At 37.5% G+C, this 257152-nt stretch overlaps 2 protein-coding genes and 1 long non-coding RNA gene across 3 annotated transcripts; 1 reads left to right on the forward strand and 2 right to left on the reverse strand.

Moving 5' to 3' along the window:
- Positions 1-775: 775 nt before the first annotated feature.
- LOC125232837 lies at positions 776-1765 on the reverse strand. The gene is made up of 2 exons (XR_007177794.1): positions 1328-1765; positions 776-912 (listed from the first exon to the last, which is right to left on the reverse strand). It is a non-coding gene; the product is annotated as an uncharacterized LOC125232837 (long non-coding RNA).
- A 17489-nt stretch (positions 1766-19254) lies between these two features.
- Positions 19255-233452, forward strand: LOC125232978 (nephrin-like). The gene is made up of 17 exons (XM_048138841.1): positions 19255-19619; positions 69610-70180; positions 146440-146563; positions 182665-182873; positions 183198-183311; positions 183657-183842; positions 184529-184677; positions 186922-187066; positions 209080-209210; positions 227388-227547; positions 228407-228564; positions 228805-228961; positions 229305-229462; positions 230008-230200; positions 230662-230839; positions 231914-232092; positions 233090-233452. The coding sequence occupies exons 2-17, from the start codon at positions 70099-70101 to the stop codon at positions 233173-233175; spliced, it is 2409 nt and encodes an 802-aa protein (XP_047994798.1). The 5' UTR covers positions 19255-19619; positions 69610-70098; the 3' UTR covers positions 233176-233452.
- Positions 233453-247870: 14418 nt separating this feature from the next.
- Positions 247871-248602, reverse strand: LOC125232656. Its single transcript, XM_048138411.1, has one exon. The coding sequence runs from the start codon at positions 248600-248602 to the stop codon at positions 247871-247873; it is 732 nt and encodes a 243-aa protein (XP_047994368.1).
- Positions 248603-257152: the final 8550 nt, after the last annotated feature.

A 257152-nucleotide genomic window follows, 5' to 3' on the forward strand; every position in this document is an offset into this window, starting at 1 on the left:
ATTATTGCAATCCGATAAAAAATCTGAATTCGAAGGTTTATTATTTTTGGCTTTTTAGTTTCTCCGTGTTTTGTAACACGCTTTTTTTGAAGGCGGTTTTATTTTTTGTTAAAAAGTTAATTTATTTGTTGATTTTTAGTGGTTCCTAGTGATATTATATGTATCAGTCCGAATATATGTACAGTAGTGAAAGAATTATCCTTTAACTCCTAACCGTTGAGGAGTTGACCTTCCATCATCAGCTCAGCCACATAAAATTATTACCATCAAGCGTAAATACTGGTTTACCTTTGAAAAATACACTAAGAACATTACATGTGCCTATAACATTTGAAGAGTTCCCTCGATTTCTCCAAGATCCCATCATCAGACCCCGACTTGGTGCCAATGGGACCATCTCGGGGTTATACCCGTTCGATCAAAAAAAAAATTTTGAAAATCGGTCCATGATGCTCGGAGATATCGAGTAACATACATACAAAAAAAAAAAAAAAAAAAACATTCAGTCGAATTGAGAACCTCCTCCTTTTTTGAAGTCGGTTAAAAATAGATGACATCTAGCGGCGGGCAGGTAATTACTGGTGTACAAAACACCATCTAATATTTGCTTGTAAATAACTTCACCCATCAATACATTTCATTTATTTTCAGGCAAGTATTATGCCATTTATGCCTTAAGTTAAGACTTACGTGAGCGGTGCATTCCAAACTAACCGCTCAATATAATAATGATGATTGGCGTCGTTTAAATAGCAAATACATGGAACAAACTCACAGTTGGCTTCGTCACTGTAGGCTGTGAAGCTCCCCACATGCGCAAGAAGGCGTACAACTCGTGAGAGGTTAACATGACACACCCTATGCGTGATCATAGCCACCTTCCAACACAGCACAAGCTCTTGTTAAGAAGCTCTGTAACATACATGGGAAATACTAAGTTCCTTAATGTAACGAGAACGTGATAATTTTTTCTTGGAACTAAGCCAGTAGGTGATAGGATCAGTACAACACAACTGTCGTTCAAGTAACATGATAAGGTTACGAGAAATTAATTTACAATTGGCATAGTAGGTGCTCTCAATTACAGATCCGGCTTACATAGCCGTTAAATAATTTAGTAATAAACAATGACAATCAAGACATTACAAAATATTGTCATGTATTTTTTTTTTTTCATGAATATATATTAAGCAGAATACATGGCTGTTCCTTGGCAGGACCTTTAACAACCGCTGATTATTTTTTTCTATCAACATGATAAAATTAATAAATGGTAATAATCAATGTGTACTAGCCACCAATTTTGCTATAAGACAACACACATTACCATATCAAATCTTCATACGAAAGCCACGGTGATACGGCTTCTTTCGTGGCTGTCAGCGCAACGACCGCAGAAGTTGGCCCTTCATGACAAGGTTGTCGCGCAGCCTGTAGCATGCATTCGTTCAGCTAGGCATTCCGAACAGTTGCTCTCTCCGCTCTATTGGAAACCGTAATTTCACCAGCGACCTCTGGAAAGTATGCATGTAAGTGACCCTTTCAAGGTAACCTTGAGATCATTACTCTTTAAGGTCATAAAACATGCTTTTGACAAACAAGGTCTCAAGCTAACCTCTTAAGGATATACCTCTTAAGGACTATATAACACATGATGGCATCTCTGAAGACCTTCATCACAAATAACAGAAGCAGAACAATCCTCTTAAGGATAGACTATATAGCACATGATGGCGTCTGTAAGACCTACATCACAAATAACAGAAGCAGACCAATCCTCTTAAGGATAGTCTATATAACACATGATGGCGTCTGTAAGACCTACATCACAGATAACAGAACAGAACTAGCCTCGTAAGGGTAGTCTATATAACATATGATGGCGTCTGTGAAGACCTACATCACAATAACAGAAACAGAACAATCCTCTTAAGGAAAGTCTATGTAACACATGATGGCGTCTATGAAGACCTACATCACAAATAACAGAAACAGAACAATCCTCTTAAGGAAAGCCTATATAACACATGATGGCGTCTCTGAAGACCTTCATCACAAATAACAAAAACAGACCAATCCTCTTAAGGATAGTCTATATAACACATGATGGCGTCTGTAAAGACCTACATCACAAATAACAGAAACAGACCAATCCTCTTAAGGATAGTCTATATAACACATGATGGCGTCTCTAAAGACCTACATCACAAATAACAGAAACAGACCAATCCTCTTAAGGATAGTCTATATAACACATGAAGGCGTCTGTAAAGACCTACATCACAAATAACAAAAACAGACCAATCCTCTTAAGGATAGTCTATATAACACATGATGGCGTCTGTAAAGACCTACATCACAAATAACAAAAACAGACCAATCCTCTTAAGGATAGTCTATATAACACATGATGGCGTCTGTAAAGACCTACACCACAAATAACAAAAACAGACCAATCCTCTTAAGGATAGTCTATATAACACATGATGGCGTCTCCAAAGACCTGCACCACAATAATAGGTCTTATGCATATGGTCCGCCTCCTAAGGCCTGCATTGCATAAACAGAACTACTTAAGAAACAATAATCAAAGTGCTAAATGTATAGCAGACATTAAAGTAATCATTATAATTATGACTCACACTTTAAGTGACGGAAATCACTTCATTTTTTACTTGTGGATATCACATTAGTTACACTACCATGGATACCACAAGATTCAGGTACAATGTGCTTATATATCAGGAAACCCTGTGAACAGAATATATTATTAACATCATGTAAAGGCAACACAACTCGGTTCTTAATCCGGCGTGTATATATGCAATGGCAACTCGGTTCTTAATTTGAGAGTAATAGCACAAGCACAACTCGGTTCTCAATTTGAGAGTAATAGCACAAGCACAACTCGGTTCTCAATCCGGCGTGCATATATGTAATGACAACACAGTTCTTAATCTGAGACTAATAAGGCAAACCACAACTCGGTTCTTAATCCGGCGTGCATATATGTAATGACAACTAATGTCTTAATCTGAGATTAATAAGGCAAAACATAACTCGGATCTTAATCCAGCGTGCAACTTGTCTTATTTTTCCCGTGCCCCTAAGGTAACACGCTTACTATATATACCATTATTGAAATACATTCCAGTCAACCAAGAATAATCTTATGGCACTTGGCTTGACTTATCGAGGTTTCACTACATTCAAATAATGTAATATTTTATCTATCATTGTTCACTTACCAAATGGTTCTTGACAAAGGTATTTATATATCATCATCAGGCATGGTGCATAAGCTTATTGATTAAACCATCAGGCTTGCCAGACAATGCTTCAAAAGACACACTAGAGAGGTGCTCCAGCTGTAGGTATATGTGCAATTTAAAGCACAACATTATCCATATAGCTGCCACCTGCACAACTACATAATTTTGTTAGTTGTGTTAATACTATGCATATGCAAGAATATTTAGTACAGGTGTTGAGTTTTTATAACAAAATATCATTATTTTTGATTCTTGCAAAAGTCACAAAACATGTAAAATATATATATTCTTGTGAAATCAAGAAGCAATAGAAGTGTACAGTTATTTTTTTTTTATATTTCAAGGAACAGAACATATTAAAAGTAGACAATACTTGTCAACTTCAAACGTTACCTGTTTGTCATGCTTCGGTTCAGAAACATTCCTTCGCAGTGAAGGGTTAAAATTATTAGAAGCTCCAATTAAGTTATTTACCTCAGATTATTGCACATCTTTTAAAAACTTAACTGATTGGCATGTTTCAAGCCCAATTCCAAATCAAACTGATTTGTTGTAACAGACAAGTATAGCATGTAGACCGTTAAATTCCATCGGGTCTATAAATATCAAAATCTCTTACCATTAGCTATGACAAATTTTACCAGTGTCATAAATAGTTCAATAGATATCCAGTTTGGTGTTTCCAGCTTTTAGCAAGATTTAACCTCAGGAACTTCTGGAATCATGCCTTATCAATGCAAGTATTTTCAACTTATGGTCAATATTCACCAGGTTACCGGCAGGCAACTACTGTAATCAATAAATTAATCTGGAAAGGAATGTAATTAAGGAACAAATTATATCACTGATAATGCATTAAATGGACACTGGACTATGTCATGATAATAAATGTTCCAAGTGTCTGTCTAGGGAATATATTTGTCTTTGGTTCAATTTAGAACATGATTACATTTCTTGTCAAAAATGTTTGCAATGCTAAACCAGCATTATTATAAACAAAACAGCATCAACAATACACTATACTTCAGTGCTATGCCCTTAATTTTAACACACATTATGGTTTTACAAAGATGCATAATTAACCTCATCAAAATATTATTATGTTAATATTATTATTATTTTATCAACATTTTTGATGAATTTGTGCCATGTAATATAGCAACATGTTTCCTCATTTAGAAAAATGCAAGATCATACAGAGTTTATATGCATAAGAATGTCACTAAGACAGATTTCAAAATACAGTCCCCGGTAAAGTGACAAAACTTATAGTAACAAAAGAGTTGTCAAAGTTTTCTTATGCTTATTTACTCATCCATTATACTAACCTGTAGTGAATTTAAAATGTATTTACTGTCAGCATACTTACATAAGCCAGATGCAATGGCACAATATTATTGAGTAGGATAAATACCTTATTCCATGTCATTCCGGACAAACTTATTTTTAATATGACAAATAGGGCAAGATAATGATCATCTCTCTTTGTAGATCATAAAACCCATAAAGTCACATGTTATAAGGAATCATTTAGGTGCCATTTAGATTGAAACTTATCTTATATTCTGTTTCACTGTGACACCGTGACAATTGTCAATATATCACTTGTAGGTTCAATATGTATTAAGTATTCTGAAACATATCTGGAAACACAAAAACACAACACACAAGTGAGCTAATGATTATTCACTACTGCAGCCCCTCTATATATACTGGTAATACTCTTTGCCCGGAGCAATTGTGAATGACAAGTTGGATGTGGTTAGCATCTCACCGTCCATGACTTACTGTGGTACTTATTGTGATACATTTTGTGAGTATATAAAAGTATTAGTATCTTCAACATGTACATAATTAAGTTGATCTGAAAGAAAGAAACACAACACAGGCTACTATAGTGGATGTTGATAATTTCAGCCCCAGAGCACTGTGTTTGGATCACTTTTACTTCCGATTTCACACTCATTATGATCAAATATTACTCCAAAGTGTGAATATCTCGTAAACTGCAATGGATACTTTTAACTGTAGTATATGGTGCTAGTGTCTTTACTCGTCGAATCAGATCGACTGGTGTTAATTAAATACTGTTGCACAACAATAAAAGGTTATGAGCGCGGCGCGAGAATGATGACATTGTCAATTTCGGACAAATTACATAGTACGGGCGTATATGGGTAACTAATATCGCGCTTCTGAAACTGTTAGAGTAAAAACACCAGGATACCACTATTAATTATACAGTTTATTGAACGGAATCTCAAAATACAAGCTTAGTGACAAACGCTCCCAATGGAAGCTTCCAGTCCGTCTGACGCCCAGTTGACAGCGATGCCTAGGGATGGGGACCAGCGACTAGTGATGTCCTTACACAACTTACTGAAATTTCATTTGAATCGAAATGACAGACTAAAAATGAATGATAAAATGACATAATAAGTAAATCCTGCCTTAGTCGTACGAGCCAAGGTTCTGGAGATACGATATTTTTTATTTATTTTTCCTATAAACCTATTTTACCGGGATTCGAACCCAGGACACCGGCTTAGCAGGCAAGGTCACTAACCGCTATGCCAGACCAATCGTGCATTCGCTTTAATCTCGTAACGCCCACCATACAACATTTTTGCTAGGGAATTTTGATCCTAATTGTACTTGGAATTGAGTTGAGCTCCATTTGTTCGAAAAATTTTAGAAACAAAATAAATGATACCTTATTTGTTTACATGAACGTTGAAATTCCATTGAAACCCAATGTACATCTGAATGCACATTGGGCGGCCAGAGGTTAATTGCGCTCCATTGACACGGATATCAGGTTAGCCAGCCAGTTTAATAAGTATAGCTTACAATTAATATGCCGGCTAATATGCAAACTGGTATATTATACACCTAGTTACTGGATAGGTTAGCTTACTTCTAGATTCTGCATAGAAAAGTAAAAAAAAAAGTCATAAGTACTTACACTTTTAGATTTTTTTTTTATTTTTTCTAAAAGTTGCCTGGAAGAGATCGCCCTTTGGCGATAACACCAAGTTGTGCCAGTAAGGAGTATTATATATTATGTATATATAATTATCTTTATTTTAATGATCTTATTGAATCCGAATTCGCAATTTAGAAAAAAAAAATGTTGTCAAATTAAAAATTAGATATTTTTTTATTTAAGTTTTATTACCAAATGAACAGAACTTAAAATTTCGTTGATAAAACAAAACATCTTCTAAAAAAAAATAAGCATAGCACATACGCGCATTAAATACTTACAACAATACAAAACTGCTTTATCTAGTGATTGAATAATCTATGGAAAGATATGATTATTTAAATTACCCACAAGTAAGTCAAGAAATATCAATGAACGACCGAAACACACTAAGTTTTGTAATACATCAGCGGCAGCGTCAATTTTATAATTTTGAAATCTAAAATACATCTCTTTTTTTATGGGATAAGAGGCAAACGAGCAGACAGGTCGCCTGATGGTAAGCGATCACCGCGGCCCATGGACACCCAAACCACCAGAAATGTTGGAGGTGCGTTGCCGGCCTTTAAGATGGGTGTATGCTTTTTTCTTGAAGGTTTGAAGGTCGCATCGGTCCGGAAATACCGCTGGCGATATTTCTCTTTATATTTCTGATTTATTTTCCGCACTGATATCTGATTAGCCAAATGGTTGACTGGTAGAAAATGTCTTAAAGCATTAAGATCGCCATTTGTACTTTATGTTGTGCAATAAAGGTGAAATAAATATAACATTTCCTTTATGGACCCACATTTATTTTAGCCAATATTAATAAAAACAAAAACCAGATCAAACTATTCCGCAACACAAAAATCTAAACCTAAAACCCCTGATCCTATCACCGCAGGCCATTCCCGTCACTTACTCCAGTCAACTAAGGATTATCAATGGCGATTACCTTTATCATCACTATTACCATGGATTATTTCAGTATATAGGATTTGGCTTGCTATACTTTGGATGAGTTCCTTGATACCTACGGGTCATTGACTGGATCGTGTACCTACTAATGTAATATGTGTGTCTGCATTACTTAGAATACCCAATGTGAAATGTGTTTTTTTTTTCTAAATAATCATTGTATGTAAATAATTGACGTGTAAATGTGAATATTTTACCAATAAACATCTATATCTATATCTATATCTATATCTACATATTCCATACTAATCATCGTACCTATCATAACTACACTGAATGATGCCTACAATTTTTTTCAACAGGTGTATAAAACATAACAACAAATTTCGGGAAAACATGATTTTGGCCACTTCCAGGCTGCGAACAGCGCCATCTAGTTTAAAGCCTAAAGGCCCATACATTTCAGGGGTACGCTTTTTTGTATGGGCTTTGTCAGTCCCGTATTAAATCGTTCTTGCTATTATCACTACCTTATAAAACAAAGTCACACGCCGCGTCTGTGTGTCTGTGCATGTGTGTTTGCAATAAACTCAAAAACTACAAAATGTTGAAAATCTCATGCGGTTTTTACTTATGTATATAATGATTCTTGAGGAAGGTTCAAGTTTGTAATGTTTAAGGTTTTTCTTTAAATTGATTAAAATATTATGACGATATTTGTTATCCAAGTCGGTAAAAATGACGATGCTCAAGGGCTAAAACTGAAAATAAATTATTACTCCGATTTCAATATACCTATTTAATATTGAAAGTCACTTACAGGTCGAACGCGATTGATTAACATTATTTTACCTTTTTTCTCAACGTTTCGGCCAGGTTGACCACGGCCAACCAGCCAGTGCAACCTGGCCGAAACGTTGGAAAAAAAGGTAAAATAATGTTAATCAATCGCGTTCGACCTGTAAGTGACTTTCAAATCGCGTTCGACCTGTAAGTGACTTAAAATATGTGTTCAAAGCGTTTGGGAGCTACGATGCCACAGACAGACACACACACAGACAGTCAGACAAACAGACAGACAGACAGACAGACAGACAGACAGACAGACAGACAAACAGACAAACAGACAGACAGACAGACGGACACGTCAAACTTATAACACCCCGTCGTTTTTGCGTTAATGTTAAAACACAGGCCATTACTATTTTAATGATTCAACCCTATCTTTACTGGTCTATCTATCTATTTCAAAACACGACCACGGTATTTGTTTTTGCACCAATCGATATCGTGTTTAAACTACACTGCGGTTATTACAAAAAGAAAATGGCGTCGGCAAAAACTATGGGAAATGTTGCTTAGGTGTAATTGCATTGATGGATTATAGTTTATAGGTTACGACACGATTACGATCAGGTGCCGTAGACGAATGGCATTTCTGCGACGTGAAACGAAAACGAAACGACGCGAAAGGTAGTTTGGCTCTGTCGCGCAAATATGCAAGAGCGATAGAGACAAATATCTACGAGCGTTTCGTTTCGTGAGCGTTTGTGCCGTGTCCGTTTGTTAACGTAGGGAAGAATTATGAAAATAACAAAAACACCGGGGTGTTATAAGTTTGACGTGTCTGCCTGTTTGTGTGTGTATCTGTATGTGGCATCATAGCTTTTGAACGGATGAAACGATTTAGTTTTCGTTGTTTTTGTTATGACAGCTGAATTAGCCGGGAGTGTTCTTAACCAGGGGTTCGGGGATTTAATTCTTGTTCATGCATGTCGTCACCTATAAAAGCCCTCATTGAACAAAATTACAGGTTGTAGGCATCGAAGCCTACAATTAAGCGACAGTTCTGAGACAAGCGACACGCCACGAGAAGGATATTTCTTCTAATACCTTTATTAATGAACGATTACGTTATTGCAGTAGACTATGTAACTGCAAGGTTAGAAGTAGAGGTCGCCACTTAAGCTCATAATTTTGCTATGATGATTTTTGTTAGGTCTTGGTTTAGATGGCGCCCGGCATCCGTTGGCTTGTTGGGTGGACGACATTCGAAAAACTGCGGGGCACTTCTGGATGAGATTAGCCCAGGACTGGGATAAGTGGCGTACACGGAGGGAGGCCTATGCTCAGCAGTGGGCGATTAATGGCTGAAATGATGATGATGATGATGATGATGAGTTTATATGGGCAGATTAGTAAAAAAAATATTCTCACGTCGTGCGGAAAGAGGTTCATAATGTAGGTATAGAGACTTGGATCCTGTATATTTAACGACTACTCTCAATCCGAACAGACTCTAATAAAATGTGACTTAGTAAGACGGATTTTTTGAGTTATTTTTTAACCGTATGATGGCAGTCGCTTTCGTAAAAGTAGTGCCTACGCCAAATCTTGGGATTAGTTGTTAAAGCAAACCCCAGGCTCCCATGAGCTGTGGCAAATGCCGGGATAACGCAAGGAGGATGATGATAATGATGGCATGGAGAGTTCTGTTGATTCTGAGATAATAAGCACAAAAATATCTAGTATACATATAATAGTAGGTAGTCTTTTATCCTGAAAGCTTAGTAACGATAAAAAAATCGCAAATTTTAAAATTAAAGAAAAAGCGTCCGTAAGGATTCGAACCTGCGACCTACTGCTTTGCTGAAGCAGTCGCTATGACCAACCTTAACATGGTATCCCTCGCATATGTTTATGTGTGATATTAACCTAACCACAAAATTAAAATTTTGAAAATACCCCCGACCGCGATATATTATAGTAGACCGATTTTCATGAAACATGCCTAAGAACACTCCCGACTAACTCAGCTTTCAAACAAAAAGAATCTAAATCGGTTCATCCGTTCGGGAGTTACGATGCCACAGACAGACACACACATAGACAGACAGACACGTCAAACTTATAACACCCCGTCGTTTTAGCGTCGGGGTTTAAAAAAATAAGTTAAAAAACCGTTTAATTTCCAACATACGTTACCAAGCCCTCGCAGCAAGTCCAAATAAATTCAAATGCAGACAGACCTCCGAAACAGACTCATCCTTTCAACTTCACAACAAAAATACGCTCAAAAACAATGCGTATTTTTGTTCGTGTAAGTAAATAAATATACTGTACTCTGTTTGTCTTTTTGTTTTAGCTACTATAGCTATTCATGCCGTAATCGGCAACGGCGACCCTAGCTACTTACGTTACGAGCGTGTGCTCGGATATGACTTGCAAAGCCGAACTTGGTCTTGAAAATTCTGTCGCACGTGGGGCAGTAAAGTTGTCCAGAACCATTGTAGGTGTAATTATAGGAGGGTTTCGGCCGAGATTTCCGTATCTGACGCTTCGTATCAAGCTCAATGAGACGGGCGTCTTCAAAGTCTTTGACGCTGCTTTTGATACGAGAGCGCCATTCTGGCCGCTGAGATGCATACTCCTCCCATTTTTCAGGTGGTATTCTGCAGACAGTTAGGTGGCGTTTAAGCACGTCCTTGTAACGCAGGTGCTGCCCACCTTGCTTCCGTTTTCCAGCTGATAGCTGGGAGTAGAACACGGCTTTCGGTAGTCTGCAATCACTCATACGCCAAACATGCCCACACCACCTAAGCTGACCCTTCATCAAGAGCGCCTCCATGCCAGGCATCTTGCAGCGACGAAGTACTTCAAAAAAATAAGTAGGTACCTACTTATTACTTTTTTCAAAATATGGCTCTTACGAATAGATACAAAAGATTGAAGAACCGATGACTCAACTCAAAATTTGACAAAAATCGATGAAAACCGTATGGAGCCCCTAAAAATATTATGACTACACGTTGCAAAATTTCGAACTATTTTCTTCATACTAAGTATACTTACTACTGAACTGTCACCGCATATGTCAGAGTAACAGCGCCCTCTAATCCATACTAATATTATAAATGGGAAAGTGAAAAAAAATACAAAAAGTTTATACAATCCTGGGATTCGAACGCAGCTTCACGGCGTGACAGGCGACTGTTCACCACCGACGCCATTACATAACACGCTGCTACCGACGAAATTAGGCTATACATATATAATTATTTAAATATAATTAATAATGTCAAATCCATACTAATATTATAAATGGGAAAGTGTGTGTGTCTGTTTGTTTGTCCGTCTTTTGCGGTAAAACGGAGCAACGAATTGACGTGAATTTTTAATTAGAGATAGTTGAAGGGATGGAGAGTGACATAGGCTACTATTTGTATTTTTCTAACGCGAGCGAAACCGCGGGCAAAAGCTAGTAGTCATCCTTACCTACGTGCTTAAAATGTAAGTATTAATCTGCAAATTTAACAATTAATTCAATATCTACTTACATCTTCAGTTTACCCACCATGGTACATTGTGAACCAGTAATCAATACACAGAGACCCAAAATAATCTAAATCCTTTACAATGATAAAGGAGTTACGTCGTTTCAGTTGTAAACGGCCGTTTTGGAAGCCGACAATGGTACGGGGTTTGGAAGCATTAATCTCAGACTTCGTTTGAGATTATCATTTGTGAGTGACACACTGGTTTGTGGTTAGGTGAACATGGTTCTCAATAAGATAATAAAAATATGCAAAATTCGTAGTAAAGAGGTTATTGAAGGATAAGATAAAGATATACAGAGTGTAACAAAAATGGTGGTGATCCGTTTAAGGGCGTACTCAGTATCGTATTCTTATCAGGAAAAAGTAGAAGAAAACTTTTTTTTCGCTAAAAAAATTTTCACTTTTGTATGAGCCGGGCCGCGCGAATCGGTCGAATCTCCATACAAAGATAAAAAAATTTTTTGCGAAAAAAAATTTTTATCCTACTTTTTCCTGATGAGAATACGATACTGAATACGCTTAAACGGATCACCACCATTTTTGTTACACTCTGTATTATGTGCACAGTTCTATTTTATTAATGTACAATTCTAAAAGCAACACGCGCTGGTGGCCTAGCGGTAAGGAGCGCTGGTGGCTTAGCGGTAAGGAGCGCTGGTAGCTTAGCGGTAAGGAGCGCTGGTAGCTTAGCGGTAAGGAGCGCTGGTAGCTTAGCGGTAAGGAGCGCTGGTGGCTTAGCGGTAAGGAGCGCTGGTAGCTTAGCGGTAAGGAGCGCTGGTAGCTTAGCGGTAAGGAGCGCTGGTAGCTTAGCGGTAAGGAGCGCTGGTAGCTTAGCGGTAAGGAGCGCTGGTGGCTTAGCGGTAAGGAGCGCTGGTGGCTTAGCGTTAAGGAGCGCTGGTGGCTTAGCGGTAAGGAGCGCTGGTGGCTTAGCGGTAAGGAGCGCTGGTAGCTTAGCGGTAAGGAGCGCTGGTAGCTTAGCGGTAAGGAGCGCTGGTGGCTTAGCGGTAAGGAGCGCTGGTGGCTTAGCGGTAAGGAGCGCTGGTGGCTTAGCGGTAAGGAGCGCTGGTGGCTTAGCGGTAAGGAGCGCTGGTGGCTTAGCGGTAAGGAGCGCTGGTGGCTTAGCGGTAAGGAGCGCTGGTGGCTTAGCGGTAAGGAGCGCTGGTGGCTTAGCGGTAAGAGCGTGCGACTTTCGATCCGGAGGTCACGGGTTTGAACCTGGCTCTTACCAATGAGTTTTTCTGAACTTATGTGCGGAATGCCATTTGACATTTGCCAGTCGCTTTTCAGTGAAGGAAAACATCGTGAGGAAACCGGACTAATTCCAATAAGGCCTAGTTACCCTTCGGGTTGGACCCCAGATAGCAGTGGCTTTCGTAAAACCAGTGCCTACGCCAAATCTTGGGATTAGTTGTCACAGCGGACCCAGGCTTCCATGAGCCGTGGCAAATGCCGGGATAACGCAAGGAGGGATGACAATTCTAAAAGCAACAGAAAAAAAAAATGAAGTTAAATTAGCGCGAGAAGTTGCGCGACAAGAAACGTACCTACGTACTGCAAATGAATGCGCTAACACCATCGGTGTTCCCAGAAAAATACGACCTCGGTCTCTTTAAAGTAAGAGTGAATAGGCTATTACCACAGAATATATAATAGTACAAGTACAGAAGGCTCACTCCTTTGATGTTCACAAAATGCCGCCATTCTAAATTCTTACCTACATTAACAAACGGACCGCACGCGAGCAGCCGACATTGAATTCTATTGCGCCGCGTGAAGGTCGTCACCAGTGAACGGGCCGCGAACTCGCCGGCATGTACTTGTAGCGCGGCGGTAGAATCGTGGAGTGAGCCGCCCCTGCTATTACTGAATCGGTGAGCTCCATCTTAGACTGTCTTCACTTTCCATCAGGTGTGACTAGGGTCAATCGCTGATCAGTCATCATCCTCCTTGCGTTATCCTGGCATTTGCCACGGCTCATGGGAGCCTGGGGTCCGCTCTGACAACTAATTCCTAGATTTGGCGTAGGCACTAGTTTTACGAAAGCGACTGCCATCTGACCTTCCAACTCGAAGGGTAACTAGGCCTTATTGGAATTAGTCCGCTTTCCTCACGATGTTTTCCTTCACCGAATCCTTCCTTCCTTACTTTTTTTCTTTGCTGATCAGTCAACAATAGAAAAAAATAGACCAAACTCAGCATGCTATTTATGAAGCCAGCGGTGTTACGCAATGCCTTATTTTATCTGACTAAGAAATATGTTATAAGAAGAAGTGGAATAAGAATAGTAGCTCTTTCCGTCTCCTACAGCTATTTGCAGTAGCTGTGTGTTTTGTTGAAAAAATGCGTGAAGTTGACGCATCACTTAATATTATCAAAGCAATACCTACTGCTGAAATTAACTACTTATAACATTTTTCCACCACTCGTGTGTCTCATGCTTTATAAAAAAAATATTTTTTTTCCACAATAAAAAAATTATAAAAAACAGTTTATTTACGTTCAATGTAAGCTTTTACTAACGATACCCCACTTGACCTAGTAACTTGAAATTTACAGTTTGCCCCCTTTCAGTTTGGGCATTCTCTACAATTAAAATTAATAAAAAAAAAACTTTCTATTTGTAGAGGTTTACAATGTTCCAGTGGCGGCTGGTGAAAATTTCTGCTAGGCAATATCAAGCAAAAAGAAACCTACCTTAACATTAGATACTTTACTAGTAGGGATGTACCGACTATTGATTTGGCCGACTAGGCCGACTACCGACTAGTCGGCGCTTGGGTGGCCGATTAGTCGGCCGACTAGTCGGCTAGTCGGCCAGAACATAATTTTCGATAAATTCACATTTTGAATGTCATTTTTGGTCCTTCCTTCGCGCTTTTCATGATTTTTTACAGATGTGCAAAGGTTCATGACAATATTTATATACATTTTCCATTTTCCATTCGATTCGATTTTTTTTCGAGCCGCTGCTGCGATGTTCACAACTATTCCAAATTTCAAGTTGATAGCATCAGTAGTTCTCGAGATATTTAGTAATGTGACAGACGGACAGAGTCGCACCATAAGGGTTCCTTTTGTACCTTTTTGGTACGGAACCCTAAAAACGATAATTGCGGCAAAACCTATGATGCAGAAATTAAAATTGCAACAATTTCACGTAAATATATTGAGAATTTTGAGCAGAAACAGAATATTTCTGAATTGTCAGTTTTCTTTGAAAATCACGGTTTATAAATTAATATTGACTTTTCCAGTTGGCTGCCCCACTCGGCACTGAGTCCTACTGTAATTAATTCAAAGAAAATGAACAAACAGAATCCAAGCGTGATCCGGGAGCAATTATCATACATACACAACGGCGGCTGTTATTTTTCCCGGGAAAAATGTTTTGATAACGGTTTACTGAAGAGTTTCAAAGATATCCTTGTGAGCATAATAGAATAACATAAGATACAAACACAGTATACTCAAAAACGATTTAATACTGGGTGCGTAGCCGAATGGCACAAACGCTCACGAAACGCTCACGAAACGAAACGCTAGTAGATATCTATCTCTGTCGCTCTTGGCGCGACAGAGCCAGACTAACTTTCGCGGCGTTTCGTTTTCGTTTGTCGTCGGAGAAATGCCATTCGGCTACGGGGCTTGGACTGACAAAGTAATACTATGGACTTTGAACAAAAATGCGTACCCCTGAAATGTATGAAGATTTAGACTAGGTGGCGCTGTTTCGCAGCCAAAAAAGTGGCCAAAATGATATTTTCCCCAAATATTTTTGCGTTTTTATTTTTTTAAGAACAAACGACATATTTCCTTATTTTAAAATCATGATGTCACGTCTATACACATTTTGAAAAAATAGTTATTTGTTTTACAAGAATATAGAATAATTTATTTACCAAGAAAAGGAATAGCTACAATTTTATTATTAATTACTGTGACTTCCACACTAGGAAAAGCCTGTATATCTCGGAAGTCCGGTTTGACACAGATGATTCGGCTATTGACATACATTAAAAAGGAAAATCAAAAATGAAATGCTAAATGTACCTAACAAAAATCTAACAATTTTATAAAAGCTAATGAATACATTTTTAGTATGATTTCTAAACTAAAGACTACAATTTCTAAGCATGCACTATGATAATTAATGAGTGTTGTTTTTGTGTAAATGTGCAGTGTGAATGGGCAAAGTTGACAAGGGGGCAAAGTTGACAAGGGGGCAAAGTTGTTGTTTAGAGCGAAAGATTCCAATATAAAACCGCGAGCGTAGCGAGTATTTCAAAAAGTGGAATCTTGTGCGTTGCGAGGGTTTCAAGGCATGAAGGTTTAACAAACTTTGCCGCCGAGTGAAACACAAAATTTTTCACCACACCAACACGAACAAAATACTGACTATAAAACGTCTAACTAAATCAAATCTATCAATTTGTTCAATATTTATAATTCAAAATCATCATTTATAACTTTTAACTTATTTATTCAAATACGTAAGTTTACAGTACTTAACCAAAACACTTACATATTAAATTAAAAATAATTACATTAAATTTCATGCATGTTAAAAATAAAACTCACTTCTAAACATTATTTTTATTATATTATTGATAATTCATGCATATCAAAAATTTATACAAATCAAAAACACAATAATTACTGTGAATGCCCTAAAAGACAGATAGACAGACAAACAAACAAACAAACAGACAGACAGACAAACAGATCGACAGATAGAGACGTCAAACTTATAAAACCCCGTCGTTTTTGCGTCGGCGGTTAAAAATACACAAAGAAAGTGCGTATCTACGCATCGGGTGTCCATGGGCGGTAATGATCGCTTACCAACAGGCGATCTGTCTGTTCGTTTTCCTCCTGTTTTAAATTCAGCTATTATGCCTATTATATAACGGAGTGCAAGTTTTTCTTATGTAACGAGAGTAAAAACACATATATTATGTATTCATCAGTCTATTATTATGCGAAACAATTTACAGTAAAACCTGCGAAAATGGAATTTGTCGCAATATATAGGCTACTTGTTACAATAACCTACTTGTTATTCATGAGGACTTTTATATACTTTTATAAACAAGACACACAAATCGATTTAGTCCCTTAGAAAACAATCCAATAAAAATAAGCGCGTTACAAAACACGGAGAAACTAAAAAGCAAAAAATAATAAACCTTTGAATTCAGATTTCTTATCGTATTGCAATAATCTAAACATCCAAATTATAAACAAATCAATTATTTTTGCAGTCGGTACCAGACCTGTTCGTCGCCTTGCTATTGCCTGTTTGCCCCACCCAACCATACGCAGGCTGGCACCGACTCCAAAAATAATTGATTTGTTTATAATTTGGATGTTTAGATTATTGCAATACGATAAGAAATCTGAATTCAAAGGTTTATTATTTTTTGCTTTTTAGTTTCTCCGTGTTTTGTAACGCGCTTATTTTTGAAGGCGGTTTTATTTTTTGTTAAAAAGTTTATTTATTTGTTGATTTTTAGTGGTTCCTATTGATATTATACGTATCAGTCCGAATACATGTACACTAGTGAAAGAATTATCCTTTAACTCCTAACCATTGAGGAGTTGACCTTCCATCATCAGCTCAGCCACACAAAATTATTACCATCAGGCGTAAATACTGGTTTACCTTTGAAAAATACACTAAAAACATTACATGTGCCTATAACATTTGAAGAGTTCCCTCGATTTCTCCAGGATCCCATCATCAGACCTTGACTTGGTGCCAATGGGACCATCTCGGGGTTATACCCGTTCGATCAAAAAAAAAATTTTGAAAATCGGTCCACAATTCTCGAAGATATCGAGGAACATACATACAAAAAAAAAAAAAAAAAAAAAAAAACATTCAGTCGAATTGAGAACCTCCTCCTTTTTTGAAGTCGGTTAAAAATACGTGTTTATGTGTGTGACGTTCCGCAGATAAAATGTACCTTATGGATGCTGGCACTTACAGCTTCGCAAACAAAGAGTTAATATATGGAACTATTTTTTTTTTATCAAAGAACACTTACTGTTTCATAAAAAATGTGACTTAATAGTTGCCACATGTAAAACGATTAGTATTAGACGGTGGCACCCCTATTATATATACTCTTTTTATGCCAGGCGAAGGTATTAGCTACTATTAGTGCCGCGTACTGCGTAAGCGAAAACCTTTGACGTAGAGTGTCACATTTGTAAAAAATAACATTCCTATTTCTTCAACACACTGATCCTGCAACAAAGACTCCAATCTCGTTTTAAAAATAGTCAAACTAGAAATATAACGGGTGACCCGTTGACCACGAACGCTGTAAAGTGTTCGAAACGTCGGGATGGATTGCAAATTCATTATACGCGATTTAATCCGTTTCCATAGTTTTATTTCATAAGTAACTATCGTGGAAATTATTAACTAATTTTATAGGTAGTTTTAGTTTAGTTATAGTTTTATTTATAAGTTCATAGTTAAGTTTTTTTTTATGATACATTCTTTAATTTAATCTTGAATAAATAATATTTACAAAAGTTTTCTCATATTACCAGGATCTATTTACCCAGGTCTCACTGTAGCTACCTATATGAACAATAACGCGTCTCCTCCAGATTTCTAAAGAGATATTCTAAACAAATAATTAGCATATCAATACATTCCGAACTACACAATATTAGCGGCAAGCAGATTTGTCTCACAGAATACTGTGAGTAAATATGCGTTTTGTTTCTTGCATGATAAAGAAGAGTTTAGTGTGGTATAAGATAATGATAGGTTGAGAGTTTTTCCACTTTCAAATGTTTTAAATATTCGTAGATGTCAAATCAGAGTGAAAACATGAAGTTTAAGGAACATATTTTTCTGCCATTCGGCCGGAAAGCGTCAAATTTCAGGCCGTTGCATTATACAAAGTTACCGGTACTGTCGAACAAAAAAATAGTATACACACCTTAAATAGGAAAGTCTCCGCTCCGCCTCAGCCAACAATTGGATAAAATCTAAGACATTTCATACTTTACTAGACTAGGTAGGGTACTATGTAATTTATTTTCGTTTAAAATCTTTTTTTTTATGTTTATCAATGACCATTGATTTGATCAAATGGTAGATTGATTCCCAATAAGAGCCACATTCGATCTGATGACGATTTTCATCTGTAAAGAAAGGCTCTGAAGCACAGATGTCATATATACCATAGATCAAGCAAAAGTATCTACTTAGCGTGTCAAATGAACTCAGTGAAATCCACTGAGTTGTCCGTCTTTACTCGCAGCTTGCAGCTTTCGGGCGTCAATTTTTGTAAGTTGAAGTCAATCAAAACATAAAAAATGCCTCGTTACGTGATATTCAATTGCAACAACACAAAAATTATGAACAATCAAGAGCCTGAGACATATTTAAAATTACAGGCAAGAATCAACTTCAGTACAAAATTTGACACGCTCGGCCCCTATACAAATATATGAATTTGTTTCTTCTATCTAAATTTAGTTCTGTGCTCTGAAGTTTAAAAACTTCGTAATTTACTTTTTGCCTTTTATGTGCATCCTATAGATGCATTTTTCATACAAATTGTGTTTCAACACATTAAACATTGGTTAAGTCAAACCACAAACTGGGATAACTTCTAATCAAGCCACTATCTGTCACAGAGCCCACAGCAGGAATCATTTATTTATAAACTATGGCGCGTAAACTAGAGGATTAAGCATTCCGCTCAGTACGCGATCGGCGCGCGCGCTGGCGGTATCCTTATGCCTTAGTCTTGCATTTAGAAAAGAAAAAAACCCGCTACATTGCATCTTCGAATTTTGAAAACACTCAGTGAATTGCGTGAATCGATAGTTCCAAATTTGAAAATACTGGCCAGTGAGATTACATGTGCCATGTAAAAAAAGTAATCGGACATACAGATTTTCTTAGTTGAAAATACTGGCCAGTAAGATCGCGTGTGTTTACCTTTACTTGTTTTTACGGGGTGATTAGGTTCATGTTCGTATGCCTTTACTTGGAAATTAAAAGTATTGGTTGGAGTTGGTGAAACTTTTGTGAATTTGGATTTGGAATGTGACTGTTAGTGTTTGTGTTTATGGATGTGCATTGGATGTTTTTAGGTACGTTTTTATTTTTGTTTCTTTTTTTTGGAATTCAGTTTTTGTAATGTGTGAATATTCAAAACTAGTCTCGTCAAAAAAAAAACCTCAGAACTCGTAAATTGTCTGTGATAGATTAGCAGAAACTAAGTAGACTAGATGTATGTATAGTCTAAAGCCCATAGAGTTACATCAGCAAGTAAAATAAGGCAAGAAAATAGAAAAAAAATAGTCACGTAATGTAACTCAGAATATTCTTTTTGGCTGATCAATATATAATAACATTTTATGAAAACACTTCATGAAAATTTTATTAAAGATAATAACTTATTATCCTCCCTCATTTTTACTAGAATTCGCGTCATTCGAATTTGTAATCCTCTTTACCTAATGGACGCAGGCACTTATCATCTTAATGTAGGCAACCGAATTATTACTAAAGGCCAAAGAACTTTTACTACTTAATCGAGAAAAATCTCCGATGACTTTATCCGTCTATACGGAGTTACATATTTCTTTGCTAAGACTAAACTTAAAAGCTAGCGAATGTCTAAAATAGGCCCTTGAGGCATTGATTGTAACAAAGATACTGGCGACATTTCCTCGTTGTATCGCAATGCTGATACGTTGTGCGAGGAAGTTGCCAGCTCTTCGGTCACCAGTTACATCAACCAGACGCTTCGCGATTTCTGTGAAAAACTGTACAGTTAAGACGATACAGGAGGGGTCAATTCTTCATACAAACGCTCTCGACTATTTCCTCCCTGGTTTATTAAGTACTATCAGAAGTTCATCACAATGCTTCACATTATGTTGAAGATAGAGAAATGATTTTTTCAACACAGTGTAACAGTCAAAAGGTGACCTACCTACCCTAGCCTATACTCTACCATAAGCACCCTATATATTTAACAACCCAAGAACCCATTAAGCTTAAGAACTACCCCTAAATTTAATCCCAATTTATTTTGTTTGTTTTGTTCTGCATTTAAAACGATTGGCCATAAGAAAAATAATAAAATGTGATCGTTTAGTAGAGGAAGGACGCCTAAGTTGTACGAAGTAACCACAAATCCTTTTCTCAAGTGTAGGAAGTTTCAACACACTAGATATTCCCCTAACATTTAGAAATTCTACCTCCTAGGTAATAATAGTTTCCGCTATTCTGATATTCCCTATAGATGAGTACCGATACATAATTTATTTTATAGAGCAATTACAACCAACATATTCTTTCAATTCTCATAGTCAAATATACACTTTGTGAAGTAGAAAGAAATAAAATACAATAATTAAGGTGAAAAATTCAATTTATTTGTCAAATTTTTAGGAATTTTATTTTTAAAGGTGTTTTATCCCCAACGCGTCTTAGTATGAATTACAATACATAGTCGGTAATACATACGAGACTGGACCATCAACGTAGAGCTATTTGCCAGTTCAATTCTTTCTTTGAATCGAATATGAAATTGGAACTCTATTTCTATTATTTCTATTTTATATTGTCAGTGAGAATCAGCGAAAATGAGAATACAACTTCACTATTAATACTATTCAAAGATAATTAAAGGAAAACTATCAGCAATTCAAGAATTCCAAGAACCCCTTGTTTTATTTTGTATTTAGGGCTTTATTTAGGCAAATACCTCCTGGTTTGCGCATGAGGTAAGGTCGCCTATTCTGTCATCTAAAATGCCAGGCCTTGGATCCTTTCTTAGAATCATCTTTTCTGGAATGTGAACCTATCAACCGGTTCTCTTAAAAATTTTGAACTTTATAAACCATAGAACCCCAGACTCTCCTCCAACATATCGACAAATGAAGACTACAATTACTATATTTGAACAAGACAATTCCATTTAATGGCCATCATTGTATGTGGTAAGCTCGTACGCATTGCTATACAAGACTTGCCTCAACTGTCACGTTACGCTTAGCTGATATACTCAAGCCTGGACCTCCTGCCCAAACAAGCATCATAACTCCAATGCCAAGTAGCAAGAGAAAAGACCTGAGTCTCTTTAATTTATCAAAAACAAATCCGAAATAAAAATACTTAATTCAAACTGGCATTCCCGACAGAACCTAGTCCCTAAGCTTCTCAAAACCCAGCTATCCCATATACTTCAGCAATTAAACCTCCAAAGATATAGTCCCCATTAGCAGCTCATTCTACAGATATAATAAATAATAAAAATATAATATCACGTATAAAGAAATAAAAATAATCTTTTATTTCTGAAGAATAAATAAAATATAATTGGCTTCAGCATTTTCTGAAGTTGATTAAGAACCTTAGTTCATTTAAAAGCAAAAGCTTGTACAGAATAACCATATAATTAACACATAAAATATCATTTAGTTTGCTTCAGAACTCCTTGGACTTAAAGTAAGACCCTTGGATCTCAAACACAAAAACATGCAGTTAAGCATTGTTTTTCTGAAGTTGTTTAGAACCTTAGTTCACTTAAAAGCAAAAGCTTGTATAAATAACCATATAATTAACATTGTAATAAGTTCTCATATAAAATAATTTAGTTTGCTTCAGCATTCATTGGAATTAATGGAAGACCCTTGGATCTCATACACAAAAAATATGCAAATAAGCATTGTAATAAAATTATAATATAATATGCTCCAGAATTTCAGAGAATTATTTAAAATCTATAGATTATTCAAAGTGTATAATAAAAACCCTTAATAAATCAGTTATGTTTCAAAGTACCACAAAATAGTCATATAACAAAGCACAATAGAACATCATAATGAAATCACAAAGAAAAACAGTGATAAATATTAAAGAACTCACATGACTCCTTCTTATCTTTGGAGAGATCTCCCCGTGGCTGCTTCGACCCGCGACTCGTTCCTGAATGTTCCCCCTGCGCCCCGTGTACTGGCTTATATAGCCCGCTCGGGTGACGGCCCCGCCCGAACCTGCCACGCTAGCGTCCCCCCGGAGCCCCGACGGCCCTGCTCGCTTGTATTACCATATATGGGCATCCGACGCGCACCCTCCAGCGCCGACGCGCTCATCTCGATCGTGATTGGCTGCGCACCATCGCCTGACGCCAAGTCGAGTTTCGACCTGTTTCCTAGAACTTTTGCTACCGATGTTTTGAATGATGTTTCTATTTGGAATGAAAATAATATTATATTTATGCATGCATAGATTTGTACGAAACGAGATGATCGGATCGTCACAATTGCCCCCAACATTTGTCAGAGAGGAAAGGTTTTGTAAACCTTGACTCGGAGCACAAATGTTCCCACTCTAAATCAGATATTGTTATTTAACCCTTTGATGTAAATGTGATGCGTAAAGTGACCAATACTAGAAAGGAAACAAATTATCCGGCATGAAATTATAAACCCACAGAATTATGACCCATGAGTCCAATTGCTTTCAGACAGAATTTCCACCCTCCATGCGACACTTGGTTGTGAGGCAAGTGAGCCCTATGTAGCAAAGTCCTCGCGTTTCATCCGGAATCTACGACCGTAGCCATTGAGATTCCACCACCTACATTGCCCAGATGTCCAGAAACAACGAAAACCTCCCCATAAAGAATGGAAAAACCTTTGCGGTAACCTCCAACACTTTTTCCCAGTGGCAATAACTCCAGTCAATAACCCACACAGGACAACCGATTCCTTTCTTTCTTGGCTTGATGTAGTACTCTATTTCCAAGCAAGAAAGCTAGAAGTATTTTGAATTCATATATATTACGTTATGGCTCAAATGATTTCCACTCGATTTTTTTTTTTTTTTTTTTTATTCGTGTGGAACCCAAACGAACTCTAAAGTCCTTATCTGAGGTTAGCGTCAGGATAGATGGACACGAAGTAATTCAAACATGTGTTTTAATTCACATGCTTGACCACCCCACATCACGTAAGCTCAGGAGTCAGCCAAATGGTCAGTTAAGAATGTAGAAGACATCCTTAAAAGTATTTGAAAGTCTCGACCGAGTTACTGGTACTACATATGGGCAGGAAGGAACTCCTGGACAGCCTCAGCCTTGCTATTACATTAATAATAACTGTATTTTATTTTGTGGAAGTTATTATTATCATAATCCTACTTATGATGAAAAATTACTATAAAAATTATACATATCTGGATGTATATCGGCTGCAAATTGCCATACTAATTTACAATGCAATTGATTTCAAAAAAATCATTTCTATAGAAAACTTTTTAGTTAAATAGCAATGACCAAAACTGTCTATCAGAGGCACACATTTCTCTCCAAAGGTAGGACCGCCACGTCACTGCAGTTCAAACACATGGTTCTTTTTTTTTTTTTCCACGTGCTTGCTGTGCAGCCCGGTACCCCGGATCCCCTAAGATAGGTTAAGCAAACTAAATCAAAACACTCCTTCTGCAAACCCACTCGTTCATAGAGAGTGTGACGGACGAATAGTGATAGCTTCTTGTAGAGTATTGTGTTATCAAAAAGAATTTACCTATAAAAGGTATGACCTTAACCTAACACCAATATTCTCTTGATAACACATCTTTGTTCCCCTTTTCCCCGTTTGCAAATAACAATAACTGTTGTCAATATTTGATGATAAACAACTCTTAATAAACTCTCTCATACAAAATCATACATCAATTCTTTCATCCATCCTCTCTTACATCTACACATAACATACATCACCTGAGTCGTACACACATATCATACATGTTTCATTCAATCATCTTTTATTCTTCCTCACTCGCTCTTTCATACAGTTTAATACAAAGTTGCAAACAATCAAAATATTGACAGTAAAAAAAAATTAATCCCATAAAATATATATTGCATTGTGCTTTATATTGAAATAGGTAATTTACAATTTACACTATACTACAACCTTATAATTAAAGTTTACGCTTACGCTTAATATTGACAAAATTTAACGAAATTGGTTGAGACAAATTACGCTAAAAACAAATATAGTCAGAGCAACGTTAGAATTAATTCCTGATAGTCATGAATAAACCCTTACACATACGAAACCATGACTTGCTGTTCAACAAAAAGCCATAGCCCCGCACATGCACTGGCCACCCACAACCACCAAAAACCAATCCCACATCACTCCAACCATCAATGTTACGCCTTATATGCTCTAAAAATTACGCTTGGTTACGACTTATATGCTCTAAAAATTACGCTTAATCATTTACGCCAAATTGCAATTAAATCTACGCAAAATGTATTTTACTTAACGCCAAATTAGTTACGCCAATTGCTTTAATCAAAATTACTACGCGCTATGCCACTTAACTTAGGTATTCTAACTACAAAATGGTAACATGTTCATCTTACATTTGACCAGCCACAAATATCCTGAACCAAACGATTACCCACGTCTCATTCTTCACTATCCAGATCCTCTTCAGATGTTTTTGAACTTGTTTATTCTGCCGAAGTAGTAGATCCTGCTGACTGCACAAATATGTTCTTGGAGGGGCTTCAGACGAAGACAGCCACCCCAATTCGTAGATTGCTGCTGCTGGCCCGTACTACTGCTGCTGCCCCGTACAACTGCTGCTGGCTCTGTAACTCAAAAGCTCAAAGCACGAAACACGTCGAGTTAGCGTAATTACAAACAAAATATGAACCTTGGATTAACCTTTATTTTTAGTTTCCCCCACACAAAATTGCAAAATTAATACTGTTACAGTTACACGATATTTTTAGCTAGGTGGAGGATAAAATGACGGCTTATAGACGGATGACCCTTATTTACAATCAGTTTTACTTGGGAATAGAAAAACATGACAAAACCTATGCCTGATAATCAAAATAATCAATTTTAGTGTAAGTAGCTAATTGGTTCATCAAGCTAAGGTCTAATTAATAGGTTCTCGTACAACTTTCCAAATAGCGAGACTCGCACATAGTCATTACATTGTAGTTCATTGTTGCTAGGTCCTTGAATAAAATATTTCTATAAATTTCCCATCCACATGATAAGAAACATACTTTAAAGAACAATATTGTCATGTAGCGATGCGTAAATAGATACTACTACGCCACCATAACTAGATATCCTAACACTAAACTTGCCCCCATGTCATTGCAAGTTTTATGCTATTGACTAACTCTGTAAATGCAAAACTATTAGATACTGGCTTCTAACCTTTGCCGCATTATGATGACGAGCACCCTCAGTTATTAATTAAGTTAATCGGAAACAAAAGTAACATACACATACACTTACAATTTAAATCAACTGTTGCTTACTCAAACTAATTACAATTTTACATGCTGGCACACGTGCCCCCCTGCGAACTAAACTTTTACTTAATCAGTTGTGATAACCAGACCCGGGAATAACTCACAACAAAAGTCATCTTTAACACATGTCGTAATAATTACAACTCTCTTTACTCACTGGCATACATGCCCCCGTGACAACTAAAATTTAGCGTATTCTAAAGGGTTCAAATTGTGAGAAGCTAAATAAAGGAAACAATTGACCAAAGTTTAATCACAAATGGACAACCTTGAACAATAAGATTAAAAACAAAACTAAAATAAATATAGAGGAAGAACCTTAAAACTAAACTAAAACAAATTAAAAGGAAAAAACTCAAACAATAAAATACACAAAAATATTTCATTGCCGGGGTTCGAATCGGTAATCTACCGCTTCGTAGCCCAATCCACTGAACTAAGTGTGCTACGGCGACTGTGGTGAAATAGGCAATGTATATCGACGAAGACAGATTGCCTTGATGTTTAATTTTCTTTCATTTATCTTTTCTGATTATCTTACCACCGTAGGAACAAGAGCGTTACCAAAAGTTGCGGACAAAATGTCGCACGATAAACATAACCGAACACTAAACACATTTAGACCTAGTCCTGTAAATACACTAACAGTCGTATAACACTTACCCTGCGACAATAACACACTCACACGTACCGCTTGTACATATGATTACGGTATACGGCACCGTCCTTTTCACGTACGTAAAACAATTAAACTTCCCAGTTTACATTTCTAAAATGACGGAATTTCTCATCGACCTCCCATCTTTCTTGACGGTCCACCTTCCTTCTTTTCTTCGCGACACCCTATATTTTAAAATAAAAAATGTATGTTGTCACCAATCTACCCATTACCCTCTAAAGACAACAAATTGAAACTAGATGGCGTTATTAGGATCATGTAATGCGATGTTATGCTAAAACATCATGTTTCAACCACAAGCATTACCGTATCGCTTGAAACAAGCGAATACTAAAATAACATACATACACATACCTATCATTACATTTAAAATACAAAAGTGTTCCTTTACATACTTGTTGGCCTACTTCAGGTCCTCTTTGCGAAACTAACTCTTCTTCATCTGTCACAAATTACACAGAAAAATTCTAAAATTTAGGTTTTGGTGACGAAAATGAATAGTGATTAATACGCTGAGTTTATTTCTCTTACTTTAAGCTTTATTTAATTACGTCAACGATTTCAAAAAGGAATTAATAAATGAATAGCCCTTAATAGAAAATAAATGACTTCTAAATAGTCTCGTAACATACATACATTACATACCTACATTCAAAAACAACTATAGATACCTACATTCAAACACACAACCATAAAAATTGAAATTTGACTTTAAGTGTGTTCTCACACTATCCGATTCGACCTCCGATATCGCATCGGACAATGCGAAAACTCCCTGAGTAGGGTGCAATTTAACCTCTTAAAGTACGTTTATCTATGTATAATGATGGTAATGACAAACTACGTCTTATTTCGTTAATCTGCGTATAATTAGAATACCTATTGATAATAGTTCGCTTATACATAACGCAAAATACACGCGAGAAATCGGTTGCGGAAAATCGCCCGTACTACAATACAATACAATAGATAGTACATACTCTTACCCTCTGCTGCTCTGCTACCTATTGATAATAGTTCGCTTATACATAACGCAAAATACACGCGAGAAATCGGTTGCGGAAAATCGCCCGTACTACAATACAATACAATAGATAGTACATACTCTTACCCTCTGCTGACCATTACATTGAGTTGAAATTCGACGTACCTAACTTTTACTATTTCTAAAAATCACGTCTATGTTTTCAAAATCAAAATCAAACAACTAGGAGGTATAAATACACCTATGTTTATGAAAAACGTAATGAAACTATCCCTTATTTACTGAATCGATACTATAGAATTGGAATGTAAAATTGGATTTAAACAATTGAATATAATAGACGCAGATTTTACTGAGTAGGTATGAAAAACAATTTTCCTTCCATGTAATATTATGAATACCTACTTACATACCTACTTCCACAGAATATATGATAGAACAAATACTTACTTGGTACTTACTTATACCTATTAATTACTACTTACTTGGCTGGCACGATAACCCAAAATGAGTTTTGTTGTTCAACACAAGAACACGCAGTTTCGTTCGGTCTTGTGAGATATCGTTACCTCACCTTGACCTTGAGAGAACGGGAGAACACCGTCCTGCTGGTCTCCCTAAATATCGTTGAGCGGATAGAGTAGAGGTAGACCTTCGTGAGCTCGGCGTCGACGAAAGCAATACTATGAATACCCGACGATAATGGTAATCTACTAATATATCTAGTAAAACAAGTACTTACCAGTTACCTTGGTTTAAGAAACTAATTAAAGTTAAGAGTGAAACATTTCATAATACTACTTGACTCTATTTGACCTTACTTGACTCTAATGTTAATCTGAAAGTTTACTGATATGAGTGCTTATCAAAAATTTAAAAGACTGGTTAATTTAAGGACTAAAACGTTTAATATACTACGTCTCTAGTTTTGTTCAAGGAAATATAAAAGAATAACATGAAAATCCTTCTAATGTTGAATAAACGTAGCAATGTTAAAACTGACAATTATGTACCAACATAAACTACAAGAAGACTTAATGAAACTACAGTTGCACTCACATTGTAATATCGCTAATGTTGCAACATGTCTCGGCCAATAAAAATAATCTCAAGAAGATTCCAACTCAATTAAAAATATTATAGGTTTATCTCGCCGAATCTATAAAGTTACATAAGTAAAACACGAATATTATAATATTTCAGAGATGCTCACTTACCTCGACATAATATGAAACTGCTAACTGACTCTAACTAGTCTGACTTCATTTACCATTTTACCAATTTCTTCTACCACGTCGGTGACAAACAGGTAATTATACGGCCCGCCGGATGGAAAGCGGTCCCCGCAACAATTTTTGAAACCTTTTAATATCTTCTGGCTGATATTTACTCCACTGTGCCTTGAGTCAATTCACATAAACTTCTAAGTTTCCTAAGCTATAAATGGGGAAACAAAACAATGGAAAAACATAACAGTACACAACAAAAATAAATAGGGTTAGTAAAAACAACAAAAAGGTAAATAAACATTTCAAATATGTCCCGTTAAATTGTAAATCTTCATTCCTTCAATCTTGCTGCTTTCTTAAGTTTCCTAATCTACAAATGGAAAAACAAACAATAGAAAAACATAACAGTACGCAAAAAAGTAAATAGGGTTGGTAAAAACAACAAAAGAGTAAATAAACATTTTAAATATGTCCCGCTAACTTGTAAATCTTGGTTTCTTCCAACTTCGAACTTCCTGCATCTTCACGTGCCCCCCCTTATATTAAAGTCTTGACCCACCATTATACAAGAACAAGATAAGTAGTGTAGACCTAAAAATATAAAACACAATGTTATAAGAGAAATAAAAATTATGCAACTCTCATCTACACGTACTTATATAATATCTACACATTATGTGACTATGTTTGGTAAAACATATAACTTTTATGAGTTAGGAGGCAAACAAGCAGACAGGTCGCCTACTGGTAAGCGATCACTGCCACCCATGGACACCGGAACCACCAAAAGTGTTGGAAGTGCGTTGCCGGCCTTTAAAATAGGTGTACACTTTTTTTTTTTGAAGATTTCAAAGTAGTATCGGTCCGGTCCGGAAATAACGCCGATGACGATTCATTCTATAGTTTAGCTGCATGGGGCAGACATAACAATCGAAGACATTTAAAACCAAGTTCGGCTTTGCGAGCCATACTTATACATATTCATAAAAGAAAGTTGTAAAAGTCGCGGACATGGACTATATTTTATTCGCTTTTTAGTGATAAGACTGCCTATTGCTACCTATTTATACTCTCACTCAATATTATGTATACGTAAATGTAATGTGTAAAATGGTGCAATAAAGTATGTTTACATACTTACTTACTTAATATTAAGTGATGATGTTTAATGATATGTACTTAAAGCGTTAGTTCCTTATAACAATCCCTACAAAACGTTCCTTCAGTGTTGTTCTTGAAACCCTTTCATATTTCTACTCATACATACATATAATCACGGCTATATCCCATAAAGAGGTAGGCAGAGCACATGAACTACCAAGTTTCAGTGCCACTATTCATACGAAGAAAGCTGAAGTAATCTTTGCTTTAGTTGCTAACACTAAAACCTGACGTCATATGAACATCTTATAAACTATAATATGCTCTTCACAAAATCTGAAGGATTAAAACGAGCTTTGAGACTAAATAAGAACTAATATTTGTTAAATATTAAAATAAAGACTACATGAAACTTTACACTAGCCGTGTATATAAACAATGATATCCTAAATGTTGAGGACGACAATCGTTCACTACGTAGAATTGCTATTACAAAATGACAGGCGTTAAGTCTGTGCCATACTAACTAACAAAATCCAACTCACTAGACTATTCTGTTTGCCGTTGGTAAACACAAATCTATTCTATTTTGACCATTTATCAAATTATAGAACTTCCTACTCTAATGTTGATAACCATACAATAGACCTATACATATCAACACTAAGATTAAGTAAAGATAAAAGTAAATTAAGTAAAGGTAAATTAAGAACATGTTAAGTTTTAAGTGAGAACCCTTATTCTATAGAATAAAGTCCTGCTCCTAGGTTTTCCAGAGCTCTCTATCTGAAGTAGTCGTCAACCAGTTGGGACTAGTCGGCGACGGCGGGCGGCGGCGGCGAGGCGGCGGCGGCGAGGCGGCGGCGACGGTAGGCAAGGCGGTGACGGCAGGCAAGGCGGTGACGGCAGGCAAGGCGGCGTCGGCAGGCAAGGCGGCGACGGTAAGCGGTCTGACTAGCCCATGGAGCATGACTAGGCGAGGCGGTGCATGAGGCGGCGGCGGCGAAGGCTGACAAACGCGTGGCGCGTGACGACACGGTGAGGTGAGGCGGCGGCGGTAGGCGACGAGGCGGCGGCGCGGGTGCGAGCCCGGCCGTCCCTCTTCTCGTTTGAATCTCAAGATTTGGCGTAGGCACTAGTTTTACGAAAGCGACTACCGACTGATCTTACTACACGTAAAATACTAAATAAATGCTAAACAAGTAAGTATGTTGAAGTCATTGAAACTAACCTATTGCGGCTATGTACTTACAAAGTAAAACTTACAGAAATAAACTAAAACTACTTAAAAATAATACTCAAACTAAAAATAAAACTTAAAACAAGAAACATAAGCTACCTAGAAATATGTGAATATAAATTATAATGTATTCTTTTTGGAATCTCCCTTTTTATTCTAAGTACATATTTTTCTCGCTGATCCAACAAAATCTATAATGGTCGTTAGAACTTTAAACTGAATCATTCTTTACGTATCGAAACGTAGGTGTAACAATAAATCGGCGACAACCTTACAAACAATAGCATAACAGTATATTCATAAATTCTATAGATAATCAAAATCAAAAATATAACTGTATATAAATATAAATTACCCAAATATCCTAGAAAAACAGGAAAAGTAAAAAAACAGAAAAATTTGATTATCCCATCGGAGGTTCGAACTCTGGACCCTCGATTCACATGTCCGACGTACTGCCGCTGAGCCACTTACGCTGGTAGCATAAATACGAATTTGTTGACCACTATCCACCCGTGTGACATAGTTTGAAAACCCCACAATCCCTAAAGCTTTGATCAATTTTACCTATAAAAGATTTTAGCTTAAAGTTTAGCTCGCTAACATTACTAAACACTAAAACTAACTTTCCAACGCTTTCTTATGAAACATGACTAAGAACACTCCCGACTAATTCAGTTTTCAAACAAAAAATAAATATAAGTTGGTTCCTGCGTTCGGGAGCTACGATAGCACAGACAAACACACACACAGACGGACATACCTACAAACATACATGCAGACATACTTACATACAGACAGACAGAACAAACTGTCAGACATACAGTCAGACAGACCGACGTACATACATGAATACATACAGACAGATATACAGACGGACAGACATACATACAGAACAGTCAGACATACATACATACATACAGACAGACAGACAGACACACGGACAGTCGAACAGACAGACAAACATACAGGCAGACAGACAGACAGTCAGACTTATAGCACTCCGTAGCGCGTCGTTTTTACTCGCTACGCTCGTGGTTCAATACCCTACTATCAACTTTGGCAAGACCGGTCAAACAACAAACCACTCGCTACGCTCGCGGTTCAATACTAGAATCCCTCGCTTAAGTACTCAAGTATCAACATCGGCACAGCCGGTCAAACAACAAACCACTCGCTACGCTCGCGGTTCAATACTAGAATCTCTCGCTTACGCGAATATCAACATTAACAAATACGATTAAACAACAACTTTGCCCCCTTGTAAAATAAATAACTAGATGTCTATTATTATTTATCTAATCCTAGTGACAATACTAAATTAACCTTCCAAACCCCTGTTTACAGTATTTTGAACAATTTTGTCGAAAAAAGACATAAAACCCTCTAAAAATCAAAATCCGTTTTGTGATGAAATTTTGAATCCCTCGTATATTTTCAACCTGAGCGCACCGTCTAGTAACCACGTAACCCACCAGACTATACTCGCTCTGTCAGTGTTGCCCGCTAAAATTTACTGACAGATGGCACTTTTCCTCACTAGTAACAATAGTCCCATCCCATAGTTTGTCAAAAAAAACAAACAACTTTTTCCGTGTTTTCACTTGTTTATCAAGTTTTTAAAGTAATATTTATTCTATTATCAAGTGGAAATATATTCGCATACATAACAATCACTCGAGGTAAAACCCCCGTACAAAAATAAGTGATAATTTAACCGCAATTCCACGACTATTGGAGCCGGCAAAACAACGTAACCTATCAGTGGAATTCATCATTTACTGTGAAACGAAATATAACAAATCTAGTTAAAATGTGTAATGTGTTAGATATTCAGTAACTACCACATGTTGTGTAAGTGATTTGTGGAATAGTGTTAAGTGATATGTGGAAAGAAAATGGTCAATCACCATTTATTGTCTTCAAACCCGTTGAATGCTGTAAGGTTAGTAATCAATTTATAGTTACACTGTATATAAATAAGATGCGTATAATCAAAACTGTGACATTAAAACATGTCACTTGCAAAACAAAACAAATACACTCTTAAGTAAGACAAAGACATGAACAAATGTAAACAAATGAAGCTAACAACATTCTAATGTGGCAAACAACCGCAATATGGCATACGTGCTGGTCACGGCACCAGATTGTAACAGTCAAAAGGTGACCTACCTACCCTAGCCTATACTCTACCATAAGCACCCCATATATTTAACAACCCAAGAACCCATTAAGCTTAAGAACTACCCCTAAATTTAATCCCAATTTATTTTGTTTGTTTTGTTCTGCATTTAAAACGATTGGCCATAAGAAAAATAATAAAATGTGATCGTTTAGTAAAGGTAGGACGCCTAAGTTGTACGAAGTAACCACAAATCCTTTTCTCAAGTGTAGGAAGTTTCAACACACTAGATATTCCCCTAACATTTAGAAATTCTACCTCCTAGGTAATAATAGTTTCCGCTATTCTGATATTCCCTATAGATGAGTACCGATACATAATTTATTTTATAGAGCAATTACAACCAACATATTCTTTCAATTCTCATAGTCAAATATACACTTTGTGAAGTAGAAAGAAATAAAATACAATAATTAAGGTGAAAAATTCAATTTATTTGTCAAATTTTTAGGAATTTTATTTTTAAAGGTGTTTTATCCCCAACGCGTCTTAGTATGAATTACAATACATAGTCGGTAATACATACGAACTCTGACCATCAACGTAGAGCTATTTGCCAGTTCAATTCTTTCTTTGAATCGAATATGAAATTGGAACTCTATTTCTATTATTTCTATTTTAAATTATCAGTGAGAATCAGCGAAAATGAGAATACAACTTCACTGTTAAAACTATTCAAAGATAATTAAAGGAAAACTCTCAGCAATTCAAGAATTCCAAGAACCCCTTGTTTTATTTTGTATTTAGGGCTTTATTTAGGCAAATACCTCCTGGTTTGCGCATGAGGTAAGGTCGCCTATTCTGTCATCTAAAATGCCAGGCCTTGGATCCTTTCTTAGAATCATCTTTTCTGGAATGTGAACCTATCAACCGGTTCTCTTAAAAATTTTGAACTTTATAAACCATAGAACCCCAGACTCTCCTCCAACATATCGACAAATGAAGACTACAATTACTATATTTGAACAAGACAATTCCATTTAATGGCCATCATTGTATGTGGTAAGCTCGTACGCATTGCTATACAAGACTTGCCTCAACTGTCACGTTACGCTTAGCTGATATACTCAAGCCTGGACCTCCTGCCCAAACAAGCATCATAACTCCAATGCCAAGTAGCAAGAGAAAAGACCTGAGTCTCTTTAATTTATCAAAAACAAATCCGAAATAAAAATACTTAATTCAAACTGGCATTCCCGACAGAACCTAGTCCCTAAGCTTCTCAAAACCCAGCTATCCCATATACTTCAGCAATTAAACCTCCAAAGATATAGTCCCCATTAGCAGCTCATTCTACAGATATAATAAATAATAAAAATATAATATCACGTATAAAGAAATAAAAATAATCTTTTATTTCTGAAGAATAAATAAAATATAATTGGCTTCAGCATTTTCTGAAGTTGATTAAGAACCTTAGTTCATTTAAAAGCAAAAGCTTGTACAGAATAACCATATAATTAACACATAAAATATCATTTAGTTTGCTTCAGAACTCCTTGGACTTAAAGTAAGACCCTTGGATCTCAAACACAAAAACATGCAGTTAAGCATTGTTTTTCTGAAGTTGTTTAGAACCTTAGTTCACTTAAAAGCAAAAGCTTGTATAAATAACCATATAATTAACATTGTAATAAGTTCTCATATAAAATAATTTAGTTTGCTTCAGCATTCATTGGAATTAATGGAAGACCCTTGGATCTCATACACAGAAAATATGCAATAAGCATTGTAATAAAATTATAATATAATATGCTCCAGAATTTCAGAGAATTATTTAAAATCTATAGATTATTCAAAGTGTATAATAAAAACCCTTAATAAATCAGTTATGTTTCAAAGTACCACAAAATAGTCATATAACAAAGCACAATAGAACATCATATTGAAATCACAAAGAAAAACAGTGATAAATATTAAAGAACTCACATGACTCCTTCTTATCTTTGGAGAGATCTCCCCGTGGCTGCCTTGACCCGCGACTCGTTCCTGAATGTTCCCCCTGCGCCCCGTGTACTGGCTTATATAGCCCGCTCGGGTGACGGCCCCGCCCGAACCTGCCACGCTAGCGTCCCCCGGAGCCCCGACGGCCCTGCTCGCTTGTATTACCATATATGGGCATCCGACGCGCACCCTCCAGCGCCGACGCGCTCATCTCGATCGTGATTGGCTGCGCACCATCGCCTGACGCCAAGTCGAGTTTCGACCTGTTTCCTAGAACTTTTGCTACCGATGTTTTGAATGATGTTTCTATTTGGAATGAAAATAATATTATATTTATGCATGCATAGGTTTGTACGAAACGAGATTATCGGATCGTCACAGGTTAGATGGCAGTCGCTTTCTTAAAAACTAGTGCCTATCCCAAATCTTGCGATTAGTTGTCAAAGCGGACCCCAGGCTCCCATGAGCCGTGGCAAATGCCGGGATAACGCAAGGAGGATGATGATTTAACTAAAATTCCCAAATTGAAAGGGGGGTTCCTTTCCACTTTAGCATTTTCGCTTCCATAGACTCTTAAGTCTAGTCTAATATACCAATAATAGTTGCGTACGCGCATAGGTTACAAGGACGTTGGCGACGCGATTCGCGAACTAGCAAGGTAATGGGCCTGTAATGATACGCTCTCATGCAGAGGGGACTACCTGGCTAAATTCGACGCTTCCTCTCGCGTTTTTGCTTTCCAACTGCAATCGTAGTGTTTTTATACAGACTTTCTCAAAGACGAGAGTGGGATGAGACGTAAAAATGCATCACAATAAGTCTTGAATTCGGTCGTAGTGTAAGTAAAGCAGATCTGATTGAACATTTTTGTTTTAAGTAAATAGAAAATTGCGATTATTATGATGTTTCTCGCATAAAAATCATGTTGCGCGCAATGAATCGATTCCTAACACAACTACTTCCTAGCAAACCCCAGTCAGTCTCGACTCCGACAAAAAACCAGGGTTTTGGTACAATTTATTTATTCGTATGGCGCATTTACATAAACTTTCAAATAATATGTAGCTAGAATTATAAGTCCACATTCAGGGTCCCAAGCCTCGAGATTACGTCAGGTGTTAATTTAAAGAGGTCTTCCGGAGGGCCTGGGAGAGCATGCAGAGGGCAGCGCTGTATAATGTGCTCAATGGTTTGAGCCTCTTCACCACACTCAAGCGTTATCGTATATAGCTCTCATTATTGTTCTTCCGTATTGGTGTAATTGTTACTCCTGCTTAGGGTTGTAAATAGAAAAAAACCAAATGTTTTTTTTCAGAATTGTGAAAAAAAAACATGAAAAAAAACCGAGCACCTTGGTTTTTTTTCTAAAAATGGTTTTTTTTTTCAGATGAACAAATAATACAACAATAACGGTTTTTCGTGAGTTGTAACGTGTTTCAATAACAATAACGTAAATTTTAATTCAATTAACATTCAGTATACAAACGTTTGTTGGGGAATCCCCGATGCTGCGTGTAGCGTGGGGAGGCGGTGGTGTTGCCAACAGTAAAAAGTGATAACTACCAACTACAGATTTCGTAAATGTTACTTTTATAAGACCAGAAATTAAAGTTATTCGATTAAATTCGTTTAATAGTTAACATTAAGTCTAAAAAACCGTATAAAAGTATTAACTACTTTCAAATTTTGAGATTTCGTACTTTAGAAAAAAAACATACTCCAGAAAAAAAATTGTTTTTTTTTCACGGTTTTTTTTCTTGTTTTTTTTTCAAGCCAGAAAAAAAACCGTTTTTTTGCAACCCTACTCCTGCTAGGCCAGCTAGGAATCAATTTGCTTTTTCAAACCCCAGTTGTACCGATAGATTTATCAAGAAAGTATATTAAAATCATTTGTTTACATTAATAAATTTACATACACGTGTAAGAAATTAAGACAGCATACAATTTTAATATCGTCACTACTTTGAAAAAATCTCGTATCTCACGCTGCTCCTCAAAGTTAAAACGCAGTAAGTCTATATGTATTCCATACATACTTACTACAATTTTCTTTTCATTGACAGACGAAAATACAAGTTTCTTTAAAAGTAGTGACGATATGGTAGCTAGCTAATGTTAATTTTAAAGGTTGTTAGAAAGTTTAGGTAGCATAATATCAGCTAATCTACAACATCTCTCTGAACCATTCTAATTTGTTCCACAGCATAAAATACTCGTAGTAGATAGATAACAGACCTACATCCACTAGATAGACATATATGCTGCAACCTCTACTCTATTAACGTATCTCAACGGTGTGTCACATGGTGGGTGGGGCGATCATTGGTATATGACCCTGTCACTATTATACCGCTTATTAGTCCTATTCATTGCGGCCTTGACACTGCAGTTAGAACTTTACTGCTGGTTATTGGACTATTATGTGAATAGTTACTCTAATTTCTTCGGAGAGATTTGTTCAAGGATATTGTCACTTTTCAGGACTTTAGAAGGACAATTTCTCATAACAGGATGAGTTTGGGCCGCTATAAAAAAGTACGTGTCTGTTAATTTAGACTACTCTATAACATACCTAATAAAAATCAATCAAATTGGAGGGGAACCGTAGTGTACTTTTCCTTGTGGGTAGTCAGACGATATGCAAAAATTACAAATACAAAAAACATTCAAGACTCAGAAACAAATCTGTCCTCATAACACGAATAAATGTCTTTACCGGGATTTGAACCAAGTGCCGCGGCTTAAGCAGGCAGGGTCACTACTGGCTAGGCCAGACAGGTCGTCAAAATTTTAATTCTAATGATTGCCACTGCAAAATTATAAAAACACCACCTAAAACCGGAACGAAAATAAAACTAAAACGCTAAATGAAAGCCATAAAACGAATACAGGAAACGGTTAAACTCAATTAGATAAATACGGTCCTTCCTGTGCGCTAAACGCTATTTCATAGGAAATTGAGATGAGAACGTTTAACGCGTTTATGGCATTTTTGGTGTGGATGGTAAATTAAAATGGCGTTAAACGTGGAGAATTTATCACGGACTTTTTTTGAAGTGAAACTTCTATTGCGACTTCCAGCTGATAGCGTTAAACGTTTAACGCTCAGTGTTGCTAACTCGAGTTTTGAAAACACGTTACGAAGTTTCACTTCCTCCGCGCGGCATTTTATTTTTAATTTTAAATATAATGCAGTGACATGTAAATACACCTGTGACATACAATAAATAAATATTAAAGGACTTGCTCGACTATCAAAATTAGCAGAGGGCATTTAGACAAAAACTTTGCGGCTTTTAAAACAAACAACTTTTTTTTGAAATAGGAGGATGATTGGCGATAAGAAGCTAACGGCTAAGCTACAGTCTTTGGCTCATCGGCGGAAAGTCGCCAGTCTATCGGTGTTTGCAAATTGCACTTCGGGGAGTGTGCTCAAGAGGCTACACGAGCTTATTCCACCGTCTCCATTCTACCATCGGACTCTTAGACGCACGGCCGGACTCCATCCTTACTTGGTAGATATTCGCACGAAGCGCTTTGCTTCTTCTTTTCTTATGCGCACTGCCAAGGAGTGGAATTCCTTGCCGGCGGCTATATTTCCGAGCTCACATAAACCGTCAACCTTCAAATCAAGGGTAAACAGGCATCTTCTGGGCGAGCTCACTCTATCGTAGGCCACATCTTTGCCTTTGGCTAGTCTGTGGTCAAGAGTAAGCCCATTTATAATTTAAAAAAAGGCAGCAAACGAGCAGACGAGCCGCCCGATGGGAAGCAGTCGTCGCTGCCCATGAATATAAGCAACATCGGGGGAGCCACTTATACGTTGCCGACCTTTTAGTATTTAGCAGTGTTTCCAAATAATATGAATTAAAAAAGTGTTCGGCACTCAAATAGCTACACCCCTGTAGCTATTTGATTATGAATATTATCTGCGTTCAAAATACCTTCATAACATCTTCCCATTGATCTAAATAGCACAATAAAATACCATCTACATACCACTGAACAATAAAAACCTCATTATCTACCCGTAGAAAAACAAACATTAATTACATCGCTCATAACACAGCAGGCGGCAGTCGTCCCCGATGACAATGGGATAAATATTGTATTGGATTAATAAAGAAAAGGTCATCCATCATTATATTAGGGTGAGTCTGGGTATTATTATTGATCTCTCATTCTTGTTGATAAATTTGTCAATGTACGAGTATAATCTCTAAAAATAGAAATAGCCACAAATTAAAAAGTTTGAAAAGTGAAAAAACCCCCGACCGAGACATAGTAGACCGATTTTCATGAAACATGGCTAAGAACACTCCCGACTAACTCAAATTTCAGACAAAAATAAATAAAATAAATAAATAAATAAATATTGGGGACACCTTACACAGACCAACTTAGCCCCAAACTAAGCAAAGCTTGTGGGTGCTAAGCGACGATATATATACTTAAATAGATAAAATACATACTTATATACATAGAAAACATCCATGACTCAGGAACAAATATCTGTGCCCATCACACAAATAAATGTCCTTACCGGGATTCGAACCCAGGACCGCGGCTTAGCAGGTAGGGTCACTACCGACTGAGCCAGACCGGTCGTCCGAAAAAAACTAAATCTAAATCGTTTATCCGTTCGGGAGCTACCATGCCACAGACAAACACACACACAGGCAGACAGACAGAGAGACAGACATACAGACAGACAGACACGTCAAACACCCCGTCGTTTTTGCGTCGGGGTTTAAAAACTGAAAAGGGACAAAATTCTTCCGCATCTTCTGTGATTGAGCAAACTTAAGCCGAGTTTAGAACTATGTTATGAAATTAAACGAGAGATTTAAAAAAAAAATAATTTGTTTGGCCAATCTATGAATAACAAACTAGTATATTAATAACCGCGTTAAAACCGCTGTGTGACACTGACATGGTGCGCGTTTTAATTGCGCGGGCGCCGGCTTATATGATTAGTTCCGAGAAGTGTAGTTTCAAAGGGATTCAAGTATGATTGGCAGTGTGACATGTTGTATATAGCTGAATAGAATACAGAAATAATTAAAGTTCTTACAGTGTTTTGCAATATTAAAAATTTTGTTTAAGTTTATGAAAACAAGAAATGAATAAAATTCGTGCCATCCACAATTTGGTCTAAACCATTTAAATAACCTATGAGATGGAAAATATCCACTAAATCAAGGTTTTTTTCTAGTTCTGGGAAATATAGAAATTGTGATTGTGTGTGATGGAACATCTTTTAGTGCTCAGTGCCAAGTGACTCTTTTTGTTGATTTTATAATAGGAGCTGTATGCTTGATTGATATCGACTTATTCTAAAAAACCGGCCAAGAGCGTGTCGGGCCACGCTCAGTGTAGGGTTCCGTAGTTTTCCGTATTTTTCTCAAAAACTACTGAACCTATCAAGTTCAAAACAATTTTCCTAGAAAGTCTTTATAAAGTTCTACTTTTGTGATTTTTTTCATATTTTTTAAACATATGGTTCAAAAGTTAGAGGGGGGGGAAGCACTTTTTTTTCCTTTAAGAGCGATTATTTCCGAAAATATTAATATTATCAAAAAACGATCTTAGCAAACCCTTATTAATTTTTAAATACCTATCCAACAATATATCACACGTTGGGGTTGGAATTAAAAAAAATATCAGCCCCCACTTTACATGTAGGGGGGGTACCCTAATAAAACATTTTTTTCCATTTTTTATTTTTGCACTTTGTTGGTGTGATTGATATACATATTGGTACCAAATTTCAGCTTTCTAGTGCTAATGGTTACTGAGATTATCCGCGGACGGACGGACGGACGGACGGACAGACAGACATGGCGAAACTATAAGGGTTCCTAGTTGACTACGGAACCCTAAAAAGGTTGTCATTTTTAAAGGCCGACATACATCCATATCAGTGTTTCCTAACAACCTAGCCGAATAACAACCGTTGTCGCTAGACGCCGATCCAAACGCAGTTTACAGTTTACATACGGAAGAGCTATATAGGTAGATATATCTACTACTTACTTACATGGCTGGCGCGATAACCCAAAATGAGTTTTGGCCTCCAACACAAGAGCAGCAAAGCACACCACTTTGCTCGGTCTTGAGCGGTATCGCGCCAGCTTTCGCCGACGCCGAGCTCACGGAGGTCTACCTCCACACTCTATCCGCCCAACGATATTTTGGGTGACCAGCAGGACGGCGTCCATTCGGTCCCAAGTAGGCTCTTTTGACTGCCCGATCTTCACTCATCCTTTCAAGGTGACCTAGCCAACGGAGACGATGCGCTTTGGTTTAACCTATTATATCGTATACCTACAATAGTTTCTTTTATCTGTGACCTAGTAAAATGTGTATAGTGTTAGTGTTTAATGTATATGTAGTATAGCATATAAATATGTTGCCACGCCCTAATAGGGTTCATGAGCACGTATACCTACTTTGTAAAATCTTATAACACCATGGATGCAATAAATAATAGTTATTTGTTATACAAGGGGGCAAAGTTGTATTTTAACGCCGAGTGTGGAATTGAAAAACGAGCAAGTGAAAGGATTCTATAGTTGAACCACGAGCGAAGCGAGTGGTTCGAGAATAGAATCCTGAACTTGCGAGTTTTTTAACACACGAGAAGTAAAATACATTTGCACCCGAGTGTAACACAAAACTTTTCCCCTCACTACAGCGAGGAAACTACAACGCAAAAAATGCGTTTATCACAGCTTCCAGTCGTTCCACAGGTGGTAAATCATCTTTATTACTAGATTCACCTACTTTTATCAATTTTAAAGCAATTAATTTGACTTTATTCAAGGTCAAATTACTTTACCCACTAGTGGATTAAATGCGTTTTTACCCGCTGGTATTGAAGGACAAAACACGTGTTTCCGAGCTAGTGAGGGGAAAAATACATTTGCACCCGAGTGTAACACAAAACTTTTCCCCTCACTATAGCGAGGAAACTACAACGCAAAAAATGCGTTTATCACAGCTTCCAGTCGTTCCACAGGTGGTAAATCATCTTTATTACTAGATTCACCTACTTTTATCAATTTTAAAGCAATTAATTTGACTTTATTCAAGGTCAAATTACTTTACCCACTAGTGGATTAAATGCGTTTTTACCCGCTGGTATTGAAGGACAAAACACGTGTTTCCGAGCTAGTGAGGGGAAAAATACATTTGCACCCGAGTGTAACACAAAACTTTTCCCCTCACTATAGCGAGGAAACTACAACGCAAAAAATGCGTTTATCACTGCTTCCAGTAGTTCCACAGGTGGTAAATCATCTTTATTACTAGATTCACCTACTTTTATCAATTTTAAAGCAGTTAATTTGACTTTATTCAAGGTCAAATTACTTTACCCACTAGTGGATAAAATGCGTTTTTACCCGCTGGTATTAAAGGACAAAACACGTGTTTCCGAGGTAGTGAGGGGAAAATATGATTTTTCTACTTGTCGACTGTAATCTGTCAATTAGGCCACCACAGACTAAACTATAAGTGCTAACTTTTCAGTGTTGGATACTCTATGGCAGTTCCGACTCAATTATAATAAGCACATTATAGTTGACTTTAGTTAACTGTAATAATTTCAAAAATAGAACTTCATACAATTTCTATACTAGTTTGCGATACCTGGAAAATTTTCCTGCATCTGAAACACATTTTTTTTTATCTGTCGCGTTATCGGCCAATCAGAGACGGTTATTACAAACAATTGGTTGCTAGGTAATTCGATGTTGATACAACGGTGAACGACGCTATTAACATTAATTTTAACTTGCATGAATGATGATATTTCCGTCCATTGATGATGAAGATGATGACTCGTAGAAAAAGTATTGTATACAATAGTGATATAATTAAGCTTTTCACTCTCGTACCGTACTATTAGGCCACTCAGCAAGCTTCGTGGCCTAAACATAGTACTCGACTGAAAAGCTTTGTATTATATCACGATTGTATAAAATACTATTTGAATATTTGGCTCGGCTACTAGTTCCTCAATTTCGATATATCTACTAAAGCTATATTATCATAAGCGTTTGTGCATTTTGGTTACTTGCCCTGAAAAGGATAAAATTCAACAAAGTTAGTACGGTCCAATTATTATTTATACCACATTTGTCAAGAACCAAACATCAGAAAGTCACAGCGCGTATAATTGACCGCATATACTTTGTTACTCTTTGAAGCGGTTCTCGGGAAATATTTAAATAGACGGCGCCACCGGAATTAGATGGCATGTGTCATGGCGGTTTGCATTCAATTCTAGTTGAGTCATTTGTGAGTTTTGTGACATGTATTTTTATAACTCGTGGATTCCATAACGTCCGATGTGAACTTGCGACCAAATTACTACACCTACGGGAGTATGAGGTTATTGGTGCTTGGTGTTGCTCGTGACCAGTTACTTGAAGTTTCGTGGTAAAATACTGTCGTCTAATTCGACAATTTGTAGAAAAATTATTTTGTAAACAGTTTTGATTGGGGCATTAGAAAAAGGATATTCAATTTTAATACAGCCTAGTACCTATTAATTGACTGACTCATATCGAATTTTGCACAAGAAATTACTGTTTTTCTGTAGTATTTGACATAAGAAACCAATGTTTATAGATTTTGGGTATGAAAAGTATATGTTGACTACGTATTTTCGATTAAAAATGTGTGTAATATTTTTTTTTTAACTTTGGCCACCGAAAACGCTGTCAGCCATGTAGTGACGTCATAGAACCTAACTTAATTTTATGTTGAGTCAATCACTGACATAATGAACTTTATGCCTCATACTTAAATGTCAGAAAATTTTGTGTTCAATTCGATTTCCGTCATGCACAGACAATCTATAGATTAACATGGCTAGTTTTTGCCTGATTAAGCGAAAGTATATTTCAAAAAATAAATGTTTTTTGCAGTTTTCAAGTCGTAATAAATTTTTAATATATTTTTTCGGTTAATTGAACAGTAATTAATAATATGAGATAAACTTTAAAAAAGGGTTAAGAAGCCTATTAGTCGCTGGTTAGACATGCATTTATATCAATTTATTATACAACATAACGTTCGATGTGAACATCCGCCCAAATTACTTGTTAAACATAGTTTAAATTGTGCAAGAGATACCGTAGCTGTCTAATGGTAGCATCATAACTAAATTCAATTCTAGTTGAGTCATTTTTTTAAACATGTATGTTTATAACTCTTAGATTCCTTAGCGTTCGGTGTAAACTATTATTATAAAACGGTCAGTTATTTAATTCATTTGTCAGGAGGTTGAATGTAACGAATGCGATGACTGAAGACCTATTATATCAGGTCGGCATATTATTTATTTATTTATTTAATCAAAAAAGTAACACAGCATTACAGTTTACACTAAGGCACTGTGAAACTACAAAATATAAAACAAGACATAAACGATAGATATTACAAAAAAGAATACAAATTAAACATTAGATTTGGGCGACGACGTAACAGCGTGGCTCCGTTATGTGGGTTTATATTATGTGGGTTTTGTTGGTGTCACTGGCTAAACATGTACTTATATTTGTTTATCGAATTCCATAACGTCCGATGTGAACATCCGACCAAATTTTCTTTTTGAATACCTTGGATTTGCTTCAGGCAAAAGAAACTGTAGGTCCAAGGAAATTGAGTTTTACTTGAGTCATTGGTTTGACTTGTATTTTTATACCTCTTGGATTCCATAATGTCATATGTGAACATCCGACCAAAATTATATTTAAAACACGCTTGACGAGGAGAGTGGTGACGATATGTATGACAGTTTATTTTTGTAGGGAGTGTCAGTGTCAAATGTGATTTGAAATGTTTTTGGAACCTAATTCAGAAATTGAAATATGAACTATTTATTTTTCATGGCTAATAAGTAATTACATAGATACCATTCGCCGCGAAAAGTAGTAATAGTAGTAGGAAGAAATCGCTCTTTAGCGATAAGACCGCCTGTTGTTTACCTTTGTTCGTGTTGCTTCCTTGTTTTGTATTGTTGTATTTTCTCAAGGTGTGCAATAAAGAGTATTTGTATTGTATTGTACTGTAGTATTTTATTTTAGCAGTACGCTATCTTATCCGAGTATCTACAACGGAAAAAATCTCAATTTAATGGGAAATTCGGTCACCGTAAAAGCAAATACATGTTTTTTTTCTTTTTTTTTAACAGAGCAACCTAGCCCCAACCCACAGACCAACCCCTATAGACATCTATTACAAGACGACTCGCAGTGGCCAGCCTTCCTAGTATTTGCACTGATATAAGCGCGGGCGCTCGCCGTGCCCGATCAGTATCGACCAAGTAACAGACTCGAAAGCAGCGCGTGTTTTTCGCACAAAAAAATTGGAAAAGGGTATTTTGATGCCTTAAAGATGTCCACCTGTAGTGTGAAATGGTGTGGAAAGGTAACAAGAAGCTCAAATTTAAAAACAGACGGCATTACATTCCACAAATAAGTCATATTTATAATTTATTCAGAGCCGGCATAGGTCAACTTACATTGGCCACTTACGCGTCAGTAGAGGGACAGTCATACTTCTGTCCCTTTTCATCTGGCGCGACTGCCCGCCGTCCTTGAAACGGCCAATCACAGCGCGCTTAACACATTCCCCGCCCGCTCCTCGCACCCCAAACACTGGCGACTCGTATCGCGCACAAAATATACAAGATTTCTACTCTATAGGAGGTTCTCTGTGCCCCAACCTAAGCAAAGCTTGTACTATGGGTACTAGGCGACGATATACTTACTTATATAAATAAATACATACTTATATATTTACATGGAAAACATCCATGACTCAGGAACATATATTTGTGCTCATCACACAAATAAATGCCTTTACCGGAATTCGAACCCGGGACCGCGGCTTAGCAGGCAGGGTCACTACGCGCTAGGCCAGACCGGTCGTCACTTTGTATTTAGGTTACAATAATACTTATGAATTGCTTGTGAATCATACTAAAAGTGACATTTAGTGCTCATTTTGTACTTTGTATTAGCGATCAATAAATATCTGCCGTCAAAAATAGATTTTACGTCCCTCTCACACTTTACCGTATTGAAAGAGACAAATGCACCCCCTGATCTTTCTGAGAATTAAAATAGATGACACTAATTATACTGGACATGAAAAGTTCACTTTAAGCTTTAACAACTAAGGGATAAAGTTCTGATTGTGATTATATTAGGTTTATTTAATTTTGCTTATTTTTAACTGAATTTATTTGAGTATTTAAAACTAAGCTTCAGTTGAAAACTTCTTTCAAGTCAAAACAAGTTAGTGAATGTCAAATTAAAAGTAAACAGGCCATTTATTTCAATAGAAGTTGTTTTTTACTCTGAAACTTTTAAGAAGAAACGAAATTAGTTAAGAATTATTATACAATCCATACTTACTAATAATATACAAGAAAGTCTGTCTGTTTGTTTGTCCGTCTTTCAAGGCAAAACGGAGCGGCGAATTGACGTGATTTTTTAACTGGAAATACATAGTTGAAGGGATGGTGGCACAGAACTTAATTTAGATAGAAGAAACAAATTCATATATTTGTATAGGGGCCGAGCGTGTCAATTTTTGTACTAAAGTTGATTCTTGCCTGTAATTTTAAATATGTCTCAGGCTCTTGATTGTTCATAATTTTTGTGTTGTTGCAATTGAATATCACGTAACGAGGCATTTTTTATGTTTTGGTTGACTTCAACTTACAAAAATTGACGCCCGAAAGCTGCAAGCTGCGAGTAAAGACGGACAACTCAGTGGATTTCACTGAGTTCATTTGACACGCTAAGTAGATACGTTTGCTTGATCTATGGTATATATGACATCTGTGGATGGTGGAGTGACATCTGCTACTTTTTTTCTCTTTCTAACCCCCACTTCCCTAAAATATGGGGTGGAAGTTTGTACGGAACATTACGCAATCGTCGAATTTTATGCGAGCGTAGCCGCGGGCAAAAACTAGTGTTTTCAGCTAGGATGTCTAGTAAAGTTAGCCCTTCTGTTTTTCTTAATAAGCTAATTTTTCACTAACCTACCTAAAACACCAACATAATATTGCACTTTTTAGTCATTTCATTTCATTTATTCAATATTGCATTGTGTCATGTACATAATAGGTGTAACATTATCAATAATAAATCTAATACCGACCGATAGACGACCGGTCTGGCTCAGTCGGTAGTGACCCTGCCTGCTAAGCCGCGGTCCTGGGTTCGAATACCCGGTAAGGGCATTTATTTGTGTGATGAACACAGGTATTTGTTCCTGAGTCATGGATGTTTTCTATGTATATATTAGGGTGGTCCAAAAAAAAATTTTTTTATTGTTTGAGCTCCACATGGTTATTTCTACACGAAAACTTATTAAAATCATGTCAACCAATTTTGAGAACAATCAGACTTTATTTAGAGGTCGCTCAAAATAAAGCAATAATGCCATACTGGAATGTATGAAATGAACTTGACTAAAGAAAAAATCTTACATGGAGGTATTTTAATGGTTTAATTATATTTTTCCCTATTTCATTAGAGCTAAATAAAACATGAACCGGGCAGTTTGCAATGTTTTAATTATTTAGGTTTTTATTTTATTATAGGAGATATCCAATTTTAAATGTATCTTGAGCGACCTGTAAATAATGAGCAAATGGGTTAAAATTTGGTACATAAACTACTAATTCATAATAGAACAAAGGGAACCATGTGGAGAAAGGATTAGTCATATTTATTTTTCTTCCATACAAATGTGGACCACCCTAGTATATATGTATGTATTTATCTATATAAATATGTATATCTTCGCTTAGCACCCATATTACAAGCTTTGCTTAGTTTGGGGCTGGGTTGATTTGTGTAAGGTGTACCCCAATATTTATTTATTTATTTATTTACTACTTATTCCCGACCCCATGGTCCCGAGAACTGGAAAAGACTACTTATTCCATATGTTAGGTATACATAATCATATTAATAATACAGTATTTATAACTAATTTATGTACTTTTAAGATATTTTTAACATTTTTTTTTACACATAAATGGTTATTATCAATCGTAAAAATATTACAATATATAATTCAATTTCAATTATATATATTATTAGTAGTTGTAATTATATGTGTCGACCGGTCTGGCGCAGTCGGTAGTGACCCTGCCTGCTGCGCCGCGGTCCCGGGTTCGAATCCCGGTAAGGGCAGTTATTTGTGTGATGAGCACAGATATTTGTTCCTGAGTCATGGATGTTTTCTATGTATATAAGTATTTATATATTACATATATCGTTGTCTGAGTACCCACAACACAAGCCTTCTTGAGCTTACCGTGGGCCTCAGTCAATCTGTGTAAGAATGTCCTATAATATATTTATTTATTTATATTTATTTATGTATGTCATTATTAGTCTCAGAAATACAAATCAATATGGCAGCAAAACTAAAAAAAACTTGTTCGTGCCTAGTTGCGCCCTGAGTTATTCCTCGTACATCAACCGCACAAATTCTAAAATACATACCACAAAATTTATTTCAGGCCATAACCATCCATCATAACACTCTTCACCCTTGTCATTCCTCACTCCTGTTTCACCATTAGTTTTACTTCAATAGTTTTTATAATTAGTAAAACCATTCCAACAATATGAGTCAAATCATACGCGGCAGGGGAAAGTGCTACCGACCGGACCGAATCATCTTTGGTTTACGAAATGTCAGTTAGATCAAAGAAGTTTCCTTCAAACGCCATTATAGCAACCTACAATGTTATATTTGCTTCCATATTTGCCTTATCTTCATCGACATTGAGTTTCTCTTGGTCTGTTTCATCTGTAGATACTTTAATCTTGAGCAATTTTAGAAATTCTTCAGCAGGGATTCTTTTGGCTTTTACTTTAAGGTTGATATTTGTATAGTTTATATGGAGTATTAATTTGGTGTACTGGGTGTTGAGATTTATGGCAGCTTTTTTTAACACGATGACAAACTTAGAATGTTCGAATGTTTTCTCTAACGACGCGTTGTTCAGGCCCCTGACGGTTGTGATTTCTTTTATATTTTAGCCCCTAAATTCCTTTCTGTGACAATTGTTTGTTCCTTGCCCCTTGTATCGTCATTTCCTTCTAGAGTTCTTTTGTTATATGATCTTTGCGGATCAAGGATTTTTCTTGACTTTGTGCGTGGATTATTTTTTTCAGTACCTACGTATCTACGAGAATGACAATCATAGTTTTTTTTGAAGTAATAACCTAACCACAAAATTATAATTTTGGAAAAACCCCATCCGCGACATAGTAGACCAATTTTCATAAAACTAACTCAGCTTTCAAACAAAAAAAACTAAATCTAAATCGGTACATCCGTTCGGGAGCTACGATGCCACAGACAGACACACACACACACAAACAGACAGACAGACAGACACGTCAGACTTATAACACCCCGTCGTTTTTGCGTCGGGGGTTAGAAAGAAATTAAAGAATTCAAATGAACCCAACTGGCGAGTCGTATTATTAAAGTACTTTTTTTATTAGCCTATATGGTGTCCCACTGCTGGGCAAAGGTCTCCCCTTTCTTTCTCCAGTCTTCACGGTTTGATGCCCGCTCAGTCGTCCCCTAAAGTACTAGTTTACTTAATGTAACTACGAGTTACCTACACTACCTAACTAGGTACGATATCTATCTCTGTCATATTTTGATTGAATGCTATTATTTTCACAATAAGTCGAGGCCTATTATTGCTTAAATCAGTGTCTAACGAACGGTTAAGTAACGTAACGTATCTGTCAAGCTACTCAAGCTAATAAGGTAGTACAGTCAGCAAAACATTATTTTGTTTTGGTTTCAAATTGAAACAACCGTAGTCACTAGTTTTTTCTTGGCCACGAGTTAGTAATCAATATGATTATTTAGGTACCTAATTCTTGGACTACTCATAAAAAAAAAATTGCTAAATGCGCCAATTTTTGTACACATTACCTACTGGTAATATTTTTTTTTAATCAAAGTTCACTGCTCAATGTGTCAGTGTTCTCTAATTTTTAAACATATTAAAAGCACAATTTTGAAAAAAAAAATCCTTTATGAAGTTGACACATTTTTTAGTTCTTTAGAAAAATGAATGCTTTACGAGTTTTTAAAAATATTTTATAGGGCATGTTTTTAAATTCTTTGGCCGTTCTCCATAGTCACACCCGTGGGAGCCTGGGGTACTAACCCCAAGATTTAGCGTAGGCACTAGTTTTACGAAAGTGATTGGAAATACAATCTGACCTTCCAACCTGAAGGGTAACTAGGCCTTATTGGGATTGTTTTTCCTTCACCGAAAAGCGACTGGCAAATATCAAATGACATTTTCCACATAAGTTCCGAAAAACTCATTGGTACGAGCCGGGGTTCGAACCCGCGACCTAAAGTCGCACGCTCTTACCGCTAGGCCACCAGCGCTTCCAGCTTGCCTAGTACTAGAAAGCTATTTAAATACTTCAACTCTTTGATAGTATTTCAATGCCAACTGTACCTGAGTACTCATTCCATGCCTAGTCATTTAACCGTCGCGACAACCATTGTTATCACTCGGGCATATTTTTCAAAAGCCGTATAGTCACCAACCAAGTTAATACAGACAAAGAGCCAAAATTATGTACACACACCTTAATGTTCACGCAATAAAGTTCTGTATACGTATGTTTGGCACTTTGGCTGTATAGCGTTTTTACGCTGTACCAAAATACTTGGTGTCGAGACTCCCTTTCAAATGCTAATTTCTTTGGCAATTGTGAGACAAAATCAGGTCAAGTCTTGTTGAGGATATTTTTGCTTGTAAATAAGATATTTATAAAAGAACTGAAGGGTTTTAAATGAAATGTTGTAATGCCTTTGTTTGTGGTTTACTCGAAAATTTTCGCTGTCTGTTCTGACCTTTGTTTTTTGTGAATGCTGTGTCTTTTGAAATGCCTATAAGTAGATAATTTTAATAGTATTTTATGCAACTGGTGGTTAAAAGAGGTCAAAAAAGGTGAGTGGCGTGGGTAACAATTTGAGGCGAAGACGCCACGAGCATTTTTTGACTCAATTAAACACCGTTGCATACAATACTTTTTCTACGACCAAGCACTTATTTTGAAAGAAAATTATAAATCAACAAATACCTACTTTCAGTCATCTTAGTTATCTAGTGGACCGCCTACCATTTTGAATATGCAGTTTGAGTGCAAACATGAAAATAAAACTGTCTATGGTATGGTTCTTTGAAGCCTGGCCACTAAGACGAATCGAGCCGAGTTGAATCGAGTTCTCATACATTTGAATGCGATTCGACGTGTCGCCAATGAACGCAGCAGAAAACGAAGGAGTCTCGACTCTGCGAATTGGTTTGTTAAGTTGGTAGCAATGTATTTACTGAACTGTAACAGCTATATCGTGCTACTTCTACTAAATGTTTTCAGGGTATAGACTAGATAGACTTGTCCTGACATCTTTTATGTAGGGTTTTTAAGTTCTATGCACGACCTTGTAACTCACGAATAACAGTACGGGAGTAGAAAAAGTTCTTTTATTTGTGGAAGAGAGGCATATTTATCATTTCAAATTGAAAAAAGAAAAGTGGGTTTATTATTGTTAATTTCAAAAGTCTAGACAAGACTTTTTAACAGACAGTTAGTGTGGATTTGATCTTTAGATCAATGTTGCTATTCGAAAACGGATAGCAAAATTGCATTTTATCCACAAGAGTGCAAAGTAATTTCATACAAATTCTAACTTGATGCCTTGAGCTGGCTGGTAAAATTTACCTACAAATAATTATTTTGAATCTTAAATATTGAATAGATTGCTGGATTTGATTTAGTTTGATGTTTTATAGTCAGTATTTTGTTCGTGTTGGTGTGGTGAAAAAGTTTGTGTTTCACTCGGTGGCAAAGTTTGTTTAACCTACGTGCCTTGAAACCCTCGCAACGCTCAAGTATCCAGTTGGAATCTTTCGCTTCCAATATTGGAATCTTTCGCTTGCTCGGGTATCAATATTGGCACGTGCGGTTAAACAACAACTTTGCTCCCTTGTAAAACAAATAACTAATAATTACAATTATACTTAAATGTAATAACTATTTAATATAATTATGTTTTGTAGGAAGCTTATTTTCATCAACAGTTATTCCAAAATATTCATCTAAAGAGGATCCAAAGTTGTACCTTAAATTATTCTAAGTGTCAAACAACGAAAATTCATGATTTCAACTAAAGATGACGATGCCATTGATGACGTAATATTATATTTATTTTTATTGTAAAAGCAAATTTTTCAATTTAGTACACAGGTTGGTGACTGGTACCTACAGTCCGACAAGAAACAGTAGAAATAATAAAATGAAATCTTTGTAGTGTCATCCCGTTTTCTCATATGTGTTGATTTGATTGGAAAAGGACGACATTATACTATTGCGACTTTTTCTAAAAAATGTTGCCATACTGTCGCCAACTTTTGGTACTAAATCATCCATTTTTAGAATAGAAAGAATAAAAAAAATAAAAAATAAATAATTTATTCGGCAAATAGGCCACAGGGGCACTTTTACACGTCACATGTACATATTTAGACAATATTTAAAATTGAATTGCAATTACAATTGATACTATACTAATGCTAATATAAATAGAATAGAATAAATAGAATAGAATAGAAAATATTTATTTGGCATACAGATACATAATAAAAACAAGTAATACTTAATAACAGCGAATACCGTGTCTAATAGACGCGGCACTGGTTTTCAGGGCACACTTTACTTTTCTTGTATTAATTCATAATGATACTTAACCAGTTAACCCTAAGGGCCGGTTTTTCAATCGCCAGATAAATATATCTATCAGATAAAGTTATCACTATCCTTTTCATCACACGTATAAATGACAATGACAGCTAACATTTATCTGACAGATATTATTTATCTGGCGATTGAAAAACCAGCCCTTAATTAAATATCTACCAAACAAATGCCGCCACTGTTATTCCTAACTAGACTAATAACAGTTTAAAATACTAGGAAAGATAACAACAGACAAACAATAACTTTAACTGTCTGGAATCCAAACTGCATGCCGTTCAATTTACTATCCCTATAACAAATTAAGGTCTTAAGCCATAAGATAGATAAAACAATTCGTAGAAGGATTTTAATCAGGCAAACAAGTAGATGAATAGCCTAATTGTAAAGGATAGACTGCTGCTCATAGACACCCGAAACATCGGAAGGATGCGTTTTTAATTTTATTTAATTTTCATTAATTGGGTTAAATTGTGGCGTAGGCGAGAGGCTGGCAACCTGTCACTGCAATGTCACAGTTTCGTTTTCTTTCAACCCCTTATTTGCCAAGAGTGGCACTGAAGCTTTAGTAGTTTCATGTGTTCTGCTTACCCCTTTATGGGATACAGGCGTGATTGTATGTATTGTATGTATGTATGTATGTTAATTTTAATTTTTAAGACGGGAGTACGCTCTTTTCTGGAATGTATAAAGATCATATCGCACATCATCTTAGAGATGCACTCGCCTATTTCCTCCCTGGTTTTCGAAGACAGCAGAGTACTAATTTTTTCAACAAAGATGTCTTTCCCATCACGGTCTTACACATTTTAGTCCGATTTTCCTGTTGAAGATATTGTTAAGAGATGTCGAACATGAGCTTGAAGTACGACAGGTAAGGTTTGTAAGTGTCAAATTAAGTGCCATTTTTGTATACTTTGACAGTACACTGAGAGAAAATACAACCAGTTTTCATGTTCATTCAACAAGTTTTTTGGTTAAAATAGCGCCTACGTGCTCTTTGGTTCAAACAACAAGCTACTTGTCATTTGAATCGGCAATATATTTGAATCAATAAGTCGATTTTATAAAAACAACCTGACACATATTGTTTTAAACATACGTTTGGCTGATTCAAACGGATAAACCGCAACAAGTCGAACTTGTTAAATTCACAATGCAAATTTCTCTCAGTGTAACAGATCGGTACAAGAGTCAAGACAATAATAACCATTACGACCGTATGTGATACCTACAAACAAAACCTAGAAAATAACAGGCACTACACAAAAATAAACGTAAACCTAAAGCGAGGTACTCAACATCAAAGCTAGAAAACGATCATATATATTTATGAATCTACTTGCTTTACCAGTATAAAATTAACATTTTTAACACTTTTATAGCGTATTCTAGAAGTTCTAGGACACATTCTTTACATCGGCATAGCGTTGAAAGGGTTAATTGCCCATAATCCTCAGTTATGCGAGATGATTGTCCATAATTGGTGCAATGCTTATCATGCTGTCCTCCGTTTGTGGATAGCTGATATAAATCATGGTTAGACAAATTGAGATGGGCACGCGACGTTCTCAGTAATAAAAGATGATTTATTTTATTGATTATGGGCTGATTTACACGGTATGTGATCTCGTATGGGTGTTTACAGTTTAATTACATTGAGGCGTTTGATCAGCAGGCGGAATCGGAAGCAACGTCAAAATCCGCAATGTAACTGAAATCGTATGCGCTTTAGTAGGTATGTATTCATTCCATCCATTCAAACGCCTATTGAGAGATTTTTTGTTGGATAGACCGTTTTATTCTGTTAATGAATATATGAATAGTTATTTTGACGATCTACAGGAGATAATATATTGAAATTAATACATTTTGAATACCATGTTCTGAATTAGGTTGTTATTATAAATCGATATTTACGTTATTGTAATTTCTTGTAATTTGACTTATATTTGTGTAATTTGACGATCCGCTACAGGAGATAATACTTAAACATTAATTAGATATTGTTAAATCGTTTAGTTTGAGAACTAGGTATTATGAAATTATTTATATTATTGTATTTGACGATCGTAATATGAATTCTTGTAGATTGACATGCAATTTATACTGTAATTTGTATTATGAAATAAATGAATCTGAATCTGAATCTGAATCTGTAAATCGTATGTAATTTTCATTTCATTTTATTTCATTTCATTTTATTTCATTTCATTTTATTTCATTTCATTTTATTTCATTTCATTTTATTTCATTTTATTTCATTTCATTTTATTTCATTTCATTTCATTTCATTTAGCGCGCAGTGCAATTGGTCTTAAGGGAATAATTATTAAAAGTGACGTTCTCAAGTCAAACGTACCAAAAACTAGCATACTATAAGGACGAAATATCGTATAAAAATGCTGATTAGAGCGTCCTTATACGAAAGAGACTATGTGGGACTTTTTGACGCAGGATTCAAGATTTAAATGTGGGGTCTAGGGCAGTTCTGCAACCTGCAAGTAGATGTGTGTGACAGGATTCTCTGCCTTAGACACATTCAAAGTGGAGTAACATTCTAAAAGTCTACATCTACATTTACAGTCCAAATGTTCAAAGAAGATTTACGTTATTAAAAACTTTAAAAAGAGATTAAAATAATAATAAAGAAACGTCTATTTCGGTAAGTCATACCAGACAATAGGTACTGGATATTGCATTCAGCAGCAGTAATTCGAAACAGTGAATTCGCCGGCAATCAAACTATTGAAGTACATTACTGACCTACTGCAGTGAGTGAGCAACAATACGTTGCTTGTTGGCGTTTTAGAGAACAAAACCTTGTCGAATGGGACACGTAACAAAAGGCAATATAATTAGCCATGTTACATGTTGGGGGTACACTGTGAGGTTTATTAAAATGTCAATACACTTTCAATCGCGGGTTCGAACCCCAGCTCGTACCAATGAGATTTTCGGAACTTACGTGCGAAATGTCATTTGATATTTGCCAGTCGCTTTTCGGTGAAGGAAAACATCGTGAGAAAACCGGACTAATTCCAATGCTTAGTTACCCTTTGGTTTGGAAGGTCAGATGGCAGTCGCCTTCGTAAAACTAGTGCCTACGTCAAATCTTGGGATTCGTTGTCACAGTGGACCCCAGGCTCAATGAGCCGTGGCAAATGCCGGGATAACGCAAGAACGATGATGACTTTTGAGTAATGACGTTCGGATGTAAAATGTTCGGGAGTAGGGTAGACCGGGGCTAGTTGATTATAGGGATAGGTTGACTAAATATTAAAAAATTGAGCCAAAAATCAAACGCCAACCAGTGATACGATATGAGGTACGAGAGGCTCACCGGTGACTGAGCGGGGGGAGGTGACGGACTTTCGTACCTCACTGGTTGGCTCAAGTTTGATTTTTGGCTCAATTTTTTAATATTTAGTCAACCTATCCCTATAATCAACTAGCCCCGGTCTCTGCTAACGGGAGAAGGAAACCAAGGAAAAGCTAGATGGACTGTGTGTCAGAAATGATATGAAACGAAAGCAAGTTTATGAGATGACGAACGATAAGGTCATCATTCATCATTTCAGCCATTAATCGCCGACTGCTGAACATAGGCCTCCCTTCGTGTACGCCACTTATCCCGGTCCTAGGCTAATCTCATCCAAAAGTGCCGCCCAGTTTTTCGAATGTCGTCCACCCAACTAGCCGATAAGGTATATGGAAGATACATGAGGCACCGACCCCAAGTGCCTGGGATAAGGGTAAGCAAATTAATATTTCTACTGATTGCGGTGACGAATTTTTAGTTATTCGCAAACACACAATAACAAATAATTATAAAAAGAAAAACAGGAAAACAGAAGGTGCCACGAAATGGTTTAATCTCAACATTTGGTTCGACTTACAGCGCTGATTTTCCGATTTAACCACCATTATGGGCAGGTTTCGGATATTTCGTAGCCTGGTAAGACGTTAGAGAACCATGGAGTAGATTTTAACATAAAAGTCAACTCATACTCATACTCACATACTCATTCCAAATGTTGATTATAAACGAAATAAATATAATTTGGAATTGAATAAAACTATAATTATTTTAAATGAAAAAAAGACTGCCACACCATGCTACGTATGCTATAACTACGTAAAAAAACACGCAAACAAAAAATTAACAGTTAACATTCAGTCACACAGTTTTAATAATTCATGGTTTAAGACGAAATTAAAAGCATTTTATGACAAATTATATTCATGAGGATGAGTATGAGTATAAATTAAATTTGATGTTAATATCGACTCCATGGTTCTCTAACGTCTTACCATTCTACGAGATATCCGAACTCTGATTATGAGTATTCGGTTAATAGTTTTTTTTAGCTCTAGTGTGTCTATTTCAAAATAAAAATCCAAATAGATATTTTCCTTGCAAATAATTTGATTTGTTCCTAATAGTATTTTATACAATCGTGATAATACAAAGCTTTTCAGTCGAGTACCAGCTGAGTGGCTTATAGTACGGTACGAGAGTGAAAAGCTTAATTATATCACTATTGTATACAATAATTTTTCTACGAGTCATCATCTTCATCATCAATGGACGGAAATATCACCATTCATGCAAGTTAAAATTAATGTTAATAGAGTCGTTCACCGTTGTATCAACATCGAATTACCTAGCAACCAATTGTTTGTAATAACCGTCTCTGATTGGCCGATAACGCGACAGATAAAAAAAATGTGTTTCAGATGCAGGAAAATTTGCCAGGTATCCCAAATTAGTATAGAAATTGTATGAAGTTCTATTTTTGAAATTATTACAGTTAACTAAAGTCAACTATAATGAGCTTATTATAATTGAGTCGGAACTGCCATAGAGTATCCAACACTGAAAAGTTAGCACTTAAATATGGTTTAGTCTGTGGTGGCCTAATTGACAGATTACAGTCGACAAGTAGAAAAAATATGTTTATACTGCTTGCTGCGTAATAAATAGACACATTTCTCCCATCAGTGCACCCCCAACCTTTCTCCACACTCGCTGTTTTTAATTAACTCGGGAACAAATGAATAATCTTGAAGTATGACGCCATTTTCTGTTCCGTCTGCGGCCGTCATAAGCGTGCATGAACATGCATTCTGTTGGCGGATCACGGATAACTTATTACTAGATACGCTTTATTTTATTTTTAACCCCCGACGCAAAAACGACTGGGTGTTATAAGTTTGTCTGTGTGTGTGTCTGTCTGTGGCGTCGTAGCTCCCGAACGGACGAATCGATTTCGATTTAGTTTTTTTTTGTTTGAAAGCTGAGTTAGTCGGGAGTGTTCTTAGCCGTTTCATGAAAATCGGTCAACTATGTCGCGGTCGGGGTTTTTTTTTTCAAAATTTTAATTTTGTGGTTAGGTTATCAAGAGTGTCGACCTACTGATCCATCAATTGCTAAGAAGAGTGTCGACCTACTGATCCATCAATTGCTAAAACGGTGGTAAATCTACGTGGTTCAAACCTTGAGGCCTGAGTTCACGCCCATATTGGCGAGCAGCGGAGCGGGGCGTGCGGCGTTCATGTCAAACAATTGAAGCTCATACAAGTGTCCTGAGTCGACGTTGCAAAGGACGCACTCCCGCTGCATGCCCCGCCACACTCACGGCTCAGCCACGACATTGGTCTAAGCGCGAAAGCGGTGAGCGGCGGCCATACGAGCGAGACACAGCGATGGGACTTTTCATTCGCACGTATGGCTGCCGCTCACCGCTGTCGCGCTTAGACCAATGTCGTGGCTGGGCCGTCAGACCTTACAATCAGAGTATTTGCCTCAGAGAACATACTGATCCACTAATCGGCAAGGCGGAACAGAATCAGCATGGTTCAAAACAGTGGAATGTTTTAAGGCATTCAATCTCTTGTATCTTCGATTTGATCCTTTTGTATTTCTTCTACTGAATCGGTCACGTGGACTAGGCTCGAAGGAGCTTGAATAAGTCGCCCAGCCAGCGTATCATGCTTCCAATTTTATCACTTATCTATGTGGATAAAGCATCCGTCACGTTCTGGCAAGTATGTCAGTGTGAGCGTGACAGATGTCTTATCCACGTGGATGTGATAAAATTGGAAACATAATACCTCTGCAGGATCGTGAAAAGTGGAAGATTCTTTTGAGATCCCTATGCCCCTAATGTTGTTGTGGTCCTAAGGCACCCCAGAGGTGTAAGGGCCTTCACAAGCTCGCGCCACGCCTTCCTATCTTCAGCGACCCTCGTGGCCTCGCTCCAGCTCATACCAGCCGCTCGTAGCTCATTTTCGACGGACCGTTTGACCTTGACAGGGCGTCTGGAGCCACGGCTTGCATTTTGCGGTTTCCAGCCGAAAGCAAACCCCCTTTTGACCCTTTTTGCCTCTAATAAGGGAATAATCACATCATCATCACCAAATTTTGTAACAAAAGGTTCTTCCACGACACCTATGGTCGTGTGTGTCATCCTCGTAGCTTGACGGTTGCTAATTGGTTGAAATCTAAGCGCTGCTGTTTGTCGAGAGAATGTTGACACAAAAGAACAACAATGTTACAACAGAATATAAAAATTCAGCAGAACCACTACCTTAATTTTTAGAGTTTTTTTCTTTTTAATGAACGTCATGGAAAATTAGACTTATATTGACCGGGATTCTGAGCAATTTGCCCCCACAGATATAGTGGGGTATTTCACCACAATGATTGACATTGACACTGACAATTCTGTCACAGATTATTAATAAATAACTTACTAACGTAACACATCCTTCACTTGGCCGCAAAACGACTGATACTTTATTTAAGTAATACTAACAAGTTACTACGTAAAACTCAGAATAATAGTAATACACTTTTTATGAAAGAAAATTGGCATCAAAGGTCTATTCATTATAATACAGATCTTGTTAATTTTGCGATGCTTGACTTACCTTAAATTTCTTTTATCCGAAATTTCCAAAAAAATTATAAAAGAAACGTAATAAAAGCTTTCTTGATATTAAATAAGCATCTAGCATCTTTGAATTTTTTAATTTTGTTGTAATTCCAAATTAATTTCTTACCAACCGAATTACATCAAAGACATTCTTATCATAATTAGGAAATATTGATTTCGACTGATTTTGGAATAGGGTGTGTGTGAAAGTTTCTAATAGGGTGGCAACGCGCTTGTGACACTGTTTGAGTTGCAGGCGTCCATAGGTTACGGTGACCGCTTTACATCAGGCGGGCCGTATGCTTGTTTGCCACCGACGTAGTATTTAAAAAAAAAAATTCAGTATTAAACAATACAATATCAATTTTATGCTAATCAAATCGTTCTAATTAATAAAACGTTTGATAATTATATAATATTTTCTTCGGTTAGCGCGTTACTCATTAAATAAAACTATGGAAACGGATTATATCGCGTATACTGAATTGAATGCTGTAAAGTGTTCGAAACGTCGGGATGATTTGTAAATTCATTATACGCTATATAATCCGTGTCCATATAGTTTTATTTCGTGTCCATATAGTTTTATTTCGTTTGATTTAATTTATTATAATGATATTAATAGTTATGATTCGATCGTGGAATGATTCGAATATAAATGATTGAATGAATGATCGTGAATTCACTCTAGCTCCATGATGGGGTCCCAGCGCGAACAAGTTGTTCACTGAAATCGCGATGCGCGATGTCGCTCTCTAGTATTATTATGCTCTGAGGTATGTAGTGAATGTTGTACCCAAATTAGCAAGTAAATCATTCCAAAGTTGGCAGCAATTTTGACAGCCCTTAATTTAAACGTCAAACTTCTATTAAACTCGGTACCAACGTAATTTATACGAGATACGAGTATAAAATACGAGTATCTTCAGTGGTCTATTTCTCAATAAAGACGATTGTCGCCCGACAGTGACACTTTACCGTTCATTTGCTGTTCAACAAGGAAATATTGACGGTGCGGATCAATGTTACTTGTCAATCCAGAAATTCCATACCATTCTACCATCGGACTCTTAGGGACCGGCCACACTTAAGAGACGCATGTCCTGAGGTGCGGAACGGACGTCCGCGCCACGCCGCCGCCACGCCACCTGGGGTGCGTCTTACGTCCTTCCTATACAAAATGTACTGAGGAGACGTTTTTAGGGTTCCGTAGTCAACTAGGAACCCTTATAGTTTCGCCATGTCTGTCTGTCCGTCCGTCCGTCCGTCCGTCCGTCCGTCCGTCCGTCCGTCCGTCCGTCCGTCCGTCCGTCCGTCCGTCCGTCCGTCCGCGGATAATCTCAGTAACCGTTAGCACTAGAAAGCTGAAATTTGGTACCAATATGTATATCAATCACGCCAACAAAGTGCAAAAATAAAAAATGGAAAAAAATGTTTTATTAGGGTACCCCCCTACATGAAAAGTGGGGGCTGATATTTTTTTTATTCCAACCCCAACGTGTGATATATTGTTGGATAGGTATTTAAAAATGAATAAGGGTTTACTAAGATCGTTTTTTGGTAATATTAATATTTTCGGAAATAATCGCTCCTAAAGGGAAAAAAGTGCGTCCCCCCCCTCTAACTTTTGAACCATATTATTATGTTTAAAAAATATAAAAAAAATCACAAAAGTAGAACTTTATAAAGACTTTCTAGGAAAATTGTTTTGAACTTGATAGGTTAAGTAGTTTTTGAGAAAAATAAGGAAAACTACGGAACCCTACACTGAGCGTGGCCCGACACGCTCTTGGCCGGTTTTTTGAATTGCATTCAGGCGGCGTGGCGGAGACGTCCGTTGTGCGCTGCGAGACATGCGTCTTATGACTTATGAGTGGTGGTTGGTAGCTTAGACGCACGGCCAATTTCCATCCTTACTTGGTAGATAGATATTCCATTAATTCGCACGAATCGCTTTGCTTCTTATTCTCTTATGCGTACTACCAAGGAGTGGAATTCCTATATTCCCGGCGGCGGCGGCTATATTTCCGAGCTCATATAACCCGGAAACCTTCAAATCAAAAGTGAACATGCATCTTCTTTGCGAGCTTGCACTCCATCGTAAGCCACGTCTTTGCCTTTGGCTAGTCTGTGGCCAATTAAATAGCAAGTCCATTTATACTCGTAATATGTATATTATACATTGTATAAATAGACACAGAATGGTCAGTGTCATGTCACTGTGCTGAAATAGCCCAAATCTTCCGATCCAGTGGGTGGTTAATTGAATTTGAAAAGCCAATATCAATTAAAATTAAATCGACAAGTCCTCATTAACAGGGTCATTAGAGCAAACATCCTCTTGAATCTTAATTACGGTAATTAGATATTAGAATGCCCAATCGGACTTTCACTCCAATGATCTTTTAATTAAATGCTTGTTTCATGGCCTTTTTAATTTTATTTAAAACCTATTGCGAAAGGCGTGAAAATTATAACGAGAGTTTTCGTTTCATCTGTAGTCAATTCGAGCGTGCGCTCATGATGTGAATGATATTTGATGTTATTTCGTTGCGTATAGTTAAGAATATACAATAAATAAAAGAAAACAAAACATGTGAAAAATAAAAATACAAAATTAAAACATGACGATAATCACAATAGAGGTATAGAAAATGTAATAAAGGATAGTCATAAAATAAAAGAAATCAAAACTAATGATATTAAAAGCACAAAAAAATCTAACAAAATGTCGAGAAGAAATATCACATTGATCGTATTAATATTACCATTATAGTTTATATTACATTTATAATCAAATTATCGGGCCTAATAAATGCCTTGTCAATTAAAAAGTCTGTTCGCTTTTTAACCAGCAGCTCATAAGAAGCCGCTTCTTTAATGTCATGACTCAAGCTAAAAAAAAAGAGATCGAAATAGATTTTTTTTTAATCTAACTCGTCAGTCTTGGTCATGTCAGTCTGTGCTGTAAGGATTAAAACTGAAACAAAATCAGCGCATTCCAAATATTTTTAAGAATAAGCCACCTAGATATAAAAACTGGCGGCCGGGTGGCCTAGTGGTTGAGACGTCAGCCGCGTAAACTGAAGGCCACCGGTAGACTTGAGTATCTTTTTCTTTCGTGTAATGGCATCTCTTTCGTTTTATAAAGTAGATATCAACTCGTTTAGAAAGGTCCACCCAAAACTTGGTAAAGGGCATAACTGAATTAAATAATTAGTGGCACAAAGGAAGTACATCCGTGGGGTCCTATTATTAGGATTATTAGGATGAGTGACGCATGCATGGCATGAGGAATTGTGAGCGAGTTTTAACTAAGCCATCATTTTGCATGGAAAATGTTCATAATATTTAGATATTTAAAAATACTTTAAGCGGGTTACTCACGTATTAAGTCGATATAGCGTTCGACATGTTTCGGTTCAATTTCGAGAACCTTTCTCAAGAGTAGCGACACCCCGCCTTTACATGTCGAGAGCGCGACGCATGAACCGAAATTGAACCGAAACATGTCGAACGCTATATCGACTTAATACGTGAGTAACCCGCTTAAAATATTTTTAAATATGTATGAGTCTCACGGGAGTTTTATAGTTAAAATATTTAGATATGATAAGGATACTCATAAAAATATGAACGTCAAATGAAGCAAGTTTATTCATGAATGAAAAGTTGGTAGAAGAGACTTTACCGGTAAGGCTGTCTTTGATCTACTTTTGTCTCTTGTTTTGTGCAAAGATACATTTAAATTTGGTACAATATAAAAAAAAATTGGCGCAAGAGTCGCAAGTTTTCATTACTAAGTATTGCTAGAACATATTTTTACTTAAATTAAAACATTTTTTTACGACTTGTTTTTGTTTTAAATAACTGGGCCATTTTTTTTTTTCAAAGTTGTCTACCTCACTTTTTTTGTAACATAGGTATTTTTTTACACTATTAATACTCAGATCGCGAGCTCTTTTGATCCTGATAGGAGAAAAAAAATGTCCCAAGATTTCCAGACATTTTTTCGAACCTTCCATTCCGTAACTGCCATACAAAATGTATGAAAAAATGGTAACGGAATGGGAAAAAACCTTGGGACTATTAGAATTTAAAGAGATCGCGATTCTGAGTGGAAATCACATAAACATTTTCAAATCCAAAAAAAGTGGGGTGGACAACTTTGAAAAAATGGTCCAACTACCCATTAACGATTTAAAACTATACCATGTAGTGTATGTAAATACCTACTCCAGTGAGGTACTTATTTATACAATACACATGTTTGTTACCTGACAATGTTCATCTAAGTGACTTCAATTAAAATTCCATATCTCGAGGCCTCCCCAAACTTTGGAGACAGTTCCCATTAAGAACGCAGCGTTCCCTAATAAGGCTCTCAATCAATCAACACCTCGTTCACTCTCATAGGGTGTATCAAGTGTCACGAGCTATAAATATTTAGTTTCATGTGACACTTATATGTATGTTTGTTTGTACATTCTCATCATCACCCCCTTAATTAGTTCATATGACACCCTAGTTGATAGATATTTAAGACTAAGCAACATTTCTAATATCTTAAGGCTCTGTACCAAAAAAAAAAAAACCGGCCAAGAGCGTGTCGGGCCACGCTCAGTGTAGGGTTCCGTAGTTTTCCGTATTTTTCTCAAAAACTACTAAACCTATCAAGTTCAAAACAATTTTCCTAGAACGTCTTTATAAAGTTCTACTTTTGTGATTATTTCATATTTTTTAAACAAATGGTTCAAAAGTTAGAGGGGGCCGGGGGATGAATTTTTTTTCCTTTAGGAGCGATTATTTCCGAAAATATTAATATTATCAAAAAATGATCTGAATAAAACCTTATTAATTTTTAAATACCTATCTAACAATATATCACACGTTGGGGTTGGAATGAAAAAAAAAATCAGCCCCCATTTTACATGTAGGGAGACTGTACTCTAATAAAACATTTTTTTCCATTTTTTATTTTTGCACTTTGTTTGCGTGATTGATATACATATTGGTAGCAAATTTCAGCTTTCTAGTGCTAACGGTTACTGAGATTATCCGCAGACGGACGGACAGACAGATATGGCGAAACTATAAGGGTTCCTAGTTGACTACGGAACCCTAAAAATGATTCCTAATTTTGTAATTCTTTTATAATGTTGATAGGTAGGTACTCTTACTATTACTACCTGCACGTGTACATCAAATCCCTGGTAATACGTAACTCTTATGTCTAATACGCCAAACTCTATGTTTATTCAATTGTACTATATTGCGACAAGTAGACCCCTCGTCTAGCTGTCAACAGTTATCACTTAGCATGTGGCCCCCCACCGTGTGAGAATGTATCGGATAGGGGCTGAGGAATTGACAGTTTCGAGAGATGGTGACACTAACGCCGTGTCTTGCGTGGGCGACGGTCGCGCGACCGTCACGCGTCTCATACTTCCATATCGATAACGCTTGATTTCGTATGCGTCGCATCGCCGTCGCGCGACCATCGCGCGACCGTCGTCCACGCAAGCCACGGCGTAAATAGTTGGATGAGTTCTAACAAAGTTTGTATGATACTTTCGCACATACTCGCTCACAGTACGAGGGCACTTTCATAGCTTCAAAATTGTCTTACATTGCTGGATGTAGTAAAAAACTGGTTAAGAGTATATTGAGCCTAAGGGCCGGTTTCATCAAACCGTCTGTCACCGTTAAAGCGTTCGTTAAATTTTATTGTATGGGAAGTTCCATAGACGTCTGCTGTGTGACGATGATGTGCCTGTCAAATGTGGTTGATGCAACTGGCCCTAAGTGTGGGGTTACGTAGAAGACATCCCATTAGTAGTAGTAGTAGTAAAACACTTCATTGTACCAGAAAATAATACAACACACAAGAAAAAGAGCTTATCACTAGTACAAAGGCGAACTTATCCCTTTAAGGGATCTCTTCCAGTTACCCTCCAGGTCCAGGTGTGATCGTGGTTAAACGTCTACCTATTCATACTAAAAAAAATCTTCCTCATTAGCCATTCATACCTAACGGAATTTTCTTCATCGGTATTTTTTTCTACTGTAATAAGTAATTTCACAATTTCCTGGACGTTATTTATAGTCGTAAAATTAGAAGACATTTTTTCGAAATTAAATAAAAAACGAATATTTTTACTAAAGATACTTAATTCCCTTTAAAAAAATCATAAAATAACATTCAAGATAGGTATATATTGCAAAAAGATTTCGCAACCGTGTCTTCAATTTCTCTAAAGTGATTTTGTCACGCAACTCAGTACAATTCAGGTCGAATTAAAATCAAATCAAATAGCAGAACTAGACTGACGGCTCTATTAAGACTGTGAAATTGCTTAATTGAGCTTTTAGGAGAGCATTGTGTGTTCTATAGGGTTTTATAGTCACTATTGATATTTCGTATTGAGATGTATCACAGAATATATAGTATAAGTAGGACAAGTACAGAAGACCCACTGCTTTGATGTTCACGAAATGCTGCCTTTTTAAATACCTACATAATTCTTACAAAGAAACGGCTGACGATATTAGGGTTGCCTCTGGATTAAAACGAATTAATACTGAGATAAAAATGGGTACTCAGACAACGATATATATATAATATATAAATACATAGAAAACATCCCTGACTCAGGAACAAATACCTGTGCTCATCACACAAATAAATGCCCTTACCGGGATTCGAACCCGGGACTGCGGCGTAGCAGGCAGGGTCACTACCGACTGTGCCAGACCGGTCGTCAAATATATACAGTATTTACATATTTTTGTTTAATTTCCAACATCACAAGCCTTATTGAACTTTTCCGAGTGAATTAATCAAATTAAGATCTGTGTAAGAATGTCCTATGGTATTTATTTTATTCATAATATCTATTTAACTGAGCATTATTTAGCCATTCCACATGCGGACATCGCATATGAACCTTAGAAAAAACTCGCGACGTAAAGTAACAATAGAAAGTGCGAACGTGCGTTCCATGAGAACGCGCGCAACCCCTGATTAGGCCGCGAATTCGCCGGCCGCCGGCATGTACTTGTAGCGCGGCGATAGAATCGCGGAGTGAGCCGCCCCTGGATGTATAATTAATAGGTAGAAGTCGCTGTACACCACCCTAAGACATTTAGTAATTGAGGAAAGGAAAGTGCCCGAGATGTGCATTTTCCATTTTTACTTTAATTTAATAAATATAATTCGTATTTTCAACTTTGTAGCTTGTTTCAGGTGCATTTGTATTAGACTTATAAATTTATTTGGACTTTCATATTTTACTTGTCAACAAATGTGACACTGACAAGTTAATATGTTACCGGAATAACCTAACCACAAAATTAAAATTTGGAAAGACCCCCGACCGCGACATAGTAGACCGATTTTAATGAGACATGGCTAAGAACACTCCCGACTTACTCAGCTTTCAGACAAAAGAAACTAAATCCAAATCGGTTCATCCCTTCGGGAGCTACGATGCCACAGACAAACACACATACAGACAGACAGACAAACAGACAGACAGACAGACAAACAGACAGACAAACAGACAGACAGACAGACAGACAGACAGACAGACTGACGGACAGACAGACAGACACGTTAAACTTATAACACCCCGTTGTTTTTGCGTCGGGGGTTAATAAAATCAAATTCGAAAATATCTATCTGTTGATACGGAAGTATGGAAATTGATTTAATCAAATTTTCTTAGAAGAAATTAATTTATCCTCATAGAAAATAATTGTATTTTTTTAGTAGACACACTACTATTTTAACCATAAACTGAAATCAAATTCTATTATTTTAACAAACATTTTTGATTTGTGTTTTTTTAAGTAGTCACACTATATAAATTAAAAATCGAAACAAGATGTCAATGATGTCATATATTATTAAAAAAATAACGGACAAAAATGATATCCCGGATTGCTAAAGACGCCGGTTCGAAACCGGCCTTCGCCACTGGAGGTGTCCATCATTTTTTCTTGCCATCTTATTTCGATTTTAGTATGTTCATCAACATACACAAATTACTTAAACATATTTTTTCTACTCCCGAACTGTTATTCGTTATTTCTAGGGTCGTGCATAGATATTTAAAACCCTACATAAAAGTCTATTCCCCAAAGCCAGCGTCCGCCGGCTTTCCGCGCATGCGCGCAGTATCGAAAAAATTGAAAACGCATTGATTGGCTCTGTAACCATGGCAACGCATTGTTATAACTATACTGCGCGCGTGCGCGGGAAGGCTTTGGGCAGCTGAGCTGACAGTGCAACCCTTTGCGTCTAAATACAGGAAACAGTGTGAATTTCACGAAAGTTATTCAAGAAAACTTTTAAAAACTAAGTGCATGGTACTACGACCATGCACTTAGTTTTGAAAGTATTGTATGCAACGGTGTTTAACTGAGTCAAAAAATACTCGTGGCGTCTTAATAACAATTTTCGGCTTCGCCTCAAATTGTTACCCACGCCGCTCGTCTTTTTTGACCTCCTTTAAACGCCTGTTGCATAAAATACTATAAAAATTTACCTGTACAATTTATAAATAATAACTAATGCGGTTAAAACTTAAAACACGAAGAAAATAGTAAAGAATTAGTAGTAGTAGTTACATAACAACAATGATTTAGAAGGTGCAAGTGCCAAGTATGTTCACGTTACAAAAGTGCCAAGAATACTAACATTACAAAAGTGCCAAATGGCGGCCATTAATCTTACGGTCATTGCACTAAAGCTGGATACACATGATTTTATGTTTATATCAAGATTTCAATATCTGTCCTTCATCGAATCTGTTATACAAATTGATCTGAAAGTATTTTTACATAGCAAACAAAACACACAAAACAAACACACACATAAAAAGAAAATTATAGCTAGTTTCATATTTAATAGCTGAAAATTACCAACTTAGAAAGATTCCCGTGCCGATATAAAAATCCTAATTACATTGTTAATGTTAATCACGAACTTTTTCATAATAATTTTAATTAAATAAATTCTTTACTGTTCTTTTATTCCAGCTTCATTCATAATTTATTAATAATCTATGAACTTATACAAGTTTTCCAATTTAAAACAGAAAATTTCAAGACGCTTACGGTTTTGCTGAAGTCTATTATAACACATTTATTAATATCTTTTTTTTTTTATTTACAGGCTCCAATATTTGCTTACCAACAAACAAACAAAAAACCTTCTTGCTAGCGATGATTATTTCAAACAGACTCAAGCCACATCTCGGACACTGGCGATCAAATATATGAAAGAGGCGCGTTCCTAGCACACATTCTAAGCTCGTGTAGGTGAACGCGTACCATGCTTGTATGAGTGAGATATGACAGGTCGATTGTTCGCGTTTTTGACAGGCGGTAACTGTCAGGTAACTGAGAGGGGGTGGGCGTCACTTTCAGCGGGGAGCGGGAGTGGCCATACCGTACGATAGTACTCTTTATTATACTGTGCTCAAGCTATAATTCTCATTCAGATATTTTCTTTTAAAAATTCCGTTCACAATGCCCCTCTTCTTTCTCTTAAGAGTATTTCTAAAATTACGTGCAAACTGAAGTGTTTACATCATTAAGAATATAATTTCTGTTCCAGATTCATATCCGGCTGTCCACAGAAATGGGCGAAAGAAATCCTTGGAACAGTTCCAAGAACTACGAGCGATGGGACAAAAATAAATCCATATTTTTGGTGCAACGAAGATAAACCAATTTTTTGTGAAATTTTAATAGAAGTTCTATGATGGAATGTTGTCGGTTGAAAAGTGTTCTTATTTTGAAAATAGAAATTCATTTCGAAAATCGAATTATCTCTTTTCTAATGAAAAATAATAACGATAAAATATGTCGATTTTTTATAAAACATTTTGTTGTAGTATGAAGAAAATAGTGATGGGAAAAAGTTGAACGCTAAAGTGCCGATATAATTGTACACTTTTTCGTTTTGCGGAAAAAAGTTGAACATCGAAGAGCGTCAAAAATAGTTTTTTTTTTTTTTTTTTTTTGCGTTTTAGTGAATTGTATTTAAAGATTCGATGTGTTCAGTGAGTGTTTCGGAAAATGGTACGGACTTGAATGCGTGGCGATGGCTAAGGACCGGGATCTGTGTTTTGTGGTAGTAGCGTTACTGGCTGTGGTGCAGAAGAGCTTGGAGGTCGCGGATGCTGGTAAGTTACCTTTTTTATCTTTCATAATGGTGTTTTTCTCCTCTTGACAGATTACCTGTTTGCTGAACGTTATCGGGCGATCAGTTATTCAGCTTTATCACCTTTTGAAAATACATAACTGACAGGGCGATATCTTCTGGTGAAATGGTAATGTGTGGACCCCTATAAAATTTAAATATTCGCGCAATATACAGTTTCCGCTGGTGTATCTACAGTCACATACGCGCATAGGCTACGGTGATTGATTAATATCATGGGGATCGTTTTCATTTGGGTACTGACGTGAAATAACCTAACCACAAATTTAAAATTTTGAATAAACCCCCGACCGCGACATAGTGGACCGATTTTCATGAAACATGGCTAAGAACACTACCGACTAACTCAGCCTTCAGACAAAAAAAATCTAAATCGGTTCATCCGTTCGGGAGCTACGATGCCACAGACAGACACACACACAGACAGACAGACAGACAGACACGTCAAACTTATAACACCCCGTCGTTTTTGCGTCGGGGGTTAATAAAAAAGGGAGTTTAAGAAAAAATAAAAAATAAAATCTTCAGTTTTGAGAATTAAACAGGCCTTTCTTACCAGTTTTTGAGAAATAGGCACTGGTCCCATCGCGAGCTAGTAAGCTATGAGCTATTGGCTATAAAAACGAACAAAAGATAAGCACTCCCGTGCAAATAAAAGAGACACGGCGATTTTGATAGCTCACCGCTGGGCGAGTAACTATAAACATCGCCGTGTCTCTTTTATTTACACGGGCGTGATTATCTTTTGTTCGTTTTTATAGCCGATAGCTCATAGCTTACTAGCTCGCGGTGGGACCAGTGCCATAAGCAAGCTTCATAAGCTAAGCAATTGGTAAGCTAAAAATATGAGTAACAGAGGGCCGATTAACACGTTCACTGCGTTACGGGGGTTTTTTGAACCCCTTACGCTGTCATCACTCAGTGCGGGTGAGAAAAATCGTGTTCACTCCGTACGCTGGTGCGGAAAAAATCTGTACTCCGCTTTGGTCATTTTTACAACTACGAAAATGACAAATATACATTTGGATTTCTGTTCAAAAGTATTATTTATTCATATATTAATTATATACGGGGTCTCAGGAACCCCGTACCGACCAGGGGACAAAAATTACCTTCTAGTGCGATACGGGTCTCCGTGAGCCCCGTAAAAGAATTTGCTGGCCCGTACGGGGTTGTGGGCACAGTATCGCTAGTGCAGTGCTTACTGAAATACTTGTTATCGGCAAATTAAAAATGAAGCGCTTGAACCACACGTTAGAACTACTATATTCCAAAAACAAAGGTTATCCCACACAATAAACGTCAAAATCACCACAAATTGACATCTAATTGCAGGCAGGTAATTAAATATATGTTTTTAATATGTAAAAACGGTGGTGGTTTATCTTATTTTATTTATCTTTGTTACTTAATTATATTAACTACTTTCACAAAAATACAAGAGTGCGAAGTATCATATTTTTGATGTGTAATTTTTTATTAAAACAGCATATACATCGATTTTTTTATTTCCCATCACTACTAATTTATCGACCTTAATACATTACATGCGTTACGGGGTGTACTAAACCCCGTATTTTTTCAATTTTAGTGCGATACGGGGATAAAATAACCCCGTATTTTCTTTTCTTTATAATTTTCTGAGTGTTTATCGTATCCACGTGCGGGGATAATGAGACGTAGGAAATTTCATACTCTTACAGTTAGTCGAAAAAAATATTGGAAAATCCAATATTTCAGGAACTTACAGCACTTTTAACAGACTTAGGCGTACGGGGCACTTTTATACCCGTAACGCACTACGATGTAAACTATTACGGGGCGGATTGGGCCTCGTAACGCACTAGATTTTGGGTTAAGGTTTTGGCTTGCCGCAGCGAACGTGTTAAACTATCTATTCCCTTAACCCGATTTTCATGAAACATGGCTAAAAACACTCCCGACTTACTCAGCTTTCGGACAAAAAAAAAACTAAATCCAAATCGGTTCATCCGTTCGGGAGCTACGATGCCACAGACAGACACACACACAGACAGACAGACAAACAGACAGACACACACACAAACAGACACGTCAAACTTATATCTCCCAGTCCTCAATTTTAACAGTAGCCAGCATATTCATAACTCCAACAAATATTTTAGCACCTGCCAACTACATACGTCACAGCGTAGTTCGTCCACCCTGAGAAAATAGATCGCAGTTGACAAACTACTGCAAATTAGCTCCGGCCCCTGAACCTGCGGAGAAATAGCCACGTGTTTCTAGCAAACATGGCTGCGAAGCCAGGCAGGCAATCATGGTCGCGCGATATATAAAAATGGCTGTGACAGACGGACAGACAGACACACGAGTGATCCTATAAGGGTTCCGTTTTTCCTTTTTGAGGTACGGAACCCCTAATACTAGCTTTTTCACGCGGCTTCGCCCGCGTACTAATACTAATAGTACAAATCTAATCTTGTTTTCTCATACAAAGTTTGAACCCCGTTTCACCCACTTAAGAGGTGAATTTTGAAAAATCCTTTCTTAGTGCTCCTCTACACCTCATAAGCAACCTACAGGGTGTAACAAAAATGGTGGTGATCCGTTTAAGGGCGTATTCAGTATCGTATTCTCATCAGGAAAAAGTAGGATAAAAATTTTTTTTCGCAAAAAAATTTTTTATCTTTGTATGGAGATTCGACCGATTCGTGCGGCCCGGCTCATACAAAGTGAAAATTTTTTTAGCGAAAAAAAAATTTTCTTCTACTTTTTCCTGATAAGAATACGATACTGAGTAGTTGAGTACGCCCTTAAACGGATCACCACCATTTTTGTTACACTCTGTATGTGCCAAATTTGGAATATCTAGGACCAGTGGTTTCGGCTGTGCGTTGATATGTCAGTTAGTCAGTTTCTTCTTTTATATATTTACGAGTAAATAACATCAGGCCACTCCTTTCGCAATACATATTTGTAAGTGCAATAGGGACGGCCGGATGTTTTATCAGGTAAAGATAGGTATATTTACTAGCCTACAAATCTGAATAGAAATTAAAAAAAAAAATAACCCCACGTGCTAGTTACCGCTTGACTTGCTATTCATCAATGTACATAAAAGTTGTCAAGCTGATAAATATCGTTTGTCCCTTTCTATTGGTATTGGTGGGCCAATATGTCGGAAAGGGACAAACGAATTTTATCGGCTTGATAACTTTAGTGTACGTTTATGAATAAGGGGGTAAAACTGCAAAATAAGGAAGGAGATGGTTATTTAGAGCTTTTCGAGTATTCTAAACAGAGGATCAATCAAGAGTTATCGACGTTTATCCATACTTAATATTATAAATGGGAAAGTGTGTATGTTTGACGACCGGTTTGGCCTAGTCGGTAGTGACCCTGCCTGCTACGCCGCGGTCCCGGGTTCGAATCCCGGTAAGGGCATTTATTTGTGTGATGAGCACAGATATTTGTTCCTGAATCATGGATGTTTTCTATGTATTTAAGTATTTGTATATGTATATTATATATATCGTTGTCTGAGTACCCATAAAACAAGCTTTCTTGAGCTTACCGTGGGACTCAATCAATCTGTGTAAGAATGTTCTATAATATTTATTTATTTATTTTGTCCGTTCTTCACGGCAAAACGGAGCGACGAATTGTCGTGATTTTTTAGGTGGAGATAGTTGAAGGGATGGAGAGTGACATAGGCTACTTTTTGTCTCTTTCTGACCCCCCACTTCTTTAAAATAGGAGGTGGATGTTTGTAGGGAGCATTCCTCAATTTTCGAATTTAACGCGAGCGAAGCCGCGAGCAAAAGATAGTAAGTAATACAGTACAGTCTCGATAATCCGGCATAGGGTTGCAAAAAAACGGTTTTTTTCTGGCTTGAAAAAAAAAATCATGAAAAAAACCGTGAAAAAAAACAGTTTTTTTTCTGGAGTATGTTTTTTTTTCTAAAGTACGAAATCTCAAAATTTGCAAAGTAGTTAATAGTTTTATACGGTTTTTTAGACTTAATGTTAACTATTAAACGAATTCAATCAAATAACTTTAATTTTTGGTCTTATAAAAGTAACATTTACGAAATCTGTAGTTGGTAGTTATCTTTATTTACTGTTGGCAACACCACCGCCTCTCCACGCTGCACGACGCATCGGGGATTCCCCAAAAACGTTTGTATACTGAATGTTAATCGAATTGAAATGAACGTTATTGTTATTGAAGCACGTCATTGTCGAATTGTACATCTGAAAAAAAAAACAATGGTGCTCGTTTTTTTATGTTTTTTTTTTCATAATTCGAAAAAAAAAACATTTGGTTTTTTTTTTCTATTTGCAACCCTAAACCGGCACTTCGGTGGTCGGAAACGTACAGTAATCTGCACGGGAAGCATGGTCGCGCGATAGACGATAAGATATCAGCACGGGAAGCATGGTCACGCGATAGACGATAAAATATCAGACCGTCCCTATCGCACTTACAAATAGTGCGATAGGGACGGCCTGCTATTTTATCACTTATCGCGCGACCATAATTGCCTGCCTGGCCTGCTATTTTATCACTTATCGCGCGACCATAATTTCCTGCCTGGCCCTAAAATAGCAAGTGATAATTTCAAGTACAAGTTTATTTATTTATTTAAACTTTATTGCACAGAAGAACAACTTAATGCACAAAAGGCGAACTTAATGCCATGAGGCATTCTCTACCAGTCAACCTTTGGGCGAAGCAAAGATTGAAGGCGGTGTATTAAGAGACCAATTTTGTAACATCAATCAAAACCTTAGACATAATATGCATTAAGTTACATACATACCTAAAACAAGTTAATGATGAGATGACGAGTGACAGAGATGTATGGAAGAGAAAGACATGCTGCGCCGACCCCAAGTGACTGGGATAAGGGCAAGAGAATGATGACATACAGTTAAACATACTATTTTTACCATTATTACCATCTATGCGTAAATTATCGGTCTTACTTGACTTTAAAAGTGGCTAAAACCGGACAATGATCGAATGCAACTAGGGAACAAATCAAATTATTTTATTGCATATTAGCCGCGTAAGCTGAAGACCCGGGTTCGATTCCCGGCTCGGCCACCAGTGGGCCCTGTCGTTTTTTCTTTCGTGTATGATATCTATTTAAATTTATAATGATCGAATGTTTTCTGAACTTATTATTTTAGCACAGTCTTTTAGAATTTTTGAGAATGGCTCTAATTTCCAGTAATCCGAATTTTCCACTAATCCGGCACCTCCGTGTCAGCCACAGTGCCGCATTATCGAGATTGTACTGTATTTCGATTAAAATGAACCTAATACTATTCATAGCGTCTACCAATTATCATATATTTCGTCACTAATGCATTGAACTTTCGGGGGGCTATTTCAGACATAGATGTAGAAAGTGTCGCATCGACCTGGTTCCCCTGGCCCGGGGCCAAATTGGACGGATCTGCACTCATATGTGATGTCAATAACAGATGGAAAAACGGACAAGTGCGAGTCGGACTCGCGTGCTGAGGGTTCCATACCGTAACTTCATGAAGATTTTTACCATATAAACATACATATAACTGGGTACTTGATTCCCTCGCACGTCGGATCGCCTCTCGGCAAAATAATTAAATTAACCATATTATAATGCCTTTTAAGGCCCTTGAAAGCTCTATGCTAGAGCTGAGACAAACACTAAACTCAGTGACAAATCGTTTAAGTGCACTAGAAATGAAAATAAGCGAGCAAAATGACATAATTCTGAAGCAAACAGAAACAATAAATAGCCAGAAATCGAGTTTGGAGGGTATCTCAGCGAAAAACCGTAAGTCTATCACCGCCTATACTACTCCACCAGCCCCGGCAGCGCTGCAGCGCCAGCGTCCAATGCGTCAAGCACGTTTGAAAGCTGGTACCACTGCGCACAGCAAAAGCGCCACGACAAAATCAAGCGCTAAAACTGCTAGCGGATTACGTACACCAAAAGCCGCGAAGACGCCCGAGGTGAGCCGACCTTCAAGTATTATTCCAGACCCAACGACATCGAGCGGCGCAAGCGCAGACGAAATACCAATACCAATGCATGACGTCACAACTCCCGAGGCCGAGGCTAGCCGAACGGCAGGTATTAATCTGGACCCAAACATTTTCTCAACCGCTGCGCTCAGCGGAGTTGGAATTGAATCAAGCGCTGCAAGCGCAAATGGATTACTAACGCACGTCATGACTCCCGAGGCGAGCCGAACGGCAGGTTTTAATCCAGACACTAGTATTAATCCGGACCCAAATATTAGCTCAACTGCGGCGCTCAGCGGAGGTAGAGTTAAATCAAGCGCTACCAGCGAAAACAGATCACGAGAGCCTGACGTCTCAACCCTCGAGAGCAACAATACAGAGACAAACGATGAATTTCGGACTGTTCTATATAAAAATGGTCGTATGACACAGAAACCGAAACGGATCACCGTCACAGGAACTGGCCCTATGGACGTAGAAGTACAAACAACTGAACGCGTTAAAAAAATACATGCCTGTTTTTTTAAGACCAGCACAACACCGGATGCTATTCGTTCCTACATTGCTCGCAAAACCGGTTATACTAGTAGCACAGTTAACAAACTACATCTGAAACACGATCACTACGCATCGTTTGCAATAACTGTGTCCTGTAGCAAGTTTGACGAAATCATGTCCCCAGATATCTGGCCGACTGGAACAGTGGTAAGTGAGTGCGCCCCCTCCCACCAGCAACACCAGCACCGCTCGCCTAGCGGTCCCCGTAGACACCAACGTAAAGGCAAACAGGCTGCAACCAGTACCACCAGGAACAACGAGCAGCAACAGCCACGCTTTGATAAAGAATAACCCCAATTGTACTAGACCTCACATAATAACTGTATGTCACCAAAATATAGCAGCTCTCCAGAATAAAACATTACGCCTGGAAGTGTTATTGCAAAGCGACCTGAAGTGCGACATCTTGGGGGTCACCGAACACTGGCTTACGTTACCGAAACTAAGTTGTGTACATTTAGAAGGTTACAAATTAATATCATGTTATTGTAGGACGAATGTATTACACGGTGGGTCGTGTTTATATGCACGCGAAGGTGTTAAATGCGTTGAAAATTCCGACTTGACTCAATTATCCATAGAGCAGTTTTGCGAAATTTCGGCTTTGGATCTTATTGATTATGGCATAACGGTAATCTGCATTTATAGAACTAATCTTGTGAGCATAACTGACTTTCTTGTGGTGTTCGAGCGGGTTCTAGACAAAATAAATGACCTAGAGCTACATTGCATATTTATAGGCGATTTTAATATAAATTGCCTAGGCGAGAACAATATGAATCTTAAAAAATGGTCTGACTTGCTCTGTACGCATGGATTCGTAAATGAAGTAAATTTTTATACACGCATAACTAGTAATACCGCAACTTGTTTAGACCATTTATATTCAAACTTATCGACAGGCTCAGTAAATGCTAGTGCAGTAGTAACTAATTTAAGTGATCACCTCGCAATCAAAGCTGAGCTGCGATTACGAAGCACAAAAATGGTAAATGAATTTCATACATATTGTAGACATTTCTCTGTATGCAACCAGGCACGCTTTGCTGAAGCCATTAACAGTGTCGATTGGATGGAAATTGTTACAAAAAACGTTAACGCCGATAGACTGACGACAGCTATTCTAAATATTATAGTGAATAAATATGAAATTTGTTTCCCCCTTAAAAAACGAATAATTAAGAACAAGGTAGAGCAAACGTGGATTACAGCCGAAGTGAAACAGTACAAATCATTATTATTTGATATCATAGCATTAAGAAATAGGCAGCCCAATGGTGAGCTTCTTGATGGCATTATATCGAACATGCAACTACACTATAGTAGTTTAATGAAAAACTGCAAATCAAGTCACTACAATAAAATAATCAAATCAAGTGATAATGTATCGAAAGCCTTGTGGTCAGTAATAAACAAGGAACGCGGTAAAAATAACAGCCCCGTATTGGATGTCGCTGATGTTATTTTAGATGATAACGGGGTAGCATTTCCTAGCAAAAAACACGCCATGAATGCGATTAACTGTAGGTTTCTGAGTGCTGCAATGGCGTGCGGGGCTCCGCGTGCGGATGTTGCTCGTGCGATACGCGAACTGCGTGCTGCTCGGCCTGCTACGAAAGAGACCCTAGTTCTTCAGCCATTTATTGCAGATGAGGTTCATCGTCTTATATCCTCAAAAATACCACCAAAAGCCTCGACTGATGTGTTTGGCATAAGCATGAAGCTTTTACGACTAGCCCCAATACCGCTCGCGTTTGCTATGTCGGAACTCTTCAACCGCTGCATAGAGGAAGGCGTTATGCCCTCCTTGTTAAAAACCAGCAAAGTTGCTCCGATCTTTAAGGGTAAAGGAAAGAGAGCGGACATAGATGGATACCGGCCTATTTCTATCATCCCTGCAGTATCAAAAGTTCTCGAGAGTGGCCTGAGTAGCCGTCTCTCCAACTTCTTGGTCGATACGAGTGCGCTGTCTGAACGACAATATGCGTACCGCCCTGGACACTCGACGACTTCTCTAACTCGAGAACTAATCCGGCGTATCATGGTCGCCAAGGAGAGTCAACTGCAAGTAGCAATTGTGTGCTGTGACCTCTCCAAGGCCTTCGATGCGGCCGACCATGCTCTACTAGAAGCGAAGCTGCAGCACTACGGCATTAGTGGCTCATCGCTGGCTCTGTTTACTAGCCTACTCAAAGAAAGGTCCCAAATAACAGTTAGTGACGGTGGGAAAATAAGATCGGATCCCTTAGAAGTAACAATGGGTGTCGCGCAAGGCTCGTCCGTATCTAATATTCTCTTTTCCCTACTTCTCAATGACCTACCAGAGTCAATTCATGCAGCCGAAATTCTAATGTACGCTGATGACATAGCTGCTATTGTTACAGCGCCTACTCTTGATGGTATAGAGTGCGAACTGAACACAACGGTAGCACAGCTATCGCGGTGGTTTGTTTGTAACGGGCTTGCCCTGAATTTAAAAAAGACTCACTTCTTGCACTTCAATTTGACTGGCAGAATTATGAGGCCACTTAGAGTCCAGATTGATGTAAATATACTCCAACAAACAACCTGCACCACCTTTCTAGGATTCCAAATTGATCAGGGCTTAAAATGGGACCTGCACGTCGACAGGTTATGTAGCAAGTTGGGAAGTGCTTGCTTTGCCTTAGCTCGTGTCGCGAAAACAGTAACTCCAGAGGTAGCCCGGTCCTGTTATTTTGCCACGGTACACGCGTTGATACAGTATGGCGTGGAGCTTTGGGGGCGCTGTGCACAATGGGAAAGAGTATTTAGAATGCAGAAACGCGCCGTCAGAATCATTGCGCGAGTGCCTACCGATACCCCGGCAAAAGACCTCTTCAAAAAACTCAATATCCTTACACTGCCGGCAATTATTATCATGCAAGTAGCTATATACGTAAGAGGAAACTTAGACTCTTATAAAACTAAAGGGTCAGGTTCTAGTTATAATACACGTAACGCCACAAAACTTGTAGGTATTAGTAGGAAATTAAAAAAATCAAATAAACTGACGCATATAATGGGACCTACCGTATACAATAGCCTCCCAACAAATATAACAGAAGCGCCAAGTTTGTGCAACTTTAAGTACCGATTAAAAAAGTGGCTTGTCGAACACCCGGTCTACACCTACGGGGAATTCCTGGTGCTTACAAAGTCAGTGTCTGTTTAATGTGGCATGTAAAAAATGTAAAAAAAATCTAATTAATAACTTAATGAATATATGTTGTACTTAATTAACTAACTTTATTTAAACAAGGTACATGGAACTGTAAGTTTTGTTTCTAATTTTAAGTTTATATTATAATGTTGACATGTAAATTGGCTTTATGAATAAATAAGTATGAAGTATGAAGTATAATAACGCCTGTATCCCGTAAAGGGGTAGACAGAGCACATGAACTACTAAATTTGAGTGCCACTCTTGGCAAAAAGGGGTTGAAAGAAATCTAAATTGTGACATTGCAGTGACAGGTTGCCAGCCTCTCGCCTACGCCACAATTTAACTCATATCCCACAGGTAACTTCTACAACACACACGGGAAGAAAGTACTGGTACTGGTAACCGTTAGCTCATTGGGTGGACGACATTCAAAAAACTGCGGGGGACCTCTGGATGAAAATTAGCCCAGTAGGCCTAGCAGATGATGGCCGCGAGAGTAAGCCGCCGCGAGATAGATGACACGTCTTCTTCTAACTGTATCAATGACGAAAGGATAGGTAGTCTATCTCGCGGCGACATACTGTCGCGGCAATCATGTGCTAACCCTGCAGGCGCTTCTTACATTCGAAAGCGGCCACTATTCTGCCATTTTGATTCACCTACCATCACTTTGCCTGGCATCATGTCCCGCCCAATTCCATTTGAGTTTGGAAATGACGTCACCCACGTCCCACACCTTGGTGCAGTCAGTTAAAATGAATAATGAAAATGAAATATTTATTTCTCAAGTAGGCATATTACAATGCGCATATGAACGTCAAATAAACCTGCGCCGGCGCTTACCCTACGCCTCAGCCTTGAGAAGATTTCAGTTACGATACGTCAGTTTTTTTTTTATAACACGGTGGCAAACAGGTATACGGTCCGCCTGATGGAAAGCGGTCACCGTAATCTATGGACGCCTGCAACTCAAGGGGTGTCACATGCGAGTTGCCGACCCATTAGAAACTTGTACACTCCTTTTTTGAAGAACCCTATGTAATGTTCTTCAATAAAACAATTGATGAGGTCTTCAACGATGTGTTTATTAATTGGAAAACTAACTTATTTTAATTATAATTAATACATTTCGTGAGGAGTGACATGTTATCTGTATGACGGTCTAGATCCAAGAGGCGGGGTAAGATGTCATGATTGACAGCTAGAGATTCTTAAGGGCGCGTTACACACCACGTCTTAAGGCGGATACACACTCTGCTACACCTTCCCCTTTTAAATTGAAATTTCTTTATCTTACAATGAAACAGAATGATTACTTATAATTCGTTATACAAAATTGCTGTTATACTTTCTAAATGAATAAAGTTAGTTCTATCTTATTAATACTACAGTTAAACATCTCTACACAAATCAGTCTTCAAACAATTAAACAGAATTACTTTATTTCTATATATTTGTACTTTCACTATTTTCAGTCTCTATGGTAATATTTATAAATTGTTTCACAACATTGTAATATACTTTCTAAAATTAATAACGTTAACTATATTTTCTTAATACTACTAGTACATATGAATCACTTTTCTCCCCCTTTTACATTAAAAATAAAAATAACCATGAATGTTGCGCCTTCAGCCAACAGTACAGACTCCGGTGGAACACAAAGCTGCGCTACGCGACACGAGGTCGAATATGAAATGATGTTCGTGTGTATTCCACATTGTTCATATCTAAAATATTGTAAGACCTAAAGCCGTTACATTTACAAATCTTCCCTTTTAACCATATATTAGTATTAGGATCTTTTTTAAACCACACATCTTGTCCCATATAAAAACTCTTTTTAAATTTACTCGTACTATTGTAATACTTAATGTTTCTATTAAGTGACTTTTGGAATTGATAATCTACATTACTATTCAGCGTTGGCTCTAAATATTTATGATTAACAATAGCTTTAGTTTTAATATTCCTATTCATCATCAGCTGACTCGGGGAGAAACTTGTTCCCGAGACGGGTGATGCCCTGTACTGTAACAACGCTAACCTAAAGTCAGACTTATCTTCGTGACATTTTAATAACATTCTCTTGGCAATCTGTACCCCCATCTCTGCGAACCCGTTTGACTGAGCGTATCTAGGGCTAGAATATGTGAATGTGAAGCCCCACTCTCGAGCAAATTGCAGGCATTCTCTGGAGTCAAATGGCACATGGTCTGACACTACTTCGCTAGGGATGCCCCAATTACAAAAAACATCTGTCAGGCTATTGATTATACATTTGGCACTTTTATTCGATAATAATTTAATATCTAACCATTTAGAATAGTAATCATAAATTATTAAATAACTTTTACTCTTGAATTCCATTATATCAGTAGCTATTTTTTTAAAGGGTAATTTAGGTACTTCATGAGGCAATAAGGGCTCTTTCACATTATTTTTTTGATATGTCTGACATATAAAGCATCTTCTTACAAATGTATCCAAGTGTTCATCAATTTTTGGCCAATAGTACATATTCCTGGCAATTTGTTTCATTTTAGTTGTGCCGAGGTGCCCTTCATGTAATATTTTCATAAATTTTAAACGCAATGTGTTAGGTATTATTATTCTATGATTTAAAAACACTATGCCTTCGTCTACTGTTATTTCAGATCTTAATTTAAAGTAATATTGCAAATTATCTGACACATGCTTTTTGTCGGGCCATCCATTCTTAGTATATTCAATTAATTTGGATAATTCAATATCATTATTCGTTTCAGTAATTAATTCTTGTTTTTGCTCCGTAGTACACTGCAAGTGACTCGCGAGCCCTACGCAGTGAACCATTTCATTAATATATGGATCGTCTGAGTTATCACACTTAATATATGCACGAGATAATAAATCTGCTATGTACATGTATTTACCTTTCAAATATTTATATTCTATGTTGTATCTTAGTAATCTTAACTTCATTCGTTGGAGCCTAGGGGACGGTACTTCATGAATATGTTTTTTAAGCAAGGACTCTAGTGGTTTATGGTCATTTAATATTGTACATTTTTGTCCATATATGTAGTAGTGATATTTTTGAGTGGACCAGCACACACTAAGCAATTCTTTTTCGATTTGAGAAAAATTTTGTTCAGACGGAGTTAAGCTCCTTGATGCATAAGCCACTGGCTTTCCCTCTTGCATAAGGCAACATCCCAAACCATCCTTAGACGCATCACACTGTATTACTATAGGTATTTTATGATTAAAATTTTGTAAAGTAGGAGCTTCTGTTAATTTATTTTTAATATTTTTGAAAACATCTTCATGAATGTCCGTCCATAACCAGGTCACATCTTTTTTTAACAATAACTGGAGCGGTGATGCAATACTAGCCAAATTCGAAATAAACTTTCTTAGATAATTAACCATTCCGAGGAATATTTGCAACTCTTTTTTATTGGAGGGGCTCTTCATATTAGTAATGGCAAGAATCCTTTCCGGATCAATTTTCATGCCTTCCTCGGAAAAAATGTGTCCAAAGTATCTTACTTCTTTTAATTTGTACTGAAATTTCTTTTTATTGAAACGAACATTGTGTTCCTTGGCCCTTTCAAACACTTTGTTCAGTATTGCATCATGCTCTTCCTCTGTGACACCACATATTAATAAATCGTCACAGTACACAATTACACCTGGGATGTCACCAAAGGCAGTTTCACTGTACCTTTGAAAGACCTCCGGGGCTACCGAGATGCCAAAAGGACACCTTAGAAATTTATAACAACCAAATGGGCTGTTAAAAGTGCACAAATCGCTGGAATTTTCAGATAATTTAATATTATAGAACCCATCTGATAAGTCTAAAACTGAAAAGTATTTTTTGTTACACAATTTTGAAACTATTTCATCTAATGTTGGTATCAAGCGATGTTCTCTTATTAAAACTTTATTTAGATCTTTGGGGTCGAGACAAATCCTAAGCGAGCCATCTTTCTTTTCAACAATAACAAGGTTGCTTACGAAACTCCTAGGGTGTGCGACTTCAGCTATTACTTTGTGTTCCACCAGCGTCTTCAGTTTCTCAGCAAGGCGGCCCATCAATGCCTGCGGCACTCGTCGCGGGGGCCGAACTACTGGCTGGACTCCTGGCTGAATTCGCAACTCCAATGGCTCCTTAAACTCCCCGACACCCTGGAATAATTCACCATTCAAATTAACAATATTATCTTTGTTTGAGCACACGGCTCCATTCGTCACAGTATTAATTTCTTGTATTTTTAATAATCCTACTGTTACCAGGGACTTGAAACCCAAGATAGGACGGAAATTTTCTTTAATAATTACAAATTCAACATCAAAACTTTTTTCATCATTTTTAGAATATGTCTTTAAAGTAATGGTGCCCAGTGGGAAGATTTTGCCACCATTGTAGACCTCAATAACTGACCTTGTCTCAGACAACCTGTTTTGAATATCATCATTGACAATTAATTTGAGATCCCTTAATGACAGGACATTAATGCCTGCACCTGTATCACATTTAAATGATACCCTTTTATTTTCAACTCTTAATTTCTCCGTCCACTCATTCTTGGAAAAATCAATGGAATATACTAGTCATAATTCATGTATTTTATTATTAGTATTTGTGTCATTTGTGTTCATTTCATGAACTTGTTTGTTAGGCATATGGCACCCTACACTGAAATGATTAAATTTCTTACATTTTGAGCACATTTTTCCGAAAGCTGGGCAATTCCTAGGTCCATGCTCAGTCTTACATTTTCTACATAGGTAAAAATTTTTGCTGTACTGATTAGTATTATTGAAAGTCCTATTATTGTTAGTATCAGAATACTTATCTTTGTTATCCGAAGACCGGTGCACTGTGTACTTCGCCTGTACTGCATGCACCTCCGGGTTCTTCAGTGTCTTCATGTGTTCTCTGGAGAGTTCAGCAGAGCGGCATATGTCTACCGCCTTTTCCATGGTCAGTTCTTTTACTTCGAGCAGCTTCTGCTGAGTCCGTTGGTCCCTGATTCCGATGACTATTCTGTCTCGCAGCATCCTGTCCTTTTCTTTGTAGTTACAATTTTCAGCAATTTTCCTGATGGCTGTGTAAAATGCATCAAACGTTTCTCCGTCTTCTTGGTCCCGTTTGTTGAAATTGTAGCTATTAATAACTTCGTTTTGTTTTGGCTTAAAATGTTCGTCAAATAATAGTATTATTTCTTCTAGCTTCGTTTTCTCTTCTGTTTGCAATACATTAAAATACAGTTCTTGCGCTTGTTGCCCGATGCAATTGAGGAGTATAGCCGCTTTTCTCGTTTCTGTCAGTCTTTCGAAGCCCGCAGCGAGTAGAAATATGCGGAAAGATTGTTTAAACCTTAACCATTGTGGCCAACAATTGCTGATGTCATCGAGGTTAAGGCCCTGCGGCATTTTATATTCCACCGCGCATGTCATGCTGTCTACCTCGGCTGCGTCCATTTTCGTAGTTTTCTTTTCGTTATCTTCGTCGTCTGACATTTTTAGTTTCGTACCTTAATATTTTCGTATTCGTACAGGACGGTGTCCGCCATGTGACTTCGATCTTAATCGAATTTAATCTTCGTAATTGTTCTTCTCCGACTGCGCCATGTAATGTTCTTCAATAAAACAATTGATGAGGTCTTCAACGATGTGTTTATTAATTGGAAAACTAACTTATTTTAATTATAATTAATACATTTCGTGAGGAGTGACATGTTATCTGTATGACGGTCTAGATCCAAGAGGCGGGGTAAGATGTCATGATTGACAGCTAGAGATTCTTAAGGGCGCGTTACACACCACGTCTTAAGGCGGATACACACTCTGCTACACCCTATACTGGTAGTTCATCGGGAATACCTCGGCAGGGAGCTCATTCCACAGCCGGAGCGTCCGTGGGAGGAAATTCCTCTAAAACCGCGCGGTACGCGACCATTTAGGTTGCAAGGCGTGTGGATGAGCGCCCTGTCGATGGCGAGCGGTGCGATGATGAAAAGTGGCCGTTGGCATCATGTCAAACAGTTCCTCACAACACAACCCGTTGTACAGGCGATAGAACACACATAAGGAGGCGAAGTTTCTCCGTAGGCGAAGTTACTACGTAGAGTTTTTTAGTCCTTTAGTACACGGAACCCTAAAAAAGCACTGACAGGTCAACAATTGTTTGATTGAGCGAGGATTTACCGAAATTGTTAGTTAGTGGTAGGCTTCGGTTGTTTTTGCTCGTATTGTACGGAAAAACCGATTTCAGCTCTATTGGACAGGAGCGAGAGAGGTTCACATTTTTATTAGTTTTTCTGTGGTTCCAGGCTGATTGTAAAGGTACTTATTTTTAGGGTTCTGTAGTCAACTAGGAACCCTTATAGTTTCGCCATGTCTGTCTGTCCGTCCGTCAGTCCGTCCGTGCGTTCGTCCGCGGATAATCTCAGTGACCGTTAGCACTAGAAAGCTGAAATTTGATACCAATATGTATATCAATCACGCCGACCAAGAAGTGTTAAAATAAAAAGTGAACAAAAAATGTTTTGTTAGGGTACCCCCCCTACATGTAAAGTGGGGACTGGTTTTTTTTTTTTCATTCCAACCCCAACGTGGCATATATTGTTGGATAGGTATTTAAAAATGAATAAGGGTTTACTAAACAACGGAAATAATCGCTTCTAAAGAAAAAGAAAGTGTCCCCCCCCCCCTCTAACTTTTTGCACCATATTATGTTTAAAAAATATGAACAAAAATGACAAAAATAGAACTTTATACAGACTTTCTAAGAAAATTGTTTTGAACTTGATAGGTTCAGTAGTTTTTGAGAAAAATACGGAAAACTACGGAACCCTACACTGATCGTGGCCCGACACGCTCTTGGCCGGTTTTTATTATGATGTAATGTTACTTTCTACCTCAGTTGGCATAGGAACTACTTTAACCCCCGACGCAAAAACGATATAAGTTTGACGTGTCTGTCTGCCTGTTTGTGTGTGTGTGTGTGTCTGTCTGTGGCATCGTAGCTCCCAAACGGACGAACCGATTTAGATTTAGTTTTTTTTTTGTTTGAAAGCTTAAGTTATTTGGAAGTATTTCATGAAAATCGGTCGGGTTTTTTTCAAAAGTTTCATTTTGGGGTAAGGGTACAACTCAAAGAGTAAACTGGCCCTATAGATAAAGACAAACAACATATCAATATTACTTATTCTTACTTAAATATTAACTTATTCAAATTATTTAATCGGAACACCCACAAAACCCGCATCACAGGAAGTGTGCTTATCTTAAATTATCATTTATTCCCGGAAATGAACAATGTTCTGTAAAATTAAGACAAATTGAAATGTAAATAATAATTCACCGTTTAAATTACTGACTGGCCTATTCCAATAATGCTTATAAGTGACCGGCCACATCAGAGCGCCAAGCAGCGCGGCGCGCGCCACGCCGCCGCCACGCCACCTGGGGTGCGTCTTACGTCCTTCCTATACAAAATGTACTGAGGAGACGTTTTTTGAATTACACTCAGGTGGCGTGGCGCGGACGTCCGTTGCGCGCCGCGAGACACGCGACGCTCTGATGTGGCCGGTACCTAAGATATCTCAACGATACGATTCCGATCTGTCTGTGTCAAAAACGACTTTTCCAGAACCAAGCCTTGTTATTTATGTTTGTCACTTAAATATTTAAACCTCTTTGCTATTAATACTGATCAAAAATAGAATCCTAAGCATTCCGATTATTTTATATTTATTTATTTATCGACAAACACCATTTACAAGACTACATCTAATTAATGTATCATGAAACTTAGACTCACATAGCATGAACAATCTTCTTATCTATACTTTATACTAATATTATAAATGGGAAAGTGTGTGTGTCTGTTTGTTTGTCCGCCTTTCGCATCAAAATGGAGCGACGAATTGACGTGATTTTTTAAGTGGAGATAGTTGAAGGGATGGAGAGTGACATACGCTACTTTTGTCTCTTTCTAATCCGAGCGAAGCTGCGGGCAAAAACAAGTAAATATATGAAAGAAGAAACTGACTGACTGACTGACTGACATATCAACGCACAGCCGAAACTGCTGCTCCTAGAGATTCCAAATTTGGTAGAGGTGTAGAGGAGCAATAAGGAAGTATTTTCCAAAATTCACATCCTTAGGGGGTGAAATGGGAGTATTTGCCTTTGGCTAGTCTGTGGTCAAAAGTAAGCCCATTCATAATAATATAAAAAAAGTTCAACGTTTGAATAAGATTACTTTTATTACGCGGGCGAAGCCACGGAAAAAAGCTAGTACTAATAAACATATACTAATTTACACTAATAAAAATAGGTACACCTAACAAACATTTTATGTAGAACAGTTAAATATATATCGCCTTACAAAATCTCAAGCACTATATTGCCACCCATACATAAATATACCCATGAAATAATGGTGCCTTAAAGTTCGGCCACACATGCGCGTTTTGAGAGTGTAGGCGGAGCGTTAGCGGAGCGCAATGATAGCGGTGCGCCGGACGAACGCTGGCTTTGCGCCCAGCGGACGCCGGCGGGAACTAACGAGTGCGGATTGCGAGCGGAATGCTCGTGGATTGCGAGCGGAACGCCAGCGTTCGACCGGCGCACCGCTATCATTGCGCTCCGCTAACGCTACGCTATCAAAACGCTTTATGTGTGGCGGAGGCTTTAGATTAAAATGAATCAGTGTTGAATACACATACACAATCCTAATGTTTTTGGCAACAACATTAGTTCATAACGGAACTAGATGAAAGAAGACGATAAATCAGCCTATGTTGTTGTTGAATCCAGAGCAAAGCAAGGGCTTTAGAGCGTGTACATCAAACAGTTGGTTACTGTAATAAGTATTTAGAATTTTAGAGATTCGCTTCTTCCTAATAGGTTTGTTGTATAGCACCGAATATCAAGTAAGTAGGTACAGGGGGTTTTTGAATCTCAGCCATTCGATTTCGTGAAATTCGTTCAATAATATCTCCACTACTAGAGATTTAAATTCTACTAACAGAATCGAAAACGATTGGTCATTACCACTAGTTTTAAAATTACTAGCCGTCCTTTTTCAAAAATAGCATTACGTCGTTTTCCACAGACTTTCGAACGGCGAATTTGTGCGTTCGGAATTCAAAAGTCGATCCCCTGTCAAACTAAAATACCAATCATCATCAAATACAAGGATTTAATACAATAAACCACGAGAACTGTGGGATATGGGTGAAAATTGTGGCGTAGGCGAGAGGCTGGCAACCTGTCACTGCAATGTCACAATTTTAGTTTTTCTTTCGCCCTCTTTTTGCCAAGAGTGGCACTGAAACTTGAGTAGTTCATGTGCTCTGCCTAGCCCTTTATGGGATACAGGCGTGATTGTATGTTGTATGTATGTAAACCACGAGAAGCTGACACAACTTGGGAAACGCGCAAAAGTCGGGCGATGCTCTTCTGTCAAATCCACTAGAGGTGCGACCATGACCATTTGCTATACCAATCGTAGGGTTGTCAGTGTAGGGTTATCAGTACTTACTTTCTAATGCCGTTTTAAATATATATTCCTTTAAATGAAATTAATTGAAAAGTTAAAGTTTTTAGACATACATAATGGCTCGGCACAAATTTAAAATTAGGTTAAGTTTTTTTTTAATTTAATGTGTAATTTTAAGCGTGTACTTTTTTTTTATATGTTTATTGCAAATGTAATTATACCTATGTGATTTTATGAATAAATGGATTATATGTATGTTTAAAAAAATAAATAAAATAATATAGGTACATATACACATATTACACCCTGTTCTTATTAAATTCCGTTAACTTTTTAGATCAAATACAATTAATTTCTCTAAGAAACTAGCGTCTTAACTCTTACGGTTATCGAGTTAGTAAAAAAATAAAAATAATTACTGAAGACGTGTGTGACAGCTTTTACCACTTCCCAATGTTATTTGTTTTGACATGTGCCGTGAATCACTTGACACTAACTTGAATATTTTTCTTAAGGGTCTCTCACACTAATTAATTCATTTATTATGTATGAAAGCGATGAATTTTTTTTTTGCGAATTTAACTAAAAGTGTTAAACAGGATCTGATAATGAACCTAACGACATGTCGAATTTAACGGAAAACAAAAAAAAAACACGCTGTATAAGCTTTCGCCTGTTTCCAAACGGGGAAGGCAGAACACACCAAACTGATCAAGTTTTAGTGCCACCCTTAGCACTGACAGCCAGCCCATCGTCCACACCACAATGGAACCCATATCCCACAGTTGACTTCGACGACACCCACGAGAGGGGAGGAAAATGGTGAAAAACATTGGGTATATCCAGGGTAGCTGAAAAATTATAAACTACCTCTTCTTTTCTTATGCGCACACTGCCAAGAATGGAATTCCTTGCCGGCGGCTATATTTCCGAGCTCATATAATCCAGCAACCTTCCAATCAAAAGTGAACAGGCATCTTCTGGGCGATCTCACTCCATCGTAGGCTACGTCTTTGCCTTCGGCTAGTCTGTGGCCAAGAGTAAGGCCATTTATAATTTAAAAAAAATCATTCACTTTTTGCCTTTAATACACGATGTACTAGTAAAGTATATCCTTCTTCTTTGTTGTATCCTCATGGCTGAGGGACCTGACGAATGTGGATGCTCTTCACCAGTTGTCTCCACGCCACTCGATCCTGGGCCCAGTGCATGCTATCCTGCAAAGTGGTCTTTGTCACAGACATTATTCTGTCTGCCCAGCGCGTGTCTGCGCGTGCGAGTAAAGTATATACCTGTATGTATTAAGTCTTAAGTATGTTAAAGATTATGATAATAATATAATCATAATATCATAAAATAAGCTTTACAGTGACGACAAACGTTAAGAAACGGATTTGATCCCAACAAATCTAAACACTTTTCTTTAAAACATTTTCGTTGTTGGTAAATACAATTGATGAACTTCAAGCGGCTTACATTTTTATCCTTTTCCTATAGGCCGAAACACGTTTTGTCGCCCTACGATGGGTTTTTAAGACGCTACGGGAGCGAAAATGCTAAAATGGAAAGGAGTCCCCCTTTCAACTTTGGGAATTTCAGTTAAATATACTAGTGTTATTAACTAGATTTATCGAAAACAAATTTCCATTAAGAACAACTCAGTTAAAAGATATTGTGAAAAAATCTTTAAAATCGAGGTTCCGCTCTCGACTGTTTCCTTATTCAAAACTTAATCAATCGTAGCGAAATTTGAGACTCTGAATAGCAATGAAATAATTTGTATCGGACCGTTTAGATTTTTAATTAATTGTTACCGATCACCTTTTTTGAGCCATATTGAAAAAGGCCGTTTTTAGAAATTTTTGATTGGCTCTAGCGTCTTTTAAAATGAAAGTAGCAAAAAAATCAAAACGGTCCGACACAGGTAAAAATAATAATAATCTGTGTTGAAAAAATCATTGCTCTATCTTCAAAAACCTGGGAGGAAATAGTCGAGAGCGTTTGTATGGAGAATTGACCTGTATCGTATCGTCTTAACCTTTTTTAAAATTCATCCCGACGTTTCGAACACTTTACAGCGTTCGTGGTCAACGGGTGACTGAGGAAAAATTACAATGTGCAAAAGCTACCCACATACAAATATTATTGAACCATAAATAATAGATTTTTAAGGCTGGTTCACACACTGTTAATAAAGCTAGTTATACAATATTAAAAAAAAATACATGTACTATGTTAAAAACCAATTAGTTTATCTGAACTTAAATATGTGCGAAATGTCATTTGATATTTACCAGTTGCTTTTCGGTGAATAAGGCCTAGTTACTCTTCAGGTTGGAAGGTCAGATGGCAGTCGCTTTCGTAAAAACTAGTGCCTACGCCAAATCTTGGGATTAGTTGTCAAAAAATCACGTCAATTCGTAGCTCCGTTTTGCCGTGAAAGACGGACAAACAAACAGACACACACACTTTCCCATTTATAATATTAGTATGGATGTTACCCGGTAGCGCAATCGTCATGGAAAATGTATGTTTTTTTTTTAAATAATAAAATTTGGCCACAGGCTAGCCAAAGGCATGGCCTATGATGGATTGAGCTCGCCCAGAAGATGCCTGTCCATAGTGTCCACTTCCGTGATGTTACAGTTCTAACGTTACCTACGTACACAATATAAAGTAAGAAATATAAGTGAAATTTCTGTACTTTCTTAGACAATAAAGTTTCCTTAAACCGACATAATAAAAACTGAAACTCGTGGTAGGAGCTTTGATCTTACACGTGCTGGTTAAAAATCATAAATACAAGCATTTAAGTTAAGAGGATAAACATCGATCGATTGTCCATACGAAGGTCTTCATTTTCCTCCTTTATTATTGACTTTATGAAAAATATTTTTTCACCACACCAACTGGTAAAAGCTTTCTTTGCTATTCGAAAACAGATAGCAAAATTGCATTTTATCCACAAGAGTGCAAAGTAATTTCATACAAATGTTAACTTGATGTCTTAAGCTGGCTGGTACAATTTACCTGTCAATGATGATTTTGAATCATAAATATTGAATACATTGATTGATTTGATTTAGTTTGTATTTTGTACGTGTTGGTGTAGAGAAAAATGTTGTGTTTCACTCGGTGGCAAAGTTTGTTTAACCTTTGTGCCTTGACACCCTCGCAACGCTCAAGATTCCACTTTTTAAACCACTCGCTATGCTCACGGTTCAATTTTGAAATCTTTCGTTTGCTCGGGTATTAATATTGGCACGTGCGGTTAAACTACAACTTTGCCCCCTTGTAAAACAAATAACTATTAATTTTTATCGAGACAATGAACCAAAAGGATGAATGATATAAATATGTACAGAACATCATATGTGGTAAAATTTCCAATAATTTCAATATCCATAGAGTAAAACGAGGATAACTTTTGTATGGAATTCCGGATTCGAGTAGTCCCTTCGTGTTTACGGGAAAAATTATGGCACACGAGAAAAATATTAAGGATTATCGATATGTCTTCTGAATCTGTACCCGGGTGTCCTTAAATAAGTCCAAAAGGCATTGTGAAATCAATTCGTATTTTATGGTAGGGTACAGCGCAGCGGATACCATTCTAAATGCACGCTCATATTGGGCGTGGAGCGGGGCGGGGCGTGTGGCGTGCATATCAAACAACTGAAGCTCATACAAGTGTCCTGAGTCGATGCTGCATAGGGTGGACGCACGCTCGTCCGCTCCACGCTTCGAGCGACTCTCTCCTCGTCGCTGCACGCCCAGTATGAGCGTTTGAGCGTGCACTCAAACCGGATGTATATCTAGATTCCTAAAGTTTTTTCTTCGATTTTTAGATCGCCTAATATTTTTTGGCATAATGATCATTTGGCCTAATTTAAATGTCCTAATATTGTTTCGCCTAACGCCGTTAAAACCCACTTTTTTAGAAGCGATTCGGATTTGTGTGAGGTCACGGTTCTAACCTAACCTAAACCTACCTTTCTAACAGCGAATCGGTTCTGGGTAATGTCATTTTTGGGGCAAAATTTAAATTATGCCAAATGATCGTTAGGCCAAAAGAGCGTTAGGCATTTCATAATTCGGCCAAATGATTTAGGCCAAGTGATATTCGAACAAACGTCATTAGGAATGTAGAGGTAGTCCCACTCAAACCATAGTGCGTTTTCACATTATCCAATCCGATACCGGATATCGGAAGGATTTCAAAGGCAAAAATCAAAGATGGCGGGTTAAATGTATGGGATATTGGTCCCACAGCCGATATCGGATCGGATTATATGAAAGCACAGTACACGAAGCAGTTCATTACCAGCAGTTTAGTATTCAAAAAATCTGTGAATTGAGCTCCGTCAGATTTTTTTGACAAGATTCTTGTCAGTGATAAATACGAACGTGTTTACATCAGCGTTTTAGACACTAATGAAAAAGTGTCACCACTTAAATCACCTATAAACTTGAGAAGCACCTCAACCACTATAAACACCCATAAAAATAAATTAACATCAGTGTTTGTATCCAAACAGTTCTAAAAATACGTCTCCTAACTGTCCCCAATACTGTGCATCGCGACATCAGGGTACCCGTACCCAATGTCACGACGTACATTTCGTAAGCATATCGTAGCTAGCTATCTCTATCACTTCTGTAGTGGCTCGACAGAGCCAGCCTGCTTTTCAATCGCCACGTATCCTTAAAAATTGTCACTCTGGCTAGGCCGGTAGATATTTAGGGACCCGATTGGCAAGCAGCCAAGAATCAAACAAAATTAGTTCTGGTCTTAGGCGCCACGTGGAAGGTTATGCAATTCTGCAGTTTTGACACTTGGCCTGTATTTTACAATGTTAGGTGCAGACTTTGTATCGGTCATAAAAAGGTACGAGTTAGGTTATACAGGGAGCAAAAGTAGATAGTCGGGTAACAAATTCTAAACGTGAAATTCATGATGCTTATTGCTACGCCCATGACAACACCTGGCTTCAAGGCTTAGCCGTAAAGCGTGCAAAAAGACACAACCGCGATACTGTCTCCTCGGCGATTGGATCTCAATTTAAATGTCAGAAATGCGGACGTTCATGTCGCTCCCGGATAGGTCTTTATAGTCATGAGAGGAGTTGTCTCTCACATTCAGACGCTGTTTAAATCACCTGTCAAGATGTACGAGGCTTTATGATGATTGCTACGCGTATACAACATGGCGGGGGATTATGTTGCGATGAGCTCAAAAATTAATTAACGGATTTTCATGCAGTTTCACCTTTAAAATAGAGTGATTCTTGGAGAAGGTTTTAATGTACAAGATTTCGGCTATTCCGGCTGGTCTAGTGAGTATTATTCTTTGGACTGAACTGTTATGTAGGCAAGTACCTGTGACCGCCAAGAGCTGTGACGTAGTACTTAAACACCTTTATTAATTTAATTTTAAGATTAATACCTTTAGTGAATAAAAATACCTACAATGTAAACGAGCGACAAAGGCGGCAGATAAACCGTTAGCGGTTGTCGCTCGCTGTTTAAATGTAAAAAAAATAGTGTATATAAGTGTTTTTAGATAAATAAATTAAAAAAAAAACCTTTAGTCATTAAACTACAATCTCTATTGGTGGCAGTAAAGATGTGAATTAGGGCCTCCCCAAACGTATCGACGCCGATTCGGCTACCGCCGACTAAAAATCGCTAGTTAGTATGAACGTGCGTACGGGCTGTACGGCGGCGTTCAGCGGCGATGTCTCATAAGCGACTTCAATACTAACGAGCGATTTTTGGCCGGCTAGCGTTGATTCTGCGTCGATGTTTGGAGAAACCCTTAAGACGCTGCAGGAGCGAAAATGCTAAAATGGAAAGGAAAAATTTCAGAATTTTAGTTAAATATACTAGTGTTGTTGTTAACTAGATTTATCAAAAAAAAAAAATCCATTCAGAACAACTCAGTTAAAAGACATAGCGAAATATCTTTAAAATCGAGGTTCCGCTCTCGACTGTTTGAAGGAGGAATCAAAACTTAATCAATTTGAGAATCTGAATAACAATGACATAATCTATGTCGGACCGTTTAGTTTTTTGGCTAATTGTTACCAGTTTTGAATACCACACCTTTTGTTGCGCCATAATCAATTAGGCCATTTTTGTACATTTTTGATGGGATTTTTTGATATTATTATTTTTACATACATACATACAATCACGCCTGTGTCCCATGAAGGGGTAGGCAGAGCACATGAAACTACTCAGGTTTCAGTGCCACTCTTGGCAAATAAGGGGTTGAATGAAAACGAAACTGTGACATTGCAGTGACAGGTTGCCAGCCTCTCGCCTACGCCACAATTTAACCCATATCCCACAGTCGCCTTCTACGACACCCACGGGAAGAAAGGGGGTGGTGAAATTCTTAATCCGTCACCACACGGGCAACTAACTAATTTTTAAATAACGACAAAGTCCAAAATAACATATCCATTTAATACCACTGCATTTTAACACACAGTTACACAAATATACAGGTTACAAGAACGAGAGCGTCAAAATTCAACAAATGCTCCTGCATACTCGCAGGTGGCAAATTGCTGCGCAAACCGACGGAACCTGTGTAGTTCTAATCGCTTCCTGAATGTAAGCAAGATATGTTCTAACCCAGTTTAGGAAACTTTTGAAGACTAACCTAACCACAAAGTAAAAATTTTGAAAAAACCCCTGACCACGACATAGTAGACCGATTTTCATGAAACATGGCTAAGAACACTCCCGACTAACTCAGCTTTCAGACAAAAAAAAACTAAATCTAAATCGGTTCATCCGTTCGGGAGCTACGATGCCACAGACAGACACACACACAGACAGACAGACAAACAGACAGACAGACAGAAAAACAGACAGACACGTCAAACTTATAACACCCCGTCGTTTTTGCGTCGGGGGATAAAAACAGAAATCATCAATCATAATAGTGACGGAAAAATTCTGCCCATGCCGACCGGCGACCTGGTGGCCTAGCGGTTTGCAGGCATCTATCGCGATGATAGGGTACGCAGGTCCGATTTCAGCTTGGGCCTTGACCACTTATTGTTTCACGTAATTTATTCCATATTTGATTAACAAAAGAATTATCAGTTTTATGAAAGAGATCTGACCAATAATTTGATTTTATGGCAGCTACATATAATGCTGAAAACCTGAGACTCACCTATCCAAAATGGCCCTCACCTGGAATATACCCGGAAAGCGCAAACCATGCCGCCCTAAATCGACCTGGCGTCGTTCGGTTCAGCAGGAGCTCAGGGTGCTAGGCACTCCACCCCGTGCCTAGCACCCTGAGCTCCTGCTGATCCGAACGACGCCAGGTCGATTTAGGGCGGCATGGAAAGCGGAGGAAAAGGAGGTTACCCAAACTACCCAAGACCGGAGTAAATGGAGAAATATGATTCGAGCCCTACACCCCAGCAGAGGGTAACAGGATACAAAGAAGAGAAGAAGAGACATACAATGCTATCAAATACAATGCAAAGTGTCATCGAGCATCAATTTCAGGTTTGACCTTTTTGGTAGTAATATTGCGCTTCACAAGTTCTGCATTGGACTGAATTTGTCTGGCCTGTTGCAGGGTCTTTTACCACCATTGCTTGATAAACAGCAAGTTGGTATTCTTGCTGTAGGAATAGCAAAGACACGGGAACTCGGGTTCAGTGGGGCGATAATACGTCTTGTGTGGTATAACTTATAACCCTGGGTTTGCTTGCTTCTCACCGTTTCGTCTTGGACATTTTGTAATGTCGTTGTCTGTTATTTTAATGATATACATACCTGTACCGATTTCCGTTTATGATGGAACCCGTTTATACCTATCTTAATCAGAGGTATAGACGGGTTCCATCATAAATGGAGTTTGACCATGAAAAAATACATTTGTTACAAAATACATTTGAAAAAATACATCAGGGAGGTATTCACATAGCTACGATACGCTCACGAGTCACGAAGCATAAGTGAGAATTCCATCCCCAGCCACAGTACATTTCTCAAGATATACGTTTATATTTAGATATATATTTTATACGTAGTATAAAAAAAATATCAATCTCTAATTTTTAAGAGTTCTGAATGGTTAATTTCATTAGACTTATATTGACCGGGATATAGACCGTGAAAGATTACCTTTTTGACTTTAATTTTGTCGAATTCTCGATATTTCAACGCAGTTGCATGAATCATGAGTTTTCTGTGATCATGATGCATGCAACTGCGTCGAAATATCGGGAGCTCGACAAAAATCAAAAAGGTAATCACGGTCTATATCCCGGTCAATATAAGTCTAATCTCAAATTTTTTTATACATTTTACCGGCGTTTTTTTTTCTCTCACGACCATAAACAGAAATGTAACTAAATTCGAATCAACCAATTTGTACCATCTAAATGTGGCTTAATACAAGACATCCATCAGGATAGTCTATCCTGATGGATATCTTTGCACCACCCAAGACGCAACGGATAGACAGACAGTTATCACACACATACTCGTACTCATTCATTTCAAGTGCCGTCTAATCTTATGCAGAGAATATTTGCGGATCTATTCTCAAGATGGCGTATGAAAGGAACCTGTCTTAACACATTTGATTATATTAAGACAGCTTTGAAAGATATTAGAAAATAAACTACTACGTAATGAAAGTAATAAAATAAAGGATTGAAAAATCAAACTTGCGGCAAAATTGATCCTTTCTGACAACTTGCCATAAAGAAAATAGTTAATGGTTCGTTCGATTCTACGACCGGTCTGGCCTAGCGCGTAGTGACCCTGCCTGCTAAGCAGCGGTCCCGGGTTCGAATCCCGGTAAGGGCATTTATTTGTGTGATGAGCATAGATATTTGTTCCTGAGTCATGGATGTTTTCTATGTTTGTAAGTATTTGTATATTATATATATCGTTGTTCGAGTACCCACAACACAAGCCTTCTTGGGCTTACCGTGGGACTCAGTCAATCTGTGTAATAATGTCCTATAATATTTATTTATTATTTATTTAATGGTCCATCTTTTTTTTAAGTATTCGCATTTTCGTGTAGCTATGAATATGTAGTTGTTTCTGTTATAGTAGACTTAGGCTTCAAGTTAAAAAGAGGCTTATTTTAACCCTTGTTTCGCAAAATATATGAACTTATATAATTTTAGTTATAGACATGGCACGTGTAGGTTTTAAAAGTTAAATTCGTAGGCGTCAATTGTTTGAATATTTATTACTTTCTGATAAACTGGTTTAGAATTATCAGAAAATAACTTTCGCCCATAGCTTTGACCAAAATCAGTAATTTCGATAACGCCTGCTTAAATAGTAAAGGCAATAATTTAATAAGGGTAAAATGCTCACATCCATTACCAGGCAATTTCATAATAATTCCACTTTCGGGATCGAACTGAAACATTTTTGGCTACTTAAATGGAAGGGGAAAAGGGAGGGAGAGTTTTTCCAAGAATTCTTCTCGGGGATTCTGTTTCTGAAACATTCAACTAAATCGGTGCAGTGGTTTAAGCATAAAGAGTTATTTAATACACACACAAACTTACGCATTTTGAAATAAAACCATGGGAACGGATTATATCGCGTATAATGAATTCACAGTTCATCCCGACGTTTCGATAAATCATAAATCATCATTTATTAATAATATAAAATTACATGTCAATTGGTACTACAATATGTAGGTATATAGAATGTTACTTAGCTTATATTATTCACATTCTATGACATATCATTATCACTAAAAAGCTCCTTGTGGTCATAGAACGTCTGCTCGATAAGCCATTTTTTAAGTTTGGTTCTAAATATTGATAAACTTTTCGCGTCAATAATATCTTTCGGAAGGTTGTTTACAACTCTTCGACCCATTACATGGCTTAGTTTTTTTGTTTTTGCGAGTTTGTGCGAAGTAAGGGGCAGCTTACCAGCCAGCACGCTGCGTGTTGCGTACCTGCGCGGGACCTCCATGATCGGATTTTTTTCAAGTTCCTCGCGAGTGTTTGTTGCCACTTGCAATATTAGCAGCGAGGGTAGCGTGAGTATACCTAAGGACTTGAAAAGTGGCCGAGCGGATTGACATTGAGGGACGCGAGCGATCGCGCGGACGGCACGTTTTTGTAGTCGAAAGACCCTCTCCCAATCGGCAGCAGACGCCCACAGTTCGACTCCGTACTGCAATAGTGCATGGATAGAGGCGAAGTAGCAAGCTCGGACCGCTTCGAAAGGAAGAACACGGGCCAGCCGTTTCAACGCAAAACATGCCGTTGCGAGTTTTTTGCACATTTGATCTATGTGGCCACCCCAGGTAAGGCAACTGTCTAGCTCAAAGCCAAGGAATTTTGAGTTCATGACTTGGCTAATGATTGTGCCATTCGTTATTACTGAGAGCTGCCCAACCTGTCGGCCTGACAGATCGAAACCAATGTAATGTGTTTTGCTCGTATTGAGGATGAGGCCGTTAATGCTAAACCAATTAGAAAGTGATGCAGCGATCCGGTTTAGTTTTTGTTCAAGCTCGTCATACGTGGGGGCAGACACAACAACGGCCACGTCGTCGGCGTACATAAAGGTCTCTCCATCGGTGACGGACTCTGGTAGGTCATTTAAGAGTAGAGAAAAGAGAATATTTGACACCGAGGAGCCCTGTGCAACGCCCATGCTTGTGGTTGCAGCATCCGATCGGACCATACCGCCCTCGGAGACCACAACTTGAGTTCTGTTGCGTAGAAGGTCAGCTAGCAATGTCAGTGCAGACCCTTCCAGGCCATAGTGACGTAGTTTGCTGATTAGAACCTCGTGATCAGCAACGTCGAAAGCTTTTGACAAGTCGCAGCATAACACTGCGACTTGGTTCTTATACTCACGGGCTTCGACAATCTGCCGTATTACGGTTCGGGCCAACGATGTTGTTGAACGACCTTTCCGGTAGGCATACTGTCGGTTAGTGAGGGAATTATTCGAATTCAGAAACTCCGTCAACCTGCAGCTTAACCCGAACTCAAATATCTTGGCGATCACAGGTATTATCGCTATGGGCCTGTACGCGTCGATATCCTCTTTCCTTCCTTTTCCCTTATATACCGGAGAGATTCGGCTTTCTTTGAGTGGGTTCGGAAAGATACCTTCGCGTAGACATCTATTATAGATTAAGGCGAGTATGGGTGCTAGCTCCGCGGCGACGGAGTAGATTAAGCTGACAGAGATATCGTATATGTCTTTAGTTGTTTTTTTAGCTAAACCTGTAGTGATAATGCGGAATACTTCGTCCGGCGTGAAAGGTTTGAGCCTGATGCAGACGTCGGCGGGCGGGCGGGCCGCCCTCAGCACGGCGAGCGCGCGGGGCGGGTCGGCGGGCGCCGCGCCGCAGGCCGCGGCCGCTCCGGCAAACCGTTTGTTTATAGCGTCGGAAGCAGCTTTTTTTGTTTTGAACTTGTTTCCATCCACGTCAGTAATTATCTCTGTAAAGTCGAGTTTGTTGTGGCATGTTTTACCTCTTTCCCTATTTAATACCGCCCACATGCACTTCACTGTGTTCGAATTGTTATTAATTTTTTTGGCGTAGAACTCGGATTTTTTTGAGTTTAGGAGACTGATGTATTTCGTGTTCATACTTGAAATAATGTGATTTAGTTTATCGTTATTAGGGAAGCTTCTTCCTAGATCTATGATTTCAAAAAGTAAGTTTTTTAGGTTGTGAATTTCGTTAGTCACCCATGATTCGTTTTTCCTATTATTGACGGTTTTTATAGGGAAGCAGATATTAAATTTGTTTATAATTATATGTATAACAGATGATGTTAGATTTGTGACGGAACTGTTATTTTTATGAATCACATCATGCCAGTCAACGCTCTGTAGCGCGGCTCGGAACTCGTTGTAGTTTCGTGCAGAGTAAATCCTCGCGCGGCGAGTGAGGGGCGCGGGCGCGCGCGGGGCGCGCGGGCGCAGCAGCTCGACGCGCACGGCGAGGTGGTCGCTGAGGTGCGTGGTGACGGGAGTGGCGCTCAGCGCTGCGCGAACCCCATTCCAGTAGACGTGGTCAAGATTTGTAGATGTAGTATCAGTCACCCTTGTAGGAAAGTTCACTACATTACTAAAATCATGGGCCCTTAATAGGTCGTATAATCTTCTGAGGTCTGGCTTCACGTTACTTACTTACCGTGTCGTCTATATTCGTGTCCCCTAAAATAATGCATTCCCTATCGAATGTACTTAATTTATCGAGCAGACGTTCTAGGTATACCAGGAAGTCCTTACTACTAATTTGACAGTTCGATCTGTAAATACAAACTACTGTTATATTATAATCTAATAGGTCTATCGCTGATATTTCGCAATATCGTTCTTCTGCTAGTCCTGTCAACTCTAGGTTTTCGATGGCTCGTATGCTTTTACGCACATAGATACACGACCCACCGTGTTCATAACTAGAGCGGCAAAAACACGAAACTAAATAATAGTCGTCAAAGTATATGCATTTTAATTTTTCACTACTCAACCAATGCTCGGTCATGACTAGGACGTCACATTGCAATTCATTCTGCAGTAATATTTCCAAGCGCTGTGTTTTGTTATCGAGCGCGCGTATGTTTTGGTTACATATTATTAACTTGCGGGGCGCTTCGGACTCATTATTTTTGCTTAATGCGGGTGGAGATTTAGCTCTGCTGCGGCACCGCGTTGGTATCGGCCGGTAGCGCTGCGCCGGAGTGACGTCGTCGATAGCCCCGCGCGGCGCGGGGGCGCCCGTGAAACCACTCGGTGAATCTTACGCGCGGGGGCCACACAGTAGGCGAGTTAAATGTATCGAATAACTTCTCTGGCATGCCGATTAAAAACGACGCGTGTCTATTAGTTTTTATCTCTCTTTTTTCAACTACGTAGTCGTCGGAAGACACCGTGTCTTTTAGAAAGCTTAGTATGTTGTCTGTAGTCGTTTCGGGTCTGAAAGACCAGGCTTGAATATACTTTAAGTGTTCTACAGCTTTAATACTATCGTGGTTCGAGCCCGTCCCGACCACTATATTGTTCCGCCATTTTTTATTACGCTTTTTTGGGCCAGCTGTTTCCCATTTATCGCCGTCAGTATCAGCCGTAGTTGACATCGTGTGTTCGTCCGGTTTTACCGCGGATTTCGTGGCCACACCTGATAGCGCGTTTGGCGTAGGCTCGGGGTCCTTCGGCTGCGGATTCGGAATAGGTGCAGCTACCAGTTTACTCGTAGGTGTGACGGTGACGGGTGCAGCGGTCGCAGGCGGCGGGGCCGGCGGGTGCGAGAGAGACTTACGCGTTGCTTGGGTTTGTACGTGCAGATTCCTCGCATTCGCACGCGCGCTGCGCGCTGATGTTGTCGTCGCGGCTGACGCGGCTGGTGACGTACCTGGCGGTCGGCTTCGCGCTGTCTTCGGGGCCACATCGTTTATCTTCGGGACCTGCTGTGCTTGTTCTTGTTCGGCAGCTTTGTCGCCATCTTTGCCGTTCGTCAGTTTGGATGTAGAAATTTCTGTGTTTAATTTTGCTAAAACCGCTTCGAGTTTAAGGTTTAATTCTGATATTTTTGCTTCAATGGGTGCTACGGCTTTTTCGATGAGTTTTTCTATAGCTAGTAGCGTCACTTTCGCCATGTTAACTCGATAATTAAAATAAATTAACGAGAGCTCTTTTTAGACGACCGTTCGCGGTAGAGGCGCGGGGGGGAGAGTATTAATAATATAGATGTCTAAGACACAATCTTAATAAAGCTAGTTAAACAATAAGTTACAGTAACTATCGTGGTAACCGAAGACAATATTATACGCATTTTGTTTTTAATAAGTATGGAATATGAATATGCATCTACATAATTATAAGCGCATAATAAACAAACACTCTTAGACGCACGGCCGGTCTCCATCCTTACTTGGTAGATATTCCACGAATCCGCACGAAGCGCTCGGCTTTGCTTCTTATTTTTTTCTTATGCGCACTGCCAAGGAGTGGAATTCCTTGCTGGCGGCTATATTATCCGAGCTCATATAACCCGGCAAACTTCAAATAAATCAAGAGTGAACAGGCATCTTCTGGGCGAGCTCACTCCATTGTAGGCCACGTCTTTGCCTTTGGCTAGTCTGTGACAAAGAGTAAGCCCATTTATTATTAAAAAAAAAAAACAAACAAAGAAACTTTTGTGTACATAGGAAAGTCTATGGGAATAATTATAGTATTGAATTCTATTTTATTATTTTTCTCAATCTGAGCTAAAGTAGGTTAATATAAATCATATGTGGATTGTGCGGCTCATGTGTTTTGTTTTTAAACATAAACAAAAGGGCTTAAGTCACTATACACCGTGCACTGATTTTACAATAGATTAATATAATATAAATCGTTTTCTTAAATATTCTTATATGTATGTATAAAGACTAAATTATTTTTTGTCGTTCATGTATAATAGTGGTGCTGAAGTTCAAAAACGTATTTAACAGATAATATTATGATATTTATTCGGATAGTTTTTTTTTTGAGGAATTTGTTTATTTCAAATAAATATACAATCAATCAAATATTTACTGAGTAGCGACTGTTGTGTTTAATTAATAGTTCAATTCTTTTTTTCTAAAATCTGTAATTTTTTTTAACAGAAATATTTACAATTCTGAAATAATACTAGATATAAATAATGTAAATAACTTAGATTAGCAATACATGTGAACAGTTATTTTGGGTATAAACACTATTCAATTCCAAAAGTGGAGTTTTAAAAAACTTGTAGCGCATTTTTTTAGATTTCAATACGTCTATAAAATAGGTACCAAATTGTCAGTTATTTGTCAATGGACAGCCACGATTTGAATCTCACGCTTATAATACATATTCCACATTGAATTAGCTCAGATTTGAAGCGATACCACGTTTTGTTTACCGCAGTTGACTGACGATTATCGCTACCACATTCGGTAAACATTGAGAATTTGTGCGTACATTACGTTTAATTAACGTTTAAAGTAGGTCGCGTGACGTAATGTAGATGATGAATACACCGTGTTTCCGGTATCACTCAAAACCTCAGACACCCCAACTGATTTTTATTTTTTTAAACGTATCTAGAATATTCATTTTTTAATTTGATGATTATTATTTTTTTAAATTGAATATTTAATTTTCTGTGCAGCTCTACTCGACTTTTAACTCTACACTCAATAAACTAATTGCTAGCTACCATCGTAAACCTTAAAACTGATTAATTGTGTACGTTACTGCAACGACATAAGGTTTACCAATAGACAGCTATGTCACTGTAAAGCATGTTAAACTGTGTCACAGTAAACTTCAAATTGGACAGGTGACGCAGTAAGCAAATTTAAACCTAATTAACGTTCAAAATGACAAGGTTGTAATTAGGTAAGAGTTCAATTTGTTATGACTTATGATAAACTTTAAAATTAAAGTGACGCACAACGTCAAACTCGTAGCGGAAAAAATAATCGTCCAAGTAACCAGCCAGTATTAATACCCCTAAATACTGAAAAAGGTATACAACCTCTAGAAATATGATATGCACAATGTTGTATTACGAATTTGAAGAATGGGCACGTAAACAATAACTAATAATACAAATTAAAACAAAAAATATTACTCCCATCAAGATATAGCTCAATCGATTCTACTCTCGATTCTGAACAAACGGTTTTCAGGTTTTTAGTGTTAAGTGAAACACGGTGTATATCATTTACATTAGAGATATTTTACATTGCATTCAGTCTTATTTATTTAGTTATTTCAGAGTCTTACTTATTTATTTATTTTGACGACCGGTCTGGCGCAGTCGGTAGCCTGCTACGCCGCGGTCCCGGGTTCGAATCCCGGTAAGGGCATTTATTTGTGTGATGAGCACAGATATTTGTTCCTGAGTCATGGATGTCTTCTATGTATATAAGTATTTATATATTATATATATCGTTGTTTGAGTACCCATAACACAAGCCTTCTTGAGCTTACCGTGGGCCTCCGTCAATCTGTGTAAGAATGTCCTTATAATATTTATTATATTAAGGGCCTATTTTAGACATTAGCTAGCTTTAGCTTAGCTTTAGCTAGCTAAGTTTAGTCTTAGTTTCTTATTTAATTATGTATATGTCACCGTAAAATTGTAAAAACCGTTAGTTTATAATTTCACTAGCGAGATTATGAACTAACGAAATATTGTGAACCGTAACGTACAGTTCACAATTTGACGGATTATTTTTACGTTAACATTTTTATATTAAAGGAAAAAATGGAAAAATTTACGCTTCCGGCGGGACTTGAACCCGCATCATTTGCAATCCGTGCAAGGCTCTTAACCAATTAAGCTACGGAAGCCACGCCGGATATCGCAAATCTTTCCATGCCTTTCCTTATGTACACACGTCTTGGACTCCAGTGCCGTTACAAGATGTAATAGTCTGTCGGTAGATGGCGCTAGACGTCACCCCAAGACGTGTGTACATAAGGAAAGGCATGGAAAGATTTGCGATGTCCGGCGTGGCTTCCGTAGCTTAATTGGTTAAGAGCCTTGCACGGATTGCAAATGATGCGGGTTCAAGTCCCGCCGGAAGCGTAAATTTTTCCATTTTTTCCTTTAATATAAAAATGTTTAGAATCGTTAGCAGACGTTTCTGCTTGTTAAAAATATATTTTTACGTTAGGTTATAATCTAACGAAGCGAAACCGTCAAATTGTAAACTGTCATGGCGTCGGAATGAAACTAGCGCTCTGATTGGTCGGTTTTATAGTAGATCGTTTTATGCCCATAGAGTGATACAAATAGATACTGTAATCACAGATGTCAATCAAAAACCTTTATTAAACTTTTATCATCAAAATTCGATATATTGTTTAAGGAAATGGTCGAACTCGCCAAATAAATAAAATTGTCAGTTACTTTGCTTGTTATATGGCGGCTTAATTGGTATATTTCTTGTGATTAAATATTCAGTTTTCGAAGAAAAAACCGTTAGTTTATAATCTTACTAGTGAGAAAGGACTGACGAGTTATGGTTAACCGTAACGTTCACAATTTAACGGATTATTTTTCATTAGATTATAATCTAACGGAGAGAAGCCGTCAAATTGTAAACTGTCAATATGCGTCAGGAGCTAGCGCTCTGAATGGTCAGTTTTTTGTTAGATCGTTCTGTGCCCATAGAGTACCTAAATAGTCACTACAATCACAGATGTCAATTAATGTATTAAAATAGTACATTATACGATACAAGTGCGTAAAAAAGGAAGTTAGAAACGAGTGGCGATACATTAATGTTTTAAACCGACATGCCACTATACGAGTTTTAGCAGCCAGGCGATTTTAACAGCCACCACACTAACTGGCGATACAAAAACGATGACGCCAACGGTATTGCTCTTGCTCAGTGGGCTGAGGGCAATAACCTACATCTAGTATTTGACGCCAAAGATAAAGGCTCCTTCTACTCAGCACGATGGAAAAAAGATTATAACCCGGACCTGACTTTTGTTACTCGGGATGGAAATGGTCAGCCCCTACCAACCACCAGAAACATCCTACTCGACTTTCCAAACAGCCAACACCGCCCCATACTCTCGGAAGTTGGTATCAAAATTCCTGTAGTCAACTCCATGCCACTCCCGAGATGGAACTTCAACAAGGCAGACTGGCATGCTTACAAGAACAAAATAGATTCCTCCATCCGCTTCATCCCTGCAACCGCTCATAACTACGAACGTTTCGTGGGCCTAATGCTAAAAACTGCCAAGTCTTATGTAAAGCGTGGTTATAGGAAGGAGTACATTCCCGGATGGAATAGAGATAGCGAACGCCTGTACGAGAATTTCACTGAGACGGGCGACTGTGATATCGGAGCCGAGCTACTTCAGTCACTAGATCATCACCGCAGGGAAAAATGGAAGGACACTGTCTCCAAATTAGACTTTAGACACTCTAGCAGGAAAGCCTGGCGGACATTAAATAAGCTCGCTGGAAAAGGTACACCGTCTACACCTCCTAGTTTAGAAATCCATCCTAACCAGATCGCCAACAGGATAGTGGAAACATCCAGAGCAAAAAGCTTAAAATCAGACTCTAGGATGATCCAAAACCAGTTTCGAGCTTTAAAACAAAACCTCACGTCGGACACAAGTCTAGCCGCTCCTTTTTCCAGAGAGGAAGTTTCGGAGGCAATTAAAAACCTGAATCCGGGAAAGGCGGCTGGTACGGACGGAGTATACAACGAATTCCTACTCAACCTAGGCCCAAATGCATGTCGATGGCTAGCTGCGTTCTTCTCGGACATATTGTCGACGAATTCCCTCCCAAAAGCATTTAAAAATACCAAAATTATAGCTCTCCTCAAACCGGGAAAACTTCCAAGTGACGCTTCGAGCTACCGACCCATAGCTCTCCTGAGCAGCTGCTACAAACTCCTAGAAAAGCTGCTGCTTAAGCGCATAGGACTGCTAATAGAAAAAGTATTACCACCCGAGCAGGCTGGTTTCAGGACGGGCAGAAACTGCACTGACCAGGTGCTTGCGCTTACGTCCCATATTGAGTCGGGCTTTCAGAAGGGACTTAAAACGGGCGTCGCATTCATTGACCTTACAGCCGCCTACGACACTGTCTGGCGGGAAGGGTTACTTTTTAAGCTTCTATCCGTGGTCCCGAACATGAAGATCATGAAACTCATCTCGAACATGCTAGCGCAGAGGCTTTTTACCGTCCACCTTGGCAACAAATCAAGCCGGCCACGAAAGTTAAACAACGGCCTTCCCCAGGGATCGGTGCTAGCTCCTGCCCTCTTTAATTTATACACCCATGATCTTCCCTCCACCACTGCTAGAAAGTTCATCTATGCGGACGACATAGCCCTGTCCACTCAAGCTAAAGACTTTGCTTCCCTCGAGTTGGTCCTGTCCGAGGACCTGGAGAGATTATCCTCCTTCTTCCGAATATGGCGTCTCACTCCTAGTCCCACAAAGACCGAGGTTGCTTGCTTCCATCTCCACAACAAGCTGGCAAAACATGAGTTAAATGTCCTGTGGCAGGGAAGAAGACTGTCACACAGCTTCTCTCCCAAGTACTTGGGAGTCACTATAGACCGGTCACTCACATTTAAAGAACACCTCACTAAACTTGGTAGAAAGCTGCAAACTCGGAACAACATAATCAATAAACTTGCTGGTACTACGTGGGGAGCTAGCGCGGACTGCCTACGAACTTCAGCTCTGGCCCTCGTATACTCCACTGCCGATTACTGCTCACCAGTGTGGCTGGAGAGTGCGCACACAGATCGAGTCGATGTGGAACTCAACAAATCGATGAGATGCATCTCGGGCACTATTCTTCCCACACCAACTCATTGGCTCCCGGTCTTAAGCAACATCGCACCCCCCCGACTGAGAAGGGAAGAGGCTCTTATCAGAGAAACCCACAAACTATTAGCCAGAGTGGATCTCCCCGGGCGCCAAGATTTCCTTAACCAAGGTTACCACCGACTCAAATCTCGTCACCCACCTTTTAAGCTGGCTAGGGCTCTAATAGAATCCAGTCGTAGTATTAACGAAAAATGGGTTTCTGACTGGCAGTTAAAGACGAACGGTTCTGTGAGTAGCCTTGTCTCACCCGGTGCAAAATTGAAGGGGTTTAATCTCCCGCGTCATGAATGGTGCAAACTAAACAGAATGCGGACAGGGTTCGGCCGTACTGCCCATTTCAAACACCTTTGTGGCTGGATTGATTCGCCTAGATGTGACTGTGGCGCCGAATCGCAAACTGTTCAACACATAGTTCAGGAGTGCCCCCTCAGAGCCTACCCAGGAAGTCCCGACGACCTGATCTCACTTACTCCTGACGCAGCTCAATGGCTGAGAACCTTGGACATCAATTTGTGACATACTTTTCATGATATAAAATACTGTATACCTGTGAACCTATTTATGCCATACGATTAAATAACTATACGAGTTACGAATTTCCTTTTCGCACGTGTATCGTACGACGTTTTTAAGTACAGATGGCACTCCGAAGTTTCGTTCTGACATATAATGAACCACTTCTCGCACTAGTGCGTAAAAAAGCACCATCTGTACTGAAAAGTATATTTCAGTACACATAGTGCAGTTTTATGGCACTAGTGCGAACTGTGGTCAATTATGTGCCTATATCGAAACTTTAAAGGGCCATATGTATGGACTGAAAATCGTCGAACGATACAAGTGCGAAAAAGAGGAAGTTTGAAACGAGTGTCGATAAATCAAAACACGACTGAAAGAAGAGTAATGTACTAATTGACATCTGTGATTGTAGTGTCTATTTATGTTAGGTACTCTATGGGCCCAGAACGATCTAACAAAAACTGACCATTCAGAGCACTAGCTTCTGGCGCATATGACGAATTACAATTTATCGGTTTCTCTCCGTTAGATTATAATCTAACGAAAAATAAGCCGTTAAATTTTGAACGTTACGGTTCACCATAACTCGTCAGTCCTTTCACTAGTAAGATTATAAGCTAATGGTTTTTTTTTTCGAAAACTGAATATTTAATCACAAGAAATATACCAATTAAGCCGCCATATAACAAGCAAAGTAACTGACAATTTTGTTTATTTGGCGAGTTCGACCATTTCCTTAAACAATATATCGAATTTTGATGATAAAAGTTTAATAAAGGTTTTTTATTGACATCTGTGATTGCAGTGTCTATTTGTGTCAGTCACTCTATGGCCACAGAACGATCTACTATAAAACCAACCAATCAGAGCGCTAGCTTCGTTCCGACGCCATGACAGATTACAATTTGACGGTTTCGCTTCGTTAGATTATAATCTAACGTAAAAATAATCCTTCAAATTGTGAACTGTACGTTACGGTTCACAATATTTCGTTAGTTCATAATCTCTCTAGTGAAATTATAAACTAACGGTTTTTACAATTTTACGGTGACATATATTATGTTCATGTAAATAAAGAATTATAAATAAGTTCGTCAAAAAAAATATTTATAATATTTATTCATATTTATTTACATACATTTCTGCCCACAGTTTAGTTTATTAATATAATAATACCAACGATCGACAAATATTTTAATAATTTGTAGCTTCGTTACTTTGAAATATCATGTTTAGATGGTCGAACATCCAAACCGATGCCTAGACAATAATCCAGTAAACAGATACTCGTTCAATTCCTGATCTAGACTGGATACCTTCATCATGTTTTCATTCGTATGTGTAATCTTTTTTTCTTTCAATTTACAGTTAAAATGGTTATTAGTAGATTTTGTACATTTTGTATAGTATAAAAACGACTCAATATCGTTTGTTAATTCGTTCTGAGAAAAATAGATTTTCAACTTGAAATAAAATGTTAACTTTATGTTTAAACTTAACAGACAGAATGTTTACAGTAATTAATACTTTTTTTTTCACACTTTACTTATATGTATAATATATACAATTATGAACATGTTTTGCAATACTAAATATTAGACTGATGTTACTTGAACATTATACCAGTTAAGAATATCAGAGCGCGTAATATAACTGTCAACAGAAATGACAAATTAGACCAGTAGCTGTTAATATACTCGTAATATCTTGCCATTGATGAAGGAAACATATGGACATGGATGGACTCGTGTTTCGTAATATTGTCTATGGTTGTTACTTATGAGTTTTAAATTATAAAATGAAACTATGAAAACTGATTACCAATAGGTGTTTGTATAAATTGTATAATGAATATAATTATCATACATTCTGACTATTTGAACTCTTTATAGCGTTCGTGGTCAATGGGTGACTGAGGAAAAATTACAATGTGCGAAAATTACTGACAATTATTTATATAAGAAAACTAATTGAATCATAAAATAGTCATCGATTTTTAAGACTGGTTTATACAATTATATCACATATCACTATAGTTATTTTTGAATTATTCACACTAGGCTAGTTTTTAGGGCTCATATTGAACTTGACTTGTCTAACCTATAATTGGAATTTTGATAGTCATTATAAAGAGATTTAGTTTCTAACACTGATTCAAATGATGATTTGTATTATATTTGTGACTGGATAGGTTTATTAAATTCCAGTACTACAGCAACACGTTCTTATTAATGTAAAAAAATATAAATTATACAGTACATAATTATATAATAATTATACTACTGGCCTTAGCGTCTATTTCAGACGATTTATGGTGCTATGTCCGAGAGACATCGCTTTTGATGACTAAAGAGACCTATGCAAGAGCGACACATTTTGCCACAACATAGCTGACAAGGGAAGCTTGCAACCGATTGCGACGTTTCGCTATGGTGTCTTCTTTCCCTTTTGTCAGCAAGTGCCGCAAACCAGGTCTCATCGACGAACTTGCGACCATCTCCAACGCACTTTACGCACAGTACATATATTACACAATACTATTTTGGTAACATTGTCCTATTATTATTAACTTCTACGCTAATTAATAGTCAGCAATAACAGATATTTTAGTAAAAGTAAACATTAAGTTTTGGGACAGCCACATTGAATGGTTCTTCTTGAAGTAGGTACTTTGTTTATATAAATATGTTCCAAGTCTATACGTTAGACGTCGTTGACTCTCATAAAGCTCCCAACCATAAAAAATGTGGTTTTAAAACTATTAATAGCATCGGCTGGATAGACACCTTCTTAATTCAAAAAGGGCGTATCTTCATAGAAATGAAATGGATAACATTCTTTTTGGCATTAAAACTTGTGAAATGAATATAACTCATAGTTTTAACAAGTTGATGACGTAATTTTTTGCTTGGAATTAGTACTTACTCATCGAATTGAAAAGCAGTATTTTTTTATTGATTTGTTTATAACTAATTATTAACGGTTTTAAGAGTTCGTTTTAACACGTAGAGATAACACTAATGACATATTTCATTATCTAATTATAAAGTTTTTTTTTTAAGTCTTTTTTAGTTTTTTGTTGGGTTAAATTGTGGTGTAGGCGAGAGGCTGGCAACCTGTCACTGCAATGTCACAGTTTCGTTTCCTCCCTTATTTGCCAAGATCCGAGTGGCACTGAAACTTGAGTAGTTTCATGTGCTCTGCCTACCCCTTCATGGGATACAGCCGTGATTGTTTGTATGTATGTAAAGTTTTTTTTCTAAGTGTGCTCAAGCTTTAGTTTGTAACATTTTTTACGCTAATAACCTAACCACAAAATTCAAATTTTGAAAAAAAAAACCCTGACATAGTGGACCGATTTTCATGAAACAAGGCTAAGAACACTCCCGACTAATTCAGCTTTCAAAGAAAAAAAAAACTAAATCTAAATTGGTTTATCCGTTCTGGAGCTACGATGCCACACACAAAAAAACACGTCAAACTTATAACACCCTGTCGTATTTGCGTCGGGAGTTAAAAAAGTATCACAAATTAAGATGTTTTGTCATAAATAAAACTTAACATATTGTTTTCGTTAACCCAACGAAAAACCGCTATTTTAACCAGAAAAAGATAGAATAGAATAGAATAGAATAGAATAAACGTTTATTCGTGAACACAGGTAAGACAAAATACTGTCCATTTCCACTTTTAAATATGAAAAAACTGCAAACTCAACCCTCATATAAATAAGAAGATATTGGAATCACGTCCACATTTACGCTCGCGATAAAATCTCAAGTTCATAAAGCAATCGTTGATGACATCTGGCGCGATATTGCATCGCAAGTAGCCCCTTATGATCTGAGTGGCCGCGGACATATACGTGGATAGACAGGATACAATCTCAAGTTCATAAAGCAATCGTTGATGACATCTGGCGCGATATTGCATCGCAAGTAGCCCCTTATGATCTGAGTGGCCGCGGACGTATACGTGGATAGACAGGACACAATCTCAAGTTCATAAAGCAATCGTTGATGACATCTGGCGCGATATTGCATCGCAAGTAGCCCCTTATGATCTGAGTGGCCGCGGACGTATACGTGGATAGACAGGACACAATCTCAAGTTCATAAAGCAATCGTTGATGACATCTGGCGCGATATTGCATCGCAAGTAGCCCCTTATGATCTGAGTGGCCGCGGACGTATACGTGGATAGACAGCATAGAATCTCAAGTTCATAAAGCAATCGTTGATGACATGTGGCGCGATATTGCATCGCAAGAAGCCCCTTATGATCTGAGTGGCCGCGGACATATACGTGGATAGACAGGATACAATCTCAAATTCATAAAGCAATCGTTGATGACATCTGGCGCGATATTGCATCGCAAGAAGCCCCTTATGATCTGAGTGGCCGCGGACATACCTATGCGTGGATAGACAGGATACAATCTCAAGTTCATAAAGTAATCGTTGATGACATCTGGCGCGATATTGCATCGCAAGTAGGCCCTTATGATCTGAGTGACCCCGGACATATACGTGGATAGACAGGATACAATCTCAAGTTCATTAAGCAATCGTTGATGACATCTGGCGCGATATTGCATCGCAAGTAGCCCCTTGTGATCTGAGTGGCCGCGGACATATACGTGGATAGACAGGATACAATCTCAAGTTCATAAAGCAATCGTTGATGACATCTGGCGCGATATTGCATCGCAAGAAGCCCCTTATGATTTTAGATAGATATATATGAAAATAGACGCCGCGTGGTAGAGGGCACAGTAGAGATCATTCTAAACAGTTATAAACCTAAAAGAGAGCCCATTTAGAGAAGTAGGTAGATAGATAGATAGATAGATAGATACATTTATTGGTACTAATCATACACCGTCAAACATTGTTACAATTATGTAAAAAATAAAAAAATAAAAATACAATCTTTCAAATAAAATTCCAATAAAATGATGTCTAATTTGATCTAAGGAACTTGATGCCATTTTGTACATTAAAAAATAAATAATAATAGTAATGATCAGAAAAGTGATATCAATACAATAATTACAACACAATTCGAAAATCAATGAAATTACAATTAAAAATAATAATAATAAATAAGAATTCGTAAATACAATTTTATTATGGCATTTTAGGTCATGTTTAATTTTTAGCTAAATTTTCATTCATCAAAGAACTCATTTATTGTGTAATAGGCCTTCATTAGGCAATACATTTTCAACTACTAGGTACCCTTTCAGGTACTAGGTACCCCTACCCGGTACCGGGTACCCAGTCCTATTGCCTAGTTAACAAATAACAAAATGAATCCGTACCGTTACCGTGTGGTGACTGGTGACGAGTTAAGAATTTAACCACCCCCTTTTTTCCCGTGGGTGTCGTAGAAGGCGACTGTGGGATATGGGTTAAATTGGGGCGTAGGCGAGAGGCTGGCAACCTGTCACTGCAATGCCACAGTTTCGTTTTCTTTCAACCCCTTATTTGCCAAGAGTGGTACTGAAACTTGAGTAGTTTCATATGCTCTGCCTACCCCTTCGTGGGTTACAGGCGTGATTGTATGTAAAATGAATCTAAAATCCGTGTTGTGTTCCTGCCACTGTACAAGTGTGCCAAAACGTGCTAATAACAGTCTGGAATTACAGGCTTTCTTCAGAAAGCCTACTAAAACTATCGATCTTACATTATTTTGACGTTTTTCTTGAAAGTACCCTGAAATCTCTGTGAACATAGGCATATGTACGAGTATATTCTCCAGGTTATAATCTATTACATTTAAAATTGATCCCATGTCTGTAAATTTCCTTTTCAGTACAGATGGTGTTTTTTTACGCATTAGTCGCACTTGTATCGTAATGTACTATTTCCTTGGTTCTGATAGCCGAAAAACATAAAATTAAACTTGAAATAGTTTTTTTTTTAATTATAAATGGGCTTACTCTTGGCCACAGACTAGCCAAAGGCAAAGACGTGGTCTACGATAGAGTGAGCTCGCCCAGAAGATGTACGAAATTTTCCAAGGTTGTTGATGACACGCGATGAATATTTGAGTAATCTAAATGTATACATCCGCGGCCCCTTATCCGCTTCGCATGCAGACGGAGTTTGCAGTCGTAGGGGTATGATATCGGAACTAACTCCGCACTCGTACGTACGGCACGAATTATGCAGGTGTCGGAGTTACCTCCAACTTATAGGTATCGTATGTTTCGGGGAAGTTATTGCCAGTGGGATACTTGGAAAGTAACTCTTCGTTAGTAAATCTAAGAAACAGGATGTTGTTTTTTTTATACTACGTCGGTGGCAAACAAGCATACGGTCCGCCTGATGGAAAGCGGTCACCGTAACCTATGGACGCCTGCAACTCAAAGAGTGTCAGATGCGCGTTGCCACCCCATTAGAAACTTGTAGATTCCCTTTTGCTGTGTTAAGTACACAGCAAAAAGGAGTGTTTAGTGATCCAATAGGGAACTTTACTGTTCTTATAATAAAATATATTATAACATGCACGAAATAAAGCATCAGATAATTATGAGAAACACATGGACAGAAGTTGTTTTTAAATCAAATTTATATTTAATAAGTCAGGTAGAAATATATAAAGTAACTGAATTGACCGTGACGTCACTCAATTCGATTTCATATTAATTCCATATTAGCAAGTCGTTCAAATTAGTTTTGACAGTTTTTAAAAAGAAGCTGATTCGACTAGGAGGTAAGTAGCCTATTTACGAGGCAAACCGCTTCGGCCGCGTACGAAACCAGTTGCGATCGAAGACTATACCCGAATTCTTCGTAACCAGTTGCGATCACAGCCTAAATCCTTTTCTTCTTTGTACGTAACCTCTCAGCTGTTAAGTCCGTCCGTCAAGTCAGAAACAGTATTCTATGTTAACAGTTGTATTAGAGGGGTCGAGACATGCGAGTGGCGTGGGTAACAATTTAAGCCGAAGGCGAAAATTGTTATGGAAAACGTCACGAACATGTTTTGACCTGTTCACATTTTATAGGTCCTATAATGATAATAAATTTTAGAAGTCCACGGACGTGAACTACTAGTATGGGACTCCAAAATTAAATATCGTGAAATTGAATCTAGAAATGTCAAAGTTAGACAACCAAATGAAACAGAGACTTTTTAATAAGATTTCTGGGTTAGATAGATAGATAGATAAGTCATTTATTTGGCAGACTGCAAACACACACAATACAATACACAATTTAAAACACACAAATTAGGCGCAACATAAAAAAGAGACAGAACAGTAAAATACAATTGAGACAGTAAAAAAAAACAACAATAACAAAAAAGAGAAAAGAAAATACAAACTGTGTGCGTTGCAGCAGGACAAAAGGGTCGCGGCTCAGTGATACGCTTCGCTCTTTCGACTGAAGCACTGATTTTCTGCCGGAACCCAGGTCACAATCACAATAGATAAATAATTACTTATATAATAACGGGTTGTTATGGATTACAAATTGTAACCTACCATTGACGACCAATCTGGCCTAATCAGTAGTTCAAATCCCGGTAAGGGCATTTATTTGAGTGATGAACACAGATATTTGCTCCTGAGTCGTGGATGTTTTCTATATATATAGACTGTCCCACGGCTCTGCTTTCGCCGTAAATATTTAATTTTGCTCTCATCATCATTCGTTTGTGATCCCAATTACTTGGGGTCGGCGCAGCATGTCTTTTTCTTCCATACATCTCTAACGGACGTTCTCATCAGTCATTTGCATTCGTTCCATATTCGTCCATCCCTTTCTTCGGCTTTCCTCTCCCGCTTCCTCCGTCCACACCATCCGTAATACTTGTTTCGTAACATGACTTTCATCCCTCCGCATCACATGACCGTACCATTTTGCTCTCATATGACACAATTTACTATTTACTATGTATGGAAGCGTTGGTAGCCCAGCGGTAAGTGCGTGCGACTTTCGTTCCGGAGGTCGCAAGTTCGAACCCCGGCTCGCACCAATGAGTTTTTCGGAACTTATGTGCTAAATGTCATTTGATATTGGCCAGTCGCTTTTCGGTGAAGGAAAACATCGTGAGGAAACCGGACTAATCCCAATCAGGTTTATTTACCCTTCGGGTTGGAAGGTCAGATGGCAGGCGCTTTCGTAAAACTAGTGCCTACGCCAAATCTTGAGATTAGTTGTCAAAGCGGACCCCAGGCTCCCATGAGCCTAGCGCCTAGCCTAACGGGGGGCTAATGCCGGAATAACGCAAGGAGGATGACGATAATGACACAATTTACTATAGGTAGGTACTATTTTCATTCAACATAGGCAACTAGTTCTTTGCCGTGACTTACTTATTCCTTTCCTTTTGTTAAACAGTGACATTTCTCTTTGACTGCGTCCCTGTTACCTAGTTAGTAAAAATGGGTGCGCTAACATTGCTGGACGCAAATAGAATGCGAAACTTAGAAGCGTCCAACAATCGTATCGGACTCGAGGTACTTCCACGTAGAGTTCACAATGCTAAGAAGGATACTGATTTTAAATTTCACGATTTTTAATTCATACAAAAAAAAAACCGACGTACTGGACCGATTTCCAACAAACATGGCTAAGAACACTCCTGACTAAATTCAGCTTTCAAACTATTTAGTTCCAGTATTCTGGTTCGGATTAAAATGAACTCACCAAAGAGTGTGTCTGTCTGTGGCATCGTAGCTTTCGAACGGATATAATCGATTTAGATGTCCTTTTTAACCCCCGACGCAAAAACGAAGGGGTGTTATAAGTTTGACGTGTCTGTCTGTCTGTCTGTCTGTGTGTGTGTCTGTCTGTGGCATCGTAGCTCCCGAACGGATGAATCGATTTAGATTTAGTTTTTTTCGTCTGAAAGCTGAGTTAGTCGGGAGTGTTCTTAGCCATGTTTCATGAAAATCGGTCTACTGTGTCGCAGTCGGGGGTTTTTTTCAAAATTTTAATTTTGTGGTTAGGTTATTTCTTGTTTGAAAGCTAAAGTAGTCAGGAGTGTTCTTAGCCGTGCTTGATGAAATTCATTTTATGTAGGTACTATGTCGAATGTTTTATCAAAATTTTAATTTATATATCGTGGTTACTCTTGACGACCACTACCGGCCTGGGTGTTGACCCTGCCTGCTAAGTCGCGGTCCTGGGTTTGAATCCCGGTAAGGACGTTCCATGACAGGAACAACAATCTATGTATGTAAGTATGTGTATATTGTATAATATTATTGTCCGAGTACCCACAGCCACAAGCCTTCTCCAGCTTACCGTGGGACTCTGTGTAAGAATGCCCTATAATAAATAATCATCCTCCTTGCGTTATCCCGGAATTTGCCACGGCTCATGGGAGCCTGGGGTCCGCTTTGACAACTAATCCCAAGATTTGGCGTAGGCGCTAATTTTACGAAAGCGACTGCCATCTGACCTTCCAACCCGAAGGGTAAACTAGACCTTATAGGAATTAGTCCGGTTTCCTCACGATGGTTGATCAAATGACATTTGACATTTCGCACATAAGTTCTGAAAAACTCATTAATGCGAGCCGGGGTTCGAACCCGCGACCTCCGGAACTAAAGTCGTACGCACTTACCGCTAGGCTACCAGCGCTTCCTAGGCTACCAGCGCTTCAAGGCCCTTTTCCCTATAATAAATAAATAAAATATGTTTAGCCTCCATTATAGAAATTCTAGTAGATTCCAAGCTCTGCGCGCACAAAGGCTGAATGCTATCAGTAAATGAACGTTCTCGTTCCGACGTCCGTTCACGAGCTACATGCTTTTGTTATTTCACGGACTTTCGACTGTCACCTATATTATGTATGACTTCTTTACTATTCTCTAGTAGACCTTTATTAAATGAGCAGTTCCCGGCAACTTTGTACAAAGCCAAGTCAGCAAATTTTAATTGACCCTATTTTGTTACCAATATTTAGTAATATAAGTCGACTTTCGTAAGACATATACAGGTTAATTGTTATAATTAAGAAAATATAGATAATAGAGAACCTTAATGACGAAATAAAACAATAAAATCTCAATTCATCAACAAAATCTAGGTAACAAAATAGGAATTATTAAAAACAAATTTAACTTTTTCCTTAATTTTTGAACAAACTTTTCGAGAACTGCTGAAATATGGATTTTTGAAGTGAAAGTTCAAATGCGACTTCCAACTGACAGCGTGTAACACTCAGACAGTATTACGTTGCGTGAATTGCCGCTCACAGAGTATTTGTCATTTTGCGGCCAACTGAAGGATCTGTTACGTTAGTAACTAATAATCTGTGCCTATAGACACTGCATTTGAAGGCGAATATCAATCAACAACGCTATAGGTATATAATTATAATATCAAATGCAAATTACATTAAATCGGAGGTTTCCGGGAACAGTTGTCTGTTGCAATTTAGTAATTAAGCTGTCTAGTGAATATTGGTGAGGAAAATCGGAAATGCATTTAGGGTACACTGGGGTTATTTTGATCCTTGCCTGGGGTATTTTGGGCACATCACATGCAAGTGTCACGATAGTTTTTAGTTATTTCTTTTAGATTTAGTTTTTGGTTTTTAGTTCAATTATTCCCTTTTGTTATATTTCTGCCAATGAATTGTATCATCCTCTTTCAAAAAATCCCAATAATCAGAAGAAGTGAACACCGGTTTATAACAGTATACTAACCGAAGCGACACAACTAGACCTTAAACTTTTTAGTTTAAGTTAAGATACTATTTATTTTTTTGTAAAAAAAAACATAGGGAATAGTAAACGTGCTTTTTAAGGGAATTTTCAGAATTTAGGACCCCCCAGTTAGCGTAAGTTGTTAACAAAAGTTAACTCAGTTGACAGTTAAGCATAAAATCTGTCTAAAAATTTACTTCTTTACATTTTGATTGTAGATTATCGCTTAAAGTTTATGTAGTTAACACAAAATCAATATTGTTATTCAAATTTCATGCTTAAAATTATCGTTGCAAAACTGACAGTGAGTTAATTTTTTTTAACAACTTAGGTACTCTAATTGGGTGTCCAAATTCTGAAAATGTTCTTAGATACCATATTTAAAAACTATAAACCATTTGTCTTTTATATTTATACCGATAAATGCCTAATGTTTGAAATATCCATCGTGATCGGATTATTTTACTGACCAAAAACAACCAAAACCAACCAACCAAAAACAGTCTTGTCTTTACAAGTGTCATCATCCTCCTTGCGTCATCCCGGCATTTGCCCCGGCTCATGGGAGCCTGGGGTCCGCTGTGACAACTAATCCCAAGATTTGGCGTAGGCACTAGTTTTTACGAAAGCGACTGCCACCTGACCTTCCAACCCTTGTCGTTACTAGTGTATTGGCGTTTATTTTAATGTTATGTTCATTTTTGATACACGTGTGGTTTTAGTACTCACGTGTATCATTTGTAAGTACAGTCAACCAATTTGAATCCAAAGCCAATGTAGAACTTTATCACAGTCAACGTCAAAAGTTAATTCTATGGCGAATAATGTCATCCTCCTTGCGTTATCCCGGCATTTTCCACGGCTCATGGGAGCCTGGGGTCCGCTTTGACAACTACTCCCAAGATTTGGCGTAGGCACTAGTTTTTACGAAAGCTACTGCCACTTGACCTTCCAACCCGAAGGGTAAACTAGACCTTATTGGAACTAGTCCGGTTTCCTCACGATGTTTTCCTTCACCGAAAAGCGACTGGCAAAATATTAAATGACATTTCGCACACAAATTCCGAAAAATTCATTGGTGCGAGCCGGGGTTCGAACCCGCGACCTCCGGAACTAAAATAACGGTGTCAAGAGTGGTCTAAGATTCAATCAGGAATTGTAGGTATAGGTTTCATATTTTGTGGTCAAAAAATCCAATTTGCCCCCACCCACCCTAATCAAAACAGAATTGTAGTCATTTTCGCCGTCAATGAATACTGGTTTAGATTAACAATTACAGACACTTTAAACCTAGATTTACTGCAAATTGACGGTATTTTGAATAATATTACATACTTATAAATAGAGTCATGAATGTTAAAAATGTTAATATAACCTTGTAGAGCCCACAATTTAATGCGACTTGTCACTGTCATAAAACACTCAGTTTTGCCGTGAAAGACGGACAAACAAACAAACGCACACACGTTACTATTTTTTAGTAAGTCAGTAGTATTTATTAGTAAAGTCAGTTACAAATAAGTTTATTTCGATGAAAAAACGATTCAGAATACCCTCACTTTTGCCTTGCTTCTTCTTTTTAACCGTCGCCTCATATCTCAAGAAGGACGGTTATCAAGTCGTCTGTATGTTTTTTTTTTTTTTTTTTTTTTTTTTATGTTTGTTCCTCGATATCTCCGTCGTTACTTGACCGATTTTGAAAATTTTTTTTTTATTGAATTTATATGCATACAGATTGGTCCCATTTTTCTCAGAACCCAGTTCTGATGATGGGATCCTGGAGAAATCGAGGGAACTCCTCGAATCTGAAAGGCATACATATGGTGATTTTTGTGTTTTTAAAGGAACAGCATGCATTTAGGTACGGAACAGTGACATTTGGTGCAGTGGAACTGCTGATGATGGCCAGAACGGAACTCTTCAAATCTGAACGGCACGCTTACAGTGACTTTGGTATTTTTATACGAACAGCATGCACTTTCGTCCAGAACAGTGACATTTGGTGCAGTGGAATTTCTGATGATGGTCAGAACCGAACTCCTCAAATCTGAACGGCACGCTTATAGTGACTTTGGTATTTTTATAAGAACAGCATGCACTTTCGTCCAGAACAGTGACATTTGGTGCAGTGGAACTGCTGATGATGGCCAGAACCAAACTCCTCAAATCTGAACGGCACGCTTATAGTGACTTTGGTATTTTTATAAGAACAGCATGCACTTTCGTCCAGAACAGTGACATTTGGTGCAGTGGAACTGCTGATGATGGCCAGAACCAAACTCCTCAAACCTGAACGGCACACTCATAGTGACTTTGGTATTTTTGTAAGAAAAGCATGCATTTAAGTTCAGAACAGTGACATTTATTTAGTTATGTTTGTTAAGCATAAGTCTTGAAGTCAAAGTTTGTCAAGCTTCGATTTCTTATAATATAATCGGATTCATGAGGAATTGAGGAAACTCCTCAAACCTTAACGTTATACGTATATTCATTTGTGTTGCCATCTAATAATGAAAGCATTAAAAGCAGTTTTAAAAAATACTTACACATTTCTACATAATCCAACATTCGCAAGTAGCTTTTACCAGAACCCAAAAGGCGACGGTTTTTTTTTTCTTAAAAATTATCTTATGAGCACTGCCAAGGAGTGGAATTCCTTGCCGGCGGCTATATTTCCGAGCTCATATAACCCAGCAACCTTCAAATCAAGGGTGAACAGGCATCTCCTGGGCGAACTCACTCCATCGTAGGCCACGTTTTTGCCTTTGGCTAGAGTGTGGCTAAAGATTGAGCCCATTTATAGTAATAATAAAAAAAAAATGAAAAACCCCCGACCACGACATAGTGGACCGATTTTCATGAAAAATGGCTAAGAACACTCCCGACTAACTCAGCAAAAACTCAATAAAACAGCAGACAAAAGAAACTAAGTCTAAATCGGTTCATCCGTTCGGGAGCTACGATGCCACAGACAGACACACACACAGACTGACAGACTGACAGACTGACAGACTGACAGACTGACAGACTGACAGACTGACAGACTGACAGACTGACAGACTGACAGACAGACAGACAGACAGACAGACAGACACATAGACAGACACGTCAAACTTATAACACCCCGTCGTTTTTGCGTCGGGGGTTAAAAATGATCCCAGTGCAAGTTTTAATCAAATTCGAGTCGTCTGAAAGTACTCGTAATTAGAACCTTCGGTATTCAGTTTATTTCTGTCTTCCAAAAACGTCTCCGGTCAAAATTCCCAAAAACGAAATATCTCCTTCCTAAAATCTTCATAAAGGAATAATTCCGAGTTAATAAGGCCCCGTGCTGCACAATTTCCGCCGTGGCTGCTGCGAATTTCGCGCTCTAAATGGATTTTAATAAGTGACAGAAATATAACTAGATTCCCCCTAAATTTAATTAAGTTATCTCTTGCGAGTTTTGGTATTTTGGTGGTGACAGGCAGAAATTTATTTTATTTATTTATAACCTTACCTACCTTAAAAATTTGAAAAAAAAAACTCCTGACATAGTGGACCGATTTTCATGAAACATGGCTAAGAACACACCCGACTAACTCAGCTTTCAAACAAAAAAAAAAACTAACCCGTTTAGTTCCATCCGTTCGGGAGCCACGATGCCACAGACAGACAGACACACACACAGACAGACAGACAGACAGACACGTCAAACTTATAACACCCCGTCGTTTTTGCGTCGTTTCATTTTTATACTTACTACGTTCGTTACACAAATACCTAACCTATGTAATTTTCACATTCTTTCTAAAAAATATTTACAGAAACATAAACACCCATTGCTTATTCACATGCTTGTTACTGCATAAACCATCCAATTCGCGCCGCTCCCTTAGGGAGTATGTGCACCATGTATAAGATTGGAAGCACTGATGCAAGAATAGAACCAGCTGTGCCAGCTTCGGGCGGAAATTGCCAGACAACTGCATTCCCACCTAGCTGAGTGTGGATCTACAACTTACTTCCAAAAGAACCTATCTACACTCGCCCACGTTTCAGAATAAACTTAAGCTGAAGGAGAATAATGTCGAACAATTAATGAGGAGTTTATTTTATAAGAGAGTTTGAAAGTTATGAGGGTAGATGTACAATTGAGAGGTTAGGAAATTGTAGTTGATGGAATAGGATGCGTTGGGTGAGATTAGGTGACATAATTACGCAACATAATGTAGTTAGTACATATAATTAATAATAATTAGTAACTAGTACACTGAGAAGTGACGGGTAATTTCAAAACCCCCTTTCTTCCCGTGGGTGTCGTAGAAGTCGACTGTGGGATATGGGTTCAATTGTGGCGTAGGCGAGAGGCTGGCAACCTGTCACTGCAATGTCACAATTTGGATTTTTTTCAACCCCTTTTTGCCAAAAGTGGCACTGAAACTTAGAAGTTCATGTGCTCTGCCTACCCCTTTATGGGATACAGGCGTGATTATATGTATGTATGTATGTATGTAGTACACTGAGAATTTCAAGAGATTTACAGTTAAATAAAATACTCATAGTTGAGCAAGCAAATTACGTCGAATTTAAACTAAGGACACACCCTTGCCACGTCATGTTTCGATAGATAGACGACAGAGCATTTCAAGACGTCGTGCTTTCAAAACTTAATAGTGGTCTAGATTCTTCTTTGTAAACCACTGCCTGATAGTTACGAGTAGCATATATATTATTGAGATTGATCTTTGATTTTTACAGCTGTAGGTAGTGAAAGTAGTGAAGGTAGCCCTTATAATATGTACCTACCTACTAACTTTTTTTAATGCAAAATCAATTACCTAATTGTTTTTTTATCAATTAAATTAACGGCAATTCAGTGACCAAGTGATTAAAAACTTTATACAACTGCGCTCTTTTCTAAAACAAAATATTATACAAATTCTAAACGTCATTTCAATAATCCGAAATTAAACTTGAAATTGATTCGAATTCAGTAAAAACCGATATTCCGGACAAAGGGAACGGAAGTTCCGGTCCGGACGGTGATTAATCTAAAATAATTGGCGCTTTTAATCAATCCGGAATTCAGTTCCGGTACTTTTCCGGTGGATTAATTATGTCGTTGGATACGGAGCTTATTATTAGAGAATTCGATTTGAAATGAGGTTAGTAACTGTCAAAGGTTTGCATAGATGTTTCGATAAATTCTAAGAAAAACGTAACTCGGAACCATAAAAAAATATGCTCTTTTAGATGACTAGTTGATGCTCGGTTTTAACGTTTTGTCTAGAGATAAAGTCCACGCAGCATACTACATATTTTACTTTGAATAAACCCATTATATTTGGTTCTACATTTGTGCATATTAATAGGTTACACTTGTGAGTCTCTTGTGAGTCTCTTAACTTATTTCTTATATTAACAAAAAAACTCTTCTAAGAAGCTTGTTACGACATTGAGAACTATTCGTTGTGCTCTTATTAGTACCTAACAAGTATTCATATTTAAAAAACTTGTGTCTATTCTCTTAACTCATTTCATTTAACTCCCAAAAAACATTATTAAGAAAACGTCTTTTCTACCTTGTCTGGAAATTACGAGTTTAACAACATGCCATTCGGTCTCAAACGCGCTCCAACTGAAACTCGCTAATCCTCACGTTCAATACTCTCCCACAAAAACTCAATAACTCCTAAACACACGTTATCCCATCCGTACATTTATCCCGAAGACGGACAAGCTAATTACCGCGTCTGGGACAGGGAAATCCCTCGTAATTTTCTACTTGACGAACTAGCCGGCGAAACTAAATGGCTCCAAGATAGACAACGGTTGGACACGTTGTTTGTGTTTAATTTATGTCTGTCTTTCGAGTTGGTGTATTATAATTAAGAGATATATCGTACCCTTGCCCTGAGCTGTTATTAACTTGGTATAGTTTGTTTTCTTTGTGTGTTGTTCTTGGTAGTTTTCACGGTAATTTCTAGCCCGTAGTAAGATGTTGGTGAAAAGTTTTATATTATCTTTAAATATAAAATAAAGTTCTTTTAGTCGGCATTTTAAATGTTTTCGGCAAACTGAATCGAATCGTATCACCGTTTTACAATATTGTTGTCCTGCACAAACGCAAATCTTCAGAAAGTTGTTTGGCATAAGAATATGTTTATATTGTGCAGAATTATGCACAAAAAGCAGCATTATATATTCTAAGCCTATTGATGTTTTAGTCTACAACCAGGTACTTAATCAAAAGTTCCATCCACAATGAAATTTTGATTTCTACTATATATATATTGTTTTCTATTCTATCCAGGCCTTCCGTGCCGCTCATGCATATTCAGCGCACGGCACAATTAGACCGGTCCATAGTTTTGAGCCGCCAATTATACTCCACAATCGGCTTTTTGTACCATTTGGAGTTCAATAGAATTTAGTAGTTTTTATTTCAAAATTTGTTTGTTTATATATTAAATTAACACACAATACAGTCACTGTATATAGTTTTTCTACGCCAGTTGCTAGTAAAATATGCATGTTAAGTTGTCTTCCTTGTCATCATCATCCTCCTTGCGTTATCCCGGCATTTGCCACGGCTCATGGGAGCCTGGGGTCCGCTTTGACAACTAATCCCAAGATTTGGCATAGGCACTAGTTTTTACGAAAGCGACTGCCATCTGACCTTCCAACACGAAGGGTAAACTAGACCTTATTGGAATTAGTCCGGTTTCCTCACGATGTTTTCCTTCACCGAAGTTGTCTTCCTTGTATAAACCAAAAAAGGGGGTAATAGAAGGGGGAATACAAAACTGCAAAATTCAGTTTCAGTGCCACTTTTAGCAACTAAGGGGTTGAAAGAAAATGAAATTGTGAGATTGCAATGACACGTTACTAGCCCTTCCGCCCACACGACAATTGAACCCATATCTCACAGTCGAAGTATTAAGTTAGGGGCTTAAGAGGTCTGGGGTTCTCGGGTTCGAACCCCTCCTAGTACTAATATTTTTTCCTGAACTTATAAATTATGTGCGAAATGTCATTTGATATTTGTCAGTCGCTTTTCGGTGAAGGAAAACATCGTGAAACCGGACTAATCCGAATAAGGCCTGGTTGCCCTTCGGGTTGGAAAGTCAGATGGTAGTGGCTTTCAGTAAAACTAGTGCCTAGGTATGTACGCCAAATTTTGAGATCAGTTGACAATGCCGGGATAACGCAAGGAGGATGATGATGATCTCTCAGCAAAAACCAAATAGGTAGTTTGAAACTCGTGGATATATTTAGGCATGAGTACCTATAACAGGACTCTTTTGTTTTTCAAAAAATAAAGCAAATAGTTTGAAAACCACAAAACCTCATATAATTCTATTCGCAACCCCAGCCTCGTTTAGCCAGCTTTTGGCTACTATCGCCTAGATTTTTTTTACAAATCGAAACTGGACTTTTTCATTCTGCCGTTATTTCATTTGCTGGGAGTTTGGGCTCAACTCGGCTCAGTACGACCGCGCTATTGCAGGTGCGTTTACTTAGGGATAGTTTTTAGACGAGTGGGAGCATTTACCTTGAGTGAGTTTGAGACGTTTTGTTGTTGTTATTGGAGTAGTTCTAAGGCACACGTGTATGAAAATGTGTCATGTACGCAGAAAAATATACGCCCTTCGGCTGCTGGACTTATTTGTCTTTGAGATTTGTCAATTTTTCAGTCAGAGTTATTTAAAGTTCTATTCAGTTCATCTATTCAGTAAAACTTTATTTACTTACCGAAAAAAATCAAACACAGTATATTTGGTATACCATCGAAACTGGATCAGGCGATTACACAAATATCATTAACATCAATCAAGTCCTATTACTGAGATATAATTCTATCTCAATCAATTAAGGGAACAATTGTGCCAAAACATTAGCTGGTAGATTGGGCTATCTAAATTACCCTTCGAGTGCCATTGCCGAGGCTAACCGAGCGAGGGCGAATCTAAAGGTTGAAGGACCAGAGATCATAGAAAAGATGACAAAAGAAGGATGAAAAATAATTCGAAAAACTTAGCTAGAAAATGTTGATGCCAACTTTAGCCAGTCTGCTCCGAGACCACGGGGACAACAACGCCGTCCTTGAAACGTAGCAGGTTGGTTTAAAAATATAGTTTTACGCGATCTCATTTTTAATTTTGAGTATGTGAAAAATACTAATCATAACTTAAATAATGTATGAAAATAGTCACGTTCTTATGTCTCTATCATAACTCTTTTCTTTCTCGTTGTTATCATAATGACGGTGTGAAGGACTTCTCGAGCGCGAATGTCGTGATTTTTCTTACTTTGTAAATTAATATTTCGTGTATTATAGTTGTGATAAAACTGTTTCTTCGTCTTCGTCAGCTCCTCATTGTACACTAACGCTTTTCATTCCGAGCGGCTTTCTGCAATTCAGTACTTACGTTCCCTCACAAAGATAGGCTACATTTATATCTTCGAGTCAAAGTAGACGCCATAGCCGAAATCGATTAAACTCAATCATAGTCAATAATGTTAAAAATAGTTTTCTTGTTCGTTATAGTTTCTTCATTAGATTAATGCTACACTTCTAAAGCAATAATATCAAACTTCACAAGGTCACATTTCCCAACACTCGGTGAGTCACAAGAACAGTCTGGTTACCAAAGATTGGATATCTCGTCTAATATATTAGACTAAGTGTTTTATTGGTCTGAGATCTAGATCAGTTAATTTAATTCTTGATAATATTTCATTGAATTTATTTAAGAGCGTATTGCTGAATAATTAAGCTAATGATTCGCTTTTCTTTCATAGAGAGGACATTAAAAGTACAAAATAGTACATTACGATACAAGTGCGTAAAAAAGGAAGTTCGAAACGAGTGGCGATAAATTAAAACACGACCGAAGGGAGTGTTTTAAATCGACACGAGTCCGAATTGTACATAGGTATCCGGATATTTTCTTCTACTACAAGTCACAAACTCTCAACAGATTACTACTACTTACCCATACTCATTACATTTTCTATGTTTAAGCTCACCTCGGACACTGGCGATCAAATATATGAAAGAGGCGCGTTCGGAACGCACACAGTCTAAGCTCGTGTAGGTGAACGCGTACCGTGCTTGTATGAGTGAGATGACAGGTCGACTGGTTGCGTTCTTGAAAGACGGTAACTGTGAGGTAACCAGAAGCGGGTGGACGGCACTTTCAGCGGAAAGTAGGGAGTGACCATACTATACGATAGTACTCTTTATTATACTGTGGTATTAGTGCTTGCTCTTGCCCTAGGCTGTGCAAGTAACTCACCCACACAAACGCACCAACGTTGTATACAGAAAATCCTCACACGAATTTACATACAACCTGCGTTCGTAATCCAGGAATCGTTTACTGGTCCAAAGAGAACAAAAGGATGAAATTAAAAGTGTTTGCCCAAACAGTTTAGAATGAGATAAAATTGAAAACGAAATGGTTATGTTCGAAAGAATTTCAGTTTATACTGGTCTTCCAAAATTTTCAATAAATAGGTTTTTTGTGATAAAGAGACACGTTCAGAACACACGTATACAGTAGACACTGCAAATAAAACACTTAGCATGCCCACCGATGACACATACACAGAGTGCAACTTTACCAAACTGTACACGGTGGAAATACCTCCTCGAGACAAATGGACTAACGACCAAATGTACGTCGAAGAGGGAAGCCACATATGGTACACGGATGGTTCCAAAAAAGGAAATGATGTAGGATGTGGGATCTATGGTGAGAGACCCAAGCTCAGGGCCAGCGTCAGCATGGGCAGACAGGCCTCAATCTTCCAGGCAGAAGTCTTCGCCATTAACAGATGTGTGGAGATTAACCTGGATAGAAACCTAAGACACCAACATATCTACATCAACTCAGACAGCCAAGCTGCTCTGCTGGCACTAGATTCTCTAGAGTCCAACTCAAAGCTAGTCCAGAACTGTAAAACAAACCTAAACGCACTGGCCAACTCCAACAAAGTCACACTTAGATGGGTACCAGGGCACTCCGACATTACCGGAAACGACGAAGCAGACGAACTTGCTAGAAAGGGCGCAGACACACCCCTGATCGGCCCCGAACCGTTTTGTGGAATCACAAAACGAGAAGCATATTCTCTGCTAAATAACCTGGAAAAAAGAAGGGCAATCGATGGGTGGAAGTTCGTGAGAGGACAAGAACACTCGAAAGCCCTAATAAAACCGTTCAACAGCAGATATGCTAAAGAGCTCATAGGGCTCAAAAGACACAAAATCTGCGCGGTATCCAGAATATTGACTGGACACTGCAAGCTGAACAAACACATGTTCCAATTGGGGTTGAAACAAGAGGCGACATGCAGGTTCTGCCAGGAAACGGAGGAGACTGCAATGCACATCCTTTGTTCCTGCGGTCCACTAATGTCAAAGAGAAGTATCTACTTAGGGCGGCAGGTACTGCAACCCTATGAGGTACAAGACCTTACAGCCCAAAGAATCTGGAATTTCCTGGATTCAACGGGCATAAGTAAGGATATCTAACCACAAAGGGCCGTCACAATAGATCTCTCTTGGTCGACGTGACACACAAAGGCCCACTATAACAAACAATAATAATAATAATACAGTAGACACACACGTACGAGGGTCATTTTTATTTTTTTTTCAAAGTTGTTCCCCCAATTTTTATTTGCATTTGGAAATTTTTATGTAGTTTCCACTCAGAATCGCGAGCTCTTTGAATCCTCATAGGAGAAAAAAAGTGTCCCAAGGTTTTTTCCCGTTTCGTTACCATTTTTCATACATTTTGTATGGCGGTAACGGAATGGAAGGTATGGAAATCTTGGGACATTTTTTTTTCTTCTATCAGGATCGAATGAGCCCGTAATTCTATGTATGAATCGCGTAAAAAATACCCAAGTTACAAAGTGAGGTAGGTGGACAACTTTGAAAAAAAAAAATCCCACGAGTGTAAAATGAGAGTAAGCTCTTCTTATATGACTAAATGCCAGCTTTTGAATATAGTCTTAATAGATTGCGAAACAGCGCCATCTAGTTTTTAAGCCTAAAAGGCCCATACATTTCAGGTGTACGCTTTTTTGTATGAGCTTTACCTGTCCCAGTATTATATGGTCCTTGAAGCTAATGTGTCACTTGGCAATTAAGGGGTAGAAATAAAAAAAAACCGGCCAAGTGCGAGTCGGACTCGCGCACCGAGGGTTCCGTACAAACCTGCATTTGATATGAATTTCAACTTGATAGCTCTACGCGTTCATGAGGAAAAAAGTAATAAGTTTATATTTATTAAAAAATATATATTTTGTAATGTAACTAAAAATTTAAGGTTTTCGGAATTTTTCCTTTATGTGTGCTATAAAACGTTGCTTCATGCCAAATTTCAAGATTCTAGGTCGACTGGAAGTACCCTTTAGGTTTTGATTCCCTTGCGAGTACTTGCGAGTTTCAAAATATGCAGCTTAAATTGCTGTTTCTTTTGATTGCGTTGACATAGAAGTTTGATTTTGTTACAGCTTAAAGGTATTATAGACCTGAGTATTTGGTATGAATTTCAATTTAATACCTCTACGCGTTTATGAGGAAATGGGTAGTAAGGTTAAAATTATTAAAAAAAATATATAAACTGAAATAGATACCATACACTAAAGAAAAAGCGATCAAGCCCACTGGTGGCGAAGCCGGGAATCGAACCCGGGTCTCCAGCTAACGCGGCTCACGTGTTCGACCGCTGCACCACCCCGACCGCCGAGGTACCCGTCGAAATTTCTCTAGTGTATGTTATCTCTGAAGGCTAGGCGCCTTTGACCAACTCTAAGGGCGAGCAATTAGTGCTTGCACCTCCTATATGAATCCTTTTTGCAGGATTACGATATAGCGAGAGAGATGGTGCTGCCATCTATCGATGTAGGGAACAAATCAAATTATTTTATGAAATATTTTTTTGATTTGATTTTTTAAGTAGTAACACTACTATATATAAATTATAAACTGAAATAGATACCATACACTAAAGAAAAAGCGATCAAGCCCACTGGTGGCGAAGCCGGGAATCGAACCCGGGTCTCCAGCTAACGCGGCTGACGTGTTCGACCGCTACACCACCCCGACCGCCGAGGTACCCGTCGAAATTTCTCTAGTGTATGTTATCTCTGAAGGCTAGGCGCCTTTGACCAACTCTAAGGGCGAGCAATTAGTGCTTGCACCTCCTATATGAATCCTTTTTGCAGGATTACGATATAGCGAGAGAGATGGTGCTGCCATCTATCGATGTAGGGAACAAATCAAATTATTTTATGAAATATTTTTTTGATTTGTTTTTTTTTTTAAGTAGTAACACTACTATATATAAATTATAAACTGAAATAGATACCATACACTAAAGAAAAAGCGATCAAGCCCACTGGTGGCGAAGCCGGGAATCAAACCCGGGTCTCCAGCTAACGCGGCTGACGTGTTCGACCGCTACACCACCCCGACCGCCGAGGTACCCGTCGAAATTTCTCTAGTGTATGTTATCTCTGAAGGCTAGGCGCCTTTGACCAACTCTAAGGGCGAGCAATTAGTGCTTGCACCTCCTATATGAATCCTTTTTGCAGGATTACGATATAGCGAGAGAGATGGTGCTGCCATCTATCGATGTAGGGAACAAATCAAATTATTTTATGAAATATTTTTTTGATTTGTTTTTTTTTAAGTAGTAACACTACTATATATAAATTATAAACTGAAATAGATACCATACACTAAAGAAAAAGCGATCAAGCCCACTGGTGGCGAAGCCGGGAATCGAACCCGGGTCTCCAGCTAACGCGGCTGACGTGTTCGACCGCTACACCACCCCGACCGCCGAGGTACCCGTCGAAATTCATAAAAAAAAAAAGCAAAAAGGATTCATATAGGAGGTGCAAGCACTAATTGCTCGCCCTTAGAGTTGGTCAAAGGCGCCTAGCCTTCAGAGATAACATACACTAGAGAAATTTCGACGGGTACCTCGGCGGTCGGGGTGGTGTAGCGGTCGAACACGTCAGCCGCGTTAGCTGGAGACCCGGGTTCGATTCCCGGCTTCGCCACCAGTGGGCTTGATCGCTTTTTCTTTAGTGTATGGTATCTATTTCAGTTTATAATTTATATATAGTAGTGTTACTACTTAAAAAAAACAAATCAAAAAAATATTTCATAAAATAATTTGATTTGTTCCCTACATCGATAGATGGCAGCACCATCTCTCTCGCTATATCGTAATCCTGCAAAAAGGATTCATATAGGAGGTGCAAGCACTAATTGCTCGTCCTTAGAGTTGGTCAAAGGCGCCTAGCCTTCAGAGATAACATACACTAGAGAAATTTCGACGGGTACCTCGGCGGTCGGGGTGGTGTAGCGGTCGAACACGTCAGCCGCGTTAGCTGGAGACCCGGGTTCGATTCCCGGCTTCGCCACCAGTGGGCTTGATCGCTTTTTCTTTAGTGTATGGTATCTATTTCAGTTTATAATTTATATATACTCGTAGTAGTGTTACTACTTAAAAAAACAAATCAAAAAAATATTTCATAAAATAATTTGATTTGTTCCCTACATCGAAAAAAAAAATATATTATGTGATGTAACTAAAAATTTATGATTTCGTAATTTTTCCTTTATCTATGCTATAAGACGTTGCTTCGTACCAAATTTCAAGATTCTGAGTTCACGGGAAGCACCCTGTAGGTTTTGATTCCCTTGCAAGTGTCGAAAATTTGCGGCATAAACGGCTGAATCTTTTGATTGCGTTGGCTTAGAAGTTTGATTTTTTCACAGCTTCAAGGGACAGTAGACCTGAGTAATTGATATAAATTTCAGCTTCATACCTCCACGCGTTCCTGAGAAAAAGGGTCTTGACAGACGGACGGACGGACAGACGGACAACAAAGTGATCCTATAAGGGTTCCGTTTTTTCCTTTTGAGGTACGGAACCCTAAAAACTAAATTATAACATTGCAGTGACAGGTTTCCAGCCTCTCGTCTACGCCACAATTTAACCCATAACCCATAGTCAACTTCTACGACACCCACGGGAAGAAAGGGGGTGGTGAAATTTTTAATCCGTCACACGGGACATTTATAAAAATCTCCTTTATTAATTTATGAGTTTGACACTGTCATATTTCTATGCCATGAGTCTATATTTTTTATACATCTAAATCTTTTATACTATGTCAGCGGTAAACAAGCATACGGTCCGCCTGATGGAAAGCGGCCACCGTAGCCTATGGACGCCTGCAACTCAAGGGGTGTCAGTGTCACATACGCGTAGGCTCCCCTTTGATGTGTTAAGTACACAGCAAAAAGGAGTGCACAAGTTCTAAGGAGGGTTCGGGTTGCCGACGACTCAAAGGACAATAGACAGAAATTAGTTCCGTAGGTCCTTCCGCCGCCGGCACAACGCACCCTCGTTGAGCTCTGGCAGCTTTACTCACCTAAAGATATAAGTAAAAGAAGAAATTGACTTTCTGAATGACTGACATATCAACGCACAGATGAAACCGCTAGTCCTAGAGATTTCAAATTTGGCACGTAGGTTCCTTATAGGGTGTAGAGGAGCACTTAGAAATAATTTTTCAAAATAAACCTCCTAATGCGGTGAAATGAGGGTCCAACGTTTGAATTATTTTAGTACGCGGGCGTAGCCGCGGGAAAAAAGCTAGTTTTAAGAGTTTTGAATGATTCACGGTTATTTTCATTAGACTTATATTGACCGGGATATAGACTGTGATTACACTGATTACCTTTTTGATTTTTGTCGAGCTCCCGATATTTCGACGCAGTTGCATGCATCATGATCATGGAAAACTGACGAAGGAGGGTGGATGTTAAAGTTGCATAGACATCGCGAAGGAGGGTAGATTGCGCGCTGTTTATGCAACTTTAACATCCACCCGCCTTCGTCAGTTTTCCGTGATCATGATGCATGCAACTGCGTCGAAATATCGGGAGCTCGACAAAAATCAAAAAGGTAATCACGGTCTATATCCCAGTCAATATAAGTCTAAGTTTTACTCATACTTACACACAATTCGCACTAAACATTTTCATTTTTAACTTTCTTTTCAGAAGTCACCTATTCATATTATGTTATGCATTATTTTCCATAGTTTCAATTTGGCAGGAACAAGCAACTTCGGCGTATTTTTAAACTAATTACAGGCAGGCTTCCGGTCTGGAGCTAGAATAACCGTTATTAGTCTAGACCGCAGATTAATTAATATTAGGAAATATTACACACGAGATGTAGCCACGAAATACCGTGGAACTAAAATGTGCCGAAAGAGGTAAATATACTGAAATTGCTAATTACATACTTAAATGCGTAGAAAACCGCCATGACTCAGAAAAAAAATCCTTTGTTCCTCGAAGATAACCAAGTTTGATTACTTTTTTTTTAATACCACGTCGGTGGCAAACAGGTATACGGCCCGCCTGATTGAAAGCGGTCACCGTAACCTATGGACGCCTGCAACTCAAGGGGTGTCACGTGCGCGTTGCCGACCCATTAGAAACTTGTACACTCCTTTTTTGAAGAACCCCATACTGTAGTTCATCGGGAATACCTCGACAGGGAATAACTGGTTTTGTATGAGGAAAAATCATTCTTCCTAGCTAACTGGATTATGAAATAGGATTTTTTTTTCTTTGTCATTATATTTTGCAGTTTTCTACGAAGAATTTTTCTTCTTCTTTGCTTACCCGGTTATGAAATGGGATTTTTTTTTCCTCGTAGAAAACCTTTATTTTTTGCAATTTTCTATAAAGATTTTTTTTTTCTTCTTGGCGTACCCGGTTTTGAAATGGGATTTTTTTTCCTCAAAGAAAACCATTATTTTATGTAGTTTTCTACGAAGATTTGTTTTCCTCTGAGCTTAAAATAGAAACCTGCAAAACATTCTACGAGGAAAAAAAAATATTATACCTAGTAATAGGAGGGTAGGTGCAGTTCACATGCCTTATGACCGCAGAGACACGCTATTTGTGGTCGCGATCCTCAGCATTGTGGGGACGAGGAAGAAGAAGAAGAATAGGCACTTAAAAATAGGTTACAGTGGCATATCTCTGGTGTTGTATAATCTGTGGCAAGCATGGAGTATCGGCATAATTTCATAGCTTCAGTAATAGCACCATGTTTGTAGTGTGGTGTAAATATTTGTAGCATCGCCCCGTTCGTGTACAGTTCACGACAAAATATATGATTACTTGTGTACTTGACTGCTCTGTAATTAGGGCAATCATTTTAGAAAATCAGATCGATAGATTTAGATATTTATTCACATTTATTCACATTAGAAGCGCTGGTACCCTAGCGGTAAGAGCGTGCGACTTTCGATCCGGAGGTCGCACCCCGGCTGGTACCAATGAATTTTCCGGAACTTATGTGCGAAATGTCATTTGATATTTGCCAGCCGCTTTTCGGTGAAGGAAAACATCGTGCGGAAACCGGACTAATTCCAACAAGGCCTAGTTACCCTTCGCGTTGGAAGGTCAGATGGCAGTCGCTTTCGTAAAACTAGTGCCTACGCCAAAACTTGGGATTAGTTGTCAAAGCCTGGGGTCGGCTGATGCCCATGAGCCGTGGCAAATGCCAGGATAACGCAAGGAAGATATAATCACATTAATAAATTGAAAGACGGGAGAAGGCAATGCGACAAAGCCTGGTTTAATGATTTAGATAGCATAAGGTGTCGCAGAAAGCAAAGAGACTGAAACATTTTTGCCACATTTTTGGCAGAGAAAACTCATGCCATCGGAGGCCGGAGTTTTCTCTGCCGAAATGTGGCAGGTCGTGGCGCTCGCCAGGAGAAGGGAAAGCAACGGCGAGTCCCACACAGCGTGCCCAACAGCATTCCCACTCCGTGAAAGAAAAAAAAAAAGGTCGTGGCGCTCGCGAATCGGCCTCCACAGTCACCAAACCCATTCTCTAAACAATATACGCAAAGACCAGTGATGATGATGAAATTTAAAGTTTAAAAAATACCGGCTTGGGTGGCACTTGAACATAATGTCCACTAAAAACAAAGTCTGCAGACGTTTTTGCTCGATCTGATACAAATGAGGATTTCTCCATACCAACGGGTAAATTCTTCGAAAACGGATGCGAAAGTTTTATTTGTATTTTATCCACAAGCGTGCAAGGTTTCCATACAATATTTAAATTGACCCTTAAATGATGATTTTCAATCATAACAACTTAATAAATGTATAGATTTTATTTAGTTTGATGGTTTACAGTTAATATTTTTCTTGATATTGCATGGGGAAAAATTTTGTGTGTTACTCGGTGGAATGTCACAAACGTGCCTTGAAACCGTCGCAACTCTCAAGATTCCACAACCACATATATGAGCCATGCTCGAGGTTCAATGTTGTAATATTTCTCTTGCTCCAGTGTCAATATTAGCACGACCAGTTAAACAACAACTTTTCCCCTTATAAAATAAATAACTATTGTCGTTAACTGTACTTTACAGGGGTGTATGAGCGCATCGATATTTTACAAGTGTCTGGTTCTACGTTTGTTTCAATATGGCTTTATACTCTGGGGCTTAAAGTACGTACAAACACTTGCATAATTATTACCGTATTCGGCTGCATAAAGTTTGAAATAACCGAGTATTAGCGAGGATATCCGTTTCATCTTTACCAAACATGTTTTAGTAAGTACCGTATGTTTTCTTTCTAACATGTCGCAAATATTAGGTACTAGATTTTGCCCGCGGCTTCGCTCGCGTTAGAAAGAGACAAAAAGTAGCCCATGTCACTCGCCGTCCCTTCAACTATGTGCCCTTAAAAAATCACGTCAATTCGTCGCTCCGTTTCGCCGTGAAAGACGGACAAACAAACAGACACACACACTTTCCCAATTATAATAATATTAGTATAAGTGTACAGTGAAGTGAAAAATTGCTTGTTGAAATTATGAATTTATTAATTTATGAATTCACCGTTCACTTTTGCAGCTCGTGAATGGTGTGAATGAATTGACATTTCGATTCTTAAATAAGTTTTTTTTTTCTGTCATGTTCACCAGCGCTATTTGTCATATTGAATGAAAATTAAAATCTAGGGTAAACTCGCCTCATTCGGTGACACGCCTAATTCGGTGATCCAAGCTTTGAAGCACTATTCCGAAAGACGATTTTTGATTGTTTCACCGAATTAGGCGTGTCACCGCGTAGGCGAGTTTACCCTACGATAGCAGAATAAGGCCATTCTAAAATACGCGTACATTCGAATTATCTTGCAAGTCTCTGAAAGAATTAAGCCTAAATTAAGCTTGAAGTATTTAAGATAGTTAAGATAAACGGCACATTTTTCATCTCATTCTTGTGGTGTTTATTAAGATTTAATTGCTTGTGGTTAATCATCTCGGTTTAAATTGAAATGATGTGTGAATCATTTTTACTCTTGAACAGAACATACCTAATTAATCCTTTTAGTATCTTGGCGCCACACATATTGAGATCATGATTTTCACGTTTCAATGCTCAGTAATTTTGTTTTGTGGAAGAGCTTAGGCTAACTATTCTCGACCAACTCGGGGAAATATTGCAAAAAGGCCAAGCCCCGTAACCAAATCTGTCTGTCTGTTTGTTGGTCTGCCTGTGTGTGTCTGTCTGTGGCATCGTACCTCCCGAACGGATGAACCGATTTGGATTTTTTTTTGTCTGAAAGCTGAGTTAGTTGGGAGTGTTCTTAGCCATGTTTCATGAAAATCGGTCCACTATGTCGCGGTCGGGGGTTTTTTCAAAATTTTAACTTTGTGGTTTTTTAACTTAATTCTAACGTCGTCCAATGAATGATAATTCTGATGTAGAATGAGTAGAATCTGTTAGTTCTACCACATCTCGGTCACTGGCGTTCAAATATATGAAAGAGGCGCGTTCCTAGCACACATTCTAAGCTCGTGTAGGTGAACGCGTACCATGCTTGTGTGAGTGAGATATGACAGGTCGACTGTTCGCGTTTTTGACACGCGATAACTGTGAGATAACCGAGAGGGGGCGGGCGGGACTTTCAGCGGGGAGCGGGAGTGGCCATACTGTACGATAGTACTCTTTATTATACTGTGGTTCTACTTTCATCATAATATCTCTTAAACGAATCATGACATGTGTAATGTAGATATACGCAAAGTACAAATATCTCGTATTTCCGCTTCCCTAACTATTACCCTATAAGGAATAGAGTTCCATTTGTATAAGCCGCGTATACAATGACATACATACATACATACAATGCATTGTGGAATAAATGGCGGCAATTCTAAATAATTGTATGAACCTTCATCACGCACGGACCGACATTACATACGCGAGACGCTTGTTGTATTAGCTTATGGGGGAAACAAGTTATAGGCGGCAGCGAGAAGTACTTTTTTTAGTAAGAAATACTTTTTCTTCAGTCTAACGGATGAGATGTAAAAATGAAATACCTACTAGGTCAGACCGATTGATAAAATATTGGAAATGAAGTCAGAAGATAAATATTGCCACAGCATATATAGACCTTTGAACCTATAAAATACTAATAATAAAGCTAATAGTGACTGGAGCATCAATATTGTTCAATCATCAATTTCCATAAGCAAGACATTTTTAACAAATAAGAAAATATAAGCTATTTACACTAGTAGAAGGCCATGCATTTTTATTGTTGACTAGCCTTTGCCCGCGACTTCGCTCGCGTTAGAAAGAGACAATAAAATAAATAATTAAAAAATTAAAAAACACGACTGCAGTTCTAAAGCGAACTGCAACTGCTGGTCAGTCAACTTGATTAATATAAATTAGAATAATAAAATATCCAGGTTCGGTCACAATATCCTCCATGAGAATAAACTTTTGCTTTAGCTATTTTTGAACCTGCCTAAACACTCATTATTTTAATTTATATAAATCAAGTTGACTGACCAGCATATCTAAAGATTATTTTTATCTTTTCATAATTAATATTGTAATACGCTTTATGTAATAGGTTGGACTTTTGCAAAAGTGTAATGATAATATCTCTGTTGTTGAGAGCACTCTATGATCTGTCCCAACTAAGTTAACGATACAGGTCGTAATGTCCTTGGATATCTTAAAAGTCCCATAAAATTTCAAGGAACTCAAGAAGCAGATATTTCTTTTACACTTAACAGTAATGATGAATATGCTCTTATTGGAAAGTATTTAAAGAAAAATAATTTTCCCCTCACCAGCTCAGAAACACGACGTGTTTTGTCCTTAATAAAGATAATTTACCACCTGTAGAACTACTGGAAGCAGTGATAAACGCATTTTTTGCGTTGTAGTTTCCTCGCTCTAGTAAGGGGAAAAGTTCTGTGTTACACTCGGGTGCAAATGTATTTTACTTCTCGTGTGTTAAAAAACTCGCAAGTTCAGGATTCTATTTTCGAATATTTCGCTCGTGGTTCAGCTATAGAATCCTTTCACTTGCTCGTTTTTCAATTCCACACTCGGCGTTAAAATACAACTTTGTCCCCTTGTAAAACAAATAACTATTATCTCTCATCTCTTATAACTTGGACCACTTGAGCAGCCATTGGCAATTTGCGTTAACACCACTAATGGCGGGCGGAACTCTTATTCCACTTCATCTGTCTTCGCTACCAGATGTTCGCGGCTTCGTGTAAACGTGTGTTATGTATCCTAGGCCTTAGTCCACAAACTTAATGTTTCTTAAGGGGCTCCACACTCTCTCCATCGATTATTGACATGATTTGGGATTAAAAACTATTACTCAAAAAGAAAAAATGTTCACTTACAATGAGCTTAAGATATAAACAATTTTCTTAATATTTATAGTTTTATCCAGCTAGTCTTTGTTACTTAATACACTTTGTCACTCATATATTTTTTCAACTTGGCTTTAAACAATTTCAATGATTTGCTGTCTCTCACTTCACTGGGTAAGTTATTGTACGTCTAGACTCCCTCGAACATGATTACCGTAACCTGTTCTCTGTGCTTAATAAGTTTAATTTTGTCTGTATTTCTCAATGTACATAGTTCTTTCGTGTATGATATCCATTTCAGCTTATAATTTATATATAGTAGTGTGACTACTTGAAAACAACAAATCAAAAAATATTTAATAAAATAATTTGATTTGTTCCCTAGTTGAATTGAAATCCTTTTGAGAATTTACGCAGTTCGTCTGGTTCATGTTTAATCTACCTCGGCCTCTAGTAATTTCTGTTGCCTATTCGGTTACAATCGGTCCCTTTTAAGACGCTACGGAAGCGAAAAAACTAAAAATGGAAAGGAGCCCCCCTTTCAATTTGGGAATTTCAGTTAAATATACTAGTGTTATTAAGAACAACTCAGTTAAAAGATATTGCGAAAAATCTTTAAAATAGAGGTTCCGCTCTTGACGGTTTCCTCATTCGAAACTTATTTAAACGGAACGAAATTTGAGAATCTGAATAACAATGAAAAATTCTGTGTCGGATCATTTAAATTTTTTGGCTAATTGTTACCGATCTTGAGTGTCACAACTTTTTTTGACCCATATTGAAAACGGCCGTTTCTAGAAATTTTTGATTCTTTTAAAATAAAAATAGCAAAAAAAAATCAAAACAAAAAATAATAATAATCTATGTTGAAAAAATCATTGCTCTATCTTTAAAAACCGGGAGGAAATAGTCGAGAGCTTTTGTATGGAGAATTGATCTGTATCGTATCGTCTAAAATAATATTTTATTTAACCTTAATTACATCTCTCCATGATTGCACCGCTAAAGATATCAGTTTTCTATCCATCTCCGAAACCCCAAAATTACGCTCTAATGATATTAAGGTGTTCCTTCTATACAAAATATCTATCATAATAGTTACTGGTAGACATTCAAAAATGCATAATAATTTTACCTAGATAAATTCCATAATGAAACTAGCTAACCCATGGTTCTTACGTCATTGTAATATAGAACGCGATTCTCTGCTTCAATACGAATGAGCTGTAACAGCCAATAGAAAACTTACTCAATTATGTAATCTACTACTGTGTGTTAAAGTCTAAATTATTAATAGTTTTTGAATGGCTGTTAGGTCTGTTAAATTTACAGGTGTTTCTCACCTTTGATGTTGGGGACAACAGGCGATAGTAATGATCAAACATGTTTGAGTATAACTAGACAAGTATTTTGACGCCGTAAAGGTAACACCGTTTTGAACGCGTTCAAATTGGAACACAATCATTATAGATCGCAGTGATTTGAACTTTTAGTACAGTTAGAATCAGAAATAGAGTATCAAGTACATATATTAACGTTCCAGAAGTAACTAAATACCATTTCTGTAAACGTTAAACAAAAACAGATCTTATGCTTAGAACCAATATTGAAACTTAAGCATTTGCACAGTAAGTATTATTTATCTATATTTAGAAAAAAATATTCAGGATATCAGATACTTTTGGTGAGTTGTTACATCCGCTACGCTAGGTTCAAAGAAAGTCAGTAGCACTAGATCAAGCAAACGCATCTACTTAAATCAAATGAACTCAGTAAAATCCACTGAGTTGTCACCGACCAGTCGACCGTCACATCTCACTCATACAAGCATGGTACGCGTTCACCTACACGAGCTTAGACTGTGTGCTAGGAACGCGCCTCTTTCATATATTTGATCGCCAGTGCCCGAGATGTGCCTGTACATAGTACTTAGAACAATAGAATTTGTTAGATTTAAAAAAATAAGATGCAATAAAAACATTAAAGGTTCAACATAGAGGCAATTGAAATTCTATTACATCAATTTTAATTTATACAGGTTTATTTCACAAAATCAGTATGGCTTCCGGAAGCACATCTCCACTACAGATGCTATAAATCACGTTGTTGCTCTAATATCCCGTAAACTAGACTCTAATACTAAATGCTTGGGAGTCTTCTTAGACTTAGCCAAAGCATTTGATACTGTCCATATCCCAACACTTCTAAACAAAATGGAACATCTTGGTGTCAGAGGAATTCCTTTACGATTATTTAATAGTTACCTCAGCGGAAGAACACAGACTGTCAGGGTGGGTGAATATATGAGTGATGTGCAACCTCTAACTTTTGGAGTGCCGCAAGGAAGCGTGCTAGGTCCTACCCTCTTTCTTATCTTTATCGACGGGTTGTGCCAACTACAATTACACAATGCGGACATTATCACTTTTGCCGATGACACTGTTCTAATCTTTCATGGATCTTCATGGGACGAGGTTAAAATCAATACAGAATTAGGCTTAGCTAAAGTGATGGAGTGGCTCAAATTCAATACTCTATCCCTGAACCTTGATAAAACTAAATATATTACTTTTAGTATAAGGAATTCCACTCAACCAGATAATACTTTCGGTATCAAGGCGCACTCGTGTGCTTACCCTTTCACATCGCCTTGTGGTTGCTATAGATTAGAGTCAGCAAGTGAAACAAAGTACCTAGGACTTCTTATTGATCAAAACCTAAATTGGATATCTCAGATCAACTTACTCTCAACACGAGTAATAAAACTAATATACATTTTTAAAAATATTAAGCACCTAGGAGAACCGTTGGTAAAAAGTGTTTATTTCGCTTTGTGTCAATCCATACTTACATATGGCATTGAAGCGTGGGGTGCAGCCAAGAAATCTCATCTGATAAAAGTTGAGCGCGCCCAGCGTGCGATTATCAAGGTTTCCACTTCTAAAAAAGAAGTTATCCTACAGCCCTTATTTATAAGGAATTTAATGCACTTACTGTCAGACAGCTATTCATTGCGGCGCTGGTTTGTAGACAGCACAGGGATATTTCTGGTGTAAGAACTCTCCAAAGACGACGAGATCGAGTTTTTAGTATTCCACCTTGTAAAACGAAGTTCGGACACAACTTTCAATTCTTCTTGGGGCCCTTCTTGTATAACCGCTTAGCTAAACATATTGACCTGCAGAAGTACACCAGCAGAGGTTGCAAAAATGCTGTAACTACGTATCTCAAACAACTGAATTATGATGATACTGAATTATTACTCCAGATTTTATCATGACTTCATGACTGGCAACGCTTAATTGAACAAAAAACCGACTGTTAATTAGCTGGTGAAGTTTGTTCCTGTTGTGCACTGTTTTATACTGTTAACTGTTTATGCTTTTTCTTACTGTTTATTCTGTCGACTGTCGGGATTTCCATGTGCTTTTATACATATACACTCTCTCTCACACACACACACACGCGCGCACGCGCGCACGCACGCACGCACGGACACACACACACACACACACACACACACAAAAACACACACACACACACACACACACACCAACACACACACACACACACACACACACACACACACACACACACACACACACACACACACACACACACACACACACACACACACACACACACACACACACACACACACACACACACACACACACACACACGCGCGCACTTTTTTTTATTTTTTGCAAGTAAAACTATTTTTGTTTTTCCTTTTAATAACTATGCAGCTAGCCTGCTTTCATTCCTTATAAGGGTTTTGGTACTGTATAAAATCAATTTCTTACACGAAGTCACTAAAACTGACATAATGGACCGCGGACAGAAAGGGAGGAGGTACCTTGCCGTAATACAGTATTATACTAGTACGGAGGGTAGCTTGCTTTCGCTATACTTTCTACGTCCATTCATAGAAATAAGTAGTTATATCTATATAAATAGCGATGTAATATACCAATTTTCATGTCATACGTTATACTTTTATGTAAAAGTAAGCAATAAAGATATTGATTGATTGATTGAAAAATTTTAATTTATCATTTTACTCGATAGTTGAAATAAAATGACAATTTATTTGTTATCAGAACGTGATTTATTCGTTTTGTGATTTCACTTTCGTGTCTGTGACAGTTATTGATATATTAGTGTAAAATATGCGTATTGGAAATTGCGATATGGTAAAATGAATATGTCATATTTTTATTTAAATATAATGATAGAAATTCAATTCTCTAATAGGCGTAGGTATGCCAGGTTCTTCAAAGACACCGTGTTTCTATTAAAATTCCGTTAACTTCGGCAAATAGTTAGGTCCATTATAGGAAACAAAATGGCATTGTTAGTTTTCTTTTTTTTTTTTCAACATACCATACACCAGCGATAGATGTTAACTTCAATTTCTGTTGAGAAACGGGCTTTACAATTAATTCACACTAAGTAAGTGTTAAAACTGGCTGGACGTCGTGACAGCCGACATGGAAGAGAACAATCTCTCACCTCAGGATGCCGAAGACCGGGCAAAGTGAAGAAGGCTGAGCAGGAAAGCGGACTCTGGCGCTAGGCCGGGAAAACGCTAGGTTGAAGAAGAAGAAGAAGTAAGTGTTAAAACTATTACACCTCAATCGCATATCGAACACACAAAGCCTGTTTCTTAACAGCAATTGATGTAACATCTATAGCAGATGTATGGGGTTTTCCAGAAAAAAGTTACAAATAAAAAAAAACTAACCACGCTATTCTGTTTCCTATAATAGACCTAACTACCTATATGCCGAAGTCAACGGAATTCAATAAAAACCCGGTGTATAAAGAAAATACTGAAATAAAATACTTACAAAGCAAGTGTTTGACTACGTTTGATCTATGACAATATTTCACGAAAATAATATATCAAAAATACATAGCAGGTATAACAATACGATTTATTCATAAACTAGTTTTTGAAAATTGCGGATTGCTCCATACAAACATGAAAGTGGTGGTTTAGTAAACAAATATCTCACCTGCCATCCCTTCGACTATCTCCACTTAAAAAAACACTTCAATTCGTCGCTCCGTTTTGCCGTGAAAGACGGACAAAGAAACAGACATTTTTTTTCCTTTATAATACCTCTCTTTATAATTCCTTTACATTGAAACTAGCTTTTGCCCGCGGCTTTGTTCGCGTTAGAAAGAGACAAAAAGTAGCCTATGTCACTCTCCATCTCTTCAACTATCTCCACTTAAAACATCACGTCAATTCGTCGCTCCATTTTACCGTGAAAGACGGATAAACAAACAGATAGACACTTTCCCATTTATAATATTAGTAAGGATATAAGTATGAAGTATGGATATTCCCAATGCACTAAAGGGTAGGTACTAATACTTGTTCGTAATGTTTGTCAGATAATATAAGGCTGTCGGCAAAACGAACTATGCCCAACAACTTACCGATATCATCCGAGAAACTAATAGTCACCGGGCTCCTTAAACAAGGATGGCCAGCTTCAACCCCAACTTCTGTTGTTTCTGGTGTCCATGATCAGCAGTAATTGCCATCAGGCGACCTGTCAGCTCGTTTGCCTTCTATTGCAAAGAAATTTAAAGACTTCCTTGTTCCAGGTATCATCCAGGTCTGGTCCGCACCAGGCGGTGTAACCAGACTGCCTTGCAACCTGGCGGCTCCATCGAGGGACGTGGCCATGATGCTTTGGTTCAAGGATGGGGACAGGATGCCTATATACACGTAAGTTTTATTTACATTCATACATACATACAATCACGCCTGTATCCCATGAAGGGGTAGGCAGAGCACATGAAACTACTCAAGTTTCAGTGCCACTCTTGGCAAATAAGGGGTTGACAGAAAACGGAACTGTGACATTGCAGTGACAGGTTGCCAGCCTCTCGCCGACGCCACAATTTAACCCATATCCCACAGTCGCCTTCTACGACACCCACGGGAAGAATGGGGGTGGTGAAATTCTTAACCCGTCACTACACGGGGAAGTTTTATTTAATGTTTCTTAAATTACTTCTTTCGTCTCTGCAATTGTCATCTGTAAAGATTTTGAAGCCAATGATGAGTTTGAAGTGTCTGACGATGGCAATCGAATATCGGTAAAAGCCAAATTAAAAGCATGAAAGTTGCGTTGGTATGTAGTATGTACTTAATGGGATGGGACGTAGACGTAAGTGGGTATCTCAAATATAATAGTATATAGTGGGTATTAGGCTTGTGTCGTTCACGAACTATGAACTGTTAGGAATAAAATCCCATCAATGACCGAAATGAACTGAATCATTCTGTGCTCTGAGAATCGGTCTTTGCTCAATATCTAGTTCAGTATAGGATCGGCGAGCGCGAGCGGTTTGAATCGAGAACGAGCGTGTGACTGCGTCGACCGAGAGCGAGAGCTACAAAAAAACGTCAAGTTTTCATATTAAACTTCGGTTACTTACAACCTTTCGATCCGGAATGTTACTATTTGTGGACTATTCGTATCATTTTGACACTATTCGAAGTATTCGATCCCATTCGTTCTGATCTTTCCGACAGCAGTGGTCGCTGGTCTGGCTGAACTAAATGAGCAAAAGACCTAAAAGAGCGAACTAGTTCATGGGAGCGATTGAACGAGATCGGAGCGCTCCGATCAACGAACGAAACGGCACAAGCCTAGTGGGTATCTTTAGTGTCAACTATGTAACCGATGGTGAGAGTTTCAATTGCCTAGCCTAGAAGGTAATCGAGAATCGGCAAATATCAAATAAAAAGCAAGAAAGTTGGTCTAGTCTGCACTTAATTGGATTAGGAATAAATAAAATATAAATAAATATTATAGGACATTCTTACCCAGATTGACTGAGGCCCACGGTAAGCTCAAGAAGGCTTGTGTTGTGGGTACTCAGACAACGATATATTTAATATATAAATACTTATATACATAGAAAACATCCATGACTCAGGAACAAATATCTGTAGGAAACCTTGCTGTATTGTTATGGTAGGTACAAAAATGGCGATCAGATACCCATTTAGTCCCATTTACCTACCCGTAAAATGACATAATTAGCAAGTGTCCTGATTTGTAGTCTAGTCTAAAATTCCTTTAATTACTCAAAGAATGACAAAACGTTACGTATTTACTGTGTTCCTCAAATTCATCAAAGTTACGCTAGCAGTAACAAAATCGATACAAGAAAAACAATATCAGGTACCTTAAAACCCTTCCTGAAAAGGGGTAGCCCCCCAATCTTAACTCACGTATAATACACTCACGATTCATCTCTGCCAGCACTTGGCAGTTATTAATTAAACGGTTTAAGCGCAAAACTGTGACATCCGACCTCGCTCGATGATGGGCCGCCGAGTGGCAAAGGTTTCAACTTGAGGTCTGAGATTTTATTTTTAAAAGTTTGTATAAAATCAAAATTTTGCACTAGAATTGACACATTTTTGTAATTAAATGCAAAATGTACATCATATTTGTTTTTATAAGAGCCAATTGAATCCATAACAAAAATGCTAGTATCTTATAATTACACATAGGTAACTCGTGGCATTTAGGTGGCACTTGACAGAATAGTCATGTGACAAGTTATGCAAAAATATTAATTGCTTATCACGAATGTCATATTTATATTAAATGATTAACATTCCTTGTTTTATTGGTTATTATTTCCCGACTCGTAGGTACAGGAAAAACATTGTCACATCACTTAACTAGTCTGTTAACAACTGTCAAGTGCCACCAAAATTATTATTGTTTAAGAATTGTATACTTGATAACTAGAAGCGCTGGTAGCGTAGCGGTAAGGGCATGCGACTTTCGTTCCGGAGGTCGCGAGTTCGGACCCCGGCTCGTACCAATGAGTTTTTCGGAACTTATATGCGAAATAGCATTTGATATTTGCCAGTCGTTTTTCGGTGAAGGAAAACATCGTGAGGAAACAGGACTAATTCCAATAAGGTCTAGTTTACCTTTCGGGTTGGAAGGTCAGATGGCAGTCGCTTTCATAAAACTAGTGCCTACGCCAAATCTCGGGATTAGTGTTCAAAGCGTACCCCAGGCTCCCATGAGCTGTGGCAAATGCCGGGATAACGCAAGGAGGACGATGAACCGAGATAGTGCTTATATGGAAAATACCTGACTAAAATTTTACTGATTTGGCCTTACACCCTTTTGCCTGTTAGCGGCAGTATCCCGATGACACGAGAGTTGATGGATGACGCTGATCGTGTGTTCGATGGGGACGAATCGGTTAGCGAACTATCGCGGCTGTGAGTAATTACACTACAATATGTACTGCTGATTCAATGATTAATAGAATAATAGAGAACGATTTTGTAAAGCGGATGCCTGGGGAATTATCTACATACATACATACAATCACGCCTGTATCCCATAAAGGGGTAAGCAGAGCACATGAAACTACTAAAGCTTCAGTGCCACTCTTGGCAAATAAGGGGTTGAAAGAAAACGACACTGTGACATTGCAGTGACAGGTTGCCAGCCTCTCGCCTACGCCACAATTTAACCCATATCCCACACAGCCTGGAATTATCTTCACAGGAATTGGCATTACAAAATTCACAAGCAAGTAAAAGTACTAAAGATCATCCTCCTCCTTGCGTTATCCCGGCATTCGCCACGGCTCATGGGAGCCTGGGGTCCGCATTAACAAGTAATCCCAAGATTTGGCGTAGACACTAGTTTTACGAAAGCGACTGCTATTTGACCTTCCAATCCGAAGGGTAACTAGGCCTTATAGGAATTAGTCCGGTTTCCCCACGATTTTTTCCTTCAACGAAAAACTACTGGCGAATATCAAATAACATTTCGCACATAAGTTATTAGAAACTCATTGGTACGAGCCGTGTGGGGCTCGAACCCGCAACCTCCGGATTGGAATTCGCACGCTCTTACCGCTAGGTCACCAGCGCTTCAGCGTACTTAGAGTCACAAAAGAAATAAAAAAAACACAACAGATAATTTCATCACCATTCCGATTTACAAATGTTGCCACGGTTGGTTAAAATTTTGAAGAATGTAAAATTAATCATTTGAGAATCTAACTTCCATTTCAGAGGTTTTTTTGCAATAATTTTGACCTGAGTTGCCTTAACTGCAATACTTGTTTTCAATAATCTCGATTATGCATATTTAACTAATATTTTATAATTCAAAAAAAAAGCTCCTTACTTTTAAAATTTAGATCGTTTTGCGTCTTACCAAACACATAATTATGTAACTCCGTATAGACAGATAAATTCTAAGAAAAAACGTACCTCAGAACTATAGAGAAAAGTTACGGCGGCCTAGATGGCGTTACACCTTTGGGGGATGCTCGGCTAGATGGCGCTAATATTATCATTTGACATGTTAACACATATCAAGCTAAGAATATGGGCCAAATTGTCAAAATTGAGGTTCGAAAGTTTTAAGCCTGTGTCGAGAGATGGCAGTCTATGCAATGTGATTACACATTTTACTTTGACTGTAACTCTCTACAATACTCAATCCTCTTTGGTCTTACATACCTACTATCAATTCTGCGGTTATATTGCCATAGACATTTGCCTTACAGGACATATAGACACGGTTCCTTTGTACCAATAATCCGCTTACCACGATACCGGTGTAACACTATTGTCTATGAGTTAGTCAATGGTGCAATCAGTGCATATGGAGCAAGGATGCAGTCTTGTCAAACCTTTAGTGTTCGTAAATGCATGGTATGTTGCTAACATGCTGGGTGAGTGGGTAATTTAATGATTTGAGTCAATTTTGAGATAAAACTATGGAAACGGATTAAATCGCGTATAATGAATTCGAAACGTCGGGATGAATTTTAAATTCATTATACGCGATTTAATCCGTTTCCATAGTTTTATTTCATGAGTAACTATCGCGGTAACCGAAGACAATATTTCAATTTTGAGAGTTTTTCAAGTCATCTTTAAACTTTGGGTCCAAAGATTTAAAGATAAAAGCTACGGCAAGAAAGGCTTTCAAACAAAATCTCAAAACTTCAACTTCAAAACTGTGAACAAACTTAGTATAAAGGAACCAAAAGATGACTAGATGAGTATAATATTAATATTAACCGCTTCCTTTTGCCCAAGTACGATTGTTCGAGAAAAATCGATAAAACTCTTGCAATTATTCCATTTGATGTAGATGTAGATGTAGATGTAGTGTAGGGACGCCCGGCCGGATACAGGCGGGCTGTCGATCGCTGATGCGTTCATTCAGCCCAGTTCCCTGGAGTTGGAGCTGCAGGTTACTGTCCCGGCTGCCCTCCCACACTTCTCTCCACAAATCTTCTTGTTTTCCTGCAGAACAGAAGGACATCTTTAAGTTCGACATCCTTGAGTTCATCTTCTCTCAAACTGTCTCTACCGAATGTATCATATCGCGGTGCCGCATACATGGTACATTCTGCTAGTAAGTGCAAGCTAGTCTCCTCCTTACCACAGTGTGGACAGGATTCGTCACTACTGATACCTATTATCTTCATATGTCTATTCCATTTGATACAAAAGGTTTAAAATATTTATTCAAGAGTATCGTAAACCATTTGATAAACCACATACGTTTCTTATGACCCGCTTATTTGCTGTCGGTAGCTACAATCTGAACATTAAATATCATAAATCTTTAAAAAACACTGTCTTTAACAATTGTACTTATAACACAAAAACCAGTAAGCGCCCTACTAGACGATAGTGTTTACTCGTGCTTAGGTCTCTTCGAAGCTCAATAGTCTACGCACGTACATAAAGGTATTGCATTGCGATTTTTATACAACTCGCTTACTAGACACAGTAAATATGTAAAATCAGTATGCGTTCACCTTTCCAATAACTGATATCATATAGAAGGGACTATAATTGCAGAGAACAATAATGTTGTCTGTAACGTAAGACCCACCTTCTTCATCAAATTAAGACTAGCGAAAATTAGGTATAAATTAATAAATATAAGTAGTACAATTTGTCCTTACTTCCAAAGAACACACAAAAATATTTAAGATTCATCACTGACCTTCAAGTTTTTAACAGACTATTCAAGCAGTGTCCGGTGGGGCGATAACGACTTTCGTGGCTGTGTAAGCCAATACGGGAGCGGCAAACACGACCACAACTCTGGCAGGTGTAGTGTGCCGTTTGGCACCTTCACTCTTACGCCGTGGCTTGCGTGGGCGACGGTCGCGCGATGGTCGCGCGACGGCGATGCGACGCATACGAAATCAAACCTTATCGATATGGAAGTATGAGACGCGACGGCGACCGTCGCCCACGCAAGACACGGCGTTACCACAATTTTTCGCGTCTTTTACACGACTGCCAATATTTATTTTGTATCTTCGTGGTCTCTACCTTTTATTTCCTTACTGATAACCAACCGGCCACTGTGTTACTCCTCGGAACATGATCCAACGAGCACTGCAAGGTTTCCGGGACTCCTAATTGAATCCACAGAGAACAGAAACAGCTTACGATGTCTACAAGTATGGATTTTATTGGTCATTGGTTATAACCAATTGAAAAAGCCGCTAGTGGTCTAGCGGTAAGAGCGTGCGACTTTTAATCCGATCGCGGGTTCGAACCCCGGTTCGTACCAATGAGTTATTTGGAAATTATGTCCGAAATCTCATTTGATACTTGCCAATCGCTTTTCGCTGAAGGAAAACATCATGAGGAAACCGGACCTAATTCCAATAAGGCCTAGTTACCCTTCGGGTTGGAAGGTCAGACGGCAGTCGCTTTCGTAAAACTATTGTCTACGCCAAATCATGGGATTAGTTGTCAAAGCGGACCGCAGGCTCCCATGAGGTTTGGCGGATGATGATAATGGATATTACCGATTGGTAGGTTTGGTTGTGATCAAAATTCTCCACTGGTTACCACGATCAGCTTGCTAGAGCTCAACGAGGGTGCAAAATGTTAGGATGCCTTTCCACTAGAGATGGTGTTTGACATCCACAAATCGTGTTCATTGTTCTACAACCATAGCATATTATCCCTTTCGGATGAAAAGCCTCTGCGGCACTATTGTTGCCCACGCCACCGTCGACCACTTCACCTATACTAACAAGTTCTATGGATTTTTAATTGGTCCGAAATAAACAATTTTTATTTTATTTATTTATAGCGCTTGTGCTAGGGTTCGACTAAGCTGATTGGTGGGTATCAGACTCACCCATAGCAACGTAGCGTAGCTCTGGTGGAAAGGCACCCTTGGGATTGGCAATGCTCATGTAACAACTCTGGAGTTGAAGGCGAATTTCCTTTTTCCTTGGGATGTAATAGTGCAACCAAAAGGGCTGGACATTCCATGCGTTTCCTTAATTCTGGCCTCAGTGAGGTGAAGTATAAATTGTCTCTAATAAATGCAAAGGCCAATGAGGACTCAACATTGCTACCAACTATACCCTTTGTCGCAACAATAAAAAAATCACAGTCCCAGTAAGTGATGTGCAAGTAGCGGAAACTTTCCAAAAAAATCTTAAATTTCATGAAAAAATCACGAAACTTTCACGAAAAATAAAGGAAATATAAATTTATGAAATGGAAAGTTTCCATCCATACGATTGTCCATACAAAGTATGGAAAGTTTCTCGAAGTTTTCCTATGTGAAAATTTCAGAATTTTGGAAACTTTCCGTCGGCACATCAGTAGTCGCAGTTTTCGATGTAGCCGAGACGCGAAAGACTACAAAATGTATGTATTTTTGGTTCTAATGTCTTCAGCATTTACCTCACTGCAGTAACGGGTTAACTTTAACCCTCCTCTGCCAGCACCTGGCGCGTTGCCAACCGCGCGATGTTAACTTGCAAGATTTATGACCATGTCATTTTAGTTTTTCGACTGTTCTATGAATTTTATTAATTAGTACGGTTTTGTAGTTGACAATACTAATTTCGTTTTTTCGTTTCGACTTTGTTTTCATGGAACTCACTACGTATATAAGGTCTGACTAAAAGTGTAGGTAAGGGTTTTTTTTTTAATTTACAAATGGGCTTACTCTTGGCCACAAATTAGCCAAACGCAGAGACGTTGCCTACAATGGAGCAAGCTCACCCAGAAGATGCATGTTCACCCTTGATTTGTCGGAAATATAGCCGCTGGCAAGGAATTCCACTCCTTGGCAGTGCGCATAAGAAAAGAAGGCAAAGCGCTTTGTGCGAATTTGCGTAAATAACATGTAATAGTGACTTTAAAACAGCTTATGAAACTCACGATACCCCATGGCATGCCGTGTCGTATATCGTGAGCGGTGTCCATAGGTAAATAGACAGTCTAAGCGTACAAGTTGAATAATCACGGTCAAGTGTTGGAAATTCCGGACAGGAAGATGATGATTCAGATTGTCACATTTCCTTGCTAGTCAGCTTGAGGACCACAAACATCGCGTCATATTCAAAACGTTAGGCTTTTCGTTTTATCAATAGGCACAGAAATTTAGTTCATATTGCCATAAATATTCTGAAAACAATTGAAATCTTTCTGACTGCTCCTCACTCGCAGTTAGCATTGTAATATTTTGTTTGACACAGTTACACACAGTTTATTGAACCTTTAGTTAGATTGCCAATAGTCATGGTACGCTGGACAATTACTAAGGCACGGGTAGTACGTCTAAACTTAATAAAACATTGCCATTTTGCCGAATGCAGTCTCGTTGCCACTACTATTGTCCCTTCTACGGCTTTACAATTAAATCTTAATGAAATTGAACTAAAGGGCCGTAAGGCCGATCTTCACGCAGGGCCCAAGCTTGGAGCAAGCTTCTTCATCATCATCATATCATCATGTCAGCCCTTTATCGCCCACTGCTGAGCATAGGTCTCTCTTCTAGTACGCCATGTATCCTGGTCTTGAGCTAGTGTCATCCAGTTGTCACCGGCTTAAACTTCTTGTAAGTTTATAAGTTTATTTTTGACCAAAGAGCGGAAGAGTCCAACACATGCTTCTTGTAACTTCAAAAGTATGTAAGTTGTATTTAATGGGCCAAAGGCCAATTTCTCTGAAATTATTAAATGTAAGTGTGAAGGCTGAAGGCCGATTTTAAAACTGACCTTATTCAGCTAGCAGCACCGACTCATAAATTGAATTTTTTTCAAGAGTGTGACTAGTTCCAAATGTTTCGCTGTGAAATGTTCACAATTGTTGTTGACTCATTAAATTATTTCTTACAAAAATATACCTTCTCCAAATATCTAATCATGGGTGTTGGTTGGGTCAACCACTTGGTAAACAATTATTAATATTTAGGATACTTGCACCATGGCTACTCGACTTTCGTAAGATATACAGGATTATCATTATAATTAATAAAATATAGATACTAGAGAACCTTAATGACGAAATAAAACTTACTAAAATCTCAATTCATCAAAAAAATCTTAGTAACAAAATAGGAATAAAAAAACAAATTCAACTTTTTCCTTAATTTTTGTACAAACTTTTTAAGAACTGCTGTTATGGCAATTTCCGCATTCTACAACAATTCATACACTGGACCTACAGAAAATTTTAGGAATCTTATTACAAAAATTATGAGGATCGGTTGAGAATTTCGACCTGTAGAGGAGAACATCCGGACATACGTCAGACAATTGAGCTACGCTGTCGCTGCAGTCAATGATTTTACTCACACAAATTGATGTGTTAAAAGTGATTAAAGGTAGTAGTAGTATTAAAACACTTTATTGTACCAGAAAATAATACAACACACAAAAAAGAGCTTATCACTAGAACTTAAGGGATCTCTTCCAGTTAACCTTTGAGTAAAGGTGCTATTCTTTCAGGTAACACCTTGGGTTCGCTGCAGTCTATATACGAATGTTACAGACCAATAGTAGGGACCCTGGCCCCGGTCCAAAAAACTTGCGCCGCACCGCACCAATCCAGATGATAGCGCTTTTGCCGAAATGAATCCGTATCGTAATTATAGTTGCATATCGCCCGCTTAATGCCCGGCATTCGTCTTGCTTATTTTAATTGCTGTTGCTTGTATAATTTAGTGAGCAGATTTTGCTGGTCTTTTATTAAGTTAGAGGGTTTGTTTCCAAATCGCTTACAATTTTTAACATTTTGAGAGTACCTAGTTTACATCTGCTTCGATTTTGATTTGGGATGAGACTTGCTTGTCGCTTGTTTAATTTATTGAGTAGATTTTGCTGGTCTTTATTAACTTGTTAGAGGATTTGTTTCCAAATCGGCTACAATTTTTAACATTCTGAGTGTTCCCTTCTGCTGACGATTTCGATTTACGACATTTGAGGTTACATTACGATTGCTATCATAACATATCATAACGGTCGATACAATATTAAGCTCTGCGATGAAAGAAGTGAGTTAAAAGGTGCTATTCTAATTCATCTTGGGTTAGCTACAGAATACAGTCTATTATACGAATGTCACTTTAACATTAATAGCGAAAGTACTGTCCAATTATCCAAAGCCCTTAAACACACCCCGCTTAACACAGTCATTATGTCAGAAAATCATATGCCAGAGAGAACTGGCGTAAAATCGTTCGGCATTCAACGTGACCACGATCCAAATTTTTTTTTATGCGATAGGCCTTCATTGTTCATTTTTTCACTAATGCAAAGATTAAACCAAAAGCGTTCCTGTAACAGTCAAATTATGAAAATCTTAACGTCTATTTTTAACCGTCGCCTCATATCTCAAGAAGGACGGTTATCAAGTCGTCTGTATGTTTTTTTTTTTTTTTTTTTTTTTTTTATGTTTGTTCCTCGATATCTCCGTCGTTCCTGGACCGATTTTGAAATTTTTTTTTTATTTAATGTATATGCATACAGATTGGTCCCATTTTTCTCAGAACCCAGTTCTGATGATGGGATCCTGGAGAAATCGAGGGAACTCCTCAAATCTGAAAGGCATACATATGGTGATTTTTGTGTTTTTAAAGGAACAGCATGCATTTAGGTACGGAACAGTGACATTTGGTGCAGTGGAACTGCTGATGATGGCCAGAACGGAACTCTTCAAATCTGAACGGCACGCTTATAGTGACTTTGGTATTTTTATACGAACAGCATGCACTTTCGTCCAGAACAGTGACATTTGGTGCAGTGGAATTTCTGATGATGGTCAGAACCGAACTCCTCAAATCTGAACGGCACGCTTATAGTGACTTTGGTATTTTTATAAGAACAGCATGCACTTTCGTCCAGAACAGTGACATTTGGTGCAGTGGAACTGCTGATGATGGCCAGAACCAAACTCCTCAAATCTGAACGGCACGCTTATAGTGACTTTGCCATTTTTATAAGAACAGCATGCACTTTCGTCCAGAACAGTGACATTTGGTGCAGTGGAATTTCTGATGATGGTCAGAACCGAACTCCTCAAATCTGAACGGCACGCTTATAGTGACTTTGGTATTTTTATAAGAACAGTATGCACTTTCGTCCAGAACAGTGACATTTGGTGCAGTGGAACTGCTGATGATGGCCAGAACCAAACTCCTCAAACCTGAACGGCACACTCATAGTGACTTTGGTATTTTTGTAAGAAAAGCATGCATTTAAGTTCAGAACAGTGACATTTATTTAGTTATGTTTGTTAAGCATATGTTTTGAAGTCAAAGTTTGTCAAGCTTCGATTTCTTATAATATAATCGGATTCATGAGGAATTGAGGAAACTCCTCAAACCTTAACGTTATACGTATATTCATTTGTGTTGCCATCTAATAATTAAAGCATTAAAAGCAGTTTTAAAAAATACTTACACATTTCTACATAAACCAACATTCGCAAGTAGCTTTCACCAGAACCCGAAAGGCGACGGTTTTTTTTTCTTAAAAATTATGACTTACAATCAATATGTTTCTATATAATGAATCAGTCGTGTAATAACTGTTGTTCCATATTGTTCATTTAATTCCGGTCATTCGTCTTGCTTATTTTAATCGCTTGTTGTTGGGACTGTAGTTGGAATTAAGTCGTTCATAATGTAGTGAACAGATTTTACTATGTTTTCTGTTTCAAGTAAATTTTAATCCTCGCTGTTGCAGTATTTCTGATTATTAGATTAAAAAGGCGGTTATTTTGAATCTACATTAAATTTGTAGGGTTCCGTACCAAAAAGGTACAAAAAGGAATCCTTATGTTTTAATACGGCAAGTAGGTTTTAGTCTGGGTAGGAAAGAATTATAAATGTCTTATATACTACCATATTATCCAATCATTTTGCGGAGCAGGACTACACACCTACTACTATGCGTACTGACGTGACAGGTCGGATGGCAGTCAATCTTCTAAACTAATGCTTTAATAAAAAAGTTGGGATATGGTAACCCCCCTAACCCTCCTATCCCCAAGAGCGGAGACTATTAACAATGACAGAAACATGACTGTAAAATTTCAACGTTTTATTAATCGTGTTTTCCACCAAAGTGGTTTTAAAAAATCCCTCTCATCCAATTAGTGAATCGAACACATGTACTGAAATAAGCGCCAATAATAAATTTTTTACTCGAATTGTAAACGCCAGTGAGCAACTGAAAATAAAACATTCGGTAATACACGACCACCATGGTATGATCCCATAACACTATACAGGATATACCAATGCATAGTCCAACTGATTTTGGCTAGATTATAATGCTGACGCTTCAATTTACGTCATATTTGTGAGATGAAACTGAATGTTTTGTTTGAAATCGGTATCGGCATCAAAGTGAGAATGTTGACGCTTTTTATTTAAATATTCAGTGGGTTATATCTTTACATTGACATTTTTTATTTGTCTATGACAAAATAAAATGTTATGCTTTCATATACCTAAATGTATTAAGGGCGTTCCCTGCGCCAATGTCCTTGGATTTGAATCCATTGATATTATTACCTATGATAGTTCCTAAAGCCTATCATATTAACAGCATTGTCTTTAATCAACATAGTATCTCATAATTACTTCACAGCTCATTATTTCTGTGATACTTGGCATCAAAGTTGAACAATTATATGGTCAAAAATTGTTTTTTTTTTGTCATAACTTATGTTTTAATTACTGTAAAATGAAAATTTCTCTTGAATTTTTAGAAAAGTCAAAGGTAAATCCAAACATGTCATTTCAACATCCTTCACTAAAATCAAATTTCGATATAAGTGCTTTTAGACCATGTTTAAAAAATTCATAAAAAAGATCCGTTGATCGTTGGTCTTATATAATTCTATCTGTAGTGCAAATTTAGGAGTTTCAACTCAAAACTTGACGAATATCGATGAAAACCGTGTGAAGCACCTAAAAAGGTTGTAATATAAAAACAACGAACAAAAATATTTGTAGAACTAAATAAAACTACATACATACAATCACGCCTGTATCCCATAAAGGGGTAGGCAGAACACATAAAACTACTACAGCTTCAGTGCCACTCTTGGCAAATAAGGGGTTGAAAGAAAACGAAACTGTGACATTGCAGTGACAGGTTGCCAGCCTCTAAATAAAACTACGATATTTTATATTACAGATTTTAAATAAATATAAATTTTTACAACTTATTTACTATCGTAAAAGCGATAACGAAACAAAATGCCTACTAAAAACAGACGGCAATGTTTCATTGACGACAACGACAACTCATAAACATGACTGTATGCAAATATGTAGTTTTAGTAACCAATTATATTACGTGTTGATCCAATATTTATTTATTATACAAGGGTGAAAAGTTGTATTAACGCCGAGTGTGGAATTCAAAAACTAGCAAGTGAAAGGATTATATATTTGACCCACGAGTGAAGCGAGTGGTTCGAGAATAGAACTTCGAACTTGGTGAATTTTTCAACACACGGGAAGTAAAATACATTTGCACCCGCGTGTAAAACAAAACTTTTCTCCTCACTACTTCCAGTAGTTCCACAGGAGGTAAATCATCTTCATAATAAAATTCACCCACTTTTATCAATTTTAAAGCAGAAATTTTCACTTTATTCAAGATCAAATTACTTTGTTTTTTCTTTTTTTTTACTGTGTATATTTTTACATGTAAAATGCTAAAATGGTGCAAAAAAGAATATTTACTTACTTACTTTATCCACTAGTGGATAAAGTGCCTATTTACCCGCTGGCATGACAGGACAAAACACGTGTTTCCGAGCTAGTGAGGGAAAAAAAATATTATCCCGTTATCCCATTACCCGAGTCATAGTTAAATTCTCAAAGTGTGAAACAATTGACGCGCCTGATAGTCAGCTCCCTTAGGATTAGGTAATGGCCGCTAAGTCAGCTGGCTTGGTGCCAAGCGGCTTCACATGCCAGAAGAATTTGATGCCTTCGTTAGGGCGATAGATTTATCAAGTTAAGAGTTCATTTACTTATGCGATAACCATTTTATTTTGCATAATTATGTCACTATACAAGTATACACTATACTGTATTACGGCACAAGAGCTATTATGTCAAACATTAAAATGGCCACATTATGTACTTCGTTTCATTTAGCATTAGAGAGACCTGTCAAAAACGAGATATAAGGTTTTTTATCGGGCGCATTCTGCGGATCGAACAGTGAACACGAGTTAATAAATATCTCTTATTTATTATCATGTTTTAATACATTACTCATCAGCGTTGTGAATAGATAAGAAACATAATAAAATATTAGTTAGTTTTTATTCTAAGATGAAAAGCTAAGAATTTTAATAAATTGTGTTTGCAATTTTTCATGGAAAGGTTGTACATTAAAAAACCTAAAGAGGCAGAGTTCTCACACAATGCTCTATTTTTAAACGTCACTGTCACTATCTACACTATGCACATTTATGTTCCGAGGAATTCAGTGGTATCAGCCGAAATCGAAGAAGGAAGGTTTACGACCACTGCTTCTTTGCTTACCCTTTTGACAGATAATTCTAATCTTAAATGAAACGAAGTATAGGTACTACTGTAAAACGCGGTGCGATAAATGTGCTTCGACTCCCGACGCAAAATAGACAGGGTGTTATAAGTTAGACGTATCTGTCTGCGTGTTTGTGACATCAGAGCTTTAGAACGGATGAACCGCTTTTGATTTCGCTTTTTTAAAGCTGATTTAGACTATTTCTGTTTTTTTTTTTATTTTATTTTTGTGGTTAGGTTATTATGATGAGGAGTGGAGAAAAAATAAGTAGATAGTTTGATAGTAAGCAATAGCGAACACTTTATTGATATTCGTCAACGTAACATCAAAATTACACTGCGCTATAGCGTTAGTTTTCATTTTCTCTCAACTCCTTAATTGCCACCAACTGTGTGTGTGTTCTGCCTGTGCGTTCATTTTACCTCTGCCACACACTCGACGAGCGGCATGGGAAGTAGCGAGGGAAGCAGGCAGAGGCATAGTGTGGCCGCGCTACTCGTCATGCCGCTCGTCATGTTTGTCTGTCTGTGGCATCGTAGCTCGTGTGTCTGTCTGTGTGTCTGTCTGTGGCATCGTAGCTCCCGAACGGATGAATCGATTTAGATTTAGTTTTTTTTGTCTGAAAGCTGAGTTAATCGGGAGTGTTCTTAGCCATGTTTCATGAAAATCGGTCTACTATGTCGCGGTCGGGGGTTTTTTCAAAATTTTAATTTTGTGGTTAGGTTATTTAAGTGGAGATAGTTGAAGGGATGGAGAGTGACAAAGGCTACTTTTTGTCTCTTTCTAACGCGAGGGAAGCCGCGGGCAAAAGCTAGTGAATTCATAAAAATCGACAAATCAACACACTATTGTGAACGGAAAGGGAGTAGATACGCTCTTTTCTTGAAGGTTTAAAGGTCGTGGTGGTTCGAAATCAGTTTGCAGGCGGCAGATGATTTTGATTCAAGCTTCTTTGCCTTGTTTTAAGAATGGAATGAAAAATGTTTGATCTTTAGCCCGTCAAACAAGTACTACAAAAGACGAAGAATTTTCTTAGGGCAATAACCTTTCACGCGTTTATTGTTAAAAGTTGGCTACAAATTCTACTGACGGGAATAGCTGACAAATATTGAGAAGCGTTTGATGGTATTTGGTGTACTACACTGAGAGAAAATACAACCAGTTTTCATGTTCGTTCAACAAGTTTTTTGGTTAAAATAGCGCCTACGTGCTCTTTGGTTCAAACAACAAGCTACTCTTGTCATTTGAATCGGCAACATATTTGAATCAACAAGTCGATTTTATAAAAACAACCTGACACATATTGTTTTAAACATACGTTTGGCTGATTCAAACGGATAAACCGCAACAAGTTGAACTTGTTAAATTCACAATGCAAATTTCTCTCAGTGTACAGTTAGGGTATTCATAATTTGTGAAAATTATGGGACATGTTTTAATAGTATAATTTCTTTTTAGCCTGCGTTAGTGTCCCACTGCTGGGCAAAGGCCTCCTCTCTCTTCCTCCACTCTACCCTATCACTCGCATTTCCCCACTAGTTGGGATAAAAAATTTCCAGGTCGTCGCACCATCTCGTTTTTTTTTTCTCCTTTTAAGTATAATTAGAATAGAAAAAGAGCTGAAGAATCGCTAAACGGTAAGCGATTGCCTATGGAGTCCATAGGCAATCGCTTACCGTTAAGCGATCCTTCAGCTCTTTTCCATAGTCCATAGTATGGACGATTGCAAGATTTTAAGTGCATTGCTGGTCAGGCTCTCATCATCATTGATCTGAAGGACTTTTTTTTTAATAGCCTATAGTGTGTCCCACTGCTGGGCAAAGGCCTCCCCTGTTTTCCGCCACTCGTCACGGCTCTGTGCATGCTCTCGCCAGCCGCCACAAAATGAGTCCAGATGATGATCTGAAGGATTATCGATCTAAAAATCAAACATCCGAAAAGATTTTTATCGCGTGTACTGAACATATACGAGATCCTGACGTTCCAAACCCGGTAAACCCGATAAACGGGTAACTGAGTAAAAACATTATACCCAATAAAATCCGTTTGCATAGTTATATTTCACGAGTAACTATCGCGCTAACCGAACTCAATAATATGTTTGCAGAAATTCTGAGTACCTAATACCTATTCCACATAACTTCAGAGTATTCTACAGGATGTAACATTAATGCTGGTGATCCATTTAAGAGCATAACCGGTATCGAATAGCGGTTAATACGAATACCACTTCCTTTTTTTTAAATAAACACCATGAAAATTAACACTTTCGAAACCGGGCTCTACGCGGCGCTACGACATTTTCGCTACATACGGGGAAACCCATGTAATCGGCTACGCTTCTACGAGCGGTGTGCCCGACAGTCGGGTTCTTGGTAGCGAAAGTGTTAAAGGTACTATAGAAGGTAATGAATAAGCCGTAGAATTTATCTTCGGCAATTATGTTACATAGTGTATATTATCGTAGAAATACTTATAACTCATTGTAAAGTTTCAAGTAGTAAGCTTGCTGGCGTTCTCCAAACTACTATTTTGAACAACGCGATTTTCCTCTGATACAGAAGCGCAACAATTTCCAATATATTTGTGGTGTTCCGTACCTAAAAGGTCCTTATTCTATGACCGTAAAGACCCTTTTGCTATGGAAAAACAGGTTTAAGTAAGTACATTGTTAGTGAAAGACAGGACATGACCTTCAAAACTAAGAGGTTTAAATATACATTGGCTCAAAATATAATTGATAATCTTACACCACAATCCTCCGCCACATTTACATGTGATCTGAGCACAGAATGTAATGTTCATATAAACCATATATCAAGCAAACATATTCCATACATCAGTAAATGCGGGTTATTTCTATAGGCATAGTTATGTGACATCTGGCGACAATCCCGCGTCAATCACGCGTCAACTAGCGTAAATGATCAGTACTGCTACTTGTCAATAGATGTCGCGACAAACGAAGAGTCTAATGCTTACCAATTTTTAGCTAATATTACAATAGTATTAATCAGTATTCTGTTTTCAATTCCTTCTGCTTATAATATAAGTTGTAAACTGTTCTAATATTATTTATTGGCAGACAAGACAATGTTGCCACCTAGTATCGAGTAGTGGTACTGATAATTCACGATATTAAACGCGTGATTGTCGCTAGATGTCACTTAACTATGCCTATACATTTACTGATGTGTAGAGTTACAACTCTTCCCATACTTATTCATCTATGGTACAATCGACTGTTGTCCGTCTTTAATCGCAGCTTGTAGCTTTCGGGCGCCAATTTTTGTAAGTTGAAGTCAACAAAAATACTTCATTACGTGATAATTAATCGCAACAACACAAAATTTATGAACACTCAAGAGCTTGAGACATATTTAAAATCACAGGCAAGTAACAACTTCAGTACAAAATCTGACACGCTCGGCCCCTATACTTAGATGAACTTGTTTCTTGTCTGATCTTAAGCAATTCTTACTTAACTGTCTTAGCTACATAGCAATAGGCTAGTTTCCTACTAGTCAAATCAGTTTCTTTTTAAGAACTGTCGAAACGATTTGCTAATATGGAATTACTATGTAATACAATAGGCCTAGCACATGATGGCTGCGAGAGTATGTCGCCGCGAGATAGACTACCCGTCCTTATGTCATTAAAACAGTTAGAAGAAAACGTGTCATCTATCTCGCGGCGATATGCTCTCGCGGCCATCATGTGCTGGGTCTACTGAGGGGTGACGTCACGGTCAATACTTTATATCTTTCTCTTTAACTTATTAAATATAAATTACGTTTAAACATAATTACTGTCCATATTTTTCTTCTAATTATGTGGTGCTTTATTTCGTGCACTGCATAAAATATTTTATTTTAAGTATAGGAAACTAGCCTATACTAAACTAGTCCATGGCAATTCAAATATGTTGTCAGAATTAGGACATTAAATTGTATAAAACAGTACTCTCAAATGAAGTGGATGCATGTCTAACAAGCTTTCATTGAAGACAACATGACCTAATTCTATTATGTTGTAAACTAATCCCATCTTGCTAGATACTTGACAAAGTATCTGAGAACAAGGTACGTAGCCAAACGCTTACAAAAATATCGTTATCGTAGCTGGCTATCTCTATCGCTCTTCTGTAGTCGCACGGTGTAAAGGCGCACCAGAGAGTGGAACCAGCTGCACTCTCTTTCTTGAAATTGTCTGTTCCAGAACATGCACGCACAGTTGCTGTGGCCGAAATCGGCCATGACAGCATCTTCATCATCAGTGGCGCGATAGAACCAGACTCCGTTTCGATCGGCGTCTAGCTTCAGCGATTGTCATTTCGGCTATTCCGGCAGGGTACATAGAAATAGATAACGCTCACGACGACTAGACAATCTGTCGCTCTTATTGGCGCGATAGAACTAGATTGCGTTTCTATTGCCATGTTTAAAAGATTGACACTTTGACTAGGCCGGCAGGAGTGAGCGGCAGTGATCGCTTACTGTCAGGTGACCTGTCTGCTCGTTTACCTCCTATCGCATAAATAACCTAACCACAAAATTAAAATTTTGAAAAAACCCCCAACAGCGACATAGTAGACCGATTTTCATGAAACATGGCTAAGAACACTCCCGATTAACTCAGCTTTCAGACAAAAAAAAACTGAATCTAAATCGGTTCATCCGTTCAGGAGCTACGATGCCACAGACAGACACACACACAGACAGACAGACAAACATACAGACAGACCCACACACAGTCCCTGTCGCTTTTGCGTCGGGGGTTAAAAATAAAACTACTTATAGTGTTCTGTAAGTAACTTATAGGTTAGTCTAACGATTTTGACAGGTTCGCCGATGAAACTGTTATTTCAATCTAAACGTCAAACTTCGAAATTATGATGTTTACTTAACTGTTGCCTGCCTCTTCCTCTGCTGACAAATCTTGGCCTGATTAATCATTTATGTTATTTCAGTTAAAAGAACATTTTTTAAAATCGGCAGTTTGTAGGTACTTTACACCTACTCCATTACACCTAATAACATTCTCATATTCACAACTTAGAAAAAAATATAGGTATGTATCAATTTTTGTCATTTTGGTTAAAAGGTTTTACTTAGTAAAATAAAATAATATTTTCCAACAGCGCTTCATCGAAAATCAACAGTAATAGGTAACACTTCAGACTTACACGATCACTCATAATAATAATAACATTCACAAATCAGTAAAATTTCGATTGTTTTTTGTACTTTACCTACCGAACATTTTTGCTACTTACAGTATAATATACTAGTGGCTCTAGCAGCTGTAGAGCTTCGCGACCTGCTGAGAAAACGCAAAAGTGAAAAATACTTATAATTATTTCTTAAAGTCATTATTACAGTCGAGTCACGATAGTCTTAAGTAACATACACTATATTGACACTAAGTGTCAAACTTTTTTAATAAATGCCCAAAAACTGGATCGACAAAAAAATTGGTCAATCGTAGAATCTGGTTACAAAAATTCATGAGAATCGGTTGAGAATTGCGACCTGCAGAGGAGAACCTCCGGAAATACAAAAACAAAGCAAATTTAAACCTACGCCGTCGCTGCGGTAAAAAAACGGGGTAAGGTCTATTTACTCAACTAGTAATCAAATTTATCATCTCTGTATTATCAAATCTAACCACCTGAAAAATTAACCACGCAAAAATGTTAGAATTAAATATTTTTACTCAAAAAGCGTAGTTTTGGAAGCAATTTCAGCTACTTTGTACTAGGACGTCATTGCCTTTGAGGTCAAGTTAGTCATAATTAAATGTCAGTCAAACCCTTTCAAAGGCCTGGATCGTAAAAAAACAACAATGTGCCTATTGAAGCTTTAAAATAATGTCAAAGCCAGTGAGACTACTAATATAAAAAAAATCTTTTATACTGCTTGGCTTTTGAAGGCTTGCCACAAAAGGCAATATTAAAAATATTCACTTTACATGTTTTTACAATCGTTAAAATGTTCTCTTTAGCTTTAAATAATCCTTTAACGTAATAATAAATCTCAAAAATATCGCAGACTCATTGAATATTTTCTAAAGAATTCTTAAAAAATGTTGTCCTAAAATTTCCATCAAAATTTTACGCCTCATGCAAGTCATATTTCGCTATTTATGCAAAATGTAGATGAAGGATTCAAGAATTTATGGTCACCCTAACATTCGCAGGACTGTCCCAAAATTTATCTCCTTCTTTATGGAAACTGTAACGAGTGCATTGAAAAATCCTGTTGTTTTAGTACGAGTTGTATCCTGGAGACTTTAAGGTATATTTCCGTTTGTTTTGTTCCTTTTATGAAGTTTTGCAGGGAAGGCATTCAGATAAATTAATTCAAAGTGCAAGGTATATGTACTGTGTAATTGTATTGGAGTGAATTGTCGAAATTCTTTACTTGTGTTAACATTGTAGGAAATATTTAAATTCTTTTACTTTGTTTGGAAAAAACTAGAATAGATACAGTCTGGTTGAGGTTCGTTTCGACCTCATGAGACATCAAGGTCGATTTCCGTTTGCAATAATAGTAAGTCAGTGACAATTGCTCTGTCTACATATGATTCTAGCTTTTGCCCGCGGCTTCGCTCGCGTTAAACAGAGATTAAAGTAGCCCATGTCACTCTACATCCCTTCAACTATCTCCACTTAAAGAATTACGTCACTTCGTCACTCCGTTTTGCCGTGAAAGACGGATAACAGAAATACGTACAGACATACACACTTTACACACAGAAACTTTTGTCATAACTGGTTGACCACTATCTTGGCCCACTGTACTAGCCCCACGTTGGGCACCACTTTACTAGCCCGACGTTGGGCGCCACTCCAATAGCCCCTTTGTGGACGTACCCTAAAAGATTCCCTTAAGTTAGAAGCCCATTAGAGGGACATTCCCGAATCACGGTGGGGGTCACTTGACAAGAAATAAGGTAATCACCCCGATGATGGACCAGCCAGATAGGGGACACTCGGTGACCCCCGCTAATAATTTTTGACACAAAACTGACAGCGAGTTAATTTTTGTTAACAACTTACAATAATTGGGGGGTACCAAGTTCTGAAAATGCCCTAATATTTTGTATTTGGTACCAGTTATATACCTAGCAATATCTTTAGCTGCAATAACGGTAAACATGTATTTCTACGTTTACGTTTACCAACGAAGATTGAGCACTGTTTGTTAATCCACTAAGTGGCTGTTGTTTAATCCTGAGTCGGGAGAAAAAATATGGGATGCGAATTGTGCATATTAGGAAAAAGCATTTATTTTTCGATGTTTGACTTATAAAGGGTTTTAGAGTGTTTAAAAATCATCTAGCATAGTATGGGCATGTAAAGCGAAAGTATGAAAGTCATTTGACGAGAAAGGTATCACGAAAAAGTGATTATTGAAGGGAGCAACGGGAGAGGAAAACCGAAGAAAAGAGTTTTGAATGATTCACGGTTATTTTCATTAGACTTATATTGACCGGGACGTAGTGACACTGTGAGTGTAGTGTATTTGGACAGACCATCGAGTGTGACTGTGACCAGTGGTAACGCTGAAAGTGAACGCAGTCGACGCGCGCGAAGGAGGGTAGATCGCGCGCTATCTACGCAACTTTGACATCCAACCGCCTTCGTCAGTTTTCCGTGATCATGATGCATGCAACTGCGTCGAAATATCGGGAGCTCGACAAAAATCAAAAAGGTAATCACGGTCTATATCCTGGTCAATAAGTCTAACCGAGGAAAAGGTGGATGGACTGTGTGAAAGATGATATCAAAAGGAAACAAGTGAATGATGAGATGGCGGGTGATAGAGAGGTATGGAAGAGAAGAACAAGCTGCGCCGACCCCAAATAACTGGGATAAGGGCAGGCGAATGATGAGCGTTTTTGAAAATAATTATAGCAAATACTATAATTTATATTATATAGGTACCGTATTATATTTATTTCTCGTTACAAATATGTTGTGTTCTCACTCTAATTTATCAATGCCTCTATCTACGATGTCTATCTTGCCTACTGGAACGATCCTCTCTACTACAAGATTAGCTGGAAGAGATCCCTTATAGGGATAAGCTCGCCTTTGTATCTCTATTCCTATAGTTTGTATATCTTCTTCTTCCTGTCGGGGTCGGGCCTCCTTGTACATGGGCGCCAGGACCGTCTGTCCTGGGTTGTCGTGTATGCGATGTTCAGGGCTTTTAGATCCTTCTCGATTCTAGTCCACCAGGTAGAAAGTGAACTGTTTTTGCCACGGAGTTTTGTTGGGATATTTAAGGCTGTCTTCACAGAGTAGTCATCGCCTCTTCTGTTTATATGGCCGAACCAGCGGAGTCGGTTCTCTTTGGGCTTCTCTGCAACCGAAGCTACTTTAAAGGATCCCCTGACAAACTATATATTGTATATAAACTGTTGTACACAATAAAGTGATTAACTACTACCTGGTACTACTAATCTTATCACATGTATAAATAAATAGTACTTAGGTACAGTATTTTCCTACCATATTAATAATTTTGAGAAAACAGATAAAATCCCAGACTGCACTGCTTCAAGTGAAATTTACATACAAATGTTTTCTTTAAGACCGACTGACATTTAAAGTAATAACTTTACCTCGTATCTGACTTCATTGAACATCTTAAAATAACCTTTATTCTAAAACAGATAAGCTTCTTTTCACAAATTTACTACTTTCTTTAAAATTATTCCAAAATGTTAAATGTAGGAGTAGAGAGATCCAAAATACTTGGCGTTGCCAAAAAATCTGCGCAAGCAATATCATCCAGTCTAGACATTGCATTTTCGAAATACAGCAGCTAAAGTTTCTAGTGTTAACTTGGGACTTAGGTTATTTCCTAAAATACAAGTAGAACTCTCTGAAGTCCGAAGCGTAGGTATTGAATTGTTTTATTTGGACTAAAAAATCGACCGGTTGACGTCTGGTCTGGCCTAACGGGTGACCTGCCTGCTATGCCGCAGTTCTGGGATCGAATCCTAATTAGGGTATTTTATTTGTGTGAAGAGCACTTAACTATGTAGTCTTGGTAACTCCGATGACAAGAGTGCTGTAGTATTGATCCAGAGGTCGTGAGTTCAAGTTTCAAAGCCGCAATTTTCCAATTTTAAATGGCTACTTTGACGAGGAATGCCAAGTTTAAAATTAAAATTACAATTTATATCCAAAACGATGTCTAGACTTGTCTACTTTGAAATACATTTATGCATATCTAAACCTCTTCTTCAAGTATTGGCGAATTGCCAGCGTATTCTCAATGTTTTAGCCAATTATTCAGTGTAGTGTTTGATGCAATTGTATTTAAATATTTTGAATGTATAATGTTTATTAGATGTAAAACATCGCGAAGCGTCTGGTTGAGGTAACTGGTGACCGAAGAGCTGGCGACTTCCTCACACAACGTATCAGCATTGCGATGTAGTGTGTGTACTACACCTTACCCACACACGTGTATTCGTCTACTATATAAGATGTCACTTATGTTATTCTACACATTATAGACCTATACTCCAAGTCTGTTGTATCATTCAACGTCCCACATCACATGGCGATCCTGCCAGTGCGGCCTTGTGCTGCACTGGCGGCGCGCCGCGCCGCGCCATTGCAACCAAGGCCAAGGATATAATTAAAAAATATATGTTGAAGGACACTTTATGGATTATAATATTTATAATACTTCAGTGTGGACTATTGAAATTTATATTTTCGGTGAATTTAATTGGTGAAACTTTCTCATTAAAAAAAAAAAAAAAAGTGTAAATTCAGTGTTCAATTCCGGACGAGAAATGAAGTTCGTAGACTTCGTTAAGAGGTGATGTTAACAAAACTTTTTTGATGATAAGTACGAACTTATCATACGAATGTGAACGTAAGTGATATAAACTGGCTCAATTTAAACACAGTGAAATAAGGGATAAAAGGATGGTATGCAGCAGGGGGTTGTTGGTGTCGTGATGTCGCTGGACGCAGATGCTGGCACAGCCAGTATATTCCGGCATTGCCAGCACAGGATGGATTGATCATGGCCTTATCTCAGGTCCTGGGCAGGCGAGTAGCGAGGACAATACAACGTTAATGTGGAAAAGTGTGTAATAAAAGTAAAATAGTGAACAATTTGTGTCTTATATGTAAAGGACATCGAATTATGTCTAATATTTTGTGTTTGTTTTAAGTACTAAGGTTTTGTTAGGTAAGGATATAATCAAGAATAGTTACAAAAAATGTACGAATTAGGCAACGGATTCAGATTTTTTTTTTAAGTGACCCATATAAAATTCCGTTTTATAACGAAATTAATGTAATGTGTGTGTTAAAAGAAAACTTTTTAAATTTGTTGATTTGATATACAAGAACAATTATAGGGACATACTTTCATTCTTTATGCATTATGGCGCATGACGGCGGCGCGTGTACTCCTTTTATGGATCGGCAGGCGCCGTCTGTTATTTCAGCTCACATTACATAGTTGTCAGGTCATAGATTGGTTAAAGTATATTAGTAATACAATTAAATGTTAAAGTAATCGATAGGTACATTTCAGATTTAAACATATTGAAGTAGGTCAAAATAATAAAGTTACTTAAAATAAATAAGTTAATGTTATTTTTACGTGTTTTTTACGAATAAGCAAGTTGTTTTTGTATCGGACTAGACTTTTTTTTTACACGGTTCTGACAAAATATAAAAAAAAAATATGAATAAATATTGAGCTTATTGACAACACTTTTATATAAAAGCGAGATATTGTAAAGGTCGGAATTTTTTTGTGAGAAGTACAGGTAAGTGCTAAAGAGTTAACGTTGGTTTTAAATGAATGATTTTGAAAGGTTTGGAAAGTGAAATAATGATTCGTTTGGTCTTAAAATGGAATGGAAAACAAAAATATTTAAGTTTTTCTAAGGACACCTGGCCTGATCAACTAGGAGTTGCGGAAAATCTTATATGTTGATGTTTTCGTGGTGTAGAATTGCGTGATTGGGGTTTGAACGTTTTGATTTTGTAAGAATGAAATGTGAAAGAAATTGCGTAAAATAAAATATACCTATCGCAACAACAATGACCCGAGAGGCGGTGTTGTGCGACTAGGTTAACAAGGGTACGCCAGGGTACAAGGCAGGCTAGGGAATCCTTGGAGATCTGATCATGATTCGGTCGAGTACCAATCGTGAAGACTCCTTGGACACATGGAAGGTTATTATGTAAGGAAGTGTTAAAAGAACTGCCTGTATGAGAAATATATTGTATGTGTGCGCGCTAAAAAAAAAAAATATCCTTGTACCCTGAGCAAATAAATATGTTGTTATTGATAGGTCGGCCGACCACGAATCCAAGCGTTGCGACGAATATCGCTCCTTGAAAAACATAGTGTCATTAAATGAAAAACGTCTTTTTTGGGTACAATGGTTTAAAGTTTTGAAATTTTTGAATTGTCAAAAATTGCCATTTTTACAACAAACTTGTAATTTTTTGGCAGATCTTGTTAGTTTTGTGACTAAACCTGATAGGTATAATAGTAAATTGTATTTTTTTTTTTTGTTTCTAAGATAATTAAGCTTAAACAAAATGGTAGTGACACTTTTCCATTTATTTTTGTTTAGGGACACATGACAATTTTATATCTTCGTTTTACTTTGTGGAAAAATGACACTATAGCCATTTTTTTATGAAATTTACCTATTATTTCAATGAATAATTAGCAATCAAACCACCTTTTATGTATATACATTAAAATTTACTGAATTAAATGACATTCGGTCTCAAACCCTGTATCTATTTAGCATTACTGCCCTTAAAAACTAGTGTAAACACTCCTGGCTTGCCCTCTTAAACAATAAAATATAACTAAAAAAATATTAGAAACAAAAATCACTTTCAGTCTTGACATTTGCGTTAGTAATACAACATTTATTTTAATATCCATAAAATTCATGACATTTTATACAAAAAATTAAAATTGTCAGGAAAAAGTAACCAAAGTGCATTCAGGTTAAAATTTAAAAAAATCAAACGCAATAAAATCAACAAATATCGAAAAAAATTACTTAAAATTAACCTTAAAACCCAGTGTTCCTCCCTCTGGCCCTTCCTGTAGCTTCCATGCGATCAGTTATGGACGATCAGTGTTACGATCAGTTTTTGAGGAATATTTTCCCATTCCTCAATAACTACGGCTTCCAGCTCGTTGACGGTGGCTGGAGCAGGATCCCGTGACCAAACAAGCCGTTTTAACTCATCCCAGAGATGTTCGATGGGGTTCAGGTCGGGGCTCGTTGCTGCCACTCCATTACGGTGCATTCCGACCTCATGCATCAGGGAGTCCCGCACTATCAAGGCAGTATGGCAACGGGCGTAGACGTGCATGAATTGGAAATCAGGTCCAAAAAACTCAGCGTACGAGACCATACGTTCTTCTAAGATCTCCATAATGTAACTGCCTGCAGTTAAGGATCCGTTTTGCCGTCGATGGAAATGCCGCCCCAGAACATGCACGAGCCGCTCCCGTAACTGACTGTTTCTTCGGTGAAGACTGGTGTAACCTGCTCTCCTTGACTCCTGTACACCCTTTTGCGTTATAGTTGGTGTAAATGATCTCCTTCGTCTCGTTGGGGAACAAAACTTTCCTCTATTGCTGCAACGTCCAATCCTTAAGCCTTATAGCAATTCGATTGGGGTATTGGCTCTGGCTTCAATTGGTAGCCTCTGTCAGCTCTTCGGGGTAACATTTTCTTCTCCCTCAATCTTCTTCTGATCATGGAGACACTCACTACAGTCCTTCGAGCTGCTCTAAGCAGTATCTGCAGCTCAGGAGCGATAAGAAAGCGGTTCCGCAAAGAGGCCGATACAATGTACCGGTCGTCTCTAGCGGTGGTGCAGCGTCTTCTCTCAGATCCTGGCCTCCTGATGTAGCTACTGGTCTCCAGAAACCGCAACAAGACTCGTCGCACCCGGAAACGGATTATGCTTAGGCGTTCAGCAACTTGCTATTGCCGTAGTCCGTTTAGGAGCAGTACCACCACTTGAGCTGCTTTTTCTGGTGTTTTACCCCTATTGCCTCGGTGACTTTTGGAGTGCAAAAGATCCACATGACACCTTTACAGCTCCTTCTAAAACCGTCTGGGGTAGCACACCTAGAGTCCCATTAAAATCGCATCAATACCTTTTTTTTAAACCACGGCAGATTGGCGATTATTGTTTTTAAGAAAGTTGTACACCTTTTCTCTTAAAGGGCTTTAATTGTACTTTGAAATGATACAAATATTGATAGATTACAGTCAATAAGATTAGAGATATTTTTGCTTGAAACGATTTTGCGCGAGGTGCGATTTTTTTTTGACGACGTGGTATACCCTAACTTATGCGAAGTTTAGTCGGCCGCTTGAAATGTGCATGCTCGTGGCGATGTAGCAAATAGGTGATCTGTAGATGCTGGTGTGTTTATACTATTGATGATTGCTTTGAATTTTTGAGCCTTGAATATCGTTGAGCCATTTTTTACTGTAACAAACAAATATACTTATTTATGGCTAATAATTTAGTTATATTAATGCACAAGAAATTTATCCACTAGCAATCATAGTTTTTAAATTGTATCTTAAATTAGTAATTGTGTCTTGTAGATCACAAAAATAGCAATTACTTCGTAAAAAATAATTATACAAAAAATAACTTTCATTTTTATTAGCGCTGTTTATAGGTATTTTACAAAAAAATAGAGTAAAATGTCTTTTTCATAGAATTTTATCAAAATTGTGTAGGTTTATGTGCTAAACTTAAATGGAACAATGGTATTAAACGTAATATGTCTAGAAGGTAATTAATCATTAACTGTTTTGTAATTTTAATTACCGCAAAGCATGACATAAAACTTAAAGTGACAATAATCAGTCAACGCGCTTAAAGCTACCATTACCAGTTAAAGAGGCTTTAAACTCATAACAGCGGTATTCCATTGCTTTGCAAGCGTAATTATGGTAATACATACAATCAAAAATGACTCTAAACAGATAATGACGATTCATTCATGCAAATTCTTTTAAGCGAGTTAAGACCATAACGTCATTTTAAGTAAAAGTACAGTACAACTTTATTTTTAACCTGCATTAAGCCTAATAGTTTAAAGCCAAACCGTCATTACGTGCACAGTGTCACTATACCTATCTCAAAACGTTTAGAATTGTTAAAGTACTAGTGTCATTATAGCAAAAATGACACTGTTACTTTAAAATGAAACTCAATATTGAATAGTTATTACAAGTTCAAAGTGACACTTTAAGGATTGATACAATGTTCCATAAGAAAATTGTCATACTTACCATTCAATCTCGCGGAACACCGTCACTAAACACAAAATGACAACTTTCGTCTTACAGTTCACTACATTTTGATCGGCGTCCAGGTCATTAATGCAAACATGACATTGTTCCCGTCCCCCACGCGTCTATTCCCACTATTCGCCATAGTGACATTAGCGCCCCCTGTCGCTTGTAAGCGAGCTAATTCGATAGGTGTTTTTGCTTTGCATTGCGTTCGTTATGAACGCGCGACCTAGATGGCGTTGTTAACTAAAAACCTATGTTTTTTGGATAGTGTCACTATGTTTTTCAAGGAGCGATATTGCGACTTAGAGTTTCTTATAGGTGGCGGTAAATTATTCCAACACTTCGATGCGGCATAACGGAAGCTACCACGAAAAGCGGACGTTCTGTGTTGCGTACCAATAAGTCTGAGGGCACCACGTACAAGAACTTTTAAAAAGTTGAGTTTTTAAATAGATAAGACGGTTGTTTATCACGACTTACTCCAAAACGCATTGGCCAATGATGCAAAATCATTGGCCATTCGTCTGGAAGTCATGATTAATAAATTGTTACGGTTCAAAAAAGGTGTAATGTGGGAACGAGACGGGACAATGAAACAAAAACGGGCACAAGCATTTCGAATGCGCTGAATTAATGCTGAGGTACGCGCTAGCATACAACCACCGAAGACTGCATCAGCGTAACTTAATTTGGACAGAATAAGCGTGTCACAGAGATTTATGCGCAAGTCGACGTTAATAAAGTCGCGGATACTATACAGAGTGGGGCCTGTAACAAAGGCGAAGAATTGAACGCTAGGCTATTCTCCTTATACTGATCAACATTTGTTCGGCGACTTTTAAAAATAACTTGTATTTCGATTTTTATCACCCTTGAAAGTTTTTTCTAAGAGGTAATGTATTGCGAATTCTGTTAAGTCTAAAGTGTGACAGACAACGTCAATGACAACAATAATGGCGTACATTGAAGCTAATATTTATTTTGTATGAAAAATTTAAAATTTATAGACTTCATAATTTTTAAAAGTCACTTAACAAATGTTGATCAGTATAAGGGGAATAGCCTACAGTTCAATTTTTCGCCTTTGTTACAGGCCCCACTCTGTATAATACTTTGAGTCTATAAAAGCAGTTTTTAATGAGTTCGAGCGCATGTTCTTCAAAGCGTAACTTGCTATCCATAAGCAAACCTAAATTTCGAGCTATAGAAATGCGCTTTAAGACATCGCCGAGGAAATGTCGCCATTATCCTTGGTACAATGCCTCAAGGGCTTATTTTAGACATTAGATAGCTTTTAAGTTTAGTCTTAGTTTCTTATATCGATACCTCTGGGTTCAATTGGCGTAAAGGACATTTTGGCGAAAATGAGTTATATATACAGTTTTGTTCAGAATTTCAAGCGCTATCGATCTGTGTAGTTAAAATTTCGATATCTCTTAAAAAGTTGCCTTTACGACCAAGATTTTCTACTATGGACTTGCAAAAATAGCTTTTCTGAAGGGGCGTAAATATCAAGTCATTAATTATAAATTATTATTTGTGTCGTAAAGGAAATCTACAAATAAAAATATAGTCGTAAGTCACCTTGATATATATTGTTGCCCTTTAAGCCCTTACTTTTTAAGGATCACTTTCTATATAGTGTGGTAAAGTTGGGCGTAAAGGACAAGTTTTTTGTTCTTCGTCCTTTACGACCAGCACTAAAAATATTTTATCCGCAACTGTAATCGATATCTTTGGGTTCAATTGTCGTAAAGGACATATAATGCAGGTTTCCAAGAGAAAGATAAACCCACTTTTTTTGTTTTTTTGACCTATATTTGTGACGTGTATAAGAAAAATATGCAGATTACGAGTATCTTTAACCTAGTGTAGCAACCGTAGTGATAAACTAAACGATTTAGAAGATAGATGGTTGTAAAGGACACGTCAAAATGCTATAACGTCCTTTACACCCATGATTTGATAGGGTCGTAAATGACAGTCTTAGATGATTTTTATACAAAGTCGGGGTGTAATTGTAACCGAAATGGTACTACAAATGTTGTGCTAAGTTTACAATTAAAAACTGGAAAAATGTATCAAAACGTACTTAATATGGCATAGAATAGCTACATTATTATATAGCACTAAGCATTCGGTGTTTTTAGTCTAATATTCTTAGTTTGTAAGGAAGACATTGCATGTACGCAATTAATATTCACATACATAGCTTTGACATGTAGTGAACATGGAAATTTTCACATGCCCTGTGGCAGAGCATATTAAGGATCTCCAATGTAAGTTTACTTTATAACATCTACTGTAACGCACCATATGTTCTTGTGAATAAACTTTCATTCATTCATTCATTCATTAGTTTAATGCAGTGTATTATTTATCTAAGCTATCTTAGCAACAAAAAAGAACAAGACTGTTTTATATCCAGTTTTGTAATAAAGAAACAATATTTGCTTAATAACTATCTAATACTTTGGCAACAAATTCAAAGTTATTTTTTTAGTATTCGCCGCTGTCTGAATAGTCAGTAGGTTACGCATTCAGCCTTTAATTCTAGCAGGGAAACGCTTTCGTAGTATAATTATACTACGGCGAGATGTAGGTAATAAAAAAAAACACTATGGTAATCAGGGTACGTACCCGAATGCACAAACGCTCACGATAATATCTATTTCGTAGCTATATATCTTTATCGCTTTTGTGTATTGCACCAGACTGCATTTTTGTCGGCGTCTGGCGTCGACGATTGCCATTCAGCTACGCCGGCAGTAAGCTTTAACAGTAGACTATACTAACATTTAGTGCGACAATAACAGGTGCGTTTCGCTAGCGAATGAGCGTTAGCGTTTGGTGACTTGGCTATGTACCCAGGTACTTAAAGCATTGACTATAATATTTCTAGGATTGAACTCATAATTAAGATTATTCTTATTTAACAGGTTTTAGACTAAATAACAATCTTCTGTTTTAAAATTATCAAAAATATGAATCAACATAGTAGGTAGTCTTGACTGCAGTTACTATTATTTATTAGTTGGTCACAGTTTGTATACGTGTCCTAACTTGCGTTTATAAATAGGTACTTAACTCTTTAGTTATTATTAGAACTTCTTTCTACTTTAGACTTAAAATTACTGTCGTATTAATATAGTCTACTGTTCACAGTTGCTGATTAAAGTTTACGTGATTACCATTAGTGTTTTTATATTTACTTAAACTACGAAAGCGTTTCCCTGCTAGAATTAAATACTGAATGCGTAACTTATCGAGACAGCGGCGAGTACTAAAATAATAACTTTCCAAAATATTAGATAGTTTTTAAGCAAATGTTGTTTCTTTATTGCAAAACTGGATATAAAATAGTCTTGTTCTTTGTCTTTGCTAAATATTTAGATAAATATACACTGTAACACTATTGTGGCTATTCTATGCCATATTAACTACGTTTTGATACATTTTTCAAGTTTCTCAATTGTAAACTAAGCTAAAAACAGTTGCCATTTGTACCATTCCGGTTACATTTACGCCCCGAATTTGTATAAAAATCATCTAAGACCGTCATTTACGACCCTATCAACTCTAATTGTTCAAAAAAATCGTGGGTGTTAAGGACGTTCATAGCATTTTGACGTGTCCTTTACAACCATCTAACTTCTAAACCGTTTAGATTATCACTACGGTTGCTACACTAGGTTAAGGATACTAAAAATCTACATATTTTTCTATATACGTCACAAATATAGGTCAAAAAACAAAAAAGATATAAACATTTTTCTAAAAAAAAAGTTGTTTTTTGCTTCTCCTGAAAACCTGCATTTTGTCCTTTACGCCAATTGAACCCAAAGGTATCGATATAATTATGTAAATAATTATGTTCATGTAAATAAAGAATAAACATTATGTGTACAATTACAAAAAAAAAAAACATTTGATACTAAGAAGTTTGAGTTTGTTTTGCTATGCTTTTGTAGTCAGTGGGTATTGCACAAAAATGGCTTTATCATTCCTCAAAATGGTTTCTAAGTGATATCTGATCTTTACTGACGATTCAACCTCTAATTTACACCTGACATTAACTCTAGATACGATATGAATGGGATAAAAAGCGCTGGTGGCCTAAGGGTAAGAGATCCTGAGGTCACGGGTTCGAAATTTCAATCGTACCAATGAGTTTTTCGGTTTTTTAGGGTTCCGTAGTCAACTAGGAACCCTTATAGTTTCGCCATGTCTGTCTGTCCGTCCGCCCGTCCGTCCGTCCGTCCGTCCGTCCGTCCGTCCGCGGATAATCTCAGTAACCGTTAGCACTAGAAAGCTGAAATTAGGTACCAATATGTATATCAATCACGCCGACAAAGTGCAAAAATAAAAAATGGAAAAAAATGTTTTATTAGGGTACCCCCCCTACATGTAAAGTGGAGGCTGATATTTTTTTTCATTCCAACCCCAACGTGTGTTATATTGTTGGATAGGTATTTAAAAATGGATAAGGGTTTGCTAAGATCGTTTTTTGATAATATTTATATTTTCGGAAATAATCGCTCCTAAAGGAAAAAAAAGTGCGTCCCCCCCCCCTCTAACTTTTGAATCATATGTTTAAAAAATATGAAAAAAATCACAAAAGTAGAACTTTATAAAGACTTTCTAGGAAAATTGTTTTGAACTTGATAGGTTCAGTAGTTTTTGAGAAAAGTACGGAAAACTACGGAACCCTACACTGAGCGTGGCCCGACACGCTCTTGGCCGGTTTTTTTTATGAGGAACAGGTAAACTATTTGACCACAATCTCACTATCTATCTCTCTCAATCTCTATAAATGTGCAAATGTCATTTGATATTTGCCAGTCGCTTTTCGGTGAAGGAAAACATCGTTAGGAAACCGGACTAATTCCAATAAGGCCTAGTTACCCTTCGAGTTGGAAGGTCAGATAGCAGTCGCTTTCTTAAAACTAGTGCCTACGCCAAATCTTGGGATCAGTTGTCAAAGCGGACCCCGGGCTCCCATGAGCCGTGGCAAATGCCGGGATAACGCAAGGAGGATGATGATAATATGAATTGGATATAATTACTTCAGGTAGAAATGCCATTCAAAAATTACTTTTAAGGCTTTAAATAACTTTTTTCACTGACATAAAATGATTCTTTAACTTCAATTTATTTAATTTCAAATTTTTATTCAAATAGGCTTAATTAAATAAGCACTTTTGACATGTCATACAAAATATTAACAATTACAGCTTAAGAATTACAGATAAGTTATTACAATAATAATTATGTTACAGTTATTACGAAATAATACTTCGAGCTCATATCTCATCACCCTGACACACATGCCTTTTATTTAGAGTTTGTTGGTGTAGTTAGGCCTATGATGCTTGCAATTTTATCACTTATAAATGTGGATAAAGAATCCTTCACGTTCTGGCAGCTATAACAATGTGAGAGTGACAGGATGTCTTATCCACGTTGAGAACTGATAAAATTGTAAGCATAATAGTCCTGCAGGATTGTCATCCTGGCCAACCCCAATCGTCATAATTGACGTAACAACAGCAGGCGTTCGTTAAAACGCAGCGCGATTCGTATGCGGCGCGCCAGACAGCTACGTGCCAAAAGCGGCTCGGATATGCGGGTAAACAGTCTAATAAAAGATAGCAGTAAGAAAATTGGTAAGGAAAAAGCTATGGACAAGATAGAAGCTGATGGAGAGACCATTTAGAAATTTCATTGAAGGAGTCACCAATTTGACTGGCGCGATGAACCAAAAGTAGTCTTGGCCATCATGCCTGTTTGTTCTGAGAAGTCCCCGGTAATGAAGACATGATGAAATAGAAAGAGACTATTATTTTGGTAGCATAAACGGGTTGTAACATGATATTGCTTCCATTGCTGCTGATGCAAATGTGAAAAAATGTGTGTGCAAAAATAAAGTAAAAGTGAATTGTAAGAGCGACAAAAGCTAATAAGCCTAAGCCCTCATAAGGGAGGGTCTTCTTGAGTTTAACAGCGTTGACGTAGTAGTAACTAATAGTCAATGAACCTCTATACTTCCTCAACATTCCTCGAACTCACCCAAATGCAACCTTGTTCAAATGGAAAGCATCCCAGTCTTACTGTTTTCAAACATTTCCTGTGCACTATATAACCTCATAGTGAGTCCGTAAGTCACACATTTTAAAACAAGTCGTACATCCTAAAGGAAGGAAGCAATACAGTGAAGGAATCCTTCCGTCTTGGATGGCCTCCAGCGGGCCAGTGAATCAAAAGAAAAATATTTGTTTAGAGGCCCAGTGAGGGGCAAACTCGATATCGATATCGAATAGATACTCTATAACAAACCATATTGTTGCACCTCAGGGATGGACAGGAGGGCGTTACGAGTACAAGCCTTCGAAAAATTGCCACAGTTAAGTAGGTATACTTGCAATTTTCGATCCTTGACCAGATAGCCGTTTAAATAGATATATCCGTCCAGTAAACTGACAACGCTGGTTTGAGTCCAATTCTTGACATTTGGAGGCCTTGATTCTTTGTATATGATTTGCAAATGATCTCGAGTTTTAAATTTTATGCGAAATATAGGTACTCTGTGAATAAGATCATTGTTAAAGAAGTGATCATTGTTAAGGATATCCATTTATAAAAAAATAAATTCTATTTTAATCTCTTCCCACCTACTGAGAAACAATTTTTATATTAAATGACAAGTAAAAAAAAACACTGCCTCCATTACAAATCGTCCGCAAACGTTTCTATACTTGATAAAAATTCTATTGAGGTATTTTGAAGAATTTTACAGCACAAACATTTTCAGCTCCATCAAGAAATATATTGTCATGAAATAAATGATGCTATCGACATCTCTCAATCTGTCCCATCCCTAGCAGCGTAGAAAGCAGAGCTGTTTTGCCGAACCGAATCAATAAGTCGAGGTATTTGCTTGAAAGCAAAGATATTAGGAACAGATGAGATGGAGACCTGTATTTCTATGCTCTTTGATTTCTATTAAGTTATTAAGAAGCTTTGAGTTACTCTAGCTTGAAGATATGCATCTACAGTTTTAATACTGTTAATTAAAGATCAACTTTTCGTTAGTACTACTGTAAAAGAAGTGTAGAAGATATTTTTAAGTTTATTAGTCATTATGTTCTCAAAAAGAACAATAAAAATATTTAATTTAATCAGCTACGATGCCCAGCAGTATTTCATTATCCTCGTATCTCTATTGGCATAGCATAGAATACTAATCCAGTGTCACAAGTTCCAATTTCAACCATAAGAGTGGTTTTGCACTACAATCCGTGAATCCATTAAAATAAGATTCTGTCATATCCGTAGAACTATTTGTATGGCACTTTACGCAATCCATCCAAATCTCGTCACCATACAAATAGTAGTTCTACGGCTATAACGAATCTTTTTTCAGGGATTCTGATTTAATTCGGATGGGACGTAGTGCGAAACCGCTCCAATAGTGTTCTTTTCTATTCTTATTATATTCCTTTAAGCAGTTACAAGCATTCTTCGGTAGACACTGGATGACAAATGTTCTATATGTACCAAAGGTTTTTCGAAAATTTCTAAAAACTCTTTTATCTTCATTTGTTTCAGGGTGGACTTCAGAAACGGCCCGCCAGAGCACTGGGCCGTCGCCGGGGAGTTCGGAGCACGAACTCACTTCGTCCTCAACGAGTCTGATACATCATCAGCTCATCTGGCTGTTGAAAAGGTGGCCCATCGTGATGAAGGGGTTTACAGGTGTCGGATCGACTATGTGGACTCGCCTACTAGGAATTATAGGGTCAACCTTACTGTAATAGGTAAGCTTTTAAATGAAATAATGCATTTCTATTGAAGCAACAAAGAATGTGTTGAAAAAAAAACCGCTGTCAATTTCAGTTCACACACAAGCTCTGTGCGTTCTCGAGTTAAGGAAGCCCCACACACTGAACTAAACATAAATAATGTCAGAGACATACATACTCTTATAATAGTATTTGGATATAATGTGCAGATTAATTTATCTTATTTTCCTTAATCTTCTGGCGCAGACTGTACGCTGCTTGTTTCCTACCGATGTACAGATTACTCGTAGCACCAATGTAAGATTTCACAATTAATTATTATGAAATTTTCTTCCACAGTTCCTCCAGAATCTCCAAGAATATACGACTCCGAGGGTCGTGAGATTCTTGGCACAGTGGCGGGAACGTTCAGGGAAGGACAAGATCTTTTGCTATCTTGCCAAGCTTCTGGTGGTAAGTTTACTTGCTAATACAATTTGAATGATAAGTAATATAATAAAGATGAAAAGATTTATCAAAGTTTGTTGTTCCCGTGATTGTAAGCTTCTTCCGACTATCTGGTGCGGTCCTACTCAGGTCAAAGAAACCCCGCACACGTTGGGTGCAAATAATGGAGAGTCTCGTTTTGATGCCGAGTTGCCAATAATAATAATAGATAGACACGAAGCATTTCTTACCCACCATGGAGATAACAATGATAACATTATTAACCTATATGATGAGATTGTAAAAATAGTTGTGCTTATTTAAGTTTTTGTACTTATAATTTAATGTCACTAATTAGACCTAATTCTCCAGGTAAACCGCCACCAGATGTCTCCTGGTACAGAGGAGAAGAACGCCTAGCCTTCACGAAGGAAGGTTCAGTCTGTCAATTGCATCTGCCAGAACTGACGAGGGAGATGGCTGGCACGAGGTTCCAGTGTCGAGTGGAGCCACCGTTGCTGAAAGCAGTTTATAGAGATGTTACGCTTAAGTTATTTTGTAAGTATTTCTATATTTTTCATATTTTTATTCTTATTATTATCAACATCATTGTTTTTTTCACTGACTGATCTTATTTATAAAATGTTCATCGTTGACGTTTATGATCTTAATATCATATGTTGATGTTACTGTTAGCTGTCACTGTGTTGGTTGATGCTTTTTCATCACAACAGTTATCGAGACATGTTATTATTGTGAAGAAACTGTCCCTTTTGTTTGATTTTTGGTGTTTAAACGCACACCAAATGGTGGGCTTACGTGTAAAGTATCATTGAAATTAACATCATTAATCATTATCAATTTCATCTCTCACGAATTACATTCAACCTATTAGGTTTCAAACGCATTTTAATCTAGTCCTATAATAACCCATGTAAACTGTATCAAAGTGTACAAAATCCTAATTGTCGAGCTCGGCTACTTGTCCATTGTTCTTCTTGCATCAAAAACCTTGCTATTGGCTGCATTTGCATGCATTATTGTGCCGGGTGCGATATTCACAATCAAGTTCACATTACCATAATCTTCAATTTTATGGTAAGCATGCAAATTGTAATTAATCTTTGCCTGCTTGCTTAACTTCTATTTCATCATCATTTTATATATCAAGCTGAGTAGCTGAATCAGTATTATCTCTGTTTATTTCATCATCATCATCATCCGTATTATTATTTGTATTACAGTAAAGCCACAATTCGTCAGGGTGACGGGAAATGGTATCAGCAGAGCTGGACATGACCGAGCGTTTGTCTGTACAACGAGAGGGTCGAAGCCAGCTCCCAATATTGACTGGTTTATTAACTCACAGAAGATTGATTCCACGTTAACAGAGGTAAGGGACACTCATATATAATGTACCAGGTTGCCAGCTTATCGGTATTTTACAGGATACATTTCGTAAAGTGCGCTGAGAAACTGTACAACCTTGTTCCTCCGTCCCCATTTCACCATAGGACCACCAGACAATCGGCAATGCGGCATCGTGCATCGCTTCACGGTTAGTATTCCAAAAATACGCACTAAGCGTTTTGCTTCAACATTTCTTTTGCGAACCGCCAAGGAGTGGAATGCCCTGCCTGAGTCTGTTTCCGCATGAGTACAATCCAGGTCTCTTTAAAGCAAGAGTAAATAGGTATCTCTTAGGTAAGCGTGCTCCACCGTAGACCGCATCATCACTTACCATCAGGTGTGATCGTGGTCAAACGTCTACCTATTCACACCTATTAAAAAACCTATAGAAGTGAAAATTATAATAGAATTTGCTTTAGAATATCAGAATCTAAGCCAAAAAAACACACACAAGTATCCAACACTTGTTTTTGTATTGACGACCGTTTTGAGCTTCATAATATTTTCTATAGAGAAATAATCATAGCAGCAGGTCATACAACAATCCTCATAGACATTTCTTTAGTAATAGAGTGGTAAAAGCTTGGAATCAGCTCCCGGAGGATGTAATATCGGCCCAAAGTGTAAACGAATTCAAGAATAAGTTAGACAAGCACAGTGCTAATTCCACATAACACCTGAAACCTCTACCGACAACTGGATACAGGCTTTATCAGTTACTACAACTGCCTGCCTGCTTTACAAATAATAATAATAATAATAATAAGCCCGCGGGGGCAGCTTGTGGCGAGCTGACGGTGAGTGGCGACACCGCGGACCCCTATTCCAGAGGGCACTTCCATCTAGCCCTCGCCTCTGCGCTTGCCTTAACCGGCCGGCCAGAGTGGATTCGCAAGAGCGGGACCTATGCTCCAGGTTGGAAGTGTAAAATGTCATAACGCCGGCGGCCTGCTGAATGAAACACCAGGAACCAAGCTACCGCAGACTCACCTCTCGACAACCTTTTAGCCACTCTCAAGTGTTGCTCTGTTGTCGCACCGTGCGTGCGGCCGTTTTGCAGGGCCCACTCAATGAGTTGGCGAGTCACCGCCTGCCTTTTACAATTGTGAGACTAATTGTCACGGCAGGTGTCCGATAGTCTCCTCCCATAGCCCTTTAACCAGTTCATCCAACTTTCAAAACAATAACCCATGACCTTAGCTCCCATCGCAGCACAAAAGTGCTGCACTGCAATAGTCTTTGCACCTGGCGGGGACCATCTCCGATTGTATGATATTGTGCGCTCGGGGATGGTATCCGCCACGTGTATCCCTTGCCTTTAGATTAAAATGTCTAAAAGGGCCTCTGTGCTGTTGGCTTCCGCCCCACGCATGCCTCCCAAAGGTCCGGGACCCCATGGTCCCGAGATATGGAAAAGACAAACAAATAATAATAATAGGCGTAGGGATGTGACGACCCCATCGCCCATTGGTTTTACCAGTGCAGTCAGTCAACGCAGGGCAGCTTGTGGCGAGCTGTTGGGGAACAGCGACCCCACGTACCCGAGTGCTCCTGGGGAGTCCTGTTACCCGTAAGGCGGGTGGGTGGGACAGTACTCTCTACCTCTGGCTTGCCTTGGCTGGCCGTCCAGAGTGGAGTCGTTAGGGCTACATGCCCCAGGGGTGGAAGTGAAAATTTGCATAAGACGCGAGTTGGTACAGTGGCTGTTAAGTGGCTGTGGCAGAAAGCGGTGTACACCTCTCGACACCCTTGAGTTCTCACACCGGTGTTGCCCTTGAGCCATCTTGGATGTCGCTTTTTGTGGGGGCCCATCTTGTGGGGACGAGTCACCGTCTGCCGGAAATAAAATTGGATACCGTTTTATTAGGCAGGCGTCCGGTTTTTTATCCATAGCCCAGTATTTAGTCCATCACTTTCATCAAAATAGACCAGTTCATTTTAGATTCCATTAACTCTCAAATAGTCCTTACACCCTGGCGGGTGTTGCCTCTGCGTGTGTCCCATGATACGGGCAAGGGCAACATCCGCTCGGTGTACCCCTTACATTTCATTAAAGTGTCGAAAGGGCCTCTACGCGTTGGCTTCGGCCCCGCGCACGCCTCCCAAAGGTCCGGAATACCATTGTTCCGTGATGGGAAAGACATACAAATAATAATAATAATTGTCAATCGCAAAGCGTATTTCTTGAATATGGTATAAATTGATTTATATTAATATTTACCATCAGGTGGATGTTGATGGCGAGGTGACAAGAAGTGTCCTAACCTGGAGGGTAAGAAGAGAAGACAGCGGAAGACAGCTGGTCTGCCGAGTCTCCAACCCTTGGTTCCCGGCGTACACGATGGAAGACTCAGTGATCTTGGATGTTATGTGTAAGTTGATGAATTGCTTTACTGGTTTTTATTTATTTGAGTGCTTTTGGAAATAAAACCGTGTTACAGGAACCCATCTTTTAAGTCATAGCCATTGAAACCTATGTTGGACAAATAAATGATTCCGTATTCTGTATTCTGAAAGTTCCTTATATGGTACATAGAATCTGTATAAGTAGCCCAACAATTTCAAACGAAAAGAAGCCCAAAAGTAAAATACTAAGGACAAATCGTAATTTAGAAATTGAAACTTATTTCTCCATCATGATCATTTAAATAGTACCTAATTATGATGATTAGATTGACTGATTGAGTATTTTTGCGAGAGAAAACAATCGGTTTTTGGAATTAAATGTACTTAATTTGTATTTTTATTACAAATATTGGATTTCAAAGCAAAACAGTATTTTGTAGATTATTTGCATTATCAAAGGGTAATTTATGCATAAATCTACATAACATAACATAATCACGCCTGTATCCCATATAGGGGTAGGCAGAGCACATGAACTACTAAGTTTCAGTGCCACTCTTGGCAAAAAGGGGTTGAAAAAATCCAAATTGTGACGTTGCCCTGACAGGTCGCCAGCCTCTCGCCTACGCCACAATTTAACCCATATCCCACAGTCGACTTCTACGACACCCACGGGAAGAAATGGGGTGGTGAAATTCTTAACCCGGCACCACGCGGGGGGGGGGGATAAATCTACTGCATTGAAATTAAATTTGCCACCAGCAGCTATCGCAATTAAAAGGAACCTTATGTATGCGTAGCCAAATTAACATCTTTTCAGTGTAAATATGTAACTTTCACAGTTCCTCATATTACTGCTGCAGCTAAATTAAACCTATATTTGTCTTCAACTCCCAGATCTGAAACAAGTACTGAACAAGTGTAGGTACTCTTTACGTGGTGTTTAAACTGTGTAAAATTGTATTTAAACGTCGTGTTTGCGATGTAGATGTGCAGTTTTGTAACTATGCTCATTAGTTGGAGCCATTTTAAGGCAAAATATTATGATGTATGTGTGGTGTAGTGTATGCGCGTTCATACCTTGGATGTCTGATGTGAAAACCTTATAACACCATAGATTAAAATATGAGAAGATCATACCATCCCATACATTAAAATGCGACCGCCTAAGAACGCGCATACACTACACCACACATAGATGGCGCCACAAAAATTGCCTTGTTGCCATCGATTATTTGTAGATTGGCGTTGTCACTTTCAAGCCATAAATCTATGTCAAAAGTGACAACGCCATCTACAAGTATAATCGAAAGCTACAAGACATGTTTTTGTGGCAACATCTATGTGTGGTGTAGTGTATGCGCGTTCTTAGGCGGTCGCATTTTAATGTATGGGATGGTATGATCTTCTCATATTTTAATCTATGATAACCACTCAATTGCTCTAAAATTTTCAATGGCCTCTATTGACAAGTAAAATAAAGGTGACAGCTGGTAACTAGAGCTACCAAAAGAACTGAGTGGTTAGCACATACATACAATCACGCCTGTTTCCCAGAGGGATAGGCAGAGATCACGGGTGTCCATTTTCTACGATCCTGACAAACCACTTTCGCTTCATGCACTTTCATAACGTTCCTCGTCGGTTTCGAGTATTTCTGACCGAATGGCACAAACGCTCGTAGATATCTATTTCTATCGCTCTTGCGTAATGGCGCGACAGAACCAGACTACCTTTCGCGGCGTTTCGTTTTCGTTTCGCGTCGTAGAAATGCCATCCGGCTACGGGGCCTGGCCTTTTTGGAATATTTCTCCGACTTGATCGAGAAAAGTTCCTTAATACCATTAACCTTATATTTTTTTTAAAGACTACGAAATTTTGACATTGCAGTGACAGGTTGCAGGCCTCTCGCTGCAATGTCTCTCGCCTACGCCACAATTTAACCCATATTCCACAGTCGACTTCTACAACATCACGGGAAGAAAGGGGTGGTGATATTATAACCCGTCACCGACTAAATATACATACATACATACAACATACAATCACGCCTGTATCCCATAAAGGGGTAGGCAGAACACATGAAACTACTAAAGCTTCAGTGCCACTCTTGGCAAATAAGGGGTTGAAAGAAAACGAAACTGTGACATTGCAGTGACTAAATATCGATACCTTTGGGTTCAATTGGCGTAAAGGACAAAATGCAGGTTTTCAGGAGAAGCAAAAAACAACTTTTTTTTTAGAAAAATGTTTATATCTTTTTTGTTTTTTGACCTATATTTGTGACGTATATAGAAAAATATGTAGATTTTTAGTATTCTTCACCTAGTGTAGCAACCGTAGTGATAACCTAAACGGTTTAGAAGTTAGAGGGTTGTAAAGGACACGTCAAAATGCTATGGACGTCCTTTACACCCACGATTTTTTTGAACAATTAGAGTTGATAGGGTCGTAAATGACGGTCTTAGATGATTTTTATACAAATTCGGGGCGTAAATGTAACCGGAATAGTACAAATGGCAACTGTTTTTAGCTTAGTTTACAATTGAGAAACTTGAAAAATGTATCAAAACGTAGTTAATATGGCATAGAATAGCCACATTAGTGTTACAGTGTATATTTATCTAAATATTTAGCAGAAACAAAGAACAAGACTATTTTATATCCAGTTTTGCAATAAAGAAACAACATTTGCTTAAAAACTATCTAATATTTTGGAAAGTTATTATTTTAGTACTCGGCGCTCGGCTGTCTCAATAAGTTACGCATTCAGTATTTAATTCTAGCAGGGAAACGCTTTCGTAGTTTAAGTAAATATAAAAACACTAATGGTAATCACGTAAACTTTAATCAGCAACTGTGAATAGTAGACTATATTAATACGACAGTAATTTTAAGTCTAAAGTAGAAAGAATTTTTAAGAATAACAGAACTAAGAGTTAAGTACTTATTTATAAACGCAAGTTAGGACGCGTATACAAACTGTAGTCAAGACTACCTACTATGTTGATTCATATTTTTGATAATTTTAAAACAGAAGATTGTTATTTAGTCTTAAACCTGTTAAATAAGAATAATCTTAATTATGAGTTCAATCCTAAAAATATTATAGTCAATGCTTTAAGTATCTGGGTACATAGCCAAGTCACCAAACGCTAACGCTCATTCGCTAGCGAAACGCACCTGTTATTGTCGCACTAAATGTTAGTATAGTCTACTGTTAAAGTTTACTGCCGGCGTAGCTGAATGGCAATCGTCGACGCCAGACGCCGACAAAAATGCAGTCTGGTGCAATACGCAAGAGCGATAAAGATATATAGCTATGAAATAGATATTATCGTGAGCGTTTGTGCATTTGGATACGTACCCTGATTACCATAATGTTTTTTTTTTAATTACCTACATCTCGCCGCAGTATAATAATACTACGAAAGCGTTTCCCTGCTAGAATTAAAGACTGAATAAGTAACCTACTGACTATTCAGACAGCGGCGAATACTAAAAAAATAACTTTGAATTTGTTGCCAAACTATTAGATAGTTTTTAAGCAAATATTGTTTCTTTATTACAAAACTGGATATAAAATATTAGTCTTGTTCGTTTTTGTTGCTAAGATAGCTTAGATAAATAATACACTGCATTAAACTGATGTAGAGCTACTCGTATTCTATGCCATATTAATAAGTACGTTTTGATACATTTTTCCAGTTTTTAATTGTAAACTTAGGACAACATTTGTACCATTTCGGTTACAATTACGCCCCGACTTTGTATAAAAATCATCTAAGACCGTCATTTACGACCCTATCAAATCATGGGTGTAAAGGACGTTATAACATTTTGACGTGTCCTTTACAACCATCTATCTTCTAAATCGTTTAGTTTATCACTACGGTTGCTACACTAGGTTAAAGATACTCGTAATCTGGATATTTTTCTTATACACGTCACAAATATAGGTAAAAACAAAAAAGTGGGTTTATCTTTCTCTTGGAAACCTGAATTATATGTCCTTTACGACAATTGAACCCAAAGATATCGATTACAGTTGCGGATAAAATATTTTTAGTGCTGGTCGTAAAGGACGAAGAACAAAAAAACTTGTCCTTTACGCCCAACTTTATCACACTACTATAGAAAGTGATCCTTAGAAAGTAAGAGCTTAAAGGGCAACAATATATATCAAGGTGACTTACGACTATATTTTTATTTGTAGATTTCCTTTGCGACACAAATAATAATTTATAATTAATGACTTGATATTTACGCCCCTTCAGAAAAGCTATTTTTGCAAGTCCATAGTAGAAAATCTTGGTCGTAAAGGCAACTTTTTAAGAGATATCGAAATTTTAACTACACAGATCGATAGCGCTTGAAATTCTGAACAAAACTGTATATATAACTCATTTTCGCCAAAATGTCCTTTACGCCAATTGAACCCAGAGGTATCGATATACAAGTTTTAAAATCTACGTGTTCCATTCTACATATAGAATTATATTGACCGGCATATAGGCCGTGATTATCTTTTTGATTTTTGTCGAGCTCCCGATAATTCGACGTTGCATGCATCATGATCACGGAAAACTGACGAAGGCGGGTGGATGTCAAAGTTGCATAGACAGCGCGCGATCTACCCTCCTTCGCGCGCGTCGGCTGCGTTAACTTTCAGCGTTACCACTGGTCGCATTCACACTCTAGTAAGTCTAATGAAAATAACCGTGAATCATTCAAAACTCGCATCGCTGCAAGCGCTGGTAGCCTATTTTCCCATGGAACCTTTTTAGAAATCAAAATATCTGACGGAACCCTTAAATTATATAAATACAAAAAATGTTTATTGCAATCTTTATTTTAATAAAAAAGGTTTTATATTTCTTAACAATTTGATAATTTTATGGAAGAGAGGTGAAGTTGCATATCAGGTAACCAAGATTCACCCGGAGCCCCCAGAGAGGCTTTGCGGAGCCCTAAAGTAAAATCCATAAACCTACGGACCAAATTGACAAGTAAGTGTGAACGAATGTTGCCACAGTTTGGCCAGTGTCGTTCTTATCGGTATTTAAATTATGATTACATCGTAGATTTAAGGTGTACCCAGACGGGACAATGAAATTGGCAATTTGATCGGCTAATCAATATACCAACTTTTTCTGTGATTTCGACAGATCAAAAGGTCTGTAGACCGCTAATTAGAGATATTTTTTTTATTTCGAAGCAGCAATAATATTATTCGAAAATTATATAGATATTTATGACATATTTGCCATAGCGTGACAGATAATTGATTATCGTCGGACATGGTATTTTACTTTTTACCTACAGGCTCGGAAACCTTTTTATGTTTTAAAACTAGTGGGTAAAAATGCGTGGCATCCATCCACTACCTCGAAGATACATAGAACAAACCAAAATGTGTACCTCTTATTTGAAACTAATATACTTATTCTTGATTTAAACTTGTCTGTTGTATGTACTTTACAACTTGTCGATATATTGTTATCGTCATATACCCTTCCCTATTTTAATTTTGCTGTTCCTGGTATCATTTTACCTGTCAGTCATTTGTCAATTTAGTCCGTAGGATTATGAATTTTACTTTAGGGATCCGCGGAGCACACTTTGAGTATGGCTGGCCTAGAGGTAAGTGCGTGCGACTCTCGTTCTGGAGGTCGCAGGTTCGAACCCCGGCTCGCACCAATGAGTTTTTCACTTATGTGCGAAATGTCATTTGATATTTGCCAGTCGCTTTTCGGTGAAGGAAAACATCGCGAGGAAACCGGACTAATTCCAATAAGGTCTAGTTGCCCTTCGGGTTGGAAGGTCAGATGCAGTCGCTGTCGTAAAACTAGTGCCTACGCCAAATCTTGGGATTAGTTGTCAAAGCGGACCCCAGGCTCGAATAAGCCGTGGCAAATGCCGGGATAACGCAAGGAGGATGATGATTCAAAACTCCCATTCCACATATTCCAAAAACCGGCCAAGAGCGTGTCAGTCCACGCTCAGTGTAGGGTTCCGTAGTTTCCGTATTTTTCTCAAAAACTACTGAACCTATCAAGTCCAAAACAATTTTCCTAGAAAGTCTTTATAAATTTCTACTTTTGTGATTTTTTTCATATTTTTTAAACATATGGTTCAAAAGTTAGAGGGGGGGACGCACTTTTTTTTCCTTTAGGAGCGATTATTTCCGAAAACATTAATCTTATCAAAAAACGATCTTAGTAAACCCTTATTCATTTTTAAATACCTATCCAACAATATATCACACGTTGGGGTTGGAATGAAAAAAATATCAGCCCCCACTTTACATGTAGGGAGGGTACCCTAATAAAACATTTTTTTCCATTTTTTATTTTTGCACTTTGTTGGCGTGATTGATATAAATATTGGTACCAAATTTCAGCTTTCTAGTGCTAACGGTTACTGAGATTATCCGCGGACGGACGGACGGACGGACGGACGGACGGACGGACGGACGGACGGACGGACGGACGGACGGACAGACAGACATGGCGAAACTATAAGGGTTCCTAGTTAACTACGGAACCCTAAAAATGACACATTTCACATATCCAAGTGAAACACAACTAGGAACACCACAAATACGGCAAGTTAAGAGATAAATCCAGTCGGTGCCAATTTGGACCGAGTTCAAATGCGTTGTATCAAATACGAGTCACTCAAGTTGAATAATACGTATGCTTTTAACCCACAAAGATAGGTAGTGATGTATGAACTTTAAAATGATTAATATTAAATCAACTTCGAATATAATTTATTTTTTTTATTATGATAAGAAATTTATTGGATACATAATTCTAAATAAAAACAATAAAACTAATCATAAACTAAACCTTGATATAAAAATAAATACTTAACTAAACTAAAAATACATATTAAAACCGGCCAAGAGCGTATCGGGCCACGCTCAGTGTAGGGTTCCGTAGTTTTCCGTATTTTTCTCAAAAACTACTGAACCTATCAAGTTCAAAACAATTTTCCTAGAAAGTCCTTATAAAGTTCTACTTTTGTGAATTTTTTCATATTTTTTAAACATATAGTTCAAAAGTTAGAGGGGGGGGGACGCACTTTTTTTTCCTTTAGGAGCGATTATTTCCGAAAATATAAATATTATCAAAAATCAATCTTAGTAAACCTTTATTCATTTTTAAATACCTATCCAACAAAATATCACACGTTGGGGTTGAAATGAAAAAAAATATCAGCCCCCCACTTTACATGTAGGGGGGGTACCCTAATAAAACATTTTTTTCCATTTTTTATTTTTGCACTTTGTTGGCGTGATTGATATACATCTTGGTACCAAATTTCAGCTTTCTAGTGCTAACGGTTACTGAGATTATCCGCGGACGGACGGACGGACGGACAGACAGACAGACATGGCGAAACTATAAGGGTTCCTAGTTGACTACGGAACCCTAAAAACTAGATAAACTCCTTAGGCATGGTGCCGTAGACGCTGGCAGCATTTCCTCGCTGTATCGCTAGGCTTATTCTTTGGGCAAGGAAGCTGCCAGCCCTACGGTCACCGCTGACCTCTGTCAGTTTTTGTTTTAAATATAATTATAATTAGACATTGATCAGTGGTTATTTTGTACTTAAACGAAAAATTCGAAATCGAATTTTCTCATTACGTCGTAGTTAAAATGTCTGTTAAAAATTGTGTAGCCAAAATCATATTCATAACTGTTTTATCTAACGCTGTGTTCCCTAAAAGCAAAACGCGTATTTTATAGTTTCCGATTTATACGTCGAGGACCCTTTTAAACTGTTGAAAATATCACAAATTGGAAATAGTTGCTCTGGCTAACCCGAAACAGAATCTTTTATCTAAAATTGCACAAACCAAATAAACCGATTCTGACCAAAATAACTTTTAAAATTATTTTTGATTTAAGATGTAGTCAGATGCCTATGGCATAATAAAAAAACGATGTCCAGGGTACGTAGCCGAATGGCACAAACGCTCACGAAACGAAACGCTCGTAGATATCTATCTCTATCGCTCTTGCGTATTGGCGCGACAGAGCCAGACCACCTTTCGGGGCGTTTCGTTTTTGTTTGGCGTCGGAGAAATGCCATTCGGCTACGGCGCCAGGATAGAAAAGGACGCATAGAACTGCTCTTTTGAGGTCATAATTAACAACTTTCATTATGAGACCAATGCAAAAATCGCGGAAAAAAATTGGCCGTCCCATACATTCCGACTGACGTATTAGCCTCTCATTTCTATGGAACTTAAAAGTCACTATGCAAGGTATGGCCGCTGGTACTATTAATTTTTAGCTGTATATTATTTAGGACGTATCAAAACCGTATTACAATTATAAATCAAAACCAGCTACAATTCAAACAAGCTACATTTTCTAATCATGAGTAGGGTGGCCAGAAAGTCCTGTTTGCGGACGGTCCGACCGCGGCCGCGCGTGTGGCCACCGCAGTTTACTGCGATAAAGAGGACATTTTAAATGTATGTATGTAGCTGCTGTTTGTTGAGTTACTTGGTACTAATGGGTTGGTAGAGTGTGGCTAATGAAATATTACCCCAACTTTTGGCGGGAAATTCAAAAAATCTAGGGCTGGTCACATTTGGTATAGTAGGAGATATAGTTTTGATACTAGAAAATATTTTTGTTTTCTGTGCACACTTATATTGAAAATCAATAGAAATTGCTAATATATGTACAGAAATTTGACAAAATCTGTTAGCATTTGACGTATTAACCTAAAAGTTTGACGATGGTTATTGGCATTTAAATATTAATAATTAACGTGTATTACAAGTATGGATGAAAAAATTAAAAGTGCCTGTTAGTATGTCTCACCACAGTTTAAATTAGACTACTATGCCAAATTTCAACTCCAACTTACAACATTTGCATTTGCTTGTTTGCTCACAGGCAAGACAGAGGCCGAAAGATGTGAAGTCTCCAACCCGCATTGGGCTAGCGTGGAGACTATATAGCCCGAGCCCTCTCAGACATGAGAGGAGGCCTGTGCCCAGTGGAACGTATATAGGCTAAATTATATTATTTATTTTATTTTTTATATTTTTATATCAAATTACTACTGACCAGTCACTTCACTGATTTCTTCTAAATATTGGTTTTTCGTAAGTAAGTCGTTACGTTCCAATACTTTTATTTTATTAATGCTTTCCAGAGCTTCGAGTTTCTCCTTGTCTTTACACTCTTTTCCTGTTTATGAGATTTAAGTTTTATTATATTCACATACTTAATCAAAGTTATAGGCAAATGTTAGAACTAGTACTTAAAGTATCAAAATATTAATAGAGCACCAACCTACTATATTGTTCACGACTTGTAAACATTGCAGTTTTTCATTATATGCCGCTTCACGTCGACTTCGCTCTTGGTTGTAATTATTTATTAGCTTAAACAGCAAATTGCGGACCTCGCTTGGTATCGTCATTGTTATAATATTTAAGATTTACCCTTAATAACCCGCGAACAATTTGAATAAGTGACATAAATTGACAGCAGACTTTTAGCCTTTTTTTTTAAACTATAGACAATTGGTGATACCACAAGGAAATATCTGTCAACAATATTTGGCTAGCCAGACTCTACATTGTTAAATTAGAAAAAAAAGTTTTGTAAATTTTTTGCAGTCAGCGACAAAGATACAGCCAAAATCCTAAAAATTATATGAATACAGGGCTTTATTGCCTTTACATAGTGTACGTGTAGATGCGCCACTTTTTTTCTTCAAAGTTGTCCCCCCCCTTTTTTTAATTTGGAATTTTTTATGCGGTGTCCACTCAAATCGCGAGCTTAGGATTGAACTAAGAGAAAACAAAAGTGTCTCAAGGTTTTTTTCCCATTCCGTTACCATTTTTTCATACATTTTGTTTGGCGGTAAAGGGCTGAGGGTTTGAAAAATGTATGGAAATCTTGGGACATTTTTTTCTCCTATCAGGATCGAAAGACCTCGCGATTCTGAGTATAAATAAATCGCGTAAAAAATACCCATGTTACAAAAAAAGTGGGGCGGAGAACTTTAAAAAAATGGCCCAGATATAGTTTTTGTACTTTGCTTAGTTTCAGTTTTTGTTATTTTTTTAAAGTATTATTTTGACTTAGCTGGGCTACGTATTTATTTTTTAATTTTTTCGTCACGTTGCATATATTTAATAGACTGTGGTTATTATATAATTGTATTTTACTAGTATTTTAATAAAAGGTGGAACAAATAGCTAGCTAAAATAACTCCTTTTATGTTTTAAATAATAACTATTTCAGTAAACTTTATTCGGAGTTGTGATTGAAGCAATGAAAAAAACTTTTATAAGTAAAATAATTTTAATTTTGAAATATATAGTAAAATAGTATATTTCGTTATAAGTGCGAGAAGTATGTCATTACTTCACGAGCCCCGAGACATTCTCGCACGTGTGACGAACGACGTTTTTTTAATACAGTTGCGAAAAAACACTACTACAACGAAATAAAACAATCCAAACTCTCAATTTTCGCATTGACATTGACGCATTATTTGACAATTTAAAGGCGTATTTTTGAAGCTTTTAAACTTGAGTGCATATTATCGATTTTGCTATTCATCCAACACAATTTATTTCATTGGGTGCCATAAAAACATAAACATTTACGATTTGGGACGATTGTTTAATGTATATTTTAATTAAATCGACCCATTTATGCCTCGGTATATTGCAAATAACATTAAATAATTATGACAAATCGCGTAACATATGAAGGTTTTTGAACGTGCTTGCATTAAGAGACAACTCTAATTTGACAGAAGACGCCTTTCGTTCCATTCTGTTCACATGACTCATTGTGACCTTTTTTTCACAATATAAACCATTTTATAAATTATATTTAATATTTTTAAATATTAATGCCTTAATTATAGTATGTTTAGTTTTATTCCGTCTTAGTAAACTGGACTAATATTAAAACAACTCGGTAAGTAGTCGTAAAATGGAACGCATACTTTTTACGCACTAGTGCGTAAAAACCAACTTTTCGCACGCTAAACAGCCAAAAAACGGGCACTTTTTGAGCAACTGTATTAAAAAATATTTTCTCTCAGAATAAACTGAAAGAGTGCCCTGTCCTCAGCCGCAGTCAAAGTGAAAGGGTCAAAATATAATAGGTATAACTTTCCAATTAAAATAAAAATGAGTCCGTTGTTCAAAGACTTCGCCTAAGGGCCTTTAGTGGAGTTAAAGCTAAGAGGTTTTAAATGTTATTAACCTGGTGGTATTTGATATCTATAAAAAAATACCCAGAATTTTAATGGAATTAGAATAACACGCGTTCACGTAACAAAATTGAATCATACTGGTTGAAATACTTAAAGTCATTCATAGTCAAGATACTCCTATAAATTCTTTGTAATTCCATTAATATTAAATGTATACAATAGGTGCATCGACCTATTGTATACATTCAAAAAGTAAACAAGCAACAAACATAAAAATGTATATTGAAGCGTTTCCTTTTTTTTCCCTTTTTTATTTTGATATTTTTAGCGAGTTTAGGTCAGTTCTACTTATAATTACGAGCACTTTGCAAAAAATGTCCCAGAATTTCCATACATTTTTGTTACCCTCCTCTTTTATTAGCCCACAAGCTATATATGAAAATAGTAACACAATAGGATAAAAATCGTATATGGGACAATTTTTTTTTATACTACGTCGGTTTGCCACCACCGCAAGCTTACGGCCCGCCTGATGTAAAGCGGTCACCGTAACCTATGGACGCCTGTAACTCAAACAGTGTCACAATATGCGCGTTGCCACCCCATTAGAAACTTGTACACTCCCTTTTGCTGTGTGGTAAGCTATTAAGATCGAAAAAGCTAGTAATTAGGGAAGAAATATCATAAAAATCAAAAATATTACAATTTAAAAACAAAACACTCTCTTTAGTCTTTTTCATACAAATAATGTTCTCCAAAAACCGTCCTTATTCCATCAGTTCCGTTGAAATCGATCTTCTTCCCGAAGTAATCTATCGTTATTACGCCACGACAAAAGAACTTTGTTATTTCATTAACGTAATTCGATCAGTATCACCATCGACTTGGTAAATAAGAGTTTCTGAGGACAAATTCAATTTGGTGTTAGAAAACTGGGGGATTCGCCAAGGAGGCGTAATGGGACCAGTTTATATTAGGCCTTTACAGATATTTCTGTAGCTCCTTTTAAAAGCAATGGCTCATAAAAAAATGTTATTACTGTATAAATGATTTTTTTAATGATATTTTCTAGGATTGAATAATTTTATGATGACATTGTAATTAGATTCTATTTATTAAGGTGAGTTTTAGTTTTGACTTGTTATATAAATTGGTATTATAATTATAGTGTTAATTGTGTGTATCGTCTTAAAATGTATGTATGTACGCCTGTAAAGGTAGAGTTTGGTGAGACTACTTGAGTAGCAAATATAACCTAATATGTAATTCATTCTCCACATGCATAAATCATTTCATTTCAAAGAGCACAAGTGTCACGAGCTCCTATGTGTAAAAGCTCATGTACGTTATGTGGAACTTTTACACGTGTAGATAGATATATAGATGAATAGACAGATAGATCCGTTTATTTGCTTTGTTTGTGCCAATATTGGTTTTACTTTAACTAAGCCCACAGATTTTATTGATTCTTGTGTCTCATTTTTGGACAAAATCCTCTCTTCTTTTTCCATTCCATCAGTATCTGTAGGTAAGTATGCTTTATCCAACATACTCGATAGTGCGAATATCACGAAAAATGTATGAAGTTTTTGGTTCTAGTAATTTTGGGGGCGGTATTCACTTTTTATAAACAGTTAAATGACGATCGGTGTGACTTAGTTGGTAGTGACAGTGCTAAGCCGCGGTCTCGGGTTCGAATCCCGGTAAGGGCATTTATTTGTGAGATGAGCACAGATATTTGTTATGGATGTTTCCCATGTAGTATGTATTTATCTATACATATAAGTAAGTATATGGGCTAGCACCCATAGCTTTGCTTAGTTTGGGGCTAGGTTGATCTATGTGAGGTGTCCCCCTATATTTAAATTATATTTATTTAAATATAGTAACTTATATCAAAACGTCAGCAACCCTCAGTAGACGTTCAGACGTGAATTAAATCAACTTGAATTTGATACTTGGGCAAAATTTAAGAACGTGTATAATGTTTTGTGAATGTAATAAAGCGTCGCGACTTCGGCACTTTTTTTTATTGAAAAAACCGGCCAAGAGCGTGTCGGGCCACGCTCAGTGTAGGGTTCCGTAGTTTTCCGTATTTTTCTCAAAAACTACTGAACTTATCAAGTTCAAAACAATTTTCCTAGAAAGTCTTTATAAAGTTCTACTTTTGTGATTTTTTTCATATTTTTTAAACATACGGTTCAAAAGTTAGAGGGGGGGGACGCACTTTTTTTTCCTTTAGGAGCGATTATTTCCGAAAATACTAATATTATCAAAAAACCATCTTAGTAAACCCTCATTCATTTTTAAATACCTATCCAACAATATATCACACGTTGGGGTTCGAATGAAAAAAAATATCAGCCCCCACTTTACATGTAGGGGGGGTACCCTAATAAAACATTTTTTTCCAGTTTTTATTTTTGTACTTTGTTGGCGTGATTAAAATACATATTGGTACCAAATTTCAGCTTTCTAGTGCTAACGGTTACTGAGATTATCCGCGGACGGACGGACGGACGGACGGACGGACGGACGGACGGACGGACGGACGGACAGACAGACATGGCGAAACTATAAGGGTTCCTAGTTGACTACGGAACCCTAAAAATGAGTTTTTTACAACGTCTGGGGATACTGGATCTTAACATTGGCGGTTATTAATATGTAATTTAATTTGTAAAAAAGTCTCTAAAGATCTTTTTACCATCAAGTAAAATATCTAAGCCATTGGCACTTTTTTAAAGTTAAAAATAAATACAAGAAAACGGGGAATTACATACATAAACTCAGGCGTATTCCCGAATGGAGTAACCAAAGCCCATGTTGATCAAGTTTTAGTGCTACTTTTAGCAATTAAAGGGTTGAAAGAAAACGTATTTGTAATATTACAATGACAAATTACCAAACCATTGCCCATACCACAATAGAACCCATATTCCACAGTCGACTTCTACGACAGTAGGTAAAGGGGTGGTGAAATTATTATTCACTAGCTTTTGCCCGCGGCTTCGCACGCTTTAGAAAGAAACAAAAAGTAGCTTATGTCACTCTCCATCCCTTCAACTATCTCCACTTAAAAAATCACGTCAATTCCTCGCTCCGTTTGGCCGTGAAAGACGGACAAACAAACAGACACACACACTTTCCCATTTATAATGTTAGTATAGATTAAGAATACCTTAACTAAAAATCACATATCTTCCAAGAAAATGACATGAAATTCTAATAATCTAAGTTCAATGCAAACGAAATTGATCCTTATTAAAATTCAATGCAGTAGTTATTAAAACGAAAAGAAAGTTTTTGATTAGATTTCTTTGCACCCGTCTGGGAAATTAAATGACATTTTTATTAGACGATGGCAGGCGCTAGTTGCAAAGAAAATGAACTTAGTTTAGAATAAATAAAATAAGTTAATAAATGAATATAATAGGAATATTCTTACACAGATTGACGGAGTCCCACGGTAATTTCAAGAAGGCTTGTGTTGCAGGTACTCAGACAAGGATATATACATAAATAAATAAATAAATAAATATTATAGGACATTCTTACACAGATTGACTGAGGCCCACGGTAAGCTCAAGAAGGCTTGTGTTGTGGGTACTCAGACAACGATATATATAATATATAAATACTTATATACCTACATAGAAAACATCCATGACTCAGGAACAAATATCTGTGCTCATCACACAAATAAATGCCCTTACCGGGATTCGAACCCGGGACCGCGGCGCAGCAGGCAGGGTCACTACCGACTGCTCCAGACCGGTCGTCACACATATAATATACAAATACTTTTATACATAGAAAACATTCATGACTCAGGAACAAAATCTGTGCTCACCACACAAATAAATGCCCTTACCCGGATTCGAATTCGGGATTTATATATTATGTATATGTGTTAGAAAATACTGTTAGGGATTTATATAACTACCTAAGTTTTCGTTGTAATTTTCTTTTGTGAATATGTGCACCTATGGACTAAAGTTGCCTGAATTAAATTATTTAATTTAATTAATAAACATAATTTTATGTGCATTTGTGTCGGCCGTAGCTTGAGAAATTAGGTTAAGTTAGAGTTACGGCCGGCGAAAATGGTCAGGAATTGATGATTATCATATCCTTACAGTCTTTTCTATTACATACATACATACATACATACATACATACATACATACATACATACATGGTCTAGCGCAGTCGGTAGTGACCCTGCCTGCTACGCCGCGGTCCCGGGTTCGAATCCCGGTAAGGGCATTCATTTGTGTGATGAGCACAGATATTTGTTCCTGAGTCATGGATGTCTTCTATGTATATAAGTATTTATATATTATATATATCGTTGTCTGAGTACCCACAACACAAGCCTTCTTGAGATTACCGTGGGACTCAGTCAATCTGTGTAAGAATGTCCTTATAATATTTATTTATTTATTTATTTATTTATACATATAATCACGACTGTATCCCATAAAGGCGTAGGCAGAGCACATGAACTACTAAGTTTCTGTGCCACTCTTGGCAAAAAGGCGTAGAAATAAATCCAAATTGCGACATCTTTTCTATTACATATTATGTAAAAATTAGCAATAAGAGTTTAAGGAAATTTAATGTTAAAAATAGTTATTTGTTATACAAGTCATGCCATGCTGTCATGTTTTTATTACTTTTTTCCTCTCAATTAGCTCAAAGGTTGACTGGAAGAGATCCCTTATAGGGATAAGTTCGCCTTTGTACACCATAACTATACTGTATTTCTATGTCCTAACTTGTCTTATGTACAATAAAGTGTTTACATACATACATACATACAAGGTGGCAAAGTTGTATTTTTAACGCCGAGTGTGGAATTAAAAAACGAGCAAGTGAAAGGATTCTATAGTTGAACCACGAGCGAAGCGAGTGGTTCGAGAATAGAATCCAGAACTTGCGAGTATTTTAACACACGGGAAGTAAAATACATTTGGACCCGAGTGTAATACAAAACTTTTCCCCTCACTGTAGCGAGGAAACTACAACGCAAAAAATGCGTTTATCTCTGTTTCCACAGGTGGTAAATCATCTTTATTACTAGATTCACCTACATTTATCAGTTTTAAAGCAGTTATTTTGACTTTATTCAAGGCCAAATTAGTTTACCCACTAGTGGATAAAATGCGTTTTTACCCACTGGTATTAAACGACGTGTTTCCGAGCTAGTGAGAGGAAAAGAAACTTTTAGCAAAAAAATGGCCGAAGTATTAGGTAAATAATATGAGGACATTAAACGTCTATACGAACTCTACATTATCCCAAAGTTTCATCCTTAAGCAAATGGGAAAGGTCTGACGGCTGTGGGCTCTTAGTCCATACTGAGACACGTTTTTTATGATACTAAATGAAAGTAGTTTGGTAGTAGTTAAATGTATTTAGTAAGTAATTTGTTTTAAAAGAATAAAAGGAAGTTAAATTCAAAAGCACACAAATTTCGCAGGGATCCAGGAGGATAGGTAGCGTCACTGTTTACTTTGAAATCTACCTAAAATCTAATATCTCACTTTGTTATTCTATTGTACAATTGAATCGTTTTATTAGTTAAAAATACTGCTTTCATTGAAACTGAACGTTCAGCTCAATGAAAACTGTTACACATTTCTCCTTTGATTAAAAGATATCAAGTTCCAATATGAGAAGATTTCAATTTAAACCAACTCCTACAATTTAGGTAAAAAAAGTTACATCTCAGATACCAATCTATGATTTGTATTAATTTCATTTCTTATGCTCATTTTTTAGGGTTCCGTACCTCAAAAAGGAAAAACGGAACCCTTATAGGATCACTCGTATGTCTGTATGTACGTCTGTCACAGCCAATTTTCTCCGAAACTATTGAAGCGATTTACTTGATATTTGGTACTCATATTATGTAAATCTGTGACCCGAGGACGGACATGTAATTTAAATAAAGGAAAAATAATAGGGACCAGCTTTTGGGGGGTGAAAGTGAAAATCTAAAATTGATGTTTTGGTTTAACTACAACAATGATAAAAATATTTTTTAACATTTTTAGCCTCCCCCCCCCCTTATCTTCTAAACTACTAAGCGTAAAATTTTCTAAAAAATACTCGTTATAACCCTCAATTTATAGATAACAGGAAAACCTATTATAAATCTACAGTCAAGCGTAAGTCGGACTTAAAAGAAAAATGTAATTACGATTTTCACTCACTGTCTCTCCACGGAGTTACCAAATCTATTGAAATTGTGTAAGTGAGCTTAAAATATTACACATATATACATTCATTTTTAGTTTTTTCGAAATTGACCAAAATATCGATTATTTGCGAAAATAAATGCCTTCTCAAACGTGCAGGTGCTTAAGACCTTTTGTAAGTCAGCTGTGATGACTCAAGAAAGAAAATAGATATTCGCTCCCGTTAAAAAAATTTTTGTGATCTTGTTATGTATGGAACCCTTGAAACGCGAGTCCAACTCGCACTTGGCCGGTTTTTTTATAATAAACACTATAAACATGGCTAGTTTCATTTGTCTAGTTGTTTAGTTCCATACGAGACTTACCCATAACCAAAGAGGATCGAGTTTTATAGAGACTTACTGTCAAAGTAAAACGTGTAATCACAGTGCAAAAACTGCCATCTCTCGACACAAGCTTAAAACTTTTGAACCCCAGTTTTGTCAATTTGGCCCATATTGTTAGCTTGATATACATGTTAAAATGTCAAAAATTAATATTAGAGCCATCTAGCTGAGCGTTCTCCAAAGGTGTAATGACATCTAGGCCACCGTATCTTTTTCTCTATGCCTTTGAGGTACGTTTTTTTCTTATACTTTATCCGTCTATACAGAGTTACATAAGTCTTTGCCCATAACAAAGGTGTATATATATTTTTTTGCCAAATTCTTCTTTCAGTTACAGTAACGTCCATGTCAGGTCAATGATTAGCATAATAAGTTTTGCAAAAAAATCGTTCTTGGCACAAGCTTTTATCGCTGACTGTACCTTTCTTTCAACTGCTCTTCGAAACGATTCTAAAAATCCCTTACTCAATGGGGATACGACGTTTAATAATAATAACTGAGTTCCTAAGGCCACCTTTCTGATTCATCATCAGATCAGCTCCATGATACCATAATATTGCATTGTCACGTGATTTACATAGGTGTACAAAATTTCAGCTCAATAGGAAACCGGGAAGTGGGACAAATTTAGCTTCTACGTTTTGACCCAAACTAACATGGCAAATTGAATAATAGCTTGTAAAAATCGCAGAAAGTATAGATAGAACTAAGTGGGCTGTTGCCGTCATGCCAAAATGGCCAAAACTTCATACTTACCTACTTACTTGGCTGGCGCGATAACTCAAAATGAGTTTTGACCTCCGACATAAGAGCACGCCATTTGACTCGGTCTTGAGCGGTATCGCGCCAATAAACTTCAAATAAAACTTCATAATGACAATAAATTAAATAGCCAAATCAACACAGACGTAATTAAATTGACCGCTTTCCACGTTTGTCCCGATATATCTTAACACAATTCCTAACTTAGCTCACGAAATACAATAATTCAACTTTGAAAATAAACAAACAACGTAATTGTACTGGTCTCTAGGCCCCGGTGCCAGGGAGAACAGCCAGTGTATTCTTTTAAGTTCTCTTGGTGAGCATTTTCTAAATGTCGGCTGTATAACTTCAAGTTTTTGGCCTTTCCCATTTCCCATCCTTACTAACATTATAAATGGGAAAGTGACATGGGTCCTTGAGTTGCAGGCGTCCATAGGTTACGGTGACCGCTTTCCATCAGGCGGACCGTGTGCTTGTTGGCCACCGACGTAAAAGTCACGTCAAACGTGAGTTTTTAGGTGGAGATGGTTGAAGGGATGAATATTGAATTTGACATTTGCTACCTTTTTGTCTCTCTCTAGCCCCTCACTCCTTCTTGGGGGGGGGGGGTACAATTTTCAAAATTTAACGCGAGTGAAGCTGCGGACAAAGTATCTTATAATTTTAATGAAAATTTTTATTATTATTATTTTAAATGCCAAAGGCAAAGACGTGGCCTACGATAGAGTGAGCTCGCCCGCAAGATGTCTGTTCAGTGTTCACCCTAGGTTTGAAGGTTGCCGGATTTGAGTTAAAGTTACTTTTTTACATATTACACTATATTAGTTCTACTCAGAATAATTTTGAATTCTTACAATTAAAAAGTCTCCTTTACGATTTTTTCTTATTGTGTTAATATTTTCCATTCATTTTGTATGGAGTAACGAAATAAGAAAGTAACAAAAATGTAAAGATTGGAACACTTTTTTCATCTTTTAAGATGGAAAGTGCTGGTGACTTTGAGTAGGTATTAACTGACCTGAAATTTAGTAAATTTAATAAAAAATGGACTAAAAAAGAAACCATCTAGTTCTTCTAAATGGAAATCCTATTTTTAAATATTAATTAAATGATAGCTACTTCTATATTTTGGGATTTTGTGTAGGTGGTGCTGCTATCTATTATTATCTTATATCTTTAAACGAGCAATTCTTGTATATTTATATATACCGACGATCTCGGAAACCGCTCCAACGATTTCGCTGGAAATTTGTTATGTGGGGCTTTCCGGGGGTGAAAAATCAATCTAGCTTAGTCTTAGGTCCCTGGAAACGTGAATTTTCGAGTTTTTAAACCCCGAGCGAAGCTCGGTCCCCAAGGTACTGTTATTAAAACGCAACTACAACGAGTATTTTTCTCATAAAATTTGTTGTTTGACGACCGGTCTAGAGGATAGTAACCCTGCCTGCTAAACTGCGGCCCCGGGTTCGAATCCCGGTAAGGGCATTTATTTGTGTGATGAGCACAGATATTTGTTCCTGAGTCATGGATATTTTCTATGTATATTATATATATCGTTGTCTGAGTACCCACAATACAAGCTTAAAGCTTACCGTGGGGCTCAGTCAATCTGTGTAAAAAAAATGACCTGTAAAAAAAAACTATAAAAAAAATTTTCAACACATCAGTAAAAGGTCTGTGATCTCTGTCCCCCGCCCATTGTGGTTCGGACTTTGTCAGGCGGCGTGCGGCGAATATACAATTTCTACCGTTGTCAAGCAACTGAAATATTCAGCCCGGGCTTTGTTAAAATGCGATTTGGTTATTTTGGCCCGATAACGACCAATGGTTTTAATGGTAAATACTATTTAGTTGTCTTAAGTGCAATGCAACCTTTGACGTAATCTTGAGTACATTACCTATAGAAAAATTTTAGAAAATTATGAATTTCACAAATTAACACTGCATGATCATTGTGACTGTTTCTGGAATAATCTAATTCTGGAATGACCTAGCTTTGTACTCATACCAAGAAACAAGCCAAATTAAAAAAATAACCGTAATGTTAACGAACTAAAATTGCCTTTTTCGAAATTAAAGCTAGTCACAAGTAGCCCACATTTTATGACTATGAAAATCTATAATCACCTCCGGAACTCTATAAAAAAACTGCAAAACGTAAATCAATTTAAAAAACATCTGAAACAGTTTTTAGTTAACGAATTTTTTTATAATGTTAACGAATATTTAGTCAGTAAGTGAAAATATTATTGTGCTTTATTTTTGTAAGGAAATAATGAAGACCAAATGATAATTATTGTACGTATGTTAGTATAACCACAGAATATATAATAGTACCTACAAGTACAGAAGGCTCACTCCTTTGATGTTCACAAAATGCCGCCATTCTAAATTCTTACCTACATTAACAAACGGACCGCACGCGAGCAGCCGACATTGAATTCTATTGCGCCGCGTGAAGGTCGTCACCAGTGAACGGGCCGCGAACTCGCGGCCGCCGGCATGTACTTGTAGCGCGGCGGTAGAGTCGTGGAGTGAGCCGCCCCTGGTATAACGAAATGTGTAAAATAATGTATATAATCATAATTTAATCTAAGTAATTACTAACTTGTAGCCCTCTATATTGCTCTGCCCTTAGTGTCACATGTATACCTCTAGGTTCCACTCCATCCATCCATGCTTGTAATGTGATTTGCAATAAATTATGCTATTCTATTCTATTTTATAATAAAAAAAATTAAGTAAGTAATACTTGATGATAGGAATGATGCTTACTGCCTAAAAAATTACGGTACCTACTCTTAGGTACAGAAGTAGAAATGTTCTAGAGATTTGCCAAGATGTACCTAACATGATCATGACTTAGCGTCGAACTAATCTCCCGCGATTTTTATATTCCCTGGCAAATAAGAGGCAACTAATGTCTGTCGCAATTGATAAGATGCAATAAGTGATTAGTAGTTTAGTGAGTGAGTGGTTTAGTTAGAGAGTAGTGGTCGTAAGTCAAGCGTTTATACTATATACGATAGTTCGGTTTTTTTTTTAATACTACGTCGGTGGCAAACAAGCATACGGCCCGCCTGATGTAAAGCGGCCACTGTAACCTATGGACGCCTGCAACTCAAACAGTTTCACAAGCGCGTTGCCACCCTATTAGAAACTTGTACACTCCCTTTTGCTGTGTTAAGTACACAGCAAAAAGGAATGTACAAGTTCTAAGGAGGGTTCGGGTTGCCGACGACTCAAAGGACAATAGACGGAACAAGTTAGTTCCGTAAGTCCTCCCGTCATCAGCACACCGCACCCTCGTTGAGGTCGGTTTAGTAACATCGAAAAGTCAAGACTTGTTGTTTAGGGAACCAATCGTGTAAAGTCTCAATGTAATGTAACATAATTAAAGTAACAAGTTGGGTTCTCTGCGCTTGCTCCTTCAATAAAGACTATAATTTATAATGCTGTTCATTGTTACAGATCCACCCGTAGCCCAAATATCACTACTAGAGCCAAGAGAAGCCCGTCTTCTCCGTGAGGATGAGAACGCTGAGCTGCTATGTTCTGCTGATGCTTCACCAGCCCCTGACAACTTCACCTTCTATAAAGAGGTATGGTTTATAAATGTCTTCAAGAATACACCTCTTACCCTAAGCTCGTGTAGGTGAACGCGTACTATGCTTGTATGAGTGAAATATGACATGTCGACTGTCCGCGTCTTTGACAAGCGGTAACTGTGAGGTAACCGAGAGGGTGTGGGCGTCACTTTCAGCGGGGAGCAGGAGTGGCCATACTGTACGATAGTACTCTTTATTATACTGTGTTTACACTAAACTTATCCTCAGCAAAGAGGACGATCATTGACGCTCCGTGGAATCTTCTTTAAATCATGTTACCATCTCCAGCCGGCGTATTATGCTTCCAATTAGGCTTGTGTAGGACATGTACTAATAGTACAAAAGACACGATTTCCTGCACTGTACTAGACCGAACGACTCCCAAATGATTCTGCTCTCTAGGACATTTAGTACACTCACACACGCGCAATAGAATGGGAACGAAAGGAGCAAAGAGCCGAGGAGTGACAATGACAGCAAAGCGATCCGTGTGATCCGACCGCAACCGAACTAAAACCGACTGACTCGGACCGAGAGCGCGCGAAAACGGCCGATCAGCTCTCGGCTAGTACGAGCGAGCGTTACTGTACGCCATATGCACAATTTGTCTCTTGCTCTCTCGGTGTACTACTGTACTAAATGTCCTAAAAGAACGAACTAGTACACTTCTGAGATCGTACTAGTTGGGAGCGATCTTTTCAGTGAACGAGCACAGGCCCCGTAGCCGAATGGCATTTCTCCGACGCCAAACGAAAGCGATACGCCGCTGGCTCTGTCGCGCCAATACGCAAGCGCGATAGAGATAGATATCTACTAGCGCTTCATTTCGTGAGCGTTTCGTGAGCGATTGTGCCATTCGGCTAGCCACCCTGAGCAGGCACAACTCTACTTCCAATTGTATTACTTCTCCGCGTGGATAAGACAATATAACACATCTGTCACTCTCACATTGACATTTATACTTGCCAAAGCGTGACAGATGCTTCATCCACGTATATAAGTGATAAAATTGGAAGCAATAGTGGGCCATTTTTTCAAAGTTGTCCATTGTAACATGGGTATTTTTTACGCGGTTCATACTCAGAATCGCGAGGTCTTTCGATCCTGATAGGAGAAAAAAAATGTCCTAAGATTTCCATACATTTTTCAGACCTTCTATTCCGTTACCGCCATACAAAATGTATGATAAAATGGTAACGGAATGGGAAAAAACCTTGGGACACTTCTTTTCACCTAATGCGATTGAAAGAGCTCGCGGTTCTGAGTGGGAACCACATAAAAAAATCCAAATCCAAAATAAAAGTGGGGTGGACAACTTTGAAAAAAAATAGCCCTAATACGCTGGCTGGTGTGTAAGACTCGAATCATATTACTCCATAGACTTGTCTTACTGTCTCCATAGACTTATCTCTATGAAAACGGATGAAAACCCCATGATCTCATGTGGCAAAAAGTGCAAAGATTTATGGCCATGATAGCGCTAAACAGATTTTAGGGCTGCTTATGATATAAAATAGATCATTCTGTTTATTTCCTTTATTTATTTACCTTCTTAAGTTAGGCTATTTTATAATATGGTTATAAAAGTAAACTACAAAACCACTTACAAAACAATACAAAATATATAAACACATTATAAAAAACCAAACCTAGGGTGCCGCCAGCAGCGGGGCAGGGCCCAAGCTGCCGGTGGTTAGGGCTGCAGAGAGAGGAACCGTCGGACTATACGCGCCGTGTCCAAGATCACCGCCTTCTGCATCTGGCCCTTGATCCAGCCACCTAGCGAGAGTCTCTTAAGATGTTGGTCGAGACTCTTCGCTATGAAACCGTTCGCTGAAACGACTATCGGAACAACGATCGTCGAATCAACATCTCACATGGCGTGTAACGTCTTACCCAGGGTAAACTCAAAGAAATAATAGAAAGTTACTTCAATAAAATTATTGACTCTACTCAAGCTCTAATACTTACCATGAATTCAATATTTGAAATTATAATAATGAGGGGAGTAATCTACGAGGGTGAAGTATAAAATAAACAAAGATTAGATACTAACAAACTTTGATTTATTGTATCCTTAATCATTTATATTTTTGTCAGAAAATAATTACTATAACTCTGTATTCAATTAAGTCTGATTAGGACCTATTTGAATACACCGCCTTCATTACTAGGGCCAAGTCCCTACGTCAGGAAAAGTAGACGGGAACAAAAACCTGACTGCCCAAGTTTAACCTGTACACAAGCATAATAAAATATGTTACAGATAAAGAAATAACGCATATTAAAATATACAGACAGTATATGGCAAAATCATCTAGGGTAATATAGACTAACGTCATGACTAGTAGTAACCAAAGCTCCTGAGGTGTGAGACATGTTAGCGATACAACCAGTGATATGTTCCAATTCCAACAAGCATAATTCGTATCCTAAAGCGATCTAATTATTTATTAATTACAGACAAAGGTAGAATTAAATACTCCTAAATGTACGGCATAATCAATGCAGCTATAATCCTATAAAATTATATTGTGGTTTATAATTTATTATAAAACCACGATAACAATGAAAGTCATTAATGGTGTTTGGTTAAAATATTGGTTTATAAACACTGTTGAACGATAGTGAAATTTAGAGATAAATTGAGATATATGAAATATGTTTGTTGAGATTCAAGTTAAATAACATATTAATATGTTATAAGATCAATAAACCTGACAGGTAGATCTGGCTTATGACTAAATTAATATTCATTTATATCAATAAATAAAATAGCTGGTTGCAATCAACGTTAAGGCAAGCTTGAAATCTCATAAAATTATCATGCATAAGTCGTTATTATGGGTACTACAAATATGTCTAGCCGCAAGCCCCTACGTGAACGCATCAATACGCATGGTATTATAGTCACTTGGACCCGCATCGTCTGCAATACCATAGACCCGTCGTCTACATGGACTACGTCACGTAAGGTTCAGACTAAAGAGTACTGAAACCGGGACCAAATAAGTAAGTATATGACATGAGCACCCATAAACGATCATAAACAAGACAATGATATAAGCGTTGCCCTTGATATCATGAGATCAGCCATTTCATTATGCATAGATCTGTAACATCACGCAAAAGTAAAATAAAACTGTTTATTAAATTAAGCCAGTTGAATAAGACGTTATTACGGAATTTCATGATATTTCATGAAATTCGAGGACAAAAATAATAATATTATAAACCATTATTCCTGCTTATTAAATGCTATTGTGGGATTTTCAGTCTGGGTTTTTTTTTAACCATAAGATAAACAAGACCAGTATCTATAAACGTGATTTAGACATGATGTTTTTATTAACATCTATAGCACGCTTATATTGATCAAACAAAATATATCATGAAAAAATATATATATATTTTAGACTTGGTTGGTTGGGTAGGGATCTGGCTTTTGTAACTCCGACTATAATTGTATATTATGTATAAAGAATAGTTGTTTGCAATTCACTGAAAGGCCAGGCTGTGATTCTTATAAAATTACTATGCATACGTCACCTCTATAGACAACTATGTCAACCAAAGTCCTACATGAAGCACTCCACACGCTACCAGAAATATATTACATACAAATACAATCATTATGGGCCCTACCTAGCCCGGGTGTATGTTACATAGTAACTTGCATAATTTTGCAAACCCTTGGGTAATAATATCGATCATGCAACCATAATGAATTCGCCATTTACTCGACTGTCCGAGTATTTTTAGACGTGTAATTGGCTATAATACGTTTCAGTATGAACCCTAAACCCTTTTTTTTCATGAAAGTGCCTCATGTGAATACAGTAGCGAGTACAGTAGATAGTTAATCGACAAATAGTGTCCAAGAGAGACTATAAACACAGCAATAATATAAAACTGACCGACAACGTCCTAGAACCACCCATTCTTTATTTCCTTACAGATACAAAGTACTGCAAATCATTTAGGATTATTGAAATAATATAAATAAAAGCCAGTGGAAAAGGATTTGATTAAATTACCCATTACCACAAAAATGCCAAGCATTTTCAATACAGGCCTAATTCCAGGTTGAATCATACTAAATATCTTACTAACTAATTTTTGTCCTCATTACCGAGGTATGGCCAAACCAAGACTCAGTAATAATTGAGTTTCATTGAAGAGGTAAAGGGGTTAGCGCTCCTCCAATAGATTATATTATCGTTGGCCCCGATACAAGACTATCTCATCCATATAAAAATATATAGTTGTTTAATATATACAGGAGTCTTAGACGACTTGTACCAGTAAACGATGAATACAATTATCGTCAACCGGAGGTTAATAACTTATTATAAGGATCTAAACGGCTTTTGTGTGTGATATCCGGCCAGATTCCGATAATGAGCCATATAACAGTCCATGATCACACGCGTCTCTAATATAGTAGAGGGGAGGTTAGTAAACGTTTTGTATGAATCATAAGATTACTACAAACAAGATACTTAGCAGCTCCACTACACGTGTTACGCCACCGTAGCCCTCCTTTTCAAAGATTACTTTCAGTGGGTACGTGACCTAAGGAGAAGCCCTCTTCAAAGAAACAGAGACGGGGGCCCTATAATAAAACACATGGTTCGTATTTCCTCAACCTGGAATAGAACCATCGCTCAGCTTAATATTACATGAATATAAATTTGGGTAGTACCGAAACCTTTGTCATAGCTGGAATAAGTCAATATGAAGACAGTTCCAGATATAACTAAAATTACCTCATTGTCAAAACAGCCACATGTATAATAAAGCCACTGTGACCGGTTTCAACAACTACAAATTAGCAAATAAATATAATATTATTTCAAATGAACGTATCGGCCGCACGAATGACTTGATTCAAAATGACACGTGAATTGGGTACGTATAAAATTCGAATTATAGAATATCACACCCACAATAGCATTTCATGACTCCTGAATTTCATAGCATAATAGCTGTTTGCGAATCATGCTGACTCGAAATTGAATTTTACGTAAGACCATAAATATCTATGCCAATCTGTTTAATGAATGATGCGTTAATAATAAATATAACATTACACCTTAGCAATGTCATTGTAATGCACTGCAAATGATTCATGATTCGCAACCAGCCAAAGCTGAATTAACGTGTGCGAAATATAGATATATGGATAGCTTGAAGCTATGTATGTACTCGTGTGTATTTGAATATTGTTCTTATAGTGAAATAAATGTGAATTACTATATTAGAACTTGGATACGAAATATATTGGATAAACGCCTACATAACTATATGGTACCTAACATCTTACATCTAAAATGAATACGTTATCATGATCATTAAGTAGGTGTCAAATATTATTAATTATCAAACAGATGGCTTTACCAGATAATCAAAGGGTCTCGCAATATCAATAATAGAGTCAGGAATAACTTCATTTGTCATGAGAAACGTCTACTTTCACAGTCAATGACTAGACATGTAAATCAATAATTATCATTAATAAATACGTGTGTGGCTGAACCGCAATAATGGAAATATACAAATATGCTTAACACGTGTCTTAATCTTAAACAAATATGCCGCAATCAATCTAATCATTTAAGTAAATAAAACGTACCTAACGTCAAAACTACCCCGCCTAAAATCTCGGAACACGCGGTATAGTTACATTCTACGCAAGTAAATCATCTAGGTCGCCGCATAGACTATAGCGTCAGGGTTGACGAACGCTGTCCGAAGATCTCACGGTTCATGACGATGAAGACGGAGTGGCTCACGCGTAGCTCGTTGTAAAGAAACTTGCGTCTGACGCCCGTCGTGGCAGAGGAGGCCTATCGTAGCGCCGTAGTAAAGCTCTGCATGTCGCCGATGGCATCAGGCTCGCACCCGCAACCGCTCGTGAACCGGAAATAGAAATAAAATTGTGTTTATAACATATCTAAATATTTGTTCCTGAGTCAGGGATATTTTCTATGTATGTAAGTATTTATATTTTATATATAAGTCATTGTCTGAGTTCCCACAAGACAATCCTTCGACCTAGCAGGACTAATCTGTAAAAGTGTACCATAATATCTATTTATTTATTTTATTTTATTAGTTTAGTTTGATAGTTCCGATTAAAATAAAACGTGAAACCTATAAATACTGCACAATGTAATAAGATGGTTAAGAATATGGGCATTACCTTTACACCCTAGAGTGATCATCATTTCGATATTTAATTATAAATTATAATCATACCATAAATGGGACATCAATATTAAATTACTTCTCTTAATTAAATAAATAATAAATTACCGTTTACAGCACGATCCAGGCTTAGATTATGCTCAGTATGACGACCTAGGGGAGTATGTCAAATTTTACACAAAATATGAAATCAATCAATCATGATTAAGAGAAATATCAATTCAGAACCAACGCACCGTTTGTATTGTCTTCGGTAATACTCCATTTTGCATTTACACGTCCTAGTCACGGCGCCTTGGCTAGATGCCGACGGGGAGCACCTTGGCCTGATGTATTTTGTAGTCGGCCCAAGAGGACGATAACGTGACGCAGGCTGGAGCACCCAGGAACATCCATGTAGACTCGCATGTCCATGTAGAAGGGTCCTCAAGGCCTCTCGATACACTGGTAGAATGGAGAACTTGTAATCCGCTGACAGATGTGCTCGTCGATTCTCCTCGCCCATGGACCGAGAATTTGAGAAATAAACAATTTAAATAATATAGTAAATAAAGGATTGCAATTACCTACAACGTCCGTTTATTTCAAATCCTATAGGTACTATTTATTTACGTTTATTTATATTAGGTGATATTACGATTAAAGTAACTACTTGATAAATTTATGGACGTTTGAATGAAACAACTTAACGCTACCTAAAACTTTATCGGACACATCTACAATTTAAGTAAACCACCGAAAACCATACATACACTACTCAGTTCTATAATCAAATTGAATGTAATAATTATGTCGTAACCATTATAAAAATCACGCAGATAAACAAATCACTAGTAGCACCAGAAGGCTGCAAGCATACTGCCGCTATTTATAGACTATCTACTTCTACCATATCTGTACACGTAACTATATAGACACCTACTCTACAACATATTACCAAATATAACACACACATGATTGCAATTTACTTCTACAAACCCTGGTAAATATTACAAAATCACGCGGGTAATCATATCGCTAGTAATACTAAAAAGGTTGCAAATACATGACCGGTTTTTATGATAGTACTATTCCTCTACAGCTTCTACGCGTATAAGGGACAGATTACTATAAACATACATACTTTGAGACTTACTTCCGTGAAACCAGTGCCTACGCCAAATCTTGGGATTAGTTGTCAAAGCGGACCCCAAGCTCCCATGAGCCGTGGCAAATGCCGAGATAACGCAAAGAGGATAATGATGACGTTGAAACTTACTTCCGTGAAACTAGTGCCTACGCCAAATCTTGGGATTAGTTGTCAAAGCGGACCCCAAGCTCCCATGAGCCGTGGCAAATGCCGAGATAACGCAAGGAGGATAATGATGACTTTGAGACTTACTTTCAACTCCGATTGTACGCACTAACCCAATAATACGTTCACTCTTCATAATCGTTCCCGAACTCCGACCCACGTATATTATTTATAAATCGTCAAAACACAAACAAGTATCCGTTACACTGTTAAAAAATCAAACTAAACTGAGAATATTCACTTCGAACGTTATAGCATAGCTGGCAAACTAAAACAATCAACAAGATTTAATTTATTGCAAAATACAAGGTATAAGCTAACGTGACCTATGGAACTACCCGCCATTCATTCAAGACAAATATTACGTTCTGTTTTCACTACGCCCATTATGTTTTGTTTATGCTATGACGAACTATATCAAACCAAATACAATCCTACTAATAAATACGCGGTCACTATAACCTATGGATGTGCACAAAGTTGATTAACAACCAACAACTCAATATTTAAATTAACGTACCATGCCAGTGTTATCCAATGTCACGTCCACCTCGAAGTAGGTAGACTTACGTGGCTCCACTCGCCCACGTGAATGTAGAAGCCCCAACCATGTGCCGTCTATCTTTGACACAAGCTCTGTCCTAGTCTCCCTCACAAGGCGATAGCAATTAGATACTCGCGCCCATGTTAGGACTATATGACGTGTCTCGGTCAGCATGCCTTCAGGTTTAATAATACTGAATACTCACAGTAATCATGACGCTAATGATAAGTAGTCGTTGTGGAAGCTGCCTCGATAGCCACGCTGTCTTTGGAATTCCTCACGAAGATAATAGGTAGCACGTAGATATTTACGCCCATAGTTAACTATGTAACTTACATTTCAACCGACATGGCTGCAGACTATTCAACAGTGACCCAGATCTTACAGATGGTGTGCTGTAAAGGAAATAGATAAGGAACCTGAACACTCACAGTAACCCCGGCGGAACCAGTGAAACGTAGCTCTTTTGAAACCTCATGGCGGCATGATGCTGTCTTTCGCGCCAACGCTCAGTTTGCCACGACATGCCGCATGCAATGTCTCGCCCATCACAGCCGTTGGTTTTCTTCATCCTTTGAATCTTCTGATGGCGGATGCTAGACCTCGTATCTGTGAACAAGCTTATTACACGTTTTCCTTACAAACTAACACTCACAGAATTCCCTACTGTCTCGACGCTCTGCCGACGGAAAAAGCCCCTAACTCCCCCGTGTCATCCATCTTATCACCTCGGTTGCTCCCCGTAGTTCCTACCAATTCCTAATAGGTCCTATCAAAATACCGCGTCCTGATTGGTTAATATCTTCGACGCTAACATATGATTGGTGGTTATAGTTCCCGCGCATTTTAATCGATCTCCCGGCATAACTTTAATAAGAAGGTCGGTAAAACAGAAATGTCCAATATTTTCAGATCAGTAATTATTTTGTTGAACAAAGATTAGATTAAATAATTTATTTTAAATGTTTACGTAAATTCCGCAGGGTAGCAAATAATGAATCAAAACGAATCGACCTAATAGTTCCCTACACCATTCATAGATGGCGTTCAATTGAGCGTCACGTCTACAATCCCAAGATAACGCGCGAAATTCAATATTGACAAGTTAAATTATCTAACTGAATTAAAACGTTAAATTATTGACTGTAGAGGTCGGTCTGTTACAGGCGGTTATCTCGTGAGCCAAGTCTAGGTACTTACTGGACTTGTCCTTCTCGGCTTTCACGAGATTCTCATCAATTATAAAACCAATTAGACATTAATATTTTATTAAAAAATCTAAATAAAGTATCACTAACAAGCTTTTCATAAATTTAATTTTATTACGAGTAAATTGGATAAATACGATCCAAATTAACTTAAAACTTTCCCGTTTTTTACCAAAACAAGAAACATTATTACCAAGTTTCCAAGTTTCACAAAGCAAAAGTTTCTAAAGTTAATTACAATTTCGATTCAAATAGGTTTAAAAAAGTAATGAATACTTACTTCAAAATAAATCAGTAATGTCCAGAATAAGGGGTGCAATTATTTTGCTCGACGTTTAAAAGATTTAGCACAAAAAAGTAGTTTAACACGCCTTTCGACTCGTTTCATAAAACAACAATCGTACTTTAATGCCTGTCATTATATACCAGTCACATAAGTATAAAATAACACGAGTGTTTTAATGCCTAATTATGTACAGTTGCACACAACTTTATATTCACACATACATACAATTAGACAGATCTAAATTCAAGAAAAAAGTAATAACAACTAGTGATTGACTGTCAGTTGACTAAAAATGTTCGTTATTTGAAACGAAACAAATGACGATCGATGAATTTCATTATCGCAAATATATGATTCTTTCTTTGTTGTTTGTGTTTTAAGAGGTGAGTCATAGAACAACAATCGTGTTGTAATGCCTCTCAATATGCAACAGTCACATAAATAACTATTAACAGACGACCCGTCTGGCTTAGTCGGTAGTGACCCTGCCTGCTAAGCCGCGGTCCTGGGTTCGAATCCCGATAAGGGCATTTATTTGTGTGATGAGCACAGATATTTGTTCCTGAGTCATGGATGTTTTCTATGTATATAAGTGTGTATTTATCTATATATGTATGTATATCGTCGCTTAGCACCTATAGTACAAGCCATGCTTAGTTTGGGGCTAAGTTGATCTGTGTAAGGTGTTCCGAATATATATATTATAATTTCAAACTGCCTAAGCACCGTTCAGAAACATTAGAAAAATAATTAAGGTACAGCGGGGCAAATCTCGACTGGGGGAGCCATTGTAACTAATCCATTATTTCCATTATTACACTATGATGTTGAGTTCTACATGTATCCAACCGGTGGACACTCTATTTAATAATGCGAGGATTGTAAAACATGGAAAAAATGGACCAGTTAGATTTGCCCCGCTGTAGCTTACATTAAATATTTCAATCGGAATGGTCCACAAATTCATATGAAAGTAATAAACTAGGACTTCACGCTCTTTACGACTCTAGCTCTCAAATGCTGATAGTGTTGGGAAAAGTGTATCGAATAGTTGCACACAGAGTTCCGGAATTCCTTCGTTTTGCTATAAAAGATTCCGTACACCGCGTTTTTTTGTTTTCCGTTAAATTCGCCACATTTGTAAATTTCGAAAAAAAAAAACATTGTCTTTAACATAATTAAATGTCTTAAGCGAATATAAATTTATTTTTTAAATAACTCGATAACAGTAAGAGTTACTTAAGACACTAGTTTCTTAGGGAAATTAATTATATTAGACCTAAAATGCCTTCCCTTAACGTTAACGGAAATCAATAAAAACAGATTGTAAATCACTTTATATTTTAAACACGATTGAAAAAAAAAAAAAAAAAACAAGAAACAGTAACAGTAGTAGGTACAATCGCACAAAAATGTGAATTACTACCCTACGGTTGAGGTTCGTTTGAATGTCATGAGACAAGGTCTATTTCCCCTTGCAAAAATATTATTTCAGTGAAAATTGCTGTGTCTATATATGACATTTACGTCATGCCATGTGTCAAGTCGATCTTAGCGGTCATTAGAGCTCACAGAAACTTTTGTCAAAACTGGCAGACCACTTTCTTAGCCCACTGTACAGACCTACTAAAGGAAAAACCAAAAGCCGAAGTCATTGCTTGTTAGCTGGCTAGCGTTTGGGTAGTAAAACGCTTACCTATATTCCCGAAAGAAATGAAATGGTTCAAGTTTCAGTACTACACAAGCAGATTTTATTATTAAAGTAGATGTGGGTTTTATAGTTTATAACGACATGATTGAAGATCCGCAAACTCTGTAGTTGTGTTGTGTATTTTGGTCATATCATGCGAAACGAGAAGTATGAACTCCTTCAACTTATTATCCAGGGCAAGATTCAAGGGAAGCGATCATCTGGACGACGACTTAACTCCTGGCTCAAAAATCCACATGGTTTAATCCACAAATGTCATATATTACTATAGATCAAGCAAACGTATCTACTTATCGTGTTAAATGAACTCAGTAAAATCCAATTGTGTCTTAATTCGTAGCTTGTAGCTTTCGGGCGTCTATTTTTGTAAGTTAAAGTCAACAAAAATATTAAAATGCCTCGTTACCTGATATTTAATTGCAATAACACAAAAATTATGAACATTCAAGGGCTTGAGACATATTTAAAATCACAGGCAAGTAACAATTTCAGTACAAAATCTGACACGCTCGGCAAATAGATGAACTTGTTTCTTCTAAATCTAGTTCTGTGGTTTAATCAAAGCACTCGCTCATTATTCCGACGACCGGTCTGGCTCAGTCGGTAGTGATCCTGCCTGCTAAGCCGCTGTCCTGGGTTCGAATCCCGGTAAGGGCATTTATTTGTGTGATGAGCACAGATATTTGTTCCTGAGTCATGATGTTTTCTATGTATATAAATATGTATTTATTTAATTATGTACATCGTCGCTTACTTTTTGGCACTTTTTGGCAACTGGATATGAAAATGTAAGTTTGAGTCATTGTTTATAATACATATCTGACACACCCATAGTACAAGCTTTGCTTAGTTTGGGACTAAGTCGATCTGTGCAAGGTGTCCCCAATATTTATTTATTATTCCGCGCGGCTGTATAATACTTCTAAAGTTTAGTCCGTATATTCCTTATGGTAGCCAACCTCCGGTAGGAGATGGCACTGGAAGAAGAAGAAGAATTGAAGATCCGCTTCTTTTCATGTTGGTAACAGTTCTGTGTGCGTAGCCGAATGGCACAAACCCTCACGAAACGCTCATAGATATCTATCTCTGTCGCTCTTGCGTATTGGCGCGACAGTGCTACTCTTTCGCGGCGTTTCGTTTTCGTTTCGCGTCGCAGAAATGCCATTCGGCTACGGCACCTGTTGCTACACAAAAATTTAAGCTGCAGTTAACATCAAATTTCTCTTGTATCGAATTTTCCCACCCCTACTCATCGATATAATAGAATATTTGCAATAACATTATGTCAGTTTAGCGTTTTCGTATTCCTTTGAACGAAACTTTCCACTTAATGTGCATTTTGTGCGAATATACGAATAAAAGTTTAGTTTTGCATAGGAGGAGCATTTTGTCGAGTTTACAAGACTTTTGAATACGTATAAACTTTACGAAATATAAAAATAATATTCAGAGTATGTCCGGAAAGAAAGGAGTCGTGGAATGTATGTATGTATAAAATCTTTATTGTTACAAAACACAAAACATAAGTATGACACGTATGTGTATTTATATATTGTGTGACTCTTTTTTTCCGCACAGACTAAATCTTTAATAATGTTTAGGTAGTTCTAAACATATAATATGAGATTGTGATTATTATGAATACGTATAAACTTTACGAAATATAAAAATAATATTCAGAGTATGTCCGGAAAGAAAGGAGTCGTGGAATGTATGTATGTATAAAATCTTTATTATTACCAAACACAATACATAAGTATGACACGTATGATGGTGTGTATTTATATATTGTGTGACTCTTTTTTTCCGCACAGACTAAATCTATTAATGTTTAGGTAGATTGTTTTAAACATAGATGAGATTGTGATTATTATGTGAGAATGCTTTACTCGAAATCTGACTGCAAAATCCAAGAATGGTAACAAAATAGGACCGAATACTTATTTTGAACGTCCTAAATGAATGGTCGTATTTTTGTAAAACTTAATGCAGCAATTGACATAATGCTGTTGACAATTGACATAAGTTGGCAGAGCGCTGGAGTATCATTCGATCCAAAGGCCGTGAGTTCAAGTCTCACCCAAGGAAGACATTTTTCACTTTTAAATTTGTTCTAAGCCAGGCCACATTTGTTTGTTTTTTAGTTAAAATAATAATTATGTAGTTTGATATCAGTATTCAAAATATATCATTCCAAGGTCAGTTTACTTTTGAAATGACCTGGCCCCTGTTTCAAAAAGGCTACAATTGTCAGTGACATATGTCGAGCGACAATTGTCGATGACAGGTGACAAATTACAATTTTATAAAATATTTTCTATAGAATTGCTTACAAACATGACAGGCATTTTGCTACAATTGTATGTATTACAATTATGTTGTGAAACAATAATTATTATTTCTAGGCGACATATTTGTAGAATTGTCGGTGAATCTCGACAGGAGGATTAAGATGTGTCGAATTGTGTGACAATTGTAGTAATTTGTGGTTGACATACGCGTTGTTCAAAATGGCTGCCCATGCGAGTAGTATAATGACACTATTTATTAGTGATAGTGACAGTAATTCCTACTTAGGTTTTCGTACTTCGTTAGGAGTTCCTGTTACTTCGCCGTCGATATAAGTTTCAATAATGCTACGTAAATATGAAATTAAATTTGTAGCAAACTACGGATATCTCAATTTATTTTTATCATTGTACCATCGGCAGCAATGTTAGTACCTTATTACAAGGGCATAAAGCCTACCGATGATTAGTTAAGAGTGTTGCTGTTAGTAAACGCTATTGGCCCCTTCGTAACATTATTAGTACTTAGGTATATTTTTAAGATTTCTCTGCGTTATATGTATTATTATACTAAATTGTGTTTTTAAACTTATGTATCATAAAAAATACCACATACTATGTACCTAAATAGCTATCATTAATATTATTTTATACAAATACCCTCAAATTACTTTGAGCGTTTTTAAATGAACGAGTTACCTTCGTATTTATAGGTACACCGAATTCCAAATTCAAATATTTTTAGTTTAGTTAAGCATTTTAACTAAATTAGTTTAAAATAGCTTTAATTTGTTTTATTTGTTATTTGTATATTTTTATTGCAGTAATGGTCAATGTTTTTACTTTTTCTTCTTTTATTCACGTTTATAAGAAATAAATTTTATATATATCTTAATAATTAATAATTCAAACTTATTAAATACTTAGTATAGTGCCAAGTTAGGTATATATCTTAGATATTTCTATTTCTTTGCCATACACCCGTTTCAATCAAACGTTGAGCTATTCCTTTATATTTAAGTATTAACTTTCATTGCGGATGTTAATTTGTTATCAAATTTATCAAATAACACGAATTTGCGGTCGGAAATCAATTTTAAGATAGTCATCTTTCTTATTATATCCATACTGCAATATTGTTTTTGAAACAAAATACTAACACATAACCAATGCCTACTTAATACATACACATAAATAATGTTACCGAAGAAAATTATATAATGGTGGGAGAGGATTTAGGTAATGAATAGTTTTAAATAAGTTTTCCCCTCACTAGCTCGGAAACACGTGTTTTGTCCTTTAATACCAGCGGGTAAAAACGCATTTTATCCACTAGTGGGTAAAGCAATTTGACCTTGAATAAGATCAAATTAACTGCTTTAAAGTTGATAAAAGTAGGTGAATCTAGTAATAAAGATGGTTTACCATCTAGGGAACTACTGGAAGCAGTGATAAACGCATTTTTTGCGTTGTAGTTTCCTCGCTATAGTGAGGGGAAAAGTTTTGTGTTACACTCGGGTGCAAATGTATTTTACTTCTCGTGTGTTAAAAAACTCGCAAGTTCAGGATTCTATTCTCGAACCACTCGCTTCGCTCGTGGTTCAACTATAGAATCCTTTCACTTGCTCGTTTTTCAATTCCACACTCGGCGTTAAAATACAACTTTGCCCCCTTGTATAACAAATAACTATTTATCGAAGTTAACAAAGGCATTTATATTTATAGTCAGCCAATAAACATAAAAATATCCATTAAATAAATTTACTTATTGCCATTTGAGTCAACTACTATTAATAATTTGATACATTTATCCCTATGGTTAGTCGTGACAATTGTATTCTACAATTGTCGCACCTGTCAGCGTGGTGAAACCAATAATTCTACATATGTAATATTTAGTGACAATTGTCGCACCTGTCACCTATATGAAATTGGGGCGAGGTTATTACCCATAATTAAATATACACCCTCCACCGTTATATAAACTAATAGTTTCACACGATCCACAATTTTCTTCCAAATTGAATTCTTGAAGTATTAATTATAAACTCATTACCAACTGGCACACGCGATGTGGGATTTAAGAAAATACTAACTCAAAAAAAGACTTAAGTGCCTTTATTTTTATATAAAGTTATGATGTTTTAAGTAATTTTGATATTTTAGGTACGTGTTAGTGCTAAGTTTCCATTTGCGTGAATGTTGGGGCTATTAAAGTCTTATGAAGTAAGGTTTTTATGAAATAATTGTGAGTGTAAGTTATTAAAATACTGAAATGTACTTTTTGTGTACATAACTTTGATTACGGTTCGTTACAACCATCATCATCATTCCCGTGCCCTTTTCCCATTATTTGGGGTCGGCGCAGCAGATCATCTTCCTCCATTCCTCTCTATCAGCCGTCATTTCCATACTAATACCTTTCACTCTCATATCATTGTTCACACATTCCATCCATCTTTTCTTAGGTCTTCCACTACCATTGTATCCATCCACCTTCATATTTACTACTCGTTTTATAACATCGCTTTCATCCCTCCGCATTACATGCCCATACCATGCTAATCTACTTCCTCTCAACTTCTCTTCACTGGCGCTACTCTCAGGCTTCTTCTTATATACTCATTCCGAATTCTATCCAGTTTTGTCACACCACACATCCATCCCAACATTCGCATTTCATTCACATGCAGTCTTCTCTCATCATTCGTCTTGGTGGCCCAGCACTCACTTCCATACAGGATGACAGGTCGGATAACTGATTTATAAATTTTCCCCTTCAGCCTGAGAGGCATTCGGGGATCGCACGTTGTGCCTGTAACCTGTAGCCACTTCATCCATCCAGCGTTAATCCTGTGCTGAACTGCTCTGTCGATCTCGCCATCTCCCTGAATGAGGGACCCAGGTACTTGAAATCCGAGCAAGTAGGCAATATTACGCCATCTAGTGTCATGGCGACAGAGGTGGAAAGACCGCCGAAGTCGCAGTAAAGATACTCTGTTTTGAATCTACTGATCCTCAAGCCAACATTTTCCAGCCTCTGTTGCCACTTCACTAACCTGCCTTGTACCTCGAGTCCCTCTTCTCCGACAAGCACGATGTCTTCGGCAAAGAGCATGCACCAGGGTGCCTCTTCCTTCATGTCCGACGTCAAAGCGTCCATTATAAGCACGAAGAGGTATGGGCTCAATGCCGAGCCCTGGTGCAACCCCACAGCCACACCGATGCTGTCAGTAGTTCCAGCAGCGGATCGAACACACGTACAAGACGTTCTGTACATAGCACGAATTAGCTCTACAACTACATACTTCCCAGGCATACCTTTCTCTTTCAAGGCCCACCACAAAACCTCACGGGGAACCCGATCGTAAGCCTTTTCCAGGTCGACAAAAACTATTAAGTTCGTTACAACCATATTTTTATAATACCATGTTCTTAGGATGTCGTAATTTTGAAACGTATTAGTAGAAAAATGTCTAAAATAAAAAAAAATACCAATTTGCAGTACATTTGCCAAAATAACATTGGCCTATCACAATCAATATACGAAATGTATTAGTTTCATAATAACCAAAATTCAAAATGACACTTTCTCAGAATACCTAAAATGTTATTTACCGTGTAACAATGGAAATTCTACTTTATTCGGTTCATGAAAGATTCAAATTGGATTGCCACAACTATGTGCATTGTAATGTACATTGGGCCTTACGAGGTTAATGAACTTTAGTAGGTATTCATTTAGTTAATTAATGCTAACTATTTATGAAAAACTGTTAAAATACAGCTTTCATGGATAGGCATTTTGGGAAAGTGAAGTTTTGGTTTTACGTAATCCACGTAAGTATGTTTATAAGAATAGGTATTGCCTATTTTTGAAATAACCTCAAAGCACTTTATTTCGCGTCGTGTTTTACCAAAACATGTCACGATTTTAAATAATGGAAGACGCCTCAGAAGATTGTTTATATTTAATTTCTCGTTTCTACCTTATATTTACATTTCATTACTTAAGGTAAAAGTTGTTTTACTTATTTAAGGGAAGCTTTAAGAGATAAAAGTCCCAAATGTCGCTTTTTTGGACTACGGTAACTAATTTCACGAAGTTTTATGAAGAGAAATATCAAAGGAATATATTTGTACTTACAAATGTACCTATTATTTTGTGTAAACAATATTTCAAATGAGTAAAAATAACGATTTTCAGACGACGTTTTAGCAGCCTGCTGTCCGATTCAAATATTAGTTAAGGTACAGCGGGGTAAATCTCGGCTGGGGGACAATTGTAACTGATCCATTTTTTTCCATTATGACACTGAAAATTGGTATTTTTGTAATTGTACTGGTTAACTTTTATTTTTATAAATGTCATATACAAAGAAAAAGTGACCAAGGCCTCCAAGTGTCCCAAGCTGGAATCGAACCAGCGTCCTCCGTTTACAGGAACGATACCTAAACCGCATTTATTTCATGTTTATGTAATATGCACTTCCCAAATCCCGTCCTTCTTATTACCCAAACTGTTACCAGTATATATCCGATAGATCCGTCTACGATAGATAAGGCCAATGATTACGACGAATTGATCAAATGATATGATGATCAAAATTAAATATCCCTTTTGTTACAGGACCACATAATCCGGGATGATCCTATTGGTGGAATAGCAGTAGAAGGCAACAAGTTAATCCTCCGAGGACTTAGGAGGCATCACTCTGCTCGATATCGGTGTCGGGCGAGAAACTCAGAAGGCAGTGCTTTGAGTGAGCCTCTGACACTTAATGTTCTGTGTAAGTTCTCCATCTTCTTCTTTACCTTTAATTCCACAGCAGTACAAAAAGAAGATCCTTAGAATACAGGAGATGGTACTCCGCCCTATAGTTGTAGGCCAAAACCCTCAGAGGAAAGCTAAGCTAGATTACAGTTCATAACCCCGCCAGAAGCCTGTCGCAAATCCTATATTTTTAGTATGAATAGGTAGACGTTTGACCACGATCACAACTGATGGTAAGTGATGATGCAGTCTACGGTGGAGCACGCTTACCTATGAGATACCTGTTTACTCTTGCTTTAAAGAGACCTGGATTGTACTCATGTGGAAACACAGACTCAGGCAGGGCATTCCACTCCTTGGCGGTTCGCAAAATAAATGTTAAAGCGAAACGCTTAGTGCGTATTTTTGGAATACTAACCGTGAAGAGCGATGCCGCATTGCCGATGGTCTGGTGGTCCTAAGGTGAAATGGGGACGTAGGAACAAGGTTATACAGTTCCTCAGCGCACTCTCTGAAATGTATCCTGTAAAATACCGATAAGCTGGCAACCTTCCGACGATGCTCCAGGCCATGTAGTCGAGAATTGGTTAGCTCGTCGTCGTTGATGATTCTCTTGGCCCTCCTCTCGACTGACTCGAGCGCCGCAAGCAAATTTGAAAATAATGACACCCTTTTTTGCTCCTGAGCAAACTCTATACAATAAAATTCTACTCCGACTAACAGTAACAGTCAAGCAACAGAAAAAACAACGTCCACACCTCCAAAAAGAGGAGCTATGAATCCATCTATAGGTTTCCGTAGGACCAATTCAACTTCGCAACTGACTTATTTGATTTAGTTGTGGTTATTTTTCATGTTTTTGATTTATCTTCCAGCGAGACCTGAATGTTCAGCCGGCAGCGTGGTACAGCAACTAGCTGGAGCCCCAGGAGGCGAAGTCAGGGCTCGATGTTCGGTTACAGCGCCATCTATACACGACGCTGGGCCGCTGAGGTTCTACTGGACGTTTAACGGGACTAAGGATGTTTTACCAGTAAGTTCATTGCCAGATGTAACTAAGCTGATGAAAAAGTAGAATATATTAAATGTGTGTCATTTCTAAACGACCTAAAACTTTTATCACTGTAACGATTTTCAGATCTTCAAAAACAGAGCGTACTCTCACTATTTAGGCTAGCCACTTTATGTGTGTATTGGTATTACCTATAGCCGACAGTCATTGCTGACCATAAGCAATTTAATCCTCTCAGTAAAAAAATAATCCTGCTTCCAGATACCACCAGCAAACGTGACAGTCATGGGAGCTAGCAGCACGGTGGTTCACGGTCTACCAGCAGACACAGGCGAAGACCTTGGATGGTTGGCTTGTTGGGCGAGCAACGATGTAGGGAATCAGCGGGAGCCGTGTTTATTCAGGATACTGCCAGCTGGTATGTGTTCTATTCATCTTCTATACAGTCAGCAGTAACAGGTGGTTCACAGTCTAGCAGCAGACTCTAGTGAAGTCCTTGGATAGTTGGTTTATAGGGCAAATCAGCGGGAGCCTTTTATTTAGGATATTGCCTGCTGGTATGAGTTCTATGTTCATCTTCTATACAGTCAGCAGTAACAACAGTGATTCACAGTCTTCCAGCAGACACCGGCGAAGACCTTGGATGGTTGGCTCATACTGATACGTTTTAACTATTATTTTGATTTAAACTATTATTTTATCCGGAAGCTTTTAGAATTGAGAATAGTTTCTTTTTATTATAACGCCAACGATGTCCACAGCGCTCCCAGAGCCCCCAGTGAACTGCGAGCTCGACAACTCCCTGCTCCGCTGTGAGCCTGGTCACGACGGCGGGCTACCCCAGCGGTTCCTACTCGAGGTCCTCGAGGTACGGCCCTCGGCGCCCATCAGCAATGAGATCGCCACGATGAACGATCAGGTGAGCACGTGTGGCGTGCTTGTGAATGTGTGTAGGGCCTACCGCGAAGGTTCATAAATTGAGGGTTTACCTTTAACTGGTGGTATAGAAAATATGTCCGCTTTTGTAGATTCCGGTGTTCGCGGTAGGGCTTTTGGAGTCTATCAAATGATCATGTGCATTTTTAAGGATACATGTTTACTGTTCTCTTAACCTTGTTCCTTGTCGTTATAATCCAAAAATTATAAGCTTTAACACTTTGTTCTCTTCATCTACATGCTTTTTCAGAGAATACAATAATATGCTACTAATTTCTTGAAAGCAAAAACTGCTTTAAATTAAAATATTCTGCCTCTATTGGCAGTCTGCCTCTATTTATAATCATTTGTTTTGTCTCCACTGTATCTTTTGTCTGGTTCTTTTGCTGAGGTGTGCCAATTTAATTTAAATATCTTAGATGACATGCCATCACCCTAATCACCACCGTTTTCAACATACCATAAAAACAGAAAGACACCATGAACTTGTTACCTTTACCGACAATTTTATATTTTGTCATTTTTCAGGGTATTTCTGGCCGAGGGCTCTCAGAAGCGGTCTACCGAGCCACCAACGATGCTCCTCAGTTCGTCGTGGACGCCTTGTCCCCTGGACGCTATACATTCCTGGTCTACTCTGTGACGTCTAGAGGAAGGTCTCCCAGACCGGCAGCATTGCATAGCGTTGCAATCAACCCGGCTGATGACTTGGATAGGCCTGGTAAGAATTTAAGTTAAGAACTTGGTATGGGAATTTGAGATAAAAATCACTTATGATAAGGATAAGGATAAGCAATATAAGCATAAGGGTATTTCGTGTGAGTTGGTTATACTTCTAATGTGGACTAGAATCGACGTCAGAGTCCTCAAACAGTTTCTTGTGGATTTGGATCAGCAGAGGGTAATCATTTGACCCAACATTATTTTAAGAAACAGTTGATTAATTGAACTTCACGATAATGTTGCTGAATAATTATGTCAAAAAGCTTTAACTACACGACGTAGTGAAATATCAATTTTGTTACTTCTTCTGGACTTTCGGAGCAATATCTTTAGGAAGATTTTCGCTAAATTCACCAGGACCATCGGCTTCATATAATGTCACTATCACTACCCCCTAGGCTCGACAGATCGTCAGCTTATCATTTTCAAATCTTTCTTAATTTACCTGTATATTCTCAGGTTCTCTACAAACTATGACGCCAGCGCCCCCACCAATGACAGCTGGTGACAACGGCGTTGCTTTAGTAGTGGGCGCAGCACTGAGTCTGATCTTGCTGACCATTCTGACTACGTTGTGCGTTGCGCTGGTTGTAATGTGTAAGAAGAAGACGAGGCCTCCAAGAGATCCTGAGCAGAGGTAATTGTTGATGTTGTTTTTTTATGGCAAGCATAACCTACAGATCGATGTGGTCTAGAAAAACCTGCGTGACCTTCAAGTGAGTGGCATCAGATTGCACAGGTTAAGAGCGAATGTCGGAGTCTGGTGTCGGAAGCCAAGATCCCCTTCGGATCGCTTCGGACTTACTTACTTGTAAGTACATATAACCTACAGAAGATAGTATTCTTTACGATTGAGTTGCAAGGTAAACAATTTTAGTTTCCTTTTTGGTTACGAAATTTAGATTATAGGGTCATTCCATTGCTAAAGAATCCTTTTTAACAAAATTTCTCTTGGTAATATTTTAAATGAAAAGAACTACATTGCTCTTGAATCATAACCCACTAGAAATGGAAATCCGCATGCATATACCACATTAAAAAAACCGGCCAAGAGCGTGTCGGGCCACGCTCAGTGTAGGGTTCCGTAGTTTTCCGTATTTTTCTCAAAAACTACTGAACCTATCAAGTTCAAAACAATTTTCCTAGAAAGTCCTTATAAAGTTCTACTTTTGTGATTTTTTTCATATTTTTTAAACATATCAGGGTTCAGGGGGGGACGCACTTTTTTTTCCTTTAGGAGCGATTATTTCCAAAAATATTAATATTATCAAAAAACGATCTTAGTAAACCCTTATTCATTTTTAAATACCTATCCAACAATATATCACACGTTGGGGTTGGAATGAAAAAAATATCAGCCCCCACTTTACATGTTGGGGAGGTACCCTAATAAAACATTTTTTTCAATTTTTTATTTTTGCACTTTGTTGGCGTGATTGATTTACATATTGGTACCAAATTTCAGCTTTCTAGTGCTTACGGTTACTGAGATTATCCGCGGACGGACGGACGGACGGACGGACGGACGGACGGACGGACGGACAGACAGACATGGCGAAACTATTTAAGGGTTCCTAGTTGACTACGGAACCCTAAAAAACAAAACACTATAGTTAGAAGGAACCTTTCAAATCCTTATAAAGTGCTGTGGTGTATGTATAATACAACTTACTACTTGGTAAGCTTTCTAAAAGGTTTTTTCTGATTCCAGTACAATCCTCCGACGAAGCGTCGGAGTATCCATGTACGGAGGATCTTCAGTATCTCCAAGCGTCGTGCCAACTGTCGTTGTGAGAGGTCATCGTGGGTCAAGAGTCCTTGCTGCTAGATGGTCAGGAGTTTTAGATGATACACCTTTAGCTGTACTAGCTTTGGATACTAGAGCTCATGGTAAGTTAATAAAGACAGAAAATAAATTATTGGTTCATTTATTTATTTAATCGTATGGCATACACAAAAAACAGGCAGTTATATGAATGTCAGAGAATACACATTAAAATACAATTACAATTTAAACTAAATGTCAACATTCAGTGAGCTCAGCCACGCAATTGCGTCGGGTGTTAGGCGCAGCAGGTCTTCTGGTGGTCCCGAGTATGAGTGCAGAGGGCATCGCTGAATTATATGCTCCATAGTTTGGACTTCTTCGCCACACTCGCACATTGCAGAGTCTTTCCACCCCCATTTGTGCAGACAGTAATTGCAGCGGCCGTGACCCGTTCGTATTATTGGTTCAAGGTCACGGTAACAATGGTGGTGTACAATAAATGTGTAGTCATCATCATTAGCCACAGCATCTTGAACAGATGAATTTTACAGCGACTTTTACGAGATACGTGCGCTGAATCTGTTGATGATAAATGATAGTCCACAATATTTTAATTAAGTATGAATTGTGTGGGTAAATTATTAAATTTGAAATGTTTGTATTTTTCTTACTATTCTAATTTAAATATTATAATTAGTAACGTAGTGAAATGTATGATATGAAAATTGATACTATATGTATGTTCCTAGATTAGTTAAATCATATTTGCACGCTTTTTATAGGCAAAATAGTTGAACGAAATTGTACCTCTTGACCATCTTACTGTACACTATTTTATGCAAATAAATTACTTACTTACTTACTTACTTTCTGTGTGGTGCCAAATGTCGTTGTGAGAGGTCATCGAGAGTCAAAAAGTCCTTGCTGCTAGATGGTCAGGAGTTTTAGGTGATACACCTTTAGCTGTGCTAGCTTTGGATACTAGAGCGTATTTTATTGAATTCTTATTACATTGTATGACTTTTGGGTATATCTGATCCATAGGCTGCTAGCGTAAAAAGATGAACAGCATGCTTTTGTTTTTTTGTACTTTTCATGAGAATGTATGCTTTCTTTCAGATGATATAGACAGTCACAGCGAGGAACACCAGGAGACTGAATTCACGAAGAGTATGGACGATATGGAAACTCAAACTGATTCGTAGTTTAAATAAAATATTATACTTATGTACATTGAAATAAGTGCCTTAAATTGGTTTAACTGTATAAATTTTGTGAATGATTACTTCTTAAAAATATTTATTTCGAGTCTAGCCTCCTGAGTCGGATGCATTTCTTTTGTTTTCGAATTTGGAACCTTTAGTTACTCAATAAAAATTCAAAATAAATTTTGGAATATGTACAGTCAAAGAGGATCGAGTATTATAGAAAGTTACTCTCAAAGTAAAATGTGTAATCACAGAGCATAGACTGCCATCTCTCGACTCAAGCTTAAAACTTTTGACCTCAATTTTGATAATATTAGCGCCATCTAGCCGAGCATCCCCAAAGGTGTAACGCCATCTAGGCCACCGTACCTTTTTCTCTAGGGCTTTGAGGTACGTTTTTTTCTTAGACTTTATCCGTCTATACGGAGCTACAAATTATTTTTGGTACAGTCAACCAATTGGAACCCTAGGCCACTGTAGAACTATGTCATAGTGACGTTTATAAATCAAATTGTAAGAAATGTCTTACTGTACTGCTCAGCTTGTCATTTTGACATTTTAGAGTGGCTTTCCAATTGGTTGACTATACAGGACGACTGGAGGCTAGGTAATGCACAAAATTAATAAACTAGGAGTAGATGAAGTTAAGTCTATGTTTTTATCGGGAAGCAAGTACCTATGGTAGTAAAATTTGACAAAATATATACAAGAAGAATCCAAGTTTTAAGAATGAATCTTAAGTATAACGTGGAATGATAAAGTGCATGGTTCAGTATTATTTTATTAGAGATAGATAACTGTTTTAAAAATATGAAATAGAGTGTAGTTGTGTTTTGTATGCGTAGTGTTGTTAGTCATTTTGTTTAGGCTATCTATTATACGTAGTCTATTACACTGTTCATTTAGACATCTAAATGAACAGTGGCAGAAAATATTCTAATTATTTAAGTATTACTAAGTTAATAAAAAATTGGTGTCGTAAAAATAAAATATTTCCTTAAGAATTATAGAAATATTTACAGAAATCTTAACTGCCGAATAAGTTTTTACTTCCCAATTTAAAAACTGTGTTTTGTAAATAAAGTAATACGGGTAATATGTATATTAAATTTATAATATTTTAGATAAGTAGATACCTATATTTTTTCCTAGGTACTGTAAATGTACTAGTATTAGGCCGATTTGCTATGTAATGTCATTGGTTTGTTTTTCAGAATATACATAATTTATTTTAAAATTTAATAAGTGAAAACACCATTTTATGGAATTTGACAGATGACAGCCCACTAACCCTGAGTTAAGTGATTGCTCCAAGTGGGCCTTATGGTTCTTGTATCTGGCTATGGCTATACAATCAAATAAATAATAAATCCGTAATTCAAAATTTACATGTAAATTAACACTTATATACACAGTGTAATATGTGGAAACCGAAGGATTTTAACTGCGCCTTTCTGAGAGCAAAATAAAGATAAAATCGACGGTCCCAAGTAACACTGTCGGATCTACGAAATCGTCATTTTCATTTTATTGCATTAATGATCTTAAAACATCCAAATTTATAATATGACATTTTATAACCAAATTTATAACATTAAATGTTAAACAAATATTTTGGCGATATTTGTTTAACATTTAATGTTAAACAAATATCGCCAAAATATTTTTTTTGTGTATTTTTTTGTGTTTTTGTGTGTATTTTCAGATAAAAAGAAGATTTTATTCGTAGAACTGGCACTATAAAAAATTAATTTCCTTTTCTAAAAAAATACTTTTTTGCAATGAGTCACTAGTTACTTTTTGATATCTATTAACGAGAATCGTTAAATTATGTCCGATAAGGGCATCATCGCTATCAAAACAGCGCTTTGTTCAGAGAAATAATAAGTAATCATTATTTTTTTTAATGCTTATAGCTCTGAGAGTTGAAATCCAGAAAAGTTTATATGACATTTTATTCTTCTCATATGATGAGGAATACGCTCTTAAAATTATTCGGTTTCCTAATGGTACACCGTGTACATTAAAAAAAAAACAATTTATTTTCTGTTAATGAAAAGCGTAACGCTGTTCTGTTCTGGAAAAGAATATACAACTTAAGTCTAGGTAAAATAAATTTCTGTATATAATAAAATTAATAAGTAATTATTACAATAAAACTTTAAACATTAATTTAGAACCATCTCACCGATTATAATATACTATAAAAACTCAACGTTTTGTTACTGTCCAAATCAAATTAAAATTGCTTTAATATATATTCATTAAGTATAAATTTTAAAAGTAGATTATAAACGTAAAGTAAGAGGTGTTTCATACCACACGACTGTTGTTATTGTCGGCCGATGCGAAGCAGAGGCTAACAAACATGTGACCTAAGGCTTCCTTATTAACTGGCCAAGGTGTGTAGATTCAAAAAGCTGAAAAGCATTAACTTCGTTTAGCGCAGCGTCCTGAAATTTTACACTTTCCGGCCACGGAACAGAAAAGTTCTACCAAAGAATAAATTTTATTGTCTTTTAAAGTAGAATTCGTACATTTATAATGTTGTCATAAAATGCAAAACTAGGAAATGCCGAGCTCATAACATATAATGAAGTCATTTTACCTCCATATGAAATGGAATGGCACCATACTCGCCAGGAAATTATATTAAAACAAATGTTTATATACGGTATTTTGCGTTTTTGAATTTTGATATATTCAAAACTACCGCTATTGTTTTTTTATTTTAACTAAAATACAGTCTAAATAGACTTAGTCCTGTATTGGGGCATTTTCAGAATTTGGGTCCTCCCAATTAGCAAAAGTTGTGCTGTCAGTTTTGTGACGACAATTATTAAGCATACAATCTGTCTAAAAATTAACTTTTCTCACATTCTGAATGTAGATTATCGCTTAAAGTTCATGTAATTAACACAAAAATAATATTTTTATTGAAATTTAATGCTTAATTATCGTCACGAAACTGACAGTGAGTTAATTTTTTGTAACCTTAATAAATTTCCAAATATAAAGTGTTTTTCGTATTATTTTTTAATTAAAATCTAACATATACTTTAACAAAATAATCGTAGTAGCTGACCCAGAGCATAATAAATTAATTATAAAGTAATATTTATTTATTAACGATTAAAATTTACAATTTTAATTTGATTTGGACAAACACATTCGTTACTGACAGTTCCAATGTAATAGTTAACTTTAAGAATGAATGTTTTATACGACTTAGGACTACGCATAAATATTACGACGCCAAAGAATAGAACAATGAAAAAAAAAACAGATGTATACGTTTTAGTATGACATTGATTAGACATGGATGTTTGTATTGGAAATAAACTTTATATTTTATGAAGAAATTGTGTTTTTGTGTCAAAACCTTTCTTAGCAACTGCAACACCAGCGTGCAATTTCTACAAAAATTGCAGTCCGGCTTTATTTATCGAAAGGACTTTTTTTAATGGGATATGAGGCAAACGAGCAGACAGGTCGCCTGATGGTAAGCGATCACTGCTGCCCATGGACACCCGAAACACTAGAAGTATTGGAGGTGCGTTGCCGGCCTTTAAGATGGCTGTACGCTCTTTTCTTGAAAGTTCGAAGGTCGTATCGGTTCGGAAAAATACCGATGGCGACAATTCAATTACTTTATTATACTATGTACTTTTATTTATTTATTTATTTATTTAAACTTTATTGCACAAATTTACAAAAAAAGAGTACAAATGGCGGACTTAACGCCTTGAGGCACTTAAGAAACGTTTAGTTACAAAATTTGTTGGTTAACCATAACCAACCAAATAAAAACCGAACGGACATGCCACTTTACGAACGGGCATGTCTTTAACCTTCTTAATTATATCGTCCTGCAAAGTTTTAATTTACATCTTAGAAATCATTATACTCGTACATACATCATCTCGCTCGAATCTAGAGCAGAGCCCAACTGGGGAAGTACCGCCAACTTACAGAAGTACAGCCAAATAGCACTAGACCCTCATAGTGTTGTGTTACTGCCGGTGAGAGCTCAACGAGGGTGCGGTGTGCTGGTGGCGGAAGGTCCTACGGAACTAATTCACTATTTTTTGCTGTGTACTTACACTGTGTGCTCAGCAAAAAGGAGTTGGCAATGCGCACGTGACACTCCTTGGGACAGTTACGCGGTAGGAACGATTTTCATTTTGTCCTAAAATAACAAACCTTTATAAGATACTTCACTGTCTTATAATGTTGCTCACTCATACACAGAGGCACAATTCGATCCTCAAAGCCTTTATGACCATCTTAAACTTCCCGAAATGTAGTTCCAGCTCATCCACAGACTTAGTATACTAGATAGCGTATTTTACAAGGTACCTCTATCTCTTGCTTGTCATAAGTTGTCATCTCCTTACCTTAAATGGATACTTTTATCAATTTTAATGTTATTGTTACGTTTTTATCAAATAAAGAGTACTATTCAATCTACGAATATAAAAGAGACAACACGAGTATTTGAGTATTATTATTAATTACAATTATTAATTATTTAATGTACTTCACAACCCGCAATGAATTTGTATACCTAGCATTGGTAAAACATAGTGATACTAAGAAATTATTTTGTAACACCTATGTACTGTACCTATGTTTAACAAATAAAAATCATTGATTGATTGATTGCAACTAACTGCAAACTAAAGTACCATCTGCATGTGAAAATAAGTAAAAAAATAATAATATTGGGTTGGTAAGAAAGTAATGAGCGAGTCATAACCAATATTGTAATTTTTATTTAATTTGTTATTTTAATCATTTATCAAAAATATAACGGCCTTCGTTATCTACTACTTGTCTCCATCGTTCTGGTAAAGAATGAATAGCATCGGCGAAGAAGTTCTTAGGTTTAGATTCAAAAAACTCAGCTATGTACTGTCGTAGATGGGCTTGATCATCGAACTTTTTTTCATTCAAGGCATTGCTTAGCGATCTGAACAATGCGTAATCCGTAGGTGCCAAGTCTAGAGAGTACTGTAAGAGGTTTCGCATTCAGAATGAAACCTTTTACAGCAGTCATGGTCGCTGACTGGCAGTCCCTGATTTAAAATTGGAACAGTATAAGAACGTCAAGGAAAACAGACACTTCAATGGGGCATTCATATAGAAGCAGCGATTGAGAGTGAACGGTTGTACTTAGCTCCTAAAATATAAAAAAATATTGATTCAAAGCGTTGTTTAAATGTTTGGATGCTCTCCACTGATAGGCCGACTCTCTTACATGGTGGAGGCACTAACGTCTGAAAGTTTCCCCTAGTTTCGGTTTCAGAGTTTTCAGACAACGAACCCCGACCTCATAGCGCGAGGAAGCGCATGCCAAGCGATAAGCCAAACGCGCTTTAAGAAGAAGGAAAACAAAGTGACCATCGTCGCCAATACGAAGAGCTATCCCGGGTGATATACTTCTTATTATTTAATACTCATTATCACCCATTCCATAGTTAAAATATAGCTGTGCAGAATTGACGTAAAAATGGAATGCGAGACATTCAACAGAGCAACGGGCGATCAAGATTGTGTTGTTCAAGAAACTCTACGACTCCTCTTCGGTGACCATGGGCGTCGACGCAAATTGCGTGAACATCAGCTCCATCATACCTATATACTTAATCATACACATATGCAGTAAATCTTCCTAGATATGTAGGTTACATTAGATAGGCAATGTAAATTTAGTTTCAATCTTTTAATTAAACATTATATTGTAGAACTTACGGAATAATTGTGATTTGTGAACTAAAATGTACATTATTTCAAAGGAAAAACGACTTGTGTCAGAAAATGTCATTTGCCTATCCCTAATATTAAAAAGGATAATTATTTGTAAATAACCACATAGAACTAATTATTTTGGCGCAATATATAACATGTAGAATACTATACATATTATTTATGCAATGTTTATATTAGAATAAAAACTATTTGATAGGCTTATTTATTCCATAATGTTTTCCTATAGCTACCAATAAGGTTAAGTTATATGAAAATATGTAAACTGTGGAATAAAACACACCCCAAACTGTAAATATTTAATAAATAGATACAATCGTTTAAAGTTATAGTCATGACACAACACCCTTATAATTTCCTGACTACAAAGAACAATGTTCATACACATTTCTTTTACATGTATCAAGACAAGGCCGACTAGATGACCAGTTGATCCAGCTGTTCACGGTGTGGCGAGATGGCTGGCGGTCATATGCAACCCCCACTTCGTCGTCATCACCAACGTGCAGCGCACTGCAGCTGCAGCAATCTTCATGAGCCGTTCGGGCTCCACTTCACTTCGCAACCGGCGCGGCGGGAAGATTGGCGGCCATGAGAAGCCCCCACTTCAACGCCACCGCCAACAAGAATCGGCATCTTCAAAATTTATTATGTTTTTTCATGTGAAATAAACGTTTTGCCTTGTTTTTTTACTTGAAGTTAGGTGAATTTGCTAACAGCTGTCATGTCAATGTCATCTAGTCATGGCCACAGACAATTAGCTGTCAGAAAGTTCAAAATAAAAGGGTTTAGTCGATGGGCAGGGGTTAGGTTTTTGCCATTGGTTTTCCTAACCATAGTCCATATCTGACTAATTTGCGAGGACCTTGGCTATAGTCCAACTATCCAAATTATGGCGGTCTCAACCGTGGACTAGGCAACCACGCAAAGAGCGTTAGATGTTGGCTACCTTGAATGAGGCTGTCACTATTGGGTGTTAGGAGATTTTTTTTTTTTGTGTGTAGGGGGGCCTGGCTTAGGTAGGGCCAACCGGTAGTTAGGTAGAATAGGATAGGATAGGGTGTAGTATTGTGAACAATGGCTGCTTCTAACATAAGGGGGAGGGATATGTAAGAGGTTTCGCATTCAGAATGAAACCTTTTACAGCAGTCATGGTCGCTGACTGGCAGTCCCTGATTTAAAATTGGAACAGTATAAGAACGTCAAGGAAAACAGACACTTCAATGGGGCATTCATATAGAAGCAGCGATTGAGAGTGAACGGTTGTACTTAGCTCCTAAAATATAAAAAAATATTGATTCAAAGCGTTGTTTAAATGTTTGGATGCTCTCCACTGATAGGCCGACTCTCTTACAGTACGGTGGATGAGGTATCACTTTCCAACCTAGCTCCAATAGCTTTAGCCGAGTCACTTTTGCAATGTGTGGGCGAGCATTGTCGTGTAAGAAAAAAACTTTAGCATGCTGTGGACGATTCTGACAGATTTTTTGGTTTAAATTTTCAAGCTGATTACAGTATACTGATGCGGTAACAGTCATTCCACTTGGTAGGAGTTCCCAGTGAATAATACCATGAATATCCCACCAAACGGACAGCATAACTTTTTTCGGGTGAGGCTCTGGTTTTGGTGCCTCTATTCCTTTTTCGTTTGGAGCTAGCCACTGACATTTGCGTGTGCGATTTATATATAAGACCCATTTTTCGTCTCCAGTGATAAGATGGTCCAACCAGTTGAATGTGCGGCGAAAAGACAGAAGTTGTATGCAGATATCGGCACGGCGGTTTAGTTGATCTCTATCAAGTTCGTGCGGTATCCAAACACTGTATTTGTAGTTTTTTCCCAACTCGTGTAAATGTGTTTCTATGGTGACATGAGAGCAGCCTAACTCGGTAGCAAGAGTACGACTCGTTAGCCTCGGATCTCCTTCAATTAAGGTTTTTAATTTGGCTACATCAATATTCACCGGTCGACCAGACTTAGGTTGATCTGATAATGAAAAGTCGCCACTACGAAACCGCTGGAACCATCGTTTCGCCGTGGCCTCGAGACACAACTTCAGGAGCAACACGCTGACATATATTACGCACTGCTTCGGCGGCTGAATGGCCAGACTGAAATTCATATAGTAAGCAATGCCTTACATGCACTTTTAATTCGTCCATTTTCTTCCTTATATTAGCTCGGCGACAGCTAGTGAATGACTGACGAGAAACTGTGCGACTCGCCCTTTATATACTTTCGACCATAGAAGATTCTAGAACTCTCTCAAAAATTTTATGTGGAATTCAATCGATCGCTCATTACTTTCTTACCAACCCAATACATTTTGAAACATAGGACGTAAGTTAGGTATATTTTACAAACGAGAGGATGAATGGCAGCTGCTTGCACACAATGTTTTTCATCACAGTTTCAATAAAAAATATAAAGAGGCAAAAAAGTTAACTATGACGCAAGACGCTTATTATCTTGCCCGTGTGTGATGAAACCACAGATTGAAGAAATGAGTAGCAGTTTATGCTTTGAGGATGAAATAAATCACGACCAACATTGGACCGTCCAATTTTATAAAATATCGAAACTTTACAAAATTTAAATCTATTTCTATAACTTTACATCATTCGCCAGAAGACCAGTCTACAACGTCACTTCACGGAATCTATGTAAGGAAATCTATATCCACCAACGAACTAAAGTTAGGTTTCCCCGTCTACCCATTAAAAAGCAATTTAAACTAACAAGTACAGCAACAATAACTGTATATCTAGGATATAAGCTTAGACTATAATCTTGTGTTTAGGCTATATAACCTAACCGGTTCGGTCATAAAGTTGGAGCAACAATAAATCGGTCTTGTCAGAGACTAAAAAAAATATAGACTTTGAATAGCGCCTATAGCCAAACGGAACAACGATACAGGGAGAAACCTTTGAAACGATACGGAACGTCAACGTTTGCACACTTGTTAGGCACGTAGCCAAATACACAAACGCTTAAGATATTATCGTTAACGTAATATCTATTTCGCTTTTCCGTATTAGCGCAACAGAATCAGTGTGTTTCGTCTAGCGTCGATGATTGTCACTATATTATTCTTGGCTATAGGCCAGCAGGTAGCCAAAAGGAAGGTAACTAACATATGATACCAAAATTAAGTGTTGTGAAGCAAAAAGTAAAGGAAAATTAATTACGCTAATAAGAACACGGTTACGATTTTGATCACTTTGAGCATTTTTGATGTAGATCAATTTATGGAGATGACTTTTAAGTTCGCAACATCCAACATACAGTAACTCTACGCTACGCACTGACACCTACCTAGTAAACTTTTGCAATATTTATGAGGCATGATATAAAATATGAGGGAAATTGAGAGTATATATTAAATTTGTGCAAGCGTCATTAAAAGCGGGAACATAGTGGGTAGGTACAATAAGAGTTTTGAATGATTCATGGTTATTTTCATTATCAATCAATCAATCAATCAATCAAAACATTTATTCGTAATAAACTACACATTATGCATGAAATGGCTAAGAACTACAAAAGTATAAGGGATGGACAAGTTTATTACGAAATGGTCCCGTCTCAGCATGATGCCGACCCGGAGGACAGCGCTGATCTTCCGACGAGACCATTTGCGAGACACGAACGCAGCCGCGCGGTACGGCCCTACCGTAAGTTGAACGCGTCCTTACTGAAGGCGCCATTTTGTCTATTGTCTATTCTAGAGGTGTAAATTGACATTTGCACAGACTAATAAGTTTGCATTACTTACAATATGGCCATATCGCACAGCACAACAATAATAAATTATTACATTACGCTATGGCATAAATAGTTCAACAATAAATATTGGTGGTAAATCATTATAATATAAACAAGTGATTAAAAAACAGTACAATAAAAATTGGTATTAGAAAATATATGGTTTGTAAACAACACAACGTACCATGGAGACTTTATATGTACTTTGATAAATATGTACCTTGTGAAAGTTTAAGTAAGAAAATTAAGTGGTGATCATATCGAGTTTAAAATAATGCACACTACGGAAGGTATAAAGAGAACAAAACACAGCTTTGAAGACAATTACAGGATAGAAACATAACCTCAAATGTGGCACAGAAGACACAAACTAATCACAACTATGATAGCACACGAACATTTACATTACATTTGATAGTGAGGAAAGGACAGAAAAACAGGTATGCACTATTTAATATGTTAACATTTAACAGAAATCAGACATCAGACATAACTTGTGTCATGCCGTAATACTTCCTGTGACTGCTGGTGTTTGAATATAAGCACTTTAAATTTGGTTTTAAAACTTGTAACACTTTGTAGGTTCCTGAGGGGCGGAGGGATAATGTTCCAGCACTTGGTCGCATTGTACTTGAAGCAGCCACGAAAAGCAGCTGTTGCATGCCGAGGAGTTATCAGCTGTACGCTACAAGTGCGTACTCATTAGACTTATATTAACCGGGATATAGACCATGATTACCTTTTTGATTTGCGTCAAAGTTGCGTTGACAGCGCGCGATCTGCCAAACCCACTACATTCACAGTGTCACTACGTTTGTTCAATTCTGACTTCACCGGTTTTTTACACAAACAAATCACTGGATTCCATACATCTGATAGTTTGAAGCCATCCTCACGATTGAATTTTTTATATTTGTGAAGTGTCAGTTTTCCGTTATCATGACGCATGCAACTGCGTCGAAATATCGGAAGCTCGACAAAACTCAAAATATCAAAAAGGTAATCACGGTCTATATCCCGGTTAATAAAAGTCTAATAGTGGGTAAAATTTCAATCATAATTGAAATAATGAATTGAGGGTACCAGTCTGTGTTCCATGATAGTCTCTGGTATTAGCAACAATATATTATATCGGTGCAACTAAGGTGCGCTTCGCCAATAAAATGTCGGATGCGGAGCCTAAGCTTACTTTAACTTGCATTACTATCTTCTAGAAGTATCTAGAACCAAGATAGGTGTATATGTATGTAGGTTTATTTATTGTATTTGTGTATGTTTATTTTATAGTAGTAGGTATATAGACGTGTATTTAATCATTACAATCTCATACTGGCTTTAGAATCTTGTGCACCAAACTAACTACTTATCTCTGTTTTGCCCAATGGTTGTACTTTTTAGGGTTCCGTAGTCAACTAGGAACCCTTATAGTTTCGCCATGTCTGTCTGTCCGTCCGTCCGTCCGTCCGTCCGTCCGTCCGTCCGTCCGCGGATAATCTCAGTAACCGTTAGCACTAGAAGGCTGAAATTTGGTACCAATATGTATATCAATCACGCCAACAAAGTGCAAAAATAAGAAATGGAAAAAAATGTTTTGTTAGGGTGGGTACCCTAACAAAACATGTAAAGTGGGGGCTGATATTTTTTTTCATTCCAACCCCAACGTGTGATATATTTTTGGATAGGTATTTAAAAATTAATAAGGGTTTACTAAGATCGTTTTTTGATAATATTAATATTTTCGGAAATAATCGCTCCTAAAGGAAAAAAAAAGTGCGTCCTCCCCCCCTCTAACTTTTGAATCATATGTTTAAAAAATATGAAAAAAGTCACAAAAGTAGAACTTTATAAAGACTTTCTAGGAAATTTGTTTTGAACTTGATAGGTTCAGTCGTTTTTGAGAAAAATACGGAAAACTACGGAACCCTACACTGAGCGTGGCCCGACACGCTCTTGGCCGGTTTTTATTTTATTTTATTTCATAAGGTACATAAAACAGACAGTAATCGAAATAACATAAGAGATACAGGTTAGAAAAGCTTAAGAACTAGATTACAGTCCAAAATTATATGTACACAACATGACTATGAGTTATACTTATTATAATTTATAGCATGTTAATACAATTTTTATATGACAATAATAAAGAAATTTAAAGAAGAACAAGATACCAAAATTTTGAAATTAATTTAAATTAAAAGAAGACAGAAGGTAATTACAAACGCGCTTAACTATACAAATCTTAATCAAATATTTTTTGTGACCAAATAAACAGACTTTTTAAATTGAGATATCTTGGAAACATAAATATCAAAATCCTTACAGACTCGAACCATATCGTTAAACTCCCGACACATGCGAACTATTGGATTATTTTTATATACAGCCAAAGCAAACGTATTCGGAGATCGAAATCTGTAAGCTGTGTTGATATTCAGCAGCGACAATAGATATGGAGAATCAATATGAGAATGGACAATTTTGTACAAATGTAGAAGGTCCGATTGCTTACGTCTTACTTGAAGTGATGTGACATGAAACTTTGCCATACGTTGATTATATCCCGAGACAGACCGCCCATAATGGCATCGAAAACACAAGGTTCTAAGAAACTTCCTTTGTACGGCTTCGATTTTATTAGAGTGTACAGCATAGAAAGGTGACCATATAACAGACCCATATTCTAAAACACTGCGTACCAAACTATTATACAATAGCAGCATACTTTGAGGGTTTCTGAAGTTTTTAGTGATACGTATAATAAATCCCAGAAGACGGTTACTTTTATTAATTATGTACTCATAATGCTCATGAAAGGATAGCTTATTATCAAAAAGAACGCCCAAATCTTTAGCTACAGACTTCCTTTCCAATACATGGGACGATAATTTATAAGAATATTTTAAAGGGTTACATTTACGAGTAAACGATATTACAAAACATTTAGCAGAATTAAGGGACATTCGGTTTTTAAGACACCACTCATGAATCACATCTATATCGTTTTGCAATTTAATACAATCTTGAATATTTTCAACAGTTGAATATACTTTCAAATCATCAGCATATAGCAAGCTAGGACAAGACAGATGACTCACAAGGTCGTTTATAAACATTATGAAAAATAACGGCCCCAAATGAGATCCCTGTGGTACGCCAGATGTAATTTTCTGAAGGGATGACTTAAAACCTTTGAGAGTAATAAGTTGGCTACGATTATACAGATAAGAGCAAACCCAGCGAAACAATGACCCATGTATCCCATAAAGAGAGATTTTATGACATAACAGCGAATGATCAACTTTGTCGAAAGCTTTGGAAAAATCAGTGTAAATGGCGTCAACTTGGCCTCTAATAGCGAAAGCGTTGCACAGATAATTTTTATATGTAAGCAGATTACTTATGACAGATCTATTCCTGACAAATCCATGTTGGTTTTCTGATATAATTGGCTTGACATGGTTATACAAGTAATCATACACCAACGATTCAAACACTTTTGCAAAACAAGGAAGGATACTAATTGGCCTATAATTTTCACATCGAGATTTATCGCCAGACTTAAATATAGGTACAACATGTGCTGTTTTCCATGTCAAAGGGAATACACCACTAGTCAATGATTTGTTATAAATAATACAAAGGGGACCACAGAGTTCCCTCCAACAGGCTTTAATAAATGAAGCGGGAAAACCATCAGCACCAGCACCCTTTGAACCATCCAATTGTTTGATCGTATTAGCTACATCTTTTTCAACAAGCCTCACAGAGCACAGAGTAGAATCCCGAGGAGACATAGTACAATTATAATTGCTACTTACAGGCGAATTGTTCTCAAATACTGATCCAAAATATTCTGAAAAAAGTTCACATATTTCAGTACCGTCCGAACTTTTTTCCCATTGTATGTCATTGTCTCAGGAATGCTTGCGTGACCCTTTTTAGAACCAACAAATCGCCAAAATGCTTTAACATTTACTAGCAAAGAATCTTCTGTAGACTTTAACATTCTAGTGTAGCATTCGTCGATAAGTATCTTACTTCTAGAGCGCAAATGTGAAAAAACATCATAATCTCTGGGGTTACCGTACATTTTATATAGCTTATGGTATTTATTTTTTTCCTTCAAACATTTTTTAAGAGCATTATTGAACCAGTAAGGATACTTCTCGGATTTTTTGCTAGTCTTAGGTGTATATTTATCCACGATGCCATTCAAAATATCATAAAATTTCTCAACACATTCGTTAACATCAGTTGATGAGAGAACAAGTTCCCAATCAATATCTAGTAATTCAGATCGAATTTTATCCATGTTACACTTACTGAAATTGAGCTTTTTAAGATCATTATTTTTCAAAGACTTAGTAGTAAAACTAGTTTTTATATCGATGGAAATTGGGGGATGATGAGCGTCAATTTTGCTAAGAGGCTGTACACCGCTTACTTTTACCGAAGACAAGGTACACAAAACAAGGTCTAGACATCTGTTATTTTGATTAGGTAAATAATTAAATTGATTTAAATTGCATAATGATAATGTTTCTAATAACAGATCAGATTTACGATCTTGTGGATAATTGGGTACAGGTATAGTGGAATTGGAAGACAGGGTCCATGTTATATTAGGGGTGTTAAAATCGCCTACAATGATAAATTCGTTATTCCCTCTTTGATTTAAAATAATTTTCTGGCAATTTAAATAAAAAGATTCAAGTTCAGAAAGTGGCAAATCGGGTGGTAGATAACAGACACATAAGTTAAGTATAGGATCATTATGATTAATCGATTTAACACTAATCCAAATATCCTCCGATCGACTATCCCATGAGTACTGACGAATAACATTAAAATGCTTTTTTACGGCAATCAGCACCCCGCCGCCATCCTTTTTATGAGAGGACAAAAGGCATCTATCTCTACGAAACACATTGTACCGTAGATCAAATATCTCACTATCGAACACACTGTTATTTAAATTAGTTTCAGTTAAACATATAATATCATACTCGAACTTCAGAACGTTCAGGCTAAATTCATTTAGTTTTGTGCGAAACCTATTAACATTCTGATAATAGACCACAACCATAACTAGGTAAATGTGAAATAACCGGATATAGAGACTGAGTTAAGACCAAAAATATAATATTCTGTTAATCAGCTTAATTTTGCAAGCGTGTCCATGTTTTTGACGTGTAGCGCACTGGAACCGTCGTCTTTCCTCATGTAAACTCGATTGTATCGTACCCATACGTATTTAAAACCCAACTCCGTCGCCCGCTTCCTCGCGGCTGCGTGCAGTTGCTTGACTTCAGGGGAAAGGTGCTCCGACACGAATATCCTGCGCGTCTCACCCGTCAAGCCCAGGTGGCTCGAGTTCAGCAGGTCGTTCGGGTGTGATTTATTGTAGCGGTGCACGGCGGAGATCAGGTTGTCGCGTAAACGCGGCGAGGAGAGAGTCACCAGGATATTACGAGGCCGCTCCGACGATGTGTTGAATTTCGCAACTCTGCGACACGCATGGATGTCTGATTCCAAAATAGGGCTATTGATGACCTGACACAGAGACTTTAGTAGCAACAGGACATTTTCACTTCTGCTCTCAGGAACAGCCTGAATTTCGAGGTTGCGACTGCGTGAAATGTTCTCAACAGATGCAAGACGGCTACTAAGGACGGTTACCTGCGATACCAGGTTAACTTTCTCACTCTCAAGTTGCTTAATCTTTTTGTCTTGCTCGGCAATGCTCGCTTTTAAGTCATGTTGTTCAGCACCAAGAAAATCAGTTGTAGCTGTAAATTCATCTCTTAATGTTTGGGTAACATCTTTTACCTCAGCAGCTACCATCTGTTTAATATCTTCTTTTAGTACTCTCCTCAGGTTCGTCATGTAGGCAGAAGAAGGTGACAATTTTTGATCGAGTAGAGCACTGATTGTCTCGATAGTCAGTGGCTGCGATGATAAATTTACGTTGACAGGAGAAGCAGGTCCAGATGTATTCGCACTTTGTAATTCATCACGAAGGACGAATGACGGTCCGCGGCGAGTCGGTGTCTCATCAGTGTTTTTCCTGCGCTGGGTGATATTGGTGCAGGAGGGGCAACCAATGGAGGCTAGGTCTTTCTGACTAATTTTAGATAAATCGTTTAAATTTACACCCAAACATTGAAGGCAGTATATTGCCTTGCACATATTACAGTTCAAAAAGTCATTACGATCTGTCACTTGTAGACACCCGTGGCACCTCATATTTTCAATCTCACACCGAGTTATGCCGCACAGAGGATTGTACCTAATTGACCAGTCTCTATTTAACTAATCACCGCACGGGACAGCGATAAGACGACCGATGACGCGCGCGCCTCCGCGCACACGACTGTCACGGTTATCTACTTCACTTAACCGCGAGTTTCGCTTGCAGCTTCCGCGCAGTTAAAGTTAAACCCGTTTGATTACCGTGCATTTAAATTATATTTTGTCACTGTTTTCACTTATGTTGCACTGTTAAACGCATAGTTTTTGCATTCACTACAATAAAACAATGTTTTTCTACCAAATAGTTTAAGTTTTAACAAAAAACTAAAGCGAAATGTATTTTAATAGGTGTATTCTATTCCGAGCAAAGAATAACACAACTCACTGTAATGATCATAGACTAAGAATTGATAATTTGTGCAATTTAGTTAAAATAAATAAATAAGTAAGTTTTTACTTCTAATCGACTACTCAAAGACGACTACCTACATCTTATTACTACATAATATTCTACCTAAGCATGAACAATCAAAGTATAAAAAATAAATCAATACCTAAATAAATATAATACATAAGTGAATAAAAGTATACAGAAATAAAAGTTTGGGTTTAGTATATTGTTTGTTTAGTACATACACAATATGTATTCTCTAAAAGAGGTAGGCAGAGCACATACAACTTCTCGAGTTTCAGTGCCACTTAAACTTTAAAATTAATATATAACGAAATGAAAAATCTCTTTATTTACATGAACATCATCATATTATTTAAGAGCCAGGCTCTTGTCTGTGGAGTAATCGCCATTCCGTTCTTTTCTCTGCCGCTTTTTTGAGGTCCTGATACGTCACTACGTTGGTCTTCTCTTTAAGTTGGTCTAAAAACGTACGCCTCGGTCTTCCCCTGCCTCTTTTCTATACGCCCTTCGATTATTGATTTTATGTAAGTATCGTGCCGTATCAGGTGCCCCAACATGTTTCCCCTTCTATTTTCAATTATTGTTAGCAGAGATCTCTTCTCTCCGACTTGCTCCAATACTTGTTCATTTGTTTTTCTCTCTTTCCAGCTTATACCTTCCATTCTTCTCCACGTCCACATTTCAAAAGCCTTCAGTCTGTCTCTCTCGCGCTGAGTTAGTGTCCACGTCTCACTTCCATATAACGCTATACTCCAGACGTAGGTCTTCATAAATCTCTTTCTAATTTTTCGGGATATCTTTGCTTTCAATAGGTGTTTTTTTGCGTTGAAAGCTTTTTTATTTACATAATTATATAAGAAACTAAGACTAAACTTAAAAGCTAGCTAATGTCTAAAATAGGCCCTTGAGGTATTGTACCAAGGAAAATGTTATATTAACCTTCATTATTTTTTAAATTGTAAAATTAAAGCACTAAGTAAGTAGTAACATAACTGAAAAACAACTGTAAATTATTAAAAAACTGTCCCAATATTTTTTTATCGGACAATGCATGTTCCAAAGTTTTAGACAGGAAAAGCCAATTTTTAGTATTTTACGATATAATAAAGTAGTTTTAATCCAAACTCTGGTTAAAACGTTCGCTAAATGCACTATATTGTCCTTAAAGTCAAAAAATCGGGCACCAAATTCGATTTAGCAACGAAATTGTTGCAGCGAAAGTACTAAGTACTCTAAGTAGTAGTAATTTGTTATTAAATATCGCAATTTTTTTTAACAAGACAATTCCTCTTATTCACGCCAGAATTTTACACAAAATTTTGGACATAAAAAACATTTTTTAGTATTTTACGATATAATAAACTAGCTTTAATCCAAACCCCGGTTAAAACGTTCGCTAAATGCACTATATTGTCCTTTAAATCATAAAATCGGACACCAAATTCGCTCTAACTTGTGAGATGGGAAACGCTGCACTTTTCCAATTTTCTCTATTACGGGCGACCGCGTGAGCGGGATTGGAACTTTTATCGAAATAATACGTTTTATATTTATAGAAATACGTGAATTGTGGTATACACTGTAAGTAACAAATAGACAATTAAATTTAAACTACCTGTACACGACTTAATAAAATACTTTAATTTAAAAACGTTTTTTTGTATGTATATCTTCTGATTAAATATTTTCTTACATAATTTGGAGCTGGTTTTAAAATTAAAGATAATTTTTAAAATACCATCCTTAAACGTTATTTTATTGTGTTGTAAGCAGAAGCCAGCTATACTAATAGTTTATTTAATTTAACTATAAAACAACTGGATTTATGCTCTCTTTTGAAACCTTGTCATAACTATTAGATCACATTATAATTTATAAATATTTCCGAGCTCATATAACCCGGCAACCTTCAAATCAAGGGTGAACAGGCATCTTCTGGGCGAGCCTTTGGCTAGTCTGTGGCCAAGAGTAAGCCAATTTCTAATATTAAATAAAACATATAAAATCATTCTTTAGTTTATCTCAGCATGGTTTAAAATTCCTAAAAGTCTACTTTTTAACATTAGGTAACCTTAAATAAAAATACAGATAACATAATATATTCAGAGAGGAACGAGAGTATCATCTCCTTGCAATATGCAATATGACATGTGTGCCATTTTCTATTCAGCATCACGGTGTATACAAGTCTTCTACCCCACTATCCCCGATTATGCAAACACCCTTCACCGTGACTAAGTAAACAATCTTTAATAACCTCCCATACATAAGCTTTGCCATTCTTACCTCATAAAAAAGGGAGATTTCCCTACTAAACCGAGTCATAAACAGAAAGCGGCGACCAACTTACCCTTTCATCCCTTCCATCCTTTATTTTCCTAACCTAAAGGTTGTTTATCATATAAATGAGTGGTATAGTTGAGTTTGTAGTTTGTTTCATGTAATGCCCTCTAATTCTACTATAAAAGTACGGCACACTTCACTGTATTGCAATCTAAAGTTAATGCTCCAAAGTTTATGTGCTCCTTGTGTTATTACTGCGTACCTATATGGTAATGAATAATAAGGAAACGTGAGAGCAAAGGGCATAGTCTTATGTTGATTATTTCATATTAAGATATTTTTTTTTATTAGAGATGGATTGGACACACTCTTCGGAGAGGGGAAAGAAATAACGCTAGCATTGCTCTCGACTAGAAACCGCAGATTGCAAGTGGCTCCGGGCGCCCTGTCCACTCATGGAAGCGGTCCGTCGAAAATGAGCTACAGGCGGCTGGGTTGAGCTGGAGCGAGGCCACAAGGGTCGCTGAAGATAGGAAGGCGTGGCGCGAGCTCGTGAAGGCCCTTTGCACCTCTGGGGTGCCTTAGGACTACAACAACAAGATATTTTTGGTAATGTCAAGGATGATTTTATAGGATTCACAATCTTCATACTAAGAATCGTACCTAATCGTACCATTTATTAGCGCCACCCATCATAACTGCACTGATGATGCACTGCACTCATATCATGATATTAAAATAAAGAAGCATTTCATTTGTTCTCATATAAAATAAAAACACGCAAAAATATTTGCGGAAAATGTGATTTTGGCCACTTTCAAGCTGCGGAACAGCGCCATCTAGTTTTAAGCTTAAAAGGCCCCATACATTTCAGGGGTATTATGAGTATTTCCTCAATATATGACATATATTTCAAAAGGACAAAAACAAGATACCGTAAAAAGTAGCCCCATACTTTGCACCAAAATTTTCTCTAAACTTTTTATTTTTGAGAAAATTTTATATGCAGAAGTATATTTATTTATAATAATACTAGCTTTTGCCCGCGGCTTCGCTCGCGTTAGAAATAGACAAAAAGTAGCCTATGTCACTCTCCATTCTTTCAAATATCTTCACTTAAAAAATCACGTCAATTCGTTGCTCCGTTTTACCGTGAAAGACGGACAAACAAACAGACACACACACTTTCTCATTTATAATATTAGTATGGATTATGTATATACAAAAGACCTCCTCGAATTTCAACTGCCAATGTTTAAAATTGTGGTATGATATTAATATCTGTAATTACCTGTAATACTGTAATACTTATCTGTAATTCTTAAGTTGTAATTGTTAATATTTTGTATGACATGTCAAAAGTGCTTATTTAATTAAGCCTACTTGAATAAATATTTGAAATTGAATTGAATTGAAATTGTTACCCGGTGTCTGGGTAACATTCCCCCTGAACTGAATTTATAAAAAAGAATGTAGTTTAAAGTTTAGAAATCATGAAATAAAACTATGGAAACGGATTAAATCGCGTATAATGAATTTAAAAATTCATCCCGACGTTTCGAACTCTTTACAGCGTTCGTGGTCAACGGGTGACTGAGGAAAAATTAATCAAGAAGGAAGGAAGGAAGGAAGTAATTTTTTTAAATTCATTATATGCGATTTAATCCGTTTCCATAATTTTATTTCATGAGTAACTATCGCGGTAACCGAAGACAATATTATGTTTAGATATCAGTTCTACCCCCTGCTCATTCGAATAACGGCATCCGATAAATCATTGAACCAAAGAATCTTTAACATTTTAATTACGCACTAGCTCACTATACGTCAGACCAAATAAAAATACAGAAAACTATGTCTGGGTGCATCTATCGCTAGGTGATTCGATTGTTCCGTAATATTTTGTACTTAAATAGGTACCAGTATCTTTTGTAAGACGCCAGAAAACAAAAGAAAAGTTTTTTGCTTGTAGTGTAACTTTTTTATGTGACACTTTTTTGATATGTATATACTTAAGGGTGGATTTGAATAATTCATCTAATCAACCATACATTTTGATTTGTGAGGCAATCAAATCATATTTAAAGGTGGTGAAAAATTACCTATTGGGGAGTAAAGTAGCCCCGTTTTGCGGTACCACTTTACGGAAAATGAACACCGCAATCGCTTTGACCCCTATGACAGTTTTTCATAAAACAGCTAAAGAACTTCCAACTTCAAAGCTTACAAACTACGGACCAACTTAAACACCATTATCACTAGTCAACCGATCTTTAAAAGTAACAGCTTCAATTTTCTCAAAGTTCCCGGAAAAGTGGGAAAAATCAAGGACCCCTCGGGCACAAAGTTCGAAGGTGGGGTCGTTAGTGATTGAAAAAGTTTTGCGTTTAGTTGACGCAAAGTTTGGGCGTTGCAACAGCTCATGTTATATTAGAGACAAATTGGAATGAAGAAGCCCCATGCCGGACAAACTAACAAGGTATTTTTTTTTTGTCATTATATTCTTCTTCAGTCGTTCCCTCCATGCTGAGGATCGTGACATCATGTCACTCTGTTGAAGACTAGGTCTCTCCATAGGCGTCTGTTCCTCGCCAAGCGCATGGCCTCGTGCAGTTTTAATCGCATGGGTGCAGTAATTTGAGCACACCATCTAGTAGGGGGAGGTGCCTGAGGTCTCGTGCCTTCAACTTTGCCCGTCATAATTATTCTCTCCAGGCTATCTGGCGGGCGACGTGAAATGTGACCGAAATAACTAAGAGTATGGTCCTGGCATATTGTTGACAGTCGGCGCTTTATGCGTAGCTCCTCAAGAATGGACTGGTTAGTACGCATTGCCGTCCATGGAATCCGTAAAAGCCGGCGCCAGCACCACATCTCAAACGCATCGATACGTTTATTCATATTTGCTCGGATGGTCCATGTTTCCGAACCATACATAAAGACCGGGAACACCAGGGAACACACCAGTCTAACCTTGGTCTGTTGCAGTATAGCACGGTCCTTCCAGATCTTATCAAGCTGAGCCATGGCACCCTTTGCTATCTGGATCCTCCGAATAATATCCGCGTCACAGCTACCTACTACCTACTAATTGTCATTATATACTTATATAGGTACATTTTTCTATTTGTTTTTACCTACATGTGTAGTTATTGTAACAGATCAGACAACCAAATGGTAAAAAAATACTGGAAATTTTAAAAGCTCGGCCACACATGCGCGTTTTGAGAGCGTAGGCGGAGCGTTAGCGGAGCGCAATGATAGCGGTGCGCCGGACGAACGCTGGCGTTGCGCCCAGCGGACGCCGGCGGGAACTAACGAACGCGGATTGCGCGCGGAATGCGCGCGGATTGCGAGCGGAACGCCAGAATATGTGTGGCGGAGGCTTAACTGTATAGTTTAAACCATAATATTGTGTACACGGAATAAACACAATATATTTACAAAAAATGGTTATTTACTCAATCATGATAGGCAAGACGACTAAAAAATACTAATTAGTCCGTCCGTTAGATTATCAAAGAATTTTAGACACGTATTTTTTCTTTTTTCTCGTAAACGAAAAATGACGACGGTACAGTGCGTTGAAGTTTCGCGTGACGTCACGCCTAGGTACAATTTTACTTAGAAGTGACGTCACAAGCCACCACTCCGCAACTTTGATGCTCTATATCTTTGTATTTTTTCATTAGTTTGAAAAAGCGAAAAATATGTGTTCAGTGTTTTTGGTCGATCTAACCGACGGACTAAACAGAATGCTATTTTTTTATGTAGTCGTCATCCCTATTAGGATCACTCTTAAGAAAAATATAATATCTAGATAGATGGTACTTTAAATCTAAGTAAGCAGTAGTAGTTAGACCGACCGCTACTGGTGAATCCCACAAGTCCCACAACTTTAAATATTTAGATCAAACTGAAGTGAAATATGAAATTCATAACCCAAACCTATTCCAACTTAATGACCGTCCCCAAAATAAACCCATTCCAGCTCAAACACCACAAAATAAATTCCAACTAGCCATAAATTCGGCGACTTCGCGACGCAATGAAATTTCATCTGTCAAAAAACAATTTGGCCCAAGAAAGAGTTGGGGCGAAATATTTTGCGCTGCACGTCACGCGGCGGGATTTACGGCGGGCTGTATACCACGATCTATTGCTGTGGTGGGGCCGCAGGGCCGTGGGGGAAACAGTAGGTAGAAGTCAAATTAGTTTTGCCTTAGCATTATCCGCAAATCGGCAAGTTTTGAGCCTATTTAGCATAAAACGAGTGTCATTCCTCTGACTACTTCTGCGGGTCCATGGAACCTCACAGTATAAGTATTTTCTCGCATCCCACGTCCAGCCAAATTACTAATTTACATGAGAGATCTCGTGTCATTCGTGTACGACAGATAATGATGATGAATCAACTAAATAAGTTACAGAATCTATACTAAAAGATACTAAAGAGATTCATGTACATCGTATGATTTCACACCGCCTGCTGTGACAGAAATTAACTGCGCATGTTATGAACGCAGGGGGGTTACCATGACGTGCTAAAGCCGTTCAGTTTAGGTTGAGAGAGAGGGATGGAGCTATGTAACTGCTATAGCTGTGTCCCTTTCTCTCAACCTAAACTGAACATCTTTAGTACGTCATGGTAACCCCCCAGGTCTCGTTTTGCCGAGGTTCATCGCGCTTATTACGCTGATTTCATTTTATTAGAGCTAAAACAGCGGCATTTGTAATCAAACCTCTACTTAGTTGTTAAAACTAAACAAAAATTCAATTGCGCCAGATACATGGTTGCGCAAGTTATGAGCGCTGCCATGTTTAGCCTCAAAACAATTCACTCCTCAAACTCTTCTCTTTGATAAGAGTACTTTTAGTTGATAAAACTAAACAAAAAATAATGCATACTGACTTATATTGACCGGGATATAGACCGTGATTACCTTTTTGATTTTTGTCGAGCTCCCGATATTTAAAATAAAGATACTCGCAAGTTGGCTTGCAAATCATTGGATCGAGTTGCATAGTCCTAGGGTAATTTCGACGGAACGCCACTACATGTCGAGATTGGTAAGAGAAGCCATTGAGATTCACAAATATAAAAATTTAAATCGTGAGGATGGCTTCAAACTATCTAATGTATGGAATCCAGTGATTTGTTTGTGTAAAAAACCGGTGAACTCTGAATTGAACAAACGTAGTGACACTGTGAGTGTAGTGTGTTTGGATTGGACAGACCATCGAGTGTGAATGCGACCAGTGGTAACGCTGAAAGTGAACGCAGCCGAAGCGCGCGAAGGAGGGTAGATCGCGCGCTGTCTATGCAACTTTAACATCCACCCGCCTTCGTCAGTTTTCCGTGATCATGATGCATGCAACTGCGTCGAAATATCGGGAGCTCGACAAAAATCAAAAAGGTAATCACGGTCTATATCCCGGTCAATATAAGTCTAATGAAAATAACCGTGAATCATTCAAAACTCTTA

Source organism: Leguminivora glycinivorella, chromosome 13 (genome assembly GCF_023078275.1).
Source record: "Leguminivora glycinivorella isolate SPB_JAAS2020 chromosome 13, LegGlyc_1.1, whole genome shotgun sequence".
Taxonomy (NCBI): Eukaryota; Metazoa; Arthropoda; class Insecta; order Lepidoptera; family Tortricidae; genus Leguminivora; species Leguminivora glycinivorella.

Excerpts from the sequence above, each read along its gene's own strand:
- LOC125232978 (XM_048138841.1), top strand. The coding sequence starts at position 70,099 with ATGGCTAAGGACCGGGATCTGTGTTTTGTGGTAGTAGCGTTACTGGCT. Across the intron at positions 183,312-183,656 it reads ATCTTGCCAAGCTTCTGGTG|GTAAACCGCCACCAGATGTC; the intron begins GTAAGTTTACTT and ends CTAATTCTCCAG. Across the intron at positions 184,678-186,921 it reads TTGATTCCACGTTAACAGAG|GTGGATGTTGATGGCGAGGT; the intron begins GTAAGGGACACT and ends ATTTACCATCAG.
- LOC125232656 (XM_048138411.1), bottom strand. The coding sequence starts at position 248,602 with ATGACGAACCTGAGGAGAGTACTAAAAGAAGATATTAAACAGATGGTA.